Raw genomic sequence first — 280,488 nt, 5'->3', positions numbered from 1 at the left:
AGCATGCGGCATCCCGCAGACAGGAGCCTGCTGTCAAAACCGAGCCTGCACAGGGGGAGAAAACAGCAAAAAGGGGCATTGCAAGGTGTGGCTTGCAGGAGAGTTCGTAAAGCAAAGTACCATGTTTTGCAAAGCAGCCTATGTCGAAACATGTAAAAAGCTTAATGGAAATATGTAGGTGCCTGATGCCTGTCTGGGAACAAGAGGTCTGTCCTAGCACAGTTGGATCAGTCCAGGCTCATTTTGAATTTAGCCAAAATGTCTGTGTTAGAAACATGGTAACCTTAAGCTTGCCTATGGCTGCTCCTTCCAGTGCCAGCTGAGACCCTAGGTAAACTTGAACCATAAGTGAACCAGTGCTAATGGGATCCATCCCACACCATGGTGATGCCCTTCCCGGGTGCTCGGTCAGCAGCAGATGCTGGTGCTGCAGTGCAGGATGCCGGCAGCTTTCTGTCTCTTCAACGTGTTAAAATTTGCAGCAAGGTGCACTCCCCTCCTCTGGATGGGAACGGGGAACATGCCCCGGCTCCTGCCCCATTTTACAGAGCTGTACAACAAGCCTCCGAGCAGGCAGCTAAGCAGCGAGCTTTGCTCTCCATCTCTGAGCAGATGAGACAGATGCATTTTCCACTGAGCAACTTGCAAACTAAAAACAGTTTTCAAAGGCATAGTGGGATTTTGGAGCAATGAAATCTCCTTGAGTAATATCATGAAAACATTGACATTTAACCAAAAAGCCCTCAAAGAACCCATAAACATGTGTATGGAAATGTTATCATGGTACCTTGCCAAGGTTTCAGTCTCTGCGCCAAGCTCACCAGCAGGTTACATCCCCCATAACGCCCAGCAGCAGCACTGCCAGCCTCACTCCTTCCTTTCAGCACAACCACATTTGTGAAATTTATAAGATATTCGTAAGCAATTTGCCGTCAGGAAAAAAAAGGCAGTTACACGATGCTCACATGTCTACGCTCGCTCCAGTTCGCATTCTTTACCAGCTCTTGTGATATGTTTTTTAAAAAGGCTTTCAGACCCAATTGAAAATCCACATGACTGTTAAACTGGAAGGTTTAGCTTAAGTATCAGTCAACGAGATGGAATCAGGATCAATTTGTATTGATCCTGGATCTCCCTTGGTAGTTACCAATTTGGAAAAGATTTCTTGCTAACCTCTCTCCTATGTGCAGCACAAATTGATGCCCAGGAGTTGATCCTGATTTTACAGCCTCAGGCACATAACACACAACATCATTTGCACTGCCTGGGTGTATGCCTGGCCAATATTGTGTATTTGCCATCTCTACTCAGCTGTAATTTGGTGGATCCTGGCTGCTGCCCAGCAGGTTGTATGAGACCTGGGCTAACAGGTCCCCATCTTGGATGCTGACCGGCCCCACAACTATGGCCCCACAGGCATCAAACAGGCCAGGCAGAAACAATGCTGGTGGGGAAACATGGGTAGATGGTAAAATTGAGATCTCCATCCCTCCAACAATTCTGGCTGAGGTTGACCAGAGGGTTCAAACTGATGGTATGGGAAAACACACATACATGGGTGGACAAGCACCCATGTGCAGTACAACAGTGTAAGCTTCATTTTCTTAGGAAACAGGGCTAAAAATCATACTGGAATACACAGAAAATCCATGAAGAAACCAGATGGTAGGGAAGCTGGAACAGTAACTGTGAAGTCCCCCAGCTCACCCTAAAACCTTTTAAAAATTCATCAAATGAAGTAACGGTGTTAAAGATGCTTCTCCCTGGGCATAGCAACGTTTTAACATCTAAGACAAATAACAGCAGTGACTTCTGAAAAAATTATCTCGTTTTCCCCAGAGCTGAATGATTGCCATTATCTCTTCAGGTAGGCTGTGTAAAATCTAGCTGGATCCAAAGGAAAGAGCAGAGCAAATAGACTCCTGAGTATCACCTGGGAAATTCCTGGGCTATTTGATCCTCCATGCTCTGGGCACGACACATCAGTCAGGGGACACAACCAACTTTCCAAAGAGTCGTTTTTGCTATTCTGGTACATTTTCCTTTCATTGCTGCCCCTGCACTAGTCCGTTCCCTCTCTCCCAAGGAGGTAGCAACAGCTGAGAGTCATGGTTAGCCCATGCTCTCTGGCACGGGAGTGACTGAGCTGGACTAAATCCTCATGTCTGTCTTTGTAGCCAGTACAATTAATGGAAGACAAGTCGAGCGTTTTGTTGCAGACACGTGGCTTTGGCAAAATCCTTCTGTTAGGAAAAGCACTAAGTCACTTTGTCCCTTATCACCTGCATTCACTGTTGCTAACAATAGCTTTAAAGATTTTTTTTTTTTTTTGAACAAAAACTTGGCACCTCAAATGCAATATGAGCTCAAGCCACCAAAGGAAAGTCTGGAGGGCCCAAAGAGTCTCATTGTGGTGTTGGGAGGAGCTCTGAGGATGCAGAGAAGGGGGACACATCGAGAGCTCTGTAATGAGGTGTGAAGATTTAAGCTGCTGCAATAAAACGCAGAAGTCTTGTTTAATCAGTCTCAACTCAGGTGCGTAAAGAGACACAGGAACGAAAGCACAATCAGGCAGATGGCTTTTTCTGTGGCTACAAAATCAATATAAGTGGGTCTTGGAAGGGCGCCTTGGGATTGAGAAAAATAAAGTCTGGTGCATAGGGACCCTTAAAAGAAAGCTCTAAAATAGGTTCTCCCAGGGAGGAAAATCTTTGAGGAAGTTTGTATTTTCTGACTATTGATACCAATAAAGCCAAATCCCCCAAAACACATGGAAAGGCATATTTGGGCTAGATACATCACAGGAAGAGAAAGACAAGAGCCTCCCTGCTCCCAGTCCACTGCTGCAGCCTGCACAGAGCAGTAAACACACTGGACCATTTTTGGAAGCCAAATTTCCTCAGACTGTAATGCAAAGTCATTGGGCTGTGAGTGCAAGTGAGCCCTAAAGCTTCCTCTGAAAGCATTTTTCTTTTACTTCTGGAAAACAGGAGTGCTCCCACTTTCTGGGAGCAGGGCTGCTTATCAGAAGCTAGACCTAGCATTTACACACACAATATTTTCAGAAAATTAATCCATCCAGATTAATTTCATACCTTTTACAAGTACGTATGGACTGCAAATGGGAGACCTTAATCCACAGTGCACACACACGCCTGTGAGATACACTACGCATTTGCTGGTGGTGATACAGATACAGACCAACACTGGACCCCAGGGACCACTTTCAGCCCTGACTCTCCATACCCACATATGCCCTTGTCCTTATCACACTGTACATGGCATTCGTGCTGTATGTGATTATTTATTGGCATAAGCCTAAGAAAATATTCCCCTATTTCAGACAACGACCAAGAAAATAGAGATCTCCTTGCTGGTAGATACTGGCTTGGGATACTAGCAATAAAGTTCCCCATGGTGATCAATGGGTAAAAGGACTTTACAAACCTTAGATCATTTTCAGCATTCAAGGATGTAACTGGGAAAAAAGTCCTCTGAAATGCAGAAAACAAGGTCTGAGTGACAAGCTTAATGGATGTAGAGCCACAGAGGCACTTCACGAGCAACAGACTTCCAGGTTTGAGGACTACAAAGTGATAGGAGCTTCAGATGGTTTTGTGCTGTTTTTTCCCCCACCTTCTCCAGAAAATTTGAAATTAAAAAGAAGAGGAAGGTCACTTTAAAAGACATCACATCCCTAAACAACTGATGCTTCACGGCTGCCTTTGAATTCTGCATGGCAGAAAGGAAGAGCTGCGGATGCCAGGTCAAGTATAAAATATACACATTTCTTTCTGAAAGCAGAACATGTGAGGACACAGTGGGACAGTTTTAAACCATAGCTGTTTCTTGTTTTTTAACTATGGTTTTTAACTATGGCCTAGGCTGATCCTCAGCTTAAACTGCCAGGAGGAGAGGACTGCAATCACTTGATAGCTCTGTATGTCCAGGGCAAGCACATCACACACCAAGGGGATGAAGACCCCTCTCCTCCCAAACAGGTTTAAACCTGCATAATTAAAGAACAATCATAACCGACTCACCAGCATTTCATCCATTCACCCAAGCTCCTCTTACCCCCCAAACTCATCCTCACCTTTTGCAGCCTGCAATCCCAAGCTTTTTGCCTGCTCTCTCCCACTTTCTGCCACTGAGCCACTTTCTGCTACTGCTGCCCCAGCCTCTGGCTGCAGGGATTGAGTTTCGCCAGGGTTAGTCAAAAATTTCAATCTTCATATAAACCACAGATGCTTCTGAAAGCTTCTGAGCTGATATTAAGAAGTAAAAGAAAAGCCAACAAGACAACAAAAGTCTCCAAACCTTCCTGTCTTCCCCCCTCTAGTAATTCACCTGGAAACATGAAAAAATCCATTTGGAAATGGAGCTTTTATCCCTGGGCAGGCTGCAGCGTGCAGGCACCAGCCTCCTGTTCCCTCTGATAGTTCCAGCTCCTCCACAAGACAACAGGACCCATGGCATGCATCATCCAGGGGCTTCCAAGAACAGACTCTTTGAGAACTCAGTAAGAGTTTATGAGAGGAAAAGAATGCAGGCTACCAAAAATCTCTAAAATCTCAAGGCAAAGGGCTTCCATGGTGGGAAGCTGAAGGCTATAAACATGTAAATTGGAAATTAAGCAAGAGTTTTTAATGGCGAAGGTGAATAACCACGGAACAAACTACCAGAACGAGTGACACACGGCTGTCTCCCAGACAAGAGCCGATGCCTTGCTGGAAGACATGCTCTACCCAAGTGCAAGCTACCAAGCTCGGTATTGGAGTTAACGGGGTGAAAACTAATGGCTTTGTGATATATTGCTTTCTGGATTAGATGCTCTGACACTCCTCCTGGGCCTTAAAAAACAGGAGTCTGTGAAGACTCCCCGAGGGGCTGAGCGGTATCGGTGGCAAGATGAGAACACATGCAGCTGACAGACCTGCCAGCCCCCTCGGCAGTGTCCCAGGCACCTTCCACCTCACCTTCATTTCATTTTTCCCTACCAAAACTGCCCAATTAATACTGCTGAGGGGAGCAATGCCCACCACCGTGTGCCTACCCCCAGGGACCTCCTGTCAGCATGCAGCAGGGGCTCCTCCTGCCCCCCCACCCCAGGCAATCGGCTTCCCCAGCAACTCAGGAGACAGGGGTACAGACAAAGTCAACACCAAGCACATTTAGCTGAGCACACATTGCAGGTCAGTGGTGCAAGAGAGGCTTTGTACCATCATCCGCATCTGCTCAGACCATTACACCAAGCCCCTCGACAGTCCTTGCTGTTCAAAGGCAAAAATACCAGATTTCTCTTTTTCTGGAATACTTAGCTCATTTTTTTTTCTGAGTGGAAGAACACCGGAAGATAACACAGAACTAACTGATGGCATAGGGTAATGAGGTCTTTGTTGGCAGTAAGAAAAAAAAGTATCACAGAGCTTTTAGCTGAGTTGAAGTGAATGTCAAAACAGCGAGGAAATGTCACTTGTGCATCTTTAGCCCCCCGTAATGCATTTCTAACGTTTCCCTGCTCCATTTAACCATTTTCTCCTCCACTCACAACTGTTGAGTGTTTGCCTATTGAGAGTGTTTTGAGGACAATTTTCTGAGCATGCTTCTGTTCATTTACTCATGTCCAGTTGCCTTCACTTCACAGGCATAAATCGGACATGAAGACATTATTAGCAGCGATTCCTGGCACCCCCAGCACACTGAGCAAGCATCCTATTTAAGAAAACAATATACAATGGATTATTCATAACAGACTGAGTGCGTCACATATGAGTAATTATAAACATGAAATATATCAATAATGACAATTTTTACAGCAGATTTAACAAAGTAACACACTACAAATAGCCTGTTGGTTGATTATGTATTATTAATGAAATGCCAAAACATTTAGTTTTTTTAACAGGACAGTTAATTACTCCCAATAAATATAACTTATGCCAGGCCTCTTCTTTAAAGGAGGCTTTTGGACATCTGGTGAGGGTTATTTTTTAAAAGCAATAGCTGATGGTTCCTACAGAAAGTTCCCTAGAAGCTATGAGGACTGGAGCCATCAACATATATACACAAGCCAGAAAGTAATTAAAGAGGCAAGGGTAACCATAACACTGGAATAATTTTCATATAAATTCAGGTGGATCATAGTGTAAGATTCAAACCAAGATATACTCCAAGCATTTCCTCACTGCAAACATTCAGGGCTATTGGTTTCCTTGGGAAAGTGTCTTCATACACATACCATGGCCCAGATTTAAAAGAGGATCCAGATTTAAAAAGAGGATCCCAGTTTGCTTGCTGGGAGAGGGTCAAGCAACTCAAATAAAAACCTGCCCCAACAAGAAGCTTCCAGAACCACCAGGCTGGTTATTATTAAGTACTGTTAAGCCAGGAACGGGCTATGGATAAGAAAGGGTTCAGAGACTGTTGTGCTTGTGGCACCACTTCATGCAGAAAACTGGAAGTATCAGCTGCCTTTGGACATGCAGGACTTGTAACACTACCGCGGGAGGTGGCCAGGGCATCCACCGAACAGTCCAGCATCCGCCCAGCGTAGCTGTTTAACACCAACCACTACACTATTTAGCTGCTTGTGGGAAGAGTATATAGGTAGATCCCAAACCTGCAATGAGCTCTGTACGTGCACAGCGGTTGGCAGGAACTGACTCCTCCAAGGGGTAAGCCCTGGAGCTCTGATACTGCAAAGCGCTGAAGCACTCCCTGCACTCAGTGTGATTGAGCACGTGCTGGAGCACCCCACCATCCACAGCCTTAATTCACAAGAAACCAGATCCTATCGGAGAGAGTTGAGCTGCCTTGAGAAAGTCTGCGCTTCTTTCTTTGCGAGCTACCGGTCTTTGAAGGTTATAGTAAAGCTGTTCCAAGAAACCAAAATGGTCATTTCCTGCTGGAGCGCAGTATTTAGCTCTTGGGGTGGCACAAATTACAGCATCCTTATTTTTATTTCAGTATTTATTTGAAGGAAATGTACAACAGAAATCTGATGCTGGCTGTATTTTAAACCCATGAGCACTCTGTAAACAAGCTAGACCCAGAGAGATTTGCATGTTTCTTCTTGAAACATAAGGAGAACCAGTGAGACTGAATAATTGAAAACAGTTATGGAGACTTCATTTTCTTGTTTTTCCTGGCTTCTCCCAACCTTAATACCTGGCAGGGATGATCAACTATTTGGAATCTCATTTGCATAATTGTTGGTGTGCCAACAGCTCTCCATGGGGAAATCACTGCCCTGACAAAGGTCAACAATATGCAGAAAAAAATTAGTGTAGAGAGGGCATTTTTCTCTAAACTGCATTTTTTAAAAGGGATCAGAGCAGGGTTTCTAAGATCAAGGACGAAGACATAAATATATCTCAAAGAACACATTACTGTGACATCCTTGGTCGCCTCTAGATATGTCCTCAAACGCTTTGAGAAGCTTGCCAATTAGCAGCACAAACATGTCTGGGTCTTCAAACGCATGCCCATGGGGCACGCTTCCCTTTGGGGGGACCACAGCAACCATGGGAGGCAATGGCAAAACTCCAGTTACCTTCACTGGGACAGGTTGCAAGCATCAGCAGTGCTTATCCAAGCCAACGGACTATTTGCTTAGCTGTTTGCCTAAGGCTTTGCAGGATTGGGTAACCCTTCAAAATGATCATTGTATCTATGCAAACAGCTATGGTCCTGCAAATAGAGGAGAATGAAAAAAACCTCATTAAAGTGGATCAATCCCAGTGCAGGCACAAGCTTGGTGCAACTCATTAACTTCAGTGAGGCTCTGCCCTACTGACCTCTTTGTAGGATCAGGCCCCCGGCAGGAGGTGAGTACAAACCCAGAGAGAATTTAGGTTAGGAAGGAATTAAGCCAAACTGGAATTTGTGCAGGACATCAGTGGCGGCCATTCCCTCAACTGAACAAGCTTCCAGCTTCTCGTGCTTGCTCACGTTACTGTTTAACGTGCCGGCATCGAGGCTAAAAAGATCCCAAGGAAACTATTTGCACACAGATGCTCCTCTGCACACACGTGCCCACTGCGCTGTCACCTGTGTCATCCCATGCAAGCATCCTCCAGGACACTAAGTGACCACAGGCAAGCCCCAAATCTGCTTATGCCCTGTTTAAAAGGTGAAGTGACCAGATTTTGACCCTCGCTGCATTTATAATTATCCAAAACCCTTCTGCAGTTACCAGGGGGAAAAGAACTTCAGTGAACACATGTGATGATGATGGAAATACAGGAGGGTACGGAAAAGGGGTGGCTCAGAGATCCCCAAAGCAGCACCTCCACAAAGCTCTCCCCAGCACTGCTGGGCATCGGTTCACTGCTGGGGGTTCAGAGACGAACACGGCAACCACCAAGCCTCAGCACCCCGCTTTGCAATGCCTGCACCCTGGGAGGTACCCACTGAAGCCGCTGGGATGCCAACACAGTGGGGTACGGCTACAGGCAACGAGCGGCATGGATCTGAAACCTCCGTCTGGGTTAAATGGCTCGATAACGTAAGAAAAAGGGAGGTATATGCTGCCTGAAAGCTTCAGCTATGAACCAACCTAATGATAGCATGCAGTGCAGATGCTTAAGGTTTTCTTTTATCATGCTGTAAAAATGTATATACAATTATGCCCAGTAAGCCTCCACAAGCAGATATTAAGTTCAAGGAATGAGAAGGCAATTTTAGAACCACCCACTGAATTTCTATACATTTTCCATGTCCTGCCCATGGACTTCAGGTTCAACAGACTAAATCCACACTGTGGCTTTAATTACCACTGCTTAATGTCTTTATTCTGAGAAACATTTTCACATTTTAGTGCTTTTATCAAAGTAGACTGCATTTAATTAAAAGCAGACCTATAAAACAGTTTGTTTCTATTGCCCTCTTTTCATGATAGCCCAAGTACTATTGCATAATACCCAGAATTTACTTTAGTTTCTTGCTTACACTTTTAACACTAACCACATTCACAGGTTAAAAATACAATTAAAGCCTACCCAGCCTTGCAAAGCTTCTCTGTGTATATCAGTTCCCCCAGTTAACAGCTGAGCTAACTAATATATCTTTAGCTATGGACTGTATAAAACTGAATAAAACTGACTTGGTATTGTTTACAGGATTCATAAAAAATCATTTCAGTTTACCTTAGCAAGCCACCTGGCTAAAATGAGCGCCCTCAGACCCATTCAACATTCCCAACATATTCTGAAAAGGCTCTGTTTCATTTTACATCTCCTAATAGATTGCCTGCCATATTTCATGCTGAATCAATAAAGTTATATGTGCACAAATCGACTAAAATGATGTTTGCTGGTATTTCTAATACAAGTAGTTTCTCAATTGGTATTTTGTTCAGTTTACGATAACTCTGGAAGATAGAACATGCATAGTACTATCATCTCGCTACCGGTCAAGCAATGATTTTGCTTAGAAATTAGGTCATTTAAAGAAAAATAAACTGAGAGAACTTGCATTGCATTGTAACTTACAGGGGAAGGTTTTCTGGAGGCTGTGTGAGATGCATGGGACCAGCCATTTAAACGTACCAAGGCTGGGCTGGGATTTAGTCTGTTGAAGGAAAGCCTGGACAATGGCCACAGAAATGTTGTTTATATATCTATCTATATTTATGTGTACCCATATATCATGATACGGTAGGAATAAGCTGCATCAGCATAATCCTCAAGCACATTATGACTGGACAAAAACTGCATGATAATGAAGTCAGAGAGAGTGTGAGTACGGAGGGAGGAGGTACGACCCTGTCTCCCCATGCAGCCGAGACAGGCAAGGAAAGAGATTTTGTTTAAATTAGCATTTGTGCAAACTAATAGTGTTTAAGTGTTCGGATTTTTTTTTCTTTTTGCAAGACAAGTTTTGCACTGGGGTTCAATAGCAGGGAGGTGCTTGCAAAGTGGTTTCGTTCCCTGATGAAATCCATCAGTTTGCAGGATTGTGCCCTGGCCTGATCCTGCCCCACCAAAAAGTTAAGGGAAGGTGTTGTGAGAACCAGATGAGGTCTGCATACTACCAAAGAGTACAGGACCAGAAACCAGCTCCTGCGGGACGGAGCCCTCTCCACGGGAGATCCCTGCGGTCCTTACGCTAGCTGGAAATTTCACCTGGTGCAGGGTTTTGACCGGGTCCACCGCCCTCCCCCTCCATCACAGCCCAATCGGAATTCTGCCTGGAGATAAGCAAACTGCCTCACTGGAGCCAGGGCAGAGGATTTATCTACAGGTGCAGTGCAGCGAGGATTTATCTACAGGTACAGTGCATACTCTGAGGAAATGGTTAAGCATCCACAAAGACTCCGAAAACCGAAAAGATGAAGCTTCCCCTATCAAACCCTTCCCAGAAATAAATGGTCGCACCGCCGCACATGCATGCCGGTGAGGAAAGGACACGTGCAAAGACCCTCACCCTCCCCAAAAGAAGCCAGCCAGAATATTCCTTGTTAAAAAATGGCATTGGGAGCTCTTACCTGGTAAAATTTGTATTCCCAGCTACCAGCACACCTACAGCACCAGGCTCTCATGGGGCATCGCGCGAGGGTGCAACGGCAGATTGGTGCAGGTCATGGAAGTTTACAGCCAGAAGCAAAAAAACCCCAAACCCAAAACAAAACAAAAAAATCCCCCAAAAGCCACAACATGACCCAAATGATATCCCTGCAACGGTTGTCTTGTTACAAACAAGATGAGATGAAGGAGGGGTTTTTTACTTGCTCTGAGGCATCATATGGAGCTTAATCACAGGCAGTTACGTATACGGTTCTTTTGGCCTTCAATCAAGTGTGTCATTTCGGTGGCAGCTGCCTACGTGATGCAAGCAGCCTGGGTGATCCAGTTCTTTGCCAATCACGGCCTTGTACAGCTATTTTACAGCTGAACAATGGGGAAATTCGATTTCCCAGGCAATGAGGAGATCCTCTTGTAGTCCAGCAAGCCCATCGAGTGAAACGGGATCACGCACCTCTCCTCCGTCGGAGTTACAGGCAACCACAGCCCGGCCAGACCTCCGTGAGCCGTTCCCACGGCTGATCTCGTCCCACTATCATTTCCCAACGGAGCCCGTCCGTATCCCGACGACTTTCAACACGCTCCAAAAGCCACTGAGAGCCGAGACAAGCTTGCAAGGCGCCCAATGAATTAGTGCGACACGGCGCGGTGTGTACTAAGGGGGATGCAGCTGCTACATGGAAAACAGTAAAACTTGGTGGGTGGAAAAGGTCTGAGCCGCTGGTGAGTAACAGGAGAAACAGCTCACTCAGGACACCAGCAAAGCACGGCAGCTCAGCCTTCCTTAGTGCATTCCTTTTGCTGTTCAAGTGGGTAAATCAGGAGGCAATCACTGCAAATCATGTATTAAATCTGGTGATTGAAATTACATCTGAAATAAAATGAGGCTGGGCTGAATACATTAAGGCATCTGGGCGACAGGCAGGACTCTCTTTGGGAGACTTTTGGTTGCCAACAGCGGCATCAGGAGGTGTTTGGGGCCAAATTCCTCTGTCGCGTACATTTGTTGATTTTGACAGATTCATTAAGACCCATCTATTCAAACAGATGGCGGATGCTCCCTCTGCTCTGGGATCTTCATTCTTATCTAACTCCACAAGAGCAGGACACCGCATAGATACCGAGCACTTATTACATCATCCACGGTATGAAGGAGGAGAGGGCCCAGAAATTCAAGAAAAAAGGCTTTCCTGGCAGCAAAAGTGATGTTACGCCGCTCCATGGCAACTTGCATGCCCCTTTCCACAAACACGCCTGTGTGTGCCCACAACCACACACAGCCAAAAAAGGGGGGGTGGGGGGGGGGTGGTGGTGTAAAAAAAACCAAACCCACCCGTGAACAAACCACACACACCGGGGTGGTGGTGGGGGGGAAGGGGGTACCAAGTGCTCCCGCGAGTGAAAGTGGGGATGGCCGGAGGGGACGAGCACCCACACCCGCAGACGTCCCCCCCCCCGCCATCCTCGGACGCCGCTGCACCCCGCGGGGGACCGCCCCGTCTAAGCAAGCCGGGAGGGCTGGACGAGCCCCCGCTCCGGTCAACAGGTCGGTTCCCCGTGGAGCACCGGCTGCCCCCCACCCCCCACCCCACCCCGGGTGGGGGGCAGCCGGTGCTCCCCATCCTTCGCCGGGGTGTCCCCCCCTCCTCGACTCACCTCTCCACCAGCCGGCTCCTCCGCCACAGGTTTGCTCGGCTCCTCTTCCCCCCCCACCCCCCTTCCCCCCCCCCTCCTCCTCCTCCTCCTCCAGATCGCTCCTGGCCGAGTTATTCAAAGGAGGCTGGAGGGAGGAGGCAGAGAGAGAGCTGGGCGGTGAGGATGGCGGAACAAAAAAAAAAAAAAAAAAAAAAAATTAAAAATAAATAAATAAAAATAATTTAAAAAAAAAAAAAATTGATAGCGCTGAAGAAGAATGCCGAGCGCGGGGCGGCGCGGCAGCACGCTGCGGCTCAGCGCCCCATAGCCCCGCCGAGCCCCCCCGGCCCGGCAGCCCCCGGCCAGGGCGGCGGCTCAGCGCCCGCCCCGGGGGGGGAGAAAACACCCTCCGCCGGGGCCCACCTTGCGGCAGGGCCCCGCTAACCCCTTCCTCGCCGGTACCTGGGGGCCAGCCACCCCCTCATTCCCCTCCCCGCCCCCCCCCCCCGGCCCCAAGCCCCGAAGGATGCCGCTGCGGGCAGGGGAGAGGGACCAGGCTCCGGCTGCTCCATCCTCCGCCAGCTCCCACCGCCCGGCTTTCCTCCCTCCCGGAGGCGGCTGGGAAAGAGCACGACCCCAAATAATCCACGACCCGAAAGGAGTCACTAACGTGGGGCTGAGCCCCTTGGAAAGTTGACTCCCCGCACGCTCTCCAGGTCTCTTTTTTAGCATGGGGGGGGGGGGGGGGGGGGTAAGGTAAGCTGCCGGTTCTATTTTTAGAAGCAGCAATGGAGGAGAAGAAACCACGTCTGCACGTGTCTCCCGTGTGCACGAAGGTGTGCGTCTGCCCAGCGCCGTGTCCCAGCCCAGCCCGCCTGGCTCTGCCCGGTGCCGAGGAAGGCAGAGGAGCAGAGCAGGTAGCTACAAATCCCCGGTGCTGGCAGCTCCGGGGGAGCTCCTGACTTCTCCAGAGTGAAAGAGCAAAGCGCTTGAAGGAGCGCGCTTCTCCCGGCTTGCTGAGCATCTCCTTAGGCTTCTCAGCTGAGCTAAAACTACCACCGCAGATCGGCCAGGAGATACCTTTCCTTACTGCAGTCATCTTCAGGGGGTTACCGCGGCTCGGTGGAGCTCGCTTGCCTTTCCAGTTCCCTTTCTGAATGCACCAGAGGCACGTGCTCTTTGGATCGCTGCCCAGTATTGGCAAACCTACTGAAAAAGCCGTACCTGGGGAAGCTGGACCAGGGTACTTCCAGTGGGGTGAAATTTGGCCAAAGGCAATTTAGGCTAAATGCATGGAGAGATGTTCTGATGGTGAAAGCAGTTGACTGCGGAAGAGTCTCTAATGGGAACCCAACACTCAAGTAAAACTGCCTCGGTTGGATCCGGAAAACAGCCTGGAGAGCTACCCGGCATCTACAGCAACACTCCCACAATCATGTAAGCATTGAACAAAGCCTTCAGAGTAAGTGTCGGTTTTATGGCTCAAAGGTGTTTAATTCACATCCTGCCGGTGTTGTACTTTTCTGATATAAAATCCTCCCCATCTCCTTCCTTTCAGCCTCATGGGTCGTGCCATTCCCCATGCCGCAATTTTACCATCAGAAAGAACATGATCACCAGCTCAGAAAACAGGGGCAAAGGGCTTTTTGCTTTCTCTGCTCCCTATGCAAACTAGCAATCCCATCTCCATTGATATTAAACTGGTTTTGCTTCACCAGCTCGGCTCTCCTGCCTAAAGATGGGATTTCTGCATCCCACCGCCCCTCGCCCAGTGCCTGCACGCTGCCTGCTCACCAGCTCCTGGCCCTGGATGGATATGCAGGAATTTAGCCATGGTCCAAGACCCTTATAAACCATCAGGGCTGTGCAGGAGTTACTGGCATTCCTATGTCCAGCGAGAAGATAACTCCTGCTCCAGCAATGTGGCCCTCAGCACCATCAGTGGAAGGAGAATGATGGGACCAAATGCTGTTTCATCAGGGTGAGACTCAGATCCATCTCTTCATGTCCTTTTACTTTTCATTTCTTTTTTTCTTCATCCATAAGGAAACGTTCACCTGCAACTCCCTCAGCTTCATCTGGGCTGCTTATGTCAGTAAAGTGGGGGCAAAGCCCCTCATTTGCAGAACATTATTCCCTGCCTTTAGCTAATTTCCTTTCCTTCAGCTCTGGAAGACATTAGCCAAAAAGATTCCAACCTTCATGGCTGAAAACAGTAGCTGGAAAATCCATTAGTCTTACATATTTATTATTAAAAATTGTTAAAGGACCAAGTTCTCATTAATCCCTAAGTATATCCAGAATATCTCCAAACTTATGTCTGCATAAATAGGACCAGCCAGTGGCCCTTTTCGCTTTTTCTTTGTTAAAATACAGAGCTGATCACATCAAACCCTCTGTTTTTAAGAAGATGTCCTCGATAGCAAGGCAGCTCCCGGAGCCGGCAGCTCCCTACGGCCAGGATCCGGCGATGGGAGGGCACGCTTTCTGGCAAGAGAGGGCTACCTTGGAGATCAGCACTGTGACATTCGCTTTATAGTCCTGAAAATGATATGGTGAGAGACAATATAATACTAATGTGACAAAGTAACGCACTGAAAAATTATGCAAGGCAGGGAAGGTTGTTGTCAGAGGCCTGCCTGGCTGTCTGTTGGGGACCGGTGATAGTTGTCACTGTCAGCGCTGAGCTGTCACTCTAATAACAAGTGGGTTATCGCTTGATGTAATTTGCTATCAAGCTGTTGTACACCAGTCGGACTGATTACATTTGGGTACCACCCAGCTCATAAGGAGATGCTCAGCAAGCCCGCGGCTGTATAGGCAGGGCGAGGTCTCCGTTTCATTTCGGGTGCCTTTTTGGAGACCAAGTAAAGCAGTGGCCAAAGCATCGGGTGAGCACACGATAAATATGGCAGCAATAAATGGGCCATCCAAGGGGAGGCAGGGCAAGCCAGTGTATGATTTAAGAAGAGGCTGGTGTCTTAAAAATATCCCTTATAATATCTAGATGTAAGGCCTGTAGGGTCAAACTTCGAGGTCCCTCAGATAAGAAAGTCCTCTGTTGAAATGAAATAGTTTTGCTCGGTTAGGGATGACCCACTGAAATTAAAACTCAGTAAGATCTGTAAGGCCCATTGAAGTGAAGAGGTCTGTAATTATTCCCCACAGTATTGGGAAGGGGGTTTCTGTCTAGTCCAATTTTAAATGTCCTGAGAAATACACATTTGACCGCTCCCTGGAGAGGGCTCAGTAACATTACACAGTCTAATGGGTCTCACGAGTGGGATAAGTTTTTCAACTCAGCCTACATTTTTGTATTGCTTAATTTCATCCCATTATTTCTGCTGAAACACTTTGTGGAAGGCGTACAATTGCTCCCTAGCCTGGATTTTCATGTTTTAATGATGGTTAATTATTTCAGGAGAAACTTTTATTTTTACTTTTTATTCATCTCACTTTTGCACTGGATGCTTTATTCTGAAGTTTAATTAGCGCATTTCAGAACTAAGTATCTAGATTAAATCATTGCTGAGTGAGCTCCGCTCCAGGATTTATGATCGTTGTGCTCAGCCTTTATTGTACCTGCCGACTCAGGCAACTGATTTACTGATCGATGGGTTATTTGGACCGGGAGGGAGCCAGCTGGGTACCACAACGGGCTCGGGGAAGGGCTCTCGTGCAGCCTGGCCCGATGCTGCTGCCCTTCCTCCCCCCACCACAGTGAGGAAGAGGATGGATGGAGGTGCTGCAGCTGCTGGGTAGAAAGGGGCAGCCTCCAGCTCCTTCAAACCCCAGTAAGGGTATTACACACCCTAACAGCAGGTCCAGGATGTGGCAGCACTGGCAGATTCGCATCTCCAGCCCTACCATCTGCTTGGATCCAAGGTTTCATTTCAGCCTATTAGAGAGATTGGGGCTGGCTGCAAACATCAGATGTAGGCATAGGTTTGGCACCAATCCATCCCCTTTCCTGCTGCCTCAAACACCAAGATTTTGATTCAAGCTCATCTGCAAATGCTAAAGAAGCTTCAGTTTTGCAACAGAGTCCACCCAAGTGGAGCTCATCAGGAAACTAGACCTTCATGGAGGGAAAAAAACCCAACAGCAAACCAAGAACTCCTTATAATTACCTTATCTCAACAAACTAAAGCTATAGACAAATGTGATTACACCCACAAAATCTGCTGGCTCCCAACTGAGAGTCCAAACACTTGTGGCTTAGCTGGGGCCAGAAGAACATGCTGTCGAGACAAATGTATGCTTACATTCTTCCCTGCAAGAAAGCTTGACATCCAGCGAGCTCATACAAGGGGGTTTATCTCCAAAAAAATGAACAGAAATGCGCATGTGCGAGAGAAAAGCACCTCCTGTTCATGCCGCTGAACAGACTGGTTTTACTCTTATTATTTATACAGAGCAGCTCTGGCACACTATGTAATAAAAATGGATAAGGTTTCAGCCCTTTGCTAGCCCACAAAAATAAGATGACTGTCTGCACAGGCACCATGGGGCAAACAGCCCCAAACCAAACCCAGAAAACTCACAATGAATTTCGGCAGGGAGGGTTTGGGGTTTTTTTGTTTTGTTTTGTTTTGTTTTGCTCTTAGAAAGATAGCCCTGTAATTTAGTGACTCATACATTCTACATCCTTTGTTGCTTTTCATTTTCAACATCTTTAAGCTGTTTGTGGAGAACGCGCTTATTTTTAGACTTCCCATCAGTGAGAGACATTTTAGCTGGTTCAGAGGGGAAAAGCTCCATTGAAACTTTTGTGTCTGGGGTGTTAATAGGCAAATTTCCTGACGGGGAGATACTTTCTTCCTTTTTCTTACTTTTACATTTCACTCGGGATCTGGGCGGGGATTTTCTGGCGCACTGAGAAAGGCTGTGCCCTGTGCTGCAAGTGGGGTCTCTCAGGGATGCACCAAGGTCTGACCTGACGGAGGGAGGAGGAGGATGGCTGCAAGCAAAAGCGGACACATGTTGGGTCATGAAGAACAAATGGGGGCCCCAGGATCGCTAATCATCTTCCTCCCTCTTCACCAAATCTGCAAATCTCGAGCCATGCCCCAGAAAGCCTCTGCACCATGGAGCAGGATTTCAGCAGGTACGGCAAGGGGAAAGAGCATCCCACAGCCAAGTGCCAACCCATGTTTCTTCATGCTGGGGCAAAAAATGTGAGGGGTATTTCAGGTACCTTGGTGAATTCAGTTAATTTTAAAAAAACAATGTTTTTGTTTGGAAAATAAATGAAATATTTAGGGTTTTTTTTCCAGAAAATTGACTTTGCAAAACAGAAGATGCTTTTTGAGTCAGTTAGTAGATTTGGGGTTGGGTTTGGTTTGGTTTACAAAGTCTAACACCTCCTTTCAGTTTGCAGCCTAAAATTTTGGGGGGGAACTTTAAAAATAAAAGGAAATCTCAAAATGAAAATTGGCTCTGTAGCCCTCAAAGCTAGGCATTTCATAAAAAAAAAAAAAAAAAAGCCCAATCCTGCCTGCTTCTCATTTTGTTTTAAATTTTAATTAAGTCAATCAACAACGGAAAGGCCTCCAAATGAAAACCACACAGGCACCAAATGTCTCCGAGCCTCCAGATGTGCATTCTTCCACCTTCTGCTGGTGAGTTTGCAGCAGTCACCGTGGTGTGCCGGCTGCCCCGGATTACTCAGGGCGCACGCCTTGCTCAGAAATGAGAGCAAGAGGGGCAGGCATGGGACACATCCTGCTCCTCCACACACAAAGGACAAGAGGTGGACCCAGGCCATACCCGAAAATGCACATGGGAGCGTACAGACCTGATGCTGAGCTCTTGGGGCACGTCCTATGGACTCTTTGCTTTCCACTACAGAGATATTTGGTTTTCACCAGCACGTGGCACCCTGAAGCAGGCAGCAGGACAGGAGGAGCCACTGTCCCCATGGTGTCCCTTGGTGCCAGCTCGCTCTGCGGTGGCACGCACTGGGTTCGGCCATGGCATGGCCCCGCGCCGGCTGCCAAGCGCAGAAGCAGCTCCCATGCCCAGAAACAATAACGGCTCTTTGGCCAGCTTGAAGGAGCGTTTTCCAGGACACATTTGTAATTTTGCTGAAAGCCACAGTCCTAATGGATGGCTGGAAATACTCCACAGCTCTCTGGCTGTCACTTCACCCAGGTGTCACAGGCAGGTCTAAGATTTTCTGTTCTGCTGTGTCCTAGCATCGTAAGACTCAAGAGTAGGTTCAGAGGTTTATGGCTCATGTTTTATGTCCTGTCCACATCAGTGTCCAGCTCTTTCTTTCAGGGATGCATGACCCAAACCAGCACAGCCATGAGTCCAGTGCACAGCTCTCTGCTCTGCCCGTTATCAGGCGACAGCTTCATGTTTGCAAGAAGCCAGCACTCAGCATCCTTTAGCAGGGCTGCCACCATCTCCCCATCACACGTTTCCACGCAAGATACTGCACCCTCCCTCATGCTGCCAGCCTTTGCCATTTTCCAGCACCCCTTAAACTCAATGAAGCTTTTTTTGCTGCATCTAAAACCCTGCATAAGCAACAGAGAAACCACCAGCAAGGCTCTTAGGCAAACCCCCGCATGATGTGCCACTGCAAGCACTGGCTGAACAAACTAATGAAGCAGATGGGGAACAAACCCATGGTGGACATCTGCCCGTTGAGCTGAGGTCCTCACAAAACCAGCACTACAACGCTTTGCGCGAACACTGATGAGCCAAACTCATCGGTCAGCGGCTCGGGAGCAGCACTTCTGAGAGGAGCTCGCTCAGGGAACGGGCTGTCACACGGTGAGAGCAAGGCACAAGGATAAATGTGCACAGGCTGGAGGGTGGACAGTGTCAATAGGATTAGTTTGTTCTATTATTTATCATGCCATATGCCCCGGCACTCGATCCACAAATCTGAGCCATCAGCTGTGAACACCTGTCAAGGAGTTGAGTAATTTTCCAGTTTCTGGGTAGAATAACTGGAGACAATAAGGCTGATTTAATCAGTAAGTACTTAGCTCCAGAAATATAGTGGCTTAAAAGAAAATCTCACTATATTTTTTTAAAATGAAAGCTTTTCTGAATTAAAGTTAACCCAGAAAAAACTCCTTAGTAAATGCATCACAGTACAGTAGCAAGGCAGGTATTAGCCAAATGCATGGTGGAAAGGAGATAAACAATATACCATGTCCTCCTGTTTGTCCACAGGAGACAAATTCCCCATTTAGAAAGCCCAATAAAAATGTAATTCTTCTATAACAACTGCATCCACTGTATATTGTTTCCCTGAGAAAAAAAAATAAAAATGTAAGCGACTTTGAAGTCCTCCAGTGCCATCAAGAACATATTTTTTTTTCCCAAAGTATCTCAAAAGTAGCAAAAAATATGAAAAAATTAATGACTGCTAACAGCTGAAACAGATGGTCTGCTGTGAATCCCCACAGCCTCATGCAACTGTGAGTCAAGCCATTTTTCAAAATGGTGAAGAAAAAAAAAATCAATTTCCAAGACTACCAGGCTTCCAAAAATCCATTCGGACTTCCCAGCCAAGAGCTAACAAAAAAGGAGGGTCTGGCTGGTTTAGACCCACAGTGGGCTCAAACCCAGCGTGCCCCTTGCCCTCACATCGTGTGCACGTAGATGGTCTCGATACCTTTGCGTTCAGCCCAGTCCCACAAGATGTTTCCCTGGAATGAGTTTTTACTCTAGGATATTAACTAAGGATCCTTTACACTGTAAGATTCCCAATGTGCGCACCCACTGCCGATCCCCAGCACTGTCCCCGCTGCCCACCCTTAGGACCTGGCAGCAGCCCTCCCACCCCACCGATTGCCCTCAGCAAGCAGCCCCCCGTGCCAGCTTGCCCCTTGCGCAGAACGGTTTGAGATGAGAAAGGCACTTGCCAGGAGGGAAACTCTGGTTGCCTGCTTCTCTGCTGCAGCTCCTCCTTCTCCCCAGAAGACTTATCCCCTCGGCCACCTTCATGCTTGGGCTGCCCCTCTCCACGCTCTTCGATCAGCCCCATCAGGCAGATGAGACGGCAGGTTCTGGGAGATGTGCGAGCTCATCATGGGGACAGCAAAGCCGGGAGTGTGACTCTGTAAGGAGTGGACAGAAACTTAACTGCATGCACAGTACCAGTTTATCATTTATTTAAACTCAATCTTTCAATAATTCATGCCAGCCTTTCACTGTGTAGCAGGACAACAATGGCAGGAGCGCAGCGATGCAGGCAGTGAATAACCACATCTGGAACAGATGTTCAGTTCTAAATAAAAGCTGGTTTTGCAGAGAATGTTAAGTGCCATGGGAATAGTGTGCTCTGCTCTGGGACACAGCCCTGCTCCTTCCAGGGGGGCAACAGCGATTTGCTCATATGTTTTGCAATGCAGAGTTGGCACAGATCAAACGAAACATCCAGGGCTGCCTTCAGCTACAGCCCAGGAGTCGCAAGAGAGCAGACCTGCAGCGTCTGCAGGCATCTCCTCGGAAGCGCTGAGCAGATGCCAGCATGGCACCTCTGAGCGTGAACACGCAATGCCATGACTCCTCCCAACAGCGAGCTGTGCTCCGTGTCCACTCCCACTAGCGCCAGCCTGGAGCAAGTTAGCATGGGGTCCCTGCACACAGTCAAGAGTGTGCCCACCTCCCTCCCGTGGAGATATTGCTGCTGTTTCTAGGAGTGGGCTGGGTCCAGCCAATGCTCCCATGTTACAGGGATGTGGGCGCAAGCACCCTTGCACAGGAGGAGGAGCCAGGGCCACCCATGCCCTTGCCAAGAGCCACGCAGATATCCACAGGGCACCCACCACAGGTACACCCAACCTCCAAGCCCCCAGGCAGGGTATTGCCTTCAGCAAGCATCTCTTCTCCAGTCACGAAACACAAGAGCTCCAGGTCTGACCAACATCTTCTGCGCCGTGTCACTAAGCTCCTGTCCAGCACCACATGCCACCTGCTGCAGCACTGCTATTCGAAAGACACCTGCAAAATGCATTCCCCACCGCTGTGGACATACCTCTCCACACTCCCACTTCTCTTCTGCATCCAAGACAAGCCAGTGTCTCTACCACCAGGACCCTTCATAGCTTGTACCTGCTTGAGCCACCATCCCCAATTCCCGTTAGGACATCAATCCATGCCTTCGACCACCCCACAATGTCAGCCGTTATAAGCCTCTCGTTACCCTTTGAACCAGCACTTTATTCCTTCCCCTGTGTTGGCCCTTATGCCTGGGTAAGTGCCCCCAGATGAGCCACATATGTACCTTGTTATCCTTCCTGAAACCACCTCCGTAACAGCCGTGCGCCTGCTGGTGCTGAGATGTACCTTCCCTGTGCCAGCTGCCCTTACCTCTCTCTTCTCCCCTGCCCATCTGTCACTAGCCGTCTGGCCTAGCTCTCCTTCTACGTGGTTTTTAAGCGCTTTGAAGCAAGAACTTATTTACCATTTCATCTGCAATTGCACAGCACCTAGCGCACTTGAGGCCTGACCCAGGACCAGACCTCCAAGGTGTACTATTATTATTATTATTACTACTACTAGCACTGTTATTACCAACTCTCTGAGGCTCCGCTTGGGCTCTTGATAGAGTCCTTACATTTTTTGGACTACCTGACTTATCTCTGTGTTTTGCAACACATCCTCCAATAGCTGGACTCCACTCTTTTTCTGGATAATGCAAATTTACAGATGACTTTCACTGCAAATTTTCTTGCTAATAGTGTCTTGCTCTTATTCTTAAATGTGAACCTTGCATTTTACCCTGCTAGCCGACCACTTAATGCCAGAAAGAAATTGTCTTTTTTTTTTCTAGATAACGGCTGATCATCCAGATTGGTTGGATAATGAAATAAGTAATGACATTAGAAGCCCATTAATCAGTAGTGAGCAGCAAATAACATACAGTGCAAGACTGTCAACTGCTCCTGAAGGACAAGCTAAGGGGAACTGTGGGCAAATGGTGAAACGACTCAAAATCTGGTCCCCTGGTCTCCACATCTTTCTATTTACTACCTTAAAGTGGCCAACAATCAATTCTTCGTGTGGGGGACCCGGACTTGTGCCAGGTAGACTGCTGTCCAGATTAGACCCCAGTAGTTGGAAGATCCCCATTACATTCACAACCCAGCTGAATTTCACACTCAGCAGGAACACACTTTCTGCAATTTCTTCTAATCCCTGGTACAGGACATGAAAAAAGAGGGAGGAATCCAGAAGGGTCCCTCTCCACAATCGCATGAACGGTGGTGGTGGTAGAACACAGCTCACACCTCCAGCAGGACTTTCCTCTGTGAGCTTGTTCTGACATGAGCTACGTTTCCCCAGAAGCATCCCCAGGAGGAAAGGGCACATTGTGTTGGAACAAGCGCTTGCAGTTGTCATGCCAGCGGGCGTGTAACAGGAGATGCTAAAGCAGATCTCAAATAAATGTGTGAGCAAAGTCACCCCTCGGAGAGACCAGCCAGTGGGGTCACAGTCAAGAGTGCAGGCATCTCTATTAGCACAGAGGCTGATTTATTAATCTCGCTGTGTATCTACACCCACAGAAAATGTGGTACCCTTGGGGCCCAGTGTCTTCAATCCACATTTATAAACGTCTCTCCCAAGGGACTGCTCAGCTGTGTTACACACAGCTGATGACAGCTTCCCTCCATCTTTATGCAAGGTAGCAAGATGTAGAAGACAGGGATCCTAGGAAGAGAGCCATCCTGGTTAAATGCCATCCTGAGCTGCTGAGGACCTTTCCCCATGTGGAGCCATGTGTGCTCACTCTGGGGCAGAGGAGGATCAGGAAGACAACCTTAAAAAAAAAATGGTCAAAAAGAAGACAGAAGTGAAGCCCTTTTTAATTCCCTGCCTAGCGTCCCTCTGTATTTGCCTTCAGCCCATCTCCCACTACCCCAATGAGGCTGTGAACACGTCTCCACCTTGATGGCAGCCGTGTCACTGAAATGGTTAAGTGGGGAAGCATTTGCAACCCAGCCCCCTTGGCTGGCCAAGCACTGCAGCACTCCTGGCCCTAAGTTTACTTTCCTCTTTTGCTTCTCGCTCTCTCGTGCCAACCGTAAGGATCTGGCCCGCTCCGCAGCCCGCTATGCCAGCACGAGCACAGTGACTCATTCAACAGCTCTTCATCACAACACATTCTTTCAATGGGACTTCGTTTTGGATGGCACTTGTCTTCAAAATCTGATGCCGGAGAAAGGCAAGAAATGCATAAACATGGGCGCAAAGTGAAGAGGGGGGGAGCAGGGGGATTGGGTCAAAACTGGTGGGGTGATACCAATTTCCTTTTTACCTCCACGAGCAGATAACCAATTTTGCTATTAAGAGGAGAAACCCAGTTCAAAGTAAAAAGAAAGGCCTTCATATCACTTCTTCCATCAGGCTGACACCTCTTCATCTTGGGGAATTTAACATCTGTTACTTAATTCAGAGAATGTGTGGTTATTTTCCAGGCTTATTAATAGCTCAAACCCTAAGACTTAAAATGAAAATCAGCAGCTGCTCCAGACTTCACCTCTCAGAGAAGTAGGTGAGAGCAGGTACAATGGCTGGCTGAGGATCAGGGCTTTCAGTCACTTCAATGCTCCTCATTACAAGCCATAAAGGACACAGCTTGGACTGATGCTGAGCCATTTGGATTTCCAGATTTTCCTCAGTACTTTTTTCCTTTCACTTCTCATTTTTCTTTCCAGTGGAGGCAGAAGAGAGGGGAGAAGATCACAAATATGAGATTGGGCTAGAAGAGTGCAAACAGGAGGGGATGGAGATAGTGCATCATCATCCCCTTCATACAAAAAGCACTTTCATTCATAGGGCGCTCAGTAATGTCCAAAATGACTAACACAGCTTACAGGTACTTTGATGTAAGGATTTTTTTCTTAATGCATATGTTGCCCTCTAAGTTGGAGAACAGGCTGAAGAAATGTAGTTGGCACCTGGAGTAGTGAGAAGGTTGTTTGTAGCTTGGGCTGCTCTGTTCCTGGTGGGGATGGAAGTACACCACCATGGGCATACCTCTCCACTCAGTAATAAATTCCTTAAATGCTCTGTGACAATATTTTCAGGTAGGATTCAGGCTGGGCAATAGCCTTGGTAATGGTGAGGCTGTGGCTAAGACAAACAAGTGTGTACATGGCTGTTCCCAAAACGCACAACCTGCAGGTCACAAGTCATATCAGGCAATGGTAAAGGCAAAGCTCCCCAGCCCTTGCCATCTCCAGCCCATCTAAGCATGAATGACTATATAAGGTCATGCAAATGATCTTCTCACTCTCTTGATCTTTTCAAGCAGAACCTGAAGTTCAGCTTGATCCAATCCCAAATTCATCTGTGGCTTTAAGCCAATGAGGAAAAAGCAAGCCTACCAAAAAATGGTGACTAATGCAAACCACTTCATTTTCTGGCACTTAATAAAGGCCAAGTACATTTGACAAGAAAGGCTAAGTTCACCAGACACCACTGGTCGCTGCAGGGAAGGAGGTGGCTGTGATGCTCTGTTCAGCTCTGAGTCCCACTGGTTTCAGACACTCAAGTGAGAGGCAGGTGACCCAAGCTCAGTCTGCTGGGTTCAGAACAGCAAAGTACATGGCCTAAATTTCAGGCTATCAGAAGTTTGGTTTGGTTCCAGTTATAGCAAATGCTCACTAGGACAGAGAGCAGAGCTCATACATCTCATCCTACCAGGAAAAAAACAGACAGTAGGTTGTTACTTCTTCATGTCCAGTGAATATCCAATTACTTATACAGTGCAAAGCAGCAGCAGGAAAACATAAGGGAAATCCACCCAAAGGCATGGTACAATCTTGGAGGCAACTCCACCAAGGAGGCAAAAGTCCTTGGCTCAAGACCTTCTTTCAAACTGAGTAGAGAGATGCTGTCAGCCAACACATCCCACCTTCCGACCCACTGCTGGATCAAAGACTGGCGTGCTTCCCCGCCCCTAGAGACTGCAAATCACAATCTTCATGTGGTCAAGAACCACAAGATATCTACTATGGCCCAGGAGATCTGGCGAAAAGGTGTCATAGACAGGACCCACCCTGCAGCCTTGAGCTCAGTTGGGTTTGTGGGCTGTCCAGGTATCTCCAGCAGAACTTGCTGGCTTGTTTGCTCCCAGCCAAGAGATGTGGGTTACTCAGGTCTCCACTCCACCCCCGGGAGAATTTCCCATGCAAACTAAAATGATATTCTGCAAAAAAATTATTAAGTAAACCATTCCTTTAAATGTGAATTCACCAAATTAAAAAACTGCTTCAGTTGATCCAAAACTATGCTTTCAGACCAAAATCAGAAGGTACCATTCTGGCGAAGGAAAAAAGCTGTCAGCTTCATCATAATATGACTGAGATATTTTTTTTTCTTCCCTGTAGCTGCCTTTTTCAACCCTACCCAGCTGAAAGTTCACTCATTTTTACTTTCATAGGCAGCACTTCATATTTTTCATCTCCATCAAGCCATGCTTATCTGACCACATGGATCTGCAACAATCATTTCTTATTCCTTCCTCTGTACCTGGGGTGATCCTCTAAGCTTTTCTGGGAGAACTTTGTCAAAAATTTTATTTCTCTATAAATCCAGACATCATGGGATTCTTACATGGGATCTTCCATTCCAGCTGTTTCTTTTCTGGCTTCATATACTATTCTCCAAACCTGCAGGGCAGCAGTTCTGGGGTCAATTGGATGCAACTCAATTTATTAGTGTAAATATGGAGCCACAAGATATTAGGGAAGGAGCGTGCTGAGTACTCAAAAGCCCTTGGAAATTTATAAAGCTTCTAACTACGACTGTTACCCAACAAGGACTTTCTTTGCACATTGTTCACTATCTTTGGAAAAAGCAACTGGCAACATCAGAAAAATTATAAATTGAGGATTTGGAGTAAATGACCTCCTGTTGCTATTGTGCATTTGCCATGTAACGAAAGAAAAACAGGAAAGAGTCTTGCCAAGGTATAGGGAGGAAAAAAAACAACAAAAATGAAACGGATTTTGTTGGCAGAACTTGCAAATTATTACTGCTCCCTTTCGCTCAACTTCCGTAACAGAATTGCTGTGTGCTGCAGCTAATTCACCAGAGATGCTTCTACTGCGAAGGTGGAACTGCCAGTTTATGACTTTTCACAGAGCAAGAGGCTCCTGCCCTCAAAGACCCAACCAGGAGCGCAGGCAGCAGGGAAGGAACCAAAGAGGAATAGGATTTAGGTCAAAATCTGGCAGGTCTGGATTTAAGCTAGTCTTCAGCAGGTATTTATAAGTATGGCTAGACTGGAAGGCTAATGAAATAAAAGTAGAACAGCAAAGAGTTATTTTGAACTCAGAGCTGCTGCCTCTTGTCAACCAAGGGTTGCACAAATCAAGACCTTGACATAGAAGAGATGTCCAGGCTTAATCAGATGGTGCTCAGTAGTTATCTGAGCACACAGATGTGCTCATCTATCCAGCTAAGGAGACCTCTTCAATCACATTTTCACAGCCTTCTGACCTCCATAGCATTAGAACCCAGTTATGCGGGCTACAAAACCAAACTGAACCCCAACCCGTGCCATTATTACTTACGCTGGTACCTACTCAGCAGGAGAGATTCAGAGGTGAAATGTCTGGTCAAGAACCGGTTTGCCAGGAACTGACAAAGATGGATCTGCTCCATGGTGGGAAAACCAGAAACAGGAGCCAAGGGTAGCCCTAGTGCAGGCAGTGGCCTCACTAGCAGAGGTCCTATGGAATCTGAACTTGATGAGCAGAGCTGAGTGCTGGTAACAGGGTGCAGCAACAGTCCCAAATAAAGTGAAAGATTAGGCCCAAGGTCCACCCAAGAAGCTCAGTCAGGAGCAGATGGGGCTGAAAACAAAGCCAGAGTCCACATCCATCCAGGAGACAGGGCAGGAGAAAAGCTACCTACAATATAGCCCTGAGATCCTTCCAGAAGGCAAAGACCAGCTGGACATAAGCACACCTACAGCATAGCACAAACTGGGTCTAAACATCCAGGGCTGGGCTTAAATGGGCTCCTGCACCACAGGCAGGGGAGTGGGTAGGACCCAGGTGAGGATGCTTAGGGCAATTAGTGCCCTCAGGGCTCTGATAGCATTAAGGCTTGATCCCAGCATTCAGAAACATGATGGGACTGGGATTCAGATGTTGAATACCAAAAACCTTGTCACCTGTCCTGGCATCTTAAATAGTGCTCCTCTGAAAGTTGCTCTATGCCATGGTGAGATTAAGCTGGTGGATGTTACAGAGCGAAGCAATTGGTGTTCCTGTTGAAATCAGTTGCAAGGCAGTGAGAACTGTCCTGGTCTGCTAGATCCATGCATACAGCTTTGCCCTGGCTCAAGAAAGCAAATGTGAGGATTTATAAAACCACTAATGCACTTGCTTAATCTCAGCATGTGCTCATGTGCCATTGATTTAAGTTACTGCATTTGAAGTTACATGTTTTTCTAAAACAGGACTTTGCTAGCAGCTCTTGAGTTCTGTAAAACAACTTTTTCTATGCTTGTGTTGTTTTTCAGCAGCACTTTGAGACATTACTTATCCAAAGGTGCTTCATTTCCCCAACTTACATATGTTAAATAAATACTCCATAAAGCATGGGATGTATATTATAGTCAAATGTGCTTTCAAACATTCTTGGCTTTTTGGTAAACAAAACACGTTCTGTTTTTAAACTCCGAAGTTTTACCTCATGCATTATCACTGTGCAAAAATTTTCATTTGATTATACATCTTATTAACTGTGCTCTTGTGTGTCCTCCCCCTCTCTCTCCTGTTTGACTTATTTACTTTGAAATAAAAGCCAGTCATCTCTCACACAGCACTGCAATTTTTACTAAAATTTTTCTGCAAGATGTCAGCAAAACATATTTAAGGCTGGCCCTGACAACCATACTCATTTTCCTTCAAACATTTCAATTATTACTTAATTTAGGCCCGCTTGAATAGTCCTGCCACCTCTGAAATGGTTTTTAAATTGTCCGTAGAACCACTGATGTTAATACTATGACTTCATTCAATATGGTGGATTCTACCTCTAAATAGTTTTATTGCTTCCTGGAGACGTGGCTTAGACAGGTAGGAAAATAATAGAGCCTGCCTGGGGTCAAAGTGGTGTAGAGGGGTGGTGCAAAGGGCTGGAATCCAGATCCCCCCTCCATGGCCCTGCCTTCTGCTGGCCAGTGGCTGAAGAGACACCACAGGCAATCTCCAACGGGCGTTGCTGCATTTTGAGAAGTGGAAACCACCTCCACTTGTTGCTGATTTATCAGTACCATCCAAAGCAGGCAGGAGCGTAGAGCACAGTTCAGAGCAGTTGCCTTCAGTATTTTTGCTGCTGCTGGAAGTCAAAGCATGGAGATACCCATTTGGGTGGGGATATCAGTACAGCTGTCACTCGGATTTTGTTGGAAAGAGGCTGGCTGGTGGGGCTCTGTAACACCAGGATGCACACTAGGTAGACTACATCTAGCATACCTCACTTGAGGCATCACCTCTAAAATAATTTTTGGACATAATAAACAACTATTGGAGCTAGAATCATTGACTCGAGAAGCAGAAAAACAACTCTCAGTTTGGCTCTGAGATGCCCAGGACCTATTAAAGATGCAAGCATTGCTCATATGACCCTAAATATATATATACACTATATACACACACACATGCTATATATATAGTATAGTATGTGTGTATATATATACACTATATATAAAGTATATTAAAAATCAAGAAGCTGCTTGAAAAAAAATAAAAAAAGTGAAGTTAAAAGAGTAAAATAACTGTTTTAAAACTCTGTATTGCAAGCCTGGAATAATCATACACTCCCAAAACAACCAGAGTTAAAAAGAAAAAAGTTTGTGCAGTTACACAGCCGAGTGGAAGAGTTAAAAGACATTTCTCAAAAAGCCCAAGCCATGTTCAAGGAGGAAATAGATCTGTGAATGTGACAAATTGCATGGAGAAGAAAAATATGGCAGGCCAAAAAGGGTTTTGAACAACAACTTGCTAGAGATGTAAGAGGTAACAATAAAAGCTCTTCAGAAACATTAGGGGAAGGAAGTTTTCCAGGGAGGTGGTGTGGCTGATAGATGTTCACTGAATAAAAAGCATACTCAGGAGAGACAGGTCACAGCAGAAAGGTTAAGTGAATTGTTTGCATTGTTTTCCATTATGAATGGGGTATGAAAAGAAGGCAGGAAGCAAAGATAAACAACCGGTTTTCATAATGAAAACAACTTCCTGTTGCAATCCCAGACAGACGTGTAAAATAGATCTACTCATTTATTCAGAAATTATCTGGGGACTGGAGGTGTGTAAGGAGTGAGGTGACAACATTTATTAATGATACAAAATAAATCGGGATAATCGAAGCCTGAACTGGTTGCAACAGTTGCAAAAAAAATCTCACAAAATCCAGTATCTGAAGAACAAAGTCAGAGCTGAATTTCAGTGCCAATCAGTGCAAAATCATGCACATGAGAAGAATAGCCTGCAGTCTCCCTACCAAACGGTGAGCTCTGAACTAGCTGTTACCATTCAGGAACGAGTTACTGGGAGGAATATGGATGCTTCTTTGAAAACATCTGCTTCAGGGTCAGCATAGCCATGGGTAAATGTAATGTGAGAGACTTCTGGCAAAGAAATAGAGAACAAAATTGAAACTATGCTGTTGTCTGAATCCATTGTGCTCATTCGTGATGAATACATTTCTGCTCAGTGCATTCGAGAAAAGAGATAACAGAACAAGGACGGGTGAGAGGAAGGAAGTGAGTTTGGGCAGAGACAGAGAGCAGCTTCTGCACGAAAATAGACTGACACATTAGGGCCCTTCAGACTGGCAAAGAGGTGGTTGAAAGGGATGTAGGAGACACCTATTAAAGCAAAGATTTATCATATTCTCAACTTCACGGAGAAAGTGAATAGAGAACAAATACTTGCTGTTTCTCAGCAAGACCTAGGATGTATCCAATGAAGTTACCAAGAGAAAATAAATTTTAAAAAAGCCAGAGGAAGTATTTTTGCAAATAGTGCACAATTATGTTGTTGAATTTTTCCTGGAAGACATCATGGTGTTCAAAAGCAGAAAGAGGTTCAAGGAGGAATAAAATAATACATTGAAACAGAGACAGACACAGCCTTCAGCTCAGGAAGTTTCCACGAGTGATTGAGAGAAGCCAGGAAGCTGCACAAGAAGGTGTGTGCTGCACTTGCCCTCCTCCAGGATATTAGGTGAGAGGGGAATTTGTCCTCACTATTTATAGAGGTTATGTCAAGGCATGGAGATCCCATACCATTGCCCTGAGTCTATGTGGCTTTTTTTCTGCTGGCAGAGAAGAAAATGTTTCCTCCTGTAGCTACTGGACACTGAGAGCTGGAAGACATTCTCCATCAGACTGCAGCAATTTTATGTGGATCACTTTTTTGACATAAAGTGTTCAACTAGTGGTCAAGAAAAAGCCTGGTGAATCATCAGATATGACCCTATGCTTTGCACAGAGCAGGTTTTTTTCATAATTCACACTATTAAACTCAGCTAATCTGTTCTTTAAAATCCTCAATGGGGAATATGACCTAGGCACATTATCACAAAAAATAAATATCTTTTTTTCAGGGACTTTGATAGGCTTGTCTTCAAGAAAGTGTACAGCAAGGATGGCTATTCTGCTTTGTCATGTACTTTCATAGCATTGTCCTTATTGATTCATATTCCCAATACAACCAGGTGCCCCTGGCAGGCCCCAGAAACTGTAGAGGGCCTCGAGGACCCAGAGAATGCCCTTGTCCCACCAGCCGTCCTCACCAAGCCCTGGTTGCTCCTGAGTCCCTCCTGCCTGCTCTGACCTGCTACAGCCACAGCTATTGCAGACATGTGGTAGTGGCTGGAGGAGGTGGCAGGAAGGGGAAGAGGGAAGCCACCGTGGCCAACTCTGATTTCTCCAGGTCCCAGAAGAAGTCTTGGTGTCCTACTGTGAGACCAAGAGCCTGCTGTGCTGTACAAACATGTGGTTTACATCATAGCACTCTGTTCTCCACCCCTCCTTGGGGACCTATCTCAGGATCAGGGGAATACCAGCGTGTGCCTCCAGCTTTATATTTCCTTCACATCTTCCTCTCACCCACCCTGCCATTATTTTTATAAACAAACCCTACTTTCTTGAAGTTTTTTTCTGTAGCAGCACATGAGACTGCATGAATGGGATACCTACTGGGGGTAATCTGTATGACAAGGATAGAGCCATAGACAAAGAGCCCACTGCAAAGCTCTGTTCTCTGAAATGGGGTTTGATTTCATTTCAAAACCAAGTATTTCTGGAAAAGCCCAGAGCAACCTCCTCAGCCTTCCCCTCTCCTTCCATTCCTGTACCTTCTGACAGCAGTGCCTGTGAATCACAACACTATCTGCTCCCCTCTCCTAAAAAGCCAAACCATCGATCAAAAGAAATCAAATGTGGCTTTTGGAGATCCAGGTGTTCCTCATGTCAGCCAGGCCAAACCAGAGGTGTACCAGCGCTCAAGAAGATGACAATGCCAATGTGACAGCAGACTAAAGCACATGGAGACCAAGGTCTGCAGCCCCAATTCTGCTCCCAGGCACTCCTACACCATCCTGCTCATGGATATTCATGGACACATAGCAGCTGCTCTCATGCTCATCTCATACTGGGACATTCTCATCTGGACACTCATCGTATGATTGCCAAGGCTTGTCCACACCAGTGGTTTTGACAGTTTGCAGCTGACCCTGGACCACCCTCGAGCAGTTTGGGAGGTCCATCTCTGACCCAGAACGATGTTTGCTAGGTTTTTAATAGCTGACATGGGGTAAAAGTAGAGTCAGTGTTACCAAAGGGATCATCAGGACCATTCAAGGTTTTCTGACGCCTCTGGCTGCCCTCAGCCTCTCTAGAGCTGTAACTGTTTTCTCAAGCATTAAAAGAGGCCCGAGGTGGAGCCCCTTTTGTCTTTTGTGCCACAAACGATATAAGTCCGTATCACTTCATCATAAAACCTCTTGTTGAAGTCGCACAGTTCAACTAGGTCATAAAGAGCAATGACAGTATTTTCCACAGATCCATCTTCTTCACATACCCAAGAGAAAGCCCATATCTCTCATAAATGACATTTCAGGAGGGAATAAAATATTTATCAAACTTCCCAATGACAGCACTGTACGATTTCATTTCTTCAATCAGCAGGTCACAGGACAAAATTGCACCTTTAGTCCATGGTCCAATCCAAAGAATCAACTACTCTTTGGGCTTGTTTTTCATGAGTGAGGATTATGTAAAATGCCTGAATCTTCTTTCCCGCTCTGTATGGTCATCAGACACTCAGAAAGCAAACGGCTGTGGGGTTGGGCGCCATCGGGTGGGAGCGGTGGGTCTCCTGGCTCTGTCTGACACCCCAGCTGCCCCACCACAGCCCGGAGTGCTGTCCCAAGGGTGCAGTGTGTGTCCCCCAGCTGCGTGGGGTCCTGCCCCATCAGGTTTTTCTCTGGATTCTTCTCTGAGGTCAGTATCAGTTAGGATTAATAACAGATCTTGGATCTCCAGGTTTTGTTCCAGAATATGGGGTTTTGCATGCAAGCTCACTGGAAGGAACTTACAGAAATAACAGAGTTTTGCATGGACTGCATGTGTAAGGGGCAATGCCATCCAAAAAGCTTCTTGGCACCATCACAACTCGCACATTACAGCTTGTTAACATGTATAACACTCATGCGTTATAACAACATGATCTCCATCACCAGCCCACTGGCCACAGCAGAAGTTCTGCCCTTCCCAGGAGCCATCAGCTGGCAATTGATCTCTCCCTGTGCTGACACGCTCCCGCTTTCTCCTCCTGGGCATGGCTGCAGATCTGGAGTTGTTCTGTGGTGTCAGCAGTGCTGCACATCATTATGAACATCAAACATCCATGGGGCAGCCAAGCTCAGTATCTCCTCCATGACAGTGCCTGTCCTGTAGCACAGCAGCTTTCTCATTCTTAAACCTTTACTCTTCTCAAGTTAATCCTTTCCCAGCTTCATAGGCTGTTTTGCCACAGTGTATTTATGAGGGAGCAAAAAGAAAAATACGTTTTAAATAGATTCCTGTTTCATTTACAGGTCTGCGTATGCCAGACAATTCCTGTGTTCACTCTCGCAATAGAGCCTCCAAGAGAAACCTCTGCAAAATCACCTGGGGGCATCCTGCCAGCCTCCAGTAAAGCATCTGCTGCTCCTAAGGGCTTATTAATCCACTTTGAAACAGTGCCTCAGGCTCCCAAAGCACCTGGGCAGTTCTCAAACTGGTGTCAACGCTTTGGTTAGAGCCAGAAGTAATTCAAAGTAATTCAGTTCCTGAGCAGACCAGGTCATAGCACAAAAGGATTTAAAGGGTGAAACCTATATCAAACTGGGCAAAATCTGTACATTAGTTTCTTGAAAACCTGCTTTCAAGGATCCCCAGGGTTTCTGATATAATTTGGCTTAACTTTATTTAAAAATCAGCCTCTAGCAGACAATTGATTTTTGGTAGTCTCTGGGTGGTCATGGAAAACAAGGTTTACATTGTCTGTGTAGCCTCTTACCTCCTTCCATTAAAATGTAGGTTTTAAATAATACACTGAAAGTAGCTTATGTTCAAAGGGGAAAAACGAGTCCTGAAGGAAGAAAAAAAAGATAAAAAATCAAAGAAGAAAATACCACAGCAGATGGTGGATTAGCCTGCTCTGAAAGGCTACCTGAATCCAGCTAAATCATCCAGATGATCAGCAAAGATGATCAGACAATCAGCATGATCCACATCTGGATCACGCCAAGTCCCCTGGATGTGACTGCTCTCATCCTTCTAGACTGACGTGCCACACTGATGTTTATATCTCAAACATTTCACTTAATAACTGTGCAATTTCATTCATATGACACATTTTTATGATTTAAGACCTCTACAGAATTTTATGACTGTTTTTAATTTATCATACTAATTCAAACTGTAATACCCTGCCAGAGATGTAGAATGGGGTTAACATACGTCCCTTGCTCTGAATAGAAGAATATATTAGACTCTAGCAGCTAGAAAGAGTAAGTTTAGGTTTTATCTCAGTCAGAACCATTTTGGTCCCTTCCTGCTCCAGATACCCTGCTATTTTTCTTTTGTTTAAAGGTGGCTGGCAAAGAAAAAGCAAAAAAAAGAGCTGTGCCTTTTTTGTTTGTGCTCTTTCTAGTGTACGGAGTAAAGGAAGCAGGAAACGTTATTACCTATTATTACCAATAAAAAAAGAATTCTTTTTCTTCTTGTTCATCAGAAATTCAGATCTTGTTTGTACTAAGAAAATCTCAGATGGCTGGAGATTGACAAGCAGGGCAAGACAGAGCAGATTGCCTTTTGGGACTTCTATGAAGTTCTGATCTTTGTGCCCACTTGGGGACTGGTCTCTCGTGGTGTTATCAAGTAGCCTGGAGGGGAGGAAAGGGCTCTGGGATTACAGAAAACTTGTTGCCTGGATAATTTTGGCAGGACGTTGGTGACTGTCTGCCAAACTTGCTGAGGGCTGGCTGCTCGATCGGGGTTCAAATTCACTCGTTCCACCTGCAACAACCTCAGTGGCCACCTCAGCCCTCCAGCGCATCTACCCAGATGGGGAGAGGCAAGCTTGATACTACTTGTCACTCATAAGTGAAAAAAAGAGGGGAAAAAAAGAAGGAAAAAGAGGCCTTTTCATCACCACAAAGCTGCAAAGAGGAGTCCAAACTTAATTTTCTCAATTTAGAAAAGAAAACCTTATGCAGGTCACCTTTAATTTGAGTGATGCCAGGTGAGCAATCCTCTGCCTGCCTCTGTCTGCCAATCCCTCTAATTCCTTTTGTCATCATGGTTCAAGAGCGTTATTGAAACGCAGACCGCAGAGCTTAATTATGGAGGACAAAGCACCGAATTACACTAACTGCTGATCTTGAAAATGGCTTCCCCCCCCTCCTCTTTTTAATCTCAGTGTTCATAGAATTAGAATGGAAAAGCCAAACCTGGCCACCCACCCTTCCCCTGCTCCAGAGCGCTGCTCCCCTCAGAGTCCAGGTGTCCGCCAGGAGATAAATCCAGGCTTGGGCATCAGAGGTGGCTCAGGGTCAAAGTCATAGGTGACACTTAAACTCCATCCTCCAGGCAGGTTCAGCTCCTTGACGCTGCCTGTCTGTTTTCGGTGGGTCCCACCCTGGTGAGGCTCTGTTGGTTCTCCAGCCTGCACACTTGGTAGCGCTGGAGATGCAAAGGGCTGTGCCCAGGAAATATCCATCGGTGCCAGAATGCGTTCCCTGATAGTCAGCAAAACTTTTCAGCCCTTCATTTCATTCTGTTATTTCTGCTGATGGCACTATAAATAATTACTCCCCACCCTCCGTATGCTTGTGAGGCTTGAGTCACTTTGCTGAACTAAGATGTACATTTTGTTCGTCTTTCCTTGCCCCACTTATATTTGTCGATGGTTTTCAAATCCTACCCTGGGTTTTCCAGCTCTGCGCGGTAGAGGAAACAGGTTTCAGGGGCTTCACCCAAGAAGAGTTTGTCTGCAGCCCTGCTCGGACCACAGGAACAGGTTTTTTTACTTTCAGGATTCCTTGCCAGGTCATTTGCTCCCTCTGCAAGCTGGAAACAAGGGAGCTATTATCCCGTGTCTCGGTCACAAGGGCCAAGCTCCTTCCTGATGTTACCAAAAGTCACAAATGGTTAAATTGCTACCAAAGAGATGGGAGCCACTGATGAAAGCAAACCCGATCAGGAAAACTGATAAATGCAAAACCCCAGGGTACACAACATTTCTTTTCCTCCTCAGCCCTGCATCCCTATGGGTTAACTGTGGAGCCTGCACTGCAGATTTCACTCTGCCCTGGTATCTTTGCTTTTGCTTGCAGGCGCTGTGCCTCCTCCTCTCTAGGTTTCATTCCTTCGACTGCTCAAGTCGAAACATCTCGCTGCCCACAAACCACCTGATACCTCCAGGTGCTCTTGCTCAGCTGCTCATACACCGATAGACTCCACTTCTCTTGCTCACTTGCAAGTTCCCTGTCCCATTGCTCTCTCACTTACAGCAAATGCTGTCCTGAGAAAAAAGCCCATTTCCCCGACGCTGTCAGGCAGCCCCGCAGTCCTGAGTTCTTTGGGCCATGCTGAGTTCACAGTATTCCCTATACAAGCCCACTGCCCTGCAGAATGATGGCAAGGCAGAGGTTTTGCTGGTGGATTAACAGAAGGATTATTTTTTTTTGCTGTGCTAACGTCTCAACATGCTGTACATAAACAGCTTGTTTCCTGATTTACTGAGAGTGGTGGCCACCATCTAGCACTTCTCAAGGAGATTAGTGGCTGTTTTTTCAACCCTATTTCAATCCTCGAGGAGGTCTGCTATTTGTCAAAAGTGCTATTAACCTCAGATAGGCACCAGGATAAATGTTTTCCTGGCAGAGGCTCTGTTCCCCTCCGGGGATCCATGTGGGAGAGAGGCTCCTTGGGAACCATGCTCACCTGGGACCCGGCTGCAAAGATTAAAACAGGCTCTCATTAAGGTCAGGGCATCCTAACGATGCACCAACCTGAGACAGCGATGAAGGAACTGCAATACATAATTTAAAGAAATAGCAGTGTTCATGGAAATACAAATGAAGAGATCACTCAGGAGCAGAAGGGGAGAGAAAAATCGATCAGTGAATGGGATAGTTAGCAGTTAAATGTTCTCCATGCACAATGTTCCCGCTGAAGGGCAATTTATAAGCCCGGCTAAAGCTGCTACGGGTTATACTGCTGAAGAGATGAGACTCCAGTGTGAATACAATGCCGTCTTTCCTAATAACCCCAGGATTCGGTCCGTGAGGCTCTTAAGAAATGCTCTGCATTGAGAGTGCAATGCGCATGAAAGGATATGGCAAAACTCTCTTAACCTGGTGCACTTACAAGGGGGAGGCAGAGGGGAGAGGAGCCACGAGCGGAGCCGGTGGGGGCAGTCAACGGCGAGAGCATGACAGGGACCAACTTCTCTGGTGATTTATGAAACAGGCATCCCAACTTATCTTCTGCTGAATGGCAGCTCTTTGATTTAAGGAGTGAGAGAGAAAAAAAAAAACAAAACCCAACTCTAGATCATGCACTTAGTTATTTAAAAGGGAGGGAGAGGGGAGGGAAGAGAGCAGCGGTGGCAGGACAGGGAGCCCCTTGCCCCCAGGTGCGCTGCCGGAGGATGCCCTCTGCCACCGTCCCTGTGCGAGGCGACAAGCCAGAAGCAACGTGTTAGACTTTCTCTCCAGCAAATGAAAATACATTACAAAAAAAAGGGGGGGATGCTTCCAGCTGACAGCGAGGAGAGGGGAAGAAGCCATGCAAGCAGCACCGTCCCTCTGCGCATACCTACTGCTGCTGGTCCCAGGTGAGCGACTCCCCCCATCCATGCCGCGGTGCCGGCGAGCCCCAAGATGTCCTGAAGAAGCGAGAGTGACTGCCGCGACTTGGGAAGACAGAATATGGTACAAGCTTTAATTAAAAGAGTCTGAAGGCTCTCTCCTTCTCGCTCGCCCTTTTTTTTGCAGTACTGGATTGGATTTAAAGGGCTAGAACCCCAATTTGGCATTGCTGCTCCCCCAGGAGTGATGCTCTCCTGCCCCAGCCTGCCAGCTTCAGCAGCATCTTGCCGCCCATCAGGGGCATCCTGGCAGCTGAGCAAGTCCGTAGTAAGCAGCAACAGTAGTTACTCAGTGGCAGCAGCAGCAACAAATTGTAAATCAACGTTCTGGAGAGCAGGCACGGCGGGTGGTGAGTGGGGATGCTATCGGTAGTGGGGTGGGCGAGGGGAGCCCGAGCGCTCCTGTGGATGCAGGGAGGAAATTTTGTGCTCTACCAATGCTCTGGTGAGTCGGGAGGAGGGTCGTGTCCCCTCTGTCCTGGTGCTGCCACCGCTCTGCGATGGTCCCCAAAGGCATCGCCCTCCCGCCGCCAGCTCGAGCCAGGTGGCCGTGGGGGCTCTGGGTGGAGGGGGGCTGTGGGGAAGGGTTGCATCACCCCAGCTCAGTTCTGCAAGATGAGGTCCTCGGCCTTCTCCTGCCTGTGGCCAGCAAGCATGGGAGCGATTCCATTTGGATTTGATGGCCGCTTGCTCGTGCCAAGGCAGCAGGGAGAGGACCTGGCACTGGCAGATGTGTGAGCAGCACTCGTCTCTCCTTCGGCTTCAGGTTCCTCCAGCCGTTTTCCAGATGTCCATCAAAATGCCCATCTGCAATAGGCCAGCCCCTCAGAGTATCCCAGTCTGCTCAGCATGGCAGGGATGATCAAAACATGCTGTCGAGCCCTGCCAGACTGCTTTCCCATTCCTTCCCCAGCAAAGAGGTGCTGAAGATTGAGTGCAGGGTTTTCACTGAGCACTACTTCGTCCAGATTTTGAGTTGAAATGATAAAAAACAACGGGAACAATCAGGAAAGAAAGAACCTCTTCTCCTCCTTTTCCCCGTTTTGGCCCCAAAATGCAACCTACCCTCACCGAGGCCAGCTTCAGAGCATTCTGACTGCGAGCTGTGGCACTGGCTGTGTCCGATCAATCCCTTCCTCATGCTCAGGGCTGACCCGCATGTTCTGGCTTTCTCTTGTCTTATTAATTACATGAGGCGGTGGATGCCAAAATGAAAAGCTGGTTTTAATTCCATGCTGCAACCCAGTTCCAAGCTGCTGAGATAATTAGCAGGTTTTTAATGAATGAGAAGGCTACCAACATGGAAGAAGGAAGGATAGGGAGGGAGGGGAAGCACAGTTTGGGCCTGCTTAGGGAAACCACATTCAAGTTGGAGACTCCCTTCTTCAAGCCAACACTTTGGACCACCTTGAGCGCCTGGTGAGATGTTCCTGCCCGCAGGGCTGCTGGATGGCTCTGCAGAGCAGCATATCGAGATGTCTGCTTGGCTGGGGGCCATGCCAGGGAGCGAAATGGCTCTTTCTCGTCACCATAGCCTGTTGACATCCATCTGGCTCTGGGGAGTGGAGAGGAAGCAGTTTTGGATCCTGCTTTTTCGCAAGTCTTGGGCAACCACAGCTGTGAGTTGCATCGACCTGGGGCTATCAGGTTTGCTGGAGCATCAGTACCACTCTGCAAGGGTTTCTGCTGGCAGCTGGAGGTTTTCACCCCAAAACACATCTATTTGAATTGCTTATAATCTATGTGAACATCTCCGCATCTTCTTTCTAAATCAGTCTGGTAACAAGCATAGATACAATTTCCCAGGCTACAGCTGAGGTTAGCCATCAGCTGCAAATTGCTAGGTAAGACATTCCTTGGCAGAGGCTGGTGGGAAAGTGCTTTTCTAAATAACAAGGTATACCAGGCGGAGGTGAAATGTCAGCAAAAACAGTGTGTCCCCAGAGACTCCAGCCTCCAGCTTGGGCTGTTGCTTTCTTGTGCGTATCTCGGAGACAAGTGGTTGTTGTTCCTTTAATTATTAATCCTTGCATTGACGTATTCAAATGTGCACGGGCTTCTAAAGGATGCTCTGATATAAGAAATGAAGAATAAATTTCCTTCTCTCCCTCAAAACTTGTCTCAATCCCATGACCAATTTTATTGCTGTTCCGCTCTAATTTTAAATATAACGAGAAACATTAAGGCTTTCAATTAAAAGATCCCTTCCTTGAGATACTGGAAAGTAGCCTGAAGTATAGACCACGTGTGATATTTTTCATTGGGATGGTGCATGCTGTAGCTGATTTCCAGATCAAACGCCTTGGCGATCAGGCACAGGCTTGCACGCTGGCTGGCTTGGCCAGGCTCGAGTGGCAGCACCAAGCTGTTCAGCTTTTGGGAGATCCTCAGCCTTGTTTGTATTTTCAGCCACTGACCTGTGTTTCTGAAACAAACCTTGCATTTACTCTATGCGGTTTGGTCAACCTGTAAGTCCATGGTGAGGGGCAAAAAACCCTCAGTATGATGCCACCATGGATTCTTGGATTTTTTTGGCTTTTGACTGTGAAATATTCATCTCTTCCCTTTTCTTTATAATAGGCTGAGCCATGGACATGACACAGAAGGTCATCCTTCTGCAATGAGCTCAAAATCGCTCATTTGCCACGATTTCAGTGTTGGGTTCATTGAACACCATTAAGCATGAAGTTTGGTTCATTGAAGGTTTTCTCATATCTTCTTTTCTCCAGCAACCTAAATCTTGCACTTGACCTCATTTGGTCCCATCTCTGCAGGCAACAAGTCTCCTGGAAAGCTTGCAGCTAGGGAGATATTTAATCTCAGGCAGAAATCAGTGTTTGCAGGTATTTGTGTCACCACAGTGCTGGCAGTGCTAGACCCAGCTGAGCTTGTGAGGTTGCAGCATTGCTCGGTCGGTATCGTAGCAGCTGGCAGCTTGTTTTACTTCTGGTGAGTTGCTACTTTCTTAATGGAAGCAGCGTCACTTTGATTTTATTGCCTATGAGGATGTTAGAGGATAGCTTCTCGTGACGCCAGGGTAAACAGCGGGTTTCTGAGGATGAGATTAAAAGATAGAGCTGGGTATTATAGCAACATGTAAAAAGCACCAAGGCAAAGGCATTTCAGGTGAGAGGAGCTCCTAGACTGGATCAGACCCTGGGTCTGTTTACCTTGCCCAGAGCACCCAGACTCTGCAGCAAGCAGAGACACTGCTTGCCCTTGCCTGAGGCATCTCTCTTATTTACACCAGCTTCACCATCCTTCCCCAAATCCGTGGGTCTGACTGCAGTTAGGCAGGATGGGAAGGGCACAGAGGCGGGGAGATCACGTGCAATCCAAGACGCAAGGTGGCAGAAAACCCATCAGTCAGATGCAGAGCTGTGCAAGATCTTGTCCAAAAACCACATCATGTTGCTGCTAGATTCTTCCTCTGACCCAAATGGTGAGGCTGCCTGGAAAGCCAGGGACGGCCAAGCACACAGGCGAGTTGGCTCTTCCACTCTCAAGCCAAATAGCGTTAACTTTTGTCATTCTGCATGTTTTTGAGGCATCGGGATGCATCTTGTCTCTCTACATCACGTTTCCTGGAGGGCAAACCATCTTCTCACTTGCATAGGTTTTGAGGCTGGAAGACCCCATTGCTGCTTCTGTCATTCAGAGTTTCCCACAACACAGACTAGAGAGTTTAATTGATATAACGTATTGCTACAGGACAGCCATGCTGGCTGGAGACCCTGAAACTGATTTAACTAATTCATAATCCAAGGAGGAGTCTGTATGATAACCCTCTTTCTGCTGACATAGAAGTAGGATTCGGTGTATCTGCTCTGGGCAGATGACGGATTCTCAAAGTACAATACTGTGTTAGGCCAAGAAAATAGCCATATGCATTTGCAATTAATCACATAAATTACAGCCCTTTAATAAAGATAAAAAGCAAAGAGAATAAAACATGCCGGAAACCTATAGGCAGAGTTTCACTCTCCTGAATTCAAATGCAAAGCTTTGAAAACCTTGTTTACTTTCACCAAGTATCACAGGGGATTATTTAGAACTTCAAAAGGAATTTGGAAACAAACAAAAAAAAATAGTTAAACAGGGGGGAGCTGATGCTTAATCCACTTCTGTATATCTGCCCCCAGTCTCTCCTTCTGCTGACTTTCCAAATCCCTCCTGGACATGGATGTCCAAGCTCAGGCCATGGAGGATGTTCTCATCCATCTCTCAGAATAAAGGGGTACTTAACTAATTTAAATTATTCTTTTTGCCCAGATTTGCAAATGAAAATAGATTCATGTCACATGGATGTGCACGTGTCCATCTGTCTCAATGGCTTCTGCATCCCTGGAAGCAATTTAGCTATATTTGGCAGGGACACGTCCAGCTGAGGAAAGGCTTCAGCCAACCCTGATAGATGCCAGGCTGTCCCCTGAGGAGAGAGCCCTTCGAAAGGTTGAAATCTGGCAAAAAAAACCCCCTTCACCTGGGCTCTTAAGACAGAAATCATCAGGACACTAAGTTTTACTAGGTCTAGTGCAAGGGGATAGGATGAAGACACATAAAATAACAGTATCTGGGCTCCAGATAACAGCTGTTCAGAGTTGGAAACTAAAAAGCAGAATTTTTGTTTGCACAGTTAGTGGGTGATATTTTGAGCAAGACACTCTGACAGCAAGGGCTTAGCAGAACCCAGGGAAGGACTGCTCACAGGCAAATGTTGGGAATCCCTACTTCTACTGGCAAACAGTTTGAAAGAAAAATGTGAAGGAGACCTAAATCATCCTGCTTCAGTACATATATCAGCCTCTAGCTAACAGTGGAAACAGAAGATACCTTATTGATGGGCTGGTTTAAGTTCTGAAAATGTAAAAGAAGAATTAGGAAACTGCTACCAGTTTTAATAACAGCTTCTCATTTTATGGCTGTTCCTAGCTTTAGTCTAAGGAAAAGCCAAGGTCACAGAGCCACTATCCATCCTTCTTCACTAAAAATCATTTTGCATATATTGGCCAACTCAAACTCCATTTCATACTGGAGCAGAGATCTCAAAGATCTGCTCTTCCAGCAGGTTTCATGACAACTGGCTACATAGAAGAGAAATCCAAAAATAATGTCTGCAAGAGGAAGAGGCAAATTCAACTCTGCCATGTATTTACTGTCCAAGACAAGACATCTACTGTCCAGCCCATCAGCAAACACATAGCTCTAAACCAGCAGCAGTACACGTGCCACCCGCCCTGCCAAACTGGTGGGGGTTAAGGGAAAGAGCTGGGAGTACTAGGTAAAGAGTTTAAAGTCATAAATCCATAGGAAAGCAGATCCTGTTGATTCTGCTGTTCACAGAGTTATTTGACTGCTTTTTTCCCTTTCAACTGACTTAGAGACACAGTAGGAAAATTTCACGTTGCCTCGAATGGGGAGAACAATTCAAATAAAACCCACCAAGGCTTGGTCCATGCAATCTGTTCTGCTTCTGAGCATGACCTCTCTCGGCAACACCTGCAGGACTGGATGGATTTGCAGGGCTCGTCCATCACGGCAATTCCCACTTGCCAGCCTGTGCTGTGGCTATAACGTGATCACCATCCCTTTATCGCCCAAAGCTAGGCTTTGCCTATGGGAGGGGAAAGCCAAAAGAAAGCCTTTGCAAAGGGCCAACAAGGCCTTATCCCCAATGTGTTTCATACTTCTGTGGTCATTTTGTTCTCTTTCGCTCTTTCAGGAGGACACAGAGCAGCCTGCACTTACACGTACGGTGGAGCAAGCCAAGATGCTGGTTTTGTTACAAGACCCCAACAGCCACCTCCCCATCTGTGTGGTTTTACCACGTGCTGTTTCACCAGCTCTCCATCCAGCGCAGCCAAACCCGGCTCTCGAGCAGTTCATGCCCAGCTCCAGGAACCCTGTCCTTAGCCACTAGTCCCACTGGGTGGCCCTGGGGGTGCCAGATGGACCCAATCCTGGCACGGACAATGCAAACCTACAGCATTATGTGTATCGAGCTCAGTCCTTGGGAGCCCAGCTACTGCCATCTCCACCCAAGCTAAATCACATACGAGAAGAACATGGGAAACAGCAGTTTCCATATTTTAATGGCAGCTCCCTGTATTCCAGCCCACTGAGAGACAAGAAAAGTGGCTGGTAACCTGCTGGGAGAGGACACGAGCAGTAAAGGAGTGTTCAGATGTCTGCAGCAGCACCTGCTCAGGACCTGGGGTCCCTTGCCAGCACAGAGACTCGGTCTCAGCATCCTACCCTGGCTATGTGAAAGTGTTCCCCGAGAGGATGAGAAAGTTTGACTCCCCTCTTCCTAAGAGTAGAAAAACATGTCCTGCCAACCAGGGGTCTTTCAAGCAATTTCCAGCCCCTCCATGCTTGCTCTCCACTGTGATTTGGGATGGATACTGGCATGCTGGGTGCTGCAGCAGGCAATGCTATGCCCACAGGCTGCGGCCTGCCCCGCAAAACCCCATGCGGTGTTTCAAAAGCCACAGAGCACTCACAGCTGCTAATTGGGTTTTTATGAGCTCCTGCACTGCTCTCCTGTGAGCAACTCAGAGGGCTCAGCAAAAGAGTCATTAAGCAATTCTTTGAAGTGTAGCTATTATTACCTAAAATGCTAAGCACAGTTTAATGCCACCGAATTGTGTAACCTGCATCTGGCCGCACGCTACGCAACCTGTGTTTGCTCATTTACGTGCAGCTGGCACACAAGTGCGCGCAGGAGTAGGAGGAGGGAAGGTTTCAACCTGTTCTTGAATATTTACATCCCATACAGAGCCGAGGCATTTGCTTAACATAAAAGCACCAGTGAAGGATCCTGCCAGCGATGCCAAACTGCGTCGTTGCAGCTGGGGGAATGCTTCTTTCCCTGCTCTCCCCTAGCAGATGCTGCAGCACTCAGGGTGAGGTTCTTGCTCTCAGAACGCTGCCAGGAGCGGCGTGGCTCCTTACCTTGGCTTTCTGTCTCCATGGCAATGGCTCTGCGTCATCCTTTTAGCACAGCAACCTCAACCTATGCAAAATCTGGCCTCGTTTTGGGATCCCAGGGTGGAAACAAGTGCAAGCAAGTTATCCTCACTGCCGCGTGCTGGGTGGAAGGTGCTGTCCCGCTGGGATGGCCATCACGTCAGGTGCACGATGCTGAGCTGCCTGTCCACGTCCAGCACTCATGCAGGGGAGGGATGGACAAACCTCGCTGCTCAGGGGGGTCTGCAGCGCCCAGCGGAGGGGCTGCAAAGTCACCTCCAGCATCACCTACCTTCACCCCACAGCACGGTGGGTGAGCCAAGCTGAGGACGAGTTTTGTCACCCTGCCGCCTCGTCCCCTGCAAGAGCAGCGCCTGGCCCTCCCTGCCAGTGGCAACTGGGCTGGCGTTTCAGGCTGCTTTTCGGTTCTTTGGGCCCTGTAGATCTGAATCCCGCAGAGAGGACAGCTGACCAAAAATACCGGTTACTACTGGTGTTCCCTCTACCACGTGCAAAGAAACCCTCAAATGCAAAGGCAAAACACCTGCCTGAGGTGCACACCAGAGAAAGTCCAGAGGCTGTTTGATGGGCTGTGCCATGCCACAACCTCTTGATGTTCATGCTGCCCCTTCCCTGCAGCTCTGCCTGGGGCTGCTCCAGGCAGGGCTGGGTCCCTCCTGCTCTGGCACCTACCGGCAGGTACAGAGGGAAAGTGCGGGGCAGCGACAGGGCTGGGACGATGCTCCCTCGTTTTGTACCTGGCACACAGGCAGATGTGGCATCTGTGTTTATCTGCCTCAACTCATATGTTAATGCAGGCCCCAGAGGAGAGGAGGTGTCCTGAGTATCTGCTCAGGAAAAAGAACATTATTTTTTTAAAAAACATATTTTAGATTAAAATTAAAGAGTAAGAGATTCTCCCCCCTAAACCCTTGTTTCGGGTTAATCCTGTATTTATACTAAATGTGAATGAATCAAATAATTGAAGGACTAGGACACTACAACAACTAATATCATCATACAGAGCTTCCCATTAGCGTATGTGGGATTACATCAATTCAATTCAGTCCTGGAGAGCAAAGATTAACCCTTTGTGTGGCCCTTACCTCCTCATCAGGCTTCTGGGAAACCTCTCTGCTGACTGCCCCTCACCAGCCATCCCCCATGCTGGAGGAAAGGCACAAGGAGAGCAGCCCATGGACCCACCCAGCCCTCCTTTTTGGGGTGGGAAAGGGGCCAAAGGGTGCTGGTGGATCCTGAACATGAGCAGACAGAGCAATAGGATGGGAATAAACTTAAATGACCTGGGGAGAACAAGCAGGTGACTCAATGCCCCAGTGCCACCCTTTGCTTGGCCACTGACCTTCTGGTCACACTGCAGTCCACCTGGGAGGTCCTTGGGGATGGAGGATGTAAAAGGGCCTGTTCTGCAAGACAAAAGCCTTCAAACACATGTTGAGTCACGGTTTTGGTAGAGGACCATCTAACACCATCTAAGCATGGACAGCCCTCGCTGTGGAAGCCAGGTGGGTTGGCTGGGCAGAGGCTCGGAGAAGGCACCTTCACCATGAAGCCCCTTCAGCCTGGTCCCAGGCTGCCAGAGGGACTGTCTTTAGCTGGGAGTGGGACCCTGAGGAAAGATCTGAAAGGATGCCAAGGACAAAAGGGATGCTGGAAGCAACGGGGGTGAGAGGGCACAGGGAACAGCGTGGTGGCAATGAGGCAGGGGTAGGAAACCCACATGATGGGCTTGTTCCTGGGTGTGTGGTCAGCCATAGCTGTTCCCTTCCAGCCTGCTCCCATGGCACAGGCTGAGCCAAAACACTCGAGCCAGGCTCACCTGAACTACATCCACGGGGCCATCGTGCAGGAGCTGGGCGAGGGCCTGTGGGCTTTTTTCCAAATGGATTTACAGGCGCATGCACGAGCAGCCCCAGTGTATGAGCACATCTTTCCATGCAGGAAATCCCCCAGCTAAGAGGGTGCTTAGCTATAATTCCCTGGCCGTCTCCACGAGGAGAGGTGGGGGGTCCCACCACACTCCCCTCTCCGAAGGATTATTTGAGGAGACGTCTGCAAGTAAACCCTCGCAAACACCTCCTCCCCCAGAAGCATTCTTTCTCCCATGGTTATTCAACAAGTGACTAAAGGCCTCAGGATTTTGCCCACAAATAATATAAAACAGGTGCAGGAGTAGGAGCGAGTTGCCAGCTCCATTACTCCTTTATAGCTCCTGGCAGTTCCAGAAGCAGACTGGCTTTGCACAGTGCAGGACTGTGGCACACTAATAATGCAAACCCGGTCCTACTGGGTTTATGCAGATTGCAGGAATCCTTGAGTTCAAAGGAAAAGAGGCAGCGTGCACCTCTGCCATGTTACCTGCCACCAGACCATCACACCAGCACAGTCCTGCACAGCAGAAATGCTAACTTGAACAGTAACCCCTTGATCTATGGGAAACACATTTCCCAGATTGAACTGACAATGGAAATTTCTGGGCAGTAGTCCTGCTCCAGTTTCCCATATGTGCTCACTCATAGTCGTGATCACAGTATTATTTTTATAGTCGTGCTTGGTATTAATCTGTTACTGATATCACTGTAACACGGTGACCACTATCTGAGGCACAAGCTGGCAGCACTGCAGGACTGTTACCTGCACAACTTCCATGGCATAATTAAGGGTCAAGAAAGGCTGCTTAGACTCTCCAGCTTTGTCCTCTTGCTAACACCAGCCAGGGAAGTCCTCCCAGCCATGTCCGCAGCATTACCGACCACAAAAACACCTTTGCCAGAAAGACAGCTCTACCCCCATCTCCACCTGGGATTCACACTAGTGCACAACTAGCAAAGGTGGAGGGCTCCAGTTTAAGGGGAAAGGATTGAAGCAGTGGCATATTGCAGATGAGCTCAGCAGTTTGAAAAAAAAAAAAAACAAACACCAAACTTTAGAAGAAATGAAGGGGAAACAAATCCCAAGACCAGGTTTGTTGCAGTGATGGGCACCCCAAGTGATGCACAGGCATCTAATGAAACCAGACTGAGGGCAGTAGGTGCAGAGAAGGATGGTGCAAATGCCAGTAGTGAGCCCAAGCTGGTGGGACGGTGCTCAGGGAAGGCTGCTGAGGACACCCTGTTTTGCCTCTGCCCATCAGTGCTGCCTGCTTTTCTTGCTAATTTTGGGATGTTTCCTCACCCCTGCCCTCTGTTCCCCTCTCATGCTTTTTGTGCAAAGCTGAGCACCCAGAGGTGCCCTCAGGGTGTGTGGGGGGTGATGTCTCCCATGGACTGTCCCTCCACGACACCCTTCCTATCAAGTCTCCTGCAGACATGGTACCACAGCTTGGTTTCAGAGCAGACGTGTCCCTCCTGAAAAGCTTTTGCTGGAGCAGGCAGCAATTGCAGGCAGCTGGCTCAGTGGAAGGGAGATGGCACATAAAGGCACAGTGTGGGAAGACACCTCACAGACCCCAAGGGATTTGGTTCACCCAGCCCAGGACAGCACACGCCCTTGCCCAACCTCAGCACGCCATGAGCAAGCTGGGGTGTTATCCAAGGTGGAGAGATGCCTCCTGCCAGTGAGGAGCTGCTGACACCATGCCATCGTCCCCATCACGAGTTGGGTCAGAGCAGGAGCTGTCACAGGTTGGGGGCTGCAGTTTGTGCCCTCACCATGGGACAGACCCTGCGGTCACACTGGGGCCAGTGGCTGAGCTAAACCTACTGTGATGGTAGCATCAGCCTCAGGGGGATGAAGCCCTGTACCACCTCTCCCCAAAAGGAGATACACATCTCCATTTGTGAGCGCAAATGCTGCCTACATGCAAAAAAACCCCAAATCCTGGCTGAGCGGTGGTTGGGTTTGGCTGCGTTTCCCAGCGCATCGTGCAGTGCCCTCTGGTGCACGGTCAAGCAAGGGAGGTTTGGGGTTTGCATCAGAGTCTCCCACTTCAAACATAATTTCAAAGCTAATGCAACCCTCACTTCACTTAAACTGAAAGAAAAAAAAAAAACCCGAACCAATCCAAATGGTTGGGTTTTTTGCGGGAGCTCAATCTATTTAAGATGGGATCTTTTCCAAAATGATAGAAGCTATTCACCATTAAAAAATATCTCTGTCATAATATTTCTCATATGAATGATGGTATTACAGGCTCTGATAGAGCATTAGACATGACATCACACATTTCTATTATTTTAAGGGACAAAGTCAGGTTAAAATTAACAGTCCTGCCCGCTCATTCAGCAATACGAGACAGGGTAGCAAATCTGGCTTCAGTAAAATTGCTCTTTACTTCTGTCAAAGCGATGTGATTTTTTCAAATATGTATAGTTTCCTTTCCCATTATGTTAGGACTGGAGAGAGACGCAGTGTCAAAATTCAGATCAAAATTATCTAGCTATAACAGAGACAGCAACAGCTTATCAGCTGGGGCTGCTGTTCAGACAATAGCAGCCCTCCAGGAGCGGAGGTCGGTGGGGAGCTGTGCCCCATTGCTCTCTGGGGTCTGCCCCAGCACCCCCAGACCTCCTCAAGACCCACATCTGGCTGAAAAACCTCCCCTGGAAAAGCCTCAGGGGAGTGGCAAAAAACCCACAGCATTTCTTGCCCAACTCTAGAAATCTTTGATTTCTGGAGTTAGCAGCAAGAAGCTCCAGGGATGCTTGGGCTTGGCAGCACACTGTCAGTTAGAGTCCAGGATATAAAGCGTAATGAGCCAAAGTGAGCATGACTATTTGGTGGGATGGAGGTATAAAAGAAGAGTGAACGACCAGGCTGCTCAGCCTGCTGAAGCACTTAATGCTGTGAGGAAAATAATTAGCACCTAAAATGAAAAGGGACCAGAATCTGAAGATGCCAGGAGAATTAGAAAAGAAAACTTGCCATGGAGGGTCCAGGTAAACAGAAATAACGATGCAAGTAGTGACATTTTCAGAAGTGGTTTAGGAGGTCTAAATTTCATTTTATGCAGGGCTTTAATTTCCATGGGCTTCCAATGAGGTCTGAGCTACAGACGGCCTCACTTGAAGGATATTTAAAACACCTAAAATGCAGTCCTGAGCCTGGGGCTGCAAGTTATTCACTATGAAGTCCTTTGGTTTGACCAGCATCTTTAAAAGCCTCTGGCCAGACTTGTGCAGATTGATTCTATCTCTGTCTCAGGACCCTCAACCATTTCAGAAATGGGATTTGGGACAGCCTGAAAACTTTGCCCAAAACCCCATTTCTACAAGCAAATGTCACTGTGAGTTTGGCTAAAGTGTCATTTTGAAAAATCCCTCCAAGGGTTCCAAGCCACTAACAAAAGCCCAGCGCAGTCTGGGCAGTGGCTGCACTTCCAGCTTGTCAACAGAGTCCAGGAACAACGAACAGAAATCCAAAAAGGACTTAAAGGTAGGAGGCTGCAGGCATGAGCTCACATAACATAAAAAAGGAGAATAAAGTGATGGCAGGGAGGACCCAGGTCCTGCCCAGAGGACGTGCAGGAACCATGTTTATCAGGGACACAGATACGTGCTATGGGACGAAGCAAGATCAATGCTGACCAGCACATTAATAACAGTACAGAAGATATTTAGTGAGCACAAAAGGGAGGGATTGCTGGAGACAGCCACTTCGTTACCGTGATTCACAAAATGGGTGCCCAGGGTGTGATCCAAGCACAGCTCCTTGCTTTGGAGATGCATGTGTTATTTCTCCATCAGTAAATCAGCCTTGTAGGAGAGGCTGTCTGATAATGCTGCCTAATTGCCAGCAAGGAGGTACAGATAAACCCCTCCAGTGCCTTTTTTTTTTTTTTTTCATTAGTATTCCTGCTGTCAAGGAAGCTTATTGTGATCCATTTGATCTCTTCTTAGTCATCCAGCCCAGGACACGGGCAGCTCTGGAAGCACAGGCTCTACATTTCACTCAGATTTGCATATCCATTTGTCCAGCGGTTTTCTCCTCCAAATGATCCACTGGGCCATCAGCCAGCAAATGCGCAGGGCGCCCATGGGGTGTTTCCTCCAGCAACGTCCATCAGTGACAGTCCCACATCGCTCATCTCTTCCAAAGCCACCTACAGCCAGCTCAGCCCAGTGCCAGCATCCCTGGGAACTCCACACCAAGATCCTAATGGGATGCTGCTGGCTATAACAGCCATGTTTCCAAATATTCCCTCTTGAATGTCACACCCTGGTGGGTTAAGACCCTCTCCAAAAATCTACCAGAGGCTCCAGCATTGCCCTTGGAACGTGCAGCTGGGAGTGCTGCCAATAGGTGAAACTGCATTTTGAAGCTCATCAAAACCCTTGATTGTGGATTTCCTCACGAGTCTTCGTCACCCGGAGACAGCAGCAGTGCAACATACGGAGGGGCATAGGGGGCAAAAATAAGCAGAGAAGAAGAGTCAGATATGACTCAGCTCAGGGTCTCCAGAATTTTGGCTGGCTCTTACTTGGAGCTGGCTCAGTGTTCTTCTCCACCTTGTCCTGGTGCCTGCCAAAGCTTTATTTTCTCATACCAAAAATACAAAATGAACAGAGAAGCTCTAGAGGACTAAGGCACTTGCACACACCACAAATATGTTGCTTCATAAGTCCTTGTGTGGCTGAGATGTTTGAAGCTAGAGGAAGGAATTGAAGGATGGTTTATTCCATTCTTATTCAGCTGATCTCAAAACAACTTTCTGTGCAGCCTTAAGGGTTTGTTGCCTCCTCCTTTCTGTCTTTGGGATACTGAGGAGCCAGATCTAGGGCAAAATGAGAAATATGCCTTCTCCTGACATTTTCTCAATCAGACACCAACCAAACCATCTCGACACTTGGAGGTTTTATCTTCACACTTTTGCAGTTTTTGTTCTGTTGGGAAATTCATTGGGTATCTGGGGTGAGGTCTTGATGTGCCAGGCTCTCCACACACACGAGAAATGATGACCTTCATCTAAGCAACTCGCAGCCCGTGGTTACAGAGCCTAGATTTCCAGGGATGTGCTGGGTAAAGGTCAGTCCCACAGGCATTGAGCTCATCAGAAAACCAACCAGCCTCCCTTCCCCCTCCTCTACAAAACTTAGTAATTTTTTGCCTTCACGTGAGAATATAACATCTCAAGTACATAATTCCCATCAGAGGCAGAGATGATATGGCTGCAGCCCTAAACTGTTACTCTTAAGAATGATGTTCATGACTCAGCCACAACTTCTGCTGTGAAGCTGGACATGTCCAAAAACCCTTCTGTCTCAGTCTGCCACCTGCAAAAGCAGGACAGTTAAGGACTGGTTTTCTCCAAGTCTCTGCTATTCTTCTGTACTAAAATTGTAAACTGCCATGGCCAGAGATGGTTCGGAATCACACCACCTCTAGGCTTTTCCTTAATTCAAATAAATACTTCCATTATGGCTATGGTAATCAAAAGCTCAATAACGCTGACACAACATCAATAACAGTGCCTTAAGTGAATGAATGTTACAATTTGGCGTCTTTGAACAGTCATCACTTATACCAAAGCTTTTGGATTTAACGTACCACTATAAAAATAGCCTCAGTGACGAGCGCCAACAACTTGTAAACAGACTGATAATAGCCAGTAGCCACCAGTGACATGCTGAATTACCTGGGTTGCCATGTGTTTGGGAATGGCAGATATACCTGGCCATTCTCCTTTGAGAGGTAAAAGAAAAAACGTCCAAACACCCCATTTGATCCCATGTAGTTCTGTTATTAGAAATGCAAAGAAAGTAACCAGATGCATGCAGGTAGCACCAGGATGATTTATATTATTACTCCTACAATTACTATTAGAGCTGAAAAAATCCTTAGGCACAGCAAGACCATTATAGAATAAAATATGAAAGTAAATTGCAGAGGAAAGTAAAATAATTGAAGTAATAAGTGAAAATATATAATGCACAAGAAAATACTGTAATCCAACAATGACTTTCAGTGCTGTAAAAACTGGAAGACTCTCGTAAGAGGAAAACCAAGGAGCATCCATTTAGGAGATCCTCCATAATGCTGAAGTGTTTCTGTGAGCTTTAAAGCACACAGCAGAAAGCAATTCTGCCTGCACAGTTGATTTTGGGGGAGAGCTGGGGAAAAATGCCAAGACTGGGGGATCACAGGCAAGGAGACATCATCTCTTGGCTTCTGCTGGAGACAAGAGCCTGGGCTAGAAGCAGCCAGCTGCAGGCTGAATTACTCAGCCTCAGGGCAGAGCCAGGAGCAATACCAACCTGCCCCCCCAACCTCCTCCCAATTCAGGGTTTCCACTGGGGTCCCAGTTATAGCAAGGGGAGCTGCCTGAGGAGTCCTTATTTCAATAGCTGCAATGAAAACATCTACATGAGTCTTACCTTTGTTTTCTGCACTTTGATGCTCTTCAAGTTTGCTGGGCTCCTGCTCGGTCCAGGCACCATGGTAATCTTCCCCACCTTGCGTCCAGATTTTGCTGATTAACCAGCATGGTTGGGGCTTGAGCAAAGTTCTCCCATTGAGCCTCCTGAAGCAGCAGCTTAGCCTGCATCATTAAAGCACATCCCTGTGGCCTGAGCAGATGCTGCAAAACAGCTGCGGGCTTTGCAATGCCAAGCCAAACAGTGGTGACACCTACACACGCACAGAGGAAAGGTCACCACAGCACCTTTACCTTGCTCCAGCTTTTCATTCCACCTGAAGCATGTGGCCTCAGCAGATCCCAGGCTGCAGCATGCTCAACGCAAAGTCCCAACAGCTCAGAAAAGGAGAAATGCTCACAGCAGAGATGAAAGACTAAAGGGCTGGGACTTGTCATGCCTGCAGCACAAATTTTGCAGTGGTTATGGGTACAAGGTGTCTATAGAGCAAGGTGCTAAAAGGAGAGTAAATGAAGTATTGGCTAAGAGCGGTGGGGGTCCCAGGTGGAGAAAGGCACAATTTTCTCTTCACAGCGAATGTCTCTCCGAAGAATTACTGCCATTCCCACTAATCTGTTTACTAGTAGTGGTGTGGCACTTCAAATGATGGGACAAGAGCACCTCGTGATATTTTAAGCATCATGCAGAGCAATTTCTTGTTCTCCTGGGGGATTTGTTCTTCTCCTCCTGTTTCCAAGCAGCAGCAATCACAGCGGTCTGTGTGTCAGGGTTATGCTTATGGGTTTTACAGCTGCCACAAGAAATCAGAAACAGATGCAGATGTTGGACACCTTTTCCCCAGGGCACTAATGACAGCTGTCATCTCCTCTACCTCCATCAGTGGCATTGGTGGAGGATAACAAGCTACCATGCAAAGAGCAGCTGCAAGGAGGTGGGAGGCTATTTATGGTTGGGTTTTGTTCTTCCCAGCTTCTTTACACCCCTCTACATGGGACTGGAAGGGTTTGGTCCTGTTTTAAGCTGTACTTCTCACAGCAGCCCTCCAACTCTTACGTACCTGTAAGGACCAGCAGGGTGCTGTAAGGCTGAAGGAGGAGGTGGTCTTGCTTCTTCCTGGGGTTCAGGTGGCTCCCTTGGACCTCATCAAGAGCAGGCACAGCAATCCCACCTGGTTATACCTGGAAAAGGCAAGCTGTGTTTTAGTTACAGCCTTTGCAATGCAGGCTTAAGACTGCTGAGTTCAAAGCAAAACACGTTGTCCTCCTAGCTAAGTTCAAGCATGACATTAAGTACCTCTTTCAAAGCAGGAAAGACTCACATTTGCTTTTGCATAAATGTTCTTTCTGATGCATATAGTGTTTGATAGGAGATGAAGTTAACATCAAGCAGTCCCTAAATCCTCTTCTGATTTCAGAAATTCATCCTCACATGGTGCTGTGGAGGCCCAGCTGTCCAGTGTAAGATGTTTACAGCAGCTTCTTAGCTGGGAAGATAGTTCCTCCCTTCACTACCATGTACCAGCAAGACTTTTTTATTTTTAAGTCTTAAACTACATCAGATTTTTTCCACTTTTCCTTGGTTTTGTTGGTTGGATTTCAGGGAACTTGCCAGTGTGAGGTTATCAGCAAGGTTTTTCTAAGCTTATCAATAGGATGCCGAGGGACAGGTCAATGTGAGGTTATCATGTCAGCCCTTCCATGTTGGCTGGTCTAACAGCAAGGCAGAGGACTCCACAAAGTTAGTTTCTGGACCTTGGAACCTCTAGGTAAGTCTTTGCTCATTGCCTCAGTCACTGCTGCTGTCTGCACACCAAAACACAGGCTTGGGCAGATTATGGGCTCAGCTGCATTAGTTTCCCAGAAGAGCAAGTTATTTCTGAAACACCTGGATTTCTCAGGAGCTGCAGGCAGTCTCTACACAGAGCACCACAAGGCTGTGCTGTGAAGGGCTGCAGGCATTTTGCCTCTTGGTGCAGTGAAGATGGCAGCAGGCATGTACGGGCAGGATTCCTGGAGAACTCCTGTCCCAGTCAGGCATCAAAATAAGCCTCAGTATTTCAAACAACATCCACCAACTTCTGATGGGAGGCTTACAGCCGGATGTTCAATGTGCAGTATGTGCACCATGTGGTTTTGAAAATCTGAGCTTTCTGGGTTTAATGGGTTTTTCACAAAGAAATGAAGCAGAGGACAGAAGAAGAGCGGTCAGAAAATTGTTTTGTTTCAAGCAAAGAAACAGAAAAATGTGAACTTCCCAAAGCTGCTGGCATTTGCTAAATTGCAGTGGGAAGAATGATGTGCAGGGACTAAGTCTGACTCCTTCCTCCAGCATTATAATTACAAACAAATCACTACTGTTTTCTCACCATTCTCTTTCTGTAGCTGTGATTTTTTTTGTTGCTGATATTTTCCTGTGACTTGTGCTACTTCACTAGCTAACATAGCTTCCAAAGCTTTCTGTGATGCTGAGCTTTGAGACCACTGCAAAATGCATGTCAGAGGAGTGATGAGCGGTATCACTAGGGGCTTTGCATTTTTGATGAAAGAACAGAGCTCATACTGAAAGGGAAGCTCTGGCCAAGCCACAAGTGCAGCCTGCCCGCCTTTGGGACCTGGGTTTTGGAGGTGAGCTTAATTTTATCATCATTAATTTCTGCAGAACATGCGGTACTTGCTGTTCTGGAACGGTGGAGCTGATACCTCAAACTCACACCCAGCAAAAGCACCAGAACTCACCCGTTTTGCAAAGACTACAAAAGCAAACCGTGCCCCTGGACTGCTCAATGCACTCAGCTAGCATTTGCAAAAAAAAAAGGTAAAGATGTGCTATGCCACCATCCTTTCCTAGAGAAAAAGGCTGCTGAGGCACTACTTAATAATTAACGCAGTCTCTTAACTCCACTTAACTCTCATCGTTAATATTTACAGCCAAGAAAAGACAGGTTGTGGAGCGGAGCCATGCAGAGACCAGACAACCTGGGCCAGGGATGCTTTCCTGGTGCCATGCTGGGATGCACAAACCAGGAGACGAGTGCTCAGCAAACACAACCTGCGGTCAGCCCATCACCAAAACACAGACCTGGGTATAAAGGTCCTGGAGGGAGCAAGACCCACGGATCCAAGAGACCATACCCCAAAGCACATCTCCCAGATCAGGGAGCCACTGTGCACCATCCATTGGCAAAGGGACTTCAGTATCAGAGGGGTTTGGAACAGCTTAACAGGGTGGTCAGGAAGGGGGAAAAAAGCAGACACAGTTATTGTAGCTGTTTTCTCACTACCCAGCTCGCACATTGTCATTGAAAGCAAAGACCTTTATCCCAGAGCCTGGTTTTAGTGTTAAAGGTTTAACATCAGCAGAATAAATCAATGGCCATTAGACTACCGGAGAGTGCTACGGTCAGCTGAATTAATCCAGTCTAAGGGTTTTAAAATTTCACAGCAATGCTTTTTTGGATACATTCCCTTGGCTGTAGCACACGGGGGATGTGACTCCCCGTGCAAACCAGGGCAGAGTGATCCAGCCACGCACTCCCCGGTGTCTCGCAGGTGGCAGGAGTCAGAGGCAGGGGTGTCAGGGAAAACACCCGCCCTCCAACCCTGGCGTGATTGCAAACCATACTGCAGGAGCAGCTGTAGCCCTCTGGAGACGGGCAATATCAGTATGTAAAGTGTATGAAACGTCTGATAACCTGGAACCACAGTAACACAGATGTTTATGATGACAGAGAAGCTCCTGCACCATGGTAAGGGATGTGATGAATACCCTGTAGCTATTTCTACTTGCAATGCACACCAGATTTACAGCCTTATCTCCAGACATCCCTCCAAGGAGACCAGGTCTGTGTCTTATGGGAGGACAGCCACTGCCTCTCCTCCTCGGCACCAAGACCCCATTAACACAGTCACAGCCCAAGCTCTTATCCCACCTTCCCTCCAGCTCAGCTTTTTGTTAGACCAGATACCCCCAAGAGCCCATAGCTCCAGAGCAAAACCAGCCATAAGCCACACCAGCTGCACTGTTTGCTCTTGCAGGGGACCAGCACCCTGTCACCCCCAGCCCATGATCCCCTCTATCTTATCTTCAGATGTTCACCTCTCACTCCTCGAGGCACCAGCTCACTGCTCTGCCTTGCAAACCTCTTCTGCCGGTGTCTGTGCCCACAGATGTCCGTCTGCATCCTCCTTGTGCATGTTCTTTAAGAAGTGACTCTGTGAGCCCTTCCCTCAACCCCTTCTTCTGCACTATACACACACACATATATGTATATATATTTAGATCACTAATATCGATGAGATTAAGCGTTTTCAATTTAGCAATATTCAAGAGCCTGAAGGCTATCAGTTCCCTTTGTTTTCCTTCTCCCTTCCCACCCTCACAGCCCAAAGAAGGCCATTTAAAGGAGGTCCATGCATTGCTGGCCTGGCTGGGGGGGACCTGGCACATGCGAGGGGCCAGAAAGCCCCAAGTAGGGCTCATCAGAGCTGTTGCTCATCTGGTATACGGAAAACAACTGCAAATAAAATCATTCAACCCAGCTTACTGAACCCACCCTCCCTCCAAGATGTTCCCTAAGGCTCACTTTAGTTTTTGCCACAAGGTTTTTAGTTTAGTTTGTGGATTTTTATTTTTTTTAAATTGCAAACTTGAAACACGTCCTGATAAATTACATCCCTGCTTTTATGGCTCTTGCCCTTGTCTCTCTCATATATTTTCCCCATTTATGCAACTCTTTCTTTCCCTTCCCTGCTGTCCCTAGACTTTTTATCTTATGCATCATTCATCCCAGCTTACTGTCTTCTTTTAATACAGGCTTCTGGGAGATGCATATCTCCTTGAATTCCTTTTTCTCCTTCTGCCTTGCCCTGATTTGCACTCACTCACTTTCCCATCTCTACAGCTGTCTGCAGTCTTGCTGGGAACACTACATCCATGGAAGAGCAGAGGGAAGGAGAGCAGCCTCAACGCACCTTTCACCAAACCTTGGAAAATATCCGTGCCATTTTAACAACCAGAGCCCGGCCCTGGGTTATCCAGAGGGAGAAGCCACTGCTTAGCAGTGTCCACTGGCATTAACACATGGACAATGGAAGGGGACAGGGCAACATAATGGTGTTAAATGTGGTAAAACACAAGGCTAAATTAGCAGGAGACCTGCCAGGCAGGTTTCACCGGGCTTTGGGTATGCTCCAATGCTAAGGAGGATGCTGTAGCAGCTTCACCATGTCCCCCCACCAGCGCGCTGCAGGGTGATGCTCATATCCAAACCCCATAGCTGGTCTTTCTCTGAGCAGCATCTTTGGGAACAGCCCCTACAGATGCCATCCCTGAACCTGCCAGCTGGATTTTTAACTGTGGTTCAAGCACCCAAAGCCCACCGTGGTGTCCTTGGCATGCCCACCACACCAGTGTCCATCCCAGCAGGTGCTAATATTTCCACCCTGGATATTTCTATTGCATTTCTCCGTTGTTTGCCAGTTCTAGGAACCAGCCAATGTACCAGCACAGCTGTGGGACAGCTCCGTCCCTCCTCTTCTCTCGCCCTTTCCCTGTGCTCCCATTCAAAACCACAGTGCAGATTTGCCAGAAAACCCAAGTCCTCCTTTGGTGGCATCTGCCACACTTGTCACATTACAGCTGACAGCTCAACACACCAGGAAACTCCCTCAAATTCCCCAAATGTGCTTTCTTCTGAACAAAAATGACAGTCCGGGGTAACATGAACTGAAAGACAAATGCAAGCACAGAAGTAAAAGCTTGGGAAGGGCTTTCCCGTCCTTTTGTAAAGCCTCTCAGATTTCTATCAGCTACAGAAGCCTGTAAATGTCCCATCTCTTGTTTCTGACACTAGTTAAAAAGGTAGAAGCGTCTGAGAAATTACCACCTATACCTCAGGGCTGTTAGGAGAGCTCGCAGCTGGGTTTTTGGCCTCTTGCTGGTGAGAAAGAACAAGACAGAACCATATCCATCTTCTTTCATCAGGTACTGGCCCCTGTGACCGCACCAGGTGTAATTCTCCAAAGTGCTCACACCTGCCAAGTGCGTGGGACTAGCACATGGCCAGCACTTTGCTATTGGGTCATAAAGGCACATAAAATTTTAGAGGCAGAACATGGCAAACTATTGCTGAGAAGACATAATAGCTTTCCAGATGCTTTTTGCCTGTACTGAATGAATTAACACAGCGGGTCCTTCCCTCCAGCAGCTCCTCTGCTTACCAGTAGCTCAGAGACCTTTTCCAAGCAAGACCATAGCTCTAATGCCTTGTAGAGCTGATAAATAGATATACAGGCAGGTATACATAAGCGTGACGTGGCTTTCAACCTTTCTTTAGGGGAAGATGTTTGACCATTGACCTGCCAAAGCCAAGTCAGCAGGAAACCACCTTCTCAGTGCCAGGGCCATGGGTGCTGCACAGCAGAAGCAGGACTGAACCAGGGAAAACCATCAGTGAAGTCGTGTCTGGACATGGGGCAGCCTAATGCCAAACCACCACTGGAGACCTTCTGGGAGTGATGGACCTTCACCAGGGTGGGAAGAGACACAGGCGAGATGCCTCTGGAGGCGATTTGGCCATATCCAATTGCAATTCCCATGCTCTTAGTGGATCAGAAATGCTTGGGCTCGTCCCAAGGCAACGCTGCCAGGCTCCACCTGAGGCTTGACATCCCACTGAAGGGGAGGGGGGACCACCCAACTGTTTCAAGGCACATCTCAGGAGAACAGAAGTGGTGACCAGGCATAATGAAGGACACCAGGATTGCTCTGTGACCCTGGCTGAGGGCTGATCCCACCTGGAGCTCCCTTCTGCATCCAGGCATGGAGTGCACAACCAAGTGGGACCCTGGGTGGGGTGATCAGTTCATGGTTCCCTTACTCAGCATTTGCAAAGCGCAGTTCACTTCTGAGAGGATTTCAGATTAAGCTCTTTAAGTAACAAAGCAAGATTTCTCTTTTAAACCTCTATTTAATCACATAATCCTGAGGGAAGACCTCTCCTCCCCTTGGGGAAAGAAAGAGAAGTAGGTTTGCTGAGGGAGACATAATTACTTTATCCCCATATAATTAGATGATATTTGTTGATTAAATATAGAAAGCCTTGGGGAAAGATTGATTTTTTATAACAATTTAAAGATCTTTAAGAAAAAAAAATATACTCCCCCCAAAAAAACAACCCAAACCATAGGAAGAGCCAATGAAGAGGCTGAGGAAAAGAATGGGTTGTCTTCTGGTGGCTTTGTGGTGCAAGCAGCAGAGCATGTTTTGCATTTGCTGCAGGAGAATGGAGGAAGGACTCACAATGACTCCCTTTATGGTCCAATGTGGCAAGGAGCTAAACCACCCCCAAACCCTGGCTGGCTGTGGTGGGAACTGGGGGGGCTCAGTACCAGGGAGGCTGTTATTTTGGATGACCCATGGCAAAGTTCAGCTGTTAGATGAAAAAGACCACCACCAGGCCAGCCTTCTTATACATGGTCAGCTATGGGGTCACACCGGGTTGCTCAGGGCTTTATCCAGGTGGGTCATAAAACCCTCCAAGGATGGAGGCAGCGCGGGCGCACAGGGCCAGAGCTTCACCTCCACCCAAATAAGGAGGCTGCAACACTCCCACCTCCCACATTTGCTAAAGCCAGGGCTGCTGGGGGATGGAGTATCTGTGACTACTCTGGGTGCGCGTGCAAAGCCTGATGCTTTGATCACCAGGGCCTCCAGGCACACAGAAACACAGAGGATAAGGACCACAAAGCCCACCCAGCACAGCCATGTGGGGAAGTGTGTTTCACTGAAGGCAACAAAGTGCTTTGAAGACATTAGATGGAAGATAGGAAATAGCAAAAAAACCCCACATTATGTTATCAAAGCAACAGTGAAGCAAATCTGGAAACAGCCTAGAAAATATGAAATACTATTAAAATAAAATATTATTGAATACCTAAATAATAGTAAGTCTCATTTTCTATCTCAGACTCTCCTGATTTTTCTATGCGTCTTTCTGAGGTTACTCAACACTACTTATATTTAATGTGATTTCAGCACATATATACAAAGGAAGAAGCTTACATTAATTTGAAATCTGTTTCAGATGTGGAGCAGTTGACTACTGCCAGTGCTTCTACAGAACTGATCCTCCATCCATTGATTAAAATTTAGAAAATCTGTCTACAAATTTGTTAGGATAGTGAGAATAAAACTTACACCACTGGTAGCTGCTTTTTATACTACTCTGAGACCACAAAAGGTGATACAAATAGCAATATTTGCAATATTACTATTGAGTATTTAATGATAATGAATACACTGGGCCATTACACATTGCACCTGAGAAAGGAGCATGCAGATGTGTTTGGGCTGCAAGCCCACGCTGCAGCATGGGCATCACCTGTGACAGGGACAGCTGAGCATCAGGACAACCCTAAGTGCTCTGTGGAGGAAGCCAGCTGCAAGGAGATCTTAGCAGATTTCCCCACAGTCATCAAGCCCCAGCCCCAGAGCTGCCTTCTCTGCTGCCGTGATGCCAGCAGCCCTCACATAGGTGATCCCTGCAAAGCCCCTTCCCTCCTCCTGCAAACCAGCTGGCATCGATGGCCACCAAAGAGGCATCAGGGACAGCCATGCTTGGCAGCACGGGACCAGGATGGGCAACGAGTGGTGCCCAGTGCTTGGCACCTTTCCCTGATGGCCCTTCAAGGTGGTGGTCCCCAGAGCATCACCTCCCCAGCATTCCCAGGGCTCCCAGTCCACTCTGCAAACATCCAGATCTCTTACAGAGACAAGACTCCCAAGACTCAAGTGATTTGGGGAGATTTGGTACCAGGTTCACATTAAAAGTTGCCACGAAGAGGTGGCTCAGCTCCCTGGTAACCCAGGACCCTCTGCTCCCCTTCCAGCAGCAGGGGCAGCTGCAGCACTGCACCAGCAACATCCCACCCACAGCCACGACGAGCCCCATAAGGAAAACCTGCACACATAAGGAAAACAGCAGACATCAAACAGGGCCTTTGAGGAGATCAGAGCTTTACAAGGATTGTTCAAAAGAGCCTGGGTGCTCCCAGTGTTCTCTGTTTAATCTTGGGAGAAGGAGATAGAAAACAGGGAGGAGGAGAAATGCAAAACCAAGAAATATCTGCTGCATGGGTGAATACAGGCAGCTGGGGTAAGGCACCAGCCTCGGCCCATCTGGCATCTGGTAAGCAAATACATCCCATCCCCTTGCAACAAAACTAGTACCCAAATTAACCCTCTGCATCAGCTGCAATTGGGGAAACCCCTGCCCCATCACTCCTTGCTCTCTGCTACAGTCACCTCAGTATGTGCTGACAAAGCCTCTTCCAAAGGCAGCTCAGCACATCACGGAGTCAGACTGGGTGCACAGGAAAGGCTGCCAACACAGACAGAAAATCTACTGACCCTTCCTCACTCTGAAGAGACCGACTATAAAATAATTTGAAAATGTGGTTTAAAAAAAATACCCAAGACCACTTCAGAAAGACACTGCTGGTTGTACAGGGCTCATTTGTTTTTTTATGGAAGCTTCACAGGATTACACTTATGAACAATCCTCAGTTTGATGCACTTGGTTATTAGAATATTAGCAGGAAATACATACCTGAGACAGGCTGGCCAGAACAAAGGCAGGAAAGAAACACTCACCTACAAATTACAGTCTGAAACTCAAGCTTTCAATATAAACACTGGCAGTTTTGCCTTATTTTTTTTCCACTGAATGTATTGCCAGTGCCAATGTGTTGCCAGACCCAGAATTTGGGCCAGGTTCTGGATAAACAGGCAGTTTGGCACGCCTGGGCTTTCCTGTGCCTGGTCTGAGGTCAGAGGGTTCCTTAAACCTGCATCTGCTGGTGGTGCATCAGGTTGGAGGTGCACGTGCAGGCGGGGAGCCCCAGCCTGAGAGCCTGGCTGCTGCCCACAATAAGGGGGATGAAGCCCCCACTGCCACAGGGGAGGTGGAAGCATCACTGGGGGCTCTCAGCACCCTTTGGGGCAAGCACTTAGAGGCAGGAAAGAAACACCCAGAGCCCAACCTTGCAATCGTTTTTCTACAAGGGAGAGGAGCACAAGCACCCAGATGGGGCAGAGGGAGGACCAGCAGGATGAGATGAAGCCGTGCCAGAGATGGGAGGGATAAACGAGAGCTTAAATACAGTAATATATATACATATTTTGCCTTTTCTGGGAAGTCATAGTGTGCTTCTGGCAGCTCCTGCCCAACCCACCCCAGAGTGCCGAGGTCATCCGGCCCCCCACAACACATCTCCCATCGTGCCAAGCTTTAATGAAGGAAGATGAAGGATTCAGGCAGAGATGCAGGATGAGTAACACGCTGTTCCTCTTGGCCCATGGGGTTCTGGGCAGCCCCACAGCCCCCAGGAAACTGGTCCATGCCCGGGCTCCCAGTGGAGATGATTTTTCAGCCTCTGAGAGGCCAGAGCAGACCTCAAAAGAATCCCAGCAGTCCCTTTTTTATTTTGTTCTTGGAATTATAAGATTGATTTTGGTAACACTGTAAAGCACCGGAGCAACCGCTACTCTATTCCATGGCCACTTCCCAGCAGGTTTCCCACCCACTGCCTGCCAGGATTCATTTGCCACCTCTAACCCCAATACCAGGAGTGGGGTGCACCCTCCTCATCTGCCTGCAGCAGAGCCTGGTCTGGCAGGGCAGAGCTGCCAGCAGCCCTCACCCCACGGCTCCCCAAGAAACGTGGCCAAGGGACCTCAAAGCCACAGTCACCATTAACCCCACCAGCACCGTTTGTCTGATGTGGCACCACAGACAGCACATCCCCATCCCTGGTTCCACCAGGCTGCAAAACTCACCTCAAGCAACATCCATGAGCAGAGACCTCTTTCAGCATCAACTGCCCCATGCTGAAAGATCTACCTTTGAAGCTTAAAACCAACCTCCTTTCATTTGGGCAGCCCCAGTGGCTTTTATAACCTTCCCAGTGCCCTGCTCGAGTCCCTCCCTCCTGCTGTCCTTACGGCAAACTGGATCCGCCTGTAGAGAAATCAGGTGCTGCTGGTTGTCCTCCTCCAGAGCCCTTTGCCAGCTGCTTCCACACAGCAGTATGGCCCTCACAGGCATGGGAAATACCCTGTAACACTGACCTGGGAGACCACAAATTGCAGAAAGTGGAGGTTGTATGAAAATAATTACAGGGACCAAATGGGTTTTGCTGTTGGCCACATCCACCTTTACAGCGGTGCATCAGGATGCAGGTGGAGATGGATGGTCGCTGCTGCTCTCCAGAAGAGCTCTCAAGGAGCCGTGGTGGGCTTCTGGGGAAGTAGTAAACACCTTGACACTAGAGATAAACACATCTCCTTCCCATAGATTTGATATTACTGACTGCTATGGGAGTGTGTATCCCTGGAGTTTGGGTTAAGCGTGGGTCTCCCATACCCAGCAAGCACTGTGGGAGCACCAAGCATAATGCTTCCAGCCGTGCACACCACCCTTGCTGTCAGTCTTCCCAAAATATTTAAGAAAATATAAAGAAGGAAAAACATGTAAAAAGGGAAAACTGGGGAATAACGTATTCTTAAGCCCCACCACAGCATGCAACAGAGCACTGGCAAGCCCTGCTCGCCTGAGAAGGTCCTGCCTACAGCAGGGCAATCAGAGCCAGCAATCCCAGCGGGAAGGACCACAGGACCTAACTCCCATTTGCCGTTTTCACATTTTCCTTTTTAAAATAACAGGCAGCAGATCTCACTCCCTTTAGATAAGCCCAGGACGAGCACAGCATCACAGGCTGGCAGCCTGACAGCAGGCACAGACAGCCCGCAGCAAAGCCAGGGCAGGGAGGGTGCTCCATCCCCGCTGAGACCCCAGCCAGATATTATCCCTCATTTTGTTAAGTGAAACTTGCTGCTTTCTTATGGGCCTGTTGAAAAACCACATCGTGTCCACTCCTTGTCTTTAAGCTCACATTAACCACCCCACTGAGGCTGATGGGACCTGTCCCATCCTCTTCCCAAGGGCAGCGGCAGACCCAGAGGGAGTGAAGGGGAAAAACATGGTGTCCCCATCCACTCTCCACCCGTAACCCCCTTTGCAGAGAGCTCCAGGACCAGACAAAACCCAGGGACAAGGTGATTCCCCATCCCCAAAGAGGGCTTTGCCCCAAGCAAGGTGAGCCCCAAAACCGCTGCAGACTTAATCATGGAGGGGCCACCTCCATGAGATGAACAAGTTGGTTTAGTTACAGGGAATTTGAGCAATCAGCTTTGTCGTTGACATTTTAAAAGTAGCCACGAATGCATTCAAGGAAGGTGGCGATTACCTTGGCACACCTCTCCCAGTGATGCATGGTGCCTGCAGCAAAGGAAGCGACAACATTGATTTTAGCTCCATGTCTTAATACTGTGCATTACACAACTGCACGCTGAGGCTACGCTGCTCCTAGGATGCTCTCTGCTCCAGCAGTATTTGTTGTGGTCAGGAGACATTCATCACTGCTTCCTCAAACCAGAAGGCATGATTTGGTGCTTCATTTTGAGCAGCTTTGATGCTGTTCTCTCAACCCATGAGCTTTTTCGTCTCATTTTCTCCCCGTCTTGCCAAGGAGGGAGGGTGAGCGAGCGGCTGGGTGGGCACCTGGCAGTCAGCCAAGGTCAACCCACCACACACTCCACACACGTTTGCTCCTTTTGCAAGTGGGCATCTGCAGACCTTCTAGAAACCATGTGCTCCCCAGGGTACAAGGACAGTGGGCAGCTCGGCATCGGAGACAGCTCCCACAGGATGGGGGCTTTTGTGCCCCCATGTCCCCAAGGGGTCCACTTGGCCACTGCATGGGGCCATGCATGTAGCTGCATGCCACCACCCTGAGATGTCATGAATGTGCACGGGCTCAGAGGCCTCACCAGGAATGGAGATCCCATCCCTCCGAGCGAGGCTCGAGTCAAAAAAGCTGGATAATAACTTCAATTTCTGTGGCCTTGCTTTCTCACTGCTGTTTCTCCATGGTGTTTAGCAGCTTTTGTATCTTATTTGTTTAAAGGAACCAAAAAGCTTTGTTCTGAGCAGATGCTGGGAGAGCAGCGGCGCAGGTATTTCAGCACTACCCATATAAGCTGAGCAGAGCTCAGAGCAGCTTTTCTTGTAATGCTGTAAGCCTGCTGCCAAAGAACAATATTTTATTATTAGCGTGCTAATGCCACGATCCGGTGTTTCGCAGCCTCAGCTCCTGCCTGCAGAGCTTACCGCTGGTTTTCCTTCTGCATTAATCTGGAGAGTAGATTTCAATAATACGTGGACGATGTATCATATCATTCATGGGGTGGTCTGCTGGAGAAGACCAAAGCATGCTAGAAATCACTCCAGGAACCCCACGTTGTGCTGAAATACGCCACACAACATCAATCCTATGCAAAGGTACTGAGGTGGACTTTTATTTATTAGCTCCCTTGCAAGGACCATGCAGCCTCAGTGCAACAAAACCCACTGTCACCACATGCTGGAGGGGACAACTCTGTTATAACCTATATCACCCTGATGCTGCAAGCACAGCCCATGCTGGCAGATGCCCCACCAGCCCCTGGTAAGGTTTGACCATGGCCAGGGGGAAAACAGACCTTGGTATGCAGCGGTTCACAGGCAGAGGGCTGGTTGTTAATCAGAAATAGAAAAGATGGGTTAAGGCTTTCTTTACATGCCCAGCCTGCACCTGGGCAAGAAGAAAAAAAAAAAAAAAAAAGGGAGAAAAGTCCAAGTTAAACCCCCAGGCTGAAAAAAATGTGTCTTCACTTCTCTGGCTTGCAACCATAGAGAGATCGGAGCCAGTGATGGATGGCTGGGAAAAGCTGTCCCCAGTCCAGAGGGGCTGGAGCAAGGATGGGTGAAACTCAAAAAAGGCAGCTTGATGTGCTGTCAGTGCCCGTCCACTGACGGGAAGGGAGAGCAGTATCTGAAGCCAAAGACTTGTCCCAAAGTGGCAAATAGAAACTGTAAGGCACAACTAATTCTCTTTACGCTTATTGTTTTATTATTTATTGTCTTACTGTATTATTGTGATTAATTAGCCTATTTTCACATAAAAAAGGACTTGCAGGATCTCATTAAATAATACATAACCTGTACGTTTTATTTAAAAAAAAAGTCAAGGAGAGTTATTTCACTTTCATTTGTGGCAGCCTTAACACCACATGTAAGTTATACCCTTACCCGTTGCAGTCTGACGTGACTTTGCCCTGGCAGCGGGTGCCGCAGCCACCTCGCAGGGGAGCAGAGGTGCCCAAACTGCAGTGAGGGGCACGGCACGGTGGGAGACATCGGTGCCGATGGAGCCAGACCCCCCAGCTCAGGATGAAATGCCTCTTCTGATGCGGTTTGCTTCAAAGCAAGCGGTCAATTAGCAAATGTCATCTTAAATCAGTTTTTTTGAGTTGAATCACCCTGTTCATAAGCATGATTTGAGGGATGAAATAAACATGGAATTACTGGAGGCATCTTTGCTCGTGCTGAGCATATGTGTGTCTCAATGAAATAAAGTGCTGGTGGGTCTGTTTCTGTGTTTCTGGGCTAGATTCCTACAGATCTTGCCTTTTATTGAAAATAAACCCCAAATGAACATATTTCTGAAAACCCTAAAGCTGCTCCCCCCAGGAAAGGGTGGGTGTGTGGGACACAGCAGTGGCGGCAGGGTGGGGAGATGGGGAAAAGAGCAATATTTTAGCATCATCTTCTTGCTGGGCAGCTGCACCAGCAGGGTTTCATGCAGGATAACAGGACCTGACCCCCCCAAAAAGGCTGAAATTTTTGCACCTCCAAGTCCTGCAACCTCCTGGATGTCTGGGACAGCCTGTCCCTCCTGGGCTGCCAAAACATCAGAGCCAAATAAAGCCAGAGAGGAATATAACAGCTGTGGGACGGGAATGAGTAAAACTCTGATTAAGCAAACATTTAGAAGCAAGTGCATGTGGTTTATATCCCATATTTAAGCAGGGAAGGCAGGAACTGGTGACCCAGCACAGGGTGTCAGCAGCTCTGTGCAAACCTCCCTGTGGGCTCTCCATCCCCCCAGCACCACTGGCTTTTGGGGGTTTGGACTAAGAAGTGGAAATATCAATGCAAAGGCCAGGGGAGCGAGGCAGCACTGCCCTTCTGCTGGCTCCAACAAGGGTGTGAGATGCTACAGGTGATACATCAGCTGCCTAAAGGCATCATTCCCCCCTTACAGAACTTCATGGCCAGGGACGTAGTGACAGCAAAGGCTGCAACAAGCCCATTTCGCTGCAAAACTTCACAGCCAGGTCCCGTCGTTGTGATTACGGGGGAAATCAACCTGCCAGCAGGGTTTCACCTGCTGTCCTCCCCCAGTCCCAGCTGGAGGAGAAATTACCAGTTGCCGACGACAGCTCAGCAGCTCCGGGGGCTGCGGATAATTTGACAAGTGGCTTCACATTTCCTGGGGCAAGCCACCACATGTGGCTGCAGCATTTAACAGCTAATTATTCATGTCTTTGATGCTTTCTCTCTGTTTTCCAAATAACATGTATTTAGTGCTAAGATGATTTAAACAGCTGATCTAATCTGAGTCCCTGGCAAAGAGGATAAAATTTAGCAAGGCAGTGGCAGTTTAAGCTCCCAGATGGCTGCCCCAGAGGTGAGGATTATGTTATTATCAGCATCCCTAAAAAATCCCGGCAATAGGAAAGGTGTACAGCAATGCAGTGGCAGGACAGAGGTGATGGAGCCGGCCCTGGCACGGGTGCAGGTGTTTGTAGGATGTGAATGGACACGTCCCTTGTCCCCTGTGGTCACCCAAACGGGATGGCCGAGGGCTCCTAACTCACCCTGCAGACAAGGGACTAGTCCTCCACTGGTTTAGGGAGCTGAACCACCTCACGCTTATGCAAGCCAGGCTCCATCAGAGCAAAAAAAATGGCACCACATTTTGGAATATTTTCCCCATCAGCATTTAACCACAATTTTTTTCCAAGTGATTGCTGCTGTTACGAATTTTTTCAAGGTTGTTTTTGGTTTTTTTTTTTCTGGAATGATTTCTTGCAAGCCTTCTCATCGATTTTGATCTACCCTGAAAAGGTTTTTTTGGTTTAGAAAGTTTAATTCCAAAGATGCCAGCAGTCACCGTGCAATGGGGGAGCCAGAGCTGTCCCGCGGTCTGGCTTCCCGTGGCCAGGACGTCCTGGCAGCGAGCACCCACCCGTCCTGGCAGCTGCCCGACAGGCCTGAGCCCACCCTGAAATGAGATGGGGAAGAATGTGAAAATACCAGAGCAGTGAGGCAGAAACTGTCCACAAGGAAAGACTCTTCCAGTTCAAACATTCATTTTTAGGTTGTGAAACTGTTGAAGTTTCCTTCTTCATTCAAAAGAACAGTTTATGTAAAAAAAAAACCTTTAGTCTCTTTATTCCTTAAAAAAAGGTTTCAAATACATGATGGTAGAGAAGTGTAGGAGAAGATAAAAGAAAAAAAAAATCTAATTAAATCTCCCAAGTGATTTAATCTAAATTTCATGGAAAACCAGAACTGAGTTTTTTACCATTTATTGGAAAGCTTGGACCCCCCAGGCCAGTGCAATTGCTGCCGACTCCTCTCTGACCTGGACCACACCAGCATAGCTGAGACGAGGGATTAGCTGCTATAGCTTGTTCCTGCTGTAACAAACCCTCTTGTACTGGAGATCCACCAATTTCTGGCATCTTCTGTGTTGCATCCCCCCCAGATTTCCCAGTGGAAGTGGGGAGCCCTATGCAGGAATGCCATCCCCAGTGCAGGGCTGCATCTTCACTACCCCTGTAACATTCTTCAGAGGAGCCCACAGCCGTCCTGGGAGATCTGTCACAGGGAATAACCATTTTGGACACTTAATACGCGTGTGGAGCTGTGGCTTTGGCAGCCTGAAGACAGAGAGGCTGGGAGACAGAAACAGGGAGGATGCTCCAGCCCTGGGCTGGGGTGTCCCCAGGGCTGGGCACTGCAGCCAGGCAAGCATCCCCCAGGGAGGCAGCATTGAGTGGCATTTCCAAGCCACTGAGTTGGTTTTTTAGAGGTGTAAAAGGAAAAGGCCAGGTCAGGCACAGCAATATCCCATCAGGGATGCACATGGCAGGTCCCCCTTGGCTGTGAAAGGCAGCCCAGGGAGCTCTGGCTACATGGGTCCCTGGGGAGAGGGCAGAGGGTCCGCCAGGAACCAGGGAAAGTCACAGCTGAAAATGCCGGGAACACAGGGCAGGTATTTGTTAAAAAAAGAAGAAGAAATAGTAAAACTAATAGAAAGCCTGCTGCGACAGTAAATTATTTCCAGTCTGACATGAACAGCAGCTTCTGGGGGAAATGCTTTAAATCACCAGACTAAATATAACTGTTCCCAGCATCTGCCTCTGCATCTCCAGGGCCCTGCTGTGTCTCCAACCACCCTCAGCACCACGGGCTGCAGGACTTCAGGAGCCGTTCCCTGTACCCTGCCTGGGCCAGCCCAGGCTCTCCCCACCCCAGGCACCCCCAGCCCTCTCACTCCTGCAGCCTTTCTCCACCTGGGGCTTCCCCACTTGCAGAAGATGCTGATAATTAATTAAAACCAGCGATTTGCTATTGGAGGTGGTTATCGCCACCTCTGCCATCCTTCTGCGAGCATTTCCCAGCATCTCCTGGGACAGGAGATCATCTCAGCATCACCTTTTTGAGGATTGCTCATGACATGCTGTCACCAGGGCTGTGCAAATGGCAGAAAGACCTTTTCTTCCTCAGTCTTTCCAAGTAATAACAGAGGAAGGTTTTGGGATGAAGCGAGAGGCCGGGATTTGTCTAAGAACCGGGGGGACAACCCAAGCACGGTGGCCCCGCTCTGGGAAGCTGAAGGATGCAGCCACATGGGCTTGTGCCACACACTGGACGTAGGCACCAGGGATGGGGCAGTGGACAGTGACAGCCATAAAATCACCCCTGCTTCGTGCCCTCACTGGCTTCAATTGTGCCACTGCTCCCTGGATTTTGGGAGCAAAGATTCCGACTGGCTGAAGGAGCCAGGTGATGCCTGGTGTGGGTTCCCTGCCTCCTCCTAAATGTCCCATCACTGCTGGAAATGAGACCCAGGAGCTCCTGGCACCTCCACCCCTGCTGCAGCGAGCGGCTGCTGGTCGGTCTCGCTTGGCCGGGGAGGGGAGGAGACAGAGACGGCGCTGAGGAGAAGGAGGGGAACGAACCAGTGAGCTCCCACCTCTGGGAAAGCTCAGCTCCAGAAAAGCAAGGGCTTCCTTTGAAATTTCCCCGAGACTAATTGCCTCCCCTTCATCACAGCGAGATGCTAGAGCAGCACATGTTCTCGCTGCTGGGTCGGGTCCCCTCCTGCGGGGCCCACGGCCTTTGCCAACTCCTGGCTTAGTTTGCAGTTGATGAAATAAAAAAGATGCCCTTCCTTCAATTAATTCAGATAACTTCTACCTTTACCCTCGAGGCACAATAGTGGCTCTAACATCATAAATCATTTAGGAGCAGAGCTAGATGAAGACAAAGCTGATGGATGACAATTCTCAGTTTGAGGGATGTTTTCCTGCTGGAGATTTTTGGAAACAAATACATTTATCCTCATTCAAAAATGAAACACAACCCCCATCCCGAATGACTCACCCCGTGAGTCAGGGCACAACAGCAGCGCAGCCGGACAGAGCCCGCAGCGTGGCGAGGAGGGACGCCAGCCTGTGCCATGGAAGGACAAGCTGGACCAGGTGGAGGAGCTGGGGCACAGGGCTCCTCAAATGCTCCCTGGCTTTGAAATATTAAAATAATTTTTGCCCAGTTTGCCTTTAGGACGGAACCCCCTGAGCCTCCAGGTCGGCTATTGAAGCAAGAGGTTCCTCTTCACTGGGAACAGTGCCCAGGACACACATTGTGACCAGGCTTTGGGCAAAACTTCCCAAAACAGAGGGAGATCAGTCCTTTGGGAGGGTCCTGGGGGCAGCGAGGAGGATGGACACCCCTCCTGCACCCCAGCAGCACCATAGGCACGTGCTGCTGGAGGGTGGCTCTGGTCCAGATTGAAACCTATGGAAAATAGGTTGGCATTACCCAGTTAAATATATTTAGACCGACAGAGCATCACCATCACAAGAGCATGGGCTGATCCTGAAATCATGACTTCGGAGAGGTTTTCCTGGACCGTGACCTTTTACCAATCTCTGGCAGAATAGAAAAGACCTCATTTAATGGAAGATGATTTTTTTTCAGAGTGCATCCCATATCATTAAAGTTTCCCTGTGAAAAAACCACAACCTTCAGCCTGCACCAGCATCCTGGTGAGTAGCAATCTATTTCAAATCTAGAAGAAGCAATTTCAGGTGAGGCATGAAATGCTGCTGTTGGAGAGCAGGTAAAAAAAACCCTCCCAGCAGAAGCAAAGCTCCCTGGCCCCAGCGCACCCGGAGCACAATCCCTGAGAGTGCCTGCAGACAGCTGGAGCTATAGCAGCAACCCATGCTGGCTGGCTGGGTCTTCAATTTAGGATGTCCCCAAAATAGCTATAGATGGTGATTTGTATTAAGTTGTACAATTGAAAGCTACTTGTGTAAGAGGATTGCTTTGGGATACATGCGCTGAAAGATTTGCTTTAAGCACAAGGCAATTCAAGTGTAATTGCAGAAGTGAATCCTGCCCAAATTGCTCTCGGAGCAGCTTCTAGATGTCAGATGGACCCCAGGAGGGACAAGCAGGCAGAATGCAGCCCTGGTTACCATCCCGCCTGGTATTCAGGGGTTGTGTTTTCCCTCTAGCTGCCAAGCAGGGGAAAGCATGATTTTTCTAAGACATCTCAGCTGCCAATCCCCATGGGGATGCCACAGCACTGGCCTCAGTGCAGGTCACCCACCTTGTCCCTCTCCACTGTCCTCTCCACCACGTCCCAGCGGTGGTGGCCCCATCAGCCCCATCTTCAGGGCTGCAAACCAGCCACCAGCACCCACTCATGACAGACTTGCCCCAGAGCCCTGGAGTACAGTAGGGGGGATCAGGGAGAAGTATGGAGGGAGCATGGGGACACAGGGAGGATCAAGGAGAAGGATGGAGGGAGCACGGGGACACAGGGAGGATCAGAGAGAGGTCTCCTACAGCACCAACAAATTATTTCAACTGAGCCAAATGGTCCATGGAGAAGCACTGTGTAATGGGTTCAGCAGCAATTTGTATGTCACAAGGGGGGCTGGGAGAAGAAATAGTGCTAGTGCCACAGCACAAAGAAAACACACAGACAAAGTTTTCTTTAGGGCTCCCCTAGGATTTCTAAGCAAAGGCATTGTCAGGGTTTTATGGAGCATTTTACATGAAGTGCCAATCACCATGGCAGCTGTTGAAGGCAGCAGCCCCAGGGTTCCTCCGGCATGGGGGCCACATCTCCCAGGGCAGCACCGGCTGCTACCAGGGCTCACCATGGACGAGCAAGGGACTGGGGTGAACACTGGTGATTTATGGCTGCTTTGTCTGTCCAGGAGGTGGGTGCAGGATGGAGGTGTCTGCCCAGGAAAGAAGAATAGGTGCAGAGGGGAATCGAGGGGAATATGGTGGGTTATGGTGGACACCAGACATGCCAGCGCAAAACTCCAGCTGCACCCACATGCAACTGATGCTCCAGGGTTAACAAGAGAGTCCCACAAAAATGCCTCATGTCTTGCCTGAGCAGCTAATGACCTCAGTTAACCTGACCCACAGGAGGTTGGTAATGAGGAGGCAGTGAAACACTTACAGACCTTTATTTCTTATGGCATGAAGAACTTCCCTTCCCTACGACTTGGCTGCAGGAAGGTGCCCCCATCCTCTACATTTACAAGAGGTCACACAGAGGAACAAGGATGATAGTAATCCCACAGCTGATCAGGAAACAGGGAAGACCAGTACCTAAACACACATCTGGTGTTTGGGAGATGCCGTGGGACAGTTGCCAGGGCTCGCAGACATGAGCCAGATCTTCCAAGAGTTTTGCTGAGCAGAACTGGTGGCTGGAGGTCTCTGCACCTACTAAACATCTATGTTCACGTAGCTGCATCTCACCCCCGATATTTTTACTGAAACTGCATTAGTTCTGCAAAATAAGCCCAGAATGCAACAGTTTTTAACTAAAATGTGGTCCAACACTGGGAATTTCTGAGAAGTCACCTTTTCCACACAACATCCCTCCCATCAGAAACAGGAGTCAGAGAACAGGTGTCACTAGTAACTGTATTTTTTTTCCTGTTAACAGCTTCAAATCTTTTAGCATGTAGCACCTGGGGTTTCCTCTGCTGCTAACCTTCACCCCAAAGCCCAGATGGGAGTTAAATGGTGTCAAACATGACTGAGAGAACAGGGGAGCAACTGAGCAGAGGATGGGATTGCCCCTGGTGAAGCCATGGTGGGAACACAACAAAACCTTCTGCACAAGGGGAAAGGAGAGCATCCTTTCTCTAGCCAGGTACTAAAGGATACCAAATCCTTATTTTGAAAGTATGGTCAGGAAAGGAAGAAAAAAGTAATTTTGGAGACCTTGGTTGCAGACAGGTGCCCACTGCTGAACCAAACACAAGAAGATCCTCACCCAGAGCTTTCAATGCCCTTAATGAATCCATGTCTTTCCTCCACCGTTCACTGAACAACAAAAAGTATCACTAAGAACATAAAAAAACATTTTCTGGTGGAAGAAGGCAACAAACAGGAGCCCTCCCAGCTGAGCTGGGTACTTGCCAGCTCCCACAAATGGGCTGTAAAGGATGAAGCACATGGAGACGTCTTAGCTAGGAAGCAGCACTAGCAGCCCAGATCGGATCTCACCATGACCACGGCCTGGCTCATCCCAACCACAGCTTTTGAGATGGGCCATGACACGAGGCCTAGGCACAGGGTCTCACCAGCCTGGCTGGGACACTTGGTACACTGAGCTCAGCCTCCAGCCAGATGCAATCACGCAGTGTGGACACCTTGGTGTTGAGAGTCCCACAGTTGGACTTTGGTGATGCAATGCACATAAAGCAGTAACGTCACCGTGCCAGGTTTCTGTTGTAGGAAGATGGCCAGATGACTTGAAAATGTCCTGTCCCTCCCCAGGGCTTGCTGGTGCCACCTGTGTCCTGCTTGGCATTGGCCTGAGGAAGCACGGTAACTTCTCACCACCTCCAACCTCCATTCAGCAGTTTGGGGAGGGGAGCTGGGTGACTGACCCATTAGAGCAGCCTCCCATCAGCCACGCCCTCTCCATCATCCATGGACACACGGATGCCCTCCCTTCCACTCCACATGCTATTAAGAAAGAGAGAAGATACTCTGCAACATTTGTGCTTTCTATCTCCTTAAAATCCCTTTAGCATCCCCTCTTACAAAGTCTTGTACAGCAGTGACACACCAAAGGTGCTCTAGGGAAAATGACTTTATTTTCTTTCTTCTTTAAAAACACTTTTTACAGCTTAAGAAATTAGGTTCTTTTAAAAAGAAATAAAATCACAATCTCAGGAACGCTCACCATCTACAGTGCTGTGGGTGCTGGGAATCACAGGCTTATGGACCTCACCTTTAAGGTGGGAGCACTGTGAACACCTCTGATCTGTGCTCCTGGAGTTCAACAGGAAAACAAAACCACTTGAGCATGATTGAGTTTTCTTTTCTCCACCAGCTGACACCTCTGGGTCTAAATTAAAGCTATTTCTGCAGCTGGTTCAATCGGGCTCCTCTGCTGAATGGCTTGAGCTGGAGCAGGCCACAATGCAGCAGATGGAGGAAACTGAGGAGCCCCACTGCCCTCCAACGCCGCAGCCCATTCACCCCAAAAGGCTGGCTGGGAACATGGAGGGAAGAGGGAGGAGAGCGGCCAGCGCTGCCCCGTGCCCTGGGGGCTGCCAAAGGGTGGAAGCCATCAGCAGATGCATGGGAGGCTAGCCGGGAAGCAGTAGCGTTGTAGCCTAGTTCAGCCATTCGGCAACTGAAGGCACAGCCAGACATCAGGGGTCTGCCCTGGGTGTTTGCAGACTGATCCTTTCCAAGTCATCGGGGACTGCAGCCAACACAGATGTTGCATAAACAGAAAGGGAAAGGTCGTTGGCATATGAAAGTGGGGATTTTCCCCAACAGAAAACAACCCACCCTCCTCTCATTTAAATGCAGTTTTCCAGCCAGACTGCGGTACATCCAAACAGAGTGCCAGGCATAGCCCAGGGTCTCAGAGAGCAACACCCAGGGACACATCACTGGGCCTCGCACCTAGATGTCACCTCTCCAAACTAAAAGAGCTGGTTTCTTGACACAAGAGATCTGAACCAGATTCAGTTTTCATTTACATCGGATTACCGCCTCCAGCCAAAGCAGCAGCACCACTGTTGACTTGCCTGGGTGGAGCAAAGGAAGCCATCCACTGACACCCAAGCCTGCTGGCTCCCCACAGCACATCCTCACCATCAGCAGGACACTGGACACACACAGCAGGAGCCTAACAGGACTTTGAAGAATAATTTATGTTGTTTTGGGCTGCTGGGGGAGTGGGATAAAACTACTCGGAAAATATTCATTGCCAAACCCATGAAGCTGGAAGACATTTGGAGAGATACTAGAAGTTGCATATACCAGATGATATTAATAGGGGTGCCACATTCCCAAGCTTCAGCTTCTTGGGGATGGGACAGGGTCTTTATAGGAATTGGCACCAGTGTTTAAAATACATAAACCTTTGTTACTGTCTGTACAATGATACTTCCAGCAGGGTTCAGGCTTTTAGATCCAGATCCATCTGCAGTCCCACCTGCACCAATCCAATCAGCCCGTGGCGTTGAAATCCCTTTGGCACTTATGGATGCAGAATGTTTTGCTGCCGAGTTGCGCGCCAGCACGTGCCAGGCTCTCCTCGCAGCAGGGCACAGAATTCAAATGAATGCTACTCCTCCACATCCAACTCCAAACACTCTCTGCTATGGAGACCGCAGCCACTGCCTCTCTCATCATGCTGCCAGAGACAATAAATTGCTAGCATGCACCATTTGTGATTTATCTTGAGCTGGAGAGCATTATAAATATTTTCACCCAAGAAGCCCTAAGAAGAGGAGGAAAGGGTTAAATGAAGGCTTTACCCTCCTTCTCAATATAAAACATCAGAAAAATCTAGGTGAATAGATTCAAAAAATCGGTGTTAGACTAGAAATGGAGATCAAAACTCAGCAGCCTGCCAGCCTAGATTTAGGCGAGCCCCAACCTAATCTCAGCACCCAGAGATGTCTCTCGTTTTGTTCTTCCGCTGGTATCTTACATCCAAGGGATCGAATCCCCTTTCTCTGGACCCAAACAGTGCCCAGTGAGGAGTTCTCGCTGCATAATCGGCCGCTGTGAAAGTCTTGGACCCGCTGCTCCTCTCGTGCTCTCGCACCAGCTCCTGAAAGCGGTCATAGTTGATCCATGTCCACCACTCGCCATTGATCTTGAACTGGAAGGAAAAGAAACATGTTGCTGAGCCAGGGAGCAACGAGGAGTACCAAATACCACATTTATGCTAAGATAAGCTGAATGCATATTAAATCGGTTACCCAGCTGTAGTCTTTTTTAATTTTATAGCCGCGTTAAGGTTCAGGGTAAAGATGTCCAGAAGCTTATGTAGAGTAACTGCTTTAATAGAAAAAAAGAAATTCAGGTGAACAAATACCCAGAACTTACTGTTTCTGAGCCATATTTCATCCATGGAGTTTGACAACACACACAGATACAGGATGGCTTGTTTTTCTTACAGCTGTAGTCATTTAGTGCTGTCTACCAGCAGATAATCTCCATGAGGGTTTGACTGTTGGGTGCTTTGCCGGACCCTTCAAAGTACCAGATCCTATCACCACTTCAGCCCCGCTTTGCCAGGAGGAACACTTCCACAGTACATCCCAAATCTTTTCCAGGCATGTCTGCACTTCCCAGGTGTTACTTATACCTGAAAGACCTTGGTTTGGGGAACTGGAAGAGTGCAGGAGAAAATGTGTAAACTGGAGAGCAATGCCCAGGTACCCCTTGATGAAGGGACCTTTCCAAGGTCAACCAAAGCCCCTGTTCAGAGCATGTGACACCGACTCCAGGGCAGCCACAGCCTGGCAAAATGGTACAAGAGCAACACCAAAGCCATGTGCTGTGGTGATTGGGATGGATTTGGGTGATTCTTGAAAGGGACAAGAGGGCCGTGTTTGGGAATGGGGGAAGATAAAAAGGTTTAATGACACGAATCCTCCTTCCATGTGAGAATTTTAAGAATTGCTTATTTTGACAAGCTGAAGCTGCATTTGTTTAGCAGACCTGCTCTGCTAATTTAGCAACAGCCTTGACTGAATCCTCAATTAGGATTTATCTGAACTAAGAGCTTATTATGCACTTCATCAAAAAAAAAAACCAAAAAAAACACCCACAAAAAAACCCCAAAAGAGGCAAAACAGACTGACTCCCTTTTTTTTTTCAAAAACCTGATGGCTATGCATTTAAAATGGCACTTGACTTTCTGCCCAAGAGCTAAAAGCTTTTTTGGTTGGAAAAACTGCTGACACACAAAATTCTGCAATCAAACATTGCTAGCACTAATCTATTGCTGCCTGCTTAATTACAGCGAATTCTTGCAGGAGTCATCCTCCGCACAGCGCGGAGATGTGAGACTGCAGAGTCACAACAGCAGTGAACAAGTCTCACCGTAAATAAACTCGCCCAGTGCTCACTCTTCGTACACTAAGATGGAGGCCATGTTTCACCAAGGCGACACGTCCTTTCCCATGTGCACGTCTCCAAGTAAAGCAATAGCAAGGAGACAATATATCACCTGTAAAGCAGCAGGTCCCAAACAGGATCCAGGCTTCCCTCCCAATGTGTGTGGAGGTGCTAGGTGACAAGTTCACACCATGCATAAGACTCCCTGCTCCCCCCAAATTTGATTCACTAACACTCAGCAAATTCTCATACAAATTAAGGGGAAAAAACCCCCCCAACCCACAGGATCCAGCAAACCCTTTAACACACATGGCACATGGGAGACTTGTTTAGCACATGAGCTCCTGAGCTTGTTCGCACGATGGATATGGGTATGCAGCTGTCCTAACACATCAGATAGGTCCCTAGATAGCCTTAAGGCCAACTAAGAGAAACCTAGCACAAAGAACAAAAAAGCTGACATGACTTGAACTCAACTGAATAGGTAATTTGGTAAAGACCGTTTTGAAAATCAACAGGGATGCTCTAATGTCAGGATGGAAGAGGGAGCTTGCAACAAGCCGTTAACCCTGTGGTCAAGAGTGGCTCAGCAAGAGCATCAAAGCCACAGGATGTACTGGTGCCACCCAGACCAGCTGAAATGAGGGTATGGACTACAGCCACCAACCCCGACCCAAACACTGGTGTAGATATTTGCCTTTCCAGAATGGCAAAGCTAGAAACTGCATGAAGACAGCGTACTACTACCTGTAGGAGATATTGAGAACTATTTCTAGACTATTTCTAGAAGAAGCCCCACTCAGACCATTGGCAGTCAATGGTGATGCAGCTGCACTCACAATCAGTTTAATTGGCAATGGGTAGGTAAAAACCCACCATCCTATGAATGGGCTGGCATCAGTACTGGTGCTTTCACCATCCACAGCAGCTTCAATATCAGTATAACACTGTCACTGCCCAGTCAAGGGCAGAAGCGGTCTCATACAAGCATAAGAGTTTGACGTGACTTTCTGGGACAGTCAGATGGTTTCTCTCTTTTTAGAGGCAAACTATTCCCCCCACCTCACCCCCATATCATGCTATAGCTGTATCTCACCACATCAGCTGCTGTTCCATGGAGTTAGTGACCTTTGATGAGGCTAGTGGCAGAAGGAAATAAAACTGAAGATCTCCCAACACCAGTCCCCAAAAGTCCCCATCGTTCAGAGCTGGGCAGCAAAGCTTTCAGAGGCCACCGGAGGAAGCGTGCGGTGGAGCGAGCAAGGACGCAGCTGGCCCGAAGGCAGCGTGTGCAGACCCGCCGGCTTTTGGGCTGTGCTCCTGAGCAAGGTGGGATGCTGCGAGGTGGGTTGGTGAGTGGCAGGAAGGGACCTCTGCCCTCTCCTCCCCTCATTGCTCACTCCCCTTAGCATAAAGCACTACTATCCTGGGGATAAAACTGCTCCCTTGAGGGATGAAACACTCCAGGCCTGCATAAACCACGTGCATTGCTCTGCATCCTGAACTTTGGCTATGCCACCAAAGTGAGATTTTAAGCTATTTAATTTTGACTCCATCTGAACATGCAGCTCCTGACACAACAGAGCTATTAAGGCTGGGAGCCGCTTGCTGCAGACTAAGGTGACAATAACATTCCCACTAGAACAACCAACTGAAGGCTGACTGGGATTCATTACAAAAGCAGATTAAATAATATTAAGTATTTTTAGTGCTGCAATAGCATGGCTATAAAACATGAAGAAATGGGAGCAATCCTTTAAATTTGTCATGGAAAGCAATTACTTCTGCTGAGGAATAAAAACCAGACAAATATAGGGTGGAGGAGAACAGCCTCAATTGCCTACAAGATTTACAGACTGGATTTTAACAATTTTGTGATTATTCCATAGATAACAAAAGATTTAAGACTCAAAATAGTTTCACAACATCCATATAACAGGTGAGCCAATGCTAAACATCGGTGTTATTTCAGACTAATGCGGTCAGGTTTTTTATTGAATTTTTCACTACCTGGTTAAGTCTTTTAAGGTGATAAATATATCGACAAAAGACAAATGGCTGAAACTCTTCCCTCGTGGTTTTTTTTAAGCTAGCATCATAAAAAAAAAAAAAGTAATAAAGCTCCTTCAGTTGGCTCTGAAGCCAGGCTGTGTTGTCTGGAAAGGCAAACTCACTCTCCTCCCTGAGGCCTGTGCTCGACCGGCAAGATGACATGGGAGCCAGCGCACACCTTCCCCTCGGAGCTTGTGCTCCCAGGGTCCCCCAGCTCTGGTCTCCAAGCTCCAGTCCCATGGTCCCACCACCGATTGCTTCCTACAGACATGGCACCAGTGCACAGCAATGCAAAACCTGCCTGATTTCTGCAGATTGTACAGCCAGGGCAAGGAGTACTGGCCCGAGCTGGCATTAATGTTGGGAAAACGAGAGGCAAAGGAAACGAGGGGAAACTCATAATGACCTTTAAGTCCAGAAAAGCAGATCTAGGCATGATGCTGGACACCACTGGGGATGTGTGTCAAGGAGTCATATACCTCTGCCAGGAATGGCATGGCTGGACCCAGGGGAGCCACAGGACAATGGTGCAAGAGGATGGAGCTACCTGGCTGGGGTTGTTTTGCCCATAGACATGGCCAGTCCCTCAAACAGTCTGTAGCAAAACTAATATATATACTGCAAAGACAATCAGAAGCCAGGACTGAAATGGAGAGCCACGTTACCTGGGAGCATCAAGAGAGCATGGCTAACATCTCCCTTTTCTCTTATAACTCACAAGAGTGGATATGAACAGGAAATTTCTTTAAATTATCTTCTGCAGTAGGTTTACAGCTACTCTGGCTGCAGAGAGAGAAGCTTCTTGCCACAGAAACCCATCAACATTCATGAAGGAGAAGAGCTACACTACATATTTCTTTTCTTATCAACATATTTGCATAAGCAATTTTGGGGGTGTAAAAATGTATGCTTATATTGAGGACAATATAGTAGTACAATTTACTACATTCCTCCAGACATGCATAATTGCCAAGAAATAAACACAGGGTTTATATGAAGGGATAAAATAAAGAAGAGAGGCAGAGATGGTGACACATGAAACGCTAACACTGAAAAATGGAAGTCAGCCAAAAATCAGTTAGTTTGTCCTAACAAGGATAATGTTATATTTTCTTCACAGAAAAACACACTGAAAAGAGGAGGATCCTCTTCATCCATTCATTCTGGTCTTTCTCTAAAAAAAAAAAAATTTTTTTCAGGGAAGGACTAAATAGTATGGGCCACACAAGAGAATAAAGCAGAGCAGTGGGTCAAAGCCCACTGCGGCTCCTTGCAGACCTCATCCTCACAGAGCAAACCCTGGGTTGGAAGGACAGAGTCCGTCCCCAGTGGGGAGAAGACCCATGGGAAACCTTTCTCTGATGAGCTGTGTTGCAATGCAGCATCCCTGGAGAGCAGAGGGAAGACTAGAAAGATAAAGCTGAGCTTTGGGTCTTGCAACAGCTACTCTTTAATTACTTGAGGACACACAGATTTAGTAGTCCAACAAATGGATTCTTCCCCAGACAGATGCACAGGGTTTAATGGTTAGATACAGCAGTTTTATGCATAGTTTTAAAGACCACACACACAAAAAAAATCAATTGGGGTAAGCAGGAAAAAACAGCAGGTGCTTCAGTTACAGGGAGGCACAGAAACTGGGGTAGCATCAGACATGAGGGCAAGGAGAGCCCACTGCTCCTCTGATGGCTTTTCTAGTTATGATTTCTAGCATTTTAAGACCTGGCTTTGCAAATGTTTCAGTAGACACTTATTTTGGTTTGCACATAGCATGAGACTTTAACGGAGCATTTTGCAAAAGCAAGTCTCAGCAACTCAGCTTTTATCAGGCCAGCAGGTCTGATGCTTCCCAGTCCACACTTTTATGTCCCATCCCAAAAAACAAATTAAACCCAACTGCCAGTTCTACTCTTAGACATTCAGAAATTATTAAGCCTTCTCCTTGCCCGAATGTTAAAATCCCAGCCAAGCAACAAAAGCTGACAGCTCATGCGGGGGCTCTGTGCTGCCGGGGTGCCTCACTCCCTGTCTGCTCTCCCCATGGAGCGGCTGGATGCAGCACCGTCTGCACAGCCCCTTCCCGGCTGCCACCCGCAAACCAACTCCCAAGTGCCAACAGCAACGCTGCTGCCTGTGGCTTTGGAGACCCAGGGCTGCAAGATGCATTCAGTGTTGCAGGCAGGAAGTTGCTTTAAAAAAAACAACAACAAAAAAACCCCACAACCCCACAAAGAAACCCCCCAAAACCAAAACCCCAAAGAACAACAAAATAATTTTGCGCGCAGACTTTTTTTTAAGGGAAGTAATGCATTCAGAACCTGCAAACATTACAGTCCCTGCACTGCCTGAGCATTTAAACACACAGAGGGACTTAAAAAAACCCAAAACGCTACTACACTCCATTTATATTCTTTCCTGAGAAGAAAACTTATCTTTGAATTATCTTTGCAGCAGCAGTCAGGATATCCTCAGTCTCTTTTTCATTGGCTTTCCTTGAAATACTTTCTTTGCTGAGCTTAAATATATTCTTTTGCTATTAAGGAAAAGCATTGTTCTGGGGAGATGCAGTGTGGCTTTGCACGCAGGTCTTAAGCAGATTTATTTTTAATTCCATGCTTACATATCTATGGTCCTGAAACTCAAAAACTTGTTTTCAAGTATCCATGCAGTCTCCTGCCAGCTGTGCAGACTGTGTATCTCAGGTCAGGTGAGCCCACAGCCCACAGGGTCACTGAGGACCCTTGTCCCACACAGGCACACTACAGGGCTTATATTAAGAGTATTTTGAGGAAAAAAAATGTAGTAGAAGTGCTCCTCTCCTTAGAGCCCCTGGCAGCAGCTGGAAGAACTCAGCAGCATCAAAACACTGCAAGTTTCATCAATCTGCAGTGATATAAGTGAATATTTGAATAAATAGAAAAAGTCCATCCCAGCTACTTCTTACGCTGGCCATATGACAGGGCAGGAGTTAACACCCATCATCCCTTTTATTTCCTCTTACGTTTTCATTGTCACCAAAAAGACCAGGGGACTCTTACAGACCCCAGGTCTGCTGCAGCATATCAGTCCTAAAGAAACAGCACAAAGCTTGCAGAGAATTGCTCTGTGAACCACATCCACACATTTAGTGGGGTAATGTACACATCTGGATTTTCTGTAATGGACAGACAGAAGTCTCATGAACTGTCTCGATAGTGCAGCAGGGCTCTTGCAGGCTCCAGGAATTTAAATACCACAGCCACCAAGGCTGTGTGTGAAGCCGGGATGGGCAGGTTCATCCCACTCTCACCATGGCTGACTTGCCAGTCTTTACCTTTATGAAAAAGAAAAAAAAAAAAGAAAAAATATCACATCTTCCTGCTCATTTCACCTCCCCAGGTCGCTTGGCTTAGAAGCAAAGACAGCTGGTACCTGAAACAGGAGATGTCTGAGTAGAGAGTAATGCCATGTCAAATGTGTTACTTCGGAATTAGCTACCACTCCAGATTTGCAATGCAGCAGCTTTCAGTTACTGGTTTTCTATTGTGGTCTCCACCATCAGTCACTTCTCTGGGCCAACATCAAAAAGGCAGCTGGAAAAGTGATCTTGATGGCTCCAATCCTGAGCTCCTTAATTTAAATTTGAAGACAGCCCATCATTGCAATAAACAAAACAGCTTTTACATTTTCACACAGGCTATTATTAAACAGATCATATATAATGGGAGTGCAAAGCACTTACATTACACAACTGCTATGACTATTTTTGTCACCTGCCAGTACAAAGCTCTCCAAGTCAAACAACTCAATGAATTATTACACACAGTTTCTCACCTAATTAAGGCTCACCATCATTTAAGGCTCCCTTTGTTCAACAGTGGGAGTGACTGAATTGGAGTCACTCAGGAAAAGAAGAAAAAAATATTGTAGATAAATTAATCTTAACAGGGTCAAATTGCTTCTTAAAGAGCTAAAAAACTTTTCTTTTTAATTACCAGTTGTAACCTCAGGCTTTAGGGGGAAGAAATTAAGATTAAGCTGATTATTAAGTTACAAATGCGTGCAACAGAAGGTAATAACCAATCCAACAGGGCATCAGGCATGCAGAGGCAAAAGTCAAACTACATCCCATGTCCATGGGGCTAAATGAAAATCTGCATAGTGACACCAAGCCCCGGGAACAACTGAGCTTTAAACCCCTCAGCAACTTTGCAGACAGTACCTATGAACAGTTAACAGCATAAATTTCAGATGGAAAAAAAATGTAGCCTTGTAGTTATACATTCAGTGACTTAAGTGCTTATTAGCAATCAGACATGTTAAAGTAGATGAAACGCCTTCCAATACTGGCAACTAGAATGCCTGGAAATTGGATTTGCTATTGTGTTTTCCAAGAGAGTGAAACAAAAAGGTGACACCAAACCATCGCTGACCCGACCTGTGCACTGCTGGGTGGGCACCATCCCTCGCCAGTGCTGTACGGTCCTACACCGTGGGACCATTCCTCTGCAACTCGTTAGCTTCTATTTATTACATCTAATCTTGTGTGAGTTATTCTAAAGAAAAGATTCATTATTGCAGATTTTTTTTCTCTTAATCCCTACTCGCTGCAGAGCAGAACATCTCATCTGCCAATTAAACCAGCGCTACATCCAGACAGTTTTAATTCTGATGGATGAAAAACGGATTACTTTAGCACAACGGTGATCTTCTTTTAATAACTAACAGATCAAGCACAGCAGAGCCACCTTCCTATTTGGAAGGAGACAACGGAAAGAAAAAACCTTCTGGAAACATAACATTTCATACTCACGCCTGCACTAAAGCTGTTCTTTGGCTACTGAGGTACCTTGTCTTCAGCTGGGGAGGAACCCCATTCCCTGCACCTGCTGCAGACACTGGGATGTTGCACCCATTTGGTGACCTTCTGACACGAAGCAGCAACTCAAGTTTGTTTTTTCCCTTTCACTGTAATGCTGTCACAGGTATGGGGTAACCGATGGGTGAGCAGGCAGAGAACGTGATCTAAATTCTGGATCTGGGATGCTGGATTGCAAGGACAGCTTACACTCTCCAAATAATTTGCAAGGCAGGAAGGAAACAAATTGTGATGGACTATTTTTCTCTAATATAACCCTTGTTTAGTTGATCTGCAGCTGGTAGTTAAGTGCTTCCTTTTCCTCCCTAAATATAGATGAAATGCTCAGCATGGAACAACTTCAGAGCCTTTCACCCAACCTCTCGAGCCTTCTGCAAGTGCAGCCAGGACACACGTGAAGCCTTCACATCCCATCTGAGCCCCCCACGGTACAGACATGGGCGGTGCTGGAAAATCCAGTGGGAAGGAAAAGGCCGATTCCCTCTTTGCTGGGAAGATTTCTTGGTTGATGGAGAGTAATGAGCACCTTTGGCCAAGCTACTATCTCCCCCCAACTCATTTCAGTTGAAACTACCCACGACACCTGCCTTGGAGGTACCCTGTGTACCCTCAGCACTGCATTTTGGTTATGGGAAATGAAATGATTACAGCGACCTTCCTAAAAGCACCTACCTTGGGTTATTTTGTGGATGGCAGGCTCACCCTGCCGTGCTGGAGAATGCAATGCTAACCCAGACCACGTCCACCAGGGAAACAAACCAACTGGCGAGCCAAGGGAGGTCTGGGGCACAGGACTGCACCCGCACCATGAGGGAACATCTGAATCCAGGGTATGGACTCGGATCTGCTTGTGGAAGTCAGGCATATCCATTTATTAAGGCAAAAATGGATGACAACAGCCACTCTTCTGAGCTCACCAGCCATTCATTTCACCCTGTTAACTGAGACCTCCAAAGAGAGCAAAAAGGGACAGGATTTCAGGACTACTCCCTGTGCCATGCATGGCTAATTGACACAGAAATCAATCCCAGCATCACAGGAAAGAGGCAGGGATGCTCACACCTACTAGCAGATCTAAGGACCAGACCGAGCAGCAGCACACGATACAAACTGCACTAACGAAAAACTTGCGGCTGTAAAGCAACAGGGAGAACGTGGCTGGAAAACAACCCGCTTGCAAAAGCGAGGTAGATATTTAAATTAACATAATAGGACATAATTGGCAGGCAAGTATTTCAACACAATGGAGCGGGTGGTAAATACAGGCATAAAGCAAATTCGACAAAGCGGGGCAGAGGGTTTTATTCTAGAAATTACCAAGTTGCTAACTTTCATTCAAAAAAATCTTTTCTGCAAGACAGCTGCAGCACATTCCCCCTTCTTAGGCACTTTTTATGGTAGTCTCAAGGATACGTTTCTTGTTACAACCCAGGCAAAGCAGCTGCCTAAGGTCTCTTTCTGGAAAAGGTTACTTGAATTAACTGTTAAATTATAAAGTTGCTGCTGTCTCAATATCTCAGCCAATTAGTTCAAAAGCGCTGTAATAAATTAGATTTTTTTGTACCATGGTGTTTATAGGATTTGCTAAAAAGCAAATGTAATTACTCAAGAATTTAGCACTACTGCTAAAGAAAAGAATCAAAGAAGATGGAGCCAAAACACACCAGGCACCTCTCAAGGAGAGATGGAAACCAGCACACAGGGGGGAGCGAAAAGCTGGGAGAAGGATGCAGAAAAGACAGGGAAGAAGAGCTCTTCCACCCGTGGGAGCCCAGACCAAGCCAAGGGAGGGCTGCACTCAACCCTGGTTGTCTTTGCTTGTCCTTCAGGCTTAAGCAGCTGATACCCAGTTGGCCCCCAAATAGTGGAAATACCAGTGAATAATGGTTTTTCAGGTCACTGTGAGCAGAGTGCAGGTGTTCTCTGTGTTATTTTTTTAGGGCTCTGTGAGGGCTAACTGGGAAACAAACATTTTGCTGTAAGGCTTAAGTTTATGAGACTTAAGCTGTCCTTGGATAGTGCAGGAGTGCCATATTCAAAGCTCTCTGAGGTTAAGTGGGATACATCTCACTTCCTGAGACCTATTGAGTCCTGAAGGCTTTTACAAGCACCTCACCTATAACTGCAGAAAGACACTCAGACACCAGCAATGAGATTCTGGTCAGCAGGGGGGGGAAAAAAAAAAAAAAAAAAAAAAAAGGGGGTGTATGTGTGTGTGTGGGGGGAAAGACCTAAAAGCCCAAGATTTTTAAGTCACTGAGGTACCCCCGAAATGCAACAGCTCCTATCTCTGTATTGCCTCTTGATTTCCTGAGAAAAGAAAATAATACCAGACACACAAACTGCAATTTCCTCTACCTAAAATCCCTTTTTCTACCTAAATCCCCGGCCTTAAGAGCCTAAATCCTAAACTATTATTCATCAAGTAAGCAGGTGCCAATCAATGATTCTCCATAAATCAAGGAGCAGAGGCTACAAGCAAGATGCATTATTTCTCTGACATTTCCAGAGTCTTTCATACAGGCTGGTATTACAATATTGGCATTTAAAATTATTAATGTGAGCATTGTTTGAACACCTCAAAACTCAGACCTAGCAGGACACAGTGAAATAAATCACATTTCCTAATGATTTTTATTACCATCTTCCTGCAACTCTGTAACTTTTTAAAGATACCTTTGATTTTGCAATTACTCACTACAGTTTGATTGTTCCCAGAGTAGAGGTTTTCTTGAAATAATATACACTGACAAATTTTATTCTCCACTAGAGCCTGAAATTCAGAATTAAACATAATAGAAATAAATTTATTTTTTATTAGTTCTTTTAGTACTGAGTATAGATTGTTTCCAAAAGACGCCCTCTTCTAATGGCTTTAGAAAGCAAAGCAGCTGTTGAATTCCTCCTGGGCCAGTATCAATCTATTCTTGTTACTAATGGTGTTACTTACATTATGCATCAGTAAGTTAGGTGGCAATCTGTTTCCTTTCTTTCTCTGGGCCCTTCACCTTAGAACAGAAAATAATATTTTTCATTCAAGGATTTGCTCACACACCGTTACCAGTGGCAACAACCAAGACTGAGACTGTAAATAAAGCAACTTTAAGGTGGGTTAAAACAAAAATAATGCCAGGTATCCCATTTTTCTCTGCTTCTTTACAGCTGTTCCCATAATACAGCACATCGCAAAAGCAAGCAACAGTTTTGTAACTGTGCTGTTTTCAACAATGAGACTCTAATCCTTTTAAAACACTAATTTAAAATAATTTGGATCTTTTGCAAGTGGTGATTTTAACCAGTTATTTCCTTTGCATACTGTGCATAACCTCGCATGGAAAGCCCTACACAACCACTCACTAAAAGCAGCTCCCATTTAAGCGAGGGATGCAAGAGCATCTGTGACTTCAGCAAACAACTGAAGAATATACAAAGAGTAAAATCATAATTAGCATAAGTAGCTGCTCCGTCAGTTGCCTAGCTAGCACATTATTATACATTTTTACTATCTTTCTATTAGGCATTTCTGGAGCTCAGAAAGCCAAATTGGACTTGATATCTTTCATATTGAGGCCGCACCTCGAGTCCTGTGTTCAGTTTTGGGCCCCTCACTACAGGAAAGACATTGAGTTGCTGGAGTGTGTCCAGAGAAGGGCAACCAAGTTGGTGAGGGGCCTGGAGCACAAGTCTTATGAGGAGCAGATGAGGGAATTGGGGTTGTTTAGTCTAGAAAAGAGGAGGCTGAGGGGAGACCTTATCGCTCTCTACAACTACCTGAAAGGGGGTTGTAGCGAGGTGGGTGCTGGTCTCTTCTGTCAGGTGGCTGGAGATAGGACAAGAGGAAATGGCCTCAAGTTAAGGCAAGGGAGATTTAGGTTAGATATTAGGAAAAATTTTTTTACAAAAGGGTTGTCAAACATTGGAATGGGCTGCCCAGGGAAGTGGTTGAGTCACCATCCCTGGAGATATTCAAAAAGCAAGTGGACAGGGTACTTCAGGACATGGTTTAGTGGGCATGGTTGATGGTTGGACTCGATGATCTTGAAGGTCTTTTCCAACCTAAATGATTCTATATCCTGCATCCTTTAAATGAATGTATTTTTTTGGCATTTCACTTGTATTTCAAATCATGTTGATGCTATTTATGAAGGGACCCAAGTTTCAAACAAACCATTTTATACACACACAGGCTGCTAAGACATGCTTGGCCTGCGAAAGTACTTCAGTAGCATAAGGGATGCTGGACTGGTGTCAGAAAGCAGCACCACTACCTCTTCTCCATCATTAGGATGGAGAACACGTATAATTGTTCTAGCTGCTTCATTTGCCCTGCAAAACAGTTTTGCAGAAAGGCAGCTCCAGTCTTAAAAGGAAAACATTTTCTGTTAACATTCACATAATGTCTTTTACAAAAATTATTTCTCCAAAGGAAGAAAACTACATTATTTCTACTCTGGATGAAATGAAGGAGGTCTACAATTCTGGTAGGTATCACAAAGATCCAAGAGAGGAAAAACACAGCCCTAACCTATTCTGGTGTAGCTTCCTTACTGAGCTGTATATACCACTGAAAACCATCATGACAAAACAGAAACAAGACAAACCAGCTGACCCACATCAACAAGATTTGTTCTTGCCTTTCTCAAAACACAGAGTGTGACTGTCATGGTTTAACCCCAGGCAGCAACTAAGCACCATGCAGCCGCTCACTCACTCCCCCCCATCCAGTGGGATGGGGGAGAAAATCAGGAAAAAGTAGTAAAACTCGTGGGTTGAGATAAGAACAGTTTAATAGAACAGAAAAGAAGAAACTAATAATGATAACACTAATAAAATGACAACAGTAGTAATAAAAGGATTGGAATGTACAAATGATGCACAGTGCAATTGCTCACCACCTGCCGACCAACACCCAGCTAGTCCCTGAGCAGCGATTCCCCGGCCCCACTCCCCAGTTCCTATACTAGATGGGACGTCCCATGGTATGGAATACCCCGTTGGCCAGTTTGGGTCAGCTGTCCTGGCTGTGTCCTGTGCCAACTTCTTGTGCCCCTCCAGCTTTCTCGCTGGCTGGGCATGAGAAGCTGAAAAATCCTTGACTTTAGTCTAAACTCTACTTAGCAACAACTGAAAACATCAGTGTGTTATCAACGTTCTTCGCATACTGAACTCAAAACATAGCACTGTACCAGCTACTAGGAAGACAGTTAACTCTATCCCAGCTGAAACCAGGACAGTGACAAAGCACACAACATATTGCACTGCACTCCTCCTGGAGCCATTAAATGCTTCTTCCTTGGATTGCCACGGTACTGCTGTGAGTTATCACAACTGGCTGCAACCTGCAGTGGCTTCAGTAACTATTCCACAGCCCTCTCTGCAATATATGCTATGCATTTTGCACCCGCCCCCCCACCCGCCAAAAGCATCCAGCTAACTCTAGAGAGAAAATGTGTTGGAACAAGGTTAATTGTGCAACACTTCCAAGGAGAAGATACAGTGCTTGGTATTACACTCTGGCAGTCTCACCTTTTTGTGAGCTATCAGGAGACAGTTTGAGTGTTCATGCTCGCATGCGATTTCGTAATCGGGGATGAGGTCTGCCAGCTCCTGGACGAAGCGCACCACCTCTTCGTGCCAGGGGACGTTGGCCATGGTGAGGTTGCTGGCTGAGCTTTCACCGCAGTACGTCACACCCTGAGAAGAAACATGGAAACTGTCACTGTCATCTTAACCCTTCACAAGTTCAGGGCAGTGCCAGCACATCAGCTGCAGCAAACCCTGAAAAGTCTGTTTTGTCCCCTCTTCACACCGTATCTTATGGAAAGGTAACAAATTTGGAGATGGCATCAGAAATCAGTCTCTCTCTCAGTGGCACATCACCAAACTGCTGTGTGCCCAAGCTTCCCCAGCAGTAAAACACAGGTTAGTCTTTATCCTAGAAAGTAGCTTCAAAAGCATTCAAATGATGGACTCTCATGCTCCTCAGCTACCAAAGTCACTTCGAGAAGGTCACTTGGTTTTGAAACACAACATGCCTGGAAGAAACTCTCGCAAACAACCAATGCAACAAGTCAGTGTGACACTTCTAGAGATAACTGTCCTATGTGCCACAGAGGTAAGGACCTCTCCCCTTCCAAGCCAAGGCTGTGGTTTCTACCACTGTCCTCTAGTATCCATGCAAATCTCGTTCCAGCCCCTTGTAAAGCCATCCTCCCTAATCGTGCCCAGGGAAGCTCCCCCAGCTGTACAGTGCTGGCTCTCCCTGCTTCCAGCTGTTCAATTTAATTACAAGAGAATTAAACCTGCCTATTTTAGATGTAGACAATTGCTGTAACTTCCCCCATGCAGTGAGACCCAGGTAACCACAACCTGGGGCTCTATGAATACCTACATTGGAGATTTTGAGTAAAACACTCAGTTGTGTTCACATGATTGTTTGGATCTTGAGATCTCACTGTTCTTCCCAACCACTAGTCATTTTATAGAAAAAATCAAGATAATCCCAGTTTTGGTGTAAGAAATGGGCATTCGTAAAGCATTATGCACCCACGCACAGATGGGCTGGGCAGAGTCCCACCAGGCAGCGGTGCCCAGACAGAGATGTGGCTCATTAGGACAAAGGTGTAGATGCAGATGCTAGCAGGGTAGCAGCAGCTTGAGCCCAGAGAAACAGCAGATTTCTTTTAAACGCCTTTCCTTGCAAAGAAAAGGGGGGGATGAGGGGTGGAATATCTGCAAGAGTGCAAACCATCCTTCTCTTCTGTGCATGCACTAAGTGTATGATTCTTGAGAGCACAAAGAGCAAAAACACTAAAACAAATTAAATAGTGCCAAAGTAGAACAAAGCAGAGGATGTCTGTGAACCTTGAGGTCTTCCGAAGACAAGTGCTAATTTTGGGTTCAAACCAGAGGGTTGGAATTGGGCTTTAAAGGTGGAGAAATGGTAAATTTGCATAGTCCAGTGCCATATCACCCATTCCCTTCTTTAAGACCTTTGCTGAACTGGAAGAAACTCCATGGGGATGAAAGCTTCTTCACTGGGGGCAAAAACACAGTTCCCCCAGAAAAAAAAACAGGGCTTTCCTTCTGCCCCTCTGCTCAACTAAGCTGGTTTTCTGCAGTAGCCAAGCACCTAATGATCCTTAATGAAGCCAACAAGTCAACACCTCTGGGAGGGACATGCTCTTACTCTCATTTTACAGCCTGGAAAAAAGTGAGACAAAAGTTTTGCACGGGGACATGGGGGAGGCCATCAGGGAGGAATGATGGCTGCCCTGGACAGCACCATGGCACTGCTGAAACCTCATCTTCCTAATCCAGCCTGCTTTGCCTCTGGTCTGCTCCTCTCCATGGCAGCACTGCTCCTCCAACTTCCAGTTAGGACAAGACTTTCAAAACCATAAGAAAACTTCAAGGCTAGAGGAATGTGCTGCTCTTTGTTGTTCATTCACTCCTTGGGAGGCAGAAGTACCCCAGTCGCTCAGCAATGAGCTCACTGTTTCGAGGCGACCACAGCACAGACCACGAGAGCCGGTTTGCTACTGGCTCTGCTGCTACCTCCAGCGATTCAAGGTTCCACCAAGACCCTCAACACCAGCATGAAAGGATGAATGCAAAGCCTCATGTGGCCAAGTGCTTCCAAAAACCAGATGGAGAACTCTGCTCAAACTCCTCTATCTAGCTGAAGAAACACAAGTCACCAGTTTCCAAGATTATTCTTTAATTCCCTGGCTTGGTATCAGCAGCTCTGTTTGCATGGAGGTCTGCAGGCTGCTCAACAAGTGCCTGCTGGGGTTGGGGTGGTGGTGGTAGAATTTTAAGGAAGATATTAGGTGTGTTCCTCACTGCTTTTCCCCCCAGACCTCACCTACAGGAAAGACAGCTACAGTGGCTGCCAGGTACTCAGTGCTCCAGACCGTTGTTTAAAATAAAAATAAATTAAAAAAAAAAAAATAGAAACCGGGGGCACTTGTCCAAACTGCTCAATATCCTCCCTGGATATCGAGGGCCATGAGCTAGATACAAATAACATCAGCACAGTAAAGCCAATGCAAACACAGTCAGTAAACACACAGATTATTTTTCAGGACTGAGTACACAAGCAAACACCCAAAAATATAAAGACATTTGTAAAAATTCCCTCCAGCTCATCTTACTCTTACTATCTTTTCCTTAAATTAATTCAATAAATATTGAGAACTGTTTGGAAAAAAGTCCATCTCTGCCTGCGCCTCCTGCACACATAGAGGGATGGTGAAAATCCAGGCTTGAGACGGTGCTGTAGAGAAATTCTTATTGTTTACTGATGAGTAGAACTGACTCGATGACATTAAAAAGCAGCTTGTGTTGTTTTGGTCAAAGGCCACCTGAACAATTGAGGAATTTCTATAATCCTACCACTCCACAAAGAGTCCGTGCTGCTTTGTGAAATGCTGAGAGCTGAAGTAATTGCCCCAGAGCAAACGTCCACAGGAAACATTGAGGGATTTTTTTATAAGATTGATTTGCACTGATTGTGGATCTCCCACCTGTTGCTGTCTGCCAGCCAAAAGGCCAGCACCATCGCTCATGCACCTCCAAAGTCCCCATCACTCCTGATCTCCCCTGACTTGGCAGAAGTAAAGGTCATGCAGTGCTGGCACATTGTACCTGCACCTAAAAAAAAAAAAAAGTCCATGGGGTGGGAAGTACCCAGCACATGCAGGCTGATGTGATGAGCACTATGACCATCTCTTGGGCAGAGCACAGAGAAGTTTCCCACCACACATCGGTCTGCAAAGCTCTGCAGCTGCCTAGTGTGATCAGGCAGGAGCATGATCTTTGGGGAAACAGCTTTTCTGATAATTTTCTGGAAGCACACTCAAAACTAGTCACTAATTTAGAAGTGGTATTGTTCAAAAGACACCTTAATCTCAGGTTTAATTGTATTAAGTCAGCAGAGATAGTGGGTTCTTGCTCCAGCTCCCTTCCCAACCACCTGATACAGCAAACGAACTGAAGGAGGGCACATTGGAGTGGGATGTGTTCCTGCTGTGCCCTACACAAAGCCAAGACACAGCACTGCTCATTTGGGTGATTTACTTGCAACAGAAGCTGAGGTCCTCTGGGTCACTGCAATACCCACCCCCTGCAGCAGCCACCTCCATGCCCTGCAACAATCACTGGTCGGTGAATGCAACCCCTCAAGTTCTCTCCTATACCCCACTCCACCCACCTTCAGCCTCATCATTTTGAGATCAGTTGCTCTTAATTTGGAGATTTGATCACTTGAACCTCCTGAATTACTGACTTAGTCTCACTTCACTACTGCTTTGCTCCATCTTTAATTTAGTAAAATTCTCATAAATTAGCCAGCAGTATGTGGCTTGCTGAGATGTATTTTTGCTTATTTCTTTCTTTCCAGATAAAAGTAATTAAAGCCTCATGCAACTGGTTTAACCTGTGGTATCACAACACAAGTCACAAGCCCACCCCACCCAAAAGGGCAAACTCACACAAGAAATAGCTTTTCTTCTAGACAAAAGCCCAACTCCTCTGTACCTCTGTAGATGGTTTCATCACCTTTGCTCTTTGGCTGAGCTATTTTATTCCAATCACAAAATCCCATCAAGTACCGGTCTTTAAAACAGAGCACACACAATTTTATGGATGATTATGTTATGCATTCTCATGTTTTTCCTCTGTGAAGAACACTTCTACTTCTTTTAAGTGGCATTTGCATCCACACTATATTTACAGCACCTGGTCCCAGCTGACACTGCACTCCCAAGACCTAATTCACGTACATTAAAGTTGAACATGTCATGTTCAGCAATAAACAGAGACAGATCCTTTGCAAACACTTAAAATTAGAGCAAGGTGAACCACACAGTGCTTAAATAGGGCTACAAAAGAAACAGACTCCTGCTAATTAGAAACTGTACAAGTTTTGGAAGCAATTACTTTCTCACTGGTAAATTTATGAGGGACCTCCTCTATTAAACTGCCCAAGCAAAGGATATTAGAGCCATGCACCATAACTCAGAGCCAGCATGGAAACAGGTTGACTGTGCACAACCGCAGACAAATCAGGGGAGTGTTAAAAAGGGAAGTACATTAATTTTTTAGCCCAGCTCTGAAAGTCTGAAAAAGACTTTAAACGTTCTTATATTACAGCAGCCAGCCACGCAAATAATAGGATATGTATCTCCAAAGTTCAGCTGTATAGACGCAGCTCCATATAGCAATATTTTCCCTGCGTTCATTATACAGATTATGATTTGAGCAGCATGAAAAATGTATAACTACAGAGGGGTAAAATTCTTAGGAAGCTACAACATGACTCATTCTTTTAATAAACTTCAAAGATATCATTTACAAGCAAAGAGAGCACAGAGGCAAATGGAATAACTAAGAGCTCGGATGGCTGATTAATTCACAAGCACAAATCAATGAAAATCAGCTTAGCAGCACACCGAATGAAAGCACATCAGCTTTCAACTTCCCCAACTTCTTAAAACTTGAGTTAATTAACAGTGCTGATACCACTTAAAAAGTGTGAACAGTTGATTAGGGCGGTCATGTTATATTTTTCAGTAATACATGAAGACAGTTATTAAGACATCAAGTATTAAAAAAGGAAACCATTCTATTGTACACCCTAAGCTCTTACACCAACTTCCCTGCAGTGGCAACATCAACGATGCTGCCTCTTAATTAGTCTTTAATAAGGGTGCTTTTAGCATCCTAATCATGCCACATAGCTTTGGCCAAATACCTTGAAACGCAGAAGCCTTTTGAAAAGCATCTCAGCTATTCTTCGTTATGCCAGTACAAATCCAGAGCAACGGTGCTGGGCGTGCTCTGGATTTCTGTGCTGCTGTAACGGAGCCGAGGGTGCACAATTGTATTTAAGCAACGCCTTGTGCTAAGATGATTATTGCTGCAGCAAGAAGCACAAGCAGCACATTTCTTCCACTGCGATCTGGCTCCTTGCCGGAGATCTCAACAGCCAGCAATCATTTTAATCCATGCGGCTACGAAGGAAAGATCACAAGGGAACTAAATATGACAGCGTTTTGTTTCTCAACTTTGAAACTCCAGGCTTCCCGACTTAATTACTGAACAAGAGAATTTTCTTAACTCCTAGCCCACAAATTAGAAATTTGTTTAATTGAGGCTCGCGTGAATTAACAGAAGAACAAAGTGTCAGCCAAGCTGCTGAGTGACAGAGCCACTGTTTAAAAACTGGGGCAGCCCTGACCCAAGACAAATATAAAAAGCCTCAAATGACATGTTGATAGATTGCACTCTCTGCAATAAAAATGCTTATGATCCGAGCATCGGCATTGTCCAAATTATATACACAAGCTCTCATGCACGTCTGGTCCTTGGTGGAGCGCATTCAGGCTCATTGGTTGTTTTTAATAATTGCTTTCAAGTTGATTTAACGAAGGACATTGGTTTATTTGTGTCAGTTAAATTTGAGAAGCAGGAATGGAAATAAGTTAGTTACACAGCATAACCCCAATATTTAACACCAGCTCTCCAGATGCACCACACGTATGGCTATATGCAGATCGGTGCTACAGTGGTCCATAAATCTTCAGCAACTCCCTTGAAGTCAAAGGAACTTCTCCTGTAAAAGCCAAACTCTGAAATGCTGGATGCAGCCTTTCATTCAGCTCTTCAAAATGAACCATATAGATACTGAGAGAGAAATAGCCACTGTTAAATCACTCAATTCTCTGCTCCTTAGGCCCTGTTAAAGAGAGATTGCACAGAGGAAGGCAGAAGGAGTAGAAAGACTCAGACTGGAAGGCAGGAGGTGAATTTTCAGCCAGTGACCTGCTTTGCTATGACCCACTCCTACCCTGCCTCAGTTTCCCCAGCTGCAAAACACAGTACATAGTGCTAGCCCTTCTTCTCCTGCAAGTAAGTATTCAGAGCCATGGACAGAAATTTATTATTACAGACTGTTAGTTGAGCACAGCAGCACTGGGCCATCACACACGACCAGTCTCTATATGCTCTTTATTTTCTTCAGCTTCCCTTGGTCATATCTAAAACTCTCACAAACCTAATGCAATTTCCAAGCCCTGTGCTTCCTACTTACTTTGGATACTAACCTTTATTGAAACACAGAAAATAGCTGAGAACAACTCATTTTAGCTTGGATTTTCATCAGGCTTACATTTGCACCCAAGCCCAGTGCTGGACTGCAAAAATTCCTCCTCAATTTCAGAAATGTATTTGTATCAAACCACAGGCTTGGACTAAAGACAGACTTTTCAATGAAATTGTGTGGCAGTGTCACCTGAAAATTCAAAATTTAGTCATTCACCTTCGTTTGCAGTGAAACTTGTTATTGAGTCTTACTATGTACTCACAGCATGAAAAAAACCACTGATGTCAAGGCGAACTCCTCACACACATCTATTAGTAACTTGTAACCTTTAGCTGGATCAACAGAAATAACAAGCTGCGTCCCTGTCTCTGTCACCCACAGATGCTAATAAGGAAAGGAGCAGCTTTCACAGCAGAGGCTGCTCAGGACCCGCCTGGAGGTAGCTTTCCACAGCAGTCCAGGGCAACTGGGATTTATCCAGCAGAGTCATACACCTCGGGTGCCCAACCACCCTGCAGCTCTCCAGCATGACGGTGAGGTGGTGCAGCCCTAGGCACAGCCCCGGGCAGCCCTGCCACTGCCTACCCGGCCACCTTGGACCATCCATGCCTCGTGTCTTGTCCTTGGACCCATGACTCACAGTTGAGAGGACATTAAGTGGTCGGTGCTTTTTTTTCAGGCGTGGAAATTATACATTGTTTGGATTTATTTCACAGTAGGCACTAGGACAGGAGATTTTTTTTACCTTCACCTTCTCTTCATCTAAATGTCGACTGGAATGGTAGCAAGACTCCGAACAGCTTTTTGACAAGTGGGGGCAATTGCCTCTGCTGCATGCAATTAAAAACTCATTAAAGCAGAGCTCATTTTCCTCATTATTTTAAGCACTTATATAATCTTTACTGTTAAAATGACAAGACTCAGTAGACTGGGACAGATACTTCCCTCTTTCTTTTCAGACATTTACTTGGTCATTTTAATTCTGTACCAAAGCCTCAGGTACCAAGAGCAGGAGCTGCAGTCCCAGACTATCGACCTTAGCTCCACCAGACACCAAGCCCATCCACCAATACGAGCTCAGCGCAAGCATGCTGCACTGGAGCTGCAGAAAAATCATCAGGGACAAGCGCCTTCAAGTAGCTGAAAACTGATTTCATGAAGGCTTGAGGAAATTCTGTGCAGTGCCATGACTCTCATCTCTGCTCTGCCCAAGTCCTGCCCTCAGACAACACCATGATATGAACAGCCCTCAAACAAAGGACAAGCCAGGCTTTTTTTTTTTTTTTTTTCTTTTTTCCTTTTCTCCTTAAATTAAAACAGATGGAGAGGAGAAGCAAGGCTCTGCTCAGGCAGGCAGCAAAGGCTGCAAGATGAAGTTTCACTTTAGCAAATACAGACCGCTTCCCTAGGGATGTCATTTCACCTGCAGCTCTGACCAGAGCAACCGGATCTCCCACACCATTGCAGAAATAGCTCTGAAATCAAAAGCCATGTTTGCAAGGTTGAGCACTTGACATGCACACTTGAGCACCTTATGCACATGCTTGCATACGCACAACCTTAAAGCTATTGACAGCGCAGAGAGGATGCGTGGACACAGCCACAATTAAACATGCAAGTGTGCCCAGCTGCTCCGTGATCTGTCTGCAGCGACCAAAGGTCCAGACTGGGTTTCTGTGCACTTATTTGGCCTTACACTAACATGACCCTGCAGCACACTCCACTCACACATCTGAATGAGCTCTTTACGACCCATTTACATTTCATTTAAAAATCCTTTTGCCCCTTTACTTTAAGAAGGAATATAAATGGCAAAATACTGCATGTCAACACAAGCGTCTGGCTGTTAAAACAAAAAGAGGGTAACATTGCAAAAAGATGAGTTGCACGTTCTAGATCTTAAATATAACGATCAACTTTGCACAGCTATGACAATGACATTATGGCATTAAAACAGACTAAGGCAATAAATAAAATTGATGCGTATTTAATAACCACATGACTGATTCTTCCTTTACTTGGGTTTTACACAAGGGTAATCAAGGCTAATTTCTATTGGCTTAAATAAGAGAATAGGGTCCCACAGAGTTACACTGCTGTAAGATACTCATGTAAATGAGAACAAGTATTAAGCCCTGCAAGAATCTAAATCTCTATCCACTCCACTCCATGAGCCTCTCCAGAGCAACAGTGGATTAGCTACATTCATTTTAAATGAACGTCATTTATCTCAAGTATTTAAGCAGGAAATCCCATTGAGATGAGCCTTATTTTCTGGAAGGTGCTTTGCAGTATCTTGTAATATTTTTTTATTTATTTTCTTTGAGCAGGACCTGGCCTTTGCCTTTTTAACCTATCACACTGGGGTTTTGGAAAAAAAAAAAAAAGCTAAGCCTTATCCACATGCCAAACAGGTTCTTCAATACGCTTCATCCTCAAAGGAACACAAGAAATTACTTTTAATAAAAAATATCAAGCCTTTTGGGGAAAATTCGCAGGTCACAAACACTGTGTGAACACCACAACTTGTGGGGCTGGACTAAAGGCCAGTTACACACTGGCAGGAGCTTTTGTCCAAGTGCAGATCAATACATAGAACACATGAAAGGGAATACCGACAGCAATAATGAGTGCTAAATTTGAACACACCTCAAACCCTACCTGTCTTCCTTTGGGTCAGAATTTAACTCCTGACTTTATGCACTATTGCATCAAGCATCACTTTGAATGCTGTGGGATTATACCTATGTGATCACTCTGCTTACATTCACTTTGCCTGCACAATTGCAGACTCACAGGCTTTGCGGGGGTACCCCTCTTCTGCTCTTCTCCTTTGCTGAGAAGGAGATCTGCTCACCTTTTACTCCAGAGCAGTCAAACATCGCAGGGACAGAGACCCCGGCTTTTTGCTTCACCCCACAGGTGTACAGGCAGAAGTAACAAAGCACCTTGAAGCATTCTCAACCCCAGTTTGCTCAACAGCACAGCTGAGATGCCTCTGAAACCACTGCAGCAGCCATCTGCACCAGTGATCCTGCCATAAGAGAAGGCAGATCTCATGGGTAGGGCATTGGACAAGAGCTTTGCAAGCCAGGATTAAAGATGATCAGATGAAAACAAGTTGCCTGCAGAGCACACAGCTAAATACAAAGGAGGATAACCTACTAATTTATAGTTAGGCCAGTCCACAGGGTAAGGGTCTGAGTGCAGGCACAGCAGCAACACGAACATCTCCAGCAGGGCAGGGGGCACACCACCCCACCAGCAATCAATCAACACTTCAGAGAAGGACAGCCAAGTAAAGAAGCCATCCTTAAGATGACACCCCCTCTGTCAGCCTCTCCGGTTGGTACTTGGCTGGACTCTCTCACTGCTCCGCAGCAACACAACTCATTGTTCATCAGCTACTCCAAAACGTGTGACTTACTCCCTCTGGTCAAGAAAAGGGAAAAAGTGGTTCCATGCTTGAGGTGAGAAACTATGTAATCCCCTCCCATTTCAAAGTCACAGAGACTGCACAGCAAGAAGAGAAAGCCATTGCACCTCCCTACCGAGCCAAATCTTCTGCGCTTTAGAAACGCCACTGTTTAGCAGGAACTGGCAGAAGAAACTATGTGAAACAAATAAGGCCACTGACTTGGGCTAATACTATATTTAGTGTGAGCTACTTCCCCTCTGCAGAGCACCAAGCGCCCACCTTTTGGAACATTACTCTTGCTCCAAAGAGGCAAGGAAGAAAGGCAACTGTGTTAAAAAAATCCTTGCTCTCACATAACAACATCCCATATAAAAATCTGCAAGCAAGACCTTTCGTCCAACTTGGGGTCTATTTAAACACAACCCATTGTCAAGAAACCCCCCCACTCCAGGGAAGCCATCACAAAATCTTGTGACTTTTACAAGGGATGGAGATGCCATTTAAACCCCAAATGTTGTGCCAGGACAGAGTTGCACCATTTGTTTCAGACATTGATACCAGTTCAGCTCCCAGTGCAAATGGGTACTGCCAGCAACACTGCTCATGATGGCATGCTTCATACTTCAAATATATGAACCCTCCTTTCCTGTCCTCAAATTAAGATAACAGGACAGCACAGCTCTATTTAAAAGCTCAATTAAATGGAAAAAAATTGAGACTATTTCAGAACCTGCTGGTGAACGAGGTGGAGCAGCACCCTGACAATTCATTTCTGCTGCTGAAGCTGAAAAGGAATTAGTGTGTTTTCTTGTACTCAGCTCCTCGCTTCTGTCTTGTGGGGCTTAGCTGCTGTCAGACTTGCTCTATGGTTTTGAGAGCTTTGGAAAATCGTCCTCCCTCCACTAGACCGGAAAAAAAGAGCAAACTGTATAAGACTTTTTTGGATTTAGAGTATACAGATCACAATGAAGTTGTGAAATGCTGTACTGTGGTTTTTAATGACAGCTGTAACCAGGGAAGGGAAGATGTTCCTCATTGCTCCCAGCCTAAGTACAGCAGCTAGGAGAGACATGCTGCATCCTTTGAAAAGGCTTAAACCTGAGTCTCCCTGTGTCCCTGAGTACTGCTCTTGGGATTAGAAAGACAAGAGGCTTTCCACATGCCAATTACAGACTGCTTTTGTGGTCACAGTATAGGCATAATGCTAAACCATTCACAGAAGGAGAAACTGAGGCATAAGGTGTTTTGTCCCTTAGCTTGAAGGCACCATGATCTGACAAGGATCAGCACCCTGGTAGTCACTTCTGTCCTCCAGTACTTGCAGAACTTCACTTATCTGCTGGAATATTTCTGAAAAAATTACATTTAGATCAAAGCATCCCACTTGCAAATTTAATTAAGTAACATTAAACAGCATACACCTTTAAAAAAAAAAAACCCAAAACCAAAACCAGCCTGCAAAATTATACTCATATCAGTCCATGAAAAGACCCAAACCCACCCAATTAGGTGGCCATCAGGTGCCAGGTGCACCCCTCTGCCTTCCTTGTCCTGCAACCCCTTTGAACACCCTTTGCAGCTGGTGTTGGCAGGTACACGAGTGATGCTGAACCCCCAGCTACACTACCACGCTATGTGGTTTTTGGGAATGTCATGTAGCCCCTCTCTGCCTCAGTTCATACTTTGGCAAACATGGTGAAGGGCTTAATACATAACCCCTCCTTGGAGAAAGTCCTCGCTGGCTGAGATCGGACAAGCACTGTGAAGTACTTGGAGTGCAGAGGTGACATTTTTGATTGAAGCAGTGTGGGCAGGAGCCTGTCCCAGCTGGAATAGTGGTGGGAGTACGTTTATGACCACCTTGAGAATACCTCTGACCACTTCTTCTCGCTTATTTCCCTGGCAGTTCAAGGCATGATTTTGCCAGGGAAAAGCCACTAAGAGAGCTGAGCTCCACACTGCTGGGAAATAGTGACTGCAAGGCTGAATCCCTCCCCAGGCAAAGCGAACAGCAGCCCTCCGCCTTGGAGGAGACAGATGTTTGCCCTGGAGAGCACTCAGAAACATTGATTAACTTACACTTGATTCATTTTACTAATTAAAGTCACTACACATGACAGAGCAGTCTAAGTAGCATGTACACCAACAGCCTCATACTCCACGCTGGCGTGCACACTCATCTCTGCCCTGCCTCGCATGCTGGAAGAAGGATCTTGTACAACCAGGCTACAGTAAGAGAGTCAGGAGATGCAAGATGGGAAGGGCCCCATAGGAACACTCCTCCTGCTAGGTTTTACCTGAAGAATATAAAGCAGTCTGATACACATTGTAAAACTGAGGCTTTTTCCCCAAACCATACTCAAAATCTTACTTTGTATTAAGCTATCAATGTCAGCAGCACATTCAGAGAGAAAGAGACCTCTCAATACCGATGATATCAAAACCTTTGGGTTTTATTTCATAAGGAAATTGCAGCAAACTCCAGGCTTTTTCTTCAAAGCAGCAGTAAATAAAGGTTAAAAAAACTGAAAGAGAGAAAGAAAAGAAAAAAGAGAAAGGAAAGGGAAAGTCCAGGAGTAATAGAGTTACAAAAATACAGACCTGAGGTAAATGTGCTGGTCTGCAGGGGAGTTGCTGGATGAAAATGCTGATAGTGATTCTTTACAGAATACTTTGTAATGTGTCTTTTTTTACATTCTCTCTATACTAAATTGATTAACCCCAAGAAAAAGCACTTCCTAGCCTGCTGTATCTCACATGTTCCTGTTAGTAGCTCTTCCAGTCCCAGAGGGTAGTATTTCCCTGTTTTGCACCACCAGACAAATAACACATCAGTAAACCAGACATTATCACCTTTTCCCCTGGCAGAATTTGAGACCAGGATGGGAAGAATAATACCACAAACTACCAGCTTGTCCCAGAATATTTTGTTTAAAATGTTGGTTGCCATAAAGAAAGAGTATCTATTTATCAGTCTCTGCTTTCATGAGAAATATAAAAAAGACCAGAGGCTTATGATTCTGTTGGGCAGAAATTGATGCTGGTTTGTACAAAGCTTGTCTTGCATAACACTGAAGACTGCTCCAAATTCACACATAAGATATTAGAAACCTGGCAGCCTAACATTAAAAACAAGAGCTAAGGTCCTTAGTTCCTTATGCGTCACTGAAATCTTTGGAAGAATTGCATTTACTCCTATAAGTTTAAGACTGGGGGGAACGGGGAGGGGAAAAAAGTCAAATACTGACGGAAAAAAATAAAATAGCTCCGTGCACCTTACCTTGACCTCGATGAAGTCTGGTTCACCGAGGGATATCAGATCAGCATAGGCTTTGAGTTCATCCACATTCCAAGCTTTCACCAGTGTTAGCCTATAAACAGTACGCTGTTGCTGAAATAAAGGAAAAATTACATTAGCAACACATTCTGACACAGGGAGGATGTTCCACCCTTGCACACAGCTTCAAACAGTTGGGGAAATTCATTCATTTATTCCAAGAACCCAGGGGCTAAAACAAAGCAGACCCAAACCAGGAGCCACCTCACTTGTTCTTTCAAGAAAGGTACTCCACAGCATCTGTGAGCTGAGCCACCTTTTGCTGTACAAAGACTTACCTTCCCTCTATGTATCCCAGGCACTTTGTTTTTACAGGAGCTTTAACTCAATGGGAAAATAATCAGGAAGTTTATCTCTCTTTGATTTGCTTCCCCAGGCATAAAATCTCACCATTAGTTGCTATACAGATATTTTACTTCCTCCAGCTGGATCGTGTGGCATTGGTGACTTTTGGACAGGACGAACAAGAACAGAGACCATTGTCTGCCCCATCCGTGAACATGTGCAGCACATCAGGTACAATATCGCAGAGAAAAGGCTTGCCTGTGATCAGTTACGCAGAACATTTTATTGGAAGCACAAAGCGACAATTAAAATCACAACCGGGCAACATTGAAAATACCCTGCTTATGACCTAGCCTTATAAAAAGTGTGGTGCAAGCCATTAGGAACAAACACAGTAGCTGCAGCGCTAATGGCTACAAGAGCAGCATCCACCCCTCATTACCCTCTGCAGCAGGGCAGCTGGATTTCTGCCTGGCAGCATCCCTGCATGGATCTGTCCTCTCCATCCCGCTGCTGAGCACCACAGCTCCTCATCACACCAGTGCCTCTCCAAGATGCACAGACCTGACTTATTTCTGTGCACAGTGGCAGACAGCACTCTAAGAACTTCTTTCCTTGGAGTTATTCTGATTTTCCTCTCTAAGGGCTGCTCACCAAAGAAGTTACTGGTGACAAAAGGACTTCTACTATCACTATATGCACTTAGCCATGGAACAAATCCAGTTTCTCTGCTTACATCTGCTTGTTTCCATCGTTCCCCTATCCTTCCTTTCATCTTCCACTAATGTTTTATTTCACTTATCTCTGGAATTTATTTATAGAGCAATCTTCCAGCAAAATTGTTTTTTGAATTAACCCATTTTCCTTCCTTGGCACACTGTAGACTGTAAAACATGACAAAAGTACCAGTTTAGCCAGAGAAAAAGAGCACTGTAACAAATCCATGGCAGCCCAAGACTCCACAGCTGGGGCCAGACTGTTTCCCAGGCCTGGGACTTCATAGCACAGCAAAGGTGGGAATCAAATTCTCCTGCTCCAGAAAGTCCAGGCTTAGACTCAGGTTAAGAGATTCTCCCCTACCTACTACCCATGACATGCCTGTGGCACGAGGTTACCTGAACTTCAGTGCCACATGTGGGAAGCATGCACACTATTTGTTTTATTACATTTTTTTCAACTCAGGATAAGCTAGTAAGAAGATCTGCTATCAAACTGAACTTTCCATCACTAAACCTCAGACGGTTTCCCACTGTGATACCTCTGACAGCATCCACTGGCCAGGGGCAAAGCAGGGACAGATCCCAGGACCCTGAGTCCCAGTCCAAGGCTATTAAAAAGTTCATGCTATTATCCCTCCCCAGATGAAACTGATACTTTCCACTACCAATCCCCAATCTAGCCATGTTTTAGCTCTTCAGAGCCTCTGACCTACACGCCATGAAGTAAATTTTGCCCTCTGTATAAAAATCAAAACATCACTTACCTAAAACACATTGCTATGTTTTCCACGGGGTGGGGGGGGGGAAGTATTTTCTACACCAGTTTGCTATGGACACATTCCAGATTATTTACTAACAAATAACTAGAGGACAAACAAATAAAACCCAGGAGCATCTTCTTCCTCCCACTAACATCTGAACACAGGCAGGGGTAGGTCTTTAGGGTACATACATACAGAGAACTAAACCCAATGCAAGCAGAAATGCCCCATCACACTCACTCACTACCTGTCATCTTGGGAACCTAAAGCACCAGGTAAATCTCCCAAAATTCTCCAGGGGACAAACATGAGCAAGGGTTTGATACCTACAAGGAGTCAGTGTCTTGAGAAAATAAAGGTACAACTGCTTTTTGACAAAGTCTGTGGAGAGTAACTTTAAAGAATTATTGAGAGAATGATTATTGAAGGCCAATTATTACAAGAATTAAAATAGCTGGCCTCTACTTTACCCATAGCATATAAGCACATATTTAAAAACAAGAGACTCTTATGATTTGAATGGATTGGCAAAAGAAATGTTCAGGCCAAGAGACAACAGTAAAGTATGAAATCAACAGTTCATTACTAAAGAGAAAAACAATGAAGGAACTAATACATAAAATAAACGCATCATTTGCCATATAACAGGGAAAGAAGAAACCAGAGAGAAAACATCTAACAAGAAGAAAAACTCCAATACACACACGCCTGTCAATCGTCTGAAGTGATTAGATACCCAATTAATCGAGAAATGTCTCCCCAAAGGTCAGCTCACAGTGGTAAACAAATGCAGGCAGCTTCAAGGCAACAATAAATAAAAATTGCATTTTAATATCAGCCCCTACCAAAGACTGCTGATCCAGACTCAGTCCTGAGACTGGGAGGTTGGGTCCCCGGTGCAATCATCAGAGTAGGGAGCCCCTCATGAAGTGAAGCCTTTAGGGGCATATTTTTTTTTTTTTTTTTTTTTTTGGCAGGATGTTTTAATGCTAAAATTAAGAGTAAATTTCTGGATGCCTCTGTCATGCGTAGAAAATGTAGTTTGGCAATAAGCACACAGCAAGTGGGACAGCGCATCCTGTTAAATCCAGCATCATCGCCACTGCTGGCTGAATAGTGTGCAGCAGTGGAGGATATAAAAAAGGAAAAAAAGAAAATAAAATCTCAGCCTTAACACAGAGAAATGAAACACAGGAAATCCATTTGTGGGATGAAAGTCTTAGAAAATCTACTTGATCTTCAGACAGCAGATACTCATTATTTGGGGAATTTGAACATAACATACAGATAATGGGAGGCTGGACCAGGCAGAAACTGGTCTCAAGTGCTGGAATTAAGGGTAATGAATAATATCAACAGACATATAGAAAGCTCCTATAGACTAATGAAAAATATTTAAACCTAGCCCAAATGTGAAATGGATCAACTAGAGCTTTGCATGTCACCTCTACTGAGCAGCAAGGGCAAAACCTTTAGGTAACTGAAGTTCTGGCAGTTCAGGAGGGCATTTGCTACCCTGAAGGACATATGTGTGACAAGTGTCATTTACAGTACTGCTACAATGCTTGAAACAAGCTTAGAAAATGCCACCAAGTGTTCTCCCAAGGTTCAATTCCTTTATGAGATCTTCAAAAGGACAGAAAATGTTATCTAGAGGCTGAAAGGACCACTCGCAGCAATAAAAAAAAAAAAAAAAAAATCAGTAGCATCTTTGTTGGCAGCAAAACTTGTGGTCAACTGATTGGAGGGAGGTGACTCTGGCAGTGCCAAGCCATGATTTCAGAGGATCACGCTGTGATTTTGGAGGGGCTGCACTGGTTCACCCCTCTATCTCTGCTGGCAAATGAATGTGCCAAATGCACCCACACCCCAAAGGAGACCATGCTGGAGGGGACTGTCCACACCTCTTATTTCTAGCCAAAATATAGTGGAAGCAATATGTTTTTTAAAAACCACCAAGTCTAGTTTATTAAAAATGCATGAAATCAGATTGCAAAGATTAACACAAACCATTATTAATGCAGAAACAAATACACGCTTGGTTCTTATTTGCCAATCCTCAGGACTGCACTTGCAGTCACCACCAGGACTTCTCTCCCTGGGACAGCTCCCCAGGAGGCAGCACAGAGGAAGGTTTCTTGCTTGCTCTTATACATGTGGCTCAATCCTCTGCTGACGCAGAAGATGGGAGTCTCCTGGGGTTCATAAACATGGGACTGACAACTACAGAGCCCTGCCTCCTCCTGGGATCACAGGTACAGCCTCCAGCACTTGTCAACTTCTTTTATACATGCTTGGTTGTTTCCCAAGTGGTCCCTGCAATTGCCAGAGCAGATGGGGCAGGTTGAGGGAAGGCCACAAAACACTGACAGCAACTGGAAGAGCTGCCCTTCTTCCCAGTGGCTGCCACCAATACAAAGGGAGGGTGTGACATGAAAGCTGGTGTGAAGGCACATAGCCACCAACAGCTGCTTCTGGCTTGGAGCAGCAGGACATGCACTCAGGCAGACATGACCAAAACCCAACTGGACTGGCAAAAATACAAACATTTGCAAAAAAATCTTATGTTGGCAGAGGACATCCATGTGCAATGATAACCATCAAGCAGCCTGCCAGCCTTCTCTCCCCTTTCCTCTGGTGTCTGAAGTCCAGTCACTTGTCATCCTGCAGGCCAGGGTGAGTGGGGACACCCTCTGCCCAACATCTTGGTGCCTGCAACTACTGGGACCATCTCACTTCTTCCCCCTATAATCTAAAAAGTGTTTTTTAGGGGCTAATTCCTAACCACTTGCCATGCTTTGTTCTTATAACTCTAACAGTTTGCTCTCTCTCCTACTTTGAAACCGGGCTGAAGCATGCAAACAATTTTTTTTTTTTGGGGGGGGGGGAATTCATTTATTCATTTTACATTCATTCTGCAGCGGGACTAAACATGAATGCCAAAAAATGGTTCGAAGCTCAGGCCAACAGGTTGAACACAGGAGGAATGCTGTCAGAGCCAAGTAAATGCGATATTGCAAGAACAGTTTTGTGGAGAGGATGACACGTTACCAGTTTACTTTTATTACAATATTTTCTAGCGTACATTAAGTACAATGCTTCAGCGAGCGTTTCTTCTTACAGCAGTGAAGGCTTGCATGAAGGGAGGTACTTTTTTCTCCTCCCATTTAAATCTCCTTTTTAATACTGTCCATTATACATCCTAGATCATTTCAGAAGTCCAACTTTAAAGTTCAAGTACTTCATAAAACTAAAACTGCTACAAGTGCATTAAAAGGGCTTTTCTGCCCATAGGGCAGCACTAACTGACAAGTAATAACCAGTCTGTGTGTATTATCTATCACTTCAATAACTGAACTCTCACAAAAACTATATTAGCTTCTCAAAACCAGTGGTGAAAGAAGTACGTGAAGAAACTAAAACACTGCCAAAGGGATACAGAAAAAAGGTAGAAAAATCAGAAATTAATATTACAACTGAAGAAACTTCTTTCCAGAAGGCAACATCTCTCAAGTGTTATCTGAGCAGAGAGAAAAGCCACTTTTAAAAAAGTGGTAGAGGGTACAGATCAAAATGACTAAGGGCCTAATACCACAAAATGTTATATACAAGTAATCGTTACAGACTGCCAGCAGTACAAATACACAATCCTGTTTTATTAATGTATTATTTGTATTTGGTTGTAAAATAGTGCCCCAGGAGATCCTCTTATAAGCACTGAAAAACAAGAAATAAGAGCTTAAGCCCTGAGAACTTGATGATCTAAACCATCAGGATATAAAACCAGACTGCAATGCTTTACTCCCTGCATCTCCAGGAAAAGCAACCATTATTTCACTTCAGACAGCCATCAGAATAACATTAACAGAAAAGTTAATATCATAACAAGCCTTTTGAATGGGTGAAAGTCAAGGGTATGGAATCACATCTATTTTACCCCAAAAAGCTCTTTATGTAGACAATCAGCCTTCCAGGAAGGGGCAGCTCTAGGCCCCTGCAGGACCACGCATGCCTATTGGGTGGCAAAGGAAAATAAGAGATGGAAAAGAAAACAAGAGACTGTGCCCTTGTAAATAAATACCTGGTAGGGAAAGTAAAGTGGATGGAGCCAGACTCTTCCCAGCAATGCCCAGGGGAAAGGACAAGACACAATGGGCACAGGCTGAAGCACAGCAAATTGCATTTTTAAATTAAACTTCTACAGGGAAGGTGACTGAACACCAGAAAGGGTTGCCTGGAGAGGTTGAGGAGACTCCATGCTTGGAGATATTCAGCACTCAACCCACCAAGCTGATCCTGCTTTGAGCAGGAAGGTTGGACTAGACAATCTCCTCAACAGCTCCCTTCCTGCCCATTTAAGACTTGCAGATTTTTGTCAAGTGCCTTTCAGAAGAACTGAGAGCAGTATGCAGACCATCTTCATAAGGAAGGATTACAAGCTGCAGCTGTTAGAGAAGGTCCCCTTAGATCAGGTGAGCATCAGCACAAACCAACAATTTGAGAGGGCAACAGACAGCGCACACTGCACTCAAGCAGCCTAATTACAGCTGGAGTGGGAGCCCTACCACCCATCAGGTTATAATCAAAGGAGACTGAATAACCAGCAATTTAGACCTCCGTGAAGAACTGGGAGCAGAGAGAAGAGCAGTTGAGCACGCTGAAGCAAATCTATTCAAGGCTGGGGAAGTCAGAATAACTTTTAAAGTAATACTATGAAAAACATGGAGTTCATTAGAGCAGTTATATGGCACAATGCCTGCACAGCTGCATGGAAAGCAGGATGCATCCTTGCTCCAACACAACCCTCTGCTCTGAGCACTGAGTACGCTCATCCAGCCCAGGCAATAGGACAGCACTCAGCAGTAATCTTCAGCCTTTTCCCGATTGAGACCATGGCTGAAGAGCATGCTTTACAAAGAGTTGATAGCAGAAACAGAATAACTGACTGTTAAAGGGTTATTTTTTCAGTTGTGAACACTCAAAAGCCAAGTGAAGCCTCTTTGGCTGCACTCCAGGCCCAACTGGTCTCCTCACAGGGCTGCAGAACATTGCACTGGGCTTCTTGATGCTTCCGCTCCTATCTGCAGCTGAGCAGTGGAGGAGTCATCTCACTTTCTGTCTCCGCAAGGCACACAACAAAAGTGTTGCATGGCTGCAGGTCACATCACATTCGCCATGCAGCTGGGAGGGCTAAGGATGGAGGAGTCTGGCCCTGCTCAAAATCTCAGCAGCCTCCCAAGAGGTTAAGTAGCATCATTGTTGAGTTCCTCCAGGCACCCAACACATGCTCCATGCCCCAGAAAGCAGCATCCCTACAGGACTACCCTTCTCTGCCACGAAAGCCCCTCTCTGTTCCAAAGCTTAGAGGTCAGCAGTGCTTTTACTCTTGCCCTTGGTAAGTCAGTTGACTCAGGAGGAGATGCTACTCTGACAGAGCACATCATCAGAACTGCAATAAGCACAGGTCACAACATATGCCAGAAGCACAAAGCCCATCCTTAAGAGCTGCCAGAATAGCACCGGGAAGGGCCTGTGCTGCTGCTTAAGGACAATTACCATTGGGTCCTGCGAGTCCTTCACGTTAGGAGATGTTCCTTCAGGCCAGTGCACGGCACTCAAGGAGCAAAGGGACAATGTGTTTCTGCGATCCTGTGCAGTTCTGATGAACTTCTCCAACTCTCAACACACAACCTCACGTATAAAAAGCAGTTAATGAGGTGCTTTTGCCCACACAGGAAACTAAGCATATGGGTAGAAACTGAGCAATTTGATACAAATACCCCTTGCCTTCCCAACCCCTTGCTCAGGTTATCATAGCAGCCTTCTCTAAAATATAGCACATGTGGTTTGTATGGGATTGTATGTGATAGCTGGTCCATTAAAGGCACCTTAATAAAGAATACTGTTCAAGAAATATCTTAAAAGAAGGAAAACCACTGAGAACCACCTTGGCACATACCACCACACTATGACTTGTTCCCCCAAGTCTTTCAATTTTACTCTTTGGAGGACACCTAAACAACAGTGTTGACAACATGCCTCAAGAAACAGAGATATTGTGCTTTGTCTCTCATTGCATTCTGAAAACTATGTAGGCAACTGTCACCCTTTTAATAATGAGGTCCCAAAAATACAAATCAACAGTGGCCAGTTCAGCCTTCTGTTCCCCTAACACCTGAGGACAAAGTAGACTTGAAGACTAAGGAATGAAGAACCAACCTGGGGAAAAGCAGTATTTGCCCTTTGGGCAACTCCTGCTAAAATCTTTCCAAGCTACCCCAAAAAGCATTGCATCCCTTGAATTCCAGAACAGGGCACAAGGAAAAACCAACCAACCAAACAAAAAAACCCCAAAACCAAAACCAGCCTGAACAGGACTAGGGAAGGATACTTACAATAAAAAAAGCCCTTCATTAAGTGGATCTGAGATCCTAGTCTCTCATTCAGCAGGCAAAAAGAGCAAAATCTTTGTCTCAAAGAGTGCCTCATGCCCTGGTCCCAGCAACAGCAATGCCCCACGGCCAGAGCTCAAAGTCATCATCAGGGCCAGCAGACAGGGATGTGGCTCTTCCTCTGTCCTCTGCAGGGCGGCCAAGACTCAGGTGAACCCACAGATGAGCCACCAGGCTGCTGCATCATTGCACCCTTGCAGCAGCTCACATGAAACACAACCCCAGGCACTGTGAGAGCTCTGCAGCCCAGCTCAGAGAGCAGCAGGGTGACCCCCTCAGCTGCCCCGGCTGTGCTGAGCCCAGCGCAAAGCCCAGCCCTCGGAGCAGCATGCAGCAGCACTGATGTTTCTGCCTGTTTCCAAGGTGTTTACATTTTCCTTTGAAACCATCCTAAAATTTTCCCAGTCCTATAACATTTGCAAATGAACGTTTTCTGTATGCGCATATTTTGCCAATGGCCAAATCTCAAAGCCAAACCGCTGAACACACCTCAGCCCAAGACCCAGCCCACGAGGTGACAACTGCTCTCCTCCCAGCATCCGCTGGCCCAGAAGATGTTAATAAAGGATTCGCATGTCAGTTTGACAAAGTGCTCCCTTGTCGCTTCACTAACCAAGAGGGATTGGGGCTGCTTTTTTTTTTTTATCATTTCTTTTTAATTCCCTCCTCCTCAACATTCATCTTTTTGTAGATCAAATATAATTATTTCTCATAAAACATCCCAGGTCTAATCTCGGGAGGAAGAGGGAAGCGTGAACACATCAACTGTGCTGCAAAGAGCAGGTTGCTGGATTGATACGAGTTTGGCTGGGGCAGGGGAGCATCTCCCTTCTCCAGCTGGGGCAGGGAAGCAGTGGGAGCAGGACTGGAGAAGACTGGGACAAAGGGCAAAAACTAGACAAACCTCCTCCTCCTCCAAACCATGCACTGAGGTCCTATAAGACCCTTACCTTGGATTGTGTCACTTGAACTTGCTCTTTTGATAAAGCAGAGTAACAGCGCCCTACTGTTTGGAAGTAAACATAGCAAAACCCAGATTTTTATTTCAACTTGCTAGCTTCAAGACAGATATTCTGAACACTCATAAACATCCCTTAGATATAGATAAAATATTTTGTTTGAAAAATGACATTTCATTCACAGACTCCTCAACATAAATCCATATTTTTGCAGCTAATTAATCTCAAGTAACAAAACCAACACTGTCAATAGAAACACTGCATTGCTTGAATGGAAAAAGCACTCTTGGGGGAGAAGAAATTATGGTGCAGAATCTAAACAAAAATTGTTCTTTCACACAACAGATCCTTTGCAGGTGTTAGATGATGAGCAGGAAGCCACTTCAAAAGTCAGCTTCTTAGTTTCATTAATATTTCTTATTCCTTTCAAGGAAAGGCTCAACTTGCAAACTGATTTCATGACACATTTTCAGAGTTTCCTGGCTGGCAAAGACCCACTCCGATCACGATACAAACAGCCGAAAAACTGAAATGCATGTGCAATCCCGCAGCCCAGCACAGCACTGGCAGTCTTGGTAGGCTCCTTGCTCTCATGCAGCAGCAGTAGGCGAGCTCACCTTTCCGAGCGACAGTCCCTGCAAAGGGAGAAGCCGTCCTCTCCAAAGACTCGATTTGGTTCCCTTAGTAAGGCATTGCATAACCTGAACAAGTAAGCAAGTCCTGAATAAAGATATCAAAGCAATTTTCACACTTGGAAATTACTTGTCACAGGGATGCGATCAGAAGAAAACCCCTGCAGCCAAGTATCTATTCACTATATTCAATAACACGCATCTTTATGCATAAAACCCCACAAAGTACAAAAGACCCGAAACACAGTAAAAGGAAATCTCAAATGCCAACACACGCCAAATTTCACAGCCTTCCAAACCCTTCTGGTTCAGCCTGGAGACAGAGGGTCTGTAAGAGGACTGGAGGTCACTTCTGTTTCTCCTGAATCCAGCACTGCTGAGCCTCCAAGCTCCCAGAAGCTCTGCAGATGAGCTGTGGCACCCATCAGGAGAACATTATCAGGGAAAGACTCAGTGCCCTTGAAAGGATAGCAGATTAATCTAGTCTTTTGGCAACCAGGACCCTCCCCTTAAATAAAGGGCTCATCACTTCATCTGGGCTCATCTACCACTACATGACCAGCCCTGAAAACAGGCACTGGAGAGATGACATCCTCCTAAAAGTCACATTGCAAACACCTGGAGCATTCTGCTGAGCAGATTTGCACAGCAGAAGAGGTTTCTTCCCTTCAAAGATTAACTCGGCACAGAGCACAAAAGTTTTCAGCTTCCTTTCTTCAGGCTAATACAGTCATTAAAGCAAAAAACCTGAACAGGTTATGCTGCGTAGGTATCTACTAAAAACATACATTGTTCAAGCATTTGCTATTAATACACCAGTTTAAAGCAAGCTAAAGCTTTGTCTTCATTGCTAAAAAAGGTGCATATTACCATAGGATAATTAACACATTAGCTACTCTGCTGTAAAACCAGAGCAAAGCTCAGAACTTTGATTTTACTGCTAGGGAAGTGAGAGTGCTCAACCCCAGCATTTACCTGCACATCAGCACCAAAGCCCTCGGTCTTCACCCAGGATCTTACAGCATGACAGTTGTCCCTATGTCATCCCCAGGACACAGGAGAAAACCAACCTTGTCACCACCACCCTCTTTTTGGGCCCTGCACCAGCTCCAGCACAACATTCAAGTTCTAATGCCAAAGAAACTAGGATGTTTTTAAAAGAACAACCTCAAACCTCAAAAAAACCAAACCACAAACTGGTACTATCTTTTCATGCAAAACCGATTCCTGCTCTTTGAGAGAGAATCGGGTAACAAAACCAATTATAAGGTGCACACGTCCAAATGATGAGGGACTGATCCCACACCTCATCTTGACATCTGGACCCCAAGTCAGTCCCCTTAGACAAAGGCCAAAGAGCAAAGCAGACTGAATTCTTTCAGTTTTAATATACTTCTGTAAGAAACAAAAGTGTCTCTATCAAATATTATTATTATTATTCTTATGAGGTGCCAAGTCTGAAAGCCCTACAAAACTTCTTATTCTTCTAGAGCCTTGAAAATAAGATGAAAAACTCTCATGAGTAATAATTACAAAACCAGGAAAGTTGGACTTTCTGTTTGCACCAGTTTTTTTAAAAGACAGAAATCAGTCAACATAACTGTTCTCGTCTCAAAAAAACATGAGTGTGTATTGACCAGCTTTGAAATTCTGCCTCAAAATAAAAAGAAAATCCTGGAGTGAGACAAGCACACGAACACTAATTCCCAAGCCAGAATTTTAAACCAAAAAAGGCTCTCAGCCAGTGAGCAGTCCTGTTGATGTACAAAGCATAAGAATAAAGTGAACCAGACTGGAAACCAAGGAGAAAATAAATCAAATATGATTATCTTACCTTCCTAAACCAGCATCCTAAGTCACATTCCCCTCCACAATCATTCTGCCTGTACTCGCCACCTATTGCTTGTAATCTACTTTATTGCTTCACACTTCAGTAGAAATTAACAGTTTATTTAGTTAAAAATCTCTAGAAATAAAACAAAGTATAGCAACAACTTTGTTCTGAGACCTAAAAATGTTAAGTAAATCCAGAACCATGACTGCTCCTTATCCATTTCCGTGGACTTGTTTTCAATACACTTACTCTTGTAAATCAGCACCAACAATACTCCAGCAATTATTTATATCCTTTCAATATTTCTAGGGCAGTTTCACAGAATTATCATGTAAAATTTATGCCAAGGGAAAAAAGGCCAACGCAAGGTAACTTAAAATAGAAGAATAGCATTAAAACAGATCATATCAAATCATCAGAAAAAAAACACTTCAAGTTTGCTGTTAAACAGACCACACAGCCTGACAATATTTCATTTCCTGGGGAAATAGAGTATGTTTAACACCAAACAGCCAGAAAAAAGCATTAGCACAAGCCCGAGTAGCACTCCCACTGAGCCCTGTGCCAAAGAATCATCACAACCAAAGACAGGCTCAAATCTGAGCAGAAAGTGAACTTGTGAAACTAAAAAGCCCTTTCACCACGATAAAAGCCTTCAGCAACACTCCAAGTTTGTGTCCAAGTCCCACTGACTTTGAAGGGACTTAAACCAGAAGCTTGACAGGGGATGCTCTTGTGAAGGCTCCCAAATATAGGTGAGATCAGGACCTTTTCCACACAGGCATCTTCCAATTAAGCGTGGCAGCAGTCCCGTGGGTTGGAGCAGCAGCTGCCACAGCAGCAGAGACCTGCCACACAGGCACCAACTGACAAGCACTTTGCCCAGCTCCAGCTGCTGCTCTTCAACACAAAGTGAGGACAAACCCAGGAGCTCGGCCAGCAGCTGACCTGCTCGGCCACCTTGGCTCCGTCCCATCTGCAAAACTGTCCCTTTGCCAAAGGGGTGCAAAATCCAGGAGAATCACTGACTTGCTTTGATCTGACCATAAAAACGATTTCTCTTCAAGCTGAATAGGCACTTCTACTTTCATCTGGGCCAGCACTTTGCATACAAGGTCACAGGATGGGGTAGACGTGCTTGTGTCTGGTCACATGTGGGAAAGAGAAGAGGCATTCAGAGCCAGTCTTGTGATGAAGAAGAGCTGAAACCACCCTCTGGGACTTCCCACAGCCTCCTTTTGTTTCACATTCCCCAAAATGTCCCAGCTCCACACTGTTACGTCCCTCTAGCTTCATGACTTGATGCCTCCAGCTTGGCTGCTTGGCCAAAGATGAGGGTAACCTGTGGTACCTGGTGCGGTGGTCCTGGAGAGGCTCCATTTCAAACATGTCACTTAATAGTGCACAGTTGTAACCCCAGCAGTGCAAGGAAGTCAAGAAAAGGACAAGGTTAAGAACAAACTACAGAAAAGGAGGGAAGCCCCAAAGAGGGCAACAAGGAGGAAAGTTCGCCTCAAACAATAACGTGCAAAGTATCTCAACACAAAGATTGGGAAACTTAAAGAAAAAACTTGAACAGCATTCTTATGTGCAGAAAAAGAAAGTGAGGGATAAGAGCAGTTTAAAAACAGAGCCTAGCTTTAGCTAAATGCTTCTGGCTAAAGACTGAACTGAACGTTCACCAAAGTCACTTTGGATCCAACGGAGGAACCCTGTTTCCCCCACATCAGCTGCCAGGTGTTCACTATTTTTACGCCATCCCAGCAGTTATTTATACATACAGCCAAAGACTTGGATGCTTCCTTACAGACCTCTGTAGCTGGAAATCTCAGCCAGGAAAACAACATCCCACTGAAATTTTGCATGGCTCTAAAAGAATATTCCTCAAAATCAGTGCTTTTTCCTCAGCAATGGAGGAAACAGGACAGAAGAATAAACTGCATTTTAAAATAATCCTGTAATAACGGTGGTTTAAGTGAGCAATTGCAGTTTAATGAAAAATGAAGAGGTAACACATCTGTAAGGTAAAAAGACAATCCATGATTTGACAACATGTCAGCACCTTCATGGGTATAACTCACAGACAGCAGCAGCCAGCGATGCAGACACAACGGATGCGTGACTAATGGCACGGCACACAAGCTCAACTGAAGCCTGGGAAGGGGCTATTGTACTTAAGAGAATAAACTGACACTCATTATCTTGGGAAACAACAAACCAGCAATGCAACTTCAAGAGTCAAATGATGAAAGCAGAGATTGATCTGCTATAAAAACATAATTACCTCGTTAAAAATCACTCTTGCAGTCTGCGAAGCAAAGGATTTATAATATTTTTCTTCTGGGTTTTGTCCAAATCATCTAAAAATAGAACTGTAAGCCCCACCACGATTTGCTGAAAATCCTGCCGTTTTATTTAACAAAGAACAACATAAACAAGGAGTCTGAAATAAATTTCTTTCTTATTGATTAAGCAATCCTTGCAAGCCTACTGCTCTTGTAAAGCCCTAACTCAGGAGTTAGGCTCTAAAGTAATGAAGATTATGGAAAGGTAAATAAGCTTTAAGCATTTTAACTGCCCATCCTATTAAATAGTTGAGCTTCAGCTTGAGCTGGGGACTGAGAGCACTCCTGCACAGTTTGGGGGCACAGCAAGACATGCCAGGAGATGACACGCGGAGAGGGGACATTCTCCACCTAGGCATGCACAGGAACAATGCTCCACACAGGCAGGCTTGTAAAAGCAGCACCTGGATGATGCTTTGCAACGCACTTGGGGTCTGGAGATCAATCCTGCTGCAAAACAGCTCTTTGCCAGACAGCAGCTGCTGTTAACCCCCCTCCAAACACTTCTCACTAGCACTACCTAAGTGTTCAGATGCAGCACTGGGAGTCTTTCAGCAGCTCCCGCAGGCTCTGTATCTTGCTCTTCGTTTTGAGCAGTTACCCTCTGAGCTTTAGCCTTGAGGAGCTGGACTCCTTTCAGTTCCCACTGGTTTACAGGATTACTCCCTACAGATACAATCTAGGAAAATTTGTAGAGCATCACCACTTCAGAGCAGGCAGCAGTACTTGAACTCCTCAGCCCTTGCCCCATCACTTCCATCTGCTGAGAAAGTTTCCTCTCCTGGTTACCCCAGTCTCACAGCCAGGTCAGCATCACGGAGCACCATCTGGAGGGACTGTGGCCTGGCAGCCCCCAAGGCAAGAATCACTTCTGCTTGTAAAGGAACTGCTACTACCTTTCTGTGCAGCACTCCGGTCCCCTTGCAGCCACACAAAGATACATCCAGCAATCCACTGCAATCTCTCCTATCTCGACGTGATGAAAACCACTACAAGTTCTTTCGCATGTCCCAGGACCACTAGGTGACCATCACAGACTGCACCCCTGATCCAGACTGCTTACACCTACTAGGGGGGACATCCCTGTGTACGCCAGCTCCAAGGGGGACAGTCACAGGCAAAGTTAATCTCTTTGCAGTCCCACTCCTGTGTGTGATGTGCTCTCAAGTGCAGAAACATGAACATGAAGTAACTGGGCATCTCCAAAAGCTACCAGATAGGATGCTCTTGAAGCATCACACAGAACATTAGAGCTCTCACTTGCCACCACGCAGCATCCTGCTGTCCCTGCATCACTCAAAGTGTGGTACTGCTCCATCAGATAAGTCGGTTCCCCACAGACAATTGCAACAGAAGCAATGCATGAAAATGGACTCTTTAGAGCAGAATCAGAGATATTTGCTCAATGCAACAGAGGCTGAGTGAAGCAGGAAAGAGAATTCACCTCTTAACACAAATTGTAGAAATAATCCAAAGTCATGGCAAAAACCAGGGCTAGTGTCAGGGTCTAAATGCCAAGCCTCTTTCCTGCAGAGCACCTGGGAAGCAGCCAGCTTCACAAACCTTCCTGAATGCAAACATCGGGTGTGAGGCACCGTGCATTGCTACTGATGAGCACCGTCTCCTCACCTAGTTTCACTGAGGCATATGTTCAACTGTCAAATTACATTACAGTTGTGGAAGGTGGGTATCTGCCTCTCTGGCAGCCTGAACAAAAATGGCAACTTTCTGTTTGGTCAACTGCCGGCATGGCCAGAGCCTTTGGCAGGAAGGCTGCCTAGCAAATGCTGGACAAAGAAGATAGCTATGCTGTGCAGTCTTTACCTTCTGTAAAGGAGTGAGTCCAATCTGTAACACAGTAATCAAATCTTGCACATTTCAAAGGTATCCATGAGCCTGATATATGGATTTAAAAATTATGTTGCTTCTTAAAAAAAAAAAAAAATCACAACAAAGGGTTTAACAAAGTCCTAAGTGTCTCTGGATGCACAGTGCAACTTCTACTCCTGCTTGAGGATCCTGCCTTGAGGGGGGGGTACATGTTTGACATTACCTGAAACCCCGACGTCTGGAATTAAAGCATTCTTTTAGAGACCCAGTCTCTACAGAAAGCCTTCAGATCCTCCTACTTTCACAGAAAGTTGGACTCTTCTGAAGAGCCCTACAGGGAGATAAGGCTCCTCAGGATTGTTAAGCAAATATCAACACAAAACCAGAATGAAATAAATGCAATGAGGCAGACACACATTTTTATAGGTCTGTAAACTGCTACATTAGCAGCATGGATCATCAACTCTCCAGTTTCAGGGCTCACCACCACCTATACTATGCTCCCCTGTTTTCAGAGCTAAGCAGTTAGAGGAGATCATTTACAGTGCATCTAATATCAGTTCCTCCACCAAACAGATTTATGAGCAGACAAGTGCTCTTCTGGGATAACAAGAAAGGGAGATCCCCAAATTAGTCAACACGGTAATTGCACCCGACTACTGCACTTAGAAATGGCTGAACAAATTTGACAGAAGCCGAGCTCACCCGTCACAAAGGCCTTAATTGTGTAAAAAATGAAAAATAAATCACCTTTGATTTGCCAGTCTGCTTTGACCTTTTGTCACTGTTACTAATTACCAGCTTTCCGTATTCAAGTACGTACAAGACAATAAACTCCACAAATTTATATGAGAGATGTTCCAGCAATTTAGCAGCTTCAGAGGAGACTCTGAATCCATGTGTTGTAGTTCCTGCATTTCTTACATTGGCAAATCTAACAGCAGTTTCATCCAAGGAGAAAATGCAGGACTTGGCTCTCAAGCACACAACTTGCAAGTCAACAAGGCTCCAGATGGGTTACTTCAGCAGCTATGGAAATGGGGTGGGGCACATGGTTTGGGAGGCCACAGACCACCCCACTGATCACAGCTATCATTTACTGCCACCAGCAAGTGTCCAAAGTTACAGTTACCCAACTCACACCATCAGCTCACTTTGGATTTTTAGGGGCAGAGAGCCATACAAAGGAACCAGGCCAAGGCACAAACATCTACATGCAACAAGGAAAATAGAACTTCTTTGCATGAGCTGGTTTATTGCTAAAAGTTGATCTGACAAAGGAAGTATAGGGTCAGATTCAGCTCTTGCTGGCACTCAGGTAACCTAAAGAAGCTGAAATGGGAGCTGAAGAAGAAGATTACTGACAAGCAGAGCACTGAAGACACGACCATTCCCTGAGCTCTATTGCCACCTACCTGCTGCAGGATCCTCCCCTAAAGAAGAACCAGGGGAAGAGACCAAGTGCTCCTCAGCTGCTTCAGTCCCAAACCAAATAAATTTGGTCAAATCACCTTCAGCAGCAGTTTGAGCCAAGCACACTGATCTCACCCTGAAACAGGAGAGCCTTCCCAGAGCCCACCCCACCAGATGACATGCAGCACTGAACAGCCCTGGGGCACCAAGTCCATGTGTCACTCCAGCTATTCTGCAAGCCCGGACCCAGCAGCCCAGCCTCTGTCATCCGAACATACCTGCACTACTCAGTCCATCATAGCTAAGCACTTACAAAAGGATTTCTCCCCCCCTCCAAAGCAGTAAGTCTTCCTGATTTTATTTGCCTTGCACAAGTCCATAAGTATGTTCCCTCTGCTTCAGAAAAGCACCAACACACCCGTTACCACACTCCCATAAAATCCATTTTCTTGTTTGCAGTGTTTTCGCCTCAATTATACACTCACCACCCAAAATGAGAAAATAGATTACTCTTGCAGATGCTTTGTCAACTCATCTTTCCCGAAATGTCAAATGAATGGATTCTATGAACCCAATAAATGCTTCTTATCTGAATCATCATGCTAGCGCCATTGATAATCGGTCAGCAAGTAGAAAAATCCAACAGCTAATGCATTTAGCAGAATGGAATATTATGCAATGCTCTGCACAATCCCAATCTATGGCATTTGGCCCAGTTACTTCAACTTTATAGGCTTAAATAAAAACATGTTTTAAAATAAAGTGCAGATACAAGTTTCCTTTGCCTAGTTGCCACAAGCAGAATCTTAGGCTCGCTCTTTCCTTTTTAAGAGTTCACATAAAAACACACACGTGCTCTGTCTTCTCAGGGTGCTTTTACATGAAGACTACTGCTCTATTTCACAACTAGAGAATGAAACTGTGAGAAGACATCCCCAAGACCACAGAGCCTGTTGGGGTAGTTGGGAGTTCTGGCTCCCAGAGCCAAGCCCCAGGCAACAGAGCAGCCCTTTGATAGTGATTGGGTTAATAAATAACAGAAGGGCAGGAAGGGGGAATAGAAAATGGTTTGAACCAAGTTCTCTAAAAGCCAAGTCTGGCATCTCTCACGCAGCCTCTAGGAAGAGCTCAAGGCAAAAGAAAGATCATGTTTAATAAATGGTAAGAATAGCAAATGCTTCTTAAATGTTAAGTAGGAGAAAAGCTAGGCAAGCTATATAATGTGTGCTAGTTAAGGAGCGAAAGAGAAGAGTGAACTTGGAAGAGGAGGAGGAGGGCCCTCTGTTTCTTCCATTTACATTTCATAGGTCAGAGCCCATTTCCCAAAGACATGGGAAGGGGGAGAAGTGCCTTCTACCAACAATGAGGGTGGCAGCCGGGCAGCCTCTCTGCAGCCATAACTACTCCCCTGGCAAGAACCAGCAGCAAGCAAATAGCCCACAGACCTGGCTACTCCAAAGCACCAGGCAGTAATGGGGAGGAGGGGATTGATGTGGAGTAACAGACAAAGCATTGGACAAGGACTAAGACCACATGGATTTTACCCCCACCTCTGCCTCAGGCTCACTGGGTGGCCAGAGGCACTTTGCCTTCCCCCCTAGCCTCACTATCCTGTCTTCATAAGACACACAGTAACAACCAGCAGCTTGGACTAACGGTCATTTTGATTATGAAGTGTGTTTATGAACATTTTTCCCCTTTTCTTGCCTGCAAGCAAACAAAGAGGTACTGGAACAGGCAGAAGAAATAAGATTTCACTCCCTCTGCAGCCAACAACCTCACTAAAGCCTCATTTGGATTGCTGCTTGCTATAAGCTAAACTGAAAGGAGATGATGTATTTCAGAGACAATAACTTAGTATTAAACATCATACCTTTGTAACACTCATATTGCATTTCAAAAGGCTTACACCAGAAGTCTCATTAGCAAAACCATTAAAACAAGCACACAGCTGGTGGAAAGCATTTACTGTGCAGAAGAGTCAAATTTTTCTAAATTTATAGCAGCAAAATTGATTGCTGATTCTAACATCTGTTGCAAATTTTACATTTAAATTCTCCTTAAAAAGTCACTTAGCTCAGAAACATCAGACTATGCTCTACAAACCAGTTCCCCTCCCCCAGTAACCACATAAATAATCCCCATGCAAATCAAGTGTGCTCTTTTCATAAAAGCAATTGTTTCTGTCATATATTATATAATAAGCGCTAAAACATGCTTAAGATGTAACTCAACGTATTTACACTACATTTGTAATCACATAGAAGCCAAGGGTAACTTTGAAGAAAGGATCACATTGGAAAAAAAACACTAAAGTAAACAGCACCAGATGCAAGCCTGAAAACATTTAAATATGCAAGCTGGCATCTTCATCATCCAGAAATATGAAAGAAACTACCTGTAAGCAGCGTGCAAATGCAGACCTGGAAGATGGTAATAGGAGACGTTTTTGTATTTCATGCCTTTCTCTGGAGAAACCATCTCTAGCACTTTCCAGCAAGGAGTACATAGCCACAGGCACCAAATCCATGCACTGTCAAATATGATATCCTAGGACAAGTAGGGCTAAGAATTTCCCTTTTTCATCCTTTCTTAATAAAAAAAAGGGGGGGGGGTAGACATTTGCGACACCTTGCCTGCAGAGCCATGACCCTGTTTCTCTACAAAATCTTAATTCTCTTGAGGCAGAAAAAGATTGAGGGCAAGGTTTTACCTGAGATCTAAAGCAAGAGTCATGTATGATTTCTAAAGACACAAGTCTAACTGAACTCCAGAAAGTGCCAACAAGCTGTTTCTTTTGCTTTTTGTGACCCTCCTGGAAGGACAGGAAGGATAAGGTTCTGCTTCATCATCAGTTCCTGCAGTGCCATAACATCTATTAACCTAAAGGGTTTTTTCCCCCCTGTTTGCTTTGTGCATGACTCCAATCTGTTTAAGAGAACATTGGCACCTGTCCTCTGAAAGTTAAAGCAGTTCAGCAATGCCTACTTGGTGTCTGGCAGCACAGCAAGTACTATAAGGTACAGCGTATCGAGCAGATTGGACAGGATTTATCATGATTAAGTCAAGAAGATACAGACAGAAGAGGTGACACCACGTCAAGGTTGGAAGAGTGCTCCTCAGAGCACATGAGCAACACCAGGGACCTTTTTCCCAGTGCTCATCAAGCCCATGAACATCCATGGACCAGCAGCCACTTGCTTCCAAGAGTTGTCTTACTCTCTCAACAGGTGGAAAAAAACATGCTCGGAGATGTTGCAATGTAACCTTAAAACCACAAACAAGCCATGTTCTGCTGCTATGTCCATCACCTTCTTTTCTCCAGTTATTTTCAAAGTGCTCGGGTAGAAATCTGTAAGCACTTTTGCCATACTGGGTCATTGCATCCCCACTTCATTTATCAGCAACTCTGTGGGGGATTCCCATTTGTCTCAGTCAACATCCCTGTCACTTGGGAAAACACTTGGTGATTTATGGATGACAACACCAAGAACAAGAGTTTTCAAAGTTTCTCAACCTACAGAATCTGGTCTAATAACAGAGGGAAACGGAGCACAAAGTCAAAACACAAATAGATCACAAGTCTGACTGCTGGTGGATGAGAGCTCACAGAACATCAGTTTCTTATTTTCTTGCTCAGACAGCACACGTTTAGTTAATGGTATTTTTGGAAAAAGCATCAACTTGATCATAAAACTTCAAGAGATGGAAAATCTACCTCTTCCCTCCTGAGCTTCTGGACCCTCATTATTAATCTGTACCTCATTTCTCATTTGGATATAGCACTATGAAGCAGCAGTGGCTGGAAGAAATACCTTTCAACCACTAGAACAGAGAATTCTCATCCTTACAACAAGAATAAGGACTCGCATCCTTAGCACTTGCTCCAAGCGCTTGTCTATCAAGTCAAGTCACCTCTCAACCATTCTTATGAACTCAAGGCTGTCAGAGAACGAGACAACAAGACTTTTCAAACATGACGTTTGGAAAGGGCACATTCTAAATTGCACATGTTAATGTCTTTCTTCTTCCTCTCAATTTAATTTGGAGGGCAGAAGACACATGACAAGAAACAAATGGAACCTTCTGGGAGCCTACCTGCTGTTTAACATAAACTCCTCTCTCAAAAAACATTTTCAGCATAGAAAATTTAACACGAAAATCATCTCAATGAGAATCACTCTAGAAAGAATAAAACTTGCTCCAAATAGTAGTGGACAAAGAGGGGGTTTCTTGCTGTTTGCTGCAGGAAGAAGTATCACAAAAGATTTTTATCTTTTATTCCTGAACTTCCTTTGAAAATGCTGTAGCAACTAATCACCAACACGCTGTATGATGCTGTCAAATCATACTGGGAAGTATTCGTTATTAATTCACTCCTTTATTAAGGGCTCAGGAACTTTGTGGAGAACTTCAGTTAAAATAATGAAATCCATTATCAGTATAACTACCTCATTAAGGCAACAGATTTGAAACCCAACTCTTTGCCCAGGCCCTTCCATTTCCATTTTAACAAGAATCAGCCTGTTTTTTGGTGGCAGGAAAGAGAACAGCCACGGAGGACATCTTCACTCCTTTCTCACCTAGGACTGTGTCCTCTCCTCCTCCTTTCTCCCACTGGTCTGTCTGGATTATCAACACTTTGCAGCAGGACCTGTCTAACTACCCATCCCTGCAGTATCAAGCACAGAGCCCCAGGAACAGCCAGCAGGATAACTGTGCAGGAACAGCACTTGCCAAACAGCACAATGGCAAGCACAGCAAGGTACAACTTATGTTTTAAATGTGCATAGATCAAACCTATCCATGATTCTTATTAGCACTGACTCATATCAGCTGCAATGCCGGCTTGTGTCAGTCTCGGGAGAATTGAACGAGCCTGGATGGTTTGTCAGGCCATGTGAAAAATATGGGACTTTTATTTTGTTTCCAGATATATTAGCATCACTTACCCAACACAATGCATCAGCACTTCCCCACCTATTCTGAAATAGGAGCTGTATTTCTCAATGATCAGCAGATACATTAGCTTTCACCATCTTTCATTCATCACAGTCCTACAGAACGGTGCTTAACATCACATGTGAACACCAAGTGTTGCACTCAGGAGGAAAACAGAAAGGTCCTTCTGCCTAGAAGCAGTTCAAGATAATTTTGGGGTACCAGAACCATGTATAACATTAAGAAAAACCTAACAAAAAGCAGCTTCCCAAGACTTCTTGCTGTCCCCCATGTGCGATGATGCAATATGCAGCTGAGCATGGGCTGGCAGAACAGTGTATTACCAACTGGAGCAACTATTAATTGGCTCTTGTATTATCAGTGTTTCAAGGACCCTTCAGAGTGCAGTTGCTTTGAGGAGAAAATGCACCTGCTAGTTGAGCTTCTTTTTCCTCTCCTCTTCACCTTGACCAGAGTATTTTTAGCTGTATGGACAAACTTGCCAATACTTTCACCTTCAATTCTTTGCAAGGAAATTTCTGACAACACACAGCAATGAATGAACCCTATCTATCCAGGGTCAGGAGAGGCAGAATGGAAGAAATGATGGGCAAAAGTAAGTTCCCAAAAGACTTTTTCAATATTTTTGCCTTCAATATTTTAGCTCCCCTTCTTTCCACAGCTGCCTCTACCCACACAGAGAACTTCGTAAGTTTGTAACTCATTCCAGTAAGCTCAGAGTTTGGCCTGAGATTTTGCTTAACAAGATCAGCCTGCACACTTGCACGCAAACAGCTTGATCAAGCTACTTACATACCTTTGCAGAAGAAAGTGTTGCTCAGTTACACCGAGTCTCCCAGATCTACTAATATAAGTACATTGGCAGAAAATGGTCCAACATTGTCATCTCAGAAGGCAGAAAAACTCATTATTCGAATGAAACAGCCTTTGTCTGTTTATCTCAGCAGGTAACACGTCAACTTCTGCCAAATCAGTAAACAGAAGTCCTTGCTTCCATCAGAGCACAGTATCAGTAAACAAGAGAGGGAAGACGTGCTCATGAAGCACTATTCTTATTAATTCATGTGATGTTGGGACCATGAGTGCTTCATTAATTACAACAAAAACCTACATGGTAGACTAAGTTCTGAGCTGGCAGCAGCAGACATGATCCCATGGGCCTTCAGGTCATTGTTCAGCTGTCTCAGACACACACAAACTACTACAAACCACTGACGGTATAAAGGATCACCCTTGCTATTATGCTCAGATCTACTGTTTTGGGTAAATCTTCCAGAAATAAGCAGATTTCTATGTAGCAGGAGGGCAACTAGAGCTAGCAAACTCCAGCACACACATAATGTCCTTTATGTTCTGTAGCTTCAAGAGAACCTTTGAGAACCAGTACTAAGAGCCACATGGGAATTTATGACTCTTCCTAGGCTTCCCTGAATTTCCAGTTTTCCTTCCACAGCCTGCTTTCAGTGTAAACGCCTCATTAGGAAATCATCTATTATTTTGTAATCTCTTAATCTCTGATGTGTCTCTTAACATTCACAGCAGAGTTTACTGTCCCATTTGACACGCATTTCTGCTCTCCTTTTGTCACTAAATTTCTCCCCACATGGAAAACTGATCAAACTTGCTGGACTTTATACGCCTTAATGTACAAATCGCGTAAATATGCTCCCAACTCATCCAGAAGCCACTCCACAGTCCATCTTAAGCCTCTCAAATCTTCTACTTTTGTCCTGAGTAGGTAAGGTGCAGAAAGAAGAAATAAATATTTAAAAATACATTCTTAACTGGGTACCTTTTCAGACAAGGCTTTTAAACTGTCTAGAAACCTCTGCCAGAAATCCTTGAAGAGGGGTCGATCAATTCTCTTCAGGCTCTCTTTGGTGCTGGCATCCACGCTGACATACAGCTGCGTTACTGGCCCAAGGTTCCTTGGAAATAAAAGGGAATTGTTTTCAGACATTACTACTAGCTGAATTTGTGTTTTCCTACCAAAGCACACATAAAACGCAGTATCTCCAAACAAGCTGCTCTGCTGGTCCAGTAGCGACTTGAACTATACAGTATTTACAGGGAAAACTATCAAAGTCCAGCAGTTCATCTCTGCCAAGTGACCATTATCTTAATAGCAAGACGTTACAACCTACTTTAAACAAATAATACACCCAAAGCTAAGAACGTCACATACAGAGGCCTTGGCTGACATTTTAATTATCTTTTCCTCACTGAACTGGAACATATTTCACTCCAGTGTAGCTGTAACATTCAGAAAGGCTTCCCAAAGCAGGCTGCCAGGGGTTCATGCAAGGCACTGAAAGGCTCTGCTTCTCACCACAGCCCCTATGGTTAAAAACCATAAAGCTCAGCCCCTTCCCAAAGTTCTATTTGTCCTGGCCCATGGAAAAATAATCCCATTCAATAGAAATACAGCCATAATTCACCCAGTTTCTACTGCTGGACATGTTGAACTTACCTGACCTGCAGCTGGCATCATCAATCAAATAATTTTTTGAAGGGAAATCAAAGCTGTTTAGAAAATAAAACCAAGCACAATCCCCCAACATGTTCTCCTTCCACTTCCAAGGCTTTTATTTCGTATAAATCCTGCAGCATAGTCTTTCTGGTCACATAATGCCAGTGAGCACAGCATCTGTGAGCCCAACAGCAGTAACTTCTAAAAAGATTAAACCTCCTCTGCTGTGTGAAGAGCCTGGGTTGAGTCTAATCCCTTCCATAAACCCCAAGGGTATAAAGGAGAAGCAGCAACCTGCAGTCCACTAGCAAAGGGATAATGAAGAGCATTAAGAGAAACAACCTAAAACAAGCTCCCTTGTCACAGACAAAACTGATAAAGCCAGTGAGTATAACACATATCCACCCCTCATGGCATCTTCCACCCCAGTGTCTCCAGGATTGAAATGACAGCATCCCAATTCCACCACGTAACTCTTCAGCTCTTAACAGTTTTAGGACAATGTTTTGCAAGCATTTTTTGTGAAGTCTGTTAATGAGCAGGCTATAGTCCCAGCTTGATTTGGTTCTTTATAGAAGATGAGAAAAAATTAGAAACTACTGTTCAGCTGCCAAATAGTGCCACCTAAAAGTACACCAAACCCCTGCCTTCCCCAAAAGGTGACAGAGTGACAAGAATCATCCAGAATGAGACCAAACAGAGCTCTTAGCATGCAGAAAAATCCACTTAACATGGACACTCGAACGACCTATCTAACCATATTCTCTCTGTATATATTTAGACAGAAGAATGAAATAGCCCAGAACAAATTTAACATTTTAGGTTAAAAAAAAAGTGTTGTAAACAAGCTTGTCTGGACTGGCAGCCCAAAGCCACAATCTCCAAAAATGACCAAATGTTCTAGGCATAAGTGGATTGAAGTATTCAGTTTCGAAGAACATAGCCAAAATACTCTTTTCTTTACTTAACGCCAGATCTGCCTAATTAAAAGAGGCCCCACTGAAAAAGGAGCGAGTGTTTTTCGAAACATGAGCTGAGAAAAAAAATCTTCTCTTCTCTGAGGATATCAATCCTAATGACAGGCAAGAGCCAGACTCACTGTTATAGTGGAGAAAATTAAGGAATTAGAAGAGATCTCAGGGCAGTATTGCTGCCCCACATTGTTCCAAAACAGAGTGGTCCACAGGGCTCTGCCATGGCTGGGACTGGAGCCAGGACAACCTCATGCACGTGCTCTGATGAAGTGGAACAAGAAGAAAGGGTAGTCATGGGTCCAGCCAGGACCAGGGAGAAGCAGAGCACAAACTAATGTTCCCAGAACACAGCTACATTTCATAATTAACAGGAAATTTAGTTGCATGGTACTAGAATGGATTTTCCAATGTTCTTCCTTAATTTTTGGTTGTAATTTCCAAGCTAGCTTAGACAGCTGAGATCACATCCAGGAGATCAAATTCACAGCATCTACCACATATGAACTTGGGCAGAAATCATAACCAAGTAGCATAGCTGAACTCAAGAGCAATAAATTGACTTCAGGCCACCAGCCATGAGGTGGTTTCACAAGCCCAACAGGACACAGCCTAGTCAACGATTCAAAGAACAGTAACAACAATATAACAAAAATGAGCATTTGCTTATGAGCAATAATACGCATATTATTATTGTTATTGATGCTCATAAATGCAAACACATACACAATGGTTCATGTTCACAGTCACTAATCAGAAACAAGAGGAGGATGAGGACAAGAGCCAGGTAACTGTTCAACATGAGCTCACGTGCTATAAAACCTCCTTCGCTTTATGAAAATGTGTGCACCTGGAGGCAGATGAAGCTGCAGTCCAAATACAAGAGGAGGTGGAGAGGAGAGGAGAGAGGAAGGCACAGGCAGCACCATGCTGGAAACCCAGCCAGGGGGTCTGCAGAGCCAGCGGGCCCCTCTCCTAAACCCGGCAAACACCCCAGGCCACGCTCCCCATTTGCGTGCTGGATGCTAGAGGTCATGCTGCCTGTTTTAGGACTAACTTTTAGACTAGAGCTCCCCTCTACTGTCAGCTCACAGAAAAGTGAGCTTGGTGCATACTTCAGTTCCCACATTAAGCAAATCATTTGCTTTGATGAGCCAAAGATCAGTTGCAATTTTTAAGACAGCAAGACTAGCATTTTATCACTTTCTTTTTTGTTTCTTTTTAAAAAACATTCAGCAGATCATAAGAAATGCAGCTTCAAAATATAGTGTGTGCTCTCTTTTTAAAATGCTATCTTTAGGAAAGAGCAATTTCTGTCTATCAGGCACATAATACATGACTTAAAGTAACTTGATTACACAATTTTTCAATCATTTGGAATGCCTTTGTAGTATATAATTACTCACTCAAAAATTGCATGCCCTCCTCCCTCACTGCTGTATTCAGACCATGAGAAGGAAGTGAAAAGGAAGCTCTACCACAGAGTGCTAACACGGAGAGGCACTGAGCTGAAACGACAAGCTGAGTGACATACCAAAACCACCCTGCATACAGCTCCGCTAATGTGCTAACTCCAGGGTTGGACTTCGTCAGCATTATTAGCTGACGGTATTCTGACGAGTTCCCAACCACCTTGCAGCTCACACCACGTGCTGCATTTCCTTGCTACATGGCTTCGGATTTCGTTAAAGGCAGCCTGGATGACCAGAAACATCAGAAACAGGGATTCTTTGCACTTGTAAAGACTCTTTCATCAGAGTTCATTAAAAGGTTTTGAGCATTTGCTCAAGTCCCTCTGAGAGGGAGGTTAAAAACTACTGATCCCACTTTTGCAGATGAGTATGTGCTTTTCACCTTTTCTTATCCTGCACTCCGGGTCCTGCTGGAGATGCTGAGCTGTATAGATCTTTGGTTTGAGCCATTACGGCTGGTCTTACGGAGTTAGAACAAAGATCAGACTGCAAGAGAAGCACACAGACCAAAAAGGCAATTTATGAGTTGGGTCTCCTGCTCTAGCTGTTGGAAACACAACAGTTATCCATGTCCCCAAGCACAAAAGGCAGCTCACTCACTGTTCTCCTTCCCTCACACCTCCAGGAGGTACTATATTACATTCTCTTCACTTTCAGAAGTAATCACACTTTAAAAGATATAGAAAAGAAAATCAAACTGGGGCAGAAAAAGAGATGAGAAAGAGCATGGGGAGATTAAGGTTAAAATCAAATAGATGCTGAGTTGGCTTCTTCATTGTCAGTGCTCATGCAGACCTGACTCTGATGAGCGATAAAATGGAATTAAAACACAGGTCAGCACTCAAATGTTTTAGCAGGGAGATATTTTGTCCAACTCTTACCTAATCTCATCTGGGAACTGTGCATTTGTAACCAGGAAACTAGAGATGCTGTGCTGGTGCAGGAGCTTCACAAATTGGTTGATCTCCGGGTACATGATGGGCTCTCCCACTAGTGACAGTGCACAGTGCTTTGCTGTCATTGCTTCCTCAAAGCGATCTGCTTTTACTCCTGACACGCCTGCAAAAAGAGGGAAGACAGGCTTAAATCAACCCAACCCCCTCCCAAACCATGCATCCATATCTAAAATACACCCCGGCACAAGGAAGACTGAGCAAAACCAGCTGCAGCCCTCCTGAACCAGAGGGGACACCAGGACACAGCCAGTACCCATTGAGCCTACTCTGCAGGAATCCACAAAACAGCATATGCCCGGACACACGGAGCTTGGGGCTTTGTGTGCCCTGTTCACTACTGCAAGTAGTTTTCTAGTAACATTTGAGTCAAGCTTTCCATTGCTAAGACCTCAGTGATGCTGCCCAAATGCTGAGACAGAAACACAAGAGCTAGTTTAATGCCACTTCAAGTAGGCATCTTAAAAAAGAAAACCAGGTTATGTCTGTCTCTGCTGCTGACCCCCTGTGGTCTCCCAGCCCCATGAAGACCAGCTCCCCAGAGGAGCTGGGCACACTTCACCAAGCAGAGCACCAACAACCAGGTCTGAATCCATATTGGAAACCACATGAAATGCAGCTCCACAGATGATGCGTTCAAAAAGAAAACCCAACACGTGACACAGTCCTGAAAAGCAAGACATTTCAGAACGAAGAGGAAAACACAAGGAGCTCAACTGTAGCGTCCACGTGAAAATGCTAGCTGCAGGTTTAACCAATCTAAGTCATATCTATTATACCCACGGGAGGGCAGAGGAGAGGCAAATACTCCTCCAGCCCATCCGCATCCGACCAAGTGCTCAGGACCCCATATAGAATCATCTGACTACAAACAAGCTTTTGTTCCAAATATGTCACTTGACATTTCCTTGACGTGCCTTGATGTACTCAAATAATATCTGCAGTTTTAGATTGGGGGTTGGTCTGTTTTCAAAAAAACAAAGACTTGAATTTGAAACCAGGTCCTCAGCTCACCTCTCGTTGCCTAGATGCTGGAGCTCAAGCAGTACAGAAAATTACATGCTATGCTGCAAAGCCAAGATAAAAAGTGTTCATGGATATTACTTCAGCCTCACATAGAAAAGCTGGTTTGCGATCAGAGCAAAGCTTAGTACATTTTAAACCAGCCAGGCTCAGTCCTGGAATAAGTGACAGGACTAATGGTTATTCTGCAGAAACTTGACAGTACTAAATGAGAACTTTATTTGAAAAGAAAGAAGCATCTCAACCACATACTGAGATTAAAGGACTAACTTTCATATTCCTAAAGCTACTGTAAGTCATTTTGGAAATTAATTAATTTCTCTCTCTCAGCATCTTCCCATTGGACTACGATAATTACTGTGCCAGCTTTAAAAGCAGACAGAAAAAAATTCCAACATCACGTAAAGTTTGAGAGTAACTTCCTCAAAACAGTTTACAGCAAATCTGGCATATAGTAAATACACTCCAGAGGAGGGTAGAGGTTTTGTATGCAATCATTTGACCATATAAATCACAAACTAGACAGGGATAAACTAAACAGGATTAGTGGGTATTCCAGGGAGCACATGAACTCTCCTGCACTTTTGGCTGCCATACTGCTACAGCACTCAACCTCTGCTCCTGTAGATTAGCCTCCTTCTGTCTTCAGTCAATAAACTCCAGCAAAGTCAGAGCCTGGGCAGATTTCGTATAGCAATACGGTCCAATACAGGTGCAGGAGCTTGGACCCGTAGGAACTTGAGAAGCCTCTGCGAGAGGCAGTGGCATACAGCTTTTGGCTCCTGCCGAGCTCAGATCTCAAAGCCTCTTTTGATCAGCAAATCTCCTTTGAAAAACTGATTTCAGCTGCTCTCCTACTGGTGCAATTTGGGAAAGAAAAGCATCATCTGGCACATCACCCTAGAGAGGCTGGTTGTTGACTTTGGGTACCCCTCTGCAAGTACCTGTACACCAGTCATCACAAATGCCTGGGTCACTGGGCAGACAAGGAACCTGTTTTATCCACTCTTACAGCAAGACACACAGGTAGTCTTAGGATTTCCTAGTTCAGGTCATACATTTTCATTTGTTTTTTCATTTTTCCACCAAGTCGAACCAGAGCTGTATTAGCCGAGACTCCCACTTTCCTATTTTTGAATTATGTTTCCATTTTGTGTGTGCCCTTCGCAAGGGCACAGAGATTTACTAGTCACTACCTCAAAAATGTATCCATCAAATAAACTACTTCACACCTTCCCACCTTAGCTCCCTCTCAGTAAGATGTCTCTCCATCAGTTACTCTAAGAGAGAATTATGTGACATTAACCAACATCTACAGCCTTCAAAAACAGTACAAACTATGGCAACAATAAAAGAGAAGATGACATATCTCTAAAAGCATGCATAGGGACTCTTACAGGATAGAGGGTTATCCTCTATGATATCCTATAGGATAGAGGGTCCCCAAGAATTCTTCTGTTCCTTCAAAGATCTCATTTTACTGCAATGTGTGGAGTTGTTAAAGCATCAGGTTAGATCACCATTTTCTTTGGTGCATGGAGATGTCTGTATGTGTGTACCTGAATGCAAAGCTGTGGTACTGGTACTAGAAAGAGCACCAATTTATTCAAATAGCTTTGGGTATTATCTGAGCAGCATTACCAGACATTCTTTGAAAGCTCTCTAGCTAAGACATTTTCCCCATGCTTTTCTCCTCCAGTAGCCCAAATAGTCTGGTCTGCTATACTTTGGGGCTTGGTGTTCAAACGTCTCGGCAGACATGCACAGCACCCTGCTGGAAACTCCTCTGGAGTCCCTGTGGCTGCCCAGCCAGTGCTGCAGAGCCCAGGTGCAACCTGTCCTCCCTCTTCAACAGAGCAATCTAGTCCATCTCACTGCTCAAGCCTTGGGGTGGTTTGTGGGGTTTTGGTGGTTTTTTTCTTTTAAAATCAGTCATAACAAAATCTGACCTACCATTTGTGGAGTGCTGCTAAGTTTGCTGGAAGTAGACAGGCATGTTTTCTGCCTGAGGCACTACCAACCTGGACAGAGAACAGCTCTGACAGGGCATGCATGGGACTTTCCTCCTGTAAGACACCACGCATCTTTTAACTCTCCCTGGCTTCAGCTTACTGCACAGTGTTTCAAATCAATTTTGCTTTCACTGATTCTACTCTAACAATATTTTCATTTGCACCTCAGGGAAGCAACAATGTAAAATTCACAAAATGTAACAACGAGCTACTGGGTTTTTCTTACTGATTTTTCTTCTCCTTAATAATCCTCTTGCTTTTAGACTCCCAAGACAGGAAGCATGTTGCCATCTATCACTCTGAAAAAGTAACACATCTGTTCTTTTTCCACTTTGCAGCACAGTTCTAGTCCAGAGCCTTTTTTTTTGTGGTCTTTCTCCTTTCACAGTTCCAGGTCAAGGGTAACTGTGCTGAGGATGCACATGCAAGTTTCAGGGAATATTTATGAATTTGTTTAATGGAAAATAAGCTCCAAAAAGAGACAATTGGGATGTCCTTACAGGCGCCTCGACACTTTGGGAATATTTTCAGATGCTGCCAAGTCTATCTATAATCCTTCCCTCTCTCCAACCCTTTTTGGGTAGACACCAGGGAGTAGTGAGGGAAGAAGAGGGTTATTCCTTAGTCTGAAGTTGGGTTTGAACAGATTCCTGCGCTCAGCATTCAGAAGAAGGTAGGGCTTTCACGCATCTGCAAAATAACTTTTGCTTTTCACCTTTCTTTAGTGCAAACAACACACATTTCTGCCACACAGGGGCAACATTTCCATCACACTGCACCAGTACTGCACAGCTTGAGGGCAATTCCTGCCTTCACAAGTATATCCTCAACACCATAAGCAACTGCATGCAAATATAGTCATCACTTTAAACAACATGTGGTTTCTTCCTAAGCAAACATAAATGACTATTTTGCGTCAAGTCCTGCCTCATAAAAAGAAGGAGGGTTGTTATTGTTTAAGACTTTCAATTTTCACAATCATAACAAAAGTCACAGAACTACTGGTTACAAGGGGCTCCTGCAGGTCTCTAGTCCAGCCTCCTGCTCAGAGAGGACAATTGCCAACACTGGACCAGGGTGATAATGGCTTTACTTAAAAGACTTGAAAGCCTCCAAGGTTGAAGGGTCCCCTACCTCTCTGGGCACCATCTTGGCTGAACAAGTTTATTTTGATGTCTAACTTGAACTCCCAAGCAGAAACCCAAGTCTTTTGTCCCTTGTTCTACCATGGCAGGTGGGTCTCCCAGCATGGACCAACGTGGGGTTATAACACTCTCACAGAGAACGTTCCACTTCTTGCTGAACTCCACATGCATCTATTGGCCCAATAATCATGTTTCCCAAGGTCCCACTGAAGTAAAGCTATGCCACCAAGTATGCCTGCCACCCTCCCTAAATTAGTATCACCTGCGAAGTTGCTGAGGGTGTATTCGGTATCATCACCCCCATCATCTGTTGATGGAGATGTTGTACAACATAGGTTCCTGGATCAACCCCTGAAGTACCCTGCTTGTTATCAGCCACCAAACTGACCTCAAGCTATTGATCACAATCCTTTCAGCATGCCCAGCCACATTTCAACTCATCTAAGAGTCTGGCTATCCAGAATAGACTGAATAAAAGAGCAGAGTTTGAAAAGTGCTCAGTGCCTTAAGCATTAAACATGCATACTCTTGTTTATAGCTGTAACAGTCTTCTATGGTTGTTACAACCTTCCAGACAATATTTGACACCCTACATGCTCTTCACTCATGCAAACCACCTGTACCCAAACTCCTGCTGTGCTGGTACTGCATCCCACCAGCTGTGTTAACAGGCAGACATGAAACCCTGCACCAGCTCTGGCCCAGCCAGCACTGCTGCAGGCATCCTGCCTTAACTCAGCACTCTCCCCACACTGCCCATATGGCTGCAGTGCAAAAGAAACACGAAGGCTAGGGAATGAGACCTGCACTTCCTTACAGACTGCCCTGCCTCAAGCACTGACAGCTGTGCTTTGCTTATCTGAAGGAAGGTGCACTAATGACACCAACTACCTCCTCCACTGACTCCTCTCATCTCACTACTACTTCCCCAAAGAAACCTTCCCCTACCAAATAAACATCATTTTTCCCTATGCCACTACAGCACCTTCACTGCTTTCCCTTGGACGAGCTCTAGAGCTGTGATCCAGTCCACCGGACCACACATGTGCAACAGGCAGAGTGCAGCCAGGTCTGGTTAGTCTGGCTGCTCCCTATCCAGTTCAGCACAGGAGCTCCTAGGGAACTGGCTTCCCTGGAGCTGCTAGTCCGAGAGTGCAAGATGATTCAAACCAGCCACTTGATGAAAATAAAGCTCATGAGGCCATAACTTGAGTTATTTTTCTGTGTATTATATAACTCCAGTGAATGAGACAGAGCAACTCTGCTCTGCTGACAGAAGGGGTTTTTTGCCTGTCACATTTTTAATCCATCGGGTTCCTTCTGTGCACGGCCAACATAAACAAACGGGCTCCCAAAATGACAGCCAAGACTAAGGCTCATCTTGCACATTTTATGGATGCTTCATTCCACTCCTGCTGCTCACAGAGCCTCTGCTGTCAGTTAGGAAGAGCAGAGTCCTAGACTTGTCCTGCCAAGCTGGCCAGCCCTCCCAGCACACAAAGCTGACCTTGGCAGAGTAACCAAGTTTATCACATTTGGGAAAAAAACCCAACCATCTATATATAGAGATAGATATAGATACATAATGAATAAATAAAGAACTCATAAAGAGTTCCTATAGGAAGCAAAATACGGTACTTTTCAGAGGTGCTGGGTAACTGCAGCTTCAGTCACAGACAGATGTACTGAATAATTCCAGAAATAATAATCCCCTGAATGCTACTGCTCACTCGTTAGTGAGAAAAATGCAATCTAGAAGTTTCAGAGCTAACATAAAAGCTCCCAGGGGATTAAGGCTGGGCAGTGTATTTCCTGTCAGGTTAGAGGTTGTTTCCTTTTGCCTTCTACCTGCCCTCATTTTTACATAAGAATCAAGATTCCTCATCATCCAGGCCAGCTTTAACCACTGCAGAAGCCTCCATGCAAACCGAGGAAAATGATGACAACTACCAAGATGCACAACAGGAAACTCCACTCTACTCCCTCACGACAATAGTAGATACCCAATGGCTGACTCATGTTCTAATGTCAAAAACAAGGCAGAACATCTCAGAAAACAGTGTGTACCACAAAAGTTTCTTCTCACTTACCCATCTTTCTGATATTATAAATCTCATGCCTCCTTCCCAGCATTTCACAGATGACCAGAACATTTTCATCTATGCTTTGAAGAAGCTACTGCTGGTTATCTTCCAAAAGCATCATTAATGGGGAAGAAGTGGGAGAAGTTACCTTTGAACTGCTTGATCATATTCTGATGGTTCTCAATAGCCTCCTGCAAGATCATTTCAGGTTGGTCCATCTTCCATCGCCACTCTGTGCCCACTGGATTTGTATGATGTCTGAAGGAAAGAGAGACAGTTATTCACTATTGTTTGTAATATACATGGAATAACCCATCTGTTGCCCTGGGGACTTTGGCATTGTTTAATAATATTAAAAGCAACAAGAAATTCTCAGTGATATCCTGCTTCTGACAACTTTCAGATGTCATCTTTGAACACTGTTCTCATACCCCTCTGCTTCCAGGCTCTAGTCTCCCCAGAAGGAACAATGGACCTTGCAGTTTATATTCAACTTAACATACCTATTTTGAGTCACAGGTAAAAGGTTTATAAGCTAAAATGATGTTCTGCAGCCAGAAGGACCTCTAAAGAAAGGAAATCTGGTTCTACCTCCTCTTCTGACCACAGCTGAACAAAGCGTTAGAAAAGGAGGGCCCGAAGACATTTTTAGTTCCACTGAGAAAGTACCAACTGGTACCCTGAGAAGGACAGGATTTGTTTCTAACCCAGTCTTTGTGTAATGCTGTAGTAACAAGACAGCTGAGGGCAGACTACTTCAAACTATATGAAGAGACTAGGAAGTCTGCAGTATGCTGGAGATGCATTGCTGGTGGATCTGGTTAATCTCCCAGATTTACTCAATAGGGGCTTCTCATCACTTCTGAGATCTGCTAGCTACCACATTACTGAAACCCAAATGCAAAAAAATAAAAATAAAAAGTTAATTTCTACAAGTTAAGCAGATTGCAGGATAAAAACCACTGATCTTCCATCTGAGGGACAGCTGGTGTCACATTGGGTTAGGAACCCAACCTTGCCTACCCGAAAAGGACCACTGTACCCATATATCATTTTCTTCAAAAATGGAAAAAGCCTACCCAGACAAATCCACCCAAGCACCTGGAAGATATATGGAGTTTCTCTCCATTCCCTATTTCACCAGCACGAGAGGATGTTACAAAGCCATTGTAAGTCACCTGGAAAAAAACGCATCCTGACTAGCAAATGAAATATTATAAGCAACTGGCATGGCACCCACCATGCTTGCACCTGGACAAACACAACCCAGAGAGAGCCTATACAAGGGCACAGACCTCTCCCTGGTCAGAGGAATTTCCCACTAACATTACTGCACTTAGACTGGTATCGAACAGGGATAATTCAGCCTTTAAGTATCATCCTAAGAAAATCAACAAATTTCTGTGTTTTCACCTCCTTGTTCTCTCTCCATCTTCTCCTGCTTTTTTCCAAAATATGCTACAAAAGTTCCTCCACTTTTCCCCTACCAATTCTACCGCAGTTGATAGAATAATTTATTAATAGAAGAGTAGCATATTTTGCAGTGTCTTTCAAAATAGCACTACTGTATTAACATAGCTCTGGACAAGAAAACAAGATCAAGCAATATATACTCCTGAAACTGTTTTCTGACCAGCTGATCTCTGTTTCCTCTACCACTCTCCATCATCCCTGGAAGTCAGCCACGGAGATGCTGTGAAGTTACCTACTGTATTCTGCCTCCCAGCTACATGGGCATTAAGACATGATGCCCAGTATTTAACTAAAGGAGAAAAGACAGAGGGAAGCACTTTCTCAGAATGAAGCGACTGGTCCAGTGCTTACTGAAGACAATCAAAAGACTCCCACTGACTTCTCCAAGTGAGAAAGACCTGCAGCTCCACACTTTGACAGTGCTAAACCACACAAATTCTAGACCCAGCATCAATAAAAACAGCCTGTTGGCCCAAACATTTCTTCATCCACTTCAAGAGCAAAGATTCAAATGCTGTTCTCAAACTACTTTACCATCTCAAAGATCCTTTAAGCTAAAACAGCTTTGCTTTTTGAATTTCCCTTTTTTTTTTTTTTTTCTTCTATCTGCCAACATGGAAAGTTTTCTGAATGCCAACTATAAAAGGCATTTATAAAACTCTTACATGTTTAACTACATAACTTGTAGCTTGTATATTTAATAGGGCAAGTTGGCAGAAAATCAATAGGCTCTTGATGCATGCTGGACAGCTATTAGTGTCTAACAGTGCTTGAATTTTTAACACATTCTAACTGTTTAATAAACATACCAGGTCATGTCTACAAAGCAGCTTATTTGGCAAAAAGCAGTTTCTCTTCAAATACAGGGGAAAAAAGTAATGTCTAGTGGCTGATGAGATTTTTTCACAGTCCCTGGCACAGACAGAATTTCACTATCACCTTCCCATTCCCCTGCAGGCTCTGTGACCCTCATCATCCACCTCACCAGCTACTCAAGTCTTGAGCAGGTAATTGTGCATAGTATTCCTTCCCTTCCCAAAATAACACAAGCAAAAAAAAATCTCACCCAAAGCCACACACACGCCAGAAAACCCTTATTTTATTAGAGATTCCAGGTGTGAAACAAGTTTGATTTGATACTTCAGAGACAAGCCATCACTGCCACAGCACCCCGCCACCACAGAGCAATGCAAGACTGCACGAAACATGATGGGGAGGTCCCAGTTCACTCCCATTCTCCCCTGGCTAACAAGACTGCCTCCAATCCAGCCTTATTTGCATTCTCATCAGACCTTTGATCTACCAGTATTACTTGCCAGCATTACCAAAGTGTCCCTGGCAGTCAATCAAACCTCTGTGAAGTAGGTGTATGCTTCAGTGGGGCAGTGCATCTCCCTCCCTGAGCCCTTATGTATTATTTTAATAAATCAGCTTTTCACTCTCTTCTGTGAGCAATGCTTAGTATTATGAAGTCTTTCAAGAAACTTTGAGGGAAAACACAGCACAGGTATAAAGTATCATTTACTCCAGTGATCAACTGATTGATGTTGATGCTTGGTGGGGAACATGAAGGTGAGGAAACACTGGTGGCAGTGATCATGAAAGGACAGAGCGCATGGTTCCCAGAAAGGGACAGCAGGGAAAGAGCAGAATAAAAACAAGAGAGTTCAAGAAGCACACTTTAGTGAATCCTGAGAACCAGCAGGTGAGAGCCCAGAGGAGAAGAGTTTAAGGGCAAAGATGTTCAGGAGAACTGGCAGGTTTTTTAAACCTTATTAAGGCAGAAGTGCAAACTGCAGCAATAAAAAGCAAAGATATGAAATGTAACAAGAAACCAGTCTGGCAGAATCACAGGCACTTCTGCAACCTTGCAATCCTCCAGCTGAAAATAAAAGGAAGAGCACAAGAATACAGGGTCATAATGGGAAAGGTCAAGGCAAAAAAAAAAATCAGACGCAACTAGAAAAGGACATATAAAAAGGACTAACAAGAACAACTTTCCCTATAACAATGTGAGGAGTAAGGGGAAGACCAAGAAAAAAGCTTGTCCAATGCACTAACAAACAATGTTTAATGTTTCTCCATGATGACAAGAAACCTGTTTGCACCTTTTCTTCTGCTTTCTCCTGATGGCAATGGGAAGAGCACAAATTGGACAAGAAAGAGGACAGGTTAGAGATATTTAATCTAAACAAAACTTTTTCAACTAGGATGGTTAAACTCACCCTAGAACATGTTGGATGAATTGGCTGACAGTATCAGTCACTAGTAATAAGCTGAAAGTTTGTGAGTAGCATGTAAAAGTGATTTAAAACATACCAGAAAAGTGCAAATGCAATGGCCACTTTAGCAGGAGCCAAAGATTTCTATACCAGCCCCTCTTAACTTCCAGTTCTTCAGGACATACTGGATTAAATAAGTGTTTGTGAGCCCCAGAACACAGCACTGAGATAAGTAACAGCCAACATGAACCCGCTGAGAACCTTCCATGCCAAGACCACCTTGTAGGTGGTCCTTGTAGGCAAAAGGAAAGGAGAAGAGGTTGAGCTTTTGACACCATCTTACCCAATATTCTCATAATCTGCCCAAAGAAACTCTCTGTAAGCAGCACTGTTTTGTAAGACAGCACAAATCAGGGTAGAAAACTTGAATCAAAGATTAGTTATCACTGGTTCAGTAGGACACTAGATCTATCCAAAAGGCATCTGCAGGGTTGTGTCCTGAGCTGGTCCTATTTAGCAGCTCCCAAGAGTTGAATGATGGCTCAAGAGGCAGGCTTACCATATCTGAGGTAGAACCAACCTGGCTGGAGATGCAAAATCAGGGAGGACAAAGCGCAATTAAAAAGATCACCACATCAATGGTATTACATAGTCATAACTCGCATTTGCCTGCAAAATGCCTTGTGGCGGGGACAAAGCAAAGACTTCAAGTCTCTCAGATTTACTTTCTACAAAACCAGATGACACTCACTTCAAAAAGAAAAAAGAAAGAAAGTTTTGATAGGAACAACAATTAAAAAAATCCCTATCTAGACTGCTGTCTGAGGAGGAACACAATGTTTCTATACAAATTTCCTGTTATTTAACAGACAACTATTTCTCATGTTGCTCTAAGCAATCTTTTGTTAGCTGTAGGAATGAGAAAAATAATGTTTTGTTACGAATAAATTCAGGAAGAGAAAAAAGCTTTTCAAAAGGCATGGAATTATTCCTAAGCGCTGATATATTTAAACCATTTTAATGAAGAAAAAAAAATCAGGGGAATAAGGCTGAAGTCAAATGTTTGGCTATCTTAACATCCAAAGAAAACTCTCATTTTTAAAATGACAAAATATTCAGTATTTTCAAAAGAAAATTTGGACTTTTTTCATGTTTTAAAATTAACTTAAATAAAAAGATTTTTCAGAAACAGGTGAAAAGCCCAAAATGAATTGATGAATTTTAGATTAAACAAAACAAATCAACCTGTAACTTCTACATTTTCACTAGGAGTGCACTGCAGCTCACTAACTTCCTAAGGTTTTTCAAATCAGCTGTTCCATCAGAATAAATTTAGTCTTCTCCTTGTAAGATTATTTGGTCATATACCACACCTGGCAGCAACCCATGATAGTACCAATAGTGAGGACTTTAGGTTAGTTTTGCCAGTTCCTCTGGACAGAGAGGGGACTGAACTTCAGAAGATTTTTAGAAGAACCCACTTCTGGTACTGGCACTAGTACTCAGCCCTGGTGAGGTCACAGGTCAAATACTGTGTTCAGTTTTGGGCCCCTCACTACAAGACAGACATTGAGGTGCTGGAGCGTGTCCAAAGAAGGGCAAAGCTGGTGAAGGGTCTAGAGAGCAAGACCTATGAGGACCAGCTGAGGGAACTGGGGTTGTTTAGCCTGGAAAAAAGGAGGCTGAGGGGAAACCTTATCGCTCTCCACAACTATCTGAAAGGAGGTTGTAGCAAGGTGGGTGTTGGCCCCTTTTCCCAGGTAACAAGTGACAGGACAAGTGGAAATGGCCTCAAGTTGTGCCAGGAGAGGCTTAAATTGGATATTAGGAAAATAGGAAAAATTTTGTCACTGAAAGGGTTGTCAGGCTGCCCAGGGAAGTGGTGGAGTCACCATCCCTGGAGGTATTTAAAAGACATGTAGATGCGGCACTTAGGGACATGGTTAGTGGTGGACTTGGCAGCATTAGGTTTACCGTTGGACTCAATGATCTTAAAGGTCTTCTTCAACCTAAATGATTCTATTATTCTAACTCACGCTTCTGAAACCTTAAGGATGGAGGATGCTCCATGCTGAAAAACTACATCCCAACTTTAAGAAATGCTCACTTTCTTTAAAAGCACAGTTTCTAGAAAGGCAGGCAATGCTGAGCACCTCCCAGAAGTCTGCCCTGTGCTTGTGTCAACATATTTCATTCCTTCCCAGCAGAACCACACTCAGCAGTCTCAAAGACCATTTCAAAACTAACCTGAATGTCAAGATGTACAAATCTGCTTTCAAAGCCGATAATCACTCCATCACATTACTCCTTACTGTAAGTGGGTACCAAGTCACCAACCACCTGCAGTAAGTATCAAGACACGTGTGAGCGTTTCACAGCCAATAATCTGCTTATTTTCACTACTGATGCCATAAATATGTAAACTAATAATGACAACTATAGAAGCATTCAGCAAGTCCAAGACCAGGAAAATGCACACTGCTATAAGATGAAAAGCACAGATTTCAATCCCAGTAGGTTGCTGGCACAGTACTTCTTCCTATCATAAGCCTTCTGCGTAACAGAAACGAAAACACTACCCACTGCACAGCGTACGCTGGGAATCCTCACACGGCAGATACTACTTTGGGGACTAAGTGCATTTACAGCAACCTTACCCCGACACTTCTGTGCCTGACTTGGCAAAATAGCGTCTAACTAATACTGAGAGCCACCCCGAGCACTACACCCTTTTGCACAGTACCGAGCAACTGATGCAACCCCATCCTGTGTAAACTTCAAGCACCAACAGCACTGCCAGCACCTCAGCAAAGTGCCAACGCTTCTGCGAGCTGGCACATATGCACCCAGCCAAGACAGTCACCAGGGTCTGCTCCCATCTCACCTGATGGACCACATCAACATTTTCTCCTAGAAATGCCTCACATTATTACAGTGCTGGCAGAGCAGCAGATAAAGGCACCAAGACTTTTTTTTTTTAAAAAAAAAACATTGACAGGGCATGAACTAGGTATATTCTATGATGTCCTGCCCCCCACCCCATTTATATGGTTATTTCAAGAGCTCCTGGAAGACAGACAGGCCCAAAGGTCAACAAACAGGTGAAGAATTAAATCTGAAAGAAACAATGAACATGGGTCACAATATATTAATTCTGTAAACAAAAAATAACCAACTTGAAACACTGCGAGAAGAGAGTATTAACTTAGCAGAACAAGGACTGGTGGCTGTAGATGCAAGGAGACTCTCTGAGCTTTCAGGCTCAGGTTCCAAGTTCTACAAACCTGCAGTGTTAACTCCTTTGATATCATAATATTTCACATTTCCCTGAAGAATTTAGCCTCTGGAGTCAAGTTACTTAATGAGAAGAAGCTTTTGTTTTAATCTATATTTTCTTCTTAATTTTTTAATGACCTTATTAAGTACCTCTCCTATGAGAGATTTTGAATTTTTAATCTCTTCATTTTGCAGGGCTTACTGTGATCACTGGCTTTTGGCCACACACTTATTTAGACTGTGTGAACAGAACTTCCACTGTTGCCTACTGTACAAGCTAATGCTGATGTGTTCAAGTACAGGTATAAACATCATAAAGTTACAGAAGAAGAAACATGAACCAATTTCTTTACAGGATATTTCACTCTGGTTTGCCTCCTCCTCAGATGAAAAAATAATAAACCCTATTAATTTAAATCTTATTTAGCTGTTCCATCTCTCCACAATAATTCATTGGGCTTGAGATACTCAGCCAGAAAACATAATCAAATCAGGTTTGCCTGGTGCTACAATACAGTGTCAGAAAGCCTCAGTCCCCACACTTGCTTTAACTGATTAAAAGATTCAGTCACTTACACATTTCCATTTAGACAATTAAGCTAAAAGAGACACTACAAACACAGCAAGACCAGCTGAGAGCAATAATGGATAGTGACAGACTATTTTTGTAGGGAGAATTATGACTTAGGGATGTTGCAGTAATTAAGGTGTTGGTTCCCGCCCTCCATGCTCTTGATGCAACAGCCTCAGGAGTTCAACACAGCATGATTGCTTCCTTGCAGGGGGAACACCATACAAATGAACAATCTGCTTTTCCTGTCCTCCCAAGAAGCTGCCACATTATAAACCTGCATCACCAAACTCTAAGCCAGCTCTCTGAAGGGGAGAGGCAGGGAAGTATGAGCCAGCAGTCACATCAGTAAGGCGTCCTGGCAGGCTTGATATCTACCAGGGACATACCACTTCCACGGACAGGGAGGAGAAGGAAGGTCTCCAGTGCAGTCAAGCTCCATCTTTTACAAAAACCCCTAACTTTGAGTGTGTTTGGCTGCTGGCTCCACCCGTGATTCCTGGTTCGGGGCCAAAATGTGTCAGTCACAACCAGCCAACTACAATGACATCCAGTTCCCAGGGAAAGTGGCTAAACTACAGCATTTCTTGCCAAAGCGAGGAAGAGAGAACAAACAGGTTCCTTGGCCTTTTCCTCAGTGATCCTGGGAAAGCTGTGGTGGTTATGCAGTTGGAAACATTGGCAGACTCTACAAATGCCAGAATCCTGAAAGAAGAGATCAAGAAAAAAAAAGAATCACAGCAGTCTTATCTGCAACTTAGTGTGCAGAGCTGCATGACAAGACCAGCAAGGCATAAAACCTGTATTAAAAACATTTTGCCAACAGTAGATAGAGATGGTAACTACTAATAAGAAGGTAACATGTTTATCCTACACAGCCACCGGTGACTGCAATTCTACATTTAATCTCACATGATTAAGAATCTGCAAGGCATGGTGGGTTTAAAATAAAAAGTGTATAGATAGCCCTGGCTGCATGGTTTGTGAATTGTGCTGACATGCAACCAGTAAGGAGGAGAGTGTGTACAGAAATCCCTTCTTCCTACACCAAATTAACCTGACCAGCACAGCTCACAGCCACACAAAGGCTGTAGCAGCCCAAGCACAGGGTCTGAAAAAGCAACCAAAGTGAAGAAAGCTTCTTTCAGCAGCAGTTCTGGTTTATGTCAAGCTTAAGTTATACATAAAGTGAGCTTTAGGATGGGTCTCAAACTGAGCCTTAAGTCTTCCAACTCGATAGAGGTCTGAGAAGACAGACAGCTGCAGTCCATATGAAAGAGTCAAACAACTGCAACCCATTTCAACCACCGAAGGTAAATAAATGAGAACATTTTTCAGCACAGTCCCATGGAAAGCTGTTTCCTTGCATTCAGGTTGTTAACATTAGTAAAATAAGCATTCTAGCACTCGTTATCATTAGGACTACTGTTTCCAGGATTCCCTTAAAAGTGACAAGTGACATTTACAAGGTGATGAGTTAGAGGCATGTGGAATGTATCACACATGGCAATTTATCCCAATTACTGCACTTTTCAATTTACACTTGATTTCCCTGACTCAGTCCCATACTCAGGACACAGGCTGCTGCTGCTAAGAAATACTGAGTTGGGTCATTTGGAAGGGGAACAGTGTTAAATCATCTGCCATGCAATACTAGGAACAAAATGCCTCATTCTGACGATGTTATTGCTTTCTATTTGCTGTTTATGATGTACCTTCTGTGTAGGGACAGAAGGACAATAACAGGCATGCCAATCGTCTTCCTACCAGTACAGTCACCACTGCAGAACTAAATGCACCAATGCTAGCTGATACATTACAAAAAAAAAAACAACACCAAACCAAAAAACAAAAGACAAGCAGTACATTTTTCTTCCCAGTCATTATAGTGCTCTGACAAAAAGCAGCAAAACTTGCACATTGAACATGCCATTTACTGGGTCCTTTCAAGCCAGCATATCATAGAATCATTGAATGGTTTGGGTTGGAAGAGACTTCAAAGATGTCTAGTTCCAACTCCTCTCCCATAAGCAGGGACACCTTCCACTAGACCAGGTTGCTCAAAGCCCCATCTAACCTGGCACTGAACACTTCCAGGGAGGGGGCATCCACAGCCTCTCTGGGCAACCTGTTCCAGTGCCTCACTACCCTGACAGTGAAGAATTTCTTCCTTATACCTAATCTAAATCCACCCTCTTTCAGTTTAAAGCCATTATCCCTTGTCCTATCACTACATGCACTTGGAAAAAGTCCCTCTCCAGCTTTCCTGTAGGCCCCCTTTAGGTACTAGAAGGCTGCTATAAGGTATCCCCAGAGCCTTCTCTTCTCCAGGCTGAACAACCCCAATTCTCTCAGCCTGCCTTCATAAGAGAGGTGTTCCAGCCCTCTGATCATCTTCATGGCCCTCCTCTGGCCTCACTCCAACAGGTCCATGTCCTTCTTACGTTGGGGGCCCCAGAGCTGAATGCAGTACTCCACGTGGAGTCTCATGAGAGCAGAGTAGAAGGGCAGAATCACCTCCCTCGATCTGTTGGCCACGCTTCTTTTGATGGAGCCCAGGATACTGTTGGCTTTCTGGGCTGCAAGCATACACTGCCAGGTCATGTTGAACTTCCTGTCAACCAACACCCCTAAGTCCTCCTCCTCAGGGCTGCTCTCAATACATTTTCCACCCAGCCTGTATTTGTGCTTGGGATTGCCCCAACCCATGTGCAGGACCTTGCACTTGGCCTTGATGAACTTCACAAGGTTTGCACAGGCCCCCCTCTCAAGCCTGTCAAGGTCCCTCTGCATGGCACCCCCTCCCTCCAGCGTGTTGACTGCACCACACAGCTTGGTGTTGTCGGCAAACTTGCTGAGGGTGCACTCAACCCCACTGTCCATGTTGCCAAAGATGTTAAACGTGCCGGTTCCAATACCGACCTCCGAGGAACACCACTCAATGAAAGCCCATCAAGACCACCAGTTAACATTTTTTAATAGACTCCCAATTGCAAAGTTAACAGTATGACCGGTGTCTAACGCTTAACACTAACATGGGAGACAGCTTCAAAGTGCCTTCAAAATTATAGCAGTCCTTTTGCACTGATGCTGTCATTTAAATTTTCTCATGAAATATTTGCATTATTAAAACTTGAAGACTATGAAAGACTGAAAGTGGTACTCAGAGGAATTTGGCTGTTTTTGCATGGAAATATTGGGATGTTGAACACCCAGGCATAGGGATGGAATGGGTGTTATTGGCAGCCAGCCCCCTGGGAAAGCCATAAATACCGAAGGAAGCACTGCCCCCATGGTCTGAATTAGCTAGCAAGGTAGAAGACAAGAGCTCAAAGAATAACCTCCACATCCTCCCACCCAGTACACTTTCACATCACTGCTTTTATTTTTGCTGAGCCTCTCATTTTCTCTCATTCTGCACTCCCCCAGCCTAGCAAAAACCTCCCTCGGAAACCCAGGCGTTTCAGTGAGTAAGCAGTGCTAGAGCAGCTCACAGTTCAGATCCAGGCAAAGCTCACTTCCTTTAGAGAATTAACAACAAAGTAATTCCGCTGAGATAAGGGGTCACTTTACTGACTAAAATGGAAAGTCATTTATTAGCTACTGTTTTAGAAAGGCAACAGTTACTAAGTCATCACTTTTCACTCATTGAGAACACAACTGAATTGGTGGGGGTGAAGGTACTTTAAACAAGAAAAATGGTCCAATTTCAAAACAAAGATACTCACATCGCTTAGTGCCTTGCTGGCTTTGCACAACAAGAGCCAGCCCATGTTCTCCAGAGCACCAGGAGCCATGGGGAGTCCCAGACAGTGATCTCCAGAAGGAACCAAACCTCTACCAAGTGCTCGGCACAAGCAGCAGTGGGCATTGCAGGGCAGTAGAGAGGTGTCTGTCTCCTGCCTCCCCAATTCCTCATTCCACCTCTCCCCAGCTAGTCTGAACTCGCTGGGGCCCAAGACCTGGCTGCACAGGACTCAGCTTTAAAGGAGGCGGCACTGGGGAGCCCTCAGATCCTCTTCAGCCTCTGAGATGTGAAGCCCACCCACCCAGCTCACCTACCATCCCTGACCTACAGACTCTGCAGCTCTCAGAAGGGGAGGAGTACAGGCAGGAAGGGGGAGGAACACTGCTCCCTTCCAAACACCTCCTCCCCCAATCTCCAAGTGAAAAGGGCACACAAGTAACACTGCCCTAGGCTTGAGGAACAGGACAGGGACAGAGTAGAACAGAGTCCCTATCCCAAAGTAAAACTGCATCAGTATTTTACCTCCAGCAAAAGACGCATTTGTTTGCGCAAGCCAGGCTCGGCGTGGCCTCCATGCAGCGGTGGCTCTCAATTCCATAAAACGTGTGTTTATAGCAGCCTCCTCGGCCTCGAAGCATCGACTAACAGCAGAGAAAGACACATACAAACACCAAGAAAGTTAAAACACACCATCTGTAACCAAAATGGGTGCAAAGGTTTAAAATCTGCTCCCTGGGCATATTTGCAGTTTTCAGTCACTAGTAACTCCTGTGTTCAAAGTCACCTGTGACAGACATTGAAAGCGAGGTCACAGCTGCAAGGCAGATCAAAATAATGATGACAGAAGCAGTCTGTTTTAAGAAATTCATAGCACACAGATCAGGGTATAGCGTGACTGTTTATATACACCCTTACAGAAAAAAGGCATTTATAATGTCAAATTTACAACTGTTGTAGAGGAGAGAGACTTTAACATAATCGATAACTTCTCAGTTGCAACACCACAGCATAACAATGTGCCTTACTGAAGCTTTTAACTGAATCAGCCCACAAAAGCAAGCAGGTGAAGCCACTTAAGCTGCAAGAAATATTATTGTAAAAGCTCACTAAAGAGTAACAAGGATCAATTTCAAGGCTGCCCTACTGAACACTCAATTCTTTTCATTTGTCTAGTAGAGTATTTCTTCTAGCACTAAATTAAATAAATACCCTGACCTTATAAACCCTCATTCACACCAGCCAGCAGCTCCAGTGGGACACTGCACTTTCCTTCACAGCAGAACCACAGCAGCCTTCCCATTGGGATTTAACTCCTATTTAGCATGCAAGTTGCTTGGAGCAAAGACTGTCTTTCATTATCTCAGTTAAATAATAATAAATGAGAATGAATCTTTACTACTCTCAAGAGAAAATTTGAAATATGACATAGTAACTTTTAATCTACCTTCCTCTACCTGAAAAGTCCTGGTGATCCACAAGAAAATCTCCACAGAGTAGCAGGGAAAGAATATACAGGTAACCCCTAACACATGCACAGCCTTGTTATAGAGTTGGAAGATTAAACAAATTGGAAAAATACTGTTTATTCTACCCATTCCTCAAAACAAGAGAGATGTCAGGAGATTCACAAATTCTAGGAGAGCAAGTTATATTCTGGATTTCATAAGACCGGCAAATCAACAGACTCTTCCTAAAATTTGCAGGTTTTATGCTCTTTTCCAGAATACGACAGAACACAATCATTTAAATCTGAGATATCACTATGAAATTCTACTTAATACTAATCCTTCTAGCCCTCCTCCTGCTTTCCACTGATACAAATCTCAAACAAGCCTCCCAAAGATATTCACATATTGGTGTGAATCTGAGTCAAAGCCACTGCCTGTAACCAATTCCAGCTCAATTTATTAGAACACTTTACATTCAATTCCTGCTTAAGCTAAAAATAGATGGTCCTATCTAAGCACACAGGGCTGCTATTTATTTTGTGAAATGGCTTTACAGTGCTGCATTAAGTTCTGGTTCTTTAATAAAAATAGGTTCTCTGGTCTTCTCTCTCAGTCACAGCATTGATGAAGTTTGACAAGTTTTTCTTTAAAGGTTTCATGGCCTTCTCTGACACTAAAAATGACAGAAGAGAGAAATATTTGTAAGAGTAAACAGCAGAAGCATCAGTGGCATCAGTATATCTCACAAATATTCATGACAATACAGCAGTGGGCTCTTTAAACCATTCACGGGAACAAGTCTTTTGATGAAACACTTCATTGATACCAGGCATTTCAATAAGAAAACCTCACTGCAGCCACCCGCTTTGGTGATTGCCATTCAAAGAGCTCATTTCAAAAATAAACAAAGTTAATCATGCAGCAAAAGAGAGCTGAGAGACCACGGAACTGATCACTGCCACAGCGCAAGAATTACAGATGTGCTGGCATTTTAATGAGGTGATGATTCCCATAGTTTATCAGCCCATGAATGCTGAAGGCTTTAGTATGTTAGATCAGTGTTACTCCCCAGATGTATAACACTATTGACCAGCTTTCAACTTCTGGGCTTCTCAGGCACCTGCAAAGGACTGATGAAACAACAAACATACTGAAGTGGCTGAAGTTTGTTCTACAGGGCTCTGTGCCCCTGCTGGGAACGTTTTTAAATCTGCGAACTACTTGAAAAGCTACTAGCTTACATAGCCTACAATACACAACTGCAGAGCGTGGAGGATTACTTTTTTCATATGGATGTGTACAAACACACACACAGACACATTACACACAACTATATACATACACACACACACTCCCACAGAGTAATTTTTAAAAAGTCCTAGCATTCACAAGTGACAGTTACCTCGCTATCTGAATCTTACTTGACAAATGCTGAAAACCAGTGGAGAAGCACTGTCTGTCACAAACCAGGTGTATCAGTCACAGAACAACAGGTTCAAATGCCCTTGTGTGCCCATTCGAGTGTAATGACGGACTGTGTTATCTTTGTTTCAGAAGACCTCACACTGGTGAAGTAACTTTCCCACTTTTCTCCGCAGTGTTCTGTTCCTGCCATGTATTTCAGCAGGCAGGAGATATTTTAGCAGACAGCAGAATAACAGGAAAAACAACAGAAAGTGATGTTCGCAGCTCTTTGCCATGGTCGCATTCTCACTTCTAGCAGTGGGATTTTAATAGCTTGAAATGCAGAACTACAGCTTGGAAGATGAAATTTGTTTTTATTCAAGTAATATCACATTTTTAAAGGATATTTCATCTGGAAATTGTAATACCTGAATAAGTCTCTAGCTTTTTGTTGTTGTTGTTGTTTATAAAATGAGAAAAGAAGAGAGAGTATACCTTTGTCCATCGGCAGAGCTTCACCCCGGAATGGCTTCCAATCAGTTTGTAACCTGAAAATAAACAAACAAACAAAAAAATCAAACGATTCATTTTACCCTGCAGTAATTGATACACAAAACATACCAATTGGTACACAAAATTATTAAGCATCACAGTCTCAATGCTGCTCTTCCCCATTGGCCCAAAGGTGACACTACCAAGATGATGTCAGTGCCCACCCACAGCACCCTCCATTTGATTCTGGGAGCCTGCATATCAGCGCAAAGGCCATGGCCACCCAAGGGACTTCAGCCAACTTGAAACAGTTTCTCTTAATGGGAGATTTATTTATATTGTTCAGTCTTGTTTCAAACATAGGGGGTGGCCAGAAGACTTCATATAACAGGATGGCAGACTAACAGGTCTAGCCCAGCGATGTCGGACAACTCACTGACCCCAAGGGACAGCACTTGGGTGGGAGCAGGACAGGGACCCAGAAGCATCTCCCTGGCCCTAAGACATCAACGTAGAACAGACTCTTCCCCAAAACCAAGGAGACCTAATTCCCACTGCTCCTTAGCAGGTCTGACCCAGCCTGGAGGACATCATCTGATTCACAGTGCAGCTGCAAGGGCAGAGGAAGAGAACTGAAATGCAGGGCTCAGCTTGAACCCAAACTTCACAGGTTCACCAGTTCCATCTCCACTAGCTGTGGTGGAGCCACAGTGAGGGAGCCGCTCCTCCATACCCAGAGCAAAGCTGATTTCACATCACTTCCCTGCTCCCCAGCCAAGATCAACACAATTTCATTTAAATTTATTGGTCCAGGAGGATTAATTCCACAACGTTTGTTAAGCACTAAGTACTATTATTACCTAAACTGCTTGAGTTGGGTTATTTTCCTCTTTGAAAAAAGTACTTAAAGACCAATATATCTGAAGGATTAAAAGTCGCTTCAAAATCAGCATAAAAATAAGAGGGATTTGAGAAGCCTCACTGTGTCATTCACATGGTAACATTTATACGTCAATGGCCTGGTTGTCCCCATACCCAGCATGTCTCAACTAGCTGCTTTAGGCTGATGTTTATATTAACACTTTCAAGGGAAAAACCCTGAAATTTTAGGTATCAAGTCTCTTTCCTGCCAACCAGCACAAACTTAACAGGGAAAAAAGCCTTCTGCTCAGCAGAAAAACTGGCCTTCACCTCCTACAACAAAAAGTAGCACAATTACCCTGCCCTGCTCATTTGTCATCATGCATCTTTTGCACAGCAAAATCCCAGGGGAGTGCAGCTGCACCTCAGAGTCCCCCACACCTCCAAGGACGCCAAACCAGCCAGGAACTACAGTGACAGCAGATGTCACAACAGCTGCACCAGCTAAAAGTGAAACTGTGTGGAGACACACATGGCCAATGAGGAATCACACAGCATCATGCTGTAGTTACTCTGTCACTTAAACCCAGCAGAGATCTGCCTAGTTTCCTCTTTCTTCTTGACCTCACGTTTGCTCCCATCACCTTGTGCGGGCTCTAACCTTGCTGTGGGGTTAGGACATATGCGATTTTAGCCTGATCAGTTCCCTGAGGTGACTTGCCAGGAGACCGTACGAACACAGGCCAGTGCAGGGGAGGTGGGTAGCAGGAGCAGGCAGGGGGGATACCCTGTTAGATGGCAAAGGGGCCAATTGCCAGACTAAATGAGGCTTTGGGGACTTCAATGTCAGGCTGCTCCTGTGTCCTGAGCTCCCTCTGTCCCTCCAGCTCTGTGGGAATGAACAATATTTCAACATTTTCCTCCCTAAATGAACAACCTCCAATACAGCAAGGAAGAAAGAACTGCTGCAAGCCAAAAAGCCTTGGTATTTCACATGGCAGATCATCCAATCCTTTCCTGGAGAAAGACATCAGTGTAACCCTGGATCAGCACTTCTAACATAGAACTGATAGCCTGCAAAGCCACATGCAATACTGGGGACACCTTTATCTAGGACTGGATGAGACCCAGAAGACCTTGTGGCAACCTCTGACTGACGCTTGTCAGAGGCACAGCCAAGTATGCACAACTGCATTCAGCTGCATCACATCACCTCTCCCATCCTGGGTCTGTCCTGCCTATTTCTTCAGCATTTCTTCGCAAACAGGCTTGTCCAGCAAGGTCTAATCTCAGCTAGACCTCCCTGTGCTGCTAAAATTTGTGTCCTTACAGGATTTCCTGACGAGTGTTGAAGAGGGTGCTACATTCCTCCTCCCTGCAACACAGCTGTCCAAGCCAGACTCTTTGCTGATGTCAACCAGCACAGCCCTAGCCTTATTTTTTTCCATTTTTCAGAATCCAGCAACAGCATTCATGTAAGATTATTCTCTCACAGATCCCTTGTCAGTAGAAGTAATATGGCTGCTTCAAAATGGGTTTTAGATTAAAATTAAATTGGAAGTAGGACATGCTTGCCCAGATCTGCTACTGAGTTGTTTGAGGGAAGAGAGGAAGCAGCTAAACTGAGCAAGGTGCCAAGCTCTAGAGCCCAAAGCTGCAGCATTTTCTCTTAAGTTACTTAAATCAACTTCCACCATGTGGAGCGCCCACAGCTTCCTTTAAAGGCCAAGAAAATTGTACACGTTCAACATCAAAACAGAGCCTTACAAACTTCAGCCAGCTTTAGTGATGAGAAGGGGCTTACTCATCTTGTTTGCTGCTGCCAGGAGTCACAGCTATGGTTACAGGAAGAAACAGCATATACTCGCAGAACGTCTTAAAACCACTGTATGAAGCTGTTGAACTCTGGTCTTCACCACATAGGTAACTCTGGTAGAAAGTGTGGTTACCCTGCTAAGCCATCACATTGAACACTGGCCATGCCATGCTTTTTCAGACTTGGAAATCTGATAATATATCAGTGATGAAGGCTGAACACTTTTTACACATCTGCTCTAGGTGAGCAGAGTCTTTCTACCTCTGTAAAGCCTGTTTCTTCAAGTACTTGCTTTACTGCTGGCTAGTAACACAGGCAGCAAACCAGTTCAGGCTAAAAGAAAGTACAAAGGGTTAAGCAAGAACCACGCAGTGCTAAGTTTCAAACCAAACGTGAGAAAATGTGTTTAAGAACCAGGGGTCTTCTCAGTTCTGTTTCCACATCACAGCTTCTGCTGAACCCTTTTGAAAGCTCAGGCTAGCTCATCTCAGCTTTGCCACAACTTCACTGCGGCTCTGCCAAGGCAAATGGTGGTTGAATCAAATCTTCCTGATGGCCCAGAATTCTGCACCTACATATGCCAGGACTCTCTGAACACATTCACTATTTTGCTTTTAAGGCATATTACTTGTGAGCAATAACTCTAACTGAATATGGATACACCACCTTCCAAACAATACAGCGTACTGTCTTGATAGGACTCTGCTCACAGTCCATATGTATCTTCAGATACTAAGGCTCAACAATACCAATCCATTTATTATTTCTACAGCCTCATATTGAAAGGATTCCTTAAATTGTAAGCAGGCTCATAGTAATCAGCTCAACTCCTGACTAAAGTCACAAGAACATCTAATCTGAAGTCTATGTATTAGTTGATGCTGCTCTAGATGATAAATTTTGAATGACCTAGAAGCCTGCCAAACTCCACTGAAATTAAGTGTCATTTTTTACTATATTAAGACATGAATTAAGCTTTTAAACAAGCTTTTGGGCAAAGTGAGTGTTATCAGGCAATAACACTAGGCTGATAAACATTTGGTGACTGCTTGCCCCGATAATCCAACTGGATTTTAATAGACCACAGACAGACTTTTAATCAAAGAGATGGCAGCTTCACAGATGGTGACTGCTCCATTGTGTGGGGCAAAACTGTTCTGTGACCATTTTAAACTACACTGCAGCATTTCAACTCCATCATGTAAATAATAGTTTTAAAATTCCGTTCTCTGAAATTCAAAGAATTCATCAAGGGAGCCTACTGAGCTCTCAGCCACTGAGACAGGACACTGCTATCTATATACCCATGTCACATTCTAGGATATCAAGGTATTCTGGTTGTGGTTTTGCTAGTTCCCCAGTGCCGTACACATAACAAGACTTTCTAAGCTCCTGAACGTGCATGAATTATGTGTATATGTGAGCAATTAAGTTATTTTAATCCTGAAAGCAGAACATATTTGATAAACCAAATTTCTACAACTGTCCCTATCACAAGCAGTGTCATGATATCTGCAGTCTAACAAAAATGCATCTGTAAGACAGCTATACTGAACAGCTTTCAAAGATCCCCAACTATCCCAACATGGCAAAATGTCCATAAGAAAAGTCAAAGACACCTTCCAGCTCAGATTTCTATACCACCAAAAGCTTGCTTCAACAGAAGACTTTGAAAACACAAAGGAAAAGATTTCATTATGAAAGAATGAAATAGATCAGTGGTTGAAAAATCCCCAAAGGGTACAAGACTTAGCTATCCTTCTCTAAGAGTGCAGTCACTGTAAGCTTGGTAAAAGCCAATCTGATGTCACATTGTGCTTCACGAACTCAAATGACTTTCAGAAGGCTTTTCTTCCAAGAAGAGTAATATACAGCTGACAAATCAGTGTGGTTCTATCAAGCAATCTCCTTAAATAAAAGCCCTCTGGTTTGAAGCAATGATTATCCATTAAAGCTAAAACTCAGTGCAGAAAGGGGAACTTCACACTAGAAGAATGTTTACAGGGAAAAAAGTTTCCAATTTCCTGCTGTTTTGCAAGACTGCAGTTTAAAGGGGCCAGAGCTGAAGGTCAGCAACACAGCAGTAATCCATCACCACCACTTTACCATTTTGAAAGTTGTAGCACAATTGCTGCACTTGAGCCATGGCCCAAAAGACAATGTTCAGACTAAAGCTAGAAAATGAATAAAAATAAAAAAAACAAGAAATGCCATTGGTGAAAGGAACCTGTTCAAATTGTAACAGTATTTTGTACAAATACAGAAAGTGGCAGCATCTGGGCAATGGAATTTTTCAGATTGCCCAAGCACGATAGGAGAAACCTCCAGTTTCATTCCTAGCACCTAGCACCAAACCCTTGCCAAGCCCATCAAGATCTACTTTACATTTCTCTTTTTTTGAAAAAGAAGAGTGCTCTTCAGAAGTACAAAAGGCTTGTGATTTGTGGAAGGACTTGCTTCCATGAACTCAAAGCAGAAGTGAGGACATGAGAAAGGATTACAGGACTGTACCTTGTATGCAAAAAAATACTGTCATTCCAAAATGGATGGAAAGTTTGGTCTTTCAGTAGAGCTGCTGAAATACTGCTTCAGATCCTTCTTATCATACTCAAAACAAAGAATATCTTGAACATTTTTAACACATAGTAAAAGCCTGCTAAGGTTAGTGAAAGAAATACAGCTGCTTCAGCAGGCAAACCAAACCTAACCCAGTATCAAGAAAATGAGACTGGCAAAGTTCAAGGGTGGGAATGCCAGTAGCTATAATAAATTCCAGTCTCAACAGCTGATCATAAAAGAGCTAAAAAATTCTTAAAATCTGGCTTTTCACTTAAACCCAGATGTCCATTTTAATCCAAAAGCACCCTTTCCTTTGCAGCACAGAACTGCCTGGGCAGTAGGAATATAAAACCTCCAATATTCAAGCGCATAATTTCTTGTCAAACTATGCCTTTGACAAACACAGCCAGAGACTACTGATGTTTTCACCTACATCAACTAATATTGAAGATAAAACCAGAAGAAAAACCTTCTGTATCTGGCACCTTTGACAAAGAGCAATGTGGTAATCCAGACCATTCGCTGAGCTGTTACAAAATGTCTGCCATGAACACGTCGTGTTGGTGACCTCCACTAGGAGCAACCACAGCAAAGCATGTCTTCTAGAAGTGAGGTCATGGGCATCAACAACATGGCGGCCCATCCCATTTTAATCCATCTCCCAAATCAACTGCAAGTTCTTGAGACCTCCTCTCACCCAAAGCGAGATAGAGAAAGGATGTCCACCCCTCAGCCCAAGTAGTTTCACCAATTTCTATATTGGCTTTGCCATCCCAAGAGGAGAACAGCTGCTCCCCTACTCCCAAAAAGGGATTTGGGGCACTTGGCAAACAAATACCCATCACCATCCACCAGAACAATCCTAAGAAAACAGAACTAATCAGGCATTCCAGAAGTCACCTTCCAGCAGCTCTCAGACACTGCATTCAAGACAAAGACTGGTAATATAAAAGCCCCTCAAGTGTTCTGAATAGCAAAAGAATCCCCACACCTCTGTCTGGGAGGCTGAGAAGACACAAGCTCCGCTGAGGAGGAAAGCGCATCCAATTCATTCTCCAGCTGCAAAACAGGCAGAACAAAAGAAAACATGATGGGACTCTTGAAAAGGCTGTCTCACAGAAGAGCCGGTTTCCCCACAAACACATGCCCTGCACTGCATCAGATTCCCTGCTGGGGCCAGAGCAACAGCTCCATTGCCAGGACCCTGGCCTCTCCTCTCACCCTCACCTGCGCTCCCACAGAGGACCTTTGGGTCCCTCCAGTGCCTTCCGTAGCCCTGCCTCGTATCTCCAGCTCCCCTCACATCTTCCACCTATTTTGGCTGGCCTGATGGCTCGGCAGGAGACAGCAAATGCATACCTAGTCTAAAATCTCATCCTTACCAAGTAGCAGTAACCAGCTGGCCAAACAGAATGGGTCATAACTCAGAGGTCATGACGTTCAAGGAGGAAGAAAAGAGCCTCAGTGTATCTTCTTTATTCAGAGTAAAATTCAAGAAATCTGCAGGAACTTAATGTCTTCAAGAACTGCACATCAGTATCAACTTTGGCTGAAAAGTTTTAAGTAGAAGGCGGCAGCCAGCCTGCACAACTCCCCTCCTCAAGTACCCAGAACAAATACATAAAGAGTCAGAGACAGAACTACAAGTTGCTACAGACAAGATTTTTCTTGTCTGTGTTTTACTGAGTCGCTCTTTTTCAGTCATTCTGGGCCCATTTCTTTCTCTACATTTCCATTTGTATATGGAAATACAAATTGCTTGGGGAGAGTGTCATGTTTTCATGAAAGGACAGCAAATTTTAATCCTTGCCTGAATGTATCTTATATTTTGTTCCAGCTTAATAGACTTAATTTCAAAGATCAATACTCTTCAAAGCCCTTCCAACCCCCCACACCCCCCCAAAAAAGCATGCACTTCAAATATAAATGCATTTATGCTTATTTTCCTCTATTATGCATGGGGTAAGTGTACCAGCTCCAGTAACTACACAAGGAAAGAATCAGGCCTGCAAAAGCAAGCTTTCACCATCTACTCTGCTCCTGATAAGCTGCTACATCTGTGCCAGCAAATGAGTATTGCAGTCAGCTCACCACCACCAGCTCTTGGCAGCTTCCACACTATGGGACTTCAGCATCTTCTGCTTCCTGGATTCTTCCTCTTTAACTGTGTATTTGCTGTTTATTTACACAGACATTTTCTAAGGAGCTGCAAGAAAGTTTACCAGGTTTAACTTTGCCTGGTTTTGGTCATTGCATTTATTCTGCTTACTAAGAATAATTTGCTATTTTGCAAGCTAATTTTTAATCTTCCCATGGCCAGTATTTGAATTCTGTGGTACATTTCAGCAACTGCACCAGTGTTACTGATCCCTGACCCAGCTGTGAGCTGCTAGTGCCACCTGGAGTTTAATAGCTATACATAAAGCACATCAAATCCCAAAGATGCATGCAAAAATTTAGCATACAGCCTGCAAAAATATACATCCAGCAGCACCAATCTCTGTGCAACATCTTTGCACAGTGGATCTCATTCCCAAAATCTGGACACTCAAAAAGCTCAGCACAGTGAGCCAAGCTAAGATGGTCAGAAGAGCTCAGAGCTGCAGACAACGGAAACCTCAGTCCAAGAATGGACAGCAAAAGCCACCAAGTACTTTTAAAAACCTTATCTCAAATAAGGTTGATAAGCACTTGAAAAACCCAGTCTTCATTTTTTTTCTGAAGTCAGTCTCTTGATTGCCCATACACACTGAAAAACATAGATCAAATTATATCTTTATATCAACCATGAAGTCAAAGCGTGAAAATAAGTAGTTACTGAAGCAGCCCATACTATTTCAGATACGAGCTGTCTCCTAATACTACTTGCCTTTGGATACAAGTAAAATAGAGGTATCCTGAACACCCCGGTGCTAAATTGTAGGCTTACTTAACCAGTAAAGACAGAACGATCCAACTGTACTGCAGCAATACTGTACCTGTGGTAGCAGAGACACAACAGAATAATTTATACAATGTCAGTGGGGTTAGTCTTTGGGTGTCATTAATCCATTCCCATTGTGTTGCCTACCATGAAAAGCAGTTTTATTTAGTAGTGCTACAGTAGAAAACAACAAAGCAAAGAGCGTGTCGGAAATACAGGGTATGAGCAGCTTAAGAAATCCAGGTCCTTGGAATCTCCTAAGCAAACAATCAGCTCTTCAGGATTTTGAGCTTGTTTTTTCCTCTGTTTTATTCCTCCACATTTAAGAGAAGCACATCAAACAGGACCTGAAGCACTGCTAAATACAACCGTAACTTGATAGGGATGATGAAAGTGGCTGTCACTGTGTGACATCATGTTTGACCTCCAAATATTTCAAGAAGTCAGCTGCAGTAAAACCATGATACCCCAAACTGCAGCCTTTGGTTTCATTCATATTCGGCATGACAATTTCTTGGGCTTTCAGTCCAACCATCGCTGTCAATAAAACATTTGGCAAATCAAAGAGCGGTTAAGACTAACAATGGTTAGCAACCTAAACAGAGCACAGGTCTTTGCACTATTGCTGTACTTATTTTACAGCAGCAGGAAAATGATAGTCAATATTTTGTACTCGTAAAATAAGCACAGCTGATACAGGGGACACTGAAGGAACCACCATGGATTCACAATGGCTTTTTTTACAGTCACCTTTCCTTTTAACACAGCAGCTTGAGACACCCTCAAAAGCTAAAGAAGGATTTAACTGTACTTCCTGAAAAATCAGGAGCTCTGGAAAGGCAAACTTCACCATATACAAAATCCTCCTGGTACCCAGGCCAAGCAAAAAACCTTTCAGCCCAGCAGGGATTGTTTCAAGAATCTACAAGCAACTGCAGAAAGCAAACGCAAACATGTTAGGCTGTGTCTACTGATCACCACAGGAAACATTAATATGAAAAGTTTGCTTTTATTTTCAGTTTATTTCTACCTAAACAGGTGAAATTACTAAAGCATTAACACAGCAAAATGGTACCACTGAAAATAGAACACAGCTAAATACTTCAACTGTCAGCCTCTCTCCCACAATATTTGTCACTTGGAGGCACTAAATAGTTTGCACTGTATTTGTATTTTATGCAAGACTGAACACTGATGGAAAAGGAATCAGAGTTTTCTCACCATACAAGAATGGCCACAACTTTAAAAAGCAACTACTACAGAGCATCTTTTATAAAGTTATTTGCAACCAGGCAACTACAAGGGCTAACACCTATACAAGCCAATAAGTGAGGCTATATTTAGCTGAAATTCAACACCAGTGCCCAAATAAAACCATTGTTTAAGCAATATTCAGTTTGCCTACAGTAGAGTAAATTTGTCTGAAGGTGAAGCAAAATAAAAAGAGTGAACATTACAATAGTCTGAAGAGATGCTATTCAAAGGCAAACTTCTGTTATGCAACTACAATTTAAAGGAACAGCTTTCTCCTGAATCACTAGTACTGGTTCTTCCTTCTCTTGAGCTAATTATGCCCTCAGGGATAATCTTGAAAAGACACTAAACCTACAGCAAAAGCAACCAGTTGTTGTGAAATTAGATTATCTTTTGACTACATTGCACTTGTTATTTTGGGGGGAATGGTGCTGAGGGAAGGAGAGAGTTGTTTAATTTTTATAACCACATAAGCCTGTCTTGATGTGTTATTTGCAGAAAAAAACAACATTATATGACATGTGAAAAACGAAAGGCAGCTTCTCTTCACTGTTGAGTGACCATTAAAGAATTAGGTGAGCAGCAGAGGAAAGGAGAGGAGGGTTGTGCCAGCAAGAAGCAGTTGTAAACTGTCAGGATACAGACACAATAGTTTTAAGTCTTTGGAACTGCCGATTTATGTAAGATGTTACCAGTTGATCCAATGCTGGCACTATCCTGAATGTCAAAGGAAGGGAGAAATAAATACCTACTTATCTGGATAATGAATTCCTGCCCCTGCAACATCGCAAGGAAGTCCAAGTTCTCTGTGGAGCTTGTCTTTGTGTCAAAAAAATTATGGTAGAAAGATGGCCTTCCCTCCAGCACTGCTTTCATTTTCCAAATGACCACTTTTTATATACCATTAGAAAAGCGCAGTTTCATTCACTCCCCAAAATTGAAGAAATACAGACTGGGTCAGAAAGTGAGCCAGTGTGAAACACTCCTGTGGCTACCACAGCACAACGCAGAGCCAGCAGAGCCCTGCACTACAGAAAAGACAGGGCAGCGTGCTAAAAACCACCCACTACTCCCCTCTCAGAAGTCAGTACCACAAGCAGCCTCCACAGCCCATCTAGGGTTCCTGTGTCCCAAAGCAAAAACAGATGTCTGGGGGACTTCACCCTTCCATGGAGTGAGTAGCCCCTTTCACCTCTCAAACCAGGGGACTTGCAGCAGACAAGCGTGCTTACCTCCCTGCTGTCCATTTCTAGACAGCCATGTCTCCAGCAGCCCACTCCCACAGGCCTGCTAGCCAAATCCACCAGTCCCCTAAACTTTCTTGCAGGCAGATAGAACAACTAGACTTCTGGATCACACACAGACAGTAGTAACTAATTAAATGAATAAATAAAAATAAGAGGCTATAACAGTGCTTCAGCTGCTTTGCAGCATGCTGCAGTGTAACTGCCACCACATTACAGCCTTCAGAATTTAAGCTGAAAAGATGTATTGAACCACCCTCCTACAATCCAGCAGCAGCACCACTATGGACATGAAGAGAAGGCAAAGTCACTGCCACTCCTTGCTAAGCCTTTGCTTTATTCTTTCAGACTATGAATTTAAACACTGGCTTTTAACTTTATAACTGTGCTAAGGTTAATGAAAAAAACCAATGACCAAACATGTCAGATACTTGATGGGCAGAACGCAAAACCAGTCACCTACAAAAGCTCGGCCCGAAGAACATTTGAGAACCTGGAGAGCAAAGGCTGAGATCCCACAGCTGCTGGATTCACACAGGACATGGGTAAAACTTCAGAGTCCAGCTCTTTAGCAAAGTACCTCCACTGCAGTAACCAGAAGTATGTTCTCAGAAGCATCAGGAGAGATACTATTATTTAGCAAGCAAGAAAACTGAGCATTCTCTCATCCTAAGAGATAAAAGAAATTAGACTGAACTCCCTTTAGTCTCCAACTGAGCAGCATAGGAAAGCTCACACCACCCTTCTGGCTCTGTCACTCAGAACTGAGGCTTCTGAACCACAGGGCTGTCAGTCCAGCTCTTCTCGTGCCTGTCCTTTGTTTTAAAAAAGGTGTCAAGTTCATTAAAACTGTTCTCTACAGCTCATAGGAGCTCTACTGATCTAATCATCTAGTGGATTGTTAGAGTTAGTTTGAACTACTTCCATTTCTGGAAATAAAGTTTCAGCAACAAAATCAGAGTTTGAAACTGAAATAAAAGCAGAGGACTAAGATAGAAAACAGAGATGCAAAGCTGATCTTTAAATATTCTTTGAAAAACCTACACTCTAGGAGCTAGAGGCATGTGGGACTATCATCTTCTCTCTCAAGCTGCCTTAGCAGATACATTAAACCCTGTGAACTCTGATACACTCTCCACACATTACAGCATGCATCATGCTGAGATGCATCCCCCAGCTTTAGATTCTTCCTCTGCAAACAATTAGGTACAAACAGCCCCTGCCTAATCTCTGTCCTGCTTTTGGTTAGAGCCTAGCATGACTGAGGGTCCAGAACAATATTTTTAACAAACAACACCATCTTCCACTTGCTCTATTAGAAGTCTACCACCAAGACCTCAAAGCCTGGTCCCACCATCTGGTCTTTGCCGATCCTCACCTTGTTTTGTGAGCGCTTCTCTCAGAGCCGGGGTTATCATCTCCCTCTTTTCACCTTCCTCCTTCCTCCCAGCATTCTTGTGAGTCAAGCTCGTTCCAGTATCTCCTTCCGCAAGCTCACGTTCTCTCTGTTTAAAAACAGTGAATTACAGTCATTTAGATTCAAGCACCATGTTTTAAACACTGTGGCACAGTTCAGCCACAAACCTGCTAAACTTAAAACTGACACAGGTGTCCACACATGAATTCTTGAATTCATGTAGTCCTGCATTTTATCCCATCAGACTCTGACCCTTCAGTAATTTAGGACAGTAAATTTGAAAAGAAAAAACCTGCAACACACTGTATTTGTTCTAACACAGCAATAAAATTCTCTAGGAGATTTTAAGAAACAAGGTGTTTGAATCTCATCTGAAGAGTGATATGGACTCCAGGATTTAAGCCCAAGTGTTTCATGATTGCACAATAACCTCATCTCTGCTGAATGCAAACTGGAGGGAACAAACCATTTTGTGCCTGACACACAATTGCCTGGAGTGACAAGCAGCTATTGTCCCAATTATTTGGGACAGGTCAGGGAAGAAAGCCACATCACTACAATGACTTAGCTCAGGAGTTTACAGAGTAGAAGTTGTGCTCTCCACAAGTCACCTAAGAAGGCAGCCATGCGCATCCCCAAAATTCAGCGATCACCAAAGGCCCTGCAAGAAAAGGCTGTTCCTCCCTGCCCCACAGCCAACTCCAGACACATGAACTCCAACATACCACCCAAGTTTGGCTTCCAGCAGACCCTGGTTTATAGACACAGTTAAGCCCTTGGAGCTCACTTAAAACCAAATGCAGGAGTATCATACGTTAGCATAAAGTTACAAGCAGAAGAAGCAAACTCTAGCACGCAAGAAATCATGAATCCCCTGCTGTATAAGTGTCACTTCTGAGACTTTACAGGTAGTTATTGTTTCATGTCTGCACAAAGAAGCATGAAAGTGTAAATAATTACTTTGATATTTCATGCAACTTGTAATCTGTCAGTCCTTTATGGCTTTTTTGAAATATTAAAGGAGTTGTGGATAAACAACAAACAAAAACCAACAGAGGACATTTTGTTTTCACAAAACTGAGGCTATTTCACATCCAAACCTCTTTTGTGCCAAAGACATCAAGAAGCTCATACAAGTGCTCCCAGTTTGAGTCTACCCACCGTTAACATCACTAAGGAAACCAGTGCTCTTGACTTGCCAAACCATGTTTTTCACAAACAGTGAAAGTAATCTAGCTGTTCCTAGACACAGACAGATTTCTTTTGTACCTGAGCAAAACTTCAGAAAATAAAAGGTGTCTCAGAAGAAAAATAAAATAAAATTAAAAATTAAAAAAAAAACAAAAAAAACAAAACCGCACACACCAAAAAAAACCCAAACCAAAAACCAAAACACACACAGACTCAGAGCTTCAAGGACAAAACAGAGTCCATAATAAGCACTTGAGAAGTGAATAAGAAAGGAAAACATTTAGGGACAGAGGTTATTACCTTTCCTACTCATTTTGAATAAAACTTCACTCACACTTTCAGGGAGGTTGTGCAGGAAGGTATTATCTAGTGACCAGTAACACAAAGTGGTCCTTACTGAAGGAGAAAGCTGTTTCCATTTTCTACTTCCTTTCACTCAGTTTGCTGAGTTTTTAGGCAGGATTTCACTGGTTTCTACAACACATCAAAACTTCCCTGAAAGGCTAGCTCTATTAAGTACTTGTCATTTGTTGGGTTTAAAAGCTCTTTTCTTGAGACTTCATTTATCAGCGTGATGCTTCAACAGTAAAATATTCATATTACTGGAAAAGCCTCATGCATAAGGAAGGAAGGAGATAAAATCTTCATCTTTTAACTATCAAGTCTTAAATAAAGAGCTTCTCCTCCCACAAGCTATCATTTAACCCAGAACTAGGCCCAGCCATCCACTTAAAAAGGAAAGGCACTATCTTAGCACAGATTTGTTAGCTACTCAAAGCAAAATGCTACACGGGATTTACAAGTGGACACGTCCTGGCTTGTCTGCTCTACAATCTCATCCCAGGTTAATTCTCCCAGAAGAACTAAATATGCATTATGGAGCACATAATAATATTAAAAATGCAGCTACTGACTTAAGGATAAATGAGACATCCCATCCAAGACACCCTTCAGATACAGAAAAAGTCTTTCTGAATTTAAAGGTTTTGCTTTTCTACCTGCCTGTTACTGCGATATCTGAGAAAAGCACCTAAACATAAGAACAAGTAAAATTGCCTTACTGGCAGGGCAGAAACACATTTCAATAACCATTTTTCCCCTCACAGAGATGATAATATTTTCCCCCCCTCATCCTGATATGAAAGCCTGTAAACAAAATAATCATTTGTTTTTCTTTGAATTGCAATACCTGACTTGTTCGGTTTGGCAAGTGGCTGACTTCAGATATTTCTTGCGGGAAATGGAATTCACAGCCCTGGGAGTTTTACTTATTTGCTTAATAAACCTGTCATATCTATTATTTAGGGTTTGAGTGGAGAGAACAAAGTTAACTTCACACAGAGCAAACTTCTCAAGTTCTGGTGATTTAGCAGAAAGCCCTGTAGTAAATCCAAGGCAAATTACTGTCTTTCCATAACAAATCAAGCAAGCAGTGACAAAAGCCAGCTTTTCATGCCCTTGAAATAGTTCACTGCTGAAAAACTGAAGAGTCATCCTCTGGTCTGTGTTCACAAATGAGAACCCACAGATGAGAAAACCTAGGGATACGCTCCAATTCCTTGGTGCCTCAAGGCTCAGCACAGCTCCTGCTGCAGCCTGCTGGAGGCTTTTTTTTTTTTTGTTACTGCCACTGAAGCTGACCTGAATAAAAGCAATTGAGCCTCAGGTGTAAGGACTGATGATGACCTCCTCTACAGGTGAAGGCAAAAAAAAAAAATCTCTTCCCTTTTACCACCATACAGGCAGAGGCAGCAAATACTTTACGGACAGGCAGAAGCCCATTTTTGACAGGTCAAGAGCAGAAGGTATCTGAAACAGGACAGACACAAGCAAGGACCTCAGCATTTCCTGCCAAAGTAGAGGTGCACCTGCCCCTCTGACAAATCACAGTTCAAGTGTTTCAAATTATTTCCTGCAAACATGCCTATCAAACTCATCCACAGCCACATCCACATATGACCAACAGGACACTACCACTTCTACTCCTCTTTGGAGTGCTCTCTCCAGGATGTCAAGGTGCCTGATATCTCCCTGTGTTTTCAATTTTATTACATCGAATGCTCTTCAAACTAACATGGCAGGGGTGAGAAAAATACAGGAAGAGACCTAAATTCCATGCAAAGAAGTACTCCCTAAATTAACTTAATTTAGCATTTTTAGCCTCATGGCTCTACTTATTGATGTGCTATGGCTGAAAAAAAAAAAAAACAAGTTCCCTGAGAAGTTTTTACTCCTGGAAGGAAAATTACACCCATAAATATCCCAATTTTGACTAAACTTCTTTCCTACTTAACATCCCAGTGGTCAAACAAGAGGGAACCCCCGGCCCTATCATGATTTACAGCCTCATCCATCATAAGGCTCCAGGATCTTTTAACAAATGAAAGGCACAAACATTAAGAAAACAGTAATACATCAGGAGCTGGAGCCAGGACTAACAGAACCAGTGCTAAAGGAAAACGTTGGCAAGGCTATCAGGAAAAGACTGCCTGCAGCCAGAAATTTTAGTAAAACTTTCCCAGGGGAGTCGTTAAATGAAGTATTAAAGTTTATGAATTATATGAAGAGTTAAAGTTCACACCAAGCGAAGCTCTGGAAGCAATACTCTAGCAGCAAGAGGACAGCTAGAAAAGCTGACAACTTTTTCCCTAGTTCAGGCTCATCTGTCAGTGGCATCATAGACAAGAACCACATGGGGGGTTTCTGAAAGTTGATTAGACATTAGGCTGCCCACAGGAACAGCACTCATTTCCTTACAAAGCAGCCTTCCTGCAAGACTAAAACACATGGAAAAAGAACAGGACAGGGAGCAGACTTCCACAAAGATACTCTTAAACACAACAGAAGAGGAACAGAAGACTGCTAGTGTACTGTGGGGACCTTCCTACTCCAGGTACAAAGCTCCGGCTGTCACAACCCAACCGTGACAAATGGAGACAGAACTGCAATTTGCTCAGTCCATGGATGAAACACGGTGCCAATCTCACTGTGACATGGGATACTCTAACTGCTGTCAGTCACCAATAAAAATGGCTTTGAGCATTTAAAAGTGAGCACAAAAATGAATACTGGAAACTTGGATTGAGTAATCGGTGAACCAGCGAACACCTCAACAGCAAGAAAATCTTATTAAAAATAGCTACTAGAGTCTACATAATCACAGGCTACATATCCACTCCATACATCGTTGCTCAGTTAAGCACAAAAGCCTGAACTGAAGCAAAAAGCAGACAAGGGTTGAAAGCATGACAGCTGAGAGATGAGGAACTTGGCAATCCATTACCTTGCCATGACTGAAATAGGAGGTGGCTTGATGAAAAGCAAAAATATTTTTTCAACATGTGTCCCTAAAATGGGAAAAGCCCCTGAGAAGTTCTGACTGATACCAACAAAAAAACCCCAAAACACAACAAAAAAACCCCGCACAACAACAAAAAAAAACCCACCAAAAAACACCACACCAAACCCAACCCAACCCACCAAAATAAACCACCAAACCTCAGAAGCAACATTTTTTTTTCTCCTGGAATAGAAACCTTTGTGAATTTTCAATAACGAACTAGAAGGAAGTCTCCATCCACATCTACCTTACTATGCTGTAGAATAACAGAAGGTCCCTCCCTGAGGCAGCAGGTACTAGCTGCCATCCAAGGAAAGGATGCTACTGAAACAGACCTGCAGCTCAGCCGCCCTGTGGGAATCTTGCATTTTCTTTTGTTTGAAAAGTCAATGATGAGATTTTTGGACATACAGAACAGCGTTTTAAAACCCAAACTCATGCAGACAAGTAATGACAGAAGACTTATGCTGCTACCCAACTGAATCAGTCTGAAAGGGCACTGCACCATCATCTGTGAAATGCAGAAGGATAAATATCCCACCAACGCCCATTTTCTTGTAGGTTGAACATTGGCCAGAATCCTCAAGGACAAAAAAATTCCCAGAACACAACTCAAAAAAAAAAAAAAAAAAAAAAAAAAAAATCTATCTGCAGGGCTACAGAGGGGTTTAAGATTGCTTCACTGAGCTATAACATCACTGCTCTGCTGTAGGGAAGGTTTTTACAAGGTGTCATTAAACCACAACTCCATTTCACATATTGTTGCATGATTCTGTCAACATTTGTTTGATTTGGGAAACTTGCTTGGACACACCATAAAGAAGACTGATTTTCAAAGGAAACAAAAGAATCAAAACTAAAAAGGCATCTGTCTCTACCCAAAAGTGACTAGCTTGTATTTGAAAATTGGGCTGTATATTCACATTTTTATTCCTTTCTTCTGTGCTACAATAATCACAACTAAAATCCAGGTAACACGATTTAACAAACAAGAGTCCTGAAATGCCTAGCCTAAAACCAGCAAGATCTTCCACTTCAGTCCATTCTGCTTTCTCACACACAGAGCACGCAGCACACATGCTTTCACAACATCTTGCCATATTTTGTAGATTATTTTTTTTTTAAATGGCTCTGTAAAAGACCTCCACTCCATCACTTCTTTCTTTTCCTTGCAGTTCAGGACTAAAAGGGCATTTCATTTCAACACCAATCTTTCAAGTGGTCAAAACACCACACACATATTTAAAAAAAGAAAGTGCAATGAATTTTGATTCTGCAATCATCTGTTATGTTTGAAGAAGCCTCCAGCCAATCTAAGCTAATACCAGCTAGAGGTGTATTTCCTAGTAGCAATATCTGTTGTGGAAAATCCAGCCCTTGTAAGCAATGAAGCTGGCTGGACTGCAGATTGCTATTTTATATTAGAAACCCTGAATGCCTTCCACAGGAAGGAGGGCATCCAGTCCACACTAGCACACTGACATAAGTCAGACACCAGGGAGCAGCACCCAGTTCTCCTAACTGCCTTAGTTTTCACTGGTCTTCAGAATTCTTGCAATGCAGGAAAGCATCTAACCATAAAATGTTAATAGAGGTTATGAAACACCAAGAAAACCATCAGGCAGAGAGACACTTTTCCTAGGACTGTAAGAGTCCCAAGCACAACTCCCCACTTGGGTTAGTCTTCCCAGGAAGACCATTTTGTCAAAGACTACATGCAAGCTCATAATCAGCAGAAGTCAGTGCTAACTGGAGAGCAGCATGGGAAAGTCCCTATTTGCACTTTCTCCACCTGTCTCCTCCCCAAGTAAGAGCTGCATACAAGTCTTCCAAGCACCCAAATTAACAGTTTTGGTCTGTAGCCCATTCAATGATATGCATCAACCAGCTTTTCAGAATTATTAGATGAGAAGCCATGAGATTATCATAAGAATACATTATTAAAGTCAGAAGGAAATTGCTTGGTTGTAGAAACCATAATCAATCTTCATTGACTGTAAGATAATGTAAACTAGGCAATTAAGAAAACAGACCAAGACAGATATCCAGGAGCCCTGCAGAGCACCCCTCAAGACCCAAAGCCCCACTTTCCAAAATTACAGGCCAAAGAAGAGTCGGGAATGACTTGGTGCTTTATCCTCTCAAGAGGGACACAGCACAGTTCCATGCACACAACCGCACAAGCTGCTCTTCCAGCAAAGCCTTGTGCTTCACACCTGGGTCTCTTCTGCACGCTTGTTCACAGTAGATGACATGTAACAGCACTCCTCTTTTAAAGACTACCAACCTGTTGTTCTTTCAGTAGTGCTGATCATCACAGGGACCCAGCCCAAATGAGCTGGGTTAGAATGACCCCACGCACAGGGATCACTTGCTAGCACAGATACAGACCCAGACTGCCTTGCTGTGAACCACTAGCACAAAGGATCCAGCCATGCCAGTGGCAAAAAGGAAGATCATTTCCTCATGCAAAAGCTTAACTGCACTATTACAAGAAAAATCCACAGCATGGTTTGGCACACGTGTAAGTACTCTGTGTAACACAAAAACAGTTTAATGCCACATTATAGTGTCCAGCTCCATCTGCAGAGCTGGATAATGCTACTTCCGTCCTCTTATGCCACGCTTTTCTATTGAGCAAGCTTTTAGGAGAGGCTCCATCTCGTCTGCATATCCACACCACCTAGCAAAATGCAATCCCCATCTCATACCAAGTCTCTGCAACCAAGAGCAAAAGAGGGATGTTGGAATACCAGCTCTGACGTGAACATGGAAAGGTAGATACTTTGCCTGCTTTGGCAGCCCAAGTATCAGCAAAGGAAGTAAAATCGTTGCTCATCTCATAACAGGAAAGAAAAAGCAGCTCTCACTGTCTGTAGTTAGTGCTACCCTTCACACAGAGGGGCAGGACACTGAACAAGATAAGGATGTATGCTTTTGCAGTTGAGAACCACTTACAAACTACGCTGACCACTGGGCAGTCACAGTAAATAAGCATGTTTGATGGGAGACTGTGTGTGGACAGGCTTACTGCCAGCTGCACTGCTGAATGACCAGGCTGCAGGGTTTATCTAGCAGAACATGGACACATTTACTGTACCTCGCAATACCTTATTCAAACAACATATTTATTTGGCAACAGATGCTGTGCTCCCACAGGACATCCTTGTGCTACTCTCTCCTTGGAAACAGCAATGACATCAACAGGCCAATTCCTGCATGCTTCTCCCAGTAATTACCATCAGCAGATAATTACTCTGTGCATTGATTTGTGGACTTCTGTCAACTGTGTTATTTGACTGGCAAGAACCTTAAAAAATGCACAGGAAAAAAACACCCGAGAAAAACAGCACAAAGTTCATGAAAAATGGTAAGCAGATGGGCTGGAGTGCTGCAGGCTAAGCCCTGATCATCTCCAACAACAGATGTGGTCAAGAAAAGGTTGCAAATAAAGAAGCAGCCTAGCACTCAGGGAATTCAGACTTCCAGAATTTTTTATAACTCTCAGCTCTGCTTCACTACCCATTTACTAAGTTACAACAGACTAAAGAACAGCAAGGGATATGGGAACTACCACCCAGGGCAAACATAAAGAGGTTTCATTCATAGATCTCAAAGCCCTTTACAAAGGCTTGTCAAGGAAGCCAGTATCATTATCACATGTCAGAGACAGAACGTCCAGCCAGAGGTTACCTTTAAAGTAATTTTTTCTTTTTTTTTTTTTCCCTCTTTTTCATTGGGCACTCCCAAGTCTTACATAGCAAAGGCACACCTCAAGATCTCTTGTAATGTTGTTTATGAATTGTAATTCTTTTCAATGGTCAAGGTTTAGAGATGAAAGATTTGAACACAGGAAAGGGGAAGGGTGAAGTGTCCCTGTGACAAATCCAGATTTTAAAGCTGGAAGTAGTCCCCAAGCAGTTAAATGATATTTCTTAAAGCTTACTTTAAAATGTAGGATCACACTGAATTCTAAGCCAGAGCAACAGAGGTCAAAATCTAGCCCAGAGACCGAGCTGTTGCAGATAAGAGCACATTTTTCCTATAGGAATCTTTCACCCATTTTAAGTTAGAGAAAGTTTTTGGAGAGCTCTAAATGTTCACATCACTTTTAGCTGTTTCTAAATCTGACAGTGAAGTACCCCAGCCTTATTCAATTCAGTTAAAATATGGCTAACAATTCTTGCATACTCTAAAAAGTTTCTGCCTGCAACACAAAGTTGTGTACAATGCTTTGTCTGTAAGCCTTATACCTTAAATACCTTAACACTCACTGCCCCATTTTCAAATAAAACTCCAACCAACTTCATGAAAAGTTGCTTCACCCAGTGTCAGCAAGGTTTTGCCTTCCATAGTAGTCATATGCTCACAAAGGGCTCTTAAGAAACATTGCAAGTGGTGTGATTTACAATCCCAGTAATGGTAAATGGCTGACATAGGATGACTTTTTAGGGAAGAGTGCCAAAGCAGATCAGGAAACCTCCCCTGTGGCAAATGGACATAGAAGTAAACTGAAACTTCTTGAACATGCTCTCTGGGACATATTTTGTTTCCTATCAACTCAGTCTCGGTTTTGCTCTCTCACACACATCTCTCCTCTGTATTTACTTTGCAAATGTGACTACTAGCATCATTAAACTTTGTTTTAGAAAACAAGAACATTAATCTCAAAATTATGTCAACAAAATATGCCCATTTGATTACCTCCCAACCCATCAAAAAAAAATTAGGATATTATTATTAATATTACTCATGCCTGCAGTTTATAAATATGAAGGTTAATAAAGCCATTTCATTCCCTGGGAACAAGTCTAGATTGATCTGTCTTTCTAGTTTATCACAAACTCCCAGCTGTGGGAGATAATCTACATTAAGAAATGGTGTCCCTATGATTAATAGCAGTCTTGCAGGCCACAAACATACCCATTAGATTTCACATTTTATCTGATAAATACATTTCAGGGGAGTAACTTTGGAGGACAGGAAAAGCATGCCACAACTGTAAAACTTAAAAGTTCACTTAGTTATTAAATCCACTAAGAACTGCCACTGCCTTCTGCTGCTGCATAAAAGCAATTTGGAGAACAGGCCCAGGTTCTCAGCCTAAAACCCAGCAGCTGGAAGGGTAGTAAATGCAGAGATAAACCCAAACCTTAACCCATCTAGCTGTGCATCATCCAGCCACACCTGGCACCACAGCCTTGGATCATCAGGCACCTGAGAGAAGCAGCCTCAGAGCTGACAGCCTCAGACCTCCCCAGCCCTCCTTCAGGCCATGGTCATATTACGCAGTGTGGGACTTTCATGCCTAGTAATTCCCTTCATGAAAGCATAGGCATTATCTGTACTGACATAAAGGTTTGATTCCAGTTCAGGACCCTAATAAGCATCACCTGCAACTTTATCACCCACAGCAAGTTCCAAAAATTTAATTACTCAGAAAACAAAGGGCTGGATTTTAGGAGCTACGAAGTAGTCATCACCACATAATATGAGATTTGGTAAACAAAGTGTGGAATTTACCTTTGTATCAGCCATCATTTTACATATTTGAACGATTTCCTGTTGCCACCCAGCCTTGTGCCAATTTTTGCCCTCAGATTCAGTATGCAGAAGGCACAATCACCTTGAACTGTGTACCTTTACCCTCAGAAGCTCTTTAAAAATCCATCTCTCTTCCAAGGGAGAGTATGTAATAGCTACAACTCTACCAGGAAGAGAGGTTTTGGCATTCACCTTGAACTCCTGAATCCATCTGCCTGATCCAAATGCCTGCAAGAATTGAGTACCTGTCTCAAGCCCTTTGACAATACTTTGTAAAGTGCAATGAAGCTACAGCACATAGGGGAAAAAAAAAGGCTGCAAAACAAAACTCAGCCTTGATTTCATCAAGTCAAGCAACTGGAGATGGATGCAAAATTAAATTAAGATCACCTGCAGAGATGTGAGCAAACATTTATTAGACACACTCACCTCCACAGCCTCACTCTGTCATCCCATAAAAGGCAGGACAAGGAATTATGACTATCTGTGACTGCACATCTGTCTTATCTGCTAGTGATTCTCACAGGAGGCAACACATGCCTGCAAAAGAGATCAAAACTGAACCCTAAAACGTTTCAAATTAACTATGCTGCACAAGGCAGAACCTGCTGTTCTACCTCCGATATGCAGAGGAGTTAATACACAACACTGACAACCACAAAGCACATGCTGAAAACTGTTAGGCATATTTCAAATACAAGTAACTCTGCATACGAAGAACTGTCTGTGATAAAACCCTGAAATACACAACTTTTCTTCAAACTTGCTAGCTTGTATATGGATAGTTCAGATACAAAACCCCAAAGAACTTGCATGTGTCGGTAAGGATTACTGCAACACAACAGATTACATCAGCGTAAAACAAAAGCATCAGACTAATTTTACACAGTTCACCATTCCACGACAGAAAAAAATGGCTAAAGGGACAATGCAACTCATCTGAAAAAGAAAACTTCTCATTGCGCAAACTCATAGCCACTAAAGTGACAATGTGACTTAAACCAAAATGCACTGGATTTAAACAACTAAATCTCCCCACCTGGGAGCATGAGACTCTGATCATGATAAATTACTTTCATAAACACAGATCATCCTGCTCTTTCATATCAAGTCTTCAGCATTTATTTTCGTTATAGTATATAACTGCACCTGCGGGATCATTTTACAATTCAAGTGTTTGCATAAACCTGTTGCAAGTCAATGCGCACATTCCCCAGGAGATTCACCACCAAGATAAAGTCATTCTTTCTTGCAGCTAATAACAGGGGTAGCCATCAGTTCAGGCTCCCTCATGAAATATTTACATAGCTATATCCTGCCATCACTCTGGAAACGACACCCCCATTCAAGAAAGCTGAGAATTTATACTGAAGTTACTGCTGAGGGCCCTCTCTCCATTACCTGCTCTGGTTACAGAAGTATGAAACCAGAAACATAGTTTGCAGCTAGGCAGATCAACCATGCAGAACAGAAATAAAGGGGCCAATAATGAGAACTACATCATTTAAGGTTTCAAAATTAATCCAAAAACCTGGGACATGACTACAGCAGCACAGTTCAGTGGCATCAGTGACAAAGAAAGGCTGATCCACAGTTTTAGGGCCTCCTATCTCATCAGCTGACAACAGCTCACATCCAAAAGGGCCAGGACGCTTCAATCCACAGTATAATTCCAGTCCAGATCCACACCGACACTTGCACTCTCAGGATTTAACCATTTGCAGAGGCAAGAGGGCAGCGTTCAGCTGTCACGGCAGAACAACTGTTTGCCATCTCCTCCAAGGAGAAGGCAGCAGATCAAAACCTGCAGCTTACAACTCCAGATGAGCATCTGTGCTCAGACAGAAGCAGAGCCACAAGAACCTGATCTACACAGAGATACTTACACTTCTGTAGTAACTTGTATGGACAACATACAGGCCTTACATTACTCAAGAAAAGCAACGAGAAAGCTAAGGAGAAAGTAGTTAATTGTTTGAATTGTGCATCAGCCAGTCATAGACAGCAATGAATTTTCACTGCCTATGTATAAAACCATACCTCGCTGACTTCAGCCATGCTCACTACCAGGACAATGAGCACAAGAAGCTAAGAGCAGGAAGTATTTTATTGCTGTGCTCACTTTTTATTCATAAACTGGACTATGATACGTGGTTTTCCTGGTTTACAACACTATTTGATCGTGGTGTTGCCATATTTTGTCAGTCAATGAAAATTCAAAGCCTAATTTTTCATAAAACTGCTGGACGACACCACCTCCCTTCCGTGGTCTAAATCATCTCCCAGGGCATGCTGCTCAGAAAACAGTTCCCTTTTTGTCAGTGACCTCTAGTGGTGAGCACATGCAGGAGAGGCAAAAGAGGACCACTTCACAGCACGGTTACACGGGGAGAACAATTAATCCTTTCTCCCTCCAAAGGAATACCAAACGGTTCATCCACCCTTCTCTTGCAAGCTGCAGTGCACAGGTCCATACAAGCTCAGGGACAGGAGCTCTCACACAGCAGTCTGCCTTGCCCCCAACTCAGTGGGGCTACTCTCCTAACAGAGTTTGTTACAAGCAGCAGGAAGTATTTTACCTCCTTCCCCCTCCCTAAGGTGAGGAACAGAGATCCCCATGCTTCTCTTGTAACCTTCTCCCCTCCTAAGCATGAAGCCTTCTGTGATCCAAGGCCTGGCTTGCTGTAGCCCAGCAGTGTCATCTCAGCTCAGACTACTGAGGAAATTCTTAAGTTTTGGGAAAGAGCTGTGAGAAGTCCACATCACAGAGGCATGCAAGATAAGGAAGGTGTAATTACAGACGGAAGTAGGTTTGTTGAGAGAGGGATGGATAGCAGGTGTCACAAGGAAAGACACCACCAGGGAAAGATCACTAAGGGGGAAACAAGAGTCAGCAGACAGCAACACAGTATATCACAGGTCCATCCTGGGGCCAATCCTTCCCATCCCGACTGCCAACTGCTCGGCCAGCAAAGAATGTGGGGAGCACAATAAGGCTTAGCCTAGTGTCCTGGGTTCAGCTGGGATAGAGTTAATTTTTTACAGGAACCTGGGAGGTGGGGGGCATAGCCGGGGCAGCTGACCTGAACTAGCCAAGGAGCTATTCCATACCATGTGACATCATGCTCAGTATATATATATGGAGCGGGCTGGGGGGTGGTCTCTTCTTTCGGTGGGGGAAGTGGTGGAGCATCGGGTCCCGGGTGGTGAGCAGTTGCACTGTGCATCACTCTTGTTGTATACTCGCTCATTAGTACCGTTGTTGTTGTTGTAATTCCTTTGTGTTGTCCCAGTAAACTGCCTTTATCTCAACCCTCGAGGTTCCAGGTTTTTTTTTTTCCTTTCCTCTCCTCCTTCTTCCCCCCCATCCCACCGGAGGGGGGCGGGAGGAGTGAGCGAGCGGCCTCGTGGTTCTTTGTTACCAGCTGGGCTGAAACCAGGACACCTAGTAGCTATTTATATCCTCACTCCTTTTTGTGTGCTAATCAAATAAATGAGTTTGATATATCCTGTTTGCAGACTGAAGACAGAAAAAGAAACATGAACAGAACCACACAGGAACAGACATAGTTAACACCCTGAAACGAAGCAGGAATTACGATTGTCTCTGACAGGCTCAGCACAGGTCAGATCAAGCTCACTGGCTTGCTCTGCAAGCATAGCACCTCATCTTAGGGCAGCAGCGAGCAAGACAGAGAAGGTCTTGCAGCAGCGTGTTACTACTTCACATGCAGCTTTGCTCCCCGTCATGACATACCAGCACACACGCTTGCGTTTCAGCTGACATACCCACAGGCAGATACAGTAACAGGATTTGTGTTTAGACACTGGACTGTGAATCACAGTGGCAGAGATGTACATTCAGATCTGAATGTTAGCTGTGGAAGTGATTTTTCCTCAGACTGAAAATAACAGGTTACCACTGCAGCATTTGGTTGGTGAACAAGCTGCAGTTGGCCGGTAACTATATCCAACACACCTCCAAGTATGTTCTTTTTTGTGACAGGTTCTCAAATAGCTCCTATTTTACTCTCTTTTTAACTAGATCCTATAAATTCAAATCCAGCAGGTAATATTTTAATCAATTCAACTGATCAGTGACAAAGACCTGACAGTTCTATAGTTGCTGTAACAGCAGTACCTTTGCTTTCTTCATGTGGCTCATGATACTGCCAAGATCTTCAACATCAATGACTGAATTTGTGCCTCCAGCTTCCTCACCATCAGCCTCCTCATCGCTACTGGTTTCAAACAACTCCTCTGCCTGGGTAAGAGATCAGAGAAAAAAAAAAAATCAGGAATGTATCTGAATTTGAAACATAAGACCTTCATCTATGCTAACCAGTGAAATCAGCTCTCACAATCAGTAAAGACTACTGAAAAACAAGGAATAGTCTACCAATAACATGTATAATGTATATGAGATGCATTTAAGCTTGGGACTTATCAGTGTGTATTTTTAAGAGTTCAATAGCACACAGAGCACCTGAAACTCAGTCCAAATATCCTGCCTCCAGGCTGCTCTGTTCTCCTCATGTGCCTATCTGATCATATGAGAAGCAATACAGAGGAGTCCAACTCCCACTGCATACTGTTATGATCTAGAAGCCTAAACCTCTTTAACTCCAAGTGCCCCTGTCTGAATGAACAGGGAGTGAGAGATCTGCTTTCCAAGTCAAACTCTTCACAGAGCAGAGAAGTTGTCTCCCTTTCTGTACACAGCCAAGGTACAGCACAACAGTATTGGTGTTGGTGTAACAGCAAGATATATTCCTCTTGCTCCTGCAGGAGTCAGCACTCTCAAACCCACTCAGCCAGAAGAGCCCGTATTTCCCTACAAAATTCAGCATGGCCATAGCAATTATTTCCAACCCACAATAAATGGCTTGCAGGGAGGATTAAAGTGCCATAGCATCTCTGGGTATTGCACTGTAGAGCAAGAGCAAGGATTTCTTATTTAAAAACCTGCAATCAACAAACACTCCAGAAGACACACAAATAATTACAGGCACACTCAGAGGAATTACAGGACTTGCTCAGATAACACTTCCCCAAATGCCTTTGGCAAAATCTTGGGATGCAGGCAAACCACCTAAGCTTCAACAAGTTGAAGTGGAAGCAGGTTAACTGCTCACAAGGAACCAAATGCTTAATTTGGCCATGAGACAAAGCAAAGACCCTGATGACAACCCAGACTGGCTCCCTGGAGCATATGTCACAACATACACCTCCCCCTATTCAAGAGGAAGACTCCCTCATCATATAAATGCCATCTAGCCAAGGTCCATCACTAATTCTTTGGTCCTTCTTTTTGAATGACTTATTCTACTTGTTATCTGCCATGGGATCTCATCCCTCTTCCCCCCCTGCTCCAGAACAAAGAAGTATCAAGCTCCCAGACCACCCCTCTGGGCTGTAGAAGGAAGGAGAGAAGTCGAATAGTGCTCCAAGGGGCACTAAAACAGAAATAAGGTCCCGCAGATTTTGGCTCTACCTCAGTATTCTCATATTCTGATGCCCCATGTTCATGATCTGAGCTCTCCTTGCTCTGCTTCCCCAGAGATTTGCACTTCCCTTTCTTGCACTTCCCACTGCAGGGCTTCTTTTCCCCTCTGCAGAGTGCCTGGAGCCGACTGAGGAACTTGGCTTTCCAGGCTTCAAAGTCGGCCTCAATGCTGCCATGCTTGCTCTGCGCCACATTGCAGTCTCCCTCAGCACGAGTCATGATGCGGCTGGCACTGAGCATCCACAGCCACCTGTCAATATTTCTTCCAACCTAGGATAGGACGAAAGTTAGAGGGAAATTAAATGAAGTCCAAGTTAAACAAAGCAGACAACTAAGAAAGCAAGGACCAAGCCTGGAAGCAGAGCTAGTGAGCTGCACAGGACTGCAAGGCAGGGACTTCTGGACTCCCTCTCACCTGCTGACTGAGAGCACAGACAGAAGTCAGTTTGAACACCAGCACACACCCTCAGGCTCCCATCTGAAAATACCTCTGCTATTACTCTGATGTGATAAGAGATGAGCTCTGGGAACAAGCTGCTTTGTGCTATGCTCATTGGTCAAAATGGCCACATGCATAACACATTTCATATGGCCCCAGCTATACAAACATAACAACCTGGTGACAAGCCAAGCCATTTTTCTGACTAAGATGAAACTAATTACCAGGCTAAGATACTGCCATATTTTACATAAGGAAATAAAGTTGAAATCCACACAATACAGCAAACTACATAAGTTCAGGAAAAGTGCTCTAAACTAAAAGGCAGCAAGTGAGAGGGTTTACAGTACTGTGCCCTCATACACTGATGGAAAGCTTTCAAAGCTGGGAAATTAACTCAGTAAGGATTCACCAAATGTATTACCATACCTCCCAGATTAATGCAGTGCTTACGGACTCCTTTCTCATTTAAAAGGGCAGCACAATTGCTTCACAGCTGCATTGCCTGTGCCCTAAACCCAGTCCCTAATCAAGTCCGCACAACAGCTGCAATTCTCACACAAACTACCAGTATCATTCAGTTTTGTAGCATTTAAGAAAGCTTAGCCTTTCAGAGGAGCAGAAATCAAAGAATGGTGCACAGGAGATACTTACTGTGTTGTAATGATCAACATAAACTGAGTTTCCCAAGCCAAACACAGCATATCTCAGGCCTTTCAGATAAGTTTTCCCAAAGCGGAAGTCATTCGCAGCCTCTTCCAACCACTTGCAGAACCACACTGCACTCTCGGTTGGCTGTCCATCTGTGTATGTAGCTACCAAGAACACACAAATGTTCCTGCTGGTTGTCTAATAATATAAACAAAACAGAATAGGAAAGATCACTGCATTTTTCAGAACACTTTACATCAGCAAGAGAGCTGTCACACATGGGCAGTTGGAAGAAGTCAAAAGACAAGTTTTTTTGCTAAGTGGGTTAATAGTCTTCCATGTGGGATGCTACAGGTGATAATCCCAACAGTGGAATGGCCACTCTCCCTGCAAAGCCATCCTAAATTAGCCAAGAGAGATCAAGCTGTCTTTCCCCTACTTAACATACACACAGTGCTAAAATAGAACTGGACATCTACCTTCCCCACCCTAATCAACAGCTTCTTGAATACTCTTGCAGCAATAAAGTCTCCCATGGATTCAAAAAGCAACTATCAATATTCACAGAAGAAAAGTCCATCAAGGATTACTCAATATAAATACACCTCACAAGAAGTTTCTAACTTGTAAGTCTATGAAGGCTGCAAAAGTACCACCATCTACTTACTCTGATTTTGAACACTTCCCCAGGTGTACACTGTCAGAGACAGAACAGAGGGACCTGGTGCAGCCACTCACATAACTCACACCTGAGTTACAGCACTAGCTCATACAAAGCCACTGTCAGCACTAAAATATTCTATGTGGTCCTTTCATAGTAATTTTCAAAATTTAGGTATTTTCTGCTGAGGATTGATGGGCTATACTCACTTACATAGAAAGGAAGCAATTTTCAAATACACAGCTTTGGGGATTTCCAGGATAACAGGAGAGAAATACAAGAGGAAAACAGCTTTCACAATCTCAGGAAAAACTTGTATTTATTATTCATATTTATGATGTACCTACCTCCTCTGATAAACAATCATCTGGATCATAGTCTCCCATGCTAATGACTTCCACAGGCAAACTAAGGGAAATAACTGCTTCAGCCAGACCTTTGGCAAATCTCTGAAAAAAGAAATGTAGAAAGTTATCAATTACTTCAACCCAACTACCATAAGATACAAACAAGCCCGGCTATGCCCAGTCACAAGATCTCTCCCAGCACAGAAAGAACAATAACACAGGAGAACTGGACACTGGACCTATAATTCCTCATGTTAACATAAAAAAGTATACTGGCTGAAAGAAGAGTTTTACATGAATTTTAATGACTCATGATTTTACATTTACACACACAAACTAAATTTCTTTTTGAGAAAGCACCCAAAACAGCCCTTCGCTCTAAGACAACCTGCTAGCAAATTAAGAGTATATTGTAAGAGTAAACTTTAAGCTTCATAATCAATGTCTCTACTGCATGCCCCACTTACAGGGAGTAGAAAAATTGTTATTTTATATAATTTTCACTTATCTTTCATGTTGGGCAATGACTTCTAATGAGCTAATGAACTTTCTGATGAACTTTCAGATTTTTACACACTGCAGTGTTTATAAGGCAAGCAACATATTTGAATCTCAACAACGTTTCAAACCAACTTCATGTGTGTGAAAAAAACTTATACCTTTGCTGTGCCAGTCTGAGACCCATAGAAAATCTTTACCCCAGCAACATAGACCTCCTTTGCCTGCAGGGTGGCATATCCATTTACTACTTTGTCTTCTATTCCTTCAAAAGAAGCAGGATTTCCGTTGGACTTTTCACCCTATGAAACAAGCACTGTGTTGCATTCAATCCCTTTTCAAAGTGACATTAACCCCATTTTCCCAAAAGCATTTAAAATTCAAATCCTCTGACCAGACTCTCAGCACTACACAAATGCAACAGTCAAAGCATTTTAGTTTCTCTCACACCTAGATAAACACAGGAGTAACTATTTCTCTGAACTAAGCCATGCTACAAATACACTCATCTCACACACCAGGGAAATAACAGGATCCAGCTGAACCTGAGAACCTTCCAACTTATGCAGCAGAACTTTACTCACCTGCATGAAGAGGTTTTAAATTCCTGAACGGCCTAATCCCACTCCCATTCTAACACCAGTCCAACCTTGTCATTAACATCACTGGAAACATAAACATGAAAACACTGGGCACAAGCAGAGTGATTTACCTGAAGTGACACAGCAACCCAGGCTGACACATTCTCTCAGTAACAAAGTGAGAAGTGTTCAGCTGAGAGCTGCTCTAACATCACAGCAATGAGGGCATTTAGTTAGCCACAAACATAAAACAATCCAGACTGAGGATTATAACCATCAGATGAAGTGAACTATGTTTGGGATTTGCAACAACCTAGGTGGGCCCACAGTGAAGTAGCACATTTCACTGCACTACTGGGTACCTTTACCCAGCAGCTATTTATGTCCACACATAGATTTTTGGGGTCTTCTCAGGCAAGAGTGTTTACATGTTCAGTTACCTTCTTTTTGGTTTTGGTGGTGGTGAACTGAATGACAATCCAAATGCTGATCCCAAAAGCAACAGCAGAATAGATGTAAAATCTATGCAGCCATAAGGACACCAGGCACGTATAGAAGTTCCACGTATCCATTGAGACATCTAAATCTAGATTAAATCACAGATTTAGCAAGAGCAGATTCCTAACAGTATGAATTTAGAATGAGGACACAAAAAGTAATCATACAGTACCCACAGTCTCATGCCATTAGCTATTCCTCAGGCTCTGCAGAAAACAGCTTTTGGCTAAAGCCAAGACACTACAATTGAATCAAGGAGTCTTCACCTCCTCAGAAGTGTATCAGCTGAGTTTCACCTGTGTACCCAAGCTAACATTTTAGGCTGTCATACCAAAACTCTGTTTTGGTTTTTTTTAGATAGGGCAGGTTCTGTTATAAGGAAAGGCAGAAAATACTTGTGCTGTTCAAGTGTCCGAAAGTAAAAAGTCCTTGTGAAACATCCACTGTATTGTACTGGCCTTAGTTTTGCAGAGACCCAACACATGCACATCTGTGGAATTAGAAAGCTCCATTTCAAGAGGAAAATCATCTCTACAGAGCTTGCTGCTGAACACAACCCTTGCTCGTATGCATTAGGTACCACACTGATGACAACAGTTTTGTCCCAGAGTTTCAAGGCCAGACTCAAACCTGGATTCAATTGAAAGTACTTTTTTGGAATTCTGTCATGTGAGTGAAGTTTGATTTGGAACAACCAAGATTTTTCAAGTTGGTTCAGCACATTCAGGGTACATAATATTGTAGCCATGAGCGTGCTTGCGCAGGAGCTTAAATAAGGCTTGTTTATGACATTTGACTGAGAAACACAGATGACACCCTCCTACTGTTATCTGCAGTCCTCTTGGATCTCGTTTTTGCAGACATCAGACGAGCACAGAAACCAAGTATTTCCAAGAGGCTGGAAACTTTGCTATCTTACTTTTCCCCTGGGCTGTTACTTACAGTACCAGATCAAAAGCTTGAGGGAATGCCCCTCACCCCTCCACCAGCAACACCAAACCTCCCAAAAGAAAAAAGTGCTTCCCCTTTTGTTGGCAGCCCCAGTGCTGTCAGCCCACACAAGCAGCAAACCCCTCAAGGGGGGCTCCAGAAACCTGCAGCAGCCTGGCTATCCCGCTCCACCTCACCCCTGCAATTGCCCCACAGCACCCTCCTCCCCATGCCTGACACCCCGCTGGAGCTGCCCCCTGTCCCGCACCCCAGTACCTGCCCCTCTGCCCACCCCCCACAACCCCAACCTATTTAATTCCTCCTCTGTACTCATGCCACCCATGTAACGACCCTTCTGTACGGTACAAGCCCCTCACACAGAACTCCCACTCCCCCCTCCTCCCACCAGTAACCACCTCAGGGTTATTACCCCCACACACACCCCCCACATCCCTCACGGTTATTACCACCCCCCACAACACACACACCCCTCACGGTTATTACCCCACCTCACCCCCACACACACACAGTTATTCCACACACACACACACCCCCCACCCCTCAGTTATTACCTCCCCACTCCCCTCTCACGGTTATTCACACACACACACCCCCCCCCCCAGTTATTACCCCCACCTCACAGTTATTACCCCCCACCCACACACACACCCCCCTCACAGTTATTACCCCCCGCCCACACACACACCCCCCTCACAGTTATTACCCACACACACACACCCTCCTCCGACACACACCCCTCACGGTCGTTCCCCGACTCCCGGTCCCGCGGTCCCTCACCGCCGCAGCCCCCTCGCCTCAGGCCACGTGCCGCCCGCCTCCCCTTCCGGCCCCCCCCGCCGCCTCTCCCCGTTTCCCTCCGGACGGCTTTTGCTGGCGCGACGGGGGAGGGAGGGAGGGAGGAGGGGGCGGGGAAGGCGTGGCGGCCAATGGGGAGGCAGCGTGGGGCGGCCCCGCCCCCCAGCCCCGCGCGCGCCCGCCAGTGGCGCAGGAGCGGCTGCCGCCATGTCCATCTTCACCCCCACGAACCAGATCCGCCTCACCAACGTGGCCGTGGTGCGGGCGCGGCGCGGCGGAAAGCGCTTCGAGATCGCCTGCTACCGCAACAAGGTCATGGGATGGCGCAGCGGAGCGTGAGTGACCGGCCGCCACCGGCGGGGCCTGGCCGAGGGGCGACGGCTGTGGGGAAGGCCCGGGTGGGGACTGGACTGTGGCGGGGGGGTGGGGGGCACACTCCTGTGGAGGGGGTCCCGGGAGAGGAGGGATCCGGCTGTGGAGATAGCAGGGGAGGAGGAGGGGGCCCGCTTGGGGACCGGCCGTGGAGCCGGGGAGGTTGCGTGGTGCCCGGCTGTGAAGGCCGTGGGAGCCACGGGTACCCGGGTGGGGCCCGTGTGGAGGTGGGAAGCGGGGGCGGCCCGGGGCGCTGCGGTGCCCCTGCCCTTCCCGGGAGAGTGACACTTCGATAAGAGAAGTTTCCAGGTTCCAACGATTCAGGCCTTGGCAGCAGGACTCGTTCGTCCTCGCTAAAAACTCGTGTGCTCTCTCTTACATTGCTGACTTCTCAAGTTTTCTAACCCTGCCCTAATCTCTAGGGAGAAAGATCTCGATGAGGTCCTGCAGACGCACACGGTGTTTGTCAATGTTTCCAAAGGCCAGGTCGCAAAGAAGGAGGATCTCGTTAAAGCCTTTGGGACAGATGACCAAACAGAAATCTGTAAGATGGTAGGTTTCACACGCTTTGCTTTATAAAAGCTTGGAGAAGACTTTCCGAATGTTTTTCATAAGGGTCACACAGACATGGTAGGTTCATTTGTTACTGGAAGCTTTTCATAGAATGCGGTGCTGCTGTAGGCAAAAGGGTTGTTAATTTGTTAAGAAATGGATAGAAAGGAGTGGTAACCCTGTGGTGTATTCTTAAATTTTATATATGCATCTGGCTGAAAAGAGTTCTGAGTGTTCCGTATAGCATACAGCTTCTATGCGCTGATGTCTGTGGACACAGGAAAAAGGTTAGCTAGCACTGAAGAGTGTCTCTCCTAAGATATGTTATTAAGGATGCAGGGAAAAGAAGGGGACAGTTGCTTACTTTGGACAGTTCAATTAAGGGTTAAGATTTAATTTCTTAGTTATTCTTGGTAGGATATGACCTGTGGACTTGTTGTGGGTGATGAGAGTTCAAGTAAATCGGTGCTTCTCTTTTTGTAGTTTAGTATTTTTGTGGTGGGTTTTTTGTCTGAAGTCTTTCCAGTGTTGTCTGTCACAATGATGTACATTATTAATATGGTTATTCTTTTCCTGCACTTCACGCCTAACCAAACCATTCAAACAATTGTTAAATTTTAAAACGTTATTAGAGTTTTCACTCTTTAGACAAATCTGTGATGTTTATTAACTGATTTCTTTATTTTTACTGTACAGATTTTACTAAAAGGGGAGCTGCAGGTATCGGACAAAGAACGACACACACAGCTGGAGCAGATGTTTAGGGACATCGCAACTATTGTGGCTGACAAATGTGTGAATCCTGAAACAAAGAGGCCATATACAGTAATCCTTATAGAAAGAGCTATGAAGGATATTCACTACTCCGTCAAACCACACAAGAGCACAAAGCAGCAGGTTTGTTTTCTCACAAAATCAGCTTCTGCTCAGAGGTGTCGTTTCAAGTGTAATTTCTTTGTTAGCAGTCCCAGAGGGATCAATAAAGCCCTGTGGTCTAAAGCCCGTAGAGTGATTACTCAGTTGGCTGGCAGTTGAATGCTGGATACAAGCAGCTTCTGAAACTCCTGCAGTTTGTTTTCTAACAATTCAGAGAAGAGAAAAAGAAAGAAACTTATTAAAGCAGCAACAGTGATATGCCTGGAACACAAATAAAAGGTTTATAATTTATTTTAATTGAGGTAGTAAATCAGGCTTTGCATCTGAGCCGCATGGGTTTCTGTTGTTTTGCAGTACAACTGCTGTTTAACATTATTTCAGACAGGTCTTCAAGTTTTTGAAGTGGTCACAAAAAGCAAGAACTCTGCCTTTTCTTCTTAATCTATCAAAATAGCAAACTCCCTGCAGCAGAGTGGCAGTGATCAGTACTGAGAAATGTGTCTGAAGCTAATGCAAAGGATTTGAGATTTTAATCTGTGTGGTGTGTTTTAAGTAGGTATATAAATGCTCTTTCTTTTTAATGTCTTAACAGGCATTGGAAGTGATCAGACAGTTAAAGGAGACCATGCAAATTGAACGTGCTCACATGAGGCTACGATTTATTCTTCCAGCGAAGGAGGGGAAGAAACTAAAAGAGAAGCTGAAGCCACTGATTAAAGTTATTGAGAATGAAGACTTCCATGAACAGTTGGAAATTGTAAGGAATAAAGCAGTCCTTGGGTTTCATACTTGATTTGACTACACCTGTACATTTTACTAGAAGATGAATTAATAAATAGAAGTTGTTTAGATAAACTGCAGGTTTGCCAGAGATTTTAAATCAGAGGTGTAGTTTGTAGTTTTTAATTTCACACAATCCTAGTGATGTAAGCTTGAAAGTACCCTTTGTTATACAGAGATTGCTGCTTCATGCTAAGGAGAAGCACAGTGTAATTTCTCTCAGCAGTGATTATCCTACAACACTGATAAGTTTCTGTGCATATATGGAATGTTTCTCTTATTTATTTGGTGGGTCAGGCCTGTATTTTGACAGTGGCTAATTAGTTTTTTAAAAAATAATCTGTGATAAAGCAAGATTTGGTATTAGTAAAAAACTTCCTGAGAACAGTTTAGAATCTAGCAATCCCAACTGTCAAAAGACATGTCCAGCATGGGTAAATGGAACTGCAGAACTTCTGTGGAAAGATTACTTGATAGAAATCGCTTACCAACCCTGCAAAGTCCCTAAACAATATCTTTTTTTTAAATGAGAATTAATGTTAGACCTTGAAAAGGGGCTGATGAAAATCAAATATTACTGCTTGACTGATGAAATGTGAAACATTTCAGGTGTGCCTTATTGACCCAGGCTGCTTCAGAGAGATTGATGAGCTGATCCGGAGTGAGACAAAAGGGAAAGGAACACTGGAAGTGCTCAGTCTGAAAGATGTGGAGGAAGGAGATGAAAAGCTTGAATAATGAAAACCTTCCTGCAGCAGTTCTACTTTAACAACGTCCTACAAAATGACTGGCATTAGCCACTCTCTTCTGTTAGGCCTTCATGTTTTTTCCAATCTCTTGCTGCCAAATATTTTCTGACACTAATCCTTTGGGATTTTTCCATGCGGTGTGTTTTTTTTTTTTATCATTTTACACTTGCTTGGTTTACAGATGTCTTTGCCTGTAGGAACATTTTGTGTTGGAGTTGCACTAATGAGGATTGAGTTAAGACGTGATATGGAAGTTACTCTGGCTTTGATTTACTTTAAGAGTTGCTATTGAAGAGTGTTTGACTGATACGGTGCCAATCATTTTTACTTTAAATTGTCAGTGTTGAGTGGAAGATTGCATAGGTCACTGAGGGGTGGGTTTTGTATGTGAGGAGAGGAACCTTAAGAAGAACGCACTGCATTTTCACTTCTAAACAGGTGCAAAGTGTGGATCATGTCTAAAAACCAATCTCTAGGCAGCATGAAAACTGACTTAGACTTCCATAATTGGCTGCTTGATAAGTAGAGTACTTTAAAGGACCATTCTTAAAGATTTCCTTCACTGGATGTAACAGTACTTGCTGACGTAGAAAAAATGTTTTCCAAATAACTTATTCGTAAAATATATTTAGCTACATTAATAAAAATTAATTATCATCTATTTATATATTATAGATACAGAAAGAAATAATTATTTTTGTTAATAGTATAGGAGGTACCTCTGACTGCGGTGATGCTTTTTGTAGGCTGAAGGGGTAGCTTGCGCTTGTGAGCTGTTCTGGTTCACATGATAAAATGAATCTGGAACAGGCAGTGGTGGCCTCTGGCCATTGAGCTAGAGAGGCTTTTGTTGGGCTGTAATTCCCTAGCGATAACTGTTTGTATGTGCCCCTTTTCTTTTTAGTGCGATAGAGAACAATTCTGGCAGCTGTCCTTTATCTTCTGTCTTTTTATGCTGCTTTCTAATACATGCACAGAACTTCCAGCCAGCTCCTGAGGCACAGTACATAGTTCTTGATAATTCTGTTAAACCTTGTTTCAGCTGTGTTAAACAAATGCTTTTAAGTTGAAGTTGGGTATTTCAAAGAAGAGGGGAAGAGAGGACAACAACTGGAGAAGGAGATAGTAAAACTACAAACCACCAGGCAAAGCATATATGCTTGGGTGACTAAAAGCTAAACCAGCAGGAATTTAAGGAGCCTTTAGAATTACATAGCTGTTTCTATGCTGATAGTACACAGCAAGTCAGGAGCTGCAGGCTAGACAACGACTAGACCTCTCTCCCAGATGAGCGTGTGTTGTATTCATTGTTTGCTGTTCGCTTTTAGAGCGCATGACTGACTGTTATATGACAATTCAACAGAGCTCTGGTTTGTACTCTTGACGTGACCTTTTCCTTTGTATCATTAACACGTCGTGAATTTTCTAGAATTTAAGCAGGGAGAGTTGAAGTCAGCTGGAGGAGGAAAGGTTTTACCTGTCAAGTGCAGGGGGCCTGTGGGACTAGATCTAAGGCTTCCTTTTGGAAGCTGATCTCTGCAGCAATCTGTTGACAAGCTTGTGCAAGGTTGGGTTAAATTTCCTTAGTAATATTTTGGAAGGACTTGCCACTATAGAGTCTGTGTTCTGCTGAGAGCCAGTGAAATGGAGATTCTTGAACCATTTTATCCATTTTAAAATGCTTTGTCTTGCCCCCGAGGTAATCTTCCATGGTGTTTAAATGCTGCCCAGGGAAGTTTAGTGGCATAATTACTGTATTTGCCATGTGGACACAGCCTCAATGTGGAGATCTCTACATTTATGGACAGATTGGCAAGATTCGTCATGTGTACAAACCCTTAACTGCTTGTTTTTCAAATGGCCATCTCTTTATGCACACTTTATGAAGCACTGAAGATGATAATGTTGATATTTAGCTTGTCACTGGCAATTAGCACTAACATGCAATTCGTAAATCTGCAAATGAGACACTGAGTAAGAGCCTCAGATGATACTGTGTCAGTAATACTTGATTTCACAGTCCTGTAATTTCTTTGTGTTCTATGCTCAACACCTAGAGCGCAATAGGATGGCTGCAGGTTAAAGATCCTGAGTTACAGAAACTTCAAGCTGATTTATGAGCTTGGTGCTAGAAAGGCAATTTCCTTACAAAGTGTTTTTCTGCAAATCAAACGTTAAGGATTTTCCCTGGTAGAGGAAGCTTGATTTTATTTATCAACAAATAAATCTACATGCTTGCATTTCTCATGATATTTGTAGTTCAGCAAGAATGTATGGTAAGCATCAAAATAAATATCAGTATTGGTAGCTGGTTTGTTCTTGCCTGTTTCAACAGGAGCGTAACTCCTGCACAACCGTTTCCTGACTAATTAACTGAAATTTCTGAAGCTACATATGTAGGGAGTAATAGACTCCTCTTCCCATCTGAAATAAGCCAGCAGCTTCCAGGAGTGCGTTGGTAGTGTGTTTGGGTGTAAGTGTACATGTATTTTCCCTGGAATTGTCCTCACCCTGTTTCTGGTGGGGCTTGGATGACTCACTGGCCTGGGTGGGTTGCAGCTGCCATAGCCACAGTGATGGGAAACGGAACTGGGATCCCCACTACCTGCCCTGCCTTTGGCTACCTCAGAGAGCTCAGTAATTGGTTATTAATTAACCTGTTGCCCGCAGAAGTGGAGAGGAAGGGGCTGTGGGCGGCGATGGCCGAGCGGGAGGTGATAGCCGAGCAGGAGGTGTGCAGTGTGCGGCAGTTGGAGGTGCCACGGCGACGGTTCCACGGTTCCGTGCGTGGTCACAGCCCGGCAACATCCCCACCAGGCAGTGCAGCCGCCATGGCTGCCGCACACGCAGCGGGGCTGGAGGGCCGAGGCAGGAGCGCCGGCGCTCGGAAGGCAAACCTCAGCCAGCACGCCCAGGAGCTGCACACCATCATCACCTTGCAAGGTGCTGCCCCTTCGGCTTCGCGGGGACAGCCCGGGGAGGGTGGGGGGCTCTTGGTCCCCGCATCGTCCTGCATGGTACCAACAGCAGCTTAATGTCCTCCAGAGCAAGGGAGGAAGTTTTTCGCGCAGTCATGGGAGGAAAAGCTTGGTCAGAACAGAGAGCTGCTCCCCCGCCTGCGTGAGGCGGTGCAGGAGGACGTCCGTGCCCTGGGTGTTGTTCAGAAGGTACCGGCAGGTCCCATCTGCTGTACCCCTGCCCGGTGCTGGCCCTGCAGAGCCAGCTCCTCCACCACTCCTCTCCAGGAGCAGGCAGCGCAGGGACGCACTGGGATGTGACCGTCCCCGGGCTGGCACTGGGATGTGACCGTCCCCAGGCTGGCAGTGACGTGCTCTCTCTGCCCCTCTCCTGCTCACAGTGCAACAAGCTCACCGTTTCTGAGGCTTGCGGAGCGCAGAAGCACTTGGGCATCGCTTTGGCCAGGAAGACGGTGGAGGTAACGGCAGGGTCCGGCGGGCACAGGCTGCCCCTGTGGGTCCACAGGGCTGGTGTGGCAAGGCACGGGGTGTTCATGCGTGGTCCCATGGGTCCCTTTCCACTGCAGGACCCATCCGTGCAGGCCCTCCTTTAGGTCCCTGAGCAGATCCTCTGCCCCAGCAGAGCTCCTGGCCGTCCCACCCTGTGTGTCCCCATAGATGCCCGGGTTCCTGCGGGGTTCAGCTGCATCCCTGGGAGAGGGATGCTGTCTCTGCCCTTCACTGCCTCTCCCAAGGTTATGACCTGGTTATCAGCCTGTGGAGATAGATGCGCCGGCTCCGCTCAGCTGCCTTTGCCCGGGGGCCTCTTGCAGGGACAGAGAGGTGCCGCTGCTCTCCGCCAGCATCTGAATCTGGGGCACTGATCGATTTTATTGACACCCGGCCCTGGGTCTGTGTTACGCAGAGTCCCTAAGCCCGACCCACCATTGCCATCAGCAGATGTTCACCTCTGCCTTACCCCCACCAGCCCCCCAGAGCAAAGCTCTCCCAGACCCCGTCCTGGAACAACATCCCAGCATCCCCAGCTCTGCCTTGGGGGGAGTTTTCCAGGCAGGACCCCCTTGTCCCATGGGTGCCCAGCAAGCCCTGCCTCCAGCCTGGCGAATGTTCGCATGCCCATCCAGGTGGCCCAGGAGAAGCTCCGGGCTGAAATCTATGACCGGGTGAACACGTGCAACATGCTGCTGTACCAGCTGAGGCAGCGGAGCCGAGCCCGGGACGAGCTGAAGAGGCAGCTGCAGCAGCTGCAGGATACCAAGATGGATGACAGGCAGCACCAGGCGCAGGTACCCAGGACCCCTTCCTGGGGTGGCAGCACCCGCAGGGAGCTTTAATCCAACCCCTGCACCCCCCGGGTGGGTGCTGGCCTTGGCACACGGGGTCACCCCATGTACCCCGCCTCGTCTCTGCCCCAGGCGGTTCACTGGCTGGAGAACAACATTGAGAAGATGCTCACAAAAGTCTGCGCTGGACAGAAGGTGACCGCCCTGTACCTGGCGGTGCGGGATGTGCTGAGGAAGGTGAGCTCCTCCTCACCGTGCCATCATCCCACCCGCTTCCCCTGCAAAGGCGGGGAGCTGAAGGGGCTGAACTGGTGTCAAGAGGCTGTGCTGGTGGGACACCTTCCCGAATCAGCGAGGTCCTCCTGCTCCTCTCCATCCCCCCACAGCGCAGGGGACCCCTGGGTCTCGGTGGGATGATGTGCTGTGGTTCCCTCTGTCCCAGGAGCTGGCCAACCTGCCTCTGCACCTTGACCTCCTGTGCGGGACGGCCGAGCTGTACCATGGGGAGCTGGAAGACATGGAGGTCATGGCCTTGGATGCCCTCAAAGCCGCTGATTTAACCAAGGTGAGATGGTCCGGGGCACCTCGGGGCCTTTTGCCACCCTCCAGAGCCCACAGATGGCACCACGTGCGTGGGCTAGTGAGTCTTCCTGCAATAAAGAGCAAAAGAGAGTGAGCTGGGCTTGCCCACAGCACCCAGATGCCTCCATATCTTCTCCCGGGTCTCACTCTTGGGCCAGGTTGCCCTGGGGCACTGGTCATGGTGAAGGCAGCATGCTTCATCTTCCAGTCCTCCTTGCCCAGTTTTCTTCCCGGCCTGTTTACACAGGGGGGGTCATTTTTGACGCTGGCCATCCCAGCAGCTCAGCTGGCTCACAAAGGTCCATTCTGGCTTTGACAGCCACTTCTCCCTTCTCTGATACGTTCCAGGAGGACATGGCCAAGATGGAAACCCAGTTCCTTGCAGCGAGAGAGTTCAGGTACCGCTCCCTGGCCTCCCAGAAGGTGCACATCGACAGACACTGGCTCAAGAAAGCAAGCGAAAAGCACCTGAGAGCGGTGAGCTGGGGGGACCCGGCGCAGGCAGGGCTGCAGGCAGATGGCAGGCATCAGTGCTGAGCCCCCCGTGAGTGGGGTGGGCTGCAGAGCCAGCTCCCCCAGGGTGCCAGCAGCTCAAGGGGTGACGATGAACGTCCTTGCAGCAAGCCAGGTACGAGCTCACCATGGACTTCCCGAACCTGCTCCCACAGGACCCGCTGGTGGGTGAGTGCCTGTCGGGGTGCATGGGGGTGGGACATGGGTGCAGCCACAGACCATCCTTCCATGCTGCTTCCCTCCCACCCCAGGCACCAAACTGGAGGCCACCAAGTCCCAGATGGAGTACGAGGCCCTGGTGAGGGAGAAGATAGAGAAAGCCAGGGCTGCGGTGCAGTGTTCCCACCTCTGGGTAATGTAAAAACTCATCTCTGGTAAAACCTGGGGCTGCTCAAGCCCTGGGGAGCTGAGACCTCTCTGCTCGCCTTGTTTCATTGGGGGGTTATCCGCTCTCCTCTGCCCCTGGAGCCCCCCAAAGGCCCTCTTGTGTGGGCAGGGATGGAGCTGCTTTTCTCCATGACGTGAGCTTGCAGCAGTCCATGGTGCGTGCAGAAACCTCCCTGAGGCCACGGCCAGGATCCTGCACCTTGCAGGAGCGCCATGGGCTGAGTCCTCATGCTCTCCCCCGGCCAGGACATCCCCAGCAGGCTTCTGGCACAGCAGAAGTCCTCGGTGGACCTGGAGCAGTACGTCAAGGAGTGCAAGGAGAAGAAGCAGGCACTGAAGAAGACACTGAAGGAGCTGGAGCTGAAGCAGGCTGAGCTGAAGTTTCGCCAGCCCCCCAACACAATCAGGTGCTGCTAGCCTTGGGACAGTCATGCCAACTGGGCCATCACCCTTGGGGCGGGGGGGTGGGACATGAGCCGCTCACCCCTCCTGCACAGGGAGTTCTTCTGAGCAGGGTGCTCCCAAAGCTCCTGCTGTGGCAGCAGGAGGACCCTTGCTCCTTGCCTGGCATGGGAAGTGGTACCAGCAGCATGGAGTTGGGTTGCAGGCAGCATCTCTGCTCTGCAACCTGAGCAGCTTTTGCAACAGATTCGGGGTGTCTCTGCACCCCTATGCAGTTGTATGGATGTGAGTGTGGTTGGCTCCAGGATGCTGGAGGACGAGCTGAGGATGAACCTGCAGCGGGAAGAGGCTCGGCTGGAGCAGATGCAAGCCCAGATGCTGAGGAACCAGGAGCTCCTGCTCGAGTTTGAGAATGGCATCGACAGCCTCTTTGTCCATTTGCATGGCATCACCGTGCCTGGCCAGGTACCCGCGTGGCACTGGGATGAGCACAGCCCCGGCCAGTGCTTGGTGGTGCAATGGCACAGCGTGGTGACACTTGGTGCAGCCACCGTCACCCCAAGTGGCTCATTTTCCCCACCAAGGTGGTTGTTCTCTCTCTGACCCCAGGACGATTCTCTCAAGGCCAGGGGAGCGGAGGAGAAGCTCCGGCACTGTGAGCAGAAGCTGCAGTACCTGGTGCAGCGGGTGGCCAACCTGCCCTCCCCCAGTCACAGCCCTGACGAGGACAATGAGGTGCTTGGGGGCTCCATCCCTGATGTGGTCTTTGGGACCCATATGGGGCTCTCCTGGATGGTCCATCACAAGCTGTCCTCCCAGCTGGGAGGATGGAGGTGGCCCCAGGGAAGAGCCATGGAGCAGCTCAGTCCTAGGTGGCACTGGGCACTACAGGGTGTCCCCTCCAGGGGGACATCGAGGTGGGGCACCCCTTGGGTTGTAACACGCGCCTCCCCTTCAGCAATTAACCCAGAGTGTCTTTCAGACTTTTGTGAAGGTCAGAAATTTTCTAGAGAAAACAATCATGAATGATCCACAGAACCTGAAGATTTCCTTTGAGGACATAGGCAGTAGGGTCCAAGGTAGGAGAGCACAGCGGGTTCATGTCCCACAGCAACTGTCCTAGCCCCTGCCCACTGGGATTTCTGGGCCTCCTTGCCTGTGTCCCACTGTCCTAGCAGACCCCAACCCATGAATTGCCTCCCAGCCTTGGGACTGACCTTGGCTGTCTCCAAGGCTTTGAGAGTGGGTGGTGATTTTAGATGGGGATGTGGGAGAACAAAGGCAGCTGGTGGGGTGGTCAGTGTTGAGCAGCTGCAGGAAGAAGGAGAGATGCGGTGGAGCAAGGAAGGAGACCCTTGTCTTCAGAATCACCTGGTTGTGAAGAATAACCAGTGCTTGACTCTGCCTGTGGCCTCCTCCTATAGGATGCTCTTGGAGGAGACAATGAGCTTTTGGCACCTTTTTCTAACAAAATGTGAGCTGTACCCACCACCCCACAGCTCCAGACCTTTATGGGAAGCCCCAGCAGTGTTGAAGATGGGCCACAGCAGTGGCATCACCAGGTCCTGCAGGTCACCCTGGGATGCTGGGGTAGAAGAGTCAGTTTGGCAGTGCCTGTGCCTGAGGGCTTGGCATGAGGGCTCTCCAGGATGCCACCAGCCCTCCAAAACCTGCTAGCTCTTCCCAGGGACACAGGCACAGCACAGGTGGCCCTGCAGACCCTCCCCAGCCCATTCCTCTCCACTGTCTCCTCCAGACCCCTTTGATTTTGCTGACAAAGACTATGGCCTTGTCCTCACCCGGGAAGACATCAAGAAGCAGGGGCTGCACCTGATGGAAAGCAAGAAGAAAAGTGGCAAGAAAAAGTAGTGGTTCCTTCACGAGAGCTTTGGATGCCGCAGGCTGTCTGTTGTGCTTTGGATGCCACAGACCACCCATTGTACCCTTTTTCCAGGAGGTTTAATAGAGCAGATCTTTTTCACTCCTCCCAAGCCTGTGGTAAAGCTGGAACGGGGGGTCCTGGGTCACTTCTGTCACCCGGAACACATGGGCGTCAAACCCTGAGAGGTGCTGAGCTGGGTTTGGAGGCAGCCTCAGACCTCTGCCCCCCACCCAGCTGCTGTCCCCACAGAGGTGGGGATGGGCTGAGGTGGGGACAGCAAACCTGGGGGCAGGCTGGCTTTCTCCCCCTTGGTCCTGTGGGGCCAACACCTTCCTGGAACCTCTGCCTCCCCCAGAGAGCTCTGGGACCCCAATGGGTTAGCATCTGTCTGAGGCAGCTGTGGGGAAATGTGGGGCAGGGGCTGAGACCTGTACGGGTATGGGACCTCAGGGTAGGCGTCTTCATGTCCTTGCGTGGGAGTGGAAGGGCAGACCCTGCCTTGGAAAGGGAGATCCAAGTCTGAGATGAAGCCCCTAGCCTGGGGCTGTCTGACCTGCCTGTGGACCCTTTGTGCCTCTTCCCTCCCCTGGTGCCCGCACACACGTTGTGTGACTCATACTCATAACCCTAAACTGAGAGCAAACGTCAGATGTTACATTTGGGCTGCAGGGAGCTGCCTGCCAACGTGACCTAGGACAGGAGAGGATCCTACACCAAGCCTTTGACTCCACGATGGGATCCCCAGCCCTGCTGATGGGTCACAGACACCCAACCGTGGAAGCCACATTGTCTTCTCTACAAAGGCACTTGTAAAACAGCACTGCAAATAGATGGTGCTGTTTCCCCAAGTACAGCCAATGCTGAGGGCTTCTGCCAGGGACCTGTAGTCCTAGCTGGAGACCCAAGAGAGGGGCACCTCATCCACTTCTGCAGGGGGACATCAGCATCAGACCAAGCTTTTGCTGTCATTTCTACTTGGTCCCTGTGCTTCATGCTGACATCACTTGTGACATCATCATCGGGGGGAAGGAACGGCTGTTTCTGCCAAGCTTCTCAGCAGACTGGCAGGTCACACCAAATGGTCTTGGTGGGTTTTGTGTGACTACAGGTATGGGGATTATATTGCCAAAATACAGCACAACTTGTGTTTTTTAAAGGAAGCTCCAGAAATAGCGTAGTGTGCCAGTGAACACATCTAGTGGCGCTTCCCAGAATTGATAGCCATATAGGCGGGCTCTTCTGCAGTTAAAAGACCATGCTATAATTACACCCATCTATCTCCTGTCCCTGTCCCGTTCTCACGTGCCCAGCACAGCCAGGGGGTGTGCTGAGGTCTGGATCTACCTCTGCTGTGAGGAGCTGCCCAGCCATGGCAGCAGCAACCTGAAAACGCTCTGCAAACCACGGGGCCAAGCAGACGGCATGGGTGGGTTGTGCTGGGCCGCTCTGAAACTCTCCATGCTCAACACAACCAGGGTTTGAAGAAACTTAGCCAGGGCATGTTGGATAGGCTATGCTCAAATAGGTGTGATTAAGAAGCAAAATACCTGCACAACACCACCCTTCCTGCTGACTTGACATCTCTGCTTTTGGTGCAGAGGGCCACCAGGCTCTTGGTGCACCACTGGCACCCTGGGGCAACACAGTTGCAAGGATGGCAGTATTGACCAGAAATCATGGAAAATCTGCCCATCCATGGGCTTTTGTACAAACCATCCATCCCTTCTCTCTTTCAACTGCTGCTGCCAACAAGGCTGTAGGAGCCAGCATGAATTCTGGTGTTTGCCTTTACAAGGTCTGGTGCAGCAGAACTACGGAGCATCAATTTTTGTCTCAATTGGCTTAGAAGCAGGAGCTCCAGGACATGTCTATTAGACAACAGGCACCACACCACTGAATAAATAGGAATGGTTTGAATCCAGTTGATAAACCAAAGAGAGACTCTAGCTTTATATCTATGTGGGGGGTGGTTTCCTCTTGTGATGTCCTCAGCACCTTCTGAAGGGCTTCCCTTCCTTACTTGGTGATGCAGAAATGAGTGTATGCCACAAAGGTGCTGCAAGGGGAAACAAAGATTTTCATGTCTCCTCTTTCCAAGAATGCTGGCTTAAGCAGAGATGAGCCCACAAACAGATGCCAAAGTCTCAGGTAGCCGAGAAACCCACCTCTCAGCAGTGACATCACTGAATCCAAGATCCAACGTCTGTTGGTCAACAATTGAGAATGTCCCAGTTCCAGGTATTCTGGCAGCCTGAAGGCCGAGGAGACGAGAAGGAGCAAATAATAAGTGTTTTGTGGATGGTAGAAGTGAAGAATGACTTTTTAGAGCGTGGTGGTGGTGCTTTGTCCCTTGTGCCCTGCCCTGAGGTACAGAGGAGCAAGAAGAGACACTGAAAAGCTTTGGGGAAGACCTCCATATGCTGAGGTGTTTCCTCTCCTTCCTCTTCAGCCTCTAAAAGGTATTTGGTGAACAGCAGAGCCAACATCCCTCAGCTAGACCAGGGGTTCCCATCATTTGGGATAAACCCTGAAAAATGTTTCAAGCTCTTGGTCTGGTCTCTCCACTCTAGCTGTGGGGAACAGAGAAGCCACAAAATGTGTTGAAGAATTCTCTCTGCTAGAGCTGGATGGAGAATCTAGTCTGTAGCCCATTTGCCAGCTGCAAGGTAATTCTGGAATGTTTTAGCTGCCTTTAAAGGAGGGGAAGAGCAATGGCATGCAATAGCATAGGGGTTTCAGGTCTACTGAAATCATCAAGTTGTGAGCGGAGGATACAAAGGCTATCTGCTTCATCATGAGCATTCACTGAATGCATTCAGACATAGCATCCCAAATCCTCATCACATCTGCAAGGCGAGGGCAAGGCATGTCATCTCGCCAGCCAGCAGCTCACAGCCACGCTGCCTGCTCCCGACGGAGCAGGCAGCGCTGTGTGCAATCATACTGACTGCTGCTGCCTTACCCAGACCCAGGACAGGCGGTGGTGGGAATGGATGTGACAAGTGGCAAAGAGGCACAAGAGAGAGTGGGAAGGCAGTGTCTTGGTTTCTGGATGAAAAACCAGTCAACCACAGGTGCCCCAGGAAGGCAGCAGTAGGGTCAGGAACAGCACTCAGGCATCCTTCTGCCAAAGCGACCCCTGAGCCATATGGGACCTTCCCGCCTGGGGCAACCTGCCTGCAACGGGCAGGGGAGCAGCGTGGGGCACAGTAGGGCACTGCCCCCAAGCCACGGAGACCATGGGGCAGGAGAGCCACACAGGGGGGGTCCCCAAGCTAGTGTTCACCCCATGCACACATCCCCAGATGCTGGAAAAAGAGGTGGGGCTGCACAGGGCCCACCGATATGGGAAAATATAATAAATAATATAAGGAATAAATGATTAAATATGGGGAAGGGAAGGAAAGGAAGGTCTGATGCCAGTTGGGGTTTCACTAGGTGGCAGGCATAGGGTGGCACAGCCCAGGGAAGGAAGGGAGAGATTTCCTTTTCTGCCCTGAGAAACCCTTACTTCCTTCCACCACAATTACTGCCAAAGGCTCGACAGGAGCTCCAGCGCAGATGTCTGCAGCCAGTGCTGGCGCTGGCGAGAAACCTAAAATAGGACATTGGAGAATTTGCATTGGAGCATTCACCACGTGGAAATATCTCTGCCCAGGGAAGGCTGGGTTTGAGTGGGTTTGGGGTTTTTTAAAGATGTGATCAAAATCACATGGAATGAAGCACAATGAAGGGTAGGCACAGGCTGGGACTGTCACCAGAGCCTCAGCACTGGGTTTTACCCTCCAGTGAGAAGGGACATCAGGCTAAATCAGCCAGTTTGGAGCCAAAACAAGAGGCTTTGTTGGCTGTTTTGGGAAGGGAGGTGCAGGCAGGGCCACCAACGTGGGAGTCTGTCTTGGAGTGCTGGGAGCTGCAAGGGTAGGATTCAGGAGGAGGCAGGTTCACGCATCCTAGCCTTTGGGGCAAGAGCTGCTTCCACCCAAGGAAGCACAAACATTTTCCATTTCCGTGCTGATATTAAGAGGGTTAATGTTTGTGATGGTGATTTTTGGCCTGATAAATAGCCTATATTGGCATCACTAGCCACAGGTGGGTTTCAGGATCTTTGTAAAATGAAGGAGAGAGCAAGGTGGGACTGAGGCAGTGCTGGTAAAGGAGGGAAGGACCCCATGGGGGGCATTTCCTGCCCCAGCTCCAACCCACAGCAAGGGGAGAAGGTGGATGGGGCTGGCAGCTCCCCACAAGGCAGCTTTTCTCCATAGCAGAGGTGTCCCATCCCTTGGACCATTTTGGTGGCCTCCTCTGGACCCGCTCTAGCAGGTCCACGTGTATCTTGTGCTGAGGACCCCAGAGCTGGCTGCAGTGCTCCAGGGGGGTCTGAGGACAGCGGAGCAGAGGGGGAGCATCCCCTCCCTCGACCTGCTGGCCACGCTGCTGGTGATGCAGCCCAGGAGCTGCTTGGCTTTCTGGGCTGCAAGCCCACATTGCCAGCTCATGTCCCATTTTGCACCCACCAGTATCCCCCAGTCCTTCTCCACAGGGTGCTCTCCATCCATCCATGCCCAGTCTGTGCTGGTTCTGGAGACTGCCCTGGCCCAGGTGCAGGACGTTGCACTTGACCTGGTTGAACTTCATGAGGTTCACATGGACCCACTCCTCCAGCCTGTCCAGGTCCCTCTGGATGCCACCCCTTCCCTCCAGCATATCAACTGCACCACTCAGCTTGGCAGAGAACCAAAACTGGTATGTCTTGGGTGATGCAGAGACCAGAGAAACACAGAGCCTGGCCTTAGCTCTCTGCCAAGGACATCTGGAGCACCCCTTTGAAGTGCTTCAGCCACTTTAGCAGAGAAAAATAACACAACCACACACTCGACAGGCTTTTGCCATCCACATGGGGATAAATGACGGCACGGGGATGGGTGTAGCTCTCACTCAGGAGCTCCCTGGCTCTGACACCAACATCTGAGAGAAATATCGATGGAAGTATTTTGTGCTCTGTGATTCAGGTCATCTGAAGAACACAAGCAAGGAGGAGAGTGACTGCCAAAACCTCCGCACTGGCCTGACCAGCTTGCTCTTACCTCCTGAAGGAGGCAGCTGGCGCTCGTCCCAGCCTGGCCATGCCGCAGGTGACCAGAAGCAGCCGAGAAGCAGCTGAAAGCAGAGCCCCTTTCTGGGCTCCCTTCCCTGTGAGACCACAAGACGGGGTTCCATCCATGGGGAAGACGGGAACAAAGCCTGTCCAAGCTCTCCCTGCCCTTGCAGGCAGTTCTGCCACGTGGGGAGCAGAGGAGGGGGCAGAGGGGTCTGGATGGCCCCGGAGGGGCTTGGAGCAGACACAGAAACCTGGGGATGGTCTTGGAGGCAGCAAGCAGAGGGGTCCAGAGAAGATCCAGGCACATATGGGGAGGGGGAAAGGGATCGGAGGGTGTAGGGGGTGTCACACGGCGGAGTGGGTGAGCACAGAGGGACCAGAGCTGAGCTGAAGGTGCTCGGTGGGGGGGTAGAGCTGTTCGAGCATGGGGAGCAGCGGGGGTGGGAACCAGATAGGAGCAAAGCCCTGCAAAGGGGAAGAGAGCTGGCTGGGGTATGGGGGTAAAGAGGAATGGGGGGCACCTGGGCAGGGCCAGGCAGGGAGATGAGAGGGTGGGGGGGTGAGTGCCAGTAGAGGGGAGCACAGGAGCTTATGATGTTTAGAATCAGAGGGACTGGAGGGAGGATGTGCTGAGGAAGAGGGATGGGGAGAAACTACAGTGCACAGAAGGGGGCCATAAAGGACTGGGGGTGCCCCCAGAGTGGGAAGGCTGGTTTTCCAGTCATTCCCCCCCTCCACCACAGGCTTCCTACCCATGGGGTGAACGGCAGGCAGCACAGGGTGCTCTGCTCAGCAAACAAGCTGGGGGCGCTGTGGGTGGCCCCAGCACCCACCATCCCAGGGTGGCAAGCGAGGCCATAGCAGCAGCAGGTCTCACTCACATCCAGCAACCATCGGGTGGAAATAAAACACCGGGGAAGGCAGGAAACCCCACAAGCAGGTGAACAGGCAGAGAGGACAGGGCTGGGCCAAGCACACCCACAGTACAGGGGCTGCTGAGCTTAAATAGGGTGTCAGGGGTGTGGGTGGGGTGCAGGTGAGGGTGCTCAGGTTGATTAAGGCATCAGGGACAGGGACGTACATGGATGGATGGCATGGCATGGCACGGCACGGCGCGGGCATTTGCTTCCCCCAGCATGCCACAGCCCCGCAGGGTGCAGGCGGACAGGTACAGCCCTGTGCCATGTGCATGACGGCTGCTGCTGGGTGTCATGGCAGGGGACACAGGATCACCCCAACACACTGCCCTGGGCTGGGGCCAAGCCTGCACGAGTGAGGGTGCCCTCCCAAACTGCCGGCTCCCTGCTCCCGTGCACCCCCCCACACTCCACCTGCTGCCACCCCCCGACCAGACCCAGCAGGGCTGGGCTGTGCCAGGATCTGCTGGTTCACAGCAGGATTTGGGGCGCCCAGGGAAAGCCATCGAGCACCCCCACCCTGTGCTGGACTGGGCACTGTAGGGAGGATGGCAGGGTGCAAGGGGGGTTGCAGGGGAGGGTAGCAGGGTGCAGGGAGGGATAAGGGGGTACAGGTGGATGATGCCCAGTGGAAGGCAGGTAGAGACACAGCTCACTCATCCCGGTGCCGCTCTGCCCACCCCTCCTACCCCTTCACCCCGCCAGCTCTGAGATAACCAAACTGAGATAACGGGGCATTGGTACTCGCAGGGGAGGCCCAGCCACGCCAAGTGCCCACAGTGTCTGCCGGCAGGCTCACCCCACGGTGGGGGGTGTGAGGATGCCCGGGGGCAGCATGTGGAGGGCAATTCCATCCCCTGGCTCACGGTCTCTGCTCTGTCCCCCCCCAGTTCTCATCATGGCCCCAGCACCAACAGCACCTGGGGCCATGGGATCCCAAGGCAGCACGTGAGAGGGGGACCAGCCAGTAGCAGGCACGGGGGACCTCATCCTTGTGTCCCCCCCATCCCCAGAGCTGGGTCCCACGGGGCTCTCCCACCCTACCCTAAGCTGGGTGCCCCTGTGGATGCAGCACAAACACCCCAATATCCATCTTGAGCCTTTGCCAGGGAAACAGGAGCCAGGAGCAGGTGGCCACGGGGCCGACCACTGTCAGCCCTGTCCTTGCCTGCCCAGGGATGTGGGGTGCCCACTGCCCATGCAGAAGTGACTCAGGGTTGCAGACAAGCCAGGTCAGCCGTATTTATTGAGAACAGTTGTGGAGGGATAAAAATATTTCCACTAGCTCTATAAGAATTTATAAACCTATACTCTGCTTATCCTTTAATAAATGCCTCTATGACCATCATGCGAAGGTAGGTACTTCTGTAAGAAAATAGCAAGATTAAAAAAAGGAAAGCGCTAATACACCCTGTGGGGTCCTGCCCGTGGGGTCCCTGCCCATGGGGGCCAAGGGACCCTCCGGCTGGCATGGGGACACTGTGGCACATGCCGGACACTGCCCCAGCACCCTGCAGCACCCACCCTGAGCCTCGGCCGGACGCAGCCCCCATCAGCCAAGCTGCCTGGACGCAAAGCCCTTGCCCAGGGGTGAACCCACACGGGGAACCCCAGCTCGGGTGGCCCTGCTGGGGAGGGGATGCGTCCCCCTGCCAGCGAGCTCCCAGTGATCCCACTGCTCCCGGTTCTGTCTCCACCCTGCAGCTTTGCCATCCCCTTTCGTCTTTCCCTGTACCCAGAGGGGAGCAGGGAGCTGGGGGGGGTTCGTGTCCATCTCCCCAGGGATGCCCTGCGGCCGCTGCCTGGGGAGGTGCAGCCCAGGGCTCGCCCCAGGGACACACAGTGGTGCTTTTCCAGGAAGCAACGCAGATGGGGACATCCCGGAGGGACACAACAGTGCTCAGCAGGGCAGCAGCAGGGATGGGGACTTCCTGGGAGGACACAGGCACACGACATAGTACTCTGCAGGAAAGCAACACAGAAAGGGACAGCCTGGGGGGGACGATACACTGCAGTGCTCTGCAGGGCAGCAACACCAATGGGGACATCACGGGGGAATATGGGGACACAGAGCAGTGCTTTGCTGGGAAGCAACATGGATGGGGACATCCTTGGGACACACACAGTGATGCTCTGCCAGGAAGCAGGAGGGACAGGGCCGTCTTGGGGACACAGAGGGACACCACAGACAAGCAAGTGGCACCAGGAGCCGAAATACCAGCAAGAGACGATGCTGTTGCCTCGAGTCAGGAAGCACCGCAGGTGCAAGAGAGTCATTATTGCATTACAGGGCCGATATCCAGGGGGCCAGGCTGGGGCCCCAGCCTCTGATTTGGGGTTCAAGGGACTTTCTCTGGGGACTGTGATTCCCCAATACTCCCCATGCCATGGCCCTCCCCACCACCTGGGGACATGGGGGGCTCCCGAGGGATGACCTGGGTGGGGATAGGGTCCCTGCCAAGGACACAGAGCTGGACACCTTCAGTCCCTCCTTGTACCGGTGCTGGCATGGAGGCAGCCAAGGGTCTGAGTGCCAGCTGCCAACCTGGCCAGGATGGCGGCTGCCCCTCCATCCCCTTGGTCACCTGCGGTCCCCAGGCGCTGCTGTCCCTCCATGCCAGCCAAGGCCAGGGGAGAGCAACCCTGTCCCCCACAGCAGGGCAGCTGGGGCTTTGGGGGGGGCTGGGACCAGTCCCCCCCTTTCCTCTTCCCTTAAGCCAGGGCCGAGCTGAGCGTAAAGGCTGTAAGCAGGCAGCCCAAGGTGACACAGGGACAAGGGACATGACATGGGGAGCAGGCTGGCCGGTGGCCCTCCCCAGAGCTGCAGGGGAAATGGGGAAAGCCAAAGCTCGGGGGACAAAGCTGTCCCCAGCCTGGGGCAGGGCCAGGGCAGCAATGTGGCTGGGACAGGGGACCCCCAGGCTGGGTGCCCTGTCTCCTAGCTGTCCCCATGGGATGGGCGCTGGCCGGTTGGATAAGGCAATACCGCAGCAGCTTAAGGTGGCGGGTGCGGTGTTGGTACCAAGTCTCGCAGTGGGGCTGGGGCAGGATGGAGCGTGATGTAAACACTTCTGATCTGGGCCGGTGAGGAGGAGGAGGAGGAAAAAGGGGCTAGTGCGAGTCCTTCATCTGCTTCTGGATCTTCTGGAGCATCTCTTGCATCCGCCGCAGCTGGAAGGGAGCAGAGCAGGGATCATGGGGGGGTGCTGGCACCTCCCAGCCATGCCAGCTCCCTTGCAAACATATTTGGGTCAAGCACCCCAAGCAGATTAGGATCACCAAGAACAGTGGGCGGAGTAGGGGGGAACCGTCTGATGCCCCTCCAACACCTCCTCACCCGTGGCCTAAGGGGCAGCAGCTGCTGGGATGCTGCAGGAAGGGTGGCCTCTCGCAGCTGTGCCACTGCTGGGGCTGGGGACATGGCGGGGACACTGAGGGCGGGGGGGGCTCAGCCTTCCCCCACACTCACCTCCTCATCCTTCTCCCGGATGAGCTTCTCTGTCTCCGCGTCTGGCACCGGGGGGATGACAGGGATGGGGAAATCCGTCCCACTCTCTCGCGTCAGCTTGCTGTGGGCAGAGAGAGGAGGTGAGGGTGCTGCCACAGCCCTCCCGGCCCCCCACGGGGACATTCCCCCACGGGGACATTCCCCCGCGGGTGCCTGCAGGCCTGGATACCCCAAACCTTGCAGATACCCACCACCTGCCTGCACAGACAAGGAACCCCCCTGGCCAGGGCTGCACTCGGCCCTTTTCCCAGTGGGGGGAAACATGGGCAGCTCCAAGCATCCCCCCCAAAACCCAGCACCCCCAACCTGCTTCAAACCAATTTGGGGGGACCCAGGGAGGCACCGTCACAACAAGGGGTGCCAGGGACCTCCCAGAGCACAGAGCCCTGCCTGGGTGCTTCAAGCTAGGGTCAGGCTCTCCTTGCCCAATATTTTCTCTGCTGCTTTAAAACATCTTAAACTCGGCATCTCTCTTCTCTCCCACAGCCACAGCCCCCCTGAGCACCCCACAGCCCATCCAGCCCCAGGGATGCTCTGCACCCCTTTTCCCGAGCATCACCTCCCATTCAAGCCCATCCCTACTGGAGGGAGCTGTGGGCGTCCACCTGGGGCCACCCCACCACACAGGACCACAGCCAGCCGAATCGATGGCTTCTCCCATGCCAACGGCTATGGGGAGGGACCAGCAATCCCAGCCGGGTCCCTGTGGATGCCACGTGCTACCCCAGTGGGTGACGACATGGCTGGGACACTGCCAATGCGGCTGGCAGGGGTCACGCGTGCTGCCACGTGCCACCGCCACGTGCCACCCGCCGGTGCAGCCCCTCCGCATGCAAAGGGGTGATGGACGTGGTGGATGTTGCACGGGTGGGCCGGGCCCCCCCTGCGACGTGGGGTCCATTGTGTTGAGGGGGCTGTGCCAGCATGCCACAGCAAGGATATGGGTTTTGGCCACGTTTTGAGCTGCTTTGGAAGTCGCTGCCTGTTGTCACGACTCCTCGCCATGGGAGGACCCAGGGGAGGGCACGTCAAGCTCCTTCTATCCCTGGCAGCAAGACGAGGTTTGAGCCAGGCACTGGCAATGGGGCAAGCAGTTTCACCAGCCCAGGAAAACCTGCCTCCCTAGAAAAGGCAGCAGGCCTGCCTACCGCTGCCTCCTGCACCCCAAAAAGCACATTCCCCCTGGGATGGCAGCAGGATAGGGGTGCCAGCCTGCAGCCCTTTCCTTGGGCAGCTTTTGGCTGGGAAAAGCTAGGTGCCACCAAACGGTGACACGTCCCCCCAACCGCACCTTGCCTGGGTGAGCTGGGGTGATGCTACCAGCACATAGTGTCCTCCAGGCACCGCTGGTGGTGCCGGCACCCCAAGGGCAACTTGCGTGGGCAACAGGTGGGTGGCCACAGGGTCAGCTCTCCCCGAGATCAGCTGCCTGGCCCTTGCGTGGGCACAGAAGGACCAAGACAGCGTTGGGTACCAGCAAGTACTTTATATAGGGACCAGGGGGATGGGCAGGGAGAGGAGGGCAGCGGGGGCCCAATGTGGCCCCGGCTGGATCCTGGCTCAGTCGGCAGAGCAGTCGGCACAGCAGAGCCTCAGCACGGAGGGATGCCGCCTTCTCCGGCGGCACATATGGAGAGACCATCTTAGAGGCACCTATAGTCATCGCCAGCCCCTCCCACTGGCACTGCTGCTTCAGCCCCCCACAACCCACTTGCTCCCACACCACTCCAGCACCCTGGCTAGAGGGTCCCACCGGGGACCCTGCTTTGGGGGGCTCCCTGCAGCATCTTGGGGTGGCTAAAGGGGATGCGAGTGCCATGAATCCAGCTGGTACCGGTGGCAAAGCCCCAGCACCGGGGGCTTGCTTGGCTCCCGCTCCAGCCCCAAAGCCTGCAGGGACACAGGGTCCCCCTCACTGCTAGAGCATCCCCCCCCAGTCCTGGGGGGATGCAGAGTCCCCTTGACTGCTGGAGCATCCCCACTGAGACAGACCCAGCCCAGCGGGATACAAAGGGTCTCCCTCACTGCCAGAGCATTTCCCCCCACCCTGCAAGACAGCACCAGCCCTGGGGGGACACCGTGTCCCCATCACTGCTTGAGCATCCCCCCTAAGACAGACCCAGCCTTGGGTCCCCTTGCTGCCAGAGCATCCCCTCCCAGCCAGCCCCAGCCCAATGGCATGGGAAGGGCTGCCCACCGCACCAGGGCACCCCACCATGATGCCTGGCATGGACCCACAGACAACCCCAACCCCCCGAGATCACCACTTGCAACGGGCTGGGGTCACCCCTAAGAGAGGAGACGCTCCCCCCCCCCCTTCAGCCTGGCGCCCCACTCCCAGCCCCATACTTGCGGTTCCTCTCCTTCACCACCATGCGGGTCATGCTCTGGATGCACTGCGTGCGGTAGTTCTCATAGTGGGTTTCCCGCGTCACGTCCTTGAGGTCCTGCATGTGGGTCCTCACCAGCATTGTCCGCAGCTTCACGAAGTCACAGTGGGATGGGTTCTCCACTGCAGGGGAGCCTGGGGTCAGGGGGCCACAGCCAGCCCCCCCATCCCCCTAAGCACCCCCAGGCTGAGCAGCGTGGAGATGGAGCACGCGATGTCCCCATCCCCTCAGGGCTGGTGGGATGCCGGCGACACGGCCCAGCGTTACCTTCCACGATGCCCCAGGGGTAGAGGCGCCCACGGACACGCCGGCCTTTGGCCTCTACAACCGTGTTGCTGCCGATGACGGCGAAGGGGATGCTCTCCTGCAAGAGGACGGCAGGGGTTAGCAGGGCTCGGTCCTGCCCGCTGTGGCACACATCCCTCCACACACATCTCTTCAGCCATATCCAGCACCCATTTACCAAGATACCCAGGAGCCCTGGCTATGGAGCACCCTCCACCCCAGCCCCATCCCACCAAGCTGCAGGTGGCACCTGTGGGGTCTTGGTGATGTGCCTGGGTAGTGCGATAGGTACTAAACCCACCATCCTGGGGCTGCCAGAGGGCTTGCATGGCCCCAAAGAGTCCCAAGAGTACCTCAGAATGAGATGTCCTCCCAGCCATGGGGTTCTGCCTCCCCCAAGGATGGAGCTGGAGGAGCCCGGCCCTTTGCAGGGGGGGTGGACTAGATGAGCTTTAAAGGTCCCTTCCAACCCAAACCATTCTACGATTCTATGACCCACCTTCAGTGCCTGGTCCTGCAGCTTGAACTCCTCATCCTCATCCGAGTCACACTCGGGGAACTGGTAGATGCGGATGCCATAGTGGTCGATCTCCTCCCGGATCTGGAGGCAGACAGCCCTGCTGAGGGCACAGTTCTGGCCCTCGGAAAAGGGGTGGGAAGCACCACACAGTGCCAGTCTCCCCCAAGGACCCACAAAACCCTATCCCCTGCAGGAACTCCCGAGACTAGATGTCACGGACAGCCCCCTGCACCCTTCCAGCCCCTAGCTGAGCACCAGGGAGACATGTCCTTGGTGACCACATGGGCAACATGGTCCTCTACAGTGCTGCGAGCATGGAGGATGCTCCATGGCAAAGTCCAGGCAGGGGTTGGAGAGAGCCCCCAGCCGAGCAGGGACCCCAGCCCCAGGGCACCCCCATCACCAGGGACCCACTGAGATGGCTTCAGGCTGTGCCAACCTCCCCGTACTTTGTTCTTCATGCGCTCCACCTCGGCAGGGGTCAGGGTGTCAGCCTTGGCCAGCACCGGCACGATGTTCACCCGCTGGTGCAGGGCTCTCATGAACTCCACGTCCAGGGGCCGGAGGCTGTGGGGGAAGGCCAGTGAGCACCATCCCACCAAGCCCCTTCCCCAGCCCCCCCCCCCAGCCCAGCAGCACAGGCAGGGGCTGCCCGTACCCGTGGCCAAAGGGAGAGATGAAGTAGATGCAGCAGTGGACCCGGTTGTCCTGGATGTTCTTCCGGTTGAGGCCACTTTCGTCACGGAAATACTGCTCGAACTGTTGGTCGATGTAGTCGGCCACCGGCTTCCAGCTGCAGGTACAGGGAGGCAACTGTCTGAGTCCCCTGTGGGACCCCAGGGCTTTCCCTGGACCCCCAGCTCAACACCTCCCGTGGCTCAGCATCGCAGCCCAAGGAGCCATGGGCATCCCACCCTCAGAGCCACTGGCACCCATGGTGGTGCTGCCCGGCCCCAGGGAGACACCCCCCCACCCCCTCCATGGGACACACCACTCGGTGTTGTTGACAGCATCACCAAAGCCCGGTGTGTCCACAATGGTCAGGCGCAGCTTGACACCCTTCTCCTCGATGTCCACCACGTGCTTGGTGATCTCCACCGTCTGCGTGATGCGCTCTGCAGTGGCAAGAGACATGTCGACAGGGAGGGGGAGCACCCCAGGCGAGAGGTGATGCGGGTGACATGGGGAGATGCTGCAGCCCCCGGCTGTCACCCCCCACCCTGGGGGGCTGAGGTGGCTTTGCAGTATCAGGCCCAACGTGTGCCAGGGTCCAGCACCAAGAGATGATGCTCCATGCCATGGCCTCCCACACCCACGTGGATGTGCACCCATCCCTCAGTGGCTGTGCCACTGCCAACCAGTGACAGCCCGGCTCTGGCAGCACAGCGGTCTGCTGGGGCCAGGCATCACCGTGGGAGCATTTTTGGCTCCCTGTACCCCCACGTGTGACCCCACGGCTCCAGGACTGCACATGCCCCTTTATGCCCATGACCCCTCCATGTCCTTGCATCCCCAAGGATGCTCCTGTTGCATTGTGTGCACGTGGCCACACGCGTTTTGGCTTTCACTCCAAGCAACGGAAATAAATCAAACAACCGCCTCAAAACAAATCAAGCAACTGCCTCAAACCCCTGGGGATTTGGGCAAGTTTGGGCGATTTTAATTCAAAAACTGGCTGCAGCTGAACCAGCACTGTGCCCTGGACCCCGACTGACCCCAGCCTCCTGGATTTGCTGTGGCTCCAGCCGATCCCCAACAAGCTTGTTTTCCCAGTGGGGACAAAGCCCCCACAGGGGGTCCCCATGCTGAGCTGGGGGGGAGGTCCCCGCTGCCTTGGAGCAGCGCCCAGTGCCGGCAGGCAACTGGCACCATGCCACAAGCAGCTTCAGAGACCCAGAGGAGCCCGGCTGGGCAGGGACAGGGGCTGCAGCCCCCTGGGGATGGCAGAGGGTGCTGCCACCCCCCCCGGATACCCAGGACACCCCACCACTGGGACTGTCATACCCCCCTCACCTTCGGCGTTCAGCAGCTTGCGGTCTCTGTACATGTCCGTCAGGAAGAGGCTGTTGACCAGGGTGGACTTGCCCAGCCCGGATTCCCCTGGGATACGGGGACAAGGGTGAGGGGCAGCAGCCGGTACACCCCCCCCCCCGGCTCCATGGCTTTTGGGATCCAGAGTGGGATCAGTATCCCCCATGCCAGGCTCACTCCCCCGTACCTGCCACCATGAGGGTGAAGTCGAAGCCCTTCTTCACTGACTTCCGATGGACCTGGTTGGGCAGCGTGGCAAAGCCCACGTACTCCTTGTCATCCTGCGGGCAGAGGGGATGTGGGACAGGGGATGCCACCATCCCACCCCCCACCATCCTGGTGGGCCAACCCCTTGTCCTGTGTCCCCCCGGCCCCCGAGGGGTCCCCCAGGTTGGAGCACCTCATTATGCGGCCATGCCTGCCCAAACCCCTTGGGTTCGGAGGGTGGGACCATCCTCCACCGTGGCTCCTGCAGCCCCTCACCCCATGTCCCCCCACTCCCTGCGGATGCATCCTGCACCTCAGAAGAGTCGTAGGGGTCCAGCTGCCCCCAGGGGCTCCGTGGGCGGTTGGGGCTGGGGGACGGGGGGGCAGCGATGTGCTGCTGGAAATCCAAAGGCCGAGACCGGGAGAAGATCCTGGCGTCCCTCTCGTCGGCAGGTTCATCAGGGGGGACCCTTCCCACGCCACAGAGGGGGTGGCCGGGCTCCCGCCAGCTCTCCGGGGGCTCCACCTTCCTGGGGCTGTCGGCCGGTGGGCAATCCCGCAGGAGCTGGGTCAGCTCAGCCTCCTCGGAGTCCTCCTTCAGGAAACGCTTTATCTGGGGACCAAGGGAGGAGATGACACCCATGGTGGCAGTGCCAGCCTGAGGTGGCATCACCCATCTTGGCATCATGAGCACCCAAGCTACAGCAGCCAGACACATGCACCCCAAGGTTGGCAAGGATGGGAGGAGAGGGGGACACAGCTACCCCAGGGGACCAGCCACCACCCTAGGGACAGCCATGGGATGGCAGTAGGGACAGCCACGGTCCCATGCACCCTGGGAGCTTACAGCTTGCGGCGTGGGGACAGCAGTCAGGTCCTGGCACTCCGGGGGACAGGGACCTTCCCCCTGGGCACCCCACTGCTCCTTGAGGTCTTCTGGGGTAGCCAGGGCCCCCAAGCACCCCATGGCCTGCCAGGAGGACAGGGAGGGGGTGCCAGGGAGGAGGGAGAGACACCAAGAAGAGATGAACAGCAGCGGCAGAGGAGTTGGCAGGGGGGCCAGACCCAGGGGGGAGGCAGACCGTGGGCAGGAGTCTGCCTGTGCCCCCCTGCCTGCTCGCTCGCAGGGTCTCGGCGTGGGCGATGGCACAAGGGGCTCCCACCGCTGCAGTCCCAGGGGACAGCCAGGGCAGGGGACCTGACCCACAGCCATCACCGACCCCACGTGCAAAGGGCTTGGGGCAACACAACCTGTCACGCAAAGGGGCCACGAACCCCATGGCCATGCTCAGGCCGTGTCCTCACACGCACCGGGACACCGGCACCCCCTTGGCCTGGCTCTCCCCATCCTGGAGCTGGTGCAGGCAGCAGCCCCAGGCAGGGGCTGGGGGGGGCCAGACACAGCAGCCCCTGAGCTGGTTGGCCCTGTGGGGTGGCGGGGCTGGGACGAGGGACAAGGACGCTGGGACTGGGACGGCTCCACATCCTGTTTACAAGTGCTGGCGGGAGGAGACGTGTTCCCAAGAGCACGGCTGGCAGCGGCTCCCATGGGACCAAGCCCTCCTGCCAGCAGGCACCAGGGTCCCCGATGCCTTGCCACAGCAACTGCCAGGATACCCCAACCCCATGGGCATGAAGAACCCCCAAATGGGGGACACACAGGGTCTGGGGGAGCCCCTGACCCTGCAGGTTCACACTTGGGGGTCAGTGCCCCCCCCAGATCAGGGCCTGAAGGCGAGAGCCCTCAATGGGGACATGTGTCCTCCCCCATCCCATGTCCCCGCTCCGTCGGTGGGGAGGGCAGCTGTGCCGGCGGCAAGGCGAGATGCACCGAATTAGCGGGCTGGAAACAAGGTCACGGCGCTGTTGGGGCTGTGCGCTCGCACGCCTGCCCCCCGCTCCCTGGTAGCCCTGTGGCCACCAGCACGGGGGGCCACACACGGTGCCTGGGTGGAGGGGCAGCAGGTGCCCCCATGGCAGGGGCTGCAGGGCCCCCATGCTCCCTTCTCCCCCAGCGGGTCAAGAGTGCTCTGTGGGTCTGTGTGACCACAGCATCCTCTTCTTCACCGATCTTGACCTGGGGGGGCTCAGCACCAGCCCCCACTGCAGCACAGCCCGGCTGGGGGCCACACAGCGTTGGGAGATGATGCCACCACTACTAAGCGCTCCCAGCCCCGCTGCCAGTCCACCCCACAGGGCTCCAGCCCTTCGGGGCTCCACCTCACCCCCCCACCCCAGAGAAGCCGATGGTGATGCTGTGGCACGGGAGGGGTTTGCTCGGCATCCCCAGGGGTCCTGCAGCAAGTGCATCCCACAGCAAGGCTGTGCCGGAGACAGAGCATTGACCGTAGCACCTCCCCGCAGCACCAGGGTACTCCGGGTCCCCCCATCCCCATGTGCCCCCTCTCTCGCCCCACCTGGGAGGAAGGCTGCCCCTGTACCTCTTGCCCAGGCTGCAGCTCGGGGCAGGTGGCCATGGCAGAACCAGCGTCACCCGTGGCTGGGAGAAGATGCCGAGTGGCACCGGCTGCGCTGAGGGATGGGGAGCGGTATTAGCATAACTCCACCCTGGGCAGGGACCTTGGCCCCGGCATCCACTCCACGGCACCCAGCAGGCAGGCACGGCCCCTGTGGGTGCTGGGGGCAGGACCAGTGGTGGGGGGGGGGCACAGGAGGGGAGAAGGAGCCCCACGGCAGAGCAAAGCCCAGCTCCTGCCCAGTTGTCAAGATGTCAAGGTCCAGCAAAGCCACCGTTGGCCGAGGAGGTGGCAAGGCAGGTCCTGGGGGGCTGCATGACCACCACCAGCAGCCCCCCTGGGCTAGGCAGTTTGGCTACAGCCCAGGAGGACATGAAGCCCTTGGAAACACCTCCATCCCAGGACAAAAACCTCCTCCACCCCAGTGCACACCAGTTCCTCTCCTGCTCCCCACCCCAGAGCAGCTATGCCGGCAGGGCCCCCCAGCCTCTTTGAGGGGAGAAACCTAGTTTTCCATGAAAGACTGTTTGAGAACTCAACGCTTTTGTGCCTGACAGTTAAAGCTTCCCCACACAGCTCCAAGTCACTGCTCTGGCTGGGCCTGATGGGTCAGGCTGGGAAGGACCTGACCCCGGGCTGGGAGAAGCAGGGCTGATGCTCACCACAGGGATCCCTGGCAGAAGCTCCAGCAGTCCTGCCTCAGCTTCCCCAGCTCATCCCTGGGGAGGCGAAGGGTTAACAGTGCCCCAAGAGGCAGCGAGGGCACCCAGGCTGGGCTGTCACTGGCGGGGGTCATCAGGGACCGTGATTCACCTTGATGCATGTCGAGATGCATCAGAGCAGCTCAGGCACGCAGCCGGGGTCACTCAGCCGTGGAAGGGCTGCGTTCGCCAGGAAAGCGCTAAAAAGCCCTGAAGCATCGGCCAGTGCCAGGACAGGTGCGATGAACCGCAAGCCTGCGGACACAGAGAGGGGCCTGGATGCTTCTGTGCCAGTCCCCAGCATCCCTGGCTCCCAGCCACCCTCCTAACTCCAGCTCTGGATCTCCCCCCCACCCAGTTTTGAGGCCACCCAATGCCAGCGGCAGAGACCCTGCTGTCCCCACCTGGCCTCAGCGGTCCCTGCTCAGCCCTGTCCCAGGGGAGCAGTGCCACCATCCCCAACTGACACCGCACCTCCCTAAGGGAGCTCCCCAATGGCTTTACAGCCCCTTTCCCTGCCCCGTCCCAGCCTGAAGTATCGCCCCCCCCCGCCACACCACCACCCTGGCCAAGCTCTGCACCCCATCAGCGGTGGCCCTCGCGCCCCAAATCCACCCTGCCCAGTGTAGCATAGCTTTCCTACAACAACCACCGCTTTCCAACCGTCCCACCCCACACTCCTGACCCGAGCGGGGATTTACCACAGTGAGAGCTTGGGGCTGCGCCGGTGCCCCCGTAAGCGGATTATACGGCCGGCTGCGCGCGAGCCGGCACTCGGCGCCGGGGCTGTCACCAGCCCGGCAGCTCTAACGAGGTGGCACACGCGCTGCCTCGTCTCTGCCTGTCATGTTGCATCACACCTTCCCCGCGCAGTGACAGGCCGAGGGCCGCGGCAGAGCAGGGCACGGGGGCAGTGGGCAAAGCCTGAGCTGGGAAAACCACCAGCTGCCCATTAGCATCTTCCTGCCTGGCACCACAATCCTGTGGGATGTGTTTTCCCAGCCTGTTTCTGCAGGGAAAAGGAAGGGAACATCCCGGCAAGTGCTGTCCCTGCAGCCAGGCTGACCAAGGCATCCCCAGGTGACATCCAGATGTGCCACTGGCGGCACAGCACACTCCACTGCAGCATGATGGCTGAGCGTCCCAGGCACAAACACCCTGTCCCAAAGGGATGAACCAACCCCATGTGGGACAAGTGCACGGTGGCCCCTGCCAAAGCCCAGCTCTGCCGGGACCAGCCTGGCTCTTCCCCGGGGCAGCCAGCACCTGCGCTGTGCCTGCTCCAACCTGCCTCCCGCGGGATGCTCCCGCTGGCATGCTGCAGTTGGAGTTTCTTACCCCCAGCTCTCCCTTCCCACCCTGTCAGCAGCATCCCAGTTGGGAAACTGAGTCTACCAATAGCTTTAACAGGAGCAGGGTGCTGGGCACCGTATGTATGCAGGGACAGGCAGCGGCAGGGGTCCCTGGTCTGGGCAGGGTGTCAGCACTAGGCAGGTGAGCACACGGGATGAGAGCCTTTCCAACACATCCCTCAGTGCAGCAGCTCCAGCTCCTTTCCTGCAGGGAATCCTCCAGCTCGAAGGGCCTGCAAGTACCTGTGTGGGGACCCCAGGATGGGACCACGTGCAGTGGCTGCCCACAAGCCGGGAAGTGAGAGTGGGGCCTGCCTGCACTGGAAACAAGGCACATAGGGATGGGCGAGAAGATCCAGCCCACTAAGAGCCAGGAGCAGAGGTCGAGGGGGACCATTGCTCATCCTGCTTGTCCGGGTGAGTTGTGGACTGCTTTAGGGACAGAGGGATGTGGCGCCGGTGTCAGGGGGCACCGGCTCCACCTCTGCGGGTCCTTCTGGATGTGTCCACACCCACCTCCAGCCCCAGCTCACCCCACATCCACGGCCAAGGGAGCCCAGGTCCCCTCCAGTACCCAGCTGTGGCTGTCATCCTCCCCCCCAGACGTTTCCAAGCCTGGATCTGTCCATCCCCAAAGCCACGGTTTGGAGCCTTTTGGGAAGGCGTTCGCTGGAGCCGGTTGCGACACACTCCCCAGCCACCCTCCTATCTGGTTTCACTGCGTCCCGCTCCGGAGGAATGTGCCGGTCCCGTTCCCACGGCGGCTGCTGGGGAAGGACGGTCCCCACCAAGGGCGGTTGTCCCAGCGGCCGCAAACCCTGGTGCCACGCAAGCCACGGCCACCACCCTCCATCTCCATCCCCACCCCGGGCACGGCGAGGGCCTCGGCGTCCCCGCGGGGACGTGGCCCTGACGAGCGGCTCCTGGAGACCTGCCACCGCTGTAGAGGGGTGATGCAGGACAGGCTCCCACCGAGCCGGGAAAGCCGTCGGCGGCTCCAGACCTCGCCGGTAACTGCAGAGACGGCCCCGAATGGCAGCTAGGCTCCGGGCGTGCGCGACGGTCCCCGCAGGAGGGCCCGGCCAGCCTGGCAGCGCCGCCGGGACCGCAGCCCGGGGGACCTGCCAAAAGCAAGGCCGGGTGACCGATGCTGCCCTCGGAGCCGCTCGAGAGCGGCCCCCCCCTGCCCACGCAGGGACGCCCCGGGGGTGCCGCAGGTCGCGGGGACGCGCAGGTGCCGCTCGGAGGCGGCGTCGCCTTTCCGGGAGGCGCCCGCCCCGATGCCACGGTGAGGGGCGGGCGTGCAGCCCGTCCCGTGGTCCCGTCTCCCGCCTCCGCATCTCCCCGGGGCTCGTCCCGGAACGCCGCCCGGCTGCTGCCCGCCAGGACCGGGCAGGTGCCGCCTCACTGCCCGTGCCCCCCCCCGCCCCGCTGCGGCACCGGCGGCCCCGGCCCGCTCCGCCCCCGCCGCACCGTCACCTTCACGGAGGGCACCGGGATGCGGGAGCGGGCCCGGCCCCCCGGTGCGGTGCGGTGCAGCCCGGCCCGGGCACCCCCCTCCCCGGCCTTACCATGGCTGCGGCGCCGGGCGCCGTCCGGGAGCGGCGGCTGCCGAGCGGCACGGCCGGGCCCCGCCGCCGGGATTAGCAGAAATAGCAGCCGGCGGGGGCGGGGGCGGCCCGGGGCGGGGCGGGCGGCGGGCGGGGCGGGGGCGGCACCACCGGCACCGGGCACCGGGCACCGGCATCAGCACCCGGCACCGCGCACCGTCCATCGGGACCGGGAGCTGCACACACCCCCCCGGGCACCGGCACTGGAAACGGCACCGGGGCACCGGCATCAGCAGCCGGCGCTGGCACCCGTTACCGGTATAAGCACCGGGCACCGGCACCGGGCACCGCACGCTGGACGCGGGGCAGCGGTACGAGGCAGCAGCACCGGGCGCCGGGCTCCGGCATGAGCACCGGGGCACCTGTACCAGGAGTGGGGTATGGGCCACCGGTACCGCGGCCTCGGTACAGGGAACAGGGCACCTGCACCGGGTACAGGGCTTTGGCACTGGGCACCAGTACCAGGTATAGGGCACAGGCACTGGGGTACTGGGCACCAGCACTGGGGTACAGGGCACCAGCACTAGGCACATGGCCTTGGCACTGGGTACCAGGTACAGGGCACCAGCACAGTGCGCTGTGCACCAGTTGCAGGGTCTCAGAGCAGGCAGAGGGTAGTGGGTACAAGGCTCCAGCACCAGATACTGGTACAGGTGAAAGGGAATGAATGGCTCCAGCACCAGCAAGTGACCTCCTGGCAGCAGGCATCAGTACCGGGCATTGCTTGGCAGGTACCAGGGACCAGGCAGGAGGCACTGGGTGCTAGTCACTGCACACCAGTCGCTGTGGGGGAGCACTGGGCACCGGGCACCAGTCAGTGGGTATTGGGTACTGGGAACCATGCACTAGGTACTGAGCACCAGGCAAATGCACTGGCACCACACATCAGGCACAACATGCCAGGTACCAGGGACCGCACTGGGCACCAGATCCCAGCCTGCTTCCCCCTCCCAAAGCCCTTCCCAGGTGTGATGCCAGGCAATCCTGCCCACGGCCCTGCCTCGGCTCAGCTGTGACTGGCTGGTGGGCTGGAAATCTGGCAGGGGGAACCAGCAACCCCACGGGCAGTGTCCCTGTCCCCATCCTACGCCAGGGGCTGCAGCTCCTTCCCAGGATGCCCCCAGGCCCATACTTTCAAAGGCAGCGAGTGCCAGCGGCATGTGGTTGCAACCCCCCTGTCCCCACTAAGGGCAGGGGAGGACACTGGCACAGCCGGCCGGGGCAGCATGGGGTGCTTGTGTTCCTGGCCATGAAAGGGGCCAGTGGAGTCTTGGCTGGTGGTGGCCATTCCCTGCAGTGAGCAGCTGGCAGAGGCTCAGCCATCCCCAAATTTCAGGCTCCCGGTCCAGCTGACCACTGAGCCTGTCCTTGTCCCCCCCAAACGCACCCCATTCTGGGGCAGCAGCAAGGCCACACGCATCCCCAGAGCATCCCTGTCGTGGGCAGCTCCTCCCTGCCTCAGTTTCCCCACCCATAAGACAAAGCCGGCGGTAATTTCCCAGCAGGAAAAGCTGGATCCAGCCCCATACAGACATTCCCACCAAGGCTGAGGGACTCTGCAGGGACCATCTCAGCCCTGTCCCCACCCAGGACCTCATTCCCCCCTCCATGTTACAGGGCCAGGCTGCAGCCAGATGGCTCCGCATTCCTTTTATTCCCATAAATAACTGACGCGGGCTCGACGTGGTGTGGGGGAGCCCCAGCAGCCACCCGGACCCCAGCCATTTGGGGCAGTTGGGCAGCAAGCCCGCTCGCCTACCAGCCCTTCCTTCCCCGCTGCCGGCCAGGGGGCTGCAGGCAGCACGGCAGGCAGGGGCAGGTAGGCAAGGGTGGCTGTTTGCATCTCTAATCCCCGCAGAGAGCGCTTTCCTCGGAGATTACTGGGGATTACAGGCTCGGGTGCTCCAGGAGCTCAGCCCCGTCTTTCCCTGCCCTTCAAGGAGCAGCGCTGAGCCCCGTGGGGGGCAGGAAGGCAGGCTGAGCACTGCCGTGATGAGCTGGGCGTTCTCAGCCATGCTGGCGGGCACAGCCTGAAGCCGCTGCCAGCTTGCCACGGCCTCACTCCAGTAGTCCAGTGCCCATCGAGGCCAGCGAGCTGCAGCCCGGGCTTTAAATAGAGCATTAAAAGCTGAAGGGATCAGCTGCGGAGCGGGAGGAGGGATGCAAGGGGCTGCATTTTTCTTGGCCGGGGGATGACGCAAGGGGAGCGACGGTGACGCTGAGGGAGGCTGGCACTGTTCGAGAGGTCCCCAAGGTCCCTGAGGCACCCTGGTCTCTCTCGCCCCAGCTGACAACAGCGTTATCGGGTCCCAGCAAGGCGCAGCAGGGCCGGGAAGCCACTGCGAGCCGCTACCGGGGACCAGAGCTCTATAATTATCATGGGAGGCCGAGTTATTTTGGGAAGCGGCTACGCCACTGCCAAAGCTTTTATTCCTTCAAACCAAAACAAGATGGAAAGAGCCCAGCCCAGGATGCTGCATCCGGCGGGCGTGGGGATGTTAACCCCTTGCATCCTCGCTGCCTGCACCCAGTATTGCCCCAGGGTCAAGGCGGGTCCTGGTGTGTTTGGTTGCACCGGCGGGGCTTCAGAGGGGGGGGGGGGGTGTCACTGGGGGAAGATTTGGGGTCGTAGAGGCCACAGGGTGTCTGCCAGGCATGGGACGGGGCTGGGGGGTCGGTCCCGTCCTCGGCTGCTGGCAGGTTCAGAGGCCGCATGTTCAGATGCTTTTCTGCATCCGCCGTGAGAACCACTATTTTTAGCTCTTTCTGTTGCAACGGGTCCAGTTTTGGGGCCTTCCCAGGGCGGAGGCTGGGCCGAGGAATGCCAGCCCGGAGCGGAGCACCTCGCTGCTGCTCCAAATAAAATGTCCCAGGAGACAAAGCCCTGAAGGGTCCTTCCCAAAAGCCACCCCAAAGGATGGGCAGAGGCGGCAACCAGGCAGGGAGGCTGCTCTTTCCACTCTCTGCAGCAGCCAAACAGCCTCCAAGCTGGGGATAAACTCATTTTTCCCTGCACAGAGAGGATGAGCCACATCGTACACTCCACGGTGCTCCCAAAGATCTGCTCCAGCCATCCTGAGCACAGGGTCCAGGTGGGCTGAGGGTCTGTGCTCAGGGGCGCACCCCAAAAGCCTGGGATTTGACTCCTGCCTTTTGCCTTCGTTCCCTTGATCTGCCCATGCCTGGGTTGCTCCCGATGCTTGATCCCTGCAGGGCAGCAAATAGCCCCCAAACCCATGTGCTGGGGTCCCCTAAATACTAAACCCACATGATGCCAGGCTTGCCCTGTCCCCCAAACCCATGGACCGGGGTCTCCTAGCCCCCCAAACCCATGCACCAGTGTCTCCCAAGCCCTAAACCCACACATCAGGGTCTACCAGCCCCCCAAACCCATGCGCGGGGGTCTCCCCATCCTTGCTCCAAGCCCCCCAGGCTGTCTCTCTGCAGGAAGCTCTGGTCCCCAGTCAGGGACTGGAGGCTGTTGGGGGCCACACTCCCTCATGTCCAGCAGGTGCCAGCCCCTTGGGCAAGGGGCAAGCTCCTTGGGATAGCAGTATGGCAGTGGGGACAGTCATGGCCATCCAAAACCACAAGCACAGGAGGTCCCACGCAGCCGGGATCACGCCCCAAGCCCCAGATCACACACAGACCCCCTGCCTGCCCACCCCCGTGGGCTGAGCCCTCCCACAACTCATCACATGTCATTAGCCTCGACAAACCGTTTACAAAGGGTTCACTGGCCAGTGCTGCGCATCTCCGGTACCAGACCTGTGGACCCGGTTGCACTGGGGAATTGGGAGCCTCCCGGTGTCACCCCAAGCTCCCACCCTGCAGTCCCAGCCCATCACTTACCTCCTCGTCTGAAGCCATGGCCGGGATGGGGTTTGCACCGGAGCCGGTGGAGGACGGCAGCGGAACCGAGAGAAACAAGTTTTCCCATCAGATGCAGCTGAGGTTTCCCAGAACCCCCATTAAGACCCGGCTGTCCCTTCCCAGGTCCCTGTGTTGTCCCCCCACCTGGTCCCTGTATCCCCCCCAGCACCACTAGTGAGGTCAGGGCTGGGACCCAGATGTCCCCCGTTGGCAGAGAGGGGCAGGGATGGGTGCATGGTTGGGGAAAGCAGCAACGCTGCAGAGAGCCGTATCCGCAGTGCTGTTTAAAAATGCCACGTTTACGCAGACCCTACAAAAACCACCGGCAAGTGAAGGGCCAATGCATGGACCACTGGATTTCCCTGCCTGGCTTTGCCCAGGGCGAGCCTCAGCTTTCAGGGACCAAAGGATGTTGGTGTTGGCCCCATGTGTGGGGGGACAGGGAGCTGGAACAACAGCCCCTTCTTCACATCCTCACATCCAGCATCCCCCTGGCTCCACACCCTGGCGTGAAGGGAAACCGACGCAGGTGGGTACTGACCTGCCAGCATCAGCCTCGGCACCCCATGGGGGTTTCTAGGGTCTGGATTTGCCCCCTGGAGCCACAAGGTCCTGGTGATCCAGTGACATGCATGACCCAAGGCTGTGGCTCCTGTCCCAGCCCAGGCTGCGGGAGGCACACGGGCTGTGACAGTGACACCTCTCTGCCCAAATCATAGAAGCAGGGCTCGAGCTGCTCCTGGACCATGCAAAGTCCCCCGTCCTGAGCTGGAAAGATGGACACTGTGCCCAGGGGACAAAGGGTGGCTCTGGGGACAGTGCCAACCATGGCAGAGGCCCTGCAGAGCCAGGCACCTATGCCTGGAGGGTGGATCAGAGGGTTGTAGGACAGGAGAGACCTTGGGACATCTCTAGTCCAGTCTCCAGCTTAAAGCAGGGATGGGCAGAGCCACAGAAACGCTGTTGGAAAGGGATCCGGAGGTCCCCACCGCCACTTCCCACTCGCTGCCAGGAAATCCTCCGGCACCATGCCAGCATGCCTCATTCCTGCAGGTGAGGATGGGGACCTGTCCCCACATCCTTACGGAGCTGGGTGCCCCGACCGGACCCCAGCACCTCCTCTCTTCACCCATCTCCTCAGGCCTCATGAGGACCCTGCTGCCCATCACCCCCCTGCCTGCAGGGAGGGTCCCTGCAGCACTGATGCCCACCCTGCTGAGGCACTGGGGGAAGCCGTACTCTCCCTCCCACCCAGTCCCCCAAACTTACCCGTGAAGAAGGCGATAAACCTGGTGGCCGGTGACTCATCCCCAGCATCATGGCCAGAGCTGGAGCTCTCCATCTGGGCCTGATGCAGGAGGGTGGTGGGGGAGGCTCTGCTGGGGAGCACCGGCTCGGCCACGTCCTTGCCGGAGCCACCGCTGCCTTTGGCCGCCACCTCGGCGGCACTTGGCTGCTGGCCTGCCAGCAGGGCTGTGGGACACGGGGACACCTGGCTCCCTGCCTGCAGCAAGGGCCACCCCGCCGAGTCGGAGCCAAGCTCGGACAGAGCCCTGCCAGGGATGTCCCTGGGGACCACCTTGGTTGGGGACAGAGCAGGACCCTGGGGGGGACAGGGGGTGCAGGGGCAGCTCTCGGTGGCCTGTGGCTTGGTCTTGGTGCCCTTCTTCCTCCTGGGAGGTGACGGCTTGGGGGGACAGATGGGTGCCAAGCCCCTCATGCCAGCGTCAGGCTGGGTTGGGGGGGGCTGCGGGAGCGAGGAGTCCTGCCAGTCTGCCGTCGGCTGGGCAGGGGGCCGGCGGGGGACAGGGTGACGCGCACGCCGGTGGCCAGATTTGGGCATGGGGTGCTGCACAGCCCTGGAGGGGGGGCATGGGTGGATGACAGCCGTGGCGTGGGGCCCCTGGGACTGTGCAGGGGTCACCTCCCTGCCTGGTGAGGGGGGGGTCCTGGCCAGTGGCTCGGTCTGGGACAAGTCACTGGTCACAGGGGTGACCGAGTGGCCGCTGCTTTGGCCCTGCTGCGTCTGGCTGTCAGCTCTTGCCCAGTTGTCCTCCTGCCTGGTGCTGAGGGTCTTCTGCAGGGTCACCAGCAAGTAGCCTGATGGCAGCGGCCGCACCAGGCACATCCCGCTCTGCACCTCCACCCAGCTGGGCGAGGGGTTGTGGTGGGACTGGGGGTCCTGCAGGGATGGGGGACTCCCACTGCGGGGCTGGGGGTCACCCGGGGTCCTGCTCTCCTGTGGCAGCAGGGGATTGAGGACCATGGTGTTTCCCACGGGTGACGGCTGCAGCGGGTACCCTGCTGCCACGATGTTCCTGGGGAGTGATCGTGTCCGGCTCCCAGAGCAAAGAACCCCTGCAGCGCGATGTCACCAAGGGCGCTGTGACAACACTGTGACGTTGGCAGGGTGTTTGCCCCTGTCCCTTCACCAGGGTGATGTGGGACAGGCAGTCAGATGAAGGAGCCACCCCAGTCCCTCCTGTGCTGAGGCTGAGCATCCCCGGAGCAATAAACCATGAGGTTTTCCTGAAGCGGGGGGGTCCAGCCTGGATGCTGGGACCCCTTTGGGCTGTGCTGTCTCCCCTCCTCACCCAGCTTCAGCATCCCTGGGGACATCCCCCGGTCCCTTCCTTGCCACCCCCCATGAGGTCCTTGGGGTCCAAGTTTTCTCTAGCTGAAGCTCACCCCCCTCCCCCCAAGGATGGAGATCCCCCACCTTGGGGACCTTAATTTGGTTTAGGAAGGTGACAAGGACAAATGGACAGCATGGGATGGCCATGGGCCACCTCGCTGCCCCGTGGGGCTTGTTTTACATCGCAGGCGAAGCTGCTCAGTGGTGCCCATAGTCATGCAGCCCCATCACCCGCTTGCCACCACCACGGGCTCTGCCATCACGTGGGGTGGCAGTGGGCACAGCCAGGCCCCGGGGACACGGGGCTTGGGGGCCTGGCCAGGCATCGCAGGCAGGATTGGCATCAGCCCCAGGGCTGGGGGGGGACACCCATAATGGGGTTGGAACAGCACAAAAGGGGACAACAGTGCTGCCACCATGGGGGTGACTGAGCGTGGGGGCTGCCACTGAGTCCAGTGCCACCGCACTATCCCGAGAGGAGAGTCCAGCCCCTCCTGCCTCAGTTTCCCCAAGAGCTCCCAGCCCTCCCGGGGGGAGGCGAGCGATTCCCAAGCAGGCCGGGCAGTGAGCGGGGAAGGATTTATTGACTCACGGCTCGGGGTACATCACAGTTTGAGCTCCCTTCCCGCCTCCGGAGAGGACGTCGCCTTGGACTTCCCGGGCAAAGTGCGCGGAGAGGCTTCACAGTTTCATCCCTTCGGGAAAGCAGAACCGAGGCAGTGACAAATGGCAAACGCTACGTCGTATGAAAAAATAATACAAACTCTTCTCTTTAAATATCTTACAGAAAAATGAACCTGAATAAAGAGCATGAAAAGCACCGCGTGGTGCAACCCCCCCAACCACCCCTGGTCAAGGGAGACAAGCCGCATCCCCGCATCCCTCCGGACCACGCGTCATCATCCCCAGGGATGCGTGGTCACAGAGTAGCACGGACAGCAGGGATGTGGAGGAGGTGAGGACCGCTACGTGCCTGTCCCCATACCATGGGGGTGTTGCCCCCCCCCCCCCCCCATGGACCCCTCACTCAGCCAGGGGTGCCGGCAGCCCCCCGAGCCCGGGGTGCCGGTAGAAGCAGCGTGAGAGTGTCCGGCCGAGGACGAGGGCATTGCTACAAGGCTGCCCCAAGACCCGTGCTCCCTTGGGGGGGCCGGGGGCCACGTACCACCGCCCCCCAAAGGAACCAGGGGGTCCCTCCTGTGTCGCAGTGCAAGTTCACGGAAAGCCAAGGCACCGCCGCGAGGCCGCGGCTCTGTACGGGGGAGCCCACGGGGCTTGTGCGGGTGCGGCGGCCACGCAGCCCCCCGGGCGTGCAAAGGCGAAGCGAGCCGGGACGGGGCGGGGGGGGACATGGGGACAGTCCCCGCGGTGTGGCCGGCCGGGCTTGTCCTGGGGGTAAGAGCTACGGTGTCAGGGGGGATGCAAAGGGGCCGTGCAGCCCCGGGAAGAGCCAGCTCCCAGGGATGGTGTGGGCAGCAGTGCGGGCAGCAGCGTGGGCAGCCCGTGCAGAGGAGACAGGGTAGGGGGGCTCATCCGGGGAGCCCCAGGGATCCAGCCCCGGGGGCGGTGGCAGCCGGAGGAGATGCTGGCGGCGGGTGCAGCTCCTTCTCCCGTGGCTTCAGAGGGGGTGCAGGTGGGGGTGCTCTATCGGGGGGGTGCGGGCAGCCCGCCTTCGCCCCATCGGTGCGTCTCCCCGAAGGCTCGGTCCAGCTGCTCCAGCTGGGAGCTTAGCGGCAGGTGGATCTCCAGGTGCATGCGGAGGGTTTCCAGCCACTGCTCCAGCTTGCTGAAGGATGGCCTGAGCGAGAAACGGGGACACGTGCCAGCTCCACTGGCCCTGTCCCTCCACCCCACCACCAATCCCCACGGTCCCCTGGGTGGGGGTGGTCCCCAACCACTCACCGCTTCTCGGGGTCCAGGTCACAGCAGCAGACGGCGATGGGGAAGAAGCTAGGGGGACACGTGGCGGGGTAGTAGCGGTCCAGGAAGCCCCTGACGTTGAGGCCGAAGTCGGTGGTGCGGGGCAGGTAGTCAGGGTCGGCACTCACCCGGCCGATGATCTGGGGGAGAGCGGGAGAGAGGAGCGGGCTCAGCCCCAAGAGGGGAACTGAAACCCAGTGAGGACCACAACTCCAAGACCCCAACTATAGGCCTCAACCCCAACGGGAAGACCCCAAGCCCAGTGGTACTCGCCTCGCACAGGACAATGCCAAAGGAGAAGATGTCCACCTTCTCATCGTAGCTCCTTCCTGTGGGGAGAGATGGGTCAGGCCATGCCACACATCCTGTCCCTGCCCCACCAAGTGTCCCCTACCTGGGGACAGAGCCCTGGCTGGCCACGTTCCCCCTCCCAGCACCACAGCCAGGCTCACCATTGATCATCTCCGGGGCCATCCAGTATGGGTTCCCCACCACCGTGTACCGCTTCTTGCGGTCCGGTTTCTTCAGGTTCTTGAGATGTTCGGGCTGGTTCTTCTCGTCCACCATCAGCCGCGCCAGCCCAAAATCAGCCACCACCACGCTCTTGTTCTGGGTGGATGGAGAGGGGTGAGGCACGGGGTGGGGGGGGCCATGCAGGGGGCTGAGACCCCCTCCCAGGCCAGGGGAGGACACCACCAAGGTGGGACTTACCTCCCGCACGAGGCAGTTGTGAGAGTTGAGGTCACGGTGGATGATGTTCATGGAGTGGAGGTAGGCCTGGGGGAAGGACGGGCTGAGAGTGGGGGGCGCACCCACCCCGCGGTCCCCCACCCACCAGCACCCATCCCACCCGCCTGTCCCCCAGTGGCACCCACCATGCCGGCGGCGATGTCCTTGGCGAAGCTGACCCGCTGGCTCCAGGGGTAGTGGCTGTCCTGGGGACAGGAGGGGGGATTTGCCAGAGAAGAGGAGAGAGGAGAGGGGTCCCCCAGACCCACCAGGGCTGTGGGGTGGTGGGTGGCTGACCTGCCACCCCAGCGCTCACCATGCTCTTGATGAGGCCCCTCAAGGTGCCCCCCTTGATGTACTCCGTGATGAAGTTGAGCCTCTTCTCCTTGTACAGCACCCCGATGAACTTCAGCACATTGGGGTGCTCCAGGCAGCGCATCACCTTCACCTGCAGGACCCCCCATGCCTGTGACACCCCAAGGCACGCAGCACCCACCCGGACAGACCTGCTGCTCACGTGTTCTCCATTAAACAGGCAGGGCTGCCTGCACCCCACGGTGCCTGGCCACCCCCGCTCCAGGTATCACGCCCAACATCCCATGTCAAGGTGGGGGACAGGACTGGACAGCCCCATCCCTCGTGTGTGTGTGTGTGTGTCCCCTCCAAACCAGGGGGATTAAAGAAAGGGGATGCCCACCTCTTTGAGGAAGGTCCTCTGTGTCTCCTCGTCGAAGCGGATCAGCTCCTTCATGACCATCACCTCGCCCGTCTCCCGATGCGTCACCTGGCAGGGAGCGCAGGGGCTGAGCCGCCGGCTCCCCGCTACCACCCCCACCTCTGGGGACAGCCCGGGGGAAATGATACCCCCCCTCCAGCCTGGGGAGCCGAGACCCTCACGCTCAAGACAATTGTGGCCGCCCAGCCCCACCTTGATGGCCTGGCCGAAGCAGCCCTTGCCCAGCACTTCGCCATGGATCAGGTCGGAGGGGCGGAAGATGCGATGGGCGCGGGAGACGACGCGCAACGACTCGGAGCGACCGATGTCCTTGCGCTGGGATGCGGGCGAGCCCACCGAGCCGGAGCCCGGAGATTTGTCCGTGCTGCAGCTCCTCCTGCGGGACGGATGGACAGAGGGTCAACCCTAAGCAGGGACCTCAAGGGGAAAGGCGGGCGAGCTGGTGGCCGAGCTGGTGGCCTTACGTGACAGTCCGCTGGCGCATGGCACTGGGCTCCCCACAGGGCGGGAGGGCAGGGGAGCGCAGGGGGCTGCACGGGGCGGGCAGGGGGCTGCAGGCAAGCCCCGACTCGCGGGCAAGGGGCTCGTGGGGGTCGTGTTCAATGGTGAGCTGGAGCAGGCGGCTGGTCTCCTGGATCAGCAGGTCGATCTGGGGGCAGAAAAGGATGGCAGAGATGGTTTTCAGGGGGCGAGGAGGTGGTGCTGGTTTGGGGGGCACCCGGGGGGAGCGTACCTCATCCAGGGGAACGTGGCCGATGGGGGTGCCGTTGATCTCCAGGATGCGGTCGCCCACGTGGATGGAGTTCTTCATGTCAGGGCTGATGCAGTCTGGATCCACTCTGCAGGGCCGGCAGGCAGCAAAGGTCAGCCCCCCGCCCCGACACCATCATGGGTGGGGATGTGCTGGGACACTGCCCACGAGCCACCCCCAGCCAATGGGGACAGGCTGTCATGTCCCCTGCTAGTCACCTCTGCAAGATGGGGACATGCCATCATGGTACCCATGAGTCACCCCTGCGAGGTGGGGACGTGCAGGCGAGCTGCCCACGAGCCACCCCTACCAGATGGGGACACGCAGGCACACTGCCCACAAGCCACCCTTGCTTGACGGGGACACACTGTCACGGTACCCACGAGTCACCCCTCTGGGATGGGGACACACAGTCATGGTACCCACAGGTCACCCCTGCTAGTTGGGGACATGTGGGCATGCTGCCCACAAGTCACCCCTACCAGATGGGGACATGCAGGCATGTTGCCCACGAGTCACTCCTCCTGGATGGGGACATGCTGGCACAGTACCCACAAGCCATCCCAACCATATGGGGACATGCCAGCCTGATACCCACAGCCCACCCTGGTAGATGGGGCAATGCCAGCATGTTACCCCCCTGATGGCTGGGGACACGCCAGCATGGTCCCCACAAGCCACCCCAGCAGCTAGGGACATGCCACCATGGTCCCCTCTGGCCAACCCCAGCTGATGGGGACACGCCAGCCCCATCCCTCATGCTCCCATCCCAAAAAGTCTCTGTGGGGTGGATCCCACCACCAGAAGTGGCACGGGATGCCCCCAGCCCCGGGGAGGGGACAGTGGCAGAGGGGACACAGACGCACTCTCGGACGCGGACGGTGCGGGAGTGCTCAGTGCCGCAGCCCTGGTCGATGGAGACGGAGAAGCCGCGTTTGCCGTCGGAGCAGGCGGGGATGGAGACGAGCGTGACGGTGTGCGGGATGCGGGAAGCTGGCGAATCCGGCAGGATCTGCTCAATGACCGGCGTCACCACCATCTGGTAATAGCAGTGCCCGCTGGGGGGCCGAGAGGAGGCTGGTGGGTGGGGGGGTGCCAGGGGACGTATCCTCCCCACCCCCACACCCAGGCCGGGACGTACCAGTAGAGCTTGGAGCGCTCCACCAGCGCGTAGGTGTCCCCGTCCCCGATGAACGTGCGGCAGTTGAGGCAGCTGAAGCACTCGGGGTGGTACTTCTGCTCCCCGGCCACCTGCGGGCAGATGCCATCGGCCCCAGTGACCCAGGTGTCTGGGGCACCAAGTGCGGGTGCTGGGGCTCGGATGGTGCCGGGAGCACCCATGGGTGCACCAAGGCCAAAGGAAGGGCAGGATGAGCCACAGCGTGGTGGGGGGTGGCGGTCATGCCACTGGGCTGGGGGTGGCTGCAGGGACACCTCCGTGCCACCCTGAGCTTCCCTGCTCCAAAGCCAACACGGGGGCATGCCGCACCCCATGGTCCCCCTAAAGCACAGAGGACACCCCTGCCACCCCCAGAGCCTAACCTGTGCTGGGGGTCTGCACCCCCTTCTCACCTCAACCTCTATCCAGGGAGCTTAGCCATGGGTCAGGGCCCCGTGTCCCCCCTCAGGGCCCCCCCCGGCACTCACCATGACCAGCCCCTTGGTGATCTGCTCTGAGCAGCCGTGGCAGAGCTCCCCAAAGCGTGCCCAGTAATCCTTCTTGCAGTACAGGCGCCCATCCTTCTCGTAGTACTGGTGGGACAGGGAGGCCCCGCACTCACAGCACCTGCCGCAGGGGATGAGGACCCCCTTGTCACCCTGTCCCCATCGTCACCCTGGGGGCAGCCAGTGCCCATCCACCCCACGGCTCTCTGGGCAAGCTGCTTCCCCTGTTTCCTACCCTGCTGCAGGGCCACTGCATCCACGTGGCACCGTTCCTGGGGTGGCAGCGGGTGGCTCCAGGGGTGCCAGGGCAGGCTGGCAGTGTGGGGACAGGCAGAGACACTGGGGTGGACAGGGCAAGGGACACGGGGCAGGGACAAGCACGGGGAGGGAGATGCCAGTCCTGCATGGACATGCCAGCCTCATCACGGACACACAGAGGGATGTGCCAGGCTCATCACGGACATGCCAGCCTGGTCACAGACTCACAGAGGGACATGCCACCCAGGTCACAGACACAGGGACATGCCAGCTTGGTCACAGATAGAGGGACATGCCACCCTGGTCACGGATGTGCCAGCCTGGTCACGGACACACGGAGGGACGTGCCACCCCGGTCACAGACACACCACCCTGGCACAGACCAAGGGACGTGCCAGCTCGGTCACAGATGCACGGAGGGATGTGCCACCCTGGTCACAGACATGCCAGCTTTGGGGGTGCAACGCCCTGGGGGCTGCAAACAGGGTGCAGGGCGACGCACCTGCAGTGTGGGGTGCAGGGAGCTGCTCTGGGACTGTGAGATGGGGGGGGCAGGGGGACGGAGGGGTGCAGGGGGACGGAGGGGTGCAGGGAGGTGCAGCGGGGGGTGCACGGGGCTGTGCAACAGGAGGGTGCGCCCAGGGGTGCAGAGGGGGCTGTGACTTTTGGGGGTGCACGGGCAGCTGCAGGGGATGCTGCATCAGGTTGTGCAAGGGGGGTGGGGGTGGGGTGCTGGGGGGTCGCACGGAGGGTGCAGCAGGAGGGGTGCAGGGGGGTGTAAACGGCAGGTTGCTATAGGGGGTGCGGGGGGTGCCGTAGGGGGTTGCCGTGGGAAGGTGCACGGGGACTGCCGCAGTCCGTCGTCCCCCCCCGCCCCCTCCCTCAGCCGGGGGCGGGCGCCACGCGCAGGTGGAATACCAACCAGGCGTGACGTCACGGCGCGGAATTTCCCCACCCCATGACGCCACCGCGCGAGGACTCCGCCGCCCGATTGCGCGGCCCGAAGCCCCCCCTGGGCTTGGGGGTTGGGGGCGGGGGGGGGGGGGGGCCGCGGGGTGGCCAATGGGGGGCGGCCGCGCGGCCCCGCCCCCTTAACCCCCGCCGCCCCGACGGAGCGGCCGCATTCCTCCTCCTCCCACGCGCGACCGGGCTGAGGCCCACGCTCCCTTCCACGGCTGCAAGCGCGGGGGGTGGCGGGGGGGGGGGGGACGGACAGGAGGAGGAGAAAGGGGAGAGGGAGGAAGGCTCTTGCACCAGCGAGCCCAGGGCTGCCGGAAGCCGGTCTCCCGTGGGGGGGGGGCGGGTCCAGCCGTGGCCGCCGCAGTGGTTTCGCTGGGGTTGATGGCCCGGGGGGGATGGAGGGGGGCGTGGATGGGTGGGGCTGAGCGGGGTGGGGGGGAACAGGCAAAGTATCCCGGGGGATGCAGGCAGAGCACCCCAGGGGTCCGAGGGGGCCCAACCCACTCCGACTCACTTGGCTCCGGCGCTCAGGACGCAGCTTTTCCTCAGCACCGCTGCCAGCATCCTGCCCGAGACGGGGGGACCACCCCGCTGCCCTGCCACACCCGGCACCCCCAGCCCCACGGGGACCCCCCGCCAGGTCCCAGGCACCCCTTGCGCCCCCCCCGACCCGGGACCTTCGTCCTCCTCCTCGGGGCTCCCACCGCTCGAGCTGCAGAGAGGGCGCGAGTGAAAGAGGAAACAGGGAGGGAGGGGGGTGGCCGGGTGACATCAGCCCCGCGCGCCCCGTCACTGTCACCAGGCAGGAAGGGACAGCGTGGGACAGCAGCAAGGTACCACCAGGCTTGGCATCACCCGGCGAGCCCCGCCTGCACGCCACGGGTGCGAGGACGCGCAGCCACGGATGGCATCCCGGTGCGCGTGACGGCCTCGCACGTGTCCGTGCCACGGCCAGACCAGCGGGGGGGTCCGCCGTCCCTGTCCTTGCCGAGCATCCCGGTGTCCCCGAAGGCATCCCGCGGGCTCCTACCGGAAGCAGTCGGCGTGCCAGTCGGCGTTCAGCGCCTGCAGGTACTGCCCATCGTAGATGCCCTGCCCGCAGCTCGCACACACCGGCAGGTCGGTCCCTGGATGGAGTGGGGGACACACAAAGGGGACAGGGCTGTCACCCTGCCACCTGTCGCCATCCTCCCTGTGGCAGCACCCAGGCACATCCCCCAGGATTAAGTCCCTCCGTCCGGGGTGACGAATTCCGGCCCCCACCCATTACTCCTGTAATGGGGACAAGGTCGTGGCGCTGATGTCCCCAGGGCTGGGGACAGGGCAGGGGCTCAGTGCGGTACTGCCAGCCGGGGCCCACGCTGTGCCAGGCCACCTCCAGAGCCCCCGTCCCTCGGGGGCACTGCCATCACCGTGGGTGCCCACGTCACCATGGGGTGCTGGGTGCCCACGGGGGTAGGGGGACACGGGGAGGCTGGGGTGGAGGGGGGCAAGAGGTAGCGTTGGGTTGCTGGAGGGGGTGCAGGGTTCGGCTAGCACAGGGGACAGGCAGGTCGGGGGGGGGTTGGAGACACAGCAGGGTGCTGAGCAGCAGGACAGATGTTTGGGGTGCACGGAGATGCTGGGGATGGAGGGGTGCCCCGAGTGCTCGCAGCTAGGCGCGCAGGAGGGGCAGGATGGGGGGCACACGCTGAGGTGCAGGATGGATACAGGAGGGATGATGGGGTGTAGGAGGTGGGCAGAAGGTGCAGAGGGGGTGAAGGGGTGCAGGATGGGTGCACAGAGTGCAGGGGCGATTAAGGGGTGCAGGTTGGATGCGGAGGGTGCAGGGAGGATGAAGGGATGCAGGATGGAAGGGGTGTAAAGGAGGGATCCAGTGGGACATAAAGTGCATAGAGGGACACAGAAGGGTACAGGATGGGTGCTGGGGGATGCAGGGTGCATGGCAGGACACAGAGGGGTGCAGGATGGGTGCACGGACAGAGAAGGTGCTGGGGGATGCAGCGTGGATGGGGTACAGAAGCAGTACAGTGATACAGAGGGGTGCAGGATGGGTGCTGGATGGGGGACTGCAGGATGGAAAGGGGTGCGGGGGCACACGGGGGCTGTAGCAGGGGGATACGGAGGTGCAGGGGGGGAGGTAAGGGATGCAGGGTGGCTGCAGAGGTACTGGGGGTGCGAGTTCAACGGGGGTGCGGGGAGGGATGAGGGGTCTAGGGGGTGCAGAGTGGATGGGAGGCACGGTAGGGATGTGGGGGTGCAGGGAGGAGGCAGGAGGCATAAGGGGTGTGGAGGGATATTGGGGTGCAGGCAGGGAGGGTGCAGGGTGTTTGTGGGGAGCAGGGAGGGATACTTAGGTATTTGTGGGGTGCAGGCAGGGATGCAGGCTGGAGGGGGATGTGGGGGTGCAGGGGGGTGGGGATGCAGAGGGGGTGCAGGCTGGATGGGGTGCAGTAGGGGGACGTGGGGTGCACAAGGGGACGTGTGGGAGTGTGGGGGGTGCAGAAGGGGGATGTGGGGGTGCAGGGAGGGATGCAGGCTGGAAGGGGGATGCAGGCAGGGATGCAGGAGGGTATGTAGGCTGGACAAGGGGTGCAGGGTTAGATGTGGGGGTCCAGGAAGGGTGCAGGCAGGGATGTGGGCTGGATGTGGGTGCGGGGGGAGATACAGGCGAGGATACAGGCTGGACAGGGGGTATAGGAGGAGATTTGGGAGCGCAGGGGAGATGCAGGCTGGATGGCAGTGCGGGGGGGGGATGCAGGCTCAACAGGGGGTCCGAGGGGGGATTTGGGGGTGCACGGGGAGATGCAGGGGGGATGTGGGCTGGATGGGGGGTGCAGGGGGATGTGGGGGTGCAGGGGGGATGCAGGCTGGATGGAGGGATGTGCAGAGGGATTTAGGGATGCACACTGTGGATGTGGGGGGATGCAGGCTGGAAGGGGGGTGCAGTGAGGGGTACAGGGGGTGATGTGGGCTGAGTGGGGAGTGGAGGGGGGAGATGCAGGCTGAGCAGGGGGTGCAGGGGAAGATGTGGGGGTGCAAGGGGGATGCAGGCTAGAAGAGGAGTGCAGTGGGGGATGCAGGGGGTGATGTGGGCTGTATGAGGGGTGCAGGGGGTGATTTGCGGGATCGGGGGGGATGCTGGCTGGCTGGGGCATGCGGGCGGGATGCGGGGGGGATGCAAGCTGGATGGGGGGCGCAGAGGAGGATGTAGGGATGCAGGGGGGGATGTAAGGGTGCAGGGGGGCTGCGAGGAGGATGTAGTCTGGATGGTGGGTGCAGGGGGGATGTGGGGATGCGGGGGGGACGCGGGGGTGCAGGAGGGATGCGGGGGAGATGCAGGCTGGCCGGGGGGTGCGAGTGAGCTGGGGGGGGGGGGTCGCGGGGCCCCAGCGGCAGCGGAAGCGCTGAGTCAGGCCGGGGGGGGGGGACACGGGATCCGGGGGGGGGGGTCACGCACCTTCGTCCTCTCCCATAGGCTCGTCCCTCCAGGTGCAGCACAGCAGCATCAACCTCATGCAGCCGCGCTGCCCGGCGCCGCGCCAGGCCCTGCCCTCGCCCCGGCCCCGGCCCGGCCCCGGCCCCGGCCCCGGCCCTGCCGCTGCCGCTGCGGCTCCGGCGGGCGGGCGGGGACGGCCGGGCGGGTGAACGGCGCCGGCGCGGGCGCCGGGGGCGGGGCCAAGGGGCCGAGGCGGGGTCGGGAGAAGGGGCTGGGGGGCGTGGCCAGGGGATGTGGGCGTGGTCCGGCGGGCAGGGGCGGGGCTCGCGGGTGAATGGGGGAGGGGCCGGGGGATGTCGGGGCAGGCGGGGCGCTGGGGCTGTCACCGCGGGCGGGGCGGGGTGTCCCCTTCTGCCCCGGGACGGCACCGCGGGGCTCGGCATGGGCATCGCTCTCGTTCCCCGGGTTGCCGCCGTGGGACAGGGCACAGGCATCCCCCTGGGTCCCCGGTCTGTCACTGTGGGACAGGGCATGGACATCCCCATCATCCCTTGGTCTGTCACCATGGGGAGGGCGTGGATGTCCCCCTTATCCCCCAAGCTGTCACCATGGGGCAGCATACGGATGTATCCCTCGTCCCCTGGGCCGTCACCAAGGGCCGGGCATGGACAACCCCCTTGGTCCTCAGGCTGTCACCGTGGGTCGGGGCATGGACACCTCCCTGCATCCCCAGGCCATCACCACGGGACAGGGCATGGACCTCCTCCTGGGTGCCTAGGCTGTCACCATGGGACAGGGCATGGATGTCCCCCTCATCCCGCAGGCTGTCACTATGGGACAGGGCATGGATGTCCCCCTCATCCCGCAGGCTGTCACTATGGGATAGGGCATGGATGTCCCCCTCATCCTGCAGGCTGTCACCACGGGACAGGGCATGGATGTCCCCCTCATCCCGCAGGCTGTCACTATGGGACAGGGCATGGATGTCCCCCTCATCCCGCAGGCTGTCACTATGGGACAGGGCATGGATGTCCCCCTCATCCCGCAGGCTGTCACTATGGGACAGGGCATGGATGTCCCCCTCATCCCGCAGGCTGTCACTATGGGATAGGGCATGGATGTCCCCCTCATCCTGCAGGCTGTCACCACGGGACAGGGCATGGATGTCCCCCTCATCCCGCAGGCTGTCACCACGGGACAGGGCATGGATGTCCCCCTCATCCCGCAGGCTGTCACCACGGGACAGGGCATGGATGTCCCCCTCATCCCGCAGGCTGTCACCACGGGACAGAGCATGGACATCCCAGCCATCCCACAGGCTGTCACTGTGGGACAGAACATGGAGGTCCCCCTCATCACTGGGGCTGTCACCGTGGGCTGTGATGATGCAGTGGGGCGCATGGCATCCCCGGACCGAGGACTCGGCACATCCCCAGGTTTGGGCAGAGCTACGGGTACAAGACATGGGGCAGTGCCACCTGCTGGGCGAGGCCACCCGTCACTGCCACCACCACTGGGAGGAGAACAGGGACACAGGACGGAGCCAGAGTCCTTTAAAAACTTGTCCTTTATTAGTCTGTCGGAAGCGAGTCCCTCTGTATAGGGCGTCCCACCCAGTTATAGCAAAGTGAGTAACATGAAGGGACTGAGGCCCTCCTGCCCACGGCCCCCCCGGGCCGGGGGGAGCACGGGGACTGGCGGGGGGGCCCAGGCCACCGGGGACATCCCTCCGTGCGCAGCCCCCTGCTGCCGAGACCCCCTTCCCACCCTCCCTTCCTCCCTCCCTCCAATGTGGGGTGCCCCTCATCCTGCCCCCCCCCCACGGGGTCAGCTCTGGGGCTGGGGGGGGTGTGACACCCCAAGACACCCCCCCCCAAATCCTGCAAGGAGCGATAGCACCAAGGGGGACGGCTGCTCCCCGCAGTTTATTCCGTGCTCCCTGCCAGGACAGAGGGGCTGGTGGGGGGACGGGCACTGCCGGAGGTGTGGGGTCCCTCCTGGGAACATGGGGCCGGGGATGGCCCTGGGATGGGGGGGGAGATCCGGCGTTTTGGGGGGGGGGGGTGTCTCAGCTTTGCTTGGGATTTACATTCTGGACCATGCAGTAGCACCAAAGTTCATGAGGTCATCGGTGACGGCGAGTGGTTACTTCCGCTTCCTCCCGCAGTACTTCCCTTGTGCGCAGCCCACGCCGCCTGGGGGGGGGATATACAGTGTGAGCCCCCCCCTGCACCCCCTGACCCCCTGGATGGGTGGCTGGGAGAAGGGCAGGGGGTGCAGGAGCCGGCCCCAGCAGGGGAGGGGGTCACCTGGTGGCAGTGCTCACCTCTAAAGCCCAGGGCACCGAGGGCTCCTCCGAAGGTCTTGGGGGGCTTCGCTGCAGGGGGGAAGCAGAGTGGGGTGAGTGGGACCCCCACCCTGCTCACCTGCCGGGTGCAGGGGGGATATGCACCCCCCACCCCCAAAATGGCCCACTTGGGGGATGGATACTTACCACCAAATCCCAGCTGGCCGGCGACTCCACCTGAAAGGAGAACGAAGCCCTCAGCACCCAGCAGGCACCCACATTGCTCTGCCCTGCACCCCCCAGCTGAGCACCCCCCAGCTCAGCCCAGCCCCCTAGGTCCCTCCCCAGGCTGCGGCCACGTCCGCGTGCTCCGTGGGCCGTGCGTGTCCCTGTGAACCGGATGGGCACTGAGACGTGCCCTGTGTGAGTGCCGAGGCGCTGAGCTGGGGATGGTACCTGGAAATATCGGTGACACGCCAAAACCAGGAACTCCAACCCCTGGGGAAAAAGCAACAGCCAGTGACAGCCTGTGACAGCAGTGCCACCCCAACCCTGCCTGGCTGGGGACACCCTGGCTGGGGACCCTTGCTCCCTGCAGGGACAGGAGCCACTGCAAAAGCCTCTGTCCCCGCCATGGCACCCATCTGGCTTCAGGATGCTCTCCCCGCATCCCAGTGGGGGATGGCAGCAGGGTGGGGAGAAGCGTGGCGTGGCAGGGGACACACTCCCACTCCAGCCCCAAATTGCAGCACTAACCTGGCTGCAGCCCCCCAGCACCAACACCTGCAGGACTGGAGAGCCCTGGTGAGGGTGGGCAGCGTGGGGACAGGGATGGGGGTCACCCCTCCAGCCCCTCCCCGGTCACAGCAGACCTTGTTCCTTACCTGGCTTGGGAGGTTTCCCAACAGCTCCTGGATACAAGATCCCTGTGTCAGAGAGGGGCATCAGTGCAGCCCACAGTGGGGCTCGCTGCCCCTGGGGCTGCAGCCAGACCCTGCTATGAGCCCAGAGGTCTTCAGGCAGGGACCTGCATCTCTGCATGTTGGGGACATGGTACAGTACCATCCCTTGTCCCCATGGCAGGGGCAATGCTGGTGCTATGGCCCTTGGTACCTTCTCGGTGATGGCATTCCATTCCGATCACACCCCAGGAGCAGGGCAGGCAGCAGACACAAGATGGGACACAGGGCACGGTGACAGTGTGGGGTGGGACCGTGTCGTGGGACGGGGAGGGGACAAAAGCGACCCTGCATCCCCCACATCCCATACACCCCCTTTCCTTTTCGGCACTCTGCCAGCATGGCACTGCCATTCTGCTCCCTGCACTCCAGCCCTGGGGAGCCCCGATGCCAGGGGCCAGCATCACTCACCAGCACCAAGCCCACCAACTCCAAGGCCGCCGACTCCGAGGCCACCGACTCCAATGCCACCTATGACAGGGACCCCAGATGAGCACCAGCAGGAACAGGCAGCAGGGTAGCATCTGATCTTCTCCTTGCCAAGCCCCAGGTGTGCCCATCCTTCCTCGGGCAGCCTTACTCCACCCATGCCCTGGGGGAGCATCCCTCTGCCTGCACTTCCCGGCTGCCTGGGCTCAGCTCCTGCCAGCACCTACCTGGGATGCCGCCGACCCCTGGGACTCCAACCCCCGGAACACCTGCCAGAGAGAGATCATTAACAACTGTCCCCCCGCAGCCCAGCACCCACAGCTCAGGGCACTCCCAGCCAGTGCTCAAGCCGCCGGGATGGCCCTGACACCCATTCTGGGTGTCCCCGGCGCCCACTGCACAGCACCCAGAGCAAGATGACCCAGAGGGAGCTCACCCCCTGCATGACGCATTGCTGCAGGCAATGCAGAACAGGAGAAAAATGTCCCCAGTAAGTCCAGGGGAGGGGGCATGGGTGGCACTTTGCACCCACAGGTGACAGCATGCCACCTCCCACGCCTGGGCCACCCTCCACTGGGGCACCAGGGGCCACACAGGGGACACGAAGTGAGGCCAGCACCCCAATGCCCACACAAGGAGGGTGTGAGGTGGACCTGGGACAGAGTGGCAGATACGTACCGAATTTGGGAGGTTTAGCACCAGGCTGCACCCCTACTTGAGGGATGCCTGTAAAGCAAATGAGGACACCGCAGTTAGGACAGTCACCCCTGCACACCCCCCCCGTGTGCCACCATCCCCCATCCCACCTGCATCCCCCTCTGCCACCCCTCCACGTGGCTTGGTGGCTTTTAGCATTCCTGGCCACTGCTGTCCCCAAGGGGGTCCCCAACTGGGGTGTGATGAAGCACGTACCTGCCCCAGGAAGGATGCCAGGACCGGGTACCCCCACGCCCGGCACCAACCCGGGCACAACACCAACGCCGGGCGTCACTCCCGGCACTCCGGCGACACCGGGCACCGCACCTGGCACCCCTCCAACCCCAGCACCTGTGGAGAGAGGGGGTGAGGCAGCATGGGGGTGAGCCCCATGTGATCCCCATAATCCTGTGGGATGATGTGGCCGGCATGGGGTGCCCACTCCTGAAGCCCCTCAGCTCCCCCTCGACCAATCTGTGCCATGCCAGGGCTTCATGGGGAGACCCCAGATGCCCACTGGGCAGGTAGGGCTGCCTGCTGTGGGCTGAGCTGCGAGCGATGGGCTTCTCCAGCTGACTCACCGAATTTGGCTGCCTTTGCTGCTGCTTTTGCTGCTGCGGCTGGAACTCCGACCCCTGAGTGGAGACAGCAAGAGGGGGGTCAGTGTCCCCAGGGGGATCCTCTCCAGCAACGCTGGGCAGACCCCATCCCTCCCATCTTGCCTGCATCCCCCAAAGGATGGCCAGGAGTTGATGGAGACCACCGAGGCCCTCCTCGCGCCTGTCCTGCCCCAGACCTGCCCCTGCACCAGCCAGGCTGCCATTACCACCTGCCTTCCTCCTCCTCACCTGGGACACCTCCAATGCCAGGGGCCAGGGCACCCACTCCAGGAGCCAGGGCACCTACACCAGGAGCCAGGGCACCCACGCCAGGAGCCAGGCCACCCACGCCAGGAGCCAGGGCACCTGCTCCTGCAAGAGAAGGAAGGATTTGGGCTTCAGCTCAGGAAAAGAGGTGGTGGAAGGAGCTGTCTGAAAAGGCATGGCAGGCTGGGGTGGACAGATGGATACGTAGATGGATGGACGGATGGATACCTGGATGGATATGGAGTGGTTGGACGGATGGCGGGGTAGATGGATGGTGGGATAGATGGATGGAGGTGTGGATGGATATTGTGGTGGCTGGCTGGCTGGTGGTGTGGATGGGTGGGTAGAAGGAAGGGTGGATGGACTAACGTAGGAGAAAGCGTATGGATGGTGAACATAGGACCCTCCATGCAGACCAGCTTTCTGGAGAGCACTCCCTGACACAGTCAGCACCTCATCCCACATACAGCCCTGCGGAGACATCATCCCTCACCCCAACCCACAGGGACCCTGTGCAGTGCTCAGGCCCAGCGAGGGGAGCAGCATGGGGTGGGGAGGTGGCAGGAGACAGGACATGTGGGATAACCCCAGAGAGATCCTGGCTTACCGTACTTTGCTGCTTTGGCAGCTGCTTTGGCAGCAGCGGCAGCCGCTGGAACTCCAACTCCTGGGGGAGAAGGGGAGCATGAGGGGCAGTGACGGGCCGTGGTGGCCATGCCGGCATCCCTCAGCTGGCAGTGCTGGGGCCATGCCAAGCATCCCTTAGACACCACCTCACCTGGTATGCCTCCGACCCCACCGGGCACCAGACCGGGCACGCCGACACCAGGCACACCAACTCCAGGCACACCAACTCCGGGCACACCAACTCCAGGCACACCGACGCCGGGCACACCGACGCCGGGCACGCCGACGCCGGGCACGCCGACGCCAGGCACACGCCCTGCTCCTGCAGAGAGGTTCAGGGATGTGGCTGAGCAGGCAAGGTCCATAGGCAGGGGTCCCGCTGATGGCCCCACCATCCACAGTGCCAGGGGTGCCTCCCACCCTGCCCATTTGCAAGCATCCCTCCTCCCTCCCTGGGAAAGGATGACGGTGACTCACCAAACGCTGCGGCTTTCGCTGCAGCCTTTGCAGCAGCTGCCGCGGCTTCTGGGCCACCCACTGTGGGGACAGAAGGAAAAGAGTCAGGGGACCAGCATGGCCAGCACCACCCCATTGTCTCGTGCCAGCCCATACACTCACCTCCAACACCGGGCACCACACCAGGAACTCCAGCCACGCCAGGCACGCCGGGGACACCAGGGACACCGGGGACACCGGGGACACCAGGGACACCAGGGACACCGGGAACACCAGGGACACCGGGAACACCGGGGACACCAGGGACACCACCAATGCCAGGAACGCCGATGCCAGCTCCTGCAGGCAACAAGAGTGGAGAAGTTAGATCTTGCTGCAGCAACAGTGGAAAGGTGGGACCTTGTCAAAGGTCTGCTCTCGTCGTCATGCTGTGATGATGAGAGCACCCCACTGCCTCGTCCCGGGAGAGATGCACAGTGGTACAAGGGAGGGACTGGTCCCATGTCTCCCAGGAGGCCCCAGCGAGATGGTAAATCTGCTGTTGTAAAAGAAAGGCTGGGAAGTCACCAGCACAGGGGACCATGATGATCCTCATCATCACAGGGGGCTCCAGATGGTCCTCATCATGGGGACATCAAGACTTGCAGCCAAACAGGCCATGGAGGAGAAGTGGCTGGCGGTCCTCAGTAGCTGTCTGGAAGGGCTGGGTGCCCTGGGCACTGGCCAGACTGGGAAGCTGCCCAGGGCAGTGACAGCCTTGACCCACTGGGACTCATTAGTGCCACAGGGACAAGCATCATGTTACTTCTGGAAGGGCTGAGTGCCAGAGGGGTTGTCCTCATGGTCCCCTGCTCGGCAGGTGCCTGGCACCCCAGCACAGAGCACACATCCCTTAACTTGTCATTGCCAAGTTTCTCCCTAAATCCCATCCTTCCCCAAGCACGTGGTGGGATTTTTTCTTACATGATGCAGAAGAGGAATGTAAGAATTGGCCAGCAACGCTTTAGCCCTCAAAGGAAAGCTGCCATTGAGCATGGCTGCTCCCAGGGGACTCCCAGCGCCCTGCAGTGATGATGCAGAAGGTCCTGGGACCTGGCCATGTAACCTCTGGCACTGCCTTTTGGAGCAGCACATGGATCCCCCAGCCCTGTGCGGAGCCTTGGGGCCACTTCTGCCTCCTCTCTCTGCACCTGGGCTCCCAGCTTCCCTACTGCTCGGCCATGTCCCTTGTCCCCTCTGGGCTCCTCCTTGCTGGAGCTCCCTTGGGGGTGGTTGTGCCTGCTGAGCACCTGGGTCTTGCTAGATCAAGTTGGATGCACTTGCTGGATCCCACCAGGTTTTTGGAAGGCGGTGACCCTGGGCAGGGGTCCCACTGCCAGGGATCTCTGCCTGCCTGGGCAGCGAGGCTGAGCCTGTGGGCACCAGACCCTGGGTCAGGTCTGCTGCTGGTAAAATGCATTTGGTACAAAACCCAAGAATTCAGAAAAGGTCTAAAGACACGAGCTCAGTCTCATCAGTTCACCTCCATGAAGCAGCCTGCAGAAACCCGAGAGGGAGAAGGTCCTGCCCTGGGGATGAAGCCAAGCCGGACGCAGCGGCTGGGAGCTGGACTGGGCACAACCCATCCCTGGATGCTTCCCCGTAATGAGCCATCAGGAGTGATCCCCAGGGGAGACGCGCCTGTCTGGGGGTACCCTGAGTGCCCTGGGAGGAGAGGGTCAGCAGGGGTACCCGGGGAGCTGCTGGGGAGCTCCTTGCACTGCACGGCACGTACCGTACTTAGCTGCCTTTGCTGCTGCCTTTGCTGCTGCTGCCGGCGTCCCAACTCCTGGAGATAAAGGAGAGAGGAACCCTCAGCCACCAGCCCCCATGCCCCCCGCAGAGCCAGGTGGTGGGGACGGGGCTCCTGGGAACAGTCACCTGCCACCCCGGGGACACCTCCGACGCCGGGCACCAAGCCGGGGACACCACCAACGCCGGGCACGAGGCCTGGGACGCCGCCAACCCCAGGCACAAGGCCTGGACCTGGAGGGAAGCAGAGCAGTCAGGACCCCCCCCCAAAACACCCCGTGACACTGGTGGGGACACGGTCTCCCCTGGTGTCATGGGAGGCTCCGAGGCACCTGGCTTTGTGGTAGGCTCTCCACATCTCCCAAACCAGCTGCTCAGGCGACCTGGGATGTGCCCAGAATTGAGATTTCCAGCTCCCTGCATCCAACCCAGGGGTCTGGAGCCCACCCAACCACCCAGGAGCTTGGGGACCCCGAAGGTTCCCCAAGGCTGTAGTTGTAAATCCCAGCTGCTCCTGAGGCTGACGTGTTTCCTCTGGATGCTCTAATGAGCAGTTGTTTGCTACTCGCTTTTCTCCCGCAAAACAGTCAACGAGGGGAGCAGCGAACACGAGATCTGCATCACCAAGCGCATCCCTCTGCTAACGAATGACAGCTCGTTACAGACACCGTCTCCCTGGACACCTTGCCGGAGCCTGGCACAGCAAAACCACATCTCTTATGGAGAAACCATGCATGATGGGGACCTACTGCCCCTTGTTGGGCTATTGCATTGCGAGCTTGCCACCGTCGAAAAAGCTGCTTTTTGCAAACCAGGCTTTGCTACGCCAAAGCCCAGCTCTCCCAAAAGGCTGCTGGAAGCTGCCCCCAAGGGGGTAAAGCCCCTCTGCAGCCCTGGGGAAGGTTTTGCACCTTGTTGCTTTCCACCCGCAAAAGCTGCTGGCTCAGCAGAGTGGCTTCACTTTGCCCCAAGCTCTGGCAAGCAGCTGCTGGAGCCGGGGCAGGGTTCTGGGGCTGGGAGAGCACCCCAGGAGATGGGGCAGGGGGCGGCGGGGCAAGCAGTGAAGTCACGCAGCCCTGCTCCAATGCACGGCTCTTCCGTGACCGGAGAGTGAGCCCGACCCCGCAGGCAGCTGCTGCATCCGTCCGAGACAGCAGGCAACTCACCAAAACCTGCCTTCGCCGCTGCCTTTGCCGCTGCCGCCGCTGCTGCCGGCCCTCCAACTGCCGGGGTAGCGGGAGAGAGTCAGGGGTGTGGGATGGGGGGAGGCAACCCTCCCCCAGCCCCAGGGCCAAGCCCCGCCATCGCCTCACCTCCGACTCCTGGGACAACGCCGACGCCGGGTACCACTCCGCCAACTCCCGGGACGACACCAGCCCCGGGCAGGACACCGGCTCCTGCCACAGAGGAGAAGGGGACCGTCAGCTCGGTGATGCAGGGACACCCAGCATCCCCCCCAGCCTGGGAGGGAGGGAGGCAGAGTTGCCCCGCTGGGGAGATGGCCGGTGGATGTGCCCACAGAGGGGGGCTCACCATATTTCGCTGCTGCTTTCGCTGCTGCCGCCTGTGCTCCAACTCCTGGGGAAGGACATGGGGAGCCGCTGAGGTCCCAAGACCATTCCCACCTCAGCTCCCCCCATCCCGCAATGACCCTGGGGACCAGCCCCTCCTGTCAGCATCCACCCCCCTCTCCTTTGGGAAACGATGCACCCCTCCAGGCTGTCCCTGGGGCGACGCTGTCACCCTGGGGCCACCAGACAGCCGGGCAGTGCCCAACACCCCATCCAAGGGCCGGCAAAGTGACCGGGGTGCCCGGTCCCCCTGCCACGCCTGTGCCAGTCCCCCACCCTGGGGCTGCCCAGGAAGGGAGCATACCTGTCCCAGTGGGGTACCCTGCCTTTCCTCCTACCCCGATGCCGGCTCCTATCCCGCCGGGCCCGAAGCCTGCAATCACAAACAGAAAGGCAAAGCCAGGTCAGGCACTGGCCCTAGGAAGGGGGGGCGAGGCAGATGCAGCAGCTCCTTCGGCCCAGAGGTTCTCCCCCCACCAGCGTCGGGGGATGCGGGTGGGATTCCAGAGCCAGCTCCCCCCGAGTTGAGGTGCCAGTTCAAACATCCCTGCCTGGAGCTGGCCACGGCTCCGGACACGTCCTAGCAGAGAGCCAGACAGCCAGCCGACCGCTACCGGTGTCACAGCATGCCTGCGGATTAACGGCTCCCGGCCCCGCCGTGCGGGATGCCAAGAGAGCTGGCTTGCTCCCAGCTGGGTCCAGAGGCATCACGGCAGGAAAAGGCACGGGTCCCCCGAGGGACCACCTCACCCTGGGGGCGGGATGCCCCTCACACCGCCCTGAGGGTCAGTGGCCACGAGGCCACAGCGGCAGCCGGCGGAGCCGTGAGGAGCTACGACCGCGGAGCGAGGGCTACGAGCACTCACCGTAGGGCAGCTTACCAGTGCTGTAGGGCAATCCATAGCCACCTGGAGAGGAGAGAAGGTGGCGGGTTAGCACCTGGCTGCCGGTGGCCGTGCCCCCTCTGCCCCGCGGTGTAGCCCCTCTCTGCCAGCCGGCTGTGCGGCACCAGCCCTCCGGGCTCCTTCCACCGGGATAGTAAATCCTCTGGCATACAACCCCCTGCGATGGAGCTGGGCCAGGAGATACTCTTCTCCATCACCTTGGAAGCCGCGGCTCCAGAAAGAGCCACCCACTCTCAGCCCTGCACCGAGGGCTGTGGTGCCCAAAGCTGGTTTTGCAGGAGCCTCCCATGACCCCACTACAGCGGGGGGTCCCCTGGGAGCCCCGCGGCGAGAGCTGTACCCGGCTGGCCATGCCACGGCCAGCTCCAAATGAAAGGTTTTAATTGGAATCAGGGCTTGGGAGCCTCTGCTGAAATGTGACCTCATTAGGAGGTTGGCGCAAAGGGATGGGGAGGGATTACAAGCAGGAACATCACAGCCAGGGAAATGTCTCCTTGCGAAAGAGCAGGATCCCACCGCTCAGGACGGAGCGGCGATGCCTGTGACTCGGCAGGAACCATGTGCTCGGGAGCCAGCAGCGCTGGGCTCCCATCACTGCTGGCAGTGGCCTGAGGAGGGGTGATGGGCTGCCACATCCCTGCTGGGGACACCTCGAGTGGCGCGTAGGGTGGAGGGTGTCTCGCACAACAAGCCTTCCTGCCGGAGGGGGTGGCGGGCAGGGTGGGGATGAGGCTGCCTGCAGCCAGGACGGGATTGCTCATGGCAAAGCATCTCCTTGAGCGCAGTACACCGTCCCCTCCCACCAGCCAGCATGTGGGGACCAGATTTGTCTCCACCCTGCCAGGCTGTCCCATCGTGTCCCACGCCAGCACGGCGTTGCTGGAAGGCTGAGGCTTTCCAGGCTGCGGTGGCCTGGGTGTCCTCCACCTTGGGGACCCCCCTTGCCCAAGCCAGGGCACCTCATCAGCGCCTCACTCAGCCCAAAGCTGCGGAAGGGTCTGGCACTGGGTGACACACATGGAGGTGACACTAAGGGTCAAGACTCCAAGCCCTTGGCTCTCCAAGGGTTTTGCTGGGTCCAAGCCCAGCTCCCCGCCACCCCGAGTTGGATGCGAGAGCAGCCCCTGCCCTGGGGCTGTGCGCATCCATCCTGCACCGGCGCGGTGGATGCCACCAGCACTGCTGGGGGGCTCAGAGCCGATGGGGACACTGGTTGGCCTGGAAAGGGCTTCGCACAGACCGATGACACCCCGGTGCGGCTGGGCCACTGGGGAGCAGTCCCCATCCCCACAGCATCAGGTGGGACCCTGATTTCAGGCACAGCTTCAGGCTGAGCCCCCAGAGAGCGGGGTGGCCCCAGGGCCGCCTCCTGAGCAGGAACAGTACAGAGCAGGAGCGGGCTAGGGCATTTGGAGCAAATAATCCAAAAAGGAGACTTTCCACTGAAAATGTTACTTTCCCCGCTGTTCCCTTGTCCCCTCTCGACCTGGACCTACTGCAGCTGGCACACAGCGCAGGGGATGCAGGGATGTGTGGCAGCCCCCGGGCCCATCCACAGCATCAAAGCGAGAGCCTCGACAGCCAGCCCGGTGTGTCCCCGTGCTGCCAGCCCAAAGCCCTCAGAAGTGACAACTAGCATCCCCCAGCGCTCCGGAAAGGATCGGGGTGCCAGGCAGCACCCAGCAGCTGAAACCACACCTGGGGACACCACCACTGTCCCGCTGGTCCCCGAGAGGGTCATGATGCACTGATGGGGCTCCCTGGCCAAGGGCATGGGTGTCCTCCCCTGATTTATTTAACGAAGTCTCCCCATAAAGTGGGTCAGCCGGCAGCGGCGTCCCGTCCGGGCTGCGGGCCACTGGTGGGGCCGCTGCGGGATGGAGCCAGCCACGGCCGCGCCACGTGCCGGCGGTTTGCTCTCTGCGCCGGGCACCCCATGAAAGGCGGTCTGGGGCCGGGCTGCAGCCAGGAGGCCAGACGGTATCCGATGGCGGCAGGGCCGAGTCACCCTAACGAGCGTAACTCTGCCTCCGCGGGAGGAAGCCGGAGCGGGCCAAGTATTTCTGCCGCCGCTTGCGGTGACGGGCCCCAGTGGGGGGAAGCTGGCAGAGCTGCTGGGGCTGGCGCCTGTGCCGGAGTGGGACCTGCTCCCCGGGGTGGGCTCCCCCGCCAAGGCTTTCCTGCCCGCAGCAACTTGTTTCGGCGAGTGGGAAAATGCCCAGGGATCTACTTGCTCCCCAGCGCTCCAGGGGTGCGAGTCCCTGCCCAGATCCGGCTGCCCTCCTCCTCAGGGATGCTCCTGGGACCAGTAAGCTGGCAGCATGGCCCTCGGAGGGCACAGAACCTGGTACCCGCTGCCTGGCGCTGCCTGTCCTGCCACCGTCCCTGCGTGGGCATGGCTGGCTGGGAACAGGGCAGAGCTGGCACCTGGCACAGGACTGGGAGATGGAGGTCCCCACAGCAGCCCATCCTGGGAAAGGGGTCTTGAGAACCCCCAGGCTTCCCTGGCCTGGGGCTGAGCCTCATTTGGGTGGGCAGTGGGGAGGGAGACCTGCGTGGAGCTTCATCCCTACCACCTGCCTGCTGTTGGGGGCCTTGGCTAGAGCTCCTTGAGCCCAGGTGAATGCCCAGCGATGCCCAGCACAACCCCAGGAGCCACAGAAAGCAGACAGTCCCTGCAGAGGCTATGCCTTGTGCCAGGAGGAGCTGGCAGGGATAGCCTGGGGTGGCCTGGCCCAAAGCATGTCCCCAGAACATGCTCTTTCCTACCTTACAACAGCCGAAGAGGCACAGCATCCTCACGGGCTGGGGGCAAGACCAGCAGCAGCATCCAGGCAGTTGCCCGCGAGGCTGTGCTAGGCAGGGCTGCTGCTGGACTCACCTGCCCCGCGCCCCTTACTTTGTCCTGCTGTCCCAGGGCCAGCACTGGCACTGCCAGGTCCAGGGGACCCGGGGGCACCACAGTTCAGCCCTGGGGAATGGCGGGTCCTTCTCCTGGCAGCGCTGGGGGTCCTTCACCCCTAGCCCTGTTGGCTGTGACAGCTTACCTGGGAGCTTAGGAGCTTTGATGGGATACCCCAGAGGGACACCGGGCTGCTGACCTCCAAAACCTCCCAGTCCTGCAAAGCCAACAGCAGACTCTCACCTGGAGCCCGCGCCCAGGCTGCCGCCAGTCCTTGCGAGAGGGGAGTGCCGCGGGGCACCCCGAGAGAGGAGAGCGGGTGGCTTGGGGAGCCCTGAGGCATCTTCTGGCATGGGGAGGCCGTGGCTGTGATGAACAGGCTTGGGAAGGAAGAGAAGGATGGGCGAGAGAGACGGGACACTCACCAGGGATTCCTGCGAAGGCTCCTGCTCCTAGGCAGAAACACAAAGGCACCCGCGTGAGCCTTGGGGCTCGTCCTTGGGGTCCAAACTAGTCTGCGTGGGCTCAGCCAGAGGTCGGCTTCGCTCACCCACGTGCCCTGTGGGGCTGTGACCCCAAAGGATGGGCTGGAGCCAGCCCCAGCAAGATGGAGATGAGGGCAGAGCTGGAGCCAGCCCAGGACCCACCCTCCACCCCAGTGTCTCCAGGGGACTGAAGTGACCTACCTGGACCTTTCGGCTTGACTCCAGCACCAGTGGGTACTCCGGGTAGCACCCCTACGCCAGGGAAGCGGACACCTACAGCAGAGACCAGAGGGGCCAGGTGACCACAGTGGGGCATCGTGGTGTTGCTGGTACCCAAGACCCCTGCACCCAGCCCCCAAATCCTTGTCACCCATCTCTGGCTCAGCACTAACCCTTGTACCCTGGGACAGGGTACCTTCATCCCCCGGGGACTTGCTGGGCCCCCCCTGTGCCAGCCACACCGCACCCCCTGGGCAGAGCTACCAGTGAAGGGTTTGCTCCAGCCCTGGGGCTGCCTGTGCTTTGGGGAGGGGCAGGCTGCCCACAGAGGAACTTGGGGTGCCTGCGGGGTGCATGGCACCCACGAGTGGGTCCCACAAGTAACAGCAAAGCACCAGCCCACATCACGGTATAGCCAAGCCCGGGCATTGCTCTCTGCCGTGGTGATGTGCAGTGGCTTCATGCAAGCTGGGGCTCTTTAGGGAGCGGGAGCAGGGGTCCTGCCCATTGAGCCCCAACCCTCCAGGGCCAACAGGCAGTGCTTTGGCCTTGCAGTCATTTGGGTTGGGTTTGTGGTTTCGGGGGGGGGTTTTTGGCTTGGTTTTTTTCCCCTTTTACAAATGTCTTTCATTATAACTCACGTGTTTTCAGACATGGAAAAGACATTCCTGACCAGCAACACACTTCTCCTTCTGACAATGTCGAAACATCTTGTTTTCACAAGTTTTCCTCCTCCAAATTACTTTGCAGTGAGGAATTCCTCTCCCCCTGCCACCTCCTCCCCCTCCTTCCCACGCCGCCTTTGGCTGGGCAAGCTGGCCCTGACGTGGTCTGTGCCAGCTCCTCTCCTGGTGCTGATGCAGCCTGCTCCCGCAGAGCTTGGCATGAGACCCCTGGAGACGCCGCGTCCCCCCGTCTTTGGCACGGTGGAAATGTCACTATGGCCCCAGTGAAAGGGTTTGGAAACTGCAAGCAGCAGCGACGGGACAGGCAGGGGGTTAGGCAGGCAAGCAGCACGGGGTTGCAGGCAGCCTTCTGCCGGGCAGAGGTGCTAAAATGCCCAGGGCCACAAGGCTATCGACTCAAACCGGGGTTCTGGCACTGGGTGGGGAACCCCACAGAGGTCGGGGTGCTGCTGGTAGGGTGGGGACCCCTTTGGAGGTTGGAGTGCAGCTGGCCGGGTGGGGACACCCTCAGGGCTCAGGGTGCTGCCGGTGGGGCGGACACCCCCAGCTCACCTGCGCCAGGAAGCACGCCACCCGGGAAAACTCCAGGAATCCCAGCGCCTGCCGGGCAAGAGAAAGGCAGGGATGAGCGCCCAGCCGGAGCCGTTCCCCGCCCCGGCCCCAGGCTTTGGGGCCGTGCACCTACCTGGTACTTTGGGGGGTTTCCCTGCCGCACCAACCCCGGGCTGCACCCCGCCCGGCACCACCGCACCTGCAGGCAGCAGAGACCCCCTGAGCCCCGGGCACCGGCTCCTGCCCACCCTGGCAGGCACGGGGACACGTCTGCCCTGGGCTTGGCTATGCTGGGGACAAGGAGTATTTTCTACCTGCGGAGACCCCAAGCCCACCGGGACCACCAACTCCACCCATGCCACCAATGCCAGCGCCTGGGGGCATTGGGAAGAGGAGTGTACCAGTGTGAGATGCCATCACTGGGCTATAGGTGGCTGGGGCGGTGCGGAAGAAAGGGACAAGCTCAGGATAGCTCTTGGGGGGCAAAGGGGACACCCTGAGGCAGTACCAGGGATGGGTCCCCCAGACCTGGGCACAGGGACCAGGCAGCTCAGTGGTCTCTGCTCCTGGGGGCTCAGGTTTGGCCAATGCCCCCTTCCCAGCACACCAAGATGTGCCGGGGGCCGTCCGAATTGGCGGGGATCCCCGCGAGAGCAGCACCTCCCGCTTGCAGCCCCCCAGCTCCATGGGGAAAACTCTCCTGACCCAGGCTCCCAGGGGACACCAGGAGTCCCCAGGGGCTGCCCGAGCCCCAGCGTTGCCTTGCCTGGCACCGTTGCCTGGCCCAGCATCGCATCGGACACCCCCAGCACTCACCAGCTTTTGCAGCAGCCTTGAGCGCAGCGGCAGAGGGAGCACCTGGGAAGACACCCCCGGGGTAGGCGCCTCCAGGGAAGAGACCTGCAGCACCTGCGGGGAGGAGAATAACCAGCGTGAACGTCCCCAAAAAGTGGCCGGCAAGAAGGTGTCCTGCCCTCCGCGCCGGCCACGGTGGGCGCAGGGGGGTGGTGAGCTGCGGGAGGCTGCGCGGCAGTGCCGGGGGCTGGCGTTAGGCTGGGCGAGGCGGTGGTTAGCAGGCAATGCCCTGTCCTGCGCTGGCTTCTCCCTGCATCCCCCCAACTACCTGCTCCCATCCACGTTCCGCCTGTCTCCAGCTGCGCCACCACCACCTGGGGCACCCTGCGGGGGTCCCCTGTGGCCCCAGGCGGGCTGGCCAGCCACGTGCAGGCACTGTCCCTCTGCTGCAGACCCCGTGGGGACCCCAGGTCCCTCCTCGCCTATTCCTGCTTGCGGTCACCCAGCCATGGTTGATGTCATGATGTTGGGGGACCACAGGGCTGGCTGCCTGTGGGTGGCTGCCAGTCCCTCGAGTCTGGGAAGGGTGCCCGGCCTGGATGGAACCCACCAGGCAGGCTACGGAGAGCACCCGATGGGGATGAGCCATGTGCTGTCCCCAAGGTGGGTCTCTGGGGTCGGTCCGGAGTGGGGGCGGCCGGTGGTCTGTGCTCACCTGGCTGCAGGCCAAGTGGGCCGAGTCCCCCGAGGCCTCCGACCCCTGGAAAGAAAAGTGGGGTGAGGTAGCGGGGGTACCGCCGGGGCTAGAGGAGCAAGAGCGTTCCACTTGCTCCGTCCCCGTGGGACAGGAGCATGCCGTGGGGGTGGGCACAGGGATGGGTGACAAACGTGCCCACCAGCATCCAGGTTCCCCATCCCGTCCCCTTCTTCCTCACCCGCCCCCCACCCCACCAGGCCACGAGGGGACGGAGCCGAAATGTTTATGGCTGAGGAATGAGTCCCTCCGGCTCCGGCCAGCGCTGCCTTCCAACATCTGGGGCTAATCAGCCCTCGCTCCCTCCAGGCGCAAATTCCACTGCCTTTGGCTCAGGGCGCGGACACCACTCCGGCTGGGGCTTCGCGGCTGCACCGCGTTTGGTTTTAATTACGCGGAAATAAAGGGCCTTGTTTTTCTTTCCACGAGCTGAAATCTGAGTAAACGGAGGTTGCCGGCCCCCACCTCGGGCTGGCGCTCCCGCCGTGCAGACGAGCCGGCGCAGGGGGCCGGTGGAGCGCAGCGTGCCCCTGCCCTTGGGTGCAGTGGGTGCTCCTGGGGTGGGCAGGGAGGGGAGACCTGGGTCTCCGCCTAAAAGAGCAGCTCTTCCTGGGCCTCGACGGGCACCAGGCATCTCTGTTGGCAGCAGATTTGTCCCCTGCACATTCGGTCCCTGCTGCCCCGGCACCTCCCAGCCGTGCCCCAGGCTCGGTGCCCTCGGGCTGTGCATCCTCCTGCCAGGATCTCATCTCTCTCCCGGTGATGCCCCCTCTCGCCCTGTCATTTCTAGGCCAGACAAACCCCAGCACAGGCTGCAGGAGCCCCAGCAAAAGCTACTTGGCCATGAATGCAAGCAGACGAAGGTGCTGCCAGCTTCCCGTGGCCACTGGCTCCCGGCAGGGCTGAGCGACCTTTGCATCTTCCCAAGCAGCTCTGGCACAGGTTTGCAGGCAGCAGGCACCCCAAAAGGGTGGTCTGTGGGGGCTGGAGGGGAGATGGCAGTGTGCCGAAGCAGCGGATGAGGGAGGAAGGCTCCCTTGTGGCTATGGGGTCTTGGCAGGGGTTAGCGTGGCAGGGCAGGGTGGAAAGTGCTGGCGGCTGCGTGCCTTGGCCATGGGGGAGCCCAGGATAGGGGGGAGCCTTGGCCACATGGGTGAAACATGAGGGCAACAGAAGTCAGGAAATATCCTGGCCACTGGCATGGCTGAAGATGGTGAGAGAGCCAAGGAAAGCCTTACCTGGTTTGAGAGGTTTTGCTCCAGCCCCGAGTCCTAGGGGAGAGCACGTGGAGAGGGGTGAGAGCCATCCTTCCTCTGAGCATCCCCCAAGGCGGGGACACCGTGCGGGACAGGGACAGCCTCATGGCAGACCCCGCTGCCCACCACAAGGCAGCTCTGCCGGGCGTGCTGCCCCCCTCCCTGTCCCTGCACACCCTGGGCAAAGGGATCCCAGCACTCACCTGCTCCCAAACCTCCAACCCCAGCACCTGCAACCAATGGCACAGTCTTAGCACCCATCCCTATGAGCACCCACCACCTACCCACCCACGCCAGGCTCTCGGGGGTCCATGGGGAGGCAGAGAGGGTGACAAGGGTGCAAGGGGATGGGGCATCCCCCTGAGATGTCCCCAGGCTTTTGGCTGAAACACTGGGGACAGGCTGTGACCTCTGAGCACCTCCCGTGGCCAGGGCTGGGTAGGGTGTAGGTGCCAGCCCTGGGCTAGTGACCCTCAGTGTAAGCATGGCACTGCCACCCTGTCCTGTCCCCATGGGGGTGGTGCTGGGGCAGCCACCCAGGGCTGAGCAGCCAGACAGGGTGTCCCCATGTCCCCTGATCCCAGATGACAGGTCCCCAGCCCTCCATGCTGGCTCAGAGGCAGCCGGGGACCCCCCAGGCACCTACCCCATCCCTGCAAGCAGGGTGATGCCCCCCCAACACTGCCTGGACCCCTTTACCTGGGAAAAAGCCTGCTCCTGGAACTCCCCCTCCTGGGATAGCACCAGGGACCCCTGCAAGAGAAGAGACCCTCATTAAAATCCCCACAGGGATCCAACTGATCCCACCCTGGCAGATCAGGGTGGGGGGCACCTCCTGGGACATGGAGCTGCTCCCTGCAGAGGGGGTGGGATGCAGAGCCCCGGGGCAAGGGGGCAAGGGCATGTCCCTGACTTTCCTTGCACACCTCAGTTTCTGCGGTGCGACAGTGGTGATGGGGCTTGGAGGTGCCCCAGCCGGGAGCCAGGGAGGGTATCTTGGTGGAGGTGTTAGCAGGACTTGGTCCTGCATGGGAGGGAGGGAGGGACACAGGGCTGGCACGGAGCAGGGCTGGCTGGTGTCCAGCTCTGCTTCCCAAAACCTGTCCCACACCACAGCCAGTGCCGTCTCCATCGCCACTAGCTTCACGCGGGTCTGGGGGGACAGATCCAGGCACGGTCATGCATGGAGGGGTGAAGCTGTCCCAGTTCATCCCCACAGCCCACGCTGGTCCCAGCCAAGCCTAAGCACGATTGGCTGTGGCTGCCCCACGCCCACGCTGCCTGCCCTGCTTCGCCCTGCCTGCTGAGCTGCCAGCAGGACTGGGATGTTGGACTGGGGGGACAGTGCTGAGACCCAGCAAAACCACCTGTGTCCCTCTGCCCATCTCTGCCAAGCTGAGATAAGCGCCCAGGTCCCGCCGCTTTCCAGGGCGTCTGGAGCTCACGCTCAGAGGTTGCGCTCAGACACCACAGCAATGTTTTTTGGCTGGTTTGGACACTGACAAAGGTCTGTCTCCTGCAGACACCCAGGCAGCCATCCCCTGGGTGGTCCCCCGTGCTCCATCAGGGCCGTGGATGGGGTGGAGGCTTGCAGGTGGCTTGGCAGCACAAGGAGGTTGCAATGCAGAGGGATGCTCCGCTTTTGGCTGGAGCATGTTTTTGGCACTGGGGGTGTTGCCACAGGGTTTGCAGTGAGATTTGCAGGATGGCTGGCAGGGCTTGCAGGGAGGCTGGCAGGAGGATTTGGGGGTTGCCTGGCCAGCACCCCTGTGGCAAGCTGCACCCAGCTCTCCTGCCTGCTCTGAGGAGAGGGGCTGGAGTTCAGGGTGGACGAGCACTGGGGACCCTGTGGTGGCATGGCTGGGACCTGAGGACCTGCTGTCCTACTCCAAGGCTGCAGTGGCTTCTCCAGCACCCCGGCCAGGGCGGAGGGGACCCAACATCCCCAGGAGCTGGGTGCATGCAGTGGCACAGCCCTGGCAACGCCATCGCAGGCAGCATGGTGCCCATGGGCTGGGGAGGGGAGCCAGCGCAGGCAGGTGCCAGGCAGGTGGCAGAGCTGGCACGCCACGGTGGGGGGCACATTGTGCTGCACATCTCCATTTCAGATGTGATGCAAACTCTGGGGGTCCCCCCTCGCTGTGCCCCATAGCGCCCCACTTCACCCCAACAGCTGCCCGCTGCAACATGGCAGGGATGAGGGTGTCCCCTGGGCCCTGCTCACGTGTGTCCCCCACCACCGAGGGCAGCTGGGATGGACCCCCAGCCCAGCCACACAGAGAGTCTGGGCAACAGGATGCACCCACACATGTGTCAGGACACACACGTGTGCGAGAGGGGTGTCAGGCTGTACGTGCACAGGAGGTGTTGGGACACACGCACCAGCAGGACACACACCCACAAACCCATCGGGATGCACACGCAGGCGGAGAACCCATGCCAGGACCCATCACACAGGCCCCACGTGCCCCAGCGATCCCAAAGAGCCAGGCTCAGCCCTGTGCCCCCCCAAAACCACCTCCCATGGCCCTGCGGGGAGCAGGGGCCAAATCTGGCCCTGGAGCAGCTGATGTCCCTTGGAGTGGAGGGGACAAGTGCTCAGTCATCGCTCCAGCCGGCCGGCTCACCCCTCTGGCACAGCACAGCCTGGCCCGGCTGCCGGCCAGGGGTTTACGAAGTGGCTCCTTTTCCCGGCACATTCCCCTCCCACCCTCCCACACCCCCCCCCCCCAGCTTGGAAAAACAAATCCCAACCTCTTGCCTGTTTCCAAACCAACTCCAAGTGTCTGCACATTGCCTGTCCTCCCCCACCCGCCCTGCTAGGAGGGGACGCCCCACCACTGCTAGGAACGAGAGGTGGCAGGACAGCCAGGATCCGGCCGGGGACCTCCATGCCCGGGGCCAGTGACAGTCCCCCACCAAGCAGGAGGGCCCTGTGGTGCCCCCCAGCCTTAGCCCCTCGTGGCTAGGCAAGGTCCCTGGTGCTGGGTAATGCTGGGCACCCCAGAGACCCGGGCTGAGCTCCCCTACCCCTCTATCCTCCTGTGCCAGCGCTGCCTGACAGAGACCCCAGGGGGGTGGGACACAGCAGGATGGCTCACAGCCTTCCTGGGGTGCGTGGGGACCCCAGAAAGGTCCAGGTGACACCTGCCCACAGTCACGGCTGCCATACTCGGCCCTTCATCATTGTCACTCTCCTGGGCGCTGCAGACCCTGGCAGGGGGGTCCCACCGCGGTGCCACTGTCGCTGCCCCCTCCCCAGGCATGCCCCAGAGACCATCCCAGGGCCAAGGTGCTGTGCTCAGCCCAGTGCCTCGTGGCAGGTCTGCACCTTTTTGGAGGATTACAGGGGATGTGCCAGTTCATCAACCATCTCCATGCCCAGATCAGGAGGTGGAGGGGGTCAGCAAGTCCTGGCAGAAGCCTGGGTAGCCATGGGGCAGCAGGATGGCTGGGGTAGGAAAGCCATGTGGCTTTGGGGAGCTGATGCTTTTGCTCACAAGCATTGCAGGAGGCTGCTCCCCCCTTGCTGCTCTCCCTGACCAGCTCTGCTGCCAAACATGGCCAGCTCTTTACTTCTCTTGAAGCTCTTCTACGAGCTGCCTTGGTGCTGGCAGAGCCGGGCTCGTCCCGGTGGGGAGGCAGTGCCCATAGCCCAGCTCAGGGTCTGCTCCCTGGTGTGGGCACTGCCAGGGGGCACGGGGGTCTCTGACCCACTCTGCTCTCCGGCTGAGGACCAGCCTCGAGCAGCCAAATTCACCCCAGCATCACCAGTCCCACCCATCGGCAACACCACCACGGCTCAGGTGCTGACAGCAGCCCACGCACTCAGCACCAGCTACACCGTGGGCTCCCTGAGGCTGCACCAGGGGGAGGACTGGCAACGTCCAGCCAGTCTCTGTCCTTCCCCAGCCCTGTCCTTCCAGCTGTGGAGGCAGGAGCCCATAGACCAGCTCAGGGTCTGCTGCTCCCCAGTGCAGCGTGACCTGCTTTGGCCTCTTCATCCCACAGTCCCTTGGCACATTGGGGAAGGGGAAACTGAGTCACCAGCCTCCCAGCACTAAAGGAGCTCTGTGCTGCCTCTGCCCCTGGTCCAAACCTGCTGGGACTCCAGGAAGGGGGGTTTCTTCTATCTCCCAGCTTGTCTCCTGGGCTGGGGCTGGCTGTAAGCCTGCAGAGCATGGGGCTGGCCCCCAGCACCCCAGCACCCAGCCCGGGGATGTCTTCTCAAGCCAGGGGCAGGAGAATTTGCACCCACATGTGCAGCCGCAGCTCTGGTAGGGTTTGACCCCTGGAGGTGCTCAGGACCTGGTGTGGAGCCTTGTTGATAGAAACTGGACTTTTTCTTCCATAGCTCTGTACCACAGGTCACTATTTGCAATATCCGCACTATTCCATTACCTGTGCTATTTCAGATTGACGACTATATCATCTGCACCATTTCTACCTGCACCACTGCTAGCAGCTTTCTTTACACGCCAGAAATACAGATGTTTTCTCTATTCAACAGCTTTCAAGACCGAGACACAAGCTCACACCCTCACCAGGCAGGCAAACCTCATACCTCGCCACCCTCCCGGCGCCCATGGGTGACCGCTCCTGGAGAAGGCTCAGCATGTAACCGCCACAGATATTTCCCCTCTTCCCTCACACTGCTGTTTTCTTTTTCTTGGGAGAATCAGTTTTGGAAACACGCAGTCTCCAAGCAACTTTGAAGCTGCACTGCATCCGGGCTCGAGCTTGCTGGTAGCAGCTTGGGGGGGGAGCAGAGGGGGCTGCTGTCGAGAGCCTGGCTCCTCTCCAGCCCCCACCCACCCACCCCCCCCCGAGGCTTCAGCTTTCGGAGCGCTGGCAGACAAGCTGCACCCTGCGAGTTGTTTGCAGAGGGAGCAGTCCCAGCAGGCTGGTGCCTCAGGGAGGTACCCAGCTGGGAAGGGGAGATGCCATCCCAGCCCCACAACTGGCACTGCTGGCTCTGGGGCATCCTGGGGACTCTGGATGTCCTCGGAGGGTCTCCACGGTACCCAGGCTAGGATGCCAGCACACCCAGTGCCAGCCTCTCTGCACCCACCCGAGCTGCCCCTGTGGTCCCAGAGCCTGCAGGGCTGGGACCCCCCAGGGTCACTCCGGGGGGGATCCCCTGTGCTCTGGCATGGGAAGCACTGGGGGATGGATGGAGGCACTGAGGGACAGATGCCCCACTCCAAACGCTGGGACACGCTACACTTGGCACCTTTTAGGGAACCATACAGCAGCTTCCCCACGCAGCGGCCTGGATCCGGCCGTGCAGATGCCCAGTACAACTCTGCTCCCTCGGGCTGATCCTGACCCGCTGCGGGGAGCTTCCCGAGTACCGCCAGCTGCTGTAAGCCCAGGGCTCAGCCCCTTGGCACTGCGCTGAGGGGGACAGTCTGTGTGTGCTGGGGGGCTCCCCCTTTTCCCCCATTGACCCTGGGATCTCTTAAGGGTCCCTTTCCTGCCAGGCTGCTTTGGAGCTGCACTTGCAGTGGGTGCTGGAGGATGTTGCCCTGAGCCCTCTCCAGCTTGGGTGCACCCCACATACACCGTGCCACTTGCTGTGCCCCTGTCCCAGCTCAGTCCCCGAGGGCTGGCAGGGCAAGGAGCGTGGCTGAGCCTGCCTGGTGCCACGCAGCACACCAGGCTGCAGAAACACTGGTCACTCCTCCACAGGGAAGCATTCTCCGGTGTCCCCATCAACACTGGGACCATCTCCAGGGCCAGGGCCACCTCTTCTGTGAGCTGCTTCCCAAACAAGCAAACACCCCTGGAGATCGAGCCAGGGACTGAAGCGGGGCCAACAGCCCCGAACTGCTCAGAAAGTGCTGCAGGATCTCACCTGGGGGCCAAAGTCCTCCTGAGACTGTCCCAGCTGCCCCCTGCTTGAGAGCTGGAGGGCAAAGCTACCATGGTTCAGCAAGCCAGCGCAGAGCATCACTCCTGGACACCGAGAGTGCCCGGGACTGAGCTGCATCTCATCAAGCACCTTCACCCTGAGCTGTAGCTACCCAAGATCAGGCACTGACAGTGGCGTGGCTTTAGGGGCAGCTGCCTGGCTTGACACCACTCTGGGGTCGTGCTGCCTGCACAGCTGGGGCAGACCAGTCCATGGTCGGGGTCCCAGGAGCCCACTACACCAGGGCAGAGCAGGGAGCTGCAGGCCACTGGCAAATGGAGCTGCTGGCTGCAGAGCCCCGAGGGCTCTGCCCTGGGCGAGGGGTGCCCCAGCCTGCAGCTGCCTGGTGCCACACACAGCCCTGGCACTGCCCTCCCCTGCCTGCAGGATCCTGCCCTCTCCCCTCCTCTGGTCCTTGGTCCTCTCTGGCCGAGAAGCCTCATGCGACGGCTCTGGCACCGACCCCACCAGCTCTGGCACCAACCCCATCCCTGATGGTGGCTCTGCCCATTGCACACTCTCCATGGCACCACACGGGGCGACCACCGCCTGGCTCTCCAGAGGTGGCTGTCCCATCCCTGACCACGCCGTCCCCACCTCGCAGACCTTTGCTCACTTAAGCCACTGCAGCGGGCTATAAATCTGTGCTCGGAGCTGCTCTCCCCACCTCTGTGCACGCTCGTGGCCTGACCACGAGACGCGAGCCATCCGGCGGGCAGGCACCTGCTGCTCTGGTGGCTCCGGCTTCGTCACGCGGCACCATGGGACGCGCACCACTGCGCTGGCGTTCGCCTCCCCATCCCGGCAGCAGGTTTGCTGCACGGGTGCGTGCGTGTGCTGGGGCGTCACGCACCCCCTGCCGCTGCTCGGCCAGGGACCAGCCAGCAAGCCGTGACCCATGCCATCCACTGGTGGACGGACCCGACGCTGGTGAGATGAGCGCAAGGAAGACGGTGCGGGGGCCACCCCAGGCACCCAGAGCCTGCAATTCGGGCGGGTCGAGCCGCTCTGCAGCTGCACCAGCCCCGCAGGCTGGGTCGCGGCCACACACTGCGCAGCAGCTTGCGCACATGGAATGCGGGATGCACACCCGCACGCCCCCCGTCCCCGCTGCCCCTCCGGCTCACACCGCCAGGGCACCGGGGGAGGGTGACGGGTGCCAGCTCCCCCGGTCCCTTGCGCTTATAAGTCCCATGGGAGCTTGGCGGCCACCCTTGGCTGCCCTGCCCTGTGACCTGCCTGCGTGTCCCTGAGCCTCGCGTGTCCCCGAGCCCCTCGCCAGCATGCAGCACCTCGCACCCCCCCTGTCCCGTCCCGGACAAGTGCTTGGCGCAGCGGTGCCATGCCCAGACTGTCCCGTGTCACTGCCCTCGGTGACATCCCGGGCACACGTCGCCCATCGGGTTGGGGGGCAAAGAGCCCTCCGGGGAGGCAGCACCCAGGGGGGCTGCCCTCCCACCCTCGGGGATGTCCCCAAGGCGGGTCAGGGAGGGCTGCCTGTCCCTGCTCGGGGACACGCAACCGGGGGGATGCCCGGGGGAGGAGGGGGCAGCAGCCGAGCCCCTGTGGCCGTGGAGGGGTCCCTGCAGAGCCGGGGAAAAGCGCTGCCCGGGGCTAAGGGGAAGGAGCCTTTTCTTTCCTTACCTCCTTGCTGAGAAGCCGGGAGGATGGAGAAGAGGAGGAGGACTCCGGGAAGGAGGGGTGCAGCTGCCCGCCTTGCCATCTCTTGAAGCAATGCCCCCGTGCTCCCGCAGGCAGTGTGTTTTATCCCAGAGCTGCTTAATTGTTGCTTCCAAGGATGCGAGGGGAAGGGGAGGGGGGGTTGGAAGGAGGGAGGGGAAAAGGAGAGGGAGAAGGGGGGAGAGAGGCACAGGACACTACGTCATGAGGAAAGGGCAAACACACACAAGCCTCTCCAGCCGATTGGGCTGGCTGCTTGGGTTTGGTTTTTTGGGTTTTTTTTTCCTTCCCCCCCCCCCTTTTTTTTTTTTTTTTTGAATTCCTCTCCCTCGCCGCTCTCTCCAATCCGGGCGCGCCTCTGCCAAAAAAGCTGGAAGGAGCGGGGGGAGCTGCCGAGGCTGCCTGCGGGGGGAGGGCAGGGGAGGGCTGCGCCCACTCCGCCGGGCCACCGCGTCCACGGGTGGCAGCGCGGGGGGGGGGGGATCGGTGGCAGCGGGGGGGTTGGTGCCCCGGGTGGCGGCGGGGGGGGGGGGGGGGTCCCGCATCGCAGGTGGCACCGAGCAGAAGGGGGAGGGGGGAGGTGGCGACCGGCTGAGTAAAGGGACGGGGGTGTCCGGGGGTGCAAGCGAGGAGCCGCTCGGTGCCGCGGGGTGCAGGGGAGGGGACCCTGCCCCGGCCCGGCCCCGGTGCCCGGTCCCGGTGCCCGGCAGCGGCGGGGCACCACCGGCGGTGGCCGTTAGGTGGCGGGCGCGGGGTGTCCGGCCGGCGGCGGGAGGGTGAAACCGGGCGGTTTGCAGAAAAATTGACCTGCCCGCACCCGGCAGCGGAGCCCCCTCCCCGGCCCCGGGGTGTCCTGGGGACACGCAGGGCCCGGCCCGGCCGTGGCTAGTGATGGCCACCGCGGCCCCCAGCCGCCTCCCGAGCCCGGGGCCGGGGGAGGCGGGGAGGGGGGGTTGTTCTTGCGGCCGACGTGGGCTGCTCCCCTCTTTCCAGCCCCAGTTCATTTGGCCACCCGGGCTCCGATCCCCCATCAGCTCTGAGTGCAAAACCAGATGCTGGTGCAAACCCCGGCACCGCGTGTCTCTGCTGGCCGTCTCGTCCCCCTTCTCATGGGGTATCCCTGGATAAGTGCTGGGGAGCAGCTGAGGCAGGCAGCGAGTTAAACGGGGGGGGGGGGATGAAAAGTAAGGAGCACAAAATACCCCTCTCCCTACAGCCCGCAGCACTGGCCATGCCATCACCGCAGGTCTGACACAGGGGCTTCCCCTCTTTGCCAGGGGCCGAGACACCGCTCATCCTGGTACCCAGCTCCCCGTGAGCCCCTATCTGCTGCCCAGGGAGTGAGAGCATGTGCAAGGAAATGCCCTGTCTGCACCCCCTTCCCATGGGGCTCTCCCCCATTCCCCACGCTCCTTCCTTCCGTGGCTGCGGAAATTGGCAGCAAATTATCAGCAAATCCACCCGGTTCCTCTCCGCCTATGAGAGGTGTGAAGTCCCAAACCTGGACGCCCACTTAAAGAAGTGTGAGCTAAATCCATGCTCAGGACAGTCCCTCCGGAGCCCTGCTATCTGGCTTATCTCAGGTCCCACTTTATTTTAGGGAAAGTGCTGATGGCTACGGCCACAGGAAATCCAGGAGGTGGAAATTACAGAGTGTTTTGCCCTCCACACCCACTGCTGGGACACGTCAAGGAGATGGGGGGGGACCATGCAGGAGCCACTGGCCTCTCGGTGGGCTTTGCATGGATACTGATTTTTCTGTTCACCTGCATCCTTGCAAAAGGCTGAGGGCTGGGGACCACAGAAGCCCCCTGTGGTGCGGAGAGGGGGTGAGCATCGGCAGGGGTAGAGCAGTTGGGCTGTCCCATCCGTCCGCCCGGCTGGCGTTGCTGAATGACGTAATGCTTGAGCGAAAACACACGCGGTTGTTAAACACGAGCTCTCTGCTTGAGAGGAGCGTCACGGGAGCAGATGGACGCCGGGACGAGCAGCTTTGCAGCTTTGCAGCGGTTCCAGCGGCCTCAGGGCTGCGATGTGGCCCGCAGGGATGCAGATCCCCGGTCGGGGCTGGCTGGGCGTCCAGGCAATGCATCCTCGACGTGTGTGTCTGCAAAACATGCAGAGAGCAGGGCTGGGAAAGTGGCCTTGCTGGGAATCGTAACTGGGGCAGCTGGCCGTCTCCAGCAGCTTCCATCTCTTGCCAGTGAAATGGCTCTGACTTTTGAAAGTGTGTTTTGTACCTAGAAAGAATAGATGCGAGGCAAGATCTCCCCACCCCTGGCACTCACGCTGGGGAACAGGATCCAAGCCCTTTGCAATTTGGCCAGGGCAGAGCCGAGTGCTTCACGAGCTGCCCGCAGGGAAGGGCTGGGAGCGTTCCCTGAAGTTTGCAAAGTGTCGGGGAAAAGCTGTGCAATTTGGCCCATGCTGGGAAGGCACGGATATGGGTATGGTCTGACGAGAAAGGGGGAAAGCAGAAAACGTTTCCCGCAGGGGGGCCTGCATGGAAAAGAGGGGGTTTGCTTGCATAGTGCAATATCCAGCCCCCCACGAGGGCTGGAGCAAGAGTCCCTGGGACCGCATCCAGCACCTGCCTGTACCAGCACAGAGGTGGGTGAAGGGCTGAGGGCTTTGCTGGGACCTGTGGCAGCTCTGGGGAGGGTGCTCCCTGCAACCGGTCCCTGGTGCAGGTCCCATCACAGTGACTGGCAGGTGTAGGTCACATGCAGTTCCCCTAAATGCTGACATAGTTACTGGTGGAGATGCCAAACAGCTTTACCCTGCTGTTGCACAGAGAGAGCTGTCCCAGGAGTAACACTGACACGCAAAACACAGAAGTAAACAGCCCTTTGCCATAGCTACGGAGGAGCCCTGCACCTGCCCCCCCCCCCCCCCCGGACCCAAATCCTGCTCCGAGTGCTGTTGACGGCGTTGTCATAGGAAACGCTGTTCGCTAACGGGGTGTGACGGGGCTTTACGGTGCCTGTGCGGGAGCGCACGGGATGCGCTCAAAGGAAAGGTATGTGTGAGGGGCAGATCACAGAAACACGGGTGGGAGAGGCCCTCCGAGGTGTCCAGCCCAGGCGCTGGCTCCCAGCAGCAGTGTCGCCAGCACTGACTAGGGGCAGTCTTGGCTGCAGATCCTCCAAGGATGAGGATCCCCCACCTCTGCGAGGACCTGTCTTGGGGCTGCACCACCCTCCTGGGGAAGAAGTTTTCCTGATCTGGACCTAAGATGTGTTTGCAGCTGGGGATATCCTGAAATGCCCAGGGCAGCGCCCACGGGAAGCCCTGCATCAGCTCATGCGAGAAGAGGCAGAGAGCAGACATGCCATGCAGGATGGAGAAGGGGTCCAGTGCACTGCATTTGGATGCAGACATCCTGGCAAACTGGAGGAGAGAGGATTGCTCACCCCAAAGTAGATGGCTGTGAGCAGGACACATCACGCTTGTGTCCTGTGGTTGCATTTCTGCAAGGGACCAGCCACGGCAGCCAGTGCTGGGAGAGATGCAGCTGCTGGGACAGAGGGGCAGGGAGAGGTTGAGGACGCAGCGGAGTCACTGCAGGTCCTTGCTGCTGCCGTGCACCAACGCCAGGGTTGCAATAGCGTGGTCTTGTCACGGTCTCAGTGAAGCTGAGGCTGACATGTGGGTTTGGTCCATCCAGCCTGACTGGCATCATGTCGGCCAAAATTTTCATTTCACCTGCCCATCCCTCTACTGAGCAAGTGCCTCGTGTTTGGCCACAGTGTGTCTTCCAAAAAAGCAGTGCAGCCTTCATCTAAAGCACCAAGGGACAGGGAAGCTGCCTCTTCCCAAGGTTGAGCATCCTTATGTTTTCCTGCTTTGGTTCACCAGCTGTTAATTGTTAACTAACATGTTATCACCCCTGTAGCTGCTGCAAAAAGAAAGCTCCAAACTAAAGAGGCTGTCTGAAATGGTGACCACTGTAAGTCTGCCTGCTACAGCATCCCAGAGAAATGTCTCCCAGGACATGGGGCAGGAGGAGGAGGCAGGTTTTGAGGCACAGACAGGGCTCTGTAGTACCTGGGAATGAAGTCAAGTCTCTGCTCAGTCTTATTTTTGGCAAGTGAAACCTTCAGGCTTGTCAAGTCCCTCATTCAGAGGTATTTTCACCAGCCCACAGTTGTCTCCGTGGCTCTCTTCTGAGCTAGCTCTGACATTTGCAGCCAGGTCCGAGCGGTGGGCAGCAGGAAGGTGACCAGTCAACGCCCCAGCACGTGGCTGTAGCTCTGGCGTTTTCTGGCCACAAACCTGGACAACCCCTGCCCATCGGCGGGCATGCTGGGGGCAGCCAAATGGGAGGGCAGGAGTGGGAGGCCAGGGTGGAGTGTGTGCTTGGGCTGGTGCATGGTGGGAGCTCTGGAGCAGGGGAACGTCACCCCCTTCTCACTCGGCCATCCAGGAGTCACAGCTTTGGTCTCAAGACTGGGCTGGACAGGTGGCTATTAAAAGACTGTAATCTCTTTTGAGGACTGTTGGCTACTCCAAGCATGGTCCAGGGATGGGGTCTCCATCCCTCACTCCCCTGTGCATCCCATCACATCTGCCCCATGTGTTCCCTGGGAAGAACATTCAAACACTCCGCGTGCAGCCCACGACGCATCTCCATGGGACATCCAGCTGGCAACCACCCAGCCCTGCTGACGGAGCCATCCCGTCCCTGGCATGAGGCTGGAAGCCACCACAGAGACCCGTTTCAGCATCATGGGCAGGATCTTCTCAGCTATCCCCATGTACGCTCGGTGCTGGGGTGTTTCTCAAAGCATGAGAGGTGTTTCCAGCACCATGGGGGCTGTCTGGGGACCGCAGGGGCTTAGGCAGCCTCTCCCTGCCAGCTGCAGATGGCTGATGGCTGGCAGGTCCCATTGTGAGTGTCTGTTCAGTTTGACTGAGTAACTAACGAGGCTTATGTGACCCCAGCCATACCCCACCCAATCTTAACTTTCCATTAGCTCTCCTTTCTCTGGCAGTCACTTCCCGTGGTTGTTATGGGAAGAGGTTTTGCCAATACAAGGATGCTGCTCAGTGGGACCAGTGCTGGGGCCACAGCCACATACAGCGGTGGGATACTCTTCCTTGGCGTGGCAGACAGAAACAGCATCATTAGCACACAGCCACAGAGGGACCCCGAGATCTCTCGGGAACGTTTATCATCGCAGTCCCCTTGGGGAGAGAAGGGGAGACACCATCCTCTCCTATTCCATGCCCCTGCAGGTAACCAGCTCTCCTTGTGCTGAGAACACAGGTGGATGTGCAGCACCTGTGAGGCTCGGGTTGTGTTGTGAGCGCTGCAGCCCTGGGACAGAGGTGGTGGGATCACCATCCCTGCACATGTTCCAAACATGCCTGGACAAGGCCCTGAGCAGCCTGACCCAGCTTTGGAGCGCTAACTTGCTCAGGGGCTAGGCTGGAAACCTCCAGATGTCCCTCCCAACCTAAATCCTTCCATGATTTATATTGAATTCTCTTGGTATTTATGTAGTTCTGGGAAGCCTTCAGTGATGTATCATCGAACCGGTATAATCCAATGCTGGCCAAGGAGGGATTTAGTGGTCCTGGCTCCATACATCTCATTCACATTGTCCTTCTCAAAGACAGCTGAATATCTGCTGTCGATAGGTAACTCCAGGCCGTGGTGTAGCCCCACTCCCAGCTCAGGCGTGAAACCTCTCCTCTGCCTGCCTCCATCCCCACTGCTGGGGACATTCAGGTAGATCTTTCGAGTGGCTGTTTTCATCCTTATCCGGGCTGCTTGCAAGCTTTCCAAGTGTTGATTAAAAGGTACCATCACTGCAAAACGTGCTGCGCCTGGGTGGATATAGCTTTCAGCAACTGAAACACAGTGTTTACTGGAACGCACCACGGTCGTTCGCGGTCAGGACAGATTCCCTGCCAGATGTCAGCTCTGACCCCCAGCAGTTTCAGCAGTAGAGCCGCTTAAAAATTGGAAGATTGTTTTGTATTCTTGAAAGAAAAAAAAAGGGTATGTTTATTATGGAGATATTGCTTTTCACTGCCCACATACTCTGAAATGGCCAAAGCATGTTCAAAGAGACTTTCAGATTGCCTTTGTGCAGAGACCAAGGCTGGAAAATATCAACCCAGAAGGGGAAAACTGAAGCAAGCTGAGGGCAACTGAGCACAGAGATGTAACTGGTAACATTCAGCCAGAACATGAACTTTAGACACTGCCTGTGCTCCAGTTTGTGTCTGTAGCACAGAGGGGCCCTAAGGAAAAGGCGGTGGAGCTCTATTATCTCTCAGCCAGATCCTTGTGGTGTTGAGGGGAAACATATAGCAGGCAGGGCTGGGCTGTCTCCCTCCCCTCCCAATGCATCCTGCAAATGCCAGTCAATGGCTCCCAGAGCCCTGATAATCCTGAGCATGAGTCAGAGCCCAAAAATCAAGAGCAGAGCTTCAAATTAAGAATTATTAAAAAAAAAAAGTACATACTGGGTATGGTTTCTTGTGTTCTGCTTTTTAAGCTATAAGGTTTATGCCTCCAGCTTTTCTATGCATCCAGAAGGGCTTAGCATTTTCCTTTCAGCAGAGTGAAATCTGAGTCTCCCCCAGGCACATGACTCCAGGAGATGGGGATTAAAAAACCTGATGCATTCGCTAATGGCAACAAGGTTGTGGATCCACAGAGGCAGTGCCCTGGGGATGTCCTTTCCCAAAAAGTCCCCTTGCAAAGAACTGTAACTCCCCACAGAGGCTGGAAGACACCAGCCCATCCTGCTTTGAGGTCACGTGGAGGCTGGGAGGACTGGCTCATCCATGGGGTGACCTTGAGATAAATTCCCTGTGCCAAAATGCTTGTCAAGGGGGGGATTTGGTTCAGCAGTAATCTCCAGCCTTCTTGTCTGACTCCCAAAGAGGCACCACATGTGCAATTAAAAGACCCTCAATCTTGAGATCTGGCATTTCGTGATTTCCTTGCTAGGAAATGACAGAAATCCTCCAAAAAGCTAAAAATGTGCTTTCCAGCAGGGCTGCAGCTGACTACATACATGCAGGCTGGTGGCTCGGTCCCTCTGCCACCCTCCCTGGCTGCCCAGGGACCTGCAGCTTCCCCACGGGGGCTTTCCCCATTATTTTTCCCCTTGGGAAAGCACCTGCTGCTGTGCAGAGTGGTCACCCACAGCTGGTCTGGCTCTGCCCAGGCAACTGGAAATGTGCCTGTGGGATTTAATCGCTCTGGCAAAATAACATGGTGAGGAACATGAAGAAGTGATGGAGGAGGTCTTGGGTTTGTGGGACAGCCATGTTGGGGGGTTTCCACAGCAACGCGGGTGTGGGGACAGGAGGAGAGGGCAGAGGGGACCAGGGGGTGGGCTGAGAAGGTGGCTGGACCAAGGCAAGGAGAGCTGGAGCAGGGCTTGCAGCCAGCAGCCAACTGGCATGACCTGCAGCGAGGGGGACCCAGCCGGCACTGCCAGCTGGGGTGTCTTCAGCAGCAAAGGGGTCATCATTGCAGGAGAGATTTAGGGGGCCAAGGAAGGTGGGGCAACCAGGTGCCAAAATCAGGAGAAAGACGGAGAAGGAGAGCACCATGGAGGGGCAAGGAGAGGGATAGGTGGCCCAGTGTTGCAGAGCAGTGATCAAGGAGGATATACTGGTCTGGTCCAAGACGGGAGAGTGAAGAGGAGAGGTCAAACACAATACGAGATGAAAAGGTCCAGCTGTCAGAGCCAGGAACTGAGGGAATGAGAAGGGCTGAGACCTTGTGACAGGGAGTCAGCGTGCCAGAGACAGCAGAGGGGTTGGGGTCAGGGTCTGGGCAAGGGCTGGTGACACCAGGCAGAGGTGATGGTGGGAATGGGGCCCAGAAGTTCCTGCGTGAGGTGACCTGTGGTTAGAGACATCAGGGATGGGAGCTGCAACAGGGCAGAGGAGGTATGGAGGCTCCTGGTGGGATCAGGGACACGTTTCATCCCAGCACCAGCCAGGACTTCCTCACACCTCCTGGGGGTCCTCCAGATCTACGTCCCTGCAAGACTCTTCCAGTGCATTCCTGGCCATCTCTGGCCCATTCTTCTTGAGTTAATACAGTTCTTCAGTCTTTCTCCCTGAGCAGCAGCAGCAGCAGCAGCAACCAGATCGTCCTGCAGACATGCTCTGCCCAGCCCAGCCTAGCTGCCTTTCCGCATTGCTGTGGGGCAGTTGGCCAGCAATGGTCCTGCTCTTCTCTAGCCAGTGACTGTGCTGGAGACATCCTTCCCAACATATCTCCCACCCATGTTTCCCTCTGAGTGTCTGCTCTGTGGGATGGGTTGAGAAGGGGAAGCCTAACCAGTTTAGCATCAGCCTGCAGAACCCCATGTCTCCAGACCACCACTGATGCCTGGCACAGTCGGGAGGAGTCATGTTAAGGACCTGCCCCTGTATGTCTCCCAGGGATGCACGAGGGATAATCCAGAGCCTCTTCTTGCTACCTCCTCCTGGAGAGGGAGGTGAGAAACACTGAAAGACCCCTGGTTTGTGGTGACAGGCAGGCTGGCAAGAACCCTTGGGCAGCATGCATTGCATTTTTGGGGCTGTTTGAATTGCTTTTCTCATTCCACCAAGCCCCGCTATAGGTCTTGGCTTCCCAGGGGAAGCCATGACTTTGTCCGTCTGTTGGGGTTTGGCTCTCCTCCTGAAAAGCCCTGCAAGCTGCTGCCCAGACCTGGCAGGTTTCAGCGTCCTTTGGTTCCCATTGGCCTGTCTGGGCTGAGGAGCGAGCCCCAAAACACAGCCCCCCGGGAGGGATCAGCCGTTCGCCGTGCAGTCTGGCAGCGAGCTCCAGCACAAGTGAAGCCCTGGCCCTCCACCAACGCACGCTGTTTCCTCCCGGCAGGCTGGCCAAAAGGAGTCAGATGAGGACACAAGAGGAGCTGGGAGTGCAGGCAGCGTAGGGGAAATGGGGGGTAACAGAGGGCACCGGGCTGGGTTCGGTGGCTGGGCGGCACCAGGGATAAGCCTCACCGAACGGGAGTGGGAATTGATGCCGGTGGGTCCTGCTGCCAGCTGTGTGGCTCATCTCCTCCTCCAGGTTTTGGGATGTCTCTGGTTCGGTCCTTTGCCAGGGTCCATCGGCAGCCCCCGGTGTCTGGGGCTTTTCTCTAGGGCAAGAACTTCCCCACTTTCAGATACAAACAACCCGTTGCCTCCAAATTCTCCCTCTGCTCAGGGTCACAACCATCACTAAATTTTTCTCCCAGCCTCAAACTTTCACCTGTTGCTTCAAGCAATGGTGTCTCCATCCCTCAAGTCCTTTATTCCTGCTGAGATAACAGAGGCTTCACTGTCCTCGTCTCTTTATTCCCAGGAGCAGGCTCTGAACAGAGACAATTCTTCTTGCCATGTGCTCCTGTAAGCTGGTGTTTGAAGCACTCACTCCCACTCATGGTGTGAGTGCCCTGGCATCAGCCATGTGCCAAAACCAAGGGTTGTTTGCCTCAGGGATGTGCATCGATGAAGCTCTTGAACAGCTTTGAAGTTTGCCTCTGCTCTGCCACCCAGATCCCATTGCCCACAGTAACGCTTTGGCTTAACTCGGCCAATTAAGATGTCATTTGTAACTAGCAGATGGATAATATTTCAATTTAATTAATACTTTTACTGCAGAACATTGTCTCGGGCCAGGTGAGCTGTTCGCTGAAGAGGCTTCGGACAAAGAGAATATTGACAAAATATTTCATCATTTCAAAGCAAAATTTGGGGGATTTTTCGTTCTAGCATGGAACTGGTTTATATGTCATGGCTGAACAAATAAGGCAAACCCAGTCATTGTGTTTCAGAGTGAAACAGACGTTTCACTTTGAATCCAAATTATTAGGGATTTAGTCTTGATTTCAGGGATAGAAATCACAGAAATACTGGTTTTAGGTAAAACAGACAAACATCAGGTTTTGAGTTCCGTTGGAAATGCTGAGGGTGTTTCCCAGTCCCAGAGGTGCCCCTGTGCCAGGTCTGGGGAGCCCCAGCCTGAGCAGGTGAAAGGACGGTGAGTTCTGCAGTGGGTTCAGGAAGGTCCCCACCAGTCCCACGTGTGCAGATGTGATGGGTGAGAGGCCACTCACAGCAGACACCGTAGGGCCGAGGTCACCCCACTGCTGTCATGTGTTAATCCGGCTGGATGCAAAGGGCATCCAAATGCAAAAGTGAAGTCCCAGCAAAATGAGACTAAAGAAGAAACAGCCACACTGCACACTTCCCCGGGGACTACTGCATGAGAACATCCTCTGTATCATCATTTTCATCAGACAGAGGTTTTCAGGTGGCACTTTCAAGGACAAATATTTCACCCGGGGAATGGCTGGCCAAGCCTCTCCAGATGCGTAGTGCCAGGAGCAGGCAGTGCCCTTGGGCGAAGGCATCTTCCCCCCACTCCCACCCTGAGCTGAGTAGGGGCTGCTTGGCAGAGGGAGCGAGCTGCGCTGCTGATGCGCTCTGCCATCTCTGCTGTAGCTGCTTTTCCTCGCAGCACTTCACAACTCAGCACTCTTGAGTTAATTAGAGAACCATATGCCCCTTTCTCGCACATCATAAAAGTGCATGTTTAAATCCGGGTGATAAAAGGGAGCATTAGTCTGGGTCACTGCATGGCTCTGATCTCAGCTCAGCTCCGCACACTGCCTCGCTCTTCTGGACCGCTCTCAGACCAGGTGGAAACGATGTTTGAGTCCATCTGAACTCGCTTTCCTGCCAGCTTGCTTGAGAGACTACCAAGTATTTTACAGCTCTCTCCCAGGCACGGTTTGTTCTCTAACACCCTCCTACATCCTGCCTGTCCCTGCTTAACTCTCCTGGCTCCCTTCTGCTCTGGGTGCTGAGTTTCCGTCTCCCAAAGGAAACTTGAGACCTCGCCTGACATCGGCTCGTGGCAGCGGTCAGCAGGTCTGTCCCTGGTTTTGGTCTTCAGATGACTTCAGGCTTTTCCAGATGGCCGTGGACCCTGCAGCCTGCTCTCTCCTGGGGCACGCAGGGTGCAGGGCACGTCTCCAAGCCATGGCTTTCAGCACATCCCGGGGGGATGCAGGAGCATGGGGCAGTCAGCACATGGAGATGACTGGTCCAGCTGCTCTTGTACCAGTCACTGCATATATCCAGAGATCTCGTCTTTCCTCCCCTCTGCCTGGAGGACACATTTTTCTCCCATCCTAGTGTGCAAGGCAGAATAACATGCCAGATGTTTTATGTTAAAAACTCCCTTTTTCTCCTTTCCGCTTTCTTTAAAGGGTCTCAGACGGGGAGGTGAGGACCCTGTCTGCTCTGGTGAGGACCACCTAATCTGATCAGGTCCCTTTTGGCACAAAGCGTATCCAGGCTGCCGTCAACCCAAAATTTGAACATGAGATGGAGTACAGCCTTTGGCAAGGAACTATGTGGGCTGTGCATGTCTGATGAGCAGGAGAGCTATGGAGCTGCAGAAAGAGAGCCTGCGGCATCATGCAAGCCAGTGTGGCTGTGCCAGGAAGCCCAGACTTGTGAAGAATCACCAACCGTGTGGCCCTAGGAGGTCACCGGGGATGGGGTTTTGCAGCCACCTGCACAGAGCTCTGAACTGGGAGAAATCTTCCCAGGGGTGCATCTGCTGTTCCCCAAGGAAATGTGCGTGTGCCAGCCCAGCTGCACCAGGCTGAACAGAAGGGCCACCTTGGCAAGGGTCCACCACAAGCCATGTAGCCCCTGTGTCCTGTGAGCAAGTACTGAAGGGTGGGGAGATAGCAACCACCTGCTGCTCCATGCACGAGGAACCTGGGCTTGGAGGGTGGAGATAGCACTGAGAAGAGCACGTTCAGTGGCTGAAGAAGGGAAAGTCACGGAATCACAGACTGGTTGAGGTTGGCAGGGACCTCTGTAGGTCATCTTGTCCAACCCCCTGCTCAAGCAGGGCCACCTAGAGCAAGTTGGCCATGGAGCATGGCCACTGGACTGTGTCCATGACTTGAAACATGTCCAGGTCCCATTGCTAAGATGGATAGTGGAGAGGAGCTATAGTCTGGGACACTTCAGAAAGGCCAGGACAACATCCTCTGGTGGAGCTAATCCCCCTGGTCCTGTGTGGGGCTCCCAGCAGTTTTCTTGCCTGCAAGCCTGTGGCACCGTGACTTCCCTTTGCTGTAGCACCAGAACCATGATCAGTGTCTGGAAGAATGTCTCCAGTACTGGTCTGCTGGGGATGACCCTGGATGAGGGGGGCCCTCACCCCCCGCCCTCCTCCAGGGACAGGGTCAGTGACAGCACCAGTCCTGCTGGGAAGATGTGCAGAGAGACGAGGAGTCAAGCAGAGCACCAGCACACTCCTGGTGCCATTGCAACCCATTTTGACATGGATTTCTGAATCTCCAGGGCCAGTGGTGTCTCCAGCCCCAGCACAGCAGAGTAGGCTTGGGGAGAGCTGTACACTACATCCCTGCCTGGTCAGGCACCCGGCATGCTCTTTGGCTCTGGGACAGCCCTGGCTTGCTCTGCCTGCGCAGCATTCCTGGGACCTGGCTCCAGAGAAGGCAAGGATGCTGAGCTGTGAGCAGCGAGCCCCGTTTTATTTTTGCTGTGCTCAGAGCCTTGCCCTGCGTTCCTGTTTCCTTGTGCTATGTTTAGACAACTTTGCAGGACACACTTGCTCCCACTCCAAAAACATCTTTTTTTCTGCATGACTCTGAAGCCTGACAAGAGGGGGGCAGGCAAAAGCCAAGGCAAGGTCTGGGCGTCCGTGTGCCTGGGCCAGGCGGATGGCATGAGCAATGTTGGTGTTGAGCTTCCCTGGGTTTAGCAGGGTTGGCTTAATCCTCTCTCAGTAGATTTGGGTGGATAATCTCCATCTCGCACATGGCATTGCCAGGGCTTGGGGCATCCTACTGTGATCTGCTGGATGGAGCTCTGCAGGACAGGGAGACCGTGGCTGCCTCACATCCCTTGCTCTTGATGCACTCTTGGAAGAGCAAGATGGAGAGCTCAGGGGCACATCTCTCCCGTGCCCTTGCATGGGGCTCTGCCGAGCTCACGTCTGCCCCTTGAACATCATTACAGCTTCACGGCCAGGTGTCCAGCTCTCCTTGTTTGCTGAGGCCCAGGAAAGTGGGGTCACCTTTGAGGGAGACAAGTGTTAAGTATTCCCCTTCCTCCCCTGGCTCTGGCAGCTGAGCGATCATCTCTGCAGTGCCTAAGTGGGGAGATTATTAAGTGAATATGAACATCCTTGAGTCTCATCCACACGTAAATGCAAAGTTAAATTGAAACCAGAAGATGGCTTTAGCAGCACAGTTTATAGCCATTAACCCTTGGGTGACACAAACTGAACTCCCCCTGAAGTGCCAGGAGAAGGTGGCCCACCTGAAACTCCAAGCATGGCCTGGGAAGAAGGAGGTCCAGAGGACAGCTGTGGCCACAGCTGGCATCTGTGCTGCATCTCTACCTGCCAAGCCCCGTGCCTGAAGCCAGGCATGCACCAGGACAATGCGGGTCACTGGTGTGCACGGCTTGGGGGCAGCAGCGTCCCAAAGGGGCGATGCATCTCCCAGCCCAGGAGGGCTCTGGGCCCTGTGCATGCCCTGGGATGGTCTCCCTGTGCACCCAGAAGGGCTCCCTGCTGCCCTGCACTCACTGGAGACCCTTGGAGGCTCACAGACCTCTTCAGAGGAACTGAGAGGAAGACATATGCCCCGGATGGAAGTCCTGACACACCTTGCTACAAACACTTTTGGGAGATCCACAGGAGATGCCCAGAGACATTGCTCCTCTCTCCAACTTGCCTGTGTCAAGTGCTGGACCTCAGAGGAGGCACTCAGCGGTGGTGCTGCATTCAGCCCCAAGGGTGCAGAGTCCCCACAGGGAGAGGGAGCAGGACGGACAAGGCAAATTGCAAAGAGGCCCTGGCCAGCAGCAAGGGGAGTGGGTCAGAGTGAGGAGGGGAGATGGAGAGGTGATGCAGCTGTCCCATGGTGAGCAAGGGCAGAGCGGTTGGCTGTGCCCAAGAAGGAAGCCATGGGACAACCACATGTTTCCAGTGTGAAAGCAGAGCCACATCAGCCTGTGCTCATCTGCCTGCTGCCTTGGGCTGTGCCTGCCCATCCCTCCTTCCCTCTCCCCCTCACTTGTTTCCTCATCCCCTACAGTTCCCTGCCCTCTTCCACTTGCTCCATCTTTCACGCACTTCTCCAGCCACCCCTTCCCCAGCCGCTGCCTGTCCTCACCCCAGTGCCCCGTCACCAGAGCCGAGCTGGGACGACGTTGTGGGGTTTCCCCTCTCTGGCACACCCTCCTGGTCTCTCCAAACCCCTCTTTGAATCCCCAAAACCTTCTTGGGGCTGGGATTTCTCTGAGACTCCCAGCTACCCATGCTTTTCCTGCCACGCTTGTGCCAGCAGCCCATGGGCTGCACAAAATGCTTGGCAGGAGGCAGGGTGACCTAAGAGATGCGGACCCCATCCGAGCGCGTGGGTCTTGCAGCAGCGTGTTCCAGGGAGCACAGGCAGCTGCCAGCAGGAGTGAAGGTGCACGAGGGGAAGACTTAGGACATGGTTGGCAGGTCCACGGCCGCCCCTGCTCCAACAACCACAGAAATATGTAAATGAGAAACTCGGCCCCTTATTTATGAGACTTTGCAATTCATTTTTCATTTAGGGAATGTGAACGAATAAAAATATGAAATATTTCTCCGATGACACAGTTTCCACCCAGAAAGCACATTCCTTGGAGGCGATGTGCATGTGCACGGGGGCCACATGGGACCAAGCCTGGACCCTGGTGCAAGCTCCACTTTGCGAAGGGGTGGAGGCTGTGGGGCCAAGTCCCACAGCAGAGCTGTGCTGGGAGAGCAGCGAGGGTCTTCCTAAACTGAAAAGCCCTGCTGGAAAGGACAGAGCTGAGAGCAGGGGACAGAGCTAAGCTGAGCCTGGTCCAAGGGGAGAGGGGGCAGACTGCACCACCTGGTCCTCCTCCCTTACTACTAGAGCAAGGATTCAGCCTTCTGCTGCACACTGAAAAGGGATTTCCTCCTCCCAACATCTAAAAAATACTCACTCCTGGCAGTGCCTGAATTTCCCAAGGATGTGCAAGTATCCCTGTTTATTGCCTTAACAGTTAAAATTCATTACCAGCTGGCTTCTTCAGAATGGCTCCTCCAGGTCAGTCTTTCCATGTCCTCTATGAGCCCCATGGGGAAAATCCACACTACTAAAATCTATAGTATCTATGGATTTAGTATCCACACTATAAAGACCACAATCTCATGGGCCAGACCTTGCTGCCTCCCAGCAGCATCAGTATCTCATAAACCAAGCACACTCCACCTTATGGTCCTCCCTATTCCCACTGCTCTCCTGAAAGGTCTGTTCCAGCCCTTACCTTCTCCTAGCCCTGAGGCAGCAGAGAGCTGTTCTCCACAAGCTTGAACCCTTCTGCGCCCCTTCCAGCAGCATCCTCCAGCTGCTGCCAAGCCCACCCACCTGCTGCCATGCGGTCTGATCCCCCCCAGCTTCTGCAATAAGCCATGCTCCGCCAGTCCTCTGAGTCTTTGAGGGGAGCAATTTCTTTCCTGGTGGCTCCATCTGTGTCTGCTGGAACACAGAGCTGTTGTCTTAAGTCAGACATCAGGCCTTCCCGAACAGCTCACACAAACCGCTGGTACAAGTTATAGCTGTTTCCCTCTGTCCTGACTCTTCCTGTACCTGCTGCTGTCTCATAGTCATGTGCAATAGCCAACATCTCATTTCGCTGCTGCCCTGCCCCAGCCTTTCCTCTAATTGCCTTTTAAAACTGAGAAAATAACCTATATTCAAAATCCTTCCTGCTAGTCCCACAGTGCAGGATTTTGTCCTTTGCACCGCGCAGTGTCACCCCACCTCCAGAAGCTGCTGCCATGAGAAAGCCTCCTCACAGGGACAGGGACGGGAGGTTCCCAGGGCTCCAGGGAGACCTGTCTCAGGGCTGGGGGTGGCTGATGAGCCCCTGCACTCTTGCTGGCCCTTCCCAGCCCACACTGACCTATTCCCATGGGAGCTGCGTTGAGCTGGAGCCATTTCTTCTTCTAGGACTGGGGCAGGCGGTTTCCCCTGGGCTGAGACCACCACTGGGTTTGGTTTTCTGGGGACATCACCATGAGCCACCCTATGGTGAGTGTATCATTGACCTCACAAGAAATGCAATGCATTTAGAATGGGGGCCATCCTGAGGTTACCTTTAATCTCCACTCTTCTCCCCGCATACCAATCCCTTCTCTTTATTGACTTAGCTAGAGAGTCTTTCAGTATTTGTTTGAACTGCCTTTGCAAGGTCCAGCTCCGCTTGACTTCTGGCAATTCTCATTTACGTTGGGCACTTCCAGGTCCTCAGACCCACTTTTCCCTGAAGATCTGCCTGGTCTCTTTAAGCTCTGTTCATTCTCCCTGTGATTTTTGTTGGGCAAGCCATTATTGCAAGGGATACCAAATAGTTTTGTAGCTTTGCCTTGAAAACCCTGCCATCCCCTGGCACATTCAGACTCTGAGCATTTCGGTTCAGTTGACTTCAGTGGCTGGGTCCCTAAACTTCTCCCGATACGGGAAAGAGAAATAGTCCACCTGAACCACTAATCTGGCAGAAGTTATTCTTCCGTTTGTTTTAGATGAAACCTATGCGGTCAATGTGCACGTTCTGCAACTGACTTTTCTATCATGTCTCTCCAACAGCAAAGACCAAGTCTAAAATAGTAAATTCGGGAGCCATCTATTAGCTGCCACGTCCCAGAATAGTCGGTACCATTTGGTCTCCAATCTATATCTGGAAGTGAAAGGCTCCCTCTATGACAGCAAGATTTATGAGCAGTCATGATTAAGGGACATATCCAGACTGCTTGCTCCGGTGCCTAAAAAGGACTTGAGCACAACCGACATGAATATTCCCCGAGGCCATGCTGGGCTCCTACTCCATGGGCCCGTGTTAGGAGACGCACAGCTCAGCCAGTGCATCCCTCCACAGGACCTCTCTGCCCTAGCTCCCCAGGGGATAGAGACAAAGTCCCCATGCCACCCATCACATTTCGTCCATGGTGGCCTTCTTTTTGTGAGCTGCAGATCCCAATCTGGAGGCAGCCACAGTGCTCTAGAGGTGCCTGTTTCTCTAAACCATCCTGGAGATATTTCTCCTTCTCCCAAAGCAGAGCCAGCAGCCAAAGTCAGTCAAACCTCAACCACTTCAACCCGCAAAGCCCTATCACCTGAGCAGGTTTCTGGCATATCCACACTTATGTATTATGTTTCTGCATGGTAGTCCCAATCACAGGGGTCATCCCTTGCCCCTCACTCATCCCCTGTGTCCCCCCTCACATCTCCCCTCACCACAGCCGTGTCCCAACCAGACGTTCTGTGATGAGCTACAGGAGCTCCTGCCACACCACACACATCTCTCCCTGGTTTTGGCCTCAGTCATATTGCTTGCTGAGCCCAGCACTGTCCTCCCCTCAACGCAAGTACCTGCCCAGCCTCTCATGCCCTTGAGCTGGGCACTTGGTTGACCATGTTTGCTGTGAGCAGAAACCTGTGGGCATCAGGTGGTGGCACCAGTGGGGCAGAGTCATGGTGATTTGTATCTTCACTAATTTGTGCCATGCCCAGATTAGCTCCTGCGTTGTATTTGGGGTGGGATGACTATAGAAAAGTGACATGCTGGAGTGGGTCCAGTGCTCACCAGGATCATAAGGGCCTGGAGCAGGCGATGCATGAGGGAAGGCTGAAGGAAGTGGGTTTCTTCAGCTAAGGGACTATCTAATTGCTGTCTCAACTGCCTAATGAGTTACAAAGACATAGCCAGACTCTTCTCAGAGATGTGCGGCAAAGGATCCAGGGGCAACTGGCACAAGTTGCAGCAAGGGAAAATCCAGCGTGACATGAAGAAAAAGACTTTCACGGCAAGGGTGAAAATCCTCCTTGGAGATGTTCACAACTGGCCTGGACAAAGCCCAAAGCCACCTGGTCTCTCCTTGGAGCTAGCCCTGCTCTGAGGAGGAGGTTGGACAGAAGGCACCAGAGATCCCTCCCAGCCTGCAGCTCTGTGCCATACTACGATGTCCTGCGTACTTTGGTGAGCAGCACACGGTCTCAGCTTTCATTCCAATTATTGGAGCTTTTTTCCCCAAATATAAACAGATCTGCTCTTTTCAGGAAAATCTGCCGGCCTCTCTTCAGAGCCAGGGAGCCACATTCCCGGTTATTGCCCGGCCATTGATTTACTGGTGTGACTACGGCCAAGTTGGACAGCATCTCCATGCCGAGATCCAGCATCCTCGAAATGCAGGAGAAACCCAGTCTATCAGCTGGTCCATCTCATCCTAATCCAGTGCAGGGCCTTCGCAATGATCAGTGTAATAAGCTTTCAGATGAAAGCCACTGGGGGAATGCATCCATCATTGTTAGTCTGATTAGAGCTAATTCACAACACGACAGTTTTCTAGAGATTGTGTCTTTTTCTCTGCCTTGCTTCCTGTTTGCAAGCAGATTGCAGCAGTCTTTAATTAATTGTGGCTTGAAATTATTCAGGCACTTCTCAGGGAATAAATCTTCCCCGGCTGAACAGGGCGTATTGCAGCAGAGGCACAACCCGGAGCGGGAGAGAGAAATGTCTCCCCGGGCAGGGTTGTGTCTTTGTCCGAAAGCACTTGCCCTGCTCTCGGTCAGTGCCAAGGCCTGGGGCTGACCTCCATCCTCCACGCGTTTTGGGGCTGAACACTCCTGTTCCTTCGCCGTTCCAAGGGCTGATCTCTTTCCTGCTCGTGAACAGCCGGTACGAAGCGTCTGCAGCCGAATCCCGATCTGCCCGTGGAATCCAAGTGAATTTTCCTTGGGAATTACTTTCACTACTTGCTCTGCTGTTGCTGTCAAAGGGCCATGAGAAGTGATTGCCATAATGATGGTTGA

The 280,488-nt window shown here is 50.3% G+C and overlaps 6 protein-coding genes across 32 annotated transcripts; 2 read left to right on the top strand and 4 right to left on the bottom strand.

Moving 5' to 3' along the window:
* Nucleotides 1–75,236: 75,236 nt before the first annotated feature.
* On the bottom strand, nt 75,237–186,374 carry LOC142032964 (S-adenosyl-L-methionine-dependent tRNA 4-demethylwyosine synthase TYW1-like). Of its 13 annotated transcripts, XR_012651051.1 has the most exons (19): nt 186,275–186,374; nt 184,532–184,677; nt 183,672–183,812; nt 183,013–183,114; nt 182,008–182,202; nt 180,903–181,184; nt 179,550–179,672; nt 165,295–165,421; nt 153,263–153,315; nt 150,438–150,556; nt 138,774–138,883; nt 132,290–132,467; nt 128,288–128,423; nt 104,247–104,357; nt 90,969–91,136; nt 88,393–88,450; nt 83,996–84,193; nt 83,586–83,897; nt 77,295–81,758 (listed from the first exon to the last, which is right to left on the bottom strand). XR_012651051.1 is itself a non-coding variant. In XM_075032426.1 (17 exons), exons 2-17 carry the CDS (start codon nt 184,661–184,663, stop codon nt 75,786–75,788), a joined length of 2,238 nt encoding a protein of 745 aa, XP_074888527.1. In that variant the 5' UTR covers nt 184,664–184,677; nt 186,275–186,374; the 3' UTR covers nt 75,237–75,785. The 13 variants fall into 13 exon arrangements, 6 of the variants coding, with proteins under 6 accessions (XP_074888527.1, XP_074888528.1, XP_074888529.1 ...); XR_012651049.1 differs by lacking the exon at nt 88,393–88,450 and adding an exon at nt 77,164–77,288 and having other exon boundaries at nt 77,516–81,758; nt 83,586–84,193; XR_012651047.1 differs by lacking the exon at nt 88,393–88,450.
* A 123-nt stretch (nt 186,375–186,497) lies between these two features.
* Nucleotides 186,498–191,971, top strand: SBDS (SBDS ribosome maturation factor). The gene is made up of 5 exons (XM_075032425.1): nt 186,498–186,670; nt 187,130–187,259; nt 187,956–188,156; nt 188,728–188,892; nt 189,525–191,971. The coding sequence occupies exons 1-5, from the start codon at nt 186,543–186,545 to the stop codon at nt 189,651–189,653; spliced, it is 753 nt and encodes a 250-aa protein (XP_074888526.1). The 5' UTR covers nt 186,498–186,542; the 3' UTR covers nt 189,654–191,971.
* A 392-nt stretch (nt 191,972–192,363) lies between these two features.
* Nucleotides 192,364–197,678, top strand: LOC142033285 (coiled-coil domain-containing protein 183-like). Its single transcript, XM_075033168.1, has 14 exons — nt 192,364–192,607; nt 192,710–192,831; nt 193,023–193,100; nt 193,767–193,930; nt 194,054–194,162; nt 194,368–194,490; nt 194,856–194,984; nt 195,128–195,188; nt 195,272–195,372; nt 195,654–195,814; nt 196,085–196,274; nt 196,419–196,544; nt 196,792–196,888; nt 197,566–197,678. The coding sequence occupies exons 1-14, from the start codon at nt 192,364–192,366 to the stop codon at nt 197,676–197,678; spliced, it is 1,818 nt and encodes a 605-aa protein (XP_074889269.1).
* A 7,257-nt stretch (nt 197,679–204,935) lies between these two features.
* Nucleotides 204,936–218,811, bottom strand: SEPTIN4 (septin 4). Its single transcript, XM_075032423.1, has 12 exons — nt 218,752–218,811; nt 212,964–213,263; nt 212,631–212,724; nt 212,426–212,512; nt 211,404–211,527; nt 211,071–211,205; nt 210,862–210,979; nt 210,392–210,493; nt 209,875–209,971; nt 209,567–209,729; nt 207,179–207,278; nt 204,936–206,880 (listed from the first exon to the last, which is right to left on the bottom strand). The coding sequence occupies exons 1-12, from the start codon at nt 218,752–218,754 to the stop codon at nt 206,821–206,823; spliced, it is 1,383 nt and encodes a 460-aa protein (XP_074888524.1). The 5' UTR covers nt 218,755–218,811; the 3' UTR covers nt 204,936–206,820.
* A 7,050-nt stretch (nt 218,812–225,861) lies between these two features.
* Nucleotides 225,862–235,961, bottom strand: LIMK1 (LIM domain kinase 1). Of its 3 annotated transcripts, XM_075032421.1 has the most exons (16): nt 235,778–235,961; nt 233,348–233,444; nt 231,082–231,220; nt 230,576–230,685; nt 230,301–230,492; nt 229,417–229,522; nt 229,148–229,332; nt 228,876–229,059; nt 228,645–228,731; nt 228,264–228,395; nt 228,094–228,153; nt 227,930–227,995; nt 227,671–227,827; nt 227,492–227,547; nt 227,201–227,358; nt 225,862–227,096 (listed from the first exon to the last, which is right to left on the bottom strand). In XM_075032421.1, the coding sequence occupies exons 1-16, from the start codon at nt 235,833–235,835 to the stop codon at nt 226,943–226,945; spliced, it is 1,941 nt and encodes a 646-aa protein (XP_074888522.1). In that variant the 5' UTR covers nt 235,836–235,961; the 3' UTR covers nt 225,862–226,942. The 3 variants fall into 3 exon arrangements, with proteins under 3 accessions (XP_074888522.1, XP_074888523.1, XP_074888521.1); XM_075032422.1 differs by lacking the exons at nt 233,348–233,444; nt 235,778–235,961 and adding an exon at nt 232,832–233,330; XM_075032420.1 differs by lacking the exons at nt 233,348–233,444; nt 235,778–235,961 and adding an exon at nt 231,335–232,539.
* Nucleotides 235,962–237,307: 1,346 nt separating this feature from the next.
* On the bottom strand, nt 237,308–261,737 carry ELN (elastin). 13 transcript variants are annotated; one of them, XM_075032406.1, is made up of 33 exons: nt 261,551–261,736; nt 254,692–254,745; nt 254,196–254,222; nt 253,975–254,007; nt 252,698–252,742; nt 252,004–252,096; nt 251,321–251,386; nt 251,188–251,235; nt 249,932–250,003; nt 249,671–249,697; nt 249,391–249,462; nt 246,305–246,346; nt 245,743–245,811; nt 245,401–245,445; nt 245,181–245,264; nt 245,034–245,090; nt 243,997–244,101; nt 243,851–243,904; nt 242,239–242,415; nt 242,098–242,157; nt 241,772–241,942; nt 241,601–241,660; nt 240,976–241,098; nt 240,709–240,762; nt 240,344–240,478; nt 240,110–240,157; nt 239,659–239,700; nt 239,414–239,473; nt 238,928–238,969; nt 238,500–238,541; nt 238,251–238,280; nt 238,083–238,133; nt 237,308–237,951 (listed from the first exon to the last, which is right to left on the bottom strand). In XM_075032406.1, the coding sequence occupies exons 1-33, from the start codon at nt 261,627–261,629 to the stop codon at nt 237,902–237,904; spliced, it is 2,217 nt and encodes a 738-aa protein (XP_074888507.1). In that variant the 5' UTR covers nt 261,630–261,736; the 3' UTR covers nt 237,308–237,901. The 13 variants fall into 13 exon arrangements, with proteins under 13 accessions (XP_074888507.1, XP_074888509.1, XP_074888508.1 ...); XM_075032408.1 differs by having other exon boundaries at nt 238,928–238,954; XM_075032407.1 differs by having other exon boundaries at nt 246,320–246,346.
* Nucleotides 261,738–280,488: the final 18,751 nt, after the last annotated feature.

Source organism: Buteo buteo, chromosome 7 (assembly GCF_964188355.1).
Source record: "Buteo buteo chromosome 7, bButBut1.hap1.1, whole genome shotgun sequence".
Classification (NCBI taxonomy): Eukaryota; Metazoa; Chordata; class Aves; order Accipitriformes; family Accipitridae; genus Buteo; species Buteo buteo.
Note: the sequence above shows the minus strand (reverse complement) of the source record. Positions and strands in the feature narration are given on the sequence as shown.

Coding starts and splice junctions, on each gene's coding strand:
- LOC142032964 (XM_075032426.1), bottom strand. CDS start 184,663: ATGGATACGTGGAACTTCTATACGTGCCTGGTGTCCTTATGGCTGCAT. Junction 150,557..153,262: donor AGCTCTGCCGATGGACAAAG/GTATACTCTCTC, acceptor CTCTGCTGTTAG/TCGATGCTTCGAGGCCGAGG. Junction 132,468..138,773: donor TATGATCAAGCAGTTCAAAG/GTAACTTCTCCC, acceptor CTCTTTTTGCAG/GCGTGTCAGGAGTAAAAGCA.
- SBDS (XM_075032425.1), top strand. CDS start 186,543: ATGTCCATCTTCACCCCCACGAACCAGATCCGCCTCACCAACGTGGCC. Junction 186,671..187,129: donor ATGGGATGGCGCAGCGGAGC/GTGAGTGACCGG, acceptor CCTAATCTCTAG/GGAGAAAGATCTCGATGAGG. Junction 188,157..188,727: donor ACAAGAGCACAAAGCAGCAG/GTTTGTTTTCTC, acceptor ATGTCTTAACAG/GCATTGGAAGTGATCAGACA.
- LOC142033285 (XM_075033168.1), top strand. CDS start 192,364: ATGGCCGAGCGGGAGGTGATAGCCGAGCAGGAGGTGTGCAGTGTGCGG. Junction 194,163..194,367: donor TGCGGGATGTGCTGAGGAAG/GTGAGCTCCTCC, acceptor CCTCTGTCCCAG/GAGCTGGCCAACCTGCCTCT. Junction 196,545..196,791: donor GCCCTGACGAGGACAATGAG/GTGCTTGGGGGC, acceptor AGTGTCTTTCAG/ACTTTTGTGAAGGTCAGAAA.
- SEPTIN4 (XM_075032423.1), bottom strand. Junction 209,972..210,391: donor TGCAGGACCAGGCACTGAAG/GTGGGTCATAGA, acceptor GTCCTCTTGCAG/GAGAGCATCCCCTTCGCCGT. Junction 207,279..209,566: donor GTGAAGGAGAGGAACCGCAA/GTATGGGGCTGG, acceptor CTCTGCCCACAG/CAAGCTGACGCGAGAGAGTG.
- LIMK1 (XM_075032420.1), bottom strand. CDS start 231,522: ATGAGGCTGGCATGTCCATGCAGGACTGGCATCTCCCTCCCCGTGCTT. Junction 228,396..228,644: donor AGAGGACCTTCCTCAAAGAG/GTGGGCATCCCC, acceptor GGGGTCCTGCAG/GTGAAGGTGATGCGCTGCCT. Junction 227,996..228,093: donor AGGACATCGCCGCCGGCATG/GTGGGTGCCACT, acceptor TCCTTCCCCCAG/GCCTACCTCCACTCCATGAA.
- ELN (XM_075032406.1), bottom strand. CDS start 261,629: ATGGCAAGGCGGGCAGCTGCACCCCTCCTTCCCGGAGTCCTCCTCCTC. Junction 249,698..249,931: donor AGTCAAGCCGAAAGGTCCAG/GTAGGTCACTTC, acceptor GTTTCTGCCTAG/GAGCAGGAGCCTTCGCAGGA. Junction 241,099..241,600: donor TGCCAAAGCAGCAAAGTACG/GTAAGCCAGGAT, acceptor CTTCTCTTGCAG/GAGCAGGTGCCCTGGCTCCT.